The sequence below is a fragment of the Scophthalmus maximus genome, chromosome 3 (genome assembly GCF_022379125.1).
Source record: "Scophthalmus maximus strain ysfricsl-2021 chromosome 3, ASM2237912v1, whole genome shotgun sequence".
Classification (NCBI taxonomy): Eukaryota; Metazoa; Chordata; class Actinopteri; order Pleuronectiformes; family Scophthalmidae; genus Scophthalmus; species Scophthalmus maximus.
The window spans coordinates 13,691,335-13,970,895 of record NC_061517.1 but is presented as its reverse complement, the minus strand read 5'-3'; the positions used below and the strand labels follow the sequence as shown (position 1 = coordinate 13,970,895).

Below are 279,561 nucleotides of genomic sequence, written 5' to 3'. Positions count from 1 at the left end.
AATGCTTTTCTAAAAGCAGCCAGCACAAATCGGGGCATTGTGTGAATCGGTTAATTCTCCCTCTGACTAGCAAAAGGTGGCTGGCCCCTTGGATCCATAAGGGCTGTGCAATGTTCTTTGTGTGCCTGCATGTGTGCAGTCAGCTCTGGAGCTGGGGCCTCCGTGTATGGCCACACCACTACAAAGACTGGAGGGGGAGAGGGCAGACTATCCCTTCTTTTTTTTTTTACCATGAAAGGCTTTTTAGTTTAAAAAGAAACCAGCTCTTATTTGAGGGAGGAAATCTACAGAGGTATAAAACTCCCTGTTTTCAACTAAGAGAGTGTGAAGTCAACATAGTGCTTTCCAATGCGAAACCAGGGGCGAACACCGACACCTCCTCCTGTCAATCTTTTCATATTCGGGAGAGTGTGCGCAGCCGCGAGCCGCTACCTTCTCCCACATCTGTTCACAGTGGCCTTGACAATATGGTCATTACCTCGCAGCAAACGGCGAGCTGTGACAAAGCTAAGGGAACGTTGTTACAACCTGTAACCCTCGGACCTAATGCCCCACTCTCCTCCTCGCACTGTAACACTAGAGCGCCGCTTTAAACAGAACCAGACGCTCCCACTCCCACACGCCAGGCCCCCAGTGCACCTCGTTAACAGGAAACCTCTGTTTATTTTCTCTACTTTTCAAACACACTTCTTCCTCTGCTGACCCTGTGAGTGACCCCCCCCCCCCCTCTCCTCCCCTCGCTGGTGACATCAGCGGCCAGTATCTATGACTTCCTTTCGAAGGTGGAAGCCAAGGCTAAGGAAGGAAGGACAGATCCCAAACACATAGACAAAGGAGATGGTGAGAGGGAGGGGGGGGGCAGCTCAGTGTTAGCCAGGAATGTCAAGCAGTGCGGCTCGGCTAGCCGGCTGTTGAGCTAACAGCTTAGTTAGCCGACGACCCCGGGGCAGGGGCAGGCTCAGGTATGGTAGATCAGGGCTGGTGGTCGTGTGGAGGCTCAAAATGGCACGGAGGGCGGACGGTGGGAGAGTTCACCTCGCCCGCCACCAGGGGAGAGGAAGCACAGCCCAAGAACAAAAGGCTGATTGTGGCATTTGGAGGCAGAGATGGGATCTGGAAGGACTAATCTGCAGCTCCGACATGATAAGATTAGAGGAGGGAGGGAGGCAGGAAGAGCTGGCGCAGGCACACACACACACACACAAACACACACACACACACACACACACACACACACACACACACACACAATATGATGGATCTGATTGGAAGGGTTTTCCACTTGGCTTTCTCTCTTCCTCATTTTCCTCCTTTCTCTCTTATTTTCTCCTGCTCTCTCTGAGACAGAGAGATCTGCCAGCACACCAGCACTCAATAAGCACTTCCATCTGGACAACAGTGTGTGTGTGTGTGTGTGTGTGTGTGTGTGTGTGTGAACAGACACTGGCGAGGTACAAGAGATCTGCTGTGCTCACGCAATCTTCGACATCTCAGTGACTGACAAAGGAGGTTGTTAAAAAAAAAGGCCAACATGCTGTGTGAGCAAACACACATACAATTGAACACGCACACGCACACGCACACGCACGCGCACACACTCACACTCACACACAAATAACAGGCTTTCAGATGAAGCACCACTATTCTTCTCGGGGCAGGCTGGGACTTTGTGTCAGAGGTAAGAGAAGGCACCGCTAAATCAGGCTGTCAGAGCGAGGAGCAGCGGCAGCAGCAGGATTCCTCTCTGCTATGCTTCCTCTCTCCCTATGGGCCTCACAGTGAGCTCTCTGCAACTTGGTGGAACAAAGGATAACCTGCCCCGTCAAGCCTCATTGTCTTAGGCACAAATAATAACCCCCCCAAAACAATGCAGATTACAATGTTTGTGAGGAATACACCTATCATGGCCTGCTTCCATCCGCCCGGCAACAAGAAATAAAGGAGATAGTGTGGGAGGCAGAGGGGAAGGAGGAGGTGAGGTGAGCCCCAGCTGCGGTGGCGGTGCAGGCGGGACCTTTGCGCCGGGCCTACACAGGGGTGTCTCTCTCTTTGGCTTGACCTGTTTGGATATTAAATTGGCGACCTCTGCTTTGAACGCACCGGGCCCATCTGCCAGCCCAGCTCCACGTTGGATTGGATGAGCATTAGCAGTTTCAAAGTGGGCAGATTTGCGCTTGTTGCTCTTTGTGTGTGTGTGTGTGTGTGTGTGTGTGTGTGTGTGTGTGTGTGTGTGTGTGTGTGCCTTTGAACATGAAAGCCAATGTCTGCCTTAAATTTAAAAACCCCTTTCAAGGAATCAAGCAGCCGCGCATAAATCACTTTATGACAGATGTGTGTCACTGTACAATTTGTCGATGCACACGACACATCTGTGGCTGCTAACAGGTCCTCCTGTCATCCAGGGAACAGAGGGAGAGACGGTGGCAAAGACGGAGAGAAGAAAGAAGAGGGAGAGAGGAGTCACGTGGAGCTCACAGATGACACTAATTAAGAGTTGAGGGCTGAGGGGCACTACCGGTGGATCATACTGCCAACCACAGGCCCACTTTATACACTGGAGAGCCACGAGCAGCACACATGACTGCCACATCTGAGCTCTGGCTCATCCAGCACTTTGCTTCACTCCATGCTAGTGACAAACAGTAACTGCAGCGGTCTCTCCTTCACCTCGCCTGCATTTCCAATGGATCCCAGTGGCAGAAGGTAAATCAATCGCAGAAATAACAAGAGAAAAGGTTTGACGTTAACCACATTGCCCTTCATCAAGAGCAAGAGGGGGGCGGAGAGAATGGGGGACGGCTGCTCTCTCCACAAAATAGCCAGGCTTTGTCCAACTTAAATATTTGTCTTTGCCTCCAACACACTTCTGCTGCACGGCGGGGTTTTTCCTTTTTTTGAGAAATTTAAGACGAGTTAAGTGACGGTACAGACAGCAGCACTGTGAAAGGCAAAAGGAAAAAAATATATAAAGAACGAAGAAGGACTAAATATAAAGATGTGGAGAATAATGATCATTCCCTGCACAACACAGACGAGGAGCAGCGGGGATCTGACAACTTGTGTTCGGTGATTTAAGATACACACATTTCCATTCATTTTTCATACTGAGAGCGCAGTCACACATTCTTACGAACTAATTTGTTGTTGAAAAATAAATCGATGAAACTGGAGAACATTTGCGACCAGGAAGTGTCAGTGTGTGTGCTGGGCTCAACGGGGGCCTCTCCTCTGGTCCCTGAAGTCATAGTAAAATATTTCTGAGCAAAAGTCCTACGGTTGTGTTATAGCCTTCGAATTTTAATTCAATTAAGTTTTTATCCCCTGATTAATATTTTAAAAATGATTTAGCTCCAGGCTCTTTATGTTTGTATTCAACATAATACCATATTATCTCAATTCATTGTTTTGGCCGTTTAAAAAATGTGGATTCATCCATCCACCTTGAGTCAAAGAGTCAATGTCAGACCCCGCTCGCAGCACTTGCAGGGTTCAGGCCAGAATGCCGTTCCAAGTGAGACTTCAAACGCAGGCTGTGCGGGGACAGATGGAGGCGGTTAGGAGAGCTCATATCTGGGTGTTCAGATCATAATACGGACTTTATTTTCCAAGCTCTGCCTCTCAGCCAGACATACAGTTGTAGCCTGCCAGAAAACATTGTCATTTCTGCCTTCAGCCTTTCATTTAGCCGCTTCAAAAGCCCTCTCGCTTTGATACCTGGCTTCCTGTGTGTGTTCGTCTGCTTGTGTGTGTGTGTGTGTGTGTGTGTGTGTGTGTGTGTGTGTGTGTGTGTGTGTGTGTGTGTGTGTCTGTGTCTGTGTCTGTGTATAGCCCTGGATGTTCTCTTGAGTGCAGAGACTCGCCTGGTCTCAAGGCAAATACCCATGAGTCAGGATTCAGAGTTGGACACAAACACACAAAGATGGAGGAATGCTGAGGGGGGTTTTTTTGGACGACGCAGGCTTCCTTTGTGATGTGCGGAGTGTTTAAACGGTCTGGTGTTTTGTTTGGTGGACCGTTTGCCTTTGATCCACTATGTTAGCATAGCCTGGTGAGCTAATAAGACATCTTACTAAAACTGACTGGACCACTGCTGAGGAGGAAGAGAGGGGGAGTGCTCACAGAGAGGGGCGTGCAGAAAGGACATGAATATCAAGCGCTCTCTTTCTCTCTCTGTGTGTGTGTGTGTGTACTTGTCATATTGGATGTCTGCCCAACCAGCTAATCCGGACCCTGTGTTTGTGTGTGTGTATGTGCGCGTGTGTGTGTGAGAGTGGCAGCCTCCTGAGCAGGGTATGGCAGAGGAAAAGTAGTGGGCTGATTGAGCGCTGTAATGGAAGGCACGAAATGAGAAGGCTTGCTTAAGCCACACCCTAATCGATCTCCCGCCTGGGTGTAGTTCTCTCTCTCTCTCTCACACACACACACACACACACACACACACAGAGACACACACACACACACACACACACACACACACACACACACCCACACACCCACACACACCCACCCACCCACCTAGCTTTTAGGCTAAAGTGTAGAGTAATGCAGTAGTAAAAAATGTGAAAGCAAATAAGATTTGGCCATGGGTCGGATATGTGTGTGTGTGTGTGTGTGTGTGTGTGTGTGTAACATAACTCCTTAACAGCTCACATGGGAGTCAGAAAGGTGTTGTGTGTGCATGGATGTGTGCCATTTCCAAGAATGAGGGGTGATGGAGAGCTGTGTGTGTGTGTGTGTGTGTGTGAATGCTTTGGAGGTCTATGTAAGAGCAGCTGTCAGGCCGTCAGGCCATCAGAAGTGTGTGTGTGTGTGTGTGTGTGTGTGTGTGTGTGTGTGTGTGTGTGTGTGTGTGTGTGTGTGTGTGTGTGTCAGTCTGGGTCAGCTCACATCCCATACACAGAGCTAATAGGAATATTTATGATCCTTCTAACACGAGGAGTGGCGATGCACAGCCAGAGATGGAGGCAAACAAGCAGAGAACAGGAGCACGAGCTCCCAAAAAAAAAACCCTCAACAGACCTTAACACTGCATGTAAACCCGGACAGGCAGCCTTGAAGAGCGCAGATCGCCAACAGTTCTGTTTTATCTGGCCACTGCTCCTGGAGACTGGAGATACCCATCGCTCCGTGTCTCTGGCCCTCTATCTCTGAGTCTGAAGGTGACCTTGCCTGCTTTTCAGTCTCTCGTGATGACACTGGCCCTATCAGCGATACATCATGTAAGCGGTGTATCAGCCAGATGCCACACTAGCTGAGCAGTGGGTGGTCTGTCAGGCCTGTACAATATGCAAATATTCACATGCAAATTACCAACCTGCATGTGTGTCACGATATATATCAGTGTGGGTGCTAACGCAGGAGGCCATCAGATGAGTATCGGTGTTTGCAAAAGATTCAAATGAGTTACAGTCCATACAGTTACAGCTCACAAAATGGAAAGGGTAGTCGCAGCAACTGTAGTCTGAGGAATGTGTGTAACACATGTGCGCATGTGCGCACACGCACGCGGACGCACACACACACGCACACACACGCGCAAGGCAAGAAGCTCTGAGCAGCCTCCTGCTGTGCTGCAACAAGAGATGTATTGTAGACAACACAGCTGCAATAACAAGGCTGGCCCAGTGCTAGAAGGAGCTGTACTGCACAAGTCTTGTACTGGACCGGCAAATAACAGCCACCATATTGTAACACGATTATGGATGAACTTCCATGTGTCAAGTGAGCCACATTTCATGTCTGCTTCATTTAATTCTGCCTAAAGATGAAGTTATGGTCACAGTAGAGCAACGTTTCCAGCTTTGCTTCCTTGATTCAATCGTTAAAAAGAATTAAGGAATTCTGGTATCAATTTTTAAGAGGTTGAATTGTTCAACACTCAATGACAGTATTTTTGGTTTACATTTTTAAACATTCCTCCTACGGAATTAGCTCACCATTAGAGATTTCACATTTTACAGTGCAGAGAAAACCGAGTGATGCTTTGCCTTTTGTTTATCTTAAACTGTCAAATGTGACATTTTAGATAAAATGAGTAAATGGAGCAAAAATGTGAGTTTGAATCATTCGAATTTAAAAACCGACACAAACCAAATAATAGAGAAACCAGGTATTTTGACAAAATATAACTGATGAATATATCAGTGCCTGTCAATAATGATGATTAGTGATTAATGTAACATGATTGTCTTTCTTCTTTCTTTTTGCATGTCTTTAAGTCATGCACAGTGAAAAGGAAGCTGGAAAGGTAAACCTGATGGTTCTGTTCAGAATGATCAGTACTCCTTCATTTTAATAACAGAATTTAGAACATCTTCAGATATAAATGCAAATGAACCAATTTTGTATATTCAGAATATTTGATGATGTTTAACATTATTAGAAAAACGGCATCAAATAAATGGGATAGTGAAATTAAAAATATAAATATAAAATGTAGGGGGGGGGTCTGTTGATGAACATTGGACAGTTTGACCACAGCCTGAGTGCTACATGATTGAATGTAGTTTATTGCGTGCATTTTAAGCAACACTACATTAAAGCCAGACATTTCAGATGTATGGTGTTGACGACTGACCATCTTTAGTGTGAAAGGGATTTATAACTAGCTTTTATTGCAATTAACATAACAAGATGTCAACCTGTCTCTTGTGTGCTGTGCTCCGTGTGTGTGTGTGTGTGTGTGTGTGTGTGTGTGCGTGTGTGTGTGTGTGTGTGGGGGGGGGGGGACACGGTGAAACATTGCGACTATAAATGACAGAAAAACGAAGTAGTAGTAGTCACGCTGCGCTAATATAAATCAAGTGCCCATAAATCAGGTGAATAACCTAAAGAAAACATTTTGGTTTTTTGCATATAGTTTCTGCGATGGTGGGGGAAACACTGAACACCACACCTGCAGTACAACATGGTGGAGGTTCTGCCGCTGGCTCTGTAGCTGGAGGTAAAATAAATAATGATGAAATCAGAAGTTTACCAAGGCATTTCACAGTGAAATGTGTAACCCATTGTCGGGAAACTAGGTTTGAAGTGAAGGTTTAGGGTCTTTCGGAAACAGAACAACCCAAAGCAGCACAAGAGAATGGTTGAAAATGAAAATATGTACAGTTTTAAACTAGCCAGCAATGAATCCTGACCCCAATCTGATTGAAAACCATTGGAAAGCGCTGAAATATGCAATTTCAAAAAGGACTTCTGTCACCTTTACAGGATTTAAACATAATAAAGCAAAGATATGTTAAAGGTCCCCTAATAGGAAAAGTACTACTTTTCATGGTTTTTTACCCTACATATGTTAACAGACCCCCAAACGTCAGAAAAGTCCATCCTCTCTCTCTCTTCTTCTTGCTCCAACTTTCAAAAAACATTTGCTCAAGAGAGCTGTTCAGCTCGCAGCGCATCGTTACGTCACGATGCTCCTCAGCCTGGCCTCAGCTCCTCCTATAGGGAGTGTCACACACCCAGAGCTCGGTGTGGTTCACGCCCACTGAAACTTGGTAAACGTATCTCGCCACAGCCCTGTTTCATTTCCTCGCTAACATCGACTCCCGGTAAACAACAATGGCCAAGATACTAGGTTGGTCTGTTGTTGGTTGCAAAAACGGACACAGAAGTGTCCATATTCTGCCTTAGCGCTGCAGCTGATGTGGCTATGTTGTAGAGCACATAATATTGATGGACAGGCTGAGTGAATAAAGCATGACTGAATATTTAGAGTTATAGCGGTAATCTGCCGCTGTACTGGTGTGTTCATTTAGCTTTTTGTGAAACGTCATGCCGGGGAACTCCAGTATGACGCCGGCGAATTCCGGGGTGACGCCGGCGGACACCGGTGAACGGCGGGGTGACGCCGGCGATCACTGGGGAATGCCTCGAAGACATGTTTGGAGACCTCAGAGATCAAATATAAACGTGTTAAACGGGGATCTTTAAGAATCACTGTTGCCTGCAACCAAATATAGTACAGATGTGTCTGTGGTACAATGTCTGTTTTCATTATTTCACAAGCTTTTTCTCTTGTACAGTAACCCTGAACATTTTGTGAAAAAATATTCTGGCTTTTACAAAATTGGTTTAATCTCTTATTCATTTCTGAAGATATTCTAAATTAAAAAGTGCTTGAAATAAATTTGCAATTAATTTTGACCAGGACTGTATGAATATCTTTATTTCTCAAGTCGACTCGTTTTCAGATTTTTCCACCCACAACATAACAGCAATGACAAGAGAACATTCAGCCGAGAAAATGTGGGATCAGCGGGTGACTACTTTGCAAGGATGAGAGAAAATGTCATGTCCTTTTTTTTTTTTTTTTTTTACCTATTTTAAGGGCTGCAAATGAAAATTGCAGACTCTTGTGATACCATTACTGCTGCCTTCCTGAACTGTAACACAATAAAATATAAATGGTTAAGTTAACAACTAGCTGGGATTGGCTCCAGCCCCCCCCCCCCCCCCGCGACCCTTAAATGGATAGAGAGGCAGACGATGGATGGATGGAAGTTAACAACTGCTCACTTAAAAACACAGGGAAAAACACTGGCGTCATGATGAGCATAGTGTGTCAAACACATTGGTTACAGATCACACATACATATACCCACACACGCACGCACAAACAGAGCGCCCACTGAGAGAGAGAGAGAGAGAGTGAGCCAGACAAAGAGGTTGAACAACACACCAACATCTCTACTCTCTGCAACCCAGGCACATCAAAGGCTTCTCCGCCCATTTATCTGTGTGTGTGCCTGTAAATCAAAAGCCATACTTTGAACATGCACACACACACACACACACACACACACACACACACACACACACACACACACACACACACACACACACACACACACACACACACACACACACACACACACACACACACACACACACACACACACACACACACACACACACACACACACACTGCATTTGTGTAGCAGCGTCCAGAGCGGGGTAGGAAAGGCAAAGGATTTTGGTGTAGACAGGGGAATTACTCGCCTCGACTCACTCTGTCAGGGAGAAGAGGGGGGTGACTGTTTACCCGCAGTGAGTGAGAGGAGGAGGGGAAAAGAGAGAGAGAGAAGGAACAAAAAGACAAGAGAGGTCAGTGTTGTCTTAGACGTTGCTTTCTTCCCTGCAAGTCACCTATCGCCTCGCTCTCACCCCTCACTTGCCCCGACAAACATCTTTGAAAGGTGACACGCACGTGCACTCATCGACCTCCATCTTTAAAAAACTGTAAGATGCATTAGATAAGAGGCCAGGTCAATGTAATTAGCTGTAAGAGCATGTTCAGGGGCCATGGCACTGTACACAAGAAGAGAAGAGCAAGAAATGCACAAACACATTTAGAAAACCCACAGAGAGGGACACCCCCCCCCCCCCCTCACACACACACTCGCTGAAGATCTGTGCATCCCAGTGTGACCATATGGTTTGGCGGGGACTTCCGACCCACCGCAGAGGAAGTGTCCGTTTACAGTGTACAGTTCACTTGTCCGCCATCACATCCTGTCTCCCGGCTCTAAACGGCCATGTGAAGCCTGCTCGGCTCAGCCCAGTCACGGCTTTGAAGTTAAATCAAGCAGAAAGGAGACACAGTTCACCATACCATGCAATCAGCATCAGCGTGAGATCTGGTGGGGCGCACGCAACCTCAAACGACAAAGCACTGGCAGCATAGAGAGCTTCATGTGCTACAGCTCTCAGCCAGTTTTCATTGGCTAATTCTCGCGTTTCGTTTTCCTTCCACTGTGGCGATGTGATTGACATCCACCTGTCCTTGGGTGGAGGGTGATTAGGTGTTCTTCTTACAGCGCGCTCTTTGTAACCGTTTGGATGCTTGTAATAGATTGTGTGTGCAGAGTGATATGAGAGGCTGATGATGGGATGATCCAGCAGACATTGACTAACAGTCTGTGGAACACAGCAGGGCGGGGTTATTGATGACTCTCTTAAACAGTGGATATCATTGCCATGACAGCCCATACATTATTGCCGCGTGGCCACACCCCGTCACCGGCCCCTGGACCAATGGGCAGGCGGCTGCCGAGCAAACAATCCCCAGCAGCGTTGGAACGGTTGAAGGAGAGAGGGGAATGCTAAATGTGCCACTTCATCGGGTGATTGACACAAAGCCTCTTGTTTACCGGCGCCGCTGAGATTTGCATCTTTTTACCGTCGCCCCTCCCTCTCGTCATCCCTGTCATTTCTGTTCTTCTCCTCTGCTTCACTCCCACAATCCTCCCCATTTGTGGAGGCACTGCATGAAGTGGGTATTACCCCACCCTGCTGCTATGATATTGATCAGCCTCCTCACTCCCCCTCTTCCTTTCTCCCTCCTCTCTTCATAGCCCACTGCATTGATTCCCCTCTCCCTCTAAGCCCGCCAGCAAGGAGTGATTACACAAGCTGCTCACACACAGTGATTCAAGCACGCACGCGCGCACGCGCACACACACACACACACACCCCCACACTAGGTAGGGGTGTGGGGATGTGTAGCCTTGCTTTACTTTAAAGGCTATAAAGCTCAGTGGCTGCTGCTGCAACAGCTCAGAGGAAAAACTGCCTCCTTGCATTTAAGCCAACCAAAACGACTGCAAGCTTAGCATGACATATTACCCTCATCTATACATCATTGTTATAGCATGTTAGCATTGCACCCCAGCAGGCCGGCATAGAGCTGGCTGTGCTCCGACGGTGTTTTGTCAGGGTGGTGCTAAAGATGGCGCTGGTGGGGCTTGACAGGTGGGAATCTAGACACCTTGTGAGCGTGTGCAGAAGCTGCGCAGCGCCGACACACACTCCTTATATGGGCCTGCAGTGCTGCGCTCTCCATCTACAGACTAGCAGCTAGCCTCCTAAAGCCGAAGCAGTTACATGGAGCAGCAGAGGGTGGGTGTCAGAGCGACACACACACACACACACACACACACACACACACACACACACACACACACACACACACACACACACACACACACACACACACACACACACACACACACACACACACACACACACACACACACACACACACACACACACACACAAGACCGTATCAAGAACCAATATCAACACTCGTAGGAATTTAAGGTTCTCTTCGCTGTGTGTAAAGATGTACTGCCTTGGCTAAACTGGAGGAGCTGTTGTACACATACTTGCACATGAATTAAATACCAACCCTCTCCTGGTAACAAGATCTCTGCCTCTCTGCCAACAATAGCTAGTCGAGTTTGAAAGGTTTCGGATGGGCAGTTACAGCTGATGAACTATGAAGGGCAGTGTCGGCCAACGCCGCAAGAACATCATCTTTGTGCCGGCGGCGGCGGCAGCAGCCATCTATCCGAGCGTCTAATGCAACATGCCGGAGATCCCACACGATATACACACACCCTCACCGCCATTTGGCATTTAAATGGCATTTTGCCGCAGCAGCAAACAGTTTGCACCTAATTACGGCAAATTGCTACCGAGTTCACCAGCGAGTCTCACAGACCATCCACACAAGAGCGCGGCTGTTAAATGAATTCTCTTCAGAATAACCAGTACCTCTGCCTCTCGACTTAACACTCGGGTGAACCTTTACAACATGTGAAACATTAACATGTAAGCAGAGTCCAAACACAGACAAAGGCGAGGGGGGGGGGAGAGCAAGGACAGTGTGAGAGGGATCAATGGTAGTAATCAATATTCTCCCTCTGCAGTTATCTCTGTTTGAATTTGTTGTACTTGTTTTGCGCTACAAAATAACCTTGTACACTGCTCAAAGTGACTTTATGTTTCAGTGGTGGGATCTGATGGACAAAAAAAAGAGACTTAATTTAACTTGTATGAACCAGCCAATTGACAGCTTCAAAACAGCCAAAGCAGTGATTTAATAACATTATGTCTCATTATCACTCAAAATAGGCCCATCGAAAAAACAAACCCTCTAATGACCCAGTGAGGCATCTTCAGAGACGATGGCTTGGGCCAAAAAAAATACTCAGAGAGACGGTGAGCCATCTGTTAACAGCGAGCTCCATCAGTCCCCTACAGGTCCTGTCACACGTCTACAGCTAGAGGAGTGTGAGCATGAGTTCCACTGTGTTGCGCACGCCATGAAGAAATGAGGTGTGTGTTTTGTGTTAAGTGTGTATCTTGGCTCTGCGGGGAGGAGAGGACGAGAGGTCAGCGTCTATACACGGTGCACCACCAGACAGACAGGGGTCTCAATCACCTCCATCACCCCTCCGCTTGCTGATGGAGAGAGCCCTTCGCACTCATCCCCCAACTGCATTACCCCCTCTGACAGGGCTGCACATTAAATCATTCCATTTCACCTGGAGAGGAGGGTGAAGGTAGGAGACTGAAAGGTGGGAGGAAAACAGGAGAGTATGTTTTTTTTCTCTTTCTTTTTTAGCTATGTGCTCTTTTGCTGGTGTGTGAAACGACTCGTAAATGTCCATGTGCTGGTACCCCCCCCACCATCCCATAGTACCTCGAGGCACAAAATTCATCACGAGGATCAGACAGTAGAGGAGAGTAAGAAAGGAGAAGTGGAATAGAAATAATGTGGAATAAGGTGAGGAATGCCATTGGAAATGAAAAGTGCAAATGACAAGAGCCATAAAGAGTTATTCACCCTCAAATGGGGAGGGCATTATGGCGATCCATAAATGGGCTGTTAAGCTCAATAGCCCAAGGTTAGCCTGTCGTGGTGCTGCAGTGAAAGTCTATATAGCTGACTGTGTTAGTCCTTTCATAAACACACAGCTAGTCCCATTTGGATAAAAAAAAAACATTTAAAATGCTCTGATTATTTCAATCAGCTCCAAAGCAAGTAAGAGAAGGAATTAAACAGCGTGTCAGATAAAAGGTCCCAGCACAGATGGCCGTGCACAGCAGCCTTTACAACTGTACAGGGGCAGAGAGGGGGAAAAAAAAAAACACTGCACAAAAGACATGGGGATTTGACAACTGTATTAAAAAAAGAGACTTAGGGGAGGTCTACATTTTCTTAATCATTTCATTAAGACAGTGCTTAGGCTAATTTAACAGTAGGCTTAATAACGGAGACTTTCCTCACTCTGCTCTGTACACAAGTGTTAACTGTCTGCTGGAACAAAGGCGCCTCTGTTCACAAACACAACACTGCCAAACTGTTAAGTACATTCCTATAAAGAGAAGAACAAAGACCGTTTGAGCGTGGCGGGTGCAGAAATGAATACAGCTACTGAGGGGATAGCACAGCTCGGCCCTTTGATGCCAGGAAATGTCTATACCGTTGTGGATAGTGTTTATACTTCTTCATAGCGCACTGTTTAAGATCGAGGCAAGACTCAGTCAACTGGTAGTAGCATGAAATCTCAGTGGATGCGATGTTGGGGAGAGAACCGGGCCGAGGTATGTGCTGCAAAGAATTAGAGAATTTAAGGTGTTTGGTGTGGATGGTTTTTGGGAAACACAACAAAGGATTTAGGGTTTCACCATGCAGAATGATAAAGTGTGCATGTCCTGTGTGTCAATGCAAGTCAAAAAAAGAAAAAGCACAAACACCTATGGGCAGAATAAATGAAGTGTGTGTGCACAAGTGTGGTGAAGCGTCTCCCAAGCCCTCGCAGCTGTGGTTCCCTCAGCCCATGTGATCCGTTGGCGGTGACAGACAGGCAAACACAATTTAGACTCGCCCATCAAAGCACATGCAACACCGGTCACAGTCTCTGCGGGCGGAAATGTGACGCACTGAATGGAAAGCACACAATCCTCCCTCTGTGTCCAGAGGAACGACCTGTTTAAATTTGTCATTAACTAAAATCCAGGAAAACCTGTTTGTGCTGCCATACTACTCTTTTTTTCCACGTATATTATGTTTATATATTTTTTTGGACTATATGCTTGACAATCTTCTTTTTGTGTTGGAGAATCTGTGGGGATACTGACACATATTATGGTGCAGAGGATTTGACAAAATTTACAAAATAAATCCTCATTTTGATGCAGTAGTTTAAGTTTTGAGCCATTCAAGGCTTCTCTTGGTTGGTCATGGAGCAGCTCCAGGGTCTAAATCTCGATGACATGACTGATAAGGCTCTTGGTTTTTGTTGTTTTTGTTTCTAGGTCTTAAATTGAGGGTTTTCTTGTTCACATATACATGACCCAGTCCAGTCCGCTGTGGTAGGGAAATAGCATATGAAAGATTTTAAACAGCGATATTCCCCTTTTCTTGACCAAAGCTCAAGCATATGTGAGCCAGTTGTGTTGCATTAGATCAACAAGTATTCAGAGATGGAGGATAGATAAAGTTTGCGATGAGTCAAGCTGTAACACATGTACAGAATGTCAGAGGCTATGTGTGAGATCGCAGCGCTGCTGCCGGCGGCGCTGCTCGAGACGACAGCCTGCGGTGATGTTGCTGTTGTTTTAAGGGCTGCGTGAGGCAGGAGGCTACACGGCGCAAAATGTAGACATTCCAAAGACCTCACAGCAATCCCAGAAATGTACTCCTCTTGTGACCGATTCTCTCTCTGACCGATGTCCTTGCCCTTCTTCCCTCTCCCCTTCCTCCCTTTGCTCCCTCCACCAGCGAGAGTTAATTTGCACCATGTGTTCTTTAATGGACAAAGAGAGAAAGAGTGGGGAAAAAACAGGGCCCTAGTGGAAGCGTGTGAACCCGATACCACTGTAAATCTGCACTTCCACAGTGTTACCCTCTCACCCTCCTCCACCCCTCCTCCCCTGTTCTCTCTCATTCTTTTTTATTGGCATGTCACACATTGGACAAGCTGGAAATTACACTGAGCTGAGCTGAGAACCAGTGGTGAAGCACGCCAGATACCCACTTAAGCTGGGAGAGCAGGGGAGGAGCGGGAGGGTGGAAAGTAGAAAGAAAAAAAATAGGGACAGGAGGGAGGAGTGGAAATGTAAAGTGGGAGAGAGGACGTGGAGGTAAAATTAGCCGTCCATTTTCAGAACAGAGGCCAATCCAATTAAAGCTTGACCAATCCACGCAAAAGTGTTTAGTGTCTGGTTACTACACTCGGCACTGGGTGGCCAAGCGGAGAAAAGAGATTCTCCGTGAAAAAGAAGAGCTAGTAAAAGATATATAGCAGATACATGTAAAATGAAGGGGGAAAAAAACACAATTCTGTGGAATCTACTGTGGAAAACATCAAGCCCCCTAGAATGTGAGACACCATTAATATTACCCGACTTCAAAAGACCCCTCGGCCTCTAATTTAGCGCGCAGCCCCCTATTGATGAGTGAACCAGTTTTTCAACAGGAATACCTTGTCAGGTAATTAAACACGCCCTGTTATTATTTTCAATATATACGACGACTGGGTCCTGGGGGCCAGTAAGTTTTGACAGCATCAAATCTGCCTGTCTTTCTTGTCATCTTTGCTACATTTGCTTTCCCACCTTCTCATCAAAGCCGGTGCCAAAGAAGATGACGCTGTGTGTTTGCTCTCCTGCTTTTGAGATAAAGGTAGTGCTCCGTGCCGTCGCGCAGTGAATTTGCTTCAGATGTTAGTGAAGACATCAGAGGAGACATTTTCACTTGTGATGTGCCAGAGAGGAAGAAAAAGAAAAAAGAAAGAAGGAAAAGTGTCTGAGGCACCACTGAATATTTCAACAACTCCGCAACAAGGGGTGGAATTAGAACTTGGATATATATGCGAGGCCCAAATGTCATCTGTCACCGAAAAATGACATGACAAATTTTCCATGCATCTGTGTGAGAGATGGAGCCGAGTCGGTGAAAAGTAAACTCCAAAGGGGGAAGAGTGGGCAGAGGGGCCTCTCTGCTGAATAATTTAGCAGTGGTGCGTCAAAGAGGAGACTATTGATTGAGCTTTTAAAGAGCCTTATGAAAATGCTATGGGCGCTCGCCTGGCCCTTAAGCCTGACCAACCCCCACTGTCCATGGGCTGCACCCTCTCCAACACACACACACACACACACACACACACACACACACACACACACACACACACACACACACACACACACACACACACACACACACACACACACACACACACACACACACACACACACACACACACACACACACACACACACCATTTTGATTTCAGTCCGTCTCTACCTCCCTCCCCTCCTGTCTTCTATCCTAGAGAATGAGATAATCCTATTGGCTGAACAACTAGTTTCCATAGCAGCATTTAGCTAATGCACAGGGCGGGCAGTGAGGGTGAGAGAAAGAAGTGTTATCTGTCCAAAAAGATGAAAAGAGGGGAATGTGAGAGAGGGAGAGCAGAAGCGAGGCGCCAAGGAGAAGGTTGGCTGGGTTTTATACCCACAAGGAGAGCTGAATACAGCCTCCTGTGCTCGCTGGGTCTGAACTGTGCTGTTATCTCAACCTTGCCATTTGTATTGCTTTGTTTATCCCTCGCTGTGCTCATGTGGACAATCAGTCTAACCTTCTTCCCTAAAGCTCCGTGGCCGTCTAAGAGATGCGCGTCCGTCTCCATCTGATTTGAGAAATGCAACAAACTTGCAAACGCACCACAGTCGGGACGAGCAATCGTCGGTCTCGCAGATTAAGGACATGCTCGCATAGAAACGGCAGCTGCTGCCGCTAGTGACCCAACACCTCGGCTAAATGACCTAATGTTATTACAAAGAACGGCATTGATGGCTTCACCTCAATGAAATTTCACGTGTGTAGAGACAGAGCAGGGAGGGGAGGGGAGGGCAGGACTTGTGGGGTGAACGCCTCATAGAGGAGCATTAATCAAAACGGCCATAATGGGGGAAGTCACCTGATACCGCCAAGCAGCAGTAAAAAATCCTTTGCTCACAGGGTTTAGTCACAGCCAACTGTGAGGGGAAGAAAGGGAGGGGGGCTATTTGTCAAATAAAGGCAGGTAATGTGAGCAGAATTAATTGTTCGAATCAAAAAATGTGTTCCTTTTCACGAGTGAACCTGCTCCAGCCGACCACAGTTAAGAGCCGTAATGTCAGCAACCATTTCTGGTCTGTTTTCCCTTTGGTGGTAAGGGACAATGAACGGCCATTCACTGTTTAGTGGCCGTTGTGCTGCGCTTCTATTGCTTTAAGGCTCCGACTCAATGGGGAACATTACAAGCAGAATGCTTCAATCAAACAGCTTGCAGCAGGCTCGGCTGGCCAGCCGTGTCTATAGATGTCGAGATGCCCTTGTCAAAGCTGCTTCCTCACAGAGAGCACGGAGACAGGCAGGCATTTAAGACTGCCTCGCACACGCACACACACACACACACACACACACAATTGTGAAAGGCTGCACCTCCACATGTTCATGCCTGTGAAATGTAGCAGCTCGCTTACAGCAGCTAAATGGACCCCGGAATGAAAGGAAGAGCTGAGCAGCGCGCACACACACAAAAATTGCCCCTAATGACTGTAGCGCCTCTCTCTCTCTCTCTCTCTCTCTCTCTCTCTCTCTCTCTCTCTCTCTCTCTCTCTCTCTCTCTCTCTCTCTCTCTCTCTCTCTCTCTCTCTCTCTCTCTCTCTCTCTCTCTCTCTCTCTCTCTCTCTCTCTCTCTCTCTCTCTCTCTCTCTCTCTCTCTCTCTCTCTCTCTCTCTCTCTCGAGATGGCAGCGGCTGCTGCTCCACTCGATAAATATTAACAAGAAGTGCGACTGATGGCGGTGCTCACTGATCCATAATTGCATTTCAAAATGTTCGATGGGGGCGGGGAGGAGGGTGGTTGCCGAGGGAGAAATGGGGAGATAAAAAGCGGTAACTCCGCCTTCGAGGCAGTGACAACAGACAAGTCATGCCTGTGTCTAGTCAACCTCGAGCTGCCAACTCAATATCGGCACAACACCAATGAGAGAGACTTTCTCGAGAAAGACGCACAGGTTGTTCATCACAGTCTGGCTTTCATTGACTCACAGCTGCACGCTCATCTCAGGACACTTTGACACCGCAGCTTTGCATAAAGGGAGAGATCTGGGGAGGGATCAGAGGGATGGAGGGGAGCCCCACTTGCAGATGCCATATTGTACATTAAGTGATATTTTTTTTTGCATAGATTTGAATATGCGCAGACTGAGCTAGCTGGTTAGCTGCAAACTGATTTGCCAGCGGATCTCATTGTTACGCTAATTCTCAACACTTTGGATTCCATTAGCTCTATACTCAAGATCCACAGAAACCCTAATAACCGCTCTTGTCACGCATTCGTTATTTATGCACATATATTTGCATCTTTATCAAACATTTTTAATTATGGGTTTTGAAAAGGTGGCATTTTCCGTGGCTAAGAGATAAGCGCCAACGAAAACCATCAGGAAACAGTTGTGCACGATGCAATTAACGGTTGTGTAGGTAAGATGTACACACACTGTTTACATGAAGCAATGCTGTCATGTCTGTCCAGCACAAACAAGCATCTGAATACACTTGTAACCACACATGGACAGTGCATATGTCCCAAGAGGTGAGAACATTTGTTAATAAGCAATGTTTAAATTCTCATTCAGTTTTCGCATCACATGTTCATGTCTTGTATTTAAAAATGCTGCACTTCTGCAAAACAAGCAGCTGGATAAATCACTGCAGGAAAACTTAATCTGGCATTAAAACCACTGGTATTTTGTGCATCATTGAAAAATAAAAGCAAATTCATAGTCTCTGGTTTTTACAATTGTGTCACATCAATGTTCAGCGAAAATGAAGGAAACAATAACATTTCATTTCATTTCTTTTTATAGTGATCTGATAATTTCATGCTTTGGTTTTCTAATAATTTTAAACTGATTCAGGACAAAAATGAGGCAATATCATTTCATGGACTCGACTACTTTCTGAAATGAGCCACGTCTCTCATCAGCAAATGCTATTAATTCAGTTATCAGTAAAATAGAACATTACAAAATTGAATTGAAGCTAAAATGGATTTTTTTTTGGGACGGATAAATGCAGGGCTGACACAAAAGATAATTTAATAGTTCTGCCGCATTTGACAGTTCCCAGTAAAGAGAGAGAAAATGTGGGTAAAAGAGAGTGATGAGCAAATAAAACCGCAACTGGCCTTAATACACTAGCAGTGTGAGTGATCAGGACGCCCCTGGGGGTTTTGTTTCTAAGCATCAGTGAAAACCAATTTGCAATGAGCGTCCTTTACCGATTAGGCATGTAGGGATCACATGCGCAAATCCTGCATACAAGATGCACAGCCAAATACTAATCAATAAGAGCTGAGGTTAATAAACACGTCATTTTCCTTTTTCGGACGTCTATCTTTTGTTTCAACATATCACCTTAATTCGATTGACACGCATCAATTACCTCCAATAACAAACACACACATGCACTGTGCATGTGTTACTCAACAGTGTTAGAAGCCTGAACAATTTTCTCACTGGACATGTGTGAATGCACAACGCATCACGGATTTGCTTGCACACATCTCACAGTGCAAACAGAGTAAGTTCAACCTTTAGTTGGCCATTACTTCATACTGTGGTATTAAAACGATGCCAAATTGAGGGGCACAGAATGATAAAACCAGTGAACACAGTTCATTGGTTGTATATGACAAAGAAAATCCCTCATTCGTTTTAAGCTGATCAGGTCGGCAACATATGAGCTGGACTCCCGGCAAGATAATTGCATTGTACATGGCATCTAATTAAATGTCCATAAGCAGAGAGATCCAGGGCTGAGAGGTGTGCGTGCGTGTGCGTGTGTGTGTGTGTGTGTGTGTGTGTGTATAAGACTAACAGCAAGAGAAAGACTGTGTGTGGGTGTGTGTTGGTGTACTGGGCTCCTCAATCCCTCGTTCCCGGGGGGGTAAGAAACACTGCAATCACTCCATTAGTGAAAGAGGGAGGGAGGGAGAAGCAGGGAGAGCAAGTGAGGGATGTGGGGAAGGAAGGGAGGGAGGGAGGAAGAAACACAGCTGACTTGGCCAATAACAGCAAATGAGGTTAGATACAAGCAAAGAGGGAGGTGGGGTGGGGTGGGGGTTGGGGGGGGGGGGGGGGGGGGGGGGGGGGGGGGGGTCAATGAGCGGCGAGGACATGGACACAATGATCAGAACACGGGATGGGAGGAGGGAGGTGGGTGAGTGACAGCAGATAAAGAGGGTCTGGGATGAGGGAGGACTGAAGTGTAGAAACAGACAGATGAGGGGAGGGAGAGAAAGGGAGACGGAGGAGACAATCAGGGTAAGAAAAGCAGGATGGATCGGTGGAGTCGGGGTCAATGGGGAGATATGACTGCAGGTTGTTCAGGTGGCTCATTGTCTTGTCCTCACGTCAACAGGCATGGGTTTGTGTACGTGAGCATGTGTTGTTCTGAACAGATTAATATGTACAGAATGAAGTGGATGATCACAGTATACGTCACATGGCCAGAACATGTATATGGCAAACAAACACACAAGTCTGCGGCAGCAGCGCTGCAGTTCTCTCATCAAATATAGAACGTAAACACAATACAAGGTCGTGGCACCGGCTGTAAACTGAAACTTGTACTTGTGGGAAAACAAGGGCCCTTCGTTGACCCAACCAATCACATGAGGGTGTAAAAGATAAGACTTTCTTGTGGTGCCATTGTTTTGCTGGTTTAAATTTTCATTTTCAATTTAATTTTTTGTTTTTTTTAATTCAAAATGATTTATTCAAAATGATTCAAATAATCTAAATATGGGCATGTAAGAGAATTACTGTGATTATAAAGAGTCTGCATTTCCACGTTCCACTTCTGAACGGTTAAAAAACGGCCTCCTACTGGTCACCCCTGTATCCGGGCAGACATTTTAGGAGGAAGGCGGAGAGTGAAATCTGTAGTGGATCAATATGTCACAGAGGTTACAATGGGCACCACAGCTGCCACTGTTGAGTAAACAAACTAAGGGAAATGATTTTCCTCCAAGTCCAAATGCTTCAGAATGTGTTTTTTTTCTTCTCATGTGTAATTACTAAATGACTCGCTGTGTGTGAACAGACGCAACGATGAATCACACAAACGTAAAACACCCCTCGACTCAGAATCCTCCCAACACAGAGCAAACACCAGAGTGAGAGAAAGATATGAGGAGACAGAGAGAGTCGAACTTCAATCCTTGTTCTACCCACCGCAGAGAGATTGATGGCTGCATTCAGGAATTCTACACAGCACTAATTGGATTCACAGGTCATTAGATAAAGTACAGAGTGAGACTGTTACAGTCTAAAGACTGAGGTAGGAGAGGGAAACAGGGAAAGGGAGACGGGTGTGAGAGGGGCAATATTGATGAGGTTGTTTGGTTAAGGACCAATGAAATTACCTCCCCCTCTGCTGCCTCCAAAAGCCCTGTTCCCCCACACGAGAGGCAAGGGCGGGGGGTGATCGATAATTTGCGCTGCGAGAAAAAGAGGGGGGTCGGATGCAGGACCAGGGAGAGATGAGCGGATTGGAAATGACGAGAATGAGTTCACGTCTAATGCGCGGTTCACTTACAGGGACCTCCTCTTGCCTGCTGCCTGTCCTCTCCAATACATTGTGGCAAGAGAAGCAAATGCGATTACACCAACAGCTATGTGCGACAAAAAGGCAGAATGAGTGGATGGAAATTTTCTCTCTTTTTTTTTTATCTCTCCCAGTGGCACAAGTGCTTGTTCCAGTTTTGAGTGCAGGGTGATGGAGTGGAATCGAGGTTTGCCAACGAGATGGTAGTTTATATCAAAATGTGCAATTACATCCTAATACAGCTTTCATTCTGAAAGAGGACTTTGCGCGGGTCTAGTAAATACAGATCACAGTGCCAATCTTTTGCGATTTTGTCGCCCAGCGACGAAGTGAGCTCATTTGAAAAACACTGTACTTGTTTGGAGAGCCAGCGGGACTTGTTGTTTTTACATAGGACGACAAGGGTACAGCCTGCTCAAACACATACAGGCATGCAGATGGCTGTTCATTAATTACAGATGGATGGGGGGATGGAGTAACAGAGAGCGAGAGACACACACAGAGCGAGAGAGAACAAGAGAAAAGAGAAACAGGGGTCAGCTAATGGAGCCAGTATTCTCTCCATCCCTCCCTGGACAATTACCTCGGTCTGCTCCAGACCTCTTCTGGCGCTCTTCATCAAGCTGCAGGTGTGCGGGTTTTTGTGCAAGTGTGTGTTTGTGAGTGTGTGTGTGTGTGTGTGTGTGTGTGTGTGTGTGTGCACATGCATGTGTGAGCTCAGGGAGGGGTTCCTGCCGTCCTCAGCACTCTCTAGTAGCAATCCGATTAAAGCCCTGATGCTGTGGGGCCAGGCTGTACTCCCCTCTTACAACCCTTTTCTTCACACAACAACTGCCCTTCAAACACACGCACACACACACACACACACACACACACACACACTAACATATTCACACGTGAACAACATCCTTAACATCTCATATGTACATAGACAGACATATACATACTATTACCCCTTCTCCAACAGTGGTGTGCCTGGCCTCTGGGCTGACCTCCCATCATCACCCTGGCTGTCGGTGGCCATTACTTTGGCCCCCTGGGGCCCGGACGCCCCTCACAGAGGCCCCCCCTGCACTACGCCAAGACAACCGATCTGTTCTACGAGCCATGCTCCTTCCTGCAGGCTTCATTTGGCACCATAGACCCATCGATCACAAATGCCAGTAGTCTTTAGCCATTAAATAGTGGTCACATCATGACCTGCACCATTCATGACAGGTGGAAACCATTCAAAAGACCAATCAAAATACTCGCTTTCGGTTGCGCAATCAATTTCAAACTTCACGTTTGGTGAATTTCCGCAACCAACAGAAACATTTGTTTGATTACAATGTCCTCTGAGATAAACCCAACATGGAGCCATCCATTAATAACTGGGTGTAAAAACGCCCAGTTTAATAATCTGACACTCCCACATTATATATTAAAAATATATTCTGCACGGTTTGCCGGGAGCTGTAACACATTCACTACTAGAGCCCGACCGATATATTGATTGGCCGATATGAACCTTTCACGGACATCGTTATTAGCACTTATGTTTAGCGCTATGAAAAATTAGTGTACAAAATAAACAATGCAGAAAAAAAATATACATTTATATTTACATTTTACGTAAAAAATAAATAAAACATAATAATTTCAATTTCTATTAAATCAAGTTCTATATATTTGTGTTTTCTTTTGATTTATAGTTATTTAAGATAGCGTGTATTGTTAAACTTAAATATCAAGCCTCAATTACATTTCTTTTTCATAAAGGTTTGATAATGACATCTTAGGAATCATTGACAGATTAAAATATATGTATTTATCTTGATGTATCGCTATCAGAAATCTTGTACTCCCTCATATTGATATCGGCCCTCAGGAATCAATATCGGTCGGGCTCTATTGATTACTTCTAAAACCTGTGTTGTTGCAACTTAAGCACATATCTTAATGATAATATTACAGCATGAACAAAGACATAGCTGTTGGGTGAACTCCAACAGCTGAGTATAACGCCAGGAGAAAAGACAGTCAATGGGCAAAAGGGAGGGAGGTAGGGAGGGAGGGAGAGATCTCCCAACACTAAGCACCACCTCAATAAACCGACTGTGCCTGATGAATCAGCCATCCTCAGCAGCAAATTAAAAACTAATTTCTTCCTTTATTCAGCAAAAGAGGCAATTTGGCCACACTAGGTTGTAAAAAAAAAATCAATTGAAAACTGGTGAAAGTCTCCTTCATTAAATCAATTAAGTGCATTAACAAACATCTTTGTTTCCATTACAAGCATTATTACACTGCCAGTAGATCACAAAGGTGGTTAATATTCAAGCCCAATACTCTTGTGGGATTTGTAGTTTTTCCACACAAATCCTTTAAAAACAATCTTGAGGATACAAACACTTTTGTTAAAATCCCATTTCACTATGATAGGTATTCAATTCTCATCAGACTTCCACAGTTTGCCAAAAATGTGCATCTCAGCAACTGCATCACCTTATTGTGCACACACCAATTGCAGCTCGGATTTCTTCTGTAATCCCTCCACACTAGGGAAACAGTGGTTTGATTTTCAGCATGGGACATGAGGCGGGCGGGCTGGTGCTAAACTCCAGGCCAGTGTGAGGACGCAGGGACATGAAGCAGGTCAGACATTAGGAGGAAATGTTACTCACCAGCTTGAAATCCTGAATGCTACAAATGAAGTAGGGAGTGTTGGGCCGCCGACTCTCAATGTACACACAATCTGAAAATAAGAGGGGAGAGAAAAAACAGATTTCAGTTTGAAAGAAGATGTTCACTCTTCCCTTTCATGTTTTTTTTTCTGCAGACAGACGCGGTAATACATTATTCTGTGCTGTTACCTCTGCTGAAAAGACATTTTTCTCCTTGAGTCAAATTCAATTGGAATGCGAGTAATAGGATTAAGGACTTTTGGAGCGCTACAAGGTTGCCTTTCCAAAGCAAACATTACGCCCAAGGGGAATTATGTTATTGTTCCACTCCTTTTATACACCAGTGAGCAATACTAGCTCAAACCCCAACCCACCCTGCAGTGATCACTGTAACCCGCTTCTGCAAAATGATAACCTCCATCATTGCACCTATATATCCAGCTAGCTTTGGGGTTAGCTTAGCAGGAAAACAGAACACAAAAATTAATTAGCATTCACCTTTTAGCCAAAATGACATAACCCAAACAATCGTTAAAAGCAATCCTCTCATAATGTGTGTGAGGAGGTGGCCGAGGCCAACTGTGCCGTTTGATTGAATGTGACTGGTGGTATGGCCAGGTCGTGAACCCTCATCTCCTCAACAAAAACATTCACACTGCACTTCTGTCAAGACGAAGAGGAGGAGGAGGTGTGGGACGACGATAATGGTTACAGCTAAGCCTAGCACAGCACTTTGAGAAACAGCCATGGGTTAGAATTATTACGGAAAGAGAGATCTGAATTACAAATTAGCATAATAGTCTCTCATTCACCTTGACTCTTTGTTGAAACAAAAACAGTGACTGTGATAAAAAAAAAGGATTTATTCTAGTTTTTAAATAATAACCTGTTAAACAGAGTTATTATCAAAAGCCACTAACACCTCATTGATTCCCACACACTGAAAACGGACCTATTCACATGGATGCGACGAGCTCCTTTTTTATGTTCTTGCTAAAATTCAAACATGCACAAAGCCATGAAGATGGATTGATATTCTGCTTCACCATCTCATCGCTCTGCTAGGTTTGTTTCAAAAACAGAAAAGCCACCATGGGCAAGATTTACACTGACAACACAAACCGCTGGTGCTTATTTCAACACACACACACACACACACACACACACACACACACACACACACACACACACACACACACACACACACACACACACACACACACACACACACACACACACACACACACACACACACACACACACACACACACACACACACACACACACACACACACTTTACAAATAAAGGACTGAGCCACACTTTCCCCAACAAAAAAAGATGTGTGGCTGGCTTTTTTCTTTTTCTTTTTTTTCTCCCAGTGTCTGACAGTGCCATCATCTGTTATTTATTTGTTTGTGTCAACAGAGTTATCGATCTGGCTGTGGTTTATCTTACGGCGTGCAGAGGAAAAGAGAGGTGGCAAAGATATTAAATGGCTTTGACACCCAAGATACCATTTGTAGAGGGGCTGGTGTCTACGAGTGCATCTGTGACATCATGGGCTTTGTTTTTTGAGAGGCTGTGTGTACGTGTGTGTACGTGTACGTGTGTGTGTGTGTGTGTGTGTGTGTGTGTGTGTGTGTGTGTGTTACCCCAGGGTGGGCTTGTTATCTGCTGTGGGCTGAATGAGCTGTTCTAAGAGAAGGGAAGGGAGGGAGGGGGTTTATCACCCATATTGGCTCTGAGTGACGCATTATATCTCTCTCACTACTGCCCTCTTCTCACTTCTCCCCTCTCTCTCCTCTACACCATCCCTGGAAGTCATTTACAAGATAACATGAATGAAAATATCCATCAGCGCTATTGTGTGATCTGTGAGCGACACAGTGTATTTGTGTGTGTGTGTGTGTGTGTGTGTGTGTGTGTGTGTGCTGAGCGAGACAGAGAGAGGCGGTTAGAGGCGGAGGAGGCAGAGAGTGGGGGAGGGCAGAGAACAAAAGAGACTAATCTGAATGAGATGACATTTTTCGGAGGAGTCAAATTGGGGGAATTAGGGTTTAGTGTCCCTTCACCTTGTCGGCACATTCATTTAGAGAGGCCAGATCTCTGTGTCTACACCCCAGAGTACATCAACAGGCATAAAGAACAGACAGGGAGAGAGAAAAGATAGGTGGTATAGAGAAAAGAGAGAGAGAGAGAGAGAGAGAGAGAGACAGGGATCTAGTTTAATCATTCACAGCCAGCAAGCGAGTCTATTCTTTGAACGTCAAAAGCACATTTTGAATTCATCCTGGGCACTAAAAAGTCTACTACCCCAAGGGCATTTCTCTGAATGAGACTATAACACGAATGTCAGTGAATGTGAAAGTTAAAACCGAGTTAAGGTTTCAGACTCTGTTTGAACGCGAGCTCAGGGAGGGTGGGGGTGTGGGGGGCTTGTCGAAGCACGGCCACACGGTTCCTCCAGGGTCTGCCTGGCTTGTTAAACATTCCTGCCGTTTTGTGCATTTGGAAGTGGGTCTCCTCGCTCAAGTGGAGAAGTGGAAAGGGGCGGGACTAGGGCGTTTAGCCGTGGTGGGGGGGTCTGTGTGGGGGATGGGATTTTTCTTTTTTAGGGGGGGGTTGAAGTGTGTGTTAGCTGGATGGGTGTAGCCCTCGGTGCAGCAGGGCCTTTGTAGATGAGTGTTCTCACTCCCTCAGCAGCCATAACTTTTTAACTTCTACTTGGCTCAACCTCACCGCTGACCGCCACGCCACCCAGAGAGAGAGACGGCTGGAGAGAGTTCAATACTCCGACACGGGGAAGATAATCATGAAGCTACTGAGAGTGCAGCTTCTCAGAGCCAAGCACTCCACTGAAAGCTGATCCTCGGTGTCATTGTTTCTCCGACTACATTGTCGCTGCCGAGCTCGAGCAACAGAATATTCATTGTCAAAAAACCTTGCAACACACAAACACACAGCAATTTTCTCAGCTGTAGCCCATTGTTCAGCCAGCTATTCTCTCATGACTGCCAAGCATGTCTAATCTAAAACACACCTAGCCTCAGCAGAAGAACGTGTCCTACTCTCTCTCTCTGTATCAAGCAAATAAGATGCCGTTTAATTTGCTGCAGCATTCCAGCAGAAGGGAGGGGGTGGGGGGTTCTGAGGTGATATCAGCCTGGCTTTCTTTTACGAGCCAGCAACAATGGAAGAGTCACACTGTGAACACGGCCATATATGCCAGTGTTTTGTAAACAGTAATGGGGGAGGAGGGCGGTTGGTGCTGTGGAAAGAGAAGAGATTGGCTAAACACAGCAAGAATATGAACATATTTTTCTGGACACGCGGCGGGCGTATTAAATCAAAAAGGAGTGTTTGTTAAAGCCGTGCTCGCAGGCGGTGAGTGTTCGCCATGAGGCAGGACGCACCTGCATTGTTAAAAGTGGTGCTGGCCTCATACTGCACACGCGGCTTTAAGGAGGGCGAACCCCCCCTCCTTCTCGAGTGCACTGATCCTAAAATTAAATAGCACGAGGAATGCAATAATGGAACCACAGGGGTTTGAGGGGACTAGAGGGCCAAGAAGGACACAAATGTTGGGAAGAGGCAGACGGGTGTTATTACTGACCCACCATCGACCACGGCGGCTCTGTGAAGGAGACCTGCTGATGACCAATGCTGCCTTGTGCCATTTCCTGCTGGGCCGATCCCAGTGGGGTGGTGTTTAACAGGCAGTCGAGGCCTGGAGGCACTTGGACACTTGATTCTTCCCCCTAACTTCCCTTCCTCTCTCCTCATCCGCCAGCCCAACAAATCTCCCTTCTCCTCACTGGAAAAGCAGAGGGAAATACCTGGCAAGCGATACCATCAGCTCCCTACAATGGGGCAGGCCTACAGCTGACTGAGCTCCTAAGGGAGAACAGAGGCCCTTTGACAACGCCACCCCCCTCCTCCTCCTCTCCTTTCCCTCTCGGCTAGCCCACGCTTTCTCATTTAGGAGTCGGCAGGTGGTTGGATTTCACTAAAAAGCCCTTTTCCCAGAGTCTCTAGCGTGGGGAGAGATGGGAGAGCAGAGAGGGCTTTTTAAAAATAGACCTGTTCAGTTAGCGACCGGCTACAGACTCACACTGCTGTGCTTCAATGTGAGAGGACTCCAACGGCTTGTCCCTCATGTTAGCTTGACTGGAAACAGCAAACCGATCGATGGCTAGCCTTTGTAGAAGAGAGGAGGCGCGATGCTAATCCATCTCTCGTTTACAGTGTCTTGGAACAACCAACCCAACACATCCTGAACCACACTGCACTGGCTTCTCCAGAGGGTCCGCACTGAAGACATAACTGAGATGTGTTGTGTTCCTATGAAGTATCATTTGCTTTGCTTTGAATTCAATGTGTATCTGTAAAAAACAAAAAAAGCACTTCTATCCATTATTGACTGGCTGTAAAACTTTCAACAGTAATGATGCAATTCACTTTCAAAGGTCATGTTCATTTTGAACATTGGTGTAAGTAACTGCAGAGGAGCAGTTGAGTAAATCAGCTAAGCCACTACACTTGCTGAAAAGTAAGAAAACAAAACCTTGTCCAAAAACAAATTGTGCGGTTAAGTCAAGTGATGTGAATCATATGCTATGGCCTTCGCAGTCACCAGATCTCACCAACGGAAGATTTTGGACCAATGTCAGACCAAACGACTATCTTTGGGAAGAAGGCGTTTATCCCTCCAAAGACTCATCTCAAAAGATGCACTGAAGCGGTTCTGTTCTGGTGGCACATGGTGGACAAACACCTTAATAAGACACTTAATGTTGGTTTATCCTTTTTATTTGTCACTCGTCTGTATTTGACATATATTTTAGGGAGAAAATCTGAAGCCCTCGCACACCGAACATGGCAGACTTGTGCCAGTGTGTGTGTGTGTGTGTGTGACAGACATGATCCTGTTGCACAGCATACTGTTTGCACAACACATTTAGTCTCTCTCTCACAGACACACCAACTCCCCCCAGGGTTCAGTGGTGGCTGCGGCAAGAAGCAACAGCTGTCTACATCAACAACTCCCCAAACACTCATACACACAAGGTGTTTTTCTCAGACTAGCCTTCTCTCTCTTTCTCCCTCTCCCCCCCTCTCTCTCCCTCTCTCTTGTTCTCTCCCTCTCAACAACACAAACCGTCTCCATTATAATAAGAACTTGCTACATTAATGCAAGACTTAGGTGTTTATTGCCCTGATAAGCAGTGGGTTGGCTATGGCATTTGTGTTGTTTGACATACACGCAGGTACAAGGGCAGAGGGAGTTCGGAGGGAAGGGGGTGGTGGGGGGGCGGGTGGTTTTCATTAACTCTCTACATTTTAAACAGACCAGCCCCAGCCAGTCAGTTAGTGAGGACCGAGGCATGCTATGGCAGCCAGCCACCTGCAGTGCCGGGGAGGGATGAGCAATGTGGATTCTGCTCTGTGTGTGTGTGTGTGTGTGTGTGTGTGTGTGTGTGTGTGTGTGTGTGTGTGTGTGTGTGTGTGTGTGTGTTAGACTGTAATTTGGTGTGTTGCAGGAGTGTGCTTATTATAGTGAGTGGCTGTCTCTTAAATCTTAAACGCACACTTTGTAGATAGTGTTACTCTCTGCATGTGTGTGCTACAATACACGGTGCACAAATAATGGTTATCAGCATAACCGTGTGTGTGTGTGTGTGTGTGTGTGTGTGTGTGTGTGTGTGTGTGTGTGTGTGTGTGTGTGTGAGATTTCTTTGTGTGCCTCTGTGGTTCAAGGGTGTCTCCTATTGACCCCCCCGTGGCAGTATGTAGAATCTATAATCTGAGGGGAGGGTGGGGTACAGGCTCTGGAGGCGTCTGGCTGGGCCTGGCGATGTGCTGAGAGCTCAGCCACGGGGCACAGATCTATTTGGCATGTCTGCTAGCGATGCATCGGCCTGTTCAACCTTGCAGCCAACCATACAAATGGCCCGATGTGCATTCCCCCCTGGCCACCACCACAGACACACTCCTCCATCCTTTTTAAAAGAGCAGCGGAGCTGGAGTTTGCTTGGGGCCCACCTATTGGCCAACTGCACTTATCCTTCCACCTTTCCCCAACCAATCGATGTGCACTAAGCTGCCTGAACCCATCTTCAAGGGATATAAAAGGTTAAGAAGAGAGATTGGTAGGTGGCTGGAGATTGGGAGCTTGCGGACGGTTTCAATAGTAGATTACTTGTTATTTCTTTATGTGATGACATGGGACCGTTCCAAAAGTAATCAAAACAGTATTTCGGTTCAAAATTTCATTCTGCGTTGCTGAATCGCTTTCCGACGCAACCTCTTCCCTCTCCCCATGTCTGAGGCGGTGTAAATCCCTCTCCGAGGGTGGTCAGTTTTACATATTGTGTGTCACTAGACGGCTATAAAGAGATTTAACATTTAGTAAAGCATAATCCATTGCAGGCTTTGTGCCTGCCTAAGCTGCACACATCAAATCTGATTGCAGGAGGGTTGCTACCACTGAACAAGCGGGAGGAGGAAAACATACTCACCACACACACAGACAGAGCTTATCACTTGAACAATAAACAGAAAAGACGGCAGGAGGTCTGTCGCTGAGGTGGAGGATCTTCCATTTTGACAATAGGAGGTAAATTACAAACTAGTGTACCAGTGCTTGAGTCCTGGTTCATCCCTAATCTAAACCAATCTAAAGAGCTCTGGTGTGCACGGTGTGAGCCGGCTGTGACACCCGGGCCACTCCACACCTGTCAAACTAATTGAAGGAGAAAGACAGGAAACATAAATATTCCCCATCAACCAGACACTGGCTGTGCAATTTGCTCGCATCTGGAAATATAAATATTCGGCAGGCCTAATCCACTGAGACAGTCGACTTTGTTTATATGCCTTTTGAATGTTTCATTGATGTGACTGACTGCTTCCAATGTTTTTACCTCCACCCGCTCCCTCTCAACCCCCCTCCCCTCTCTGCATGATTGACTATGAGACAAAGCGCCGGTGCTCTCTCTATTAAACATGAAATGTGGAGCAACAAAAAAAAAATCTATTCAATGGAGTCCATTGCAGAGTGTTAGACGGACAGAAATAGAGAGCGAGCAACAACAGGGCTTTGGTTCAGTGTGACTGTTTGCTTGAGGACCTCCACTGATACCGGTGCAGAGATAACTCAGCCAACCAGATAACGCAACCAGACAGCGAGTGTATCGTGGGGATGTCTGGCTGTTTCCCTGCACCTACTTTGAGTCGTCTGTTTAGACGCTGAGGAGAGGAAAGCAGGGATGTTTGTGTGGATGAGTAGGGAGCTGGAGGAGAAGCAACCTCAACTAACCCACTGGCTGTAATTTCCATTCTTCCCGTTGAATATCCAAACAATGTGCTCCCCCCCTCCCATTCCCCACCTGACCTTTTGCTCGTGCTACATAAATGAAAAGACGTGGCGGCAATGATTTAGTTGCAAGGCGGATAGCACTGTGCAGCCAGAGAGAGAGAGCAGACTACACACACACACACACAACCAGGCAGCCTGGCTTCCTACCAACAGAGAGCGTTGACATTCCCCACTCTAATACAACCCGTTTATAAAGAGTAGGTGAAAGACAAGACATGTTTACAGGTGCAGAAAAGGTTGGTTCACTTTTTTAGCTCTGTGCAACCGATGTAATAAAGACGTTGTAGCGCAGCTCAAACATCTCTCCAGGAAAATTCGAGTACCTCCTGGCCCCAGAGGAGATAGCACACCTTCAGTGATTCAAATGATGTTGGGATAAAATCGTTATCGCGCCTGTCGTCACCTCACGTCATCTAGCGAATGACCACTTTGGCCGTTATTGACTCAAGACACCAAGACAAAGTGGGTCAACTCCGAATTGATTGCAGGCTGCATTGGCCTCTAGCTGGAGGGAACAGTGCTGATGGAGATGCTACTTTGGATAATGTGCAATCCTTCTGTAGCTTATTGCAATAAAAAAAGAAATCAATGGTTGATCAATTATAAATGTGTCTACTAATGGCTGAAACAAGCTAATTGAGAACGAAGTGGAATAAGTGAATGAGTGAATGAGATGTTTGGCCGATTACCAATATCAGAAAGTCACAACATAGAGACTGATTTGCTTTCATTGTAGTTAGTGACCACGCCACTCGGACTTACCTCCAGGTCTGTAAACAACATCGTCCTCTGTGATGAAGGATGTTATTTCTCCGTTCTCTGTGCGCTCGTAGCGCGACTTCTTCTTGGGCGTCTTCTTCTTGCCCTTCTTGCCGGCCTCCTCGGCTGTACCACTGCCTCCGCCTGTGCTGCCGTTGTCGTTGTCGTCATCTTCGCTGTGTTCGCTCTCTGCATAGTTCTTGGCCCCGCCCTCCAGCGTACAGCTGCGTCGGGGCCTGGAGCTCTCGCTCTCCCCGTCCTGCCGGCGGGACTTGCCAGCCTCCCTCTTGTCCCGGTCCCTGTCTCTGTCTCTATCCCGCTCTTTCTCCCGCTCCTTCTCTTTGTCGGCCGTCATGATCCGCCACGTGCCTTCCTCAGTCCTCTCACGGCTGGGCCTCCGTGAAAGGTAGACTGTGAGCCTGGGCTTCAGTCTTCTGAATTTACCAATCAAATCCAGGGAGAATTTGGCCACACCAACAACCCCAGCGTTTCAGAAAAGCTGCAGAGGAAAGAAGAAGGATAATAAACATAAGCCTGTGTTCATAACAATCATCCTTACTGTACAGAAGCTACATTAAGTAAAAAGGATTGTTTTTTTGCTGGAGGAAATCTTTTGTGGGTGAGAAATAGAAGATAAGTTCCTAGAGATCAGGCAGCTGTGCTGACTCTTCTCCACATCACAGCAATTGTTGGCACTCCCCTCCAAAACCATGTATACTCTGGAGAGCACTGAGTAGCTTTATCAAAGGGCAGAGGCTTCCAGCTCAAACATTTCCATTTCAGAAAGGAAGTAAAACAGAGTTATTATAGGAAAAAGCGGGAAAAATGGAGGGCGAGAAGAGTAGAGAGAGAACTGCTGCATGCACAATGAAACACAACGAGCTATAGGGAAGTTGTAACTGTAAATAGCATGGAAACATAAAAAGGTAGCGCTGCATTGTGCCTGTAGAATTCCACAGATAATGAGTCAACTGGGTTTTTCAGCACCATTGTTGTTTGCAGTGCCACAGGAGAGGCACAGCATACAGCTCAACGACAGAGGTAAACTGGCTGGCTTTCTCTGCAAACCATCTGTGATGACACCAGGCTCAATTTGACTCATCTGTGTGCGTCTGTGTGTGGTTATGTGTGTGTACTCTGGCTTACTGGACTGCACCCAACCCCGGCCCTCTGCCCCGGCTGACAGTCAGCACTGTGTTAATGTGAAATGACAGCTCTGGAGGGAAGAACACAGAAATCCACTGGGTAAGGAAAGGAGGGGAGAAGCTGAGCCAGCCACTTTTTTTTTTACGCTGCCATTTTCAGTTGTCGTTCACTCAGAATAGCTCTTTCTCGTGCCATGATGAAATCCTCCATAAACAGCAACGCTGAAGCAGCCTGCTCTCTGCACTACACTGCCCCTACACACTGCGCCTACAAAGGACGTGTCTCATTTGCTGCCTTCGCCGCCACCCACCGCAACAAATTAAGTAGAAATACCTATTTCAGCCCCCGGAGGGATCAGACCAGGCAATCAGCCTCCGCGTTACTACGGTCATGATGGCAGAGCGGGAGAGGATTGGATAGAGAGGGATCCAGGTAGAGAGCGTGAGGTTAAGAATAGAAGAAAAGAGGAAGGTGGTAGAAAAGCGTTTGGCAGACACATTCACACACACACACACACACACACACAGACAATGAAACACGTTTGACAACGGCGCTCCTCAGCAGCGGGTGCTGTCATCTCGTGAGCAGACACCAACTGACAGGGCAGCTGCTCTTGTCGTCGGCCTCAACACAAACACCGGGCCTGATTAAACCGCAGCCTCGTCACAGCCCCATTAATCACCTAATGATGAGTTACCACGGCGACCACTGGGCTGCCAGCATATACACACACTCACACACATTAGCGCACAGTGAAGGGCTGCGAGAGGCTCCACCACGCATGTGCAAGCGAAGGAGACTCACCCACCGTGGATACACACCTCCAGTGAAGTGCAAAAATACATAGTGCTACTTCAGCCATCTCCTGTATCCATATCCAGCAGCGCGTCTTGGATCTAAACACCTCTCCTCTCCTCTAATTAGTAACATGAGCCTCTTGCACTGAAACCGAGCAGGACTCTGAACTGTTGCAAATGAAGGTCTGGCCCATTCTCCTTTGATGTTGTGGGCGGCTACAAGCTTCAATAAGTATCTTTACAATCTAGGTGTGCATCTGGAAATGCTTTACATAACTGCCTCAATCCAAACTAACATTCTCCAATGACCTTTCCTGACATTAAGATAATTGTATTTGCTAACCCTAAAAGCGATAAACAATTCTTCATACGCACATGCCCCCTTCGTCATGTATAATTGTGTTAACACTTACATTCGTCAGTTAACATTATGTTCACGTTTTTAATCTATTATTTTGTACGTAGCCATAGCTTGATCGAGATAAAAGAGCAATTTGAACAAATTGAGAGAGTAAAAAAAAGGAGTGAGTCAGTGTGAAGTGAAGTAGTAACACTGTGGCAATGAAAAGTCTTAATGTATTGATGGCTGAGATGGAAGAGAAGGAGACAGAGGAAAGTGGAGACAGGGAGAGAAAGCGAGGGAGAAGGCTCCCCACCCACGACCCGGGAAACAAAGTGCTGAGTAGAAAGCAGCGCTCGCTGCCGAGCCGATGAATAATGCTGTGAGGGGGCAGGTGAGGCTTGGAACTATTACACATCAATCACCGGGGCCAGGACCCTTTGAAAGATACCAGCTGTCTTGGTGGAAGAGAAAGGGAGGGGGCAGTGGCTGGAGAGAGAGTAGGGGGGGTGGGGGTCCCAGCCAACGGCACCTAATCCACCATTTACATTACTGCAATGGAGTGGAGGGCCACAGCCAGCGGGGCCCCGCTCAAATACATTTCTCTTCCCCATGCCTGTTTAAATGAGAGCTCTGGCCTGAAAAACCACACAGTTTGTGGCTCGATTAACACATCATCCCCCACAATGGCCACACAGCAGGTTTCAGTTACTTAACACTCTTTTTCCTCTACCTCTTTCCACCGAACAGCCCTTAAAAAAGCCATGTTTTATTCATTCCAGTTACTCCCACATTTATCCAGATCCACGCTCATCTCTGTAGTTTTAATCCAAAACCTATCTGAGGATAAACATCCAAATGATCATGCTTTCCTTGAGTACCTATACAGCGTGATAAAGCTGAAGGAATTATTTTTTTCATCCTGCCAAATTTTTGTAATTGATTATCTTGGAACAACTTCTCAAAAGATGGATATTATTCATACCGCGTTCTATAGAACAAATAATAGATAACTAGAAAAACAAGAAAAAAATATGTACATTTTAATGCAAAAAGGAATCTAACTACAATATAACCAGCACAGCGATCCACCCAGTTTTGGGAAGAGAGAATGAGAAGTCATTCATGGCATATTAAATTGGAGAATTATGAAGTAGCAAAATATGATTGGCAAGGATTTAGGGCCGGCTTTGCAGAGGGATTGAATGAAATACTCGCATGAATACAGATTAGAAGAGAACAATGTTAGCATGAATATATACAGGGTTATTAACAATGAGGGCAACTCAAATTGATCTGAATAAACCAGCAAGATCCTCAGCAGTGCATTGGATCCTCGCTGTGGTGATGTTGAGCTGCAGCAGGTTTTCTTCAGCGCCAATCCATTACCCGGTGCGATCTAATCTAAGCTGCCATCCAAGCCCCCTAGAAACAACAGCACAATGAAAGCCTCAGCTGGAGGCAGGGGGCAGGCCACTTGGTAAGGGATTCTCGGTGGTCTCTGCGCCCCGCCTGCATTGTCTTACCTGGCGCAATCATGGCTTACTTTATTCTCCGAGGCCCTCTCTGTTTTGGTTCACATTGGCAGGGCAAAGACACTTGTCTGCTCCACTTGTTTTTCAATTCACTTGATGAGTAACCACATCTTTTTTTTCTCCCCTCTGCTAAAGCTGTGCTCACAAAGGCTCTATTTTTAGCCGACATCCGGGGTTAGTTTGGAAGGTAGAAGCCATGCTGGAGAAAAGATGGCTTGAGGCTTTCCAACATCAACATTTAAACCCGTGGCAAAAAGCAAAGATTCTTAAGTACGATAACACTGTTGGCAGCAATAAACTCTCAATGTGAGAAGAAAAAAAAGATGAACCACGAAAATGTACATCTCCTCTTACAGTAGCATCCAATACTTTCTTTTTGCAATGGAAACTGTCCACAGGTACTTCCAAGCACAGACATAGGGATCAGACTGTGTTCTCCGCAGCGTCTAAGCCTCTACTCCATCTCTAGGAGAAAGGCTAAATCCTCCACTAGTCCCTGTTCTTGTGCTCTCTGTGAGCGCTCCGAACGGCCCTGAGGGGCCCGCTCCACAACCGGAGAAGTCCATTATCTACAGGGGTCTGCGAGACTTCATTTCGCAGCCCAATACCATCTCACTTCAAGACACAATAACCCCCTCTCAGACTGCCACGTTTGTCTGGCTGGAGCAAAGCTGAGGGCCATTTCAGCAGCTCCGACTGCTTGGCGGGGCATCGTGTTTTGACACGGCTCCCGAGGGAAAAGGCCAGGGCTGTCCACTGTGAACCCTTCCCCTTCCTCTAAATGAGGCGCTCTTGAAGAAAAAATGTAATCCTTAGCTCGCTAACGGTAAAGGTACAGTAAAGGACCTCTCCCAATGTGTCATTGATAAGAGAAGCAGGAGAATGCGAGGTATGCGGTGGCAGTCAGTGCTGTCATGAATGTGGCTCTTAATTGAGTTTCCTTGTAGATGTGCGGGGGCCGCTTTTCTACGGTTGTGAATAAAGTTCCTGATTTGAAACGATTTCTAGTTCCTTCACCTCTGGAGAGCTACAGACAATTCAATTTTTTGGTGAATTATATGCTGTTGTAATGGAAATTTACTCAGAGGTAAAGCTGAGGTCAGGAGAGGTAGAAACACACAGGGGACACGTTCAAGGCTGAGTTGTACTCAAAAAAGAATATCTGTATCATATAAGCATCTTCAAACATTCATCTCTATAAAACCGAAGAGAGCTCCAGCAGGAGGAGGAGGAGGGGGAAATGAGTTACATGACATTTTTGCAATCAGATGTATGCAGTGAAAAGATTTATAAAGAATGGAGCAAAAAATGTGATTTTGTCTTCTGATAAAAAGAGAGGACTCTTGAGATTTTAATATTTGAGCACTCAATCATGTACCACTTCCACTGATACTCCGCAATCACATATTCCAACTCTTCCTCGCGGATCTGCCTATCAGCTTAACGATCCCATCCGTCGGTTCAACTCCAACTGGTCGTCTAAATGAGTGTGGGTGAGGAGGGAATGTATTCATGCGGTTGCCCTACATCCTCCAGCTACTCTAATCACTATGCCACACAGAGTGACGAGCCAACGCGGAGGGGGAAGAAAAAAACCAACATAAATACAGCAGATTAGAGTGATAGATTAGACAGCTCTGACAGAGCTTCAAGAACAGCTCCTAAAAAACAGAAGCCATTAGGTCAGTACACAAAACCATCTTTCTGTCTAAATTATTTAGCTACTACCGATGTGGCAAACCTCCTCAAGCAGATGGTGTTGGTTCTAATTAGGAAGGGGTATTATATCATATGCAAATGCATCTCCTTTAACCACCAACCTCCACCCAACTAACTGATGACTGACTGCCATTTACAAGATAACAAAATTTGTCTTCTAGGCGTAGTGTCCCATTTAGTTTGTTATTCACCGTGATAATTTTTGCATTCTCGCAATCAGACCAAAAAACTCACGGGTCAGAGTGTAATCACTGCGAACATATATCGTCAGTGAACGTTCTCCAGTTGGAGATGTGTTTGGTCAAGGAAAAGGATGGCTTTAAAAAGCAGTCAGCGTGGGGGGGTGTTGCTAGAGGAGTGCAATATTCAGTGTAGCGCTCAGCCTCGTCATCCACCATCTCAGACGTGCAGGCCAGTGATCCTGGGCAGAGGGGAAGGCAGTGCACATGAGGAGAATAATATGCATCATGACTCTGTGAATGCCTCCATGCAGCCAGTGGCCATGCTTCTTAAACTATAGTCACAGACAGGGCTGAGTTGTAAATATTGCCTGATTCAGTATGCGTTTCCTCTCCTGCAACAAAAAAAAAGAAAGAAGGAAAAAAAAAAAAAAAAATGAGGAGGTGATGAAAACGCTGCTACAACAAGCAGGATCTGAGTTCAGAGCTCCCGTATCCTCTGAGGACAGCTCATAAAACATGCAGTGGCTGGGACTGGGCCTCTTACAGCAGTGGCTTACAGCAGTGGCATTTTAGTGCCACACACACACACACACACACACACACACACACACACACACACACACACACACACACACACACACACACACACACACACACACACACACACACACACACACACACACACACACACACACACACACACACACACACACACACACACACACACACACAGCAAATACATATAATTCATTTTAAAGAGTCTGAAAGAGTCGGACCTGTGTGGTTTACTGGCTGCGAATGCTTCAGGTCTTTACCTAAAAATACACAGCGGCTTGAAAAGACAACTATTTTCCAGAGCATTAGCAGCGGGAGCCTTGAACAATAGGCTTTTGGGAAAATATGAGAGGAGGGGGTGGATGTTACACAGTGTACAGTAGCGATCCACAGATTAACTCGGCCTGTTCATGTGTGAAATGGAGACTTGATCCCTAACTGATAGTGTGTTATGCCTCCAGCAAACACAAGCTGCATATTTTTCATCTTTCCAAAGACCTAACAACTGCAATATATTGGATTACACATCGCATCCTTCACTGTGCAACAAAAATTGGCACATTAATACTGCCGAAAAACAGCATTGCCCGGGCTGACTATACACCCGCTTTTGTGTTCTTTAAACCGAAGGAGAAGTGAGCCGGCTGCACAGCTGAGTTGCTGAGAATAAGCCTCAGATATTCTTGGAATGTTAATGTTGGGTTTTGACCATGGCAGCCTCACTGGCTTCTCCCCTTGTCACTGCGCCATTAATGACAATGGAAACGGTGCCTTGCCCTGCCTACGCCAAGAACACACACACTTTTAAAACAATTTTTTTTCTCCTGATGTTTGGATAAGTGACAGCGGAAGAAAAATAAATACACAGCGTTTGGTGCTGGAGTAACCGTTCAAAGTGCACTCAATTATCACAATGTTATGACACACAATCCTTAGCTAATCCCATGCTCGCATTGTCTTTGAGCACACCATATGCTCCGCTCATGCATAGGAAATCAGCCTCCAGTGCGTCTGACATTGCAGCCGCCTGGTGGAAACCTGGGGGGGGGGGGGGGTTTCGCAGCTACAGTCTTGTTAAAATAGCTCCCAACTGCATCTGAGAACTTATAAAAAGTCACTGAGAGCCCATTCACCACAGTGCAGCATTCATCTTTGTGTATGCACACGTGTCAGTCTCAAATGTGTAGGCCATTGACACACGCACACACATACATATATAAACACACACAAAAAAGGGGCACTGCTGCTGAGCAACTGTATTTGCAGTCCAGGTCAGAGTATGTGCTCAGCCAGTAAATGGCTGGAGTGTAATGTGCCTTGACCTTGTATCTTTCTTTCAGCAGCTCCTTACATATATTGCTGTCTCTCCTCATATATCACTCGGGCAAATGGTGCCCTTCACCCTGTTCCGTCCTGTCCCCTCCTTAGAAGGCTGAGGGGACATCTTTGCCTGCTGCACTCAATTGACAGCCGGGGGAAGCTTTCTCGCCGGGCACAAGGGGAGCGGGAGCACGGCGCGTCGAGGGAAAATTCTGCAGTGAATAATTATGTTTCATAACATGCCCCATCCCCCCCTCCCTCCTCCTTTATTAGCATCAAACAATAATTAATGGGGAACAAGGGCCACTGAAGAGTCTGCTTTTCGCTTTCCAGTACAAGTGGGTCAATATGCCCTTCAACCCTTTCTCTCTGCTCAACGTCAAAGCAGGAGACACCTCATCCCTCTAAAAACAGGCGCTCTTAGCTTATTTATGATGCCGGTTGCTCCGCTGGAGAAAAGGCGGCATTCCTGCTACACTCAGCACAACTGGCCAGATCACTTTACGCAGCAGTTCGCCACTTCCATCTCCACACCTCGCCTCTGCATGCCAACCCAACAATTCAATAACGAATATGAAATGCCTCCTAATTGATGTCTATGGGAGCTGGAACGGCTGAAAATGCAGGATATTGGACATGGGCTTGACTTGATTAAGTTTTTTGTTTCATGTCAAAAAATAAATAATCTCTGATCAGCAGTAGCAAAGCCAGTCCTGATCGAATTAGCTTTGCACTAAGAGCCCCATTGATCTTGGCACTCATCTGTGCAGATGAGGCCTGGAAAGCCAGCTGGTAATCCAATAGCAGGGATGGGAAGTGCTTCAAAGACTCTGCTGTGTTTGCCCACCTATCTCCTACATAGAGAGGCAAGATGTTAGCGTATGCCACTCACTGGACTGATTGAAAGCCGCGGGGCCTTGGGAGCTCCAGTGAAATGAATAAGAGCCACACTGTGACCAAAAGCAAGGTACTTGAAAGCTAGAAGTAATTGCCTTCACCGCAGCTATCATGTAATGAGTAAACAGGATGAATCAAGCAAAGCTTAGATCAGTGTTTAAATGAGCTGCGCAGTAACTTACGAGTCCAAAAATTTTAAGCAAGGCCGACATTTGAAAAGGTTCCATTACCTCGAGTGTGAAAGTGTGAGGTTCGGAGGATCGGTGTAGGGAAATCTGCCTCAACGTGGTGATAACTTCATCGCAGCTGGCATCGATGCGGAACTTCGCGTTCAATTTTGCATGAAACGAATGACATCGTACAACAGCCCAGAGGGCAGGGAGCACGTGAAATGAAACAGAGCAAAACTATGGATGTCAAAGGGTAAAACATACAGGGATCTCGATTGTAGGAGTGGTTCACATCGCTGTTGTGCATTAACTATAGTGCTGCTGCCACAGCGGCGAGCTTTCTCATATATACACACACACACACACACACCCGTAATCCATCAAGGATTCATGAGTGAATGCTCAATAACAGACTGAGTGCATTTCTCCCCTTCATATCACTGCAGCAAGAAAAGAGTGAGAACTCTTCAGCAGCCCACAGGCACACCACAAACACACACTCCTCTGGAACCACACTAATAACCTTGGGCTGCCGACCAATGCCACGGCTTTATGAAACGGTATGGGCTGTAAATAGAAGCTCCATTTCTCACCAGCAGTCTGTAACGGCTCTATTTCAGCCACCCTGTAATTAAATATTTATGTTAGCAGAGTGGTGGATCACACCGAGGTGATAACCATTTAAGAAAAATCCCAATCTGGGGCTTTTTTTTATTTCTGGCCCCTTCGCACAGCACCACAGTAAAAGACCTATTTTTAAAAGGATTATCTACAAGTGTCCCTTTAATCAGAGCACGGCAGAACTGTAGAAAATGCCTCAACAACAATCCCAGAGGAACACATTGCTCTGAAGCCCTATCAGGCAAGAGGCTCTCCTTCAGCGACAGCAGACTGAGTGAGTGAGTGGGAGTGAGGGTTTGAGGATGAAAAGGTGCACTACTACCTTGCTGTGATGTCCTCTCCAACAATCTCAGAACAAAGACCTCCATTTTGAAGTGGAGTTATGATGGCACAGGGCTTTTAAGGTCCTCTGTTGCTGTGTGTCCTATTGCTTTTCAATCCTCTTTGTTCATTATGTGAGCGAGATAAGTCACTTGTTGTGGGTCGCTGGGTGTACTACGGCAACCGGTGTGCTGCTCGAGTGCCAAAGCCGGCAGTCTGTGGGAGGGATTGTGGGCATTATAGATCACGAGGAGACAGATGTCCAGTCTTGCCCTGACGCTGACTCAAACACTGCCGCTGACCCCGGAAAAACGTGTGTTTGTAAACTGGGCTGATTCCTGGTGGGTCTTAAGTTGATCTTTATCAGAGCAATAGAGTTAGTTCACTCCATCACAGCAGCCTCCCTCTTTTACTGCCACGGGGCTGAGCAGCTTTGTTATTTATCTGAACATAAGAGGTGGATGTCCACTCTCAGTCTACTCTTCTTTTCACCGCCATCCCAGAACAATTTTGTAACAATTATACTATGTCTCAAAAGTTGTTTACCCAGATAACACTGCAATTTTCTTATCCTGAAAATCAATCCTCATCAATCCCATTCTAAGAAAGGGGTTGCATGTTTTTTACAATACACAAAGTCCAGCTATCGAAATCCGTATCAGACAGGGAAAAATGGTATCGGAACATCCCTAATAATAAAACACAAATAAAATGTTGAGGACATAAATAGTCACAATTTGCTCCATTCAAAGAAACAAAACATATCAGTTTTTTTGTTTTGAATCTGGATTAAAACAAACACAAACACGCACACGCACACACACACACACACACACACGTACATAGTGGAAGTGTTTGAGGCTTAGATGAAAAAAAGTGGCATATTTAAACCGTCTTAATGTGCGCTTTAGCTAATATACTCACACACAGCCAGGGTAGCATACGTAAGTAAGGCTACCAAGCATCCATTTAAATTGGTGTGATAGTAACTATAGTAACTGTGAGCTTTGTTGCAGTCACAAGGCAGCGCTTGGTTCAGTTTGTCATTAACTAAGCAATAGTGTAAGATAAATAAGTAGATTTCTGTTCGGCCAAAACACATTTTCCCTCGTCCTTGAAATCACAAGATACTGTTGGTGCTGAGCCCTGCTACGCTGCCACCATGTGATAAACATTACGAGATGTTTGATGGTTTGTGCAAAAAAATAAACAGCAACCTGATTTCCAAGTGTGTTAAAAATGACACCAGGCGTGAGCAAACAAAGAAATGTGCAGTTTAGATAAATGCATAAACCCTAATTTAGAAGAATGAGAAACGCTGCTGCACTAAATAAGTGTCATGCTCCAATAAGCAGAATCAAACCCTGGGAGCATCTGCTGCCTTTAAGTCTCCCTCTCTTTGTTTTATGGTGCGCCGTCACAGTTAATGATTTCCTCAAGATCTCCATTTTCCACGTACAATTTACATGTTTGAAATTCTCAGTTGAGCAGACGCAGGTTTTGTAGAGCTGAATCCAAAGAGCGCTTGGGCAAAGCTTGGAAATTTAAGTTTCAAAGGCTAGCTTGATCCAGAGGAAACAGACAAGGTATCAGCATATTGCCTTTCAGTTTCTCCTTGTTTACATATCTGGATTGTGCAGTCATCCCTTCCAGGGAGAATCACCGCCAGCAAAAACAATTACACTCCTCCCCCCACCCGAGCACAAGCCTCTCACTGACTGCCTCGACTCAGCTTGACAATCAGGCGCATTAGATCTTTCTGAGAATTAACGCTAGTTAACTTAAAGCACTGACACACATCAAGAATGGTCATTAGCCTGTCTTTTTAGCATAAAAAACAGGAATGATTTGCCGGTTCAGAGAGATCATCTCCCGACATGCAGCCCGGGGCAGCCCTCGCCATCAACCTCATTATTTTTTGGAAGAACAAGGCCACGAATGAATCCTGTTGGATTAAATGTAAGGTGCTCTCATTATGACCTGGCTTGCACGCAGCCGCAGCAGCACACTGCTCCTCTCACAGACAAAAGAAAATGGAGTAACTCGCCAATACTGTAAATATGTGGATGATTATCACTAAACCAAGCAATAAAACCAAAGTGCAATTGTTGGAGAGCATCACTCTCATGCAGCTGCACTTACTGCAGTCAAAAAAAAAAAAAAAATTAAAAATAAGCTGTCAAATGTTGGCTTTTTGGTGGAGCTGAGCTGACAACTGCCAATGATGCACCGTGAGTGATAAAGACATTCACTCCTGCTTAGAGAGAGGGTTTTTTCTCCCCACATGCGATAGTCTGCAATGCTCCGGCGCTTTCATTACTGGATAGAAAGAGGCTGTTGCTGTGTTTTCCCCATTTACGTTGCCAGGGCGACAAATGAAAAGCAAATCATCCGCACAACTAATCAAATGACTGAGTGACAACAAGTCAATACTTTCTCATTGTGTGGACAAGCAATATATCTGCACAGTAGCGGGCTGTGCTGCGAGGCTTAGGCAATGCTAGACTCAGAGCATTATACGGATAATGTGTCAATAATCTGGCTCAGTGCGGCTGTTAAGAGCAGTGCCAATAAAGACGCAGTATCAAAAGACAACCTTCACCGAGCGTCGGCTAAATTACCAACGCAACAGACATCGCCTAGATGCTGTACTTCAAACAAAACATACCCGTGTAATGGGGACAAGCCAACAAAAGACAAAAATGTAATTGCACATTGATCTTTCGCGGTCTGAGGACAAACCACTCAAAGGCAACAATATGTAAACACCAACCTCATCGAGATATTAAGGGAGAATGGCAGAACTGGGATCTACAGCCACTGAGTGGTGTGTGTGCTCAGACAATTCATATTTCATCCATTTCCTTTTAATTCCTTGGGGCTCACTTGTCATTTAAAAAAGACGTCTCATTAAAACCAAAACCCAGACAATTAGCTTGCTTTTCATTACATCCTGAACAACAACAAAAATTCTGCAACACCACACATCATCTCTACAAGCCTGGTTAAACACAGGCGAGATCAATGGGGAAATTTATCAGCAAATATCACCATTCGCTGGCTGGCAAGTAATCATTAAGGAATGGTACTGATGCATTATTCATCGGCTAATGTATAATTCAGACTTAACAGCAGATTCTATGCATAAATAAAGCTGTGATACATTTAAACAGATTAAATGTTTACTTGCTAAAATAGGATATGAATGCGCCGCATGAATGCCTCCCCGCTGCCGCCACTCGATTATTTGCAACCATTCCTGAGGATGTGGGGATGAAAGGTGGGTACTGAAATATAGACTCTGACAGCCCACTCATCATATCACATACACTTAATGGACAGGAGATTCGGATATCAAATACATGGTGGTGAGAAGGGAGGGGGGGGGGGCTGCTTCTAGCTCCCAAACAGCAGTCTCGTTCTTTGTTCTTAGCGAATGAAAATTAGGATTATTCAATAAGCACACATTACCGTTTAACAGTGGCACAATTTCATTTTCTGGCACATGAAGATTTATGTGCTGTCACTGTCACTTTCGTCTCCCCTGGACATCTGCACCCGCGCTTAAACGTCGTGCTGAGATTGTGAGGATGTTCAGGCTGAAGTGTCAGAGCCGGTGTCAGAGGGACAGTCAACGGGGAGGACAAGGAGGCAGTGAGGGGACAGGGGCTCCATCTGACGGTTTTCGGAGCAGGCGGCCCTGTGGGGATCGCCATTCCACTTTATGACCATGCACTGAATTAACGAGGCCAGATGCCCCCACCCGACTACTTAACATGTGTGAAAGTGCCCTCCAATGGGCTCAGCTGCTTTAAGGGTGTACAGCCAGACAGAGGGGAAGGGGGGTAGGGCCTTTTTTCAATTATACCAATTTCTCACTCATCGTTGGCTCCAGAGGTTTATGTTAATTAAAGATATCAGCCCTTCCTCTGTGCACACAACAAAATTAGATGGAATTTTCTGTGAACAATCAAAGCACCTCTACAGTCCTTCATCTCTCTTTCAGTAGTCACCCACCAGAGGGTACGGCCTCCTTAGCGCCGCCGCCAAAGTTTCATGTGTACTCTGTCAATCTGCGGCTAATGTATTCTAAATGAGTCACTGGTACAAGACTATCTGCAAGGACAATAGGTCAGGAAACGCCGAGCGCGCTCACTCCATTTGGAGATGAAAGCCATTTACAGAATCAACAAGACCTGAAGCGATTCATCATTGGCCCTCAAAAACCATGCGTCTGCTTCTGTGCCGGGGGGTCGGTATCAACAATGGTGTGGAGGCCATGACTCCTCATTGATTTTCCGCCTGGCTTTTATGACAAGTCGGCTCTGGCATTGCTGTATTGTTGGGGTCAAAAGTGGGAGGGTCACTGGGAGATCTACCTTTTTATGAGGCTGAGCTATATGCAGCCAAAAGTCTGGACTTGTAATTTACCCACACTTACATGTTCAACATCTTAAGTTGTTTTGTTTTTTTGATGGGTTAAACATCACCTCTTGTTTTCATTCATGTGGCTTATTATAATAACAACAGGACGGTTTCTTTGTAATTACAATAGAATACAGTTGAGTCAAACAGAAACGCATGACGACTCCAGCAAACTAACTCATTAGAAAGAGAATGAACGGTCCGCCAACACTGCATCAGTTACAACTCAACTTTCTCTGATTCCTCATGCATTACATCATACCATTAAAAGGCAACACACACAGACAAGCTCAGAGTGTGTGTGATTTTTTTTTCTTCTTCTACCAGCCAGCAAACTGCCATCATCCTAACGCGGGGAGGGAAAGGGGGGTGCAGAGACACAGCATGGCGCAATCCCAGTGAGGGCCATCATGCGAGCAAGTTAAATAACGTTTTTCCAATGCCCTGTCAAACATTCAGCCGTGTCTGAGCAGCTAGACAGCACGTTACAGCATTACTCTATGAAGCACCGCGCGCTCTCTGTACGGTCAGAAACTGCCTCTTTGATCCGGATATCGCCACTCAGTATCCTCAGAGGTGACACTCACACACGCGCCTGTATGTGAGGTGAATGTGTACTAGCTCCCCGTCGCTCGTCAGCGGTGAGACTTGTGTTTGTGAAGGGGGGGGGGGGTGACTCACACTGCTACTCTGCTTTCCTTTGGTTTACACGACTCAACAACAGACTGCGGACTCAGACCCGGCTCAAATTGCACATCAGATTTAATTTCCCACAAACTCTGGTATGAGCACTGCAAATAGAGATGATGCGAAATGATACAGACAGCAGAATGGCAGTGTGTACATAATTAGGACTTAGGCCACTATATTCTCGTCGGATCGAGGAGCCTTACTGTGAAACGCTCAGTGCCTTCCTTCCCATACAAATCCCACGCTGCAGGTCAACTCGAGCTCTTGTGTCAGCTCCATTAAGAGGGCTGACCGCCACTTCCCTTTTCATCCAATCCACAAGTAGTGAAACTAAATGGTTTTCCAAACCTCTGGGGACGAGAGGAAGCTGCCGTCTCAAAACGTGTTCAGCAATACAAGCCGTGCGAGTTCTCCAACATGAACGTGCTGGCTGACATTGTGATTGCATGTTTATCATATTAAGCTGCCAAACCATAATGGTTTCTGCCACACAACTAGTGACCATTACCATAAAAAAGGCCTATCACTCGAATAAAGGACTGACCCTGGACACATGGGTGAGGACCAAATAGAAAATAGCATCAAGACCGCTAGTGTCGGTTTCTGTAAAAGGCTCAGTGTCACCTGTGCACGGCAAGTGCTACTGGCTTCATTTTTGGAAGAGATGATGTAGTCGACCACATTTATTTCTTGACTGGGTCTTATCAGTCACCAGACAAGCGGCGAATGTAAAGTGCTGCAAACAGTTACTGTCAGCAACAGTTCAACCTCACCGTCCGTCCATGAAAAGAAAAACAGTCTTACGTTTGGCCGTGGCCGTTTCTTGTTTGTAGTATTTTCTGAAACGAAGAAACCTCCTGTTTACACCGGCTCACCCCAGAGTATGTGCGTGGCCATGTGATATGCATTTTCAAGTGGGACAGTGTGGGCGGAGATGGAGCCGGCACGTCTTTCGTTTTTTGACCAATATAGTGGCACAAATTAAGTCATATGACGAGTGACATCCCCTGAAAATCATCCATGAAAGGGAATTAAGATTTGTCGCCTCCAACATCTTTACACTCCATCTTCTATCGAAATCAAAGATGACTCCCATTTCAGATTAGCGAGCACTTGCTGACAAGTTCAGCTTTGTTCAGAGTTACAGGAACAACAAGAAAGACAACCACTGTCAAATGTTATACCACAATGACACTCTCATAGCTAATAAACTGTCACATGTTCATGTGAGCACTGCGTGTGAGGCCGACAAAGCCTTGAATGTTTTTAGCTGGAGTGAGTTTCCTTTATGTTTCAACAGTCAACCATTATCTGCAGCGGTTGTGTCGATCATTAGCCCGATGCAGGGTCGTCCCACTCAAGTGGATTAATCACATCTGAATCATTAAGCTAGAGGTCACTTCTCAGATCGGGGGGGGGGGGACAAAATAAAATGCCACAAGAAGCTGGGCATGGTGGAGATTAGCTCCTCACAATTAGCAATGCAACATCCGAAGTCTGTGCAAGAGCTCGGTGGAAAACGCAGCGGCGGTGGGAAGATCTCAGGAAGGGGCTGTCTTTATGTGGCAGAGATTGAAGGCAACCCCCCACCCCTCAATTTGAATGTTGTTTCAGTGCCGAGACGTTAATTGTGCTTATGTGGCTTCGTACCCTGTGGATTCAGTCACATGAAGACTTAGTATGTCTGATGTTACGGTGATTCAGGCAAACAAGCCCTCCTCCCTCTTTTACTTCGACCGCAAAACAGTAGATAAGCTGCCTTTCAGACAAATGACTGTAGTCTGCTTTCAGATCCTAAGCTGCCCTCTCCTACACAGACACACATCCCACAGCCCCCCCTCGCTCTTCACAACAACAGGCACAGACCCCCCCCCCCACAGTGAGGGCTGCATGTGCCTGGGCCAGAGTTCATAGCCTGTGGGCTGCTGAAGGAGGGGGAAGTCAAGTTAGTTTGGTGGTCCTTCAACAGTTTGCAACTGGTTCACACAAGCCCCCCCCCCCCCCCCTTTGAAAAACACCAATCCGTTATTACAGTCCAACAAGCAAGGCAGTAAATCCAACAGCCAATCCCTTTACATGAAACCCGGAGGGGGGGTGGGGGGGGCCCACTTGTCAAATTTGACTCATCGAGATTTATTTCCACAAACCCCCCCCCTCTGACAACACAACTTTTTCCCCCTTTCCCTCAGAATTGTTTGCTCACACACAGCTCAGTGGAGTGGTTCCTGGGCATCTCTCTCTCTCTCCCCCCCTCAATCAGTCTCTCTCTCTCTCTCTCTCTCTCCTCCCCCCCCTCAATCAGTCTCTCTCCCCCCCCCCTCAATCAGTCTCTCTCTCTCTCTCTCTCTCTCTCCCCCTCAATCAGTCTCTCTCTCTCTCTCTCTCTCTCTCTCTCCCCCCCCCTCAATCAGTCTCTCTCTCTCCCCCCCCCCCCCCCCTCTCTTCTCCCCCCCCCTCAACAAGTCTCTCTCTGAACCCACCAGCCGCTGGAGGTTAGGAGGTTGCTCGAGGCTCCGCTGCGCGTCGCGGGCTGAGCCAAGTTCCGCAGGCAAACTTTTCAGACTCTCCAGGGCACTCACGGACAGAAGGAGAAGAAGAAGAAGAAGAAGAAGAAGGAGAAGAAGGAGAAGAAGAAGGAAACAGGAACACATTTGACCCGAGGTCACACGCGCTTCCCGCTCCGGGTTTAAACAACATCGGGACACTTTTCTCGAAGCGCAAAGTTCCACCAGGCTCTCAGTCATCACCATTGTCCAAACTCCATGTCTGCACACACACACACACACTCTCTCACACACACACACACACACACACACACACACACACACACACACTCTCTGCGCCCTCCTCCACCACCAACCACAACCATCCTGTAGTCTCTCGTCCCTGTGTCCAACTACTCACCCGCCAGTCTGGAGCTTCGCGGGGTCCCAGAGACTGCTGCAGGCAAGTTGAAAAATCGCGAGCTTTGCCCGAGATGACCCACCGAACTTTCACCAACAAAAAGAAAAGAAAAGAAAAGCGAGAAGACGCAGCCAAGCGAGCTGGGCCAAATCCAAGACCCGGGACAGAGTGAGGCGAACGCGCACACTTTGCTTCTCCCTCCTCCCTTCCGTCGGACCCCTCGTTTGTGGTGGCGCACGCCGGCCGCGCGGAGGGGGCTCCGGGCTGGGGGCTCCGGGCTGGGGGCTCCGGGCTGGGGGCTCCGGGCCGAGCACTTGCTTCGACAAAAGACGGTTGCACTTCACTGACACACTCTTCGTGTCCCAGATCGCCGAGGGAGGAAGAAGAGAGAAAAAATGTCAGAGGAACTGGTCCCCCCCCCGTCCAGACCGCTCCGATGCGCCCCCTTGTTGTTGTTGTTGTTGTTGTTGTTGTTGTTGTTGCAGTCGAGGATAGTGTCCACATGAGAAGTCTCACGGCTGTTTCGAGGAGGCAGGAAACCAGCGAGTTCAACGTTTACAGGCTCCGCTTCCTTTTTCTTCCCCACACACACACACACACACACACACATGCAGACACACTCTCTCTCTCTCTCTCTCTCTCCCTCTTCCCTGTGCACACACACTCCACGCTCTCCCTATCGCGCCCTCCGTCTCTGTAAACCCCCTCCTCCTCCTCCTCCTCCTCCTCTTCAGCTGTTCAACAGACGCATCCACATGGCTGACCTAGTCTTTCTTCATCCAGACACTAGTGAAGGAGAATTACCTCGACCACACTCAACAAAAAAAAAACTGTGGGGGGGGGGGGGGAAATCCCGAGCGAAACAAAAACATGGACTGGATTCAAATAATCGTCAGGGACAAAAGGGTGGTGGTGGTTTGGGAGGAGAGGGGAGGAGGAGGAGGAGGAGGAGGAGGGGGAGGAGTGGGGGGCGCCAATGGGGCTGGTGATTGATGGCAGCCCCATAGGGACACACCGTGTGTGTGTGTGTGTGTGTGTGTGTGTGTGTGTGCGTGCCACAGCGGCCCAAGCCCCAGCCACCATCATCAGCCGATCAATGGCAGCGCTTATGGGAATGTAAGACTAAAGAAAAAGACAATGAGAGCCGGGAATATTTGCGCCAGTGTCTTGTTGATGACGAGTTCCCAGCCCGGGCTTCTTCAATGGCACCACAGCGCAACAGCATGGCGTGGTTATTGGTTAAATAAGAAATAAAACAATGAAATGCTCTTATGTACAGATATCTATATCTATAGATATAGATATAGATATATATTGTGGAATATGCATCTGTTGGCGGAGACGCGAGAGGGGGAGGTGGGGAGAGACATCCGCTCAGGCTTGTGCAGCTCATTTGCATTTTTGGATAATGAATTAATTAGTCACCCCCACCCATTTAGAAAAAAAAGGCAGAAACAAGCAGGGAAGATAATGTGAATAGTCCATTAGCCGCGTGTGAGAGGCTGATTTTAATGACATCCAATGTGACCCTGGTCATTTTCCAAGGTCTCAGTATAGTCTCAGTTTGTGGTATATGCCAAACACAGTTTTGTTTTCTTTTTCATCTAAATGATACTATTGAATTATATATATAATTAAAATCTGACCATCTGCCCCCACACAAGTAAGAGGAGTGGGGAAACAAAGATGGACGGCATTCCGTTATAAATTATTAAGAGGATTCCCATTTTCGAGTGGACAATTGGCTTGACACAGTTTCATTGTCTTAAACATGATATTGGATCACTGTCAAAATCCAATTAACCACAGCAAATAGTCTGTTGGTTGCACTGATTGCTTAAGTCAAACACGGGCAACAGGAGAGGCCAGGCAGCGAGGGAACGGAGCGGAGGCTGCTGTGCAGCGGGGTCTTGCATTGTGTCCTCTTCGTTTCAGGGTTGGGGCTGGGGGTGGGTTTTCTTTTGGGGAGGGGGGTGTCCTGCTGTGCTGGTAAAATCCTTTTCCAGTTCCTGAGGCTACTGTCCTGAGAAGTCGTATTCCCCGCCACATGGTAACCTAACACCACGGCAGCCGCAGCTCCTCTCTTATCACTGTATGTATTCATTTCACAGGGTCAATATCTATGATATTTACACACACACACACACACACACACAGTCTGCTGCCTTTCCTGAGTTACACAAACATTCAAATAATCCAAGAATGGCAGGGAGGTGGAAATGCACACCTCTATGCTTTTCTGACGCACAATGGAAGTCAACATTTTTGAATTTAAAAGGCTCCAGAAACGGATCCTTTCGTGGTTCCGAGAGGGAACCAGTCAAGTGCCATCGTTTCTCAGTAGGTCTGTGAGGCTTAAATTGGCTGAAGGCAGCAAGTGAAGGGTGAATGCAGTGAATCCTGTCAGAAGGCAGAGCTGGATTGGCTGGCAGGGCAGGCTCCCCCTCTCTGGCAGATGAGATCCCATTATCAGGCAGACGAGAACTCCACCTCCAGGATTTCACAGCTCCTCTGTTTATCACATGGCTCTTTCAAGTTGGGCACCATTAACCGATAATGAAAGGAGACAACCGGTGAAGTTACAAGCAAAGCACTCCACATTCTACAGGCCTAAGCATGTATCTGGGAAGCTGACTGTGTCTATTCAGTTCTGTTCAGCATTCAAACGGCCCATCACAATAACTTTTTCCCTTTTAGCACCCGCCTTCCTACAGTGCCTTCGATCCCAAACAGAACAAAACAAGTGGTTGCTTGGTGCCTCTTTCTGAATTCAGAGGAAATTACATCTAACGGAGCTGCGCGCTGCTCGAAAGAGAAAAAGAATGACACTTTTATGCGACACTCTTTTTCCTCAAGATTATTAAAAGAAGAGCGGTTCCTCGTAAGGGGGGGGGGCGGGGGTCAATGGCACAATAAAGCAACACAAACTATCATTTTAAAATATGTTTTTCCCCGACCACATCAAACATAATTAGTACAAGTGTTACTAAACAAAAAAGACTACAAGACTGCCACTGAATCAAAGGCCAACATGGCCCACAACCACCCCCAGCCCCCCTCCTCCGCAGCCTGACTACTCCATTTATGGTTTATAGGCTTCTGTAGCCACTTACGCTCATTAAAAATGAATACTTAACAAAAGCTGTGGCTGACACACACTGTTTGCTTTAGCCTGATTTTATCCACCCAGGAGAAAAACAAGCCACTCAGAGGCAGCAAACACAGAATGCGAGCAAAAAGAGAGATAGGGAGAAAGTGCTCGGCAATACAAATAAGTCAGCCAGAAGCTGAAACAACAGGGAAAAAAAAAAGTGCCATGGATGACTGAGCCAAGCCTGTGAGAGACTTGGCAAGCCTCAGAGGCCCTGGCCTCTTAAGCACTCATATCTAGTAACTTCATTTAATACATTCAACAGGGATGAGCAGACAAGTTGAAGGGAGAAAAAAAAAGGGGGGGGGCGGGGTGCTGCTGAGAGAAGAAAACAGACTTGTAAACCAAGAGGAGGGTTAGGTTGTGGCGGTGGTGCGGGTGTACTTCAGAAGCTCGGTTTTAACACATGACTAAATCTCTGCAGTGTAACAAGCCAACTTCCCTGCTGCTTAAACATAATACGGGGAGGGAGAGCGGATGTGCCAGACCGAACCTCGAGACCATTTTACCATTCGCAGGCAGGTATTATCTACCAGAGCCGCTCTGCACATGATACAAACTCGTACAGTGCTATTCCAGATGGGGCCCTAAAGCTGGGACTCGCTCTTTGCCACACGTACTATATCCATAAAGAACAAAGAGTGTGTGACTGCTGTGTGAAGTTACTGTTCCTCATACTGACGGCAAGAGCTGATAAACCTGCCCCCGCCACCCCCGCCACCCCTTTCTCTGTCGGCAGGCAAGCAACATGAAAAAGAATTTTACAAAAGCTGACTTCCAATCATTCATTGCCCCTTTTAGCCTTCATGGATTCGTAAGAGAGCACTTTTACAACTTGGGGAATCCAAAGGGGAAAAAGGGTCTTACATGACTAATTAAAACGCAGACTTTGCCCGGAGGGGGTTGAGCGAGGGGGAAGCAATAAAACAATCCTCTCCGATCTCCCGACAACGTAACCCAAGAAAATTACTCGACTAAATATGGTTTAACGACACGCTTGTGGATATGAGGAATCGGGGTTTTCAAGGATTTTTGCTTTCGCCAAAAAGAACATTGTTCGACAGCGTCAAATTTCATCGATCAAAAAGAAAGAAAAACCAAGCAAAGAGGAAGAGGTCACACTTCTCTGCACAAACAGGCGACAAAAAGACTAACGGAAAACAAAGATGTCCTTCGGAGACGAACCAAACACACAGATCGTAATGAGGCGGCTACCTAGCAAGCCTTTATTTGAGATCATTGACACAGTTGTAAAAATGTGAGGGAAGACGGGGACTGGTATTTCACTTTAGGCAATCAGTGCGATGTCTAGCCTCACATAGCTCTCTTGTTGACATAGCTATTCACCGTCACATTTGGCAGCCTCGCAACACTCTGAAAACCAAGACACTTGTAAGCTGCATACGTCTAATCTGTTTGCCAAAGCTACCCGAGCTACTCAAGAGAGTGAAACTTGCTTGCAGCTGCCATTTGGTAAAACTATTGCATTTATATATATATATAATAATAAAAAAACAATGTAGGTAAACCTTATTCCAGATGGAGTTCGCTCCCACCTGGCTTCAAACTGATCAAATGTTAGAGAGATCTCTATGAAACAAAGAAATAAAACACGGCAAAACCTGCTGCAAATATTGATCCTATGTTCTCATGAAATGACTGTCTAAAATACGTATACCGATATCTCTCATCATAATAGCATGAAAAAAGGCAAGAAAAAGACTTCATAGGTTGTTTTTCTGTTCGGCGTCAGATTCATGAAGCTAAACGAAAGCGGGAGCTTTCCCTTTCTTTTGCCCAAAGTTGATGTGTCAGTCCTGTATCAGACACTGTTATATTTCCGGTTGCATTTCCTTCTGTAGAAGGTAAATTAATGCAAATAAAAAAAAAACATTTGTTAAAGAGAATCATGATGTTGATTCTAAGAAGGAAACGGTGATTCTCATTTTATCCCGGATCGTGCAGCCCTAGCACTTGTTTAGTACCGAAGATGCTATATTCTTCCACATTCTTAAAGCTCTCACATGGACTCTCTGTCTGTTCGCTTCTCCAAGCAAAAAAGGGCCACATTTGTCTGAATAAAAGAGTAGTTCAGGCTGAGGAATGAGACTGGATTTCCAAGACGGCCACAGAGAGAGAGAGACAGAGACAGAGAGACAGAGTGCAGGCTGTGGTGCAAAAGAGGAAGTTTACATTTCAGGCAAATCCTTTTGTGAACAAAGACACAGCTAAACAAACAGTACTTGTGTCTGACGCTTGGTTCTGGATCCAGTTAGGAAAATCCTATTTAAGCAAAGTGTTTCAAAGTGATCCGCAGCCTGCGAAGCAAAAGGGGTCCGTCATAATGAAAGCAGAAGGGAGAGGAGGTGGCGGCGGGGGTTTATGTGATTCCTGTGTGGTTACCGTCTCCAGGCTGATGTGATCTGAAAGCCAGTAACGGCTCCATTTCACACTGAGCACATGGCTGTCTCACCTCCAGACACTGCCACCCTATGGACAGTGAGCAGAGGTGCAGCTCCGCGCTGTTTCTGTGCTAAGAGACGGGGTGGGGGGCAGGGGGACTGAGGCGCATGTAGTGTGTACAACAAAAAATTAACCACACACGATAATTCACGACATGCGTATTAAGAAGCTCTATATGGCCCACAAAGCTGTGTCTGTCCCCCCCCCCTCCAGTGCCAATGCTTATTCAGAAATCAATTATTCTCCGCTGGTCTCACATGGCTGCTCTCAGTGTGTAAGCTAATGATTCAGCCATCTAGTTTACAGATAGATAGCGGTAACTACAATAGGCACATCCATTTTAGGGCAGAGGAACAAGATTCTCAAGCCGTTCAAGCCTAATCTTTTCCACATCTGGGATGTTTTCCACCTCCCGTTTTTATGAATAACAGCAGAGAGGAGTAATCTGAAAGGCAAATGTATGGTCAGCGTGTCAGCACTGGGTGTGGTGAAAAAAAAAGTGTTATCCAGAGAGACAGCACGCAGAAGTGGTGTCGAGGCCCTGTTAGGAGATTAGGCGGCTTTTTGTGGGAGCGAATGGGTAGAAATCGGTCAGTGTGCAGTCGGAGCTGACAGTTTGGAGATCAGTGCTGAGGTCAAGAGGAGCCACTTAGCTGTGCTTTGGCCTTCCAACCCCCAAGCGTTCAGAATCAACCGCTCCACCGTGGGAGTAGATAAAAAGCTTGGCAACTGTCTTGAACCTGGAGACAGCTACATTTACTAATGCATGCCGTTTTTTATTTTTTTAATTTATGGCTTTTTGAAGGTACAAAATGGAAATTAATGGAGATAGGCAAGAAGGTGGGAAGCTCGCTCATTAGCCAGAATATATATTAGGTTATCATCACTACTGCAGATCCCCTAAGGCACTAAACCTCTTTCATAAACAAACAAAGCAATAAACAACCAAGACTTAAAAAAAAAAAGAAAAAAACATACCTCTCTCAATTTCAACAAAACCATGGAGGTCCTTTTTGATTGTTTTCCAAACAACAAGTAATATCACAATAATTTAATCTGCGAGTTAAAAGAGATTTACACCAGATGTGATACTGAATTTTTTCCTCATTGCACATTATTACAGCAGCCATGACACGTGAAGAATTGCGGTCCCCCTTGATGTCTCTGGTGAGGAGATAATGTGCTGAAATCTGAGAATGATATGTTAAGTGTCATTTATGATTACATGGCAGGCCTGCAGCTCTTTGTCATTATTGTTTGGACTTATGAATCAACCGAGCATGGAACTCTGTTTCTCATTATGCCGCAGTGGAGCCAAAGAATTACCGCTCAGAAGTGGTGAACTGGAAATTCAGCAAATTGCTTGTTTAGATGCACAGATTCTGCATAATGCATGAGGCATCTAACATATAATAGATATGTGTGTGTCAGTGTGCGGTGGAAAGTGAGTGTGCATGTAAGAGATAGCGACCAAGTGGGAGAGACTGAGGGAATGAGAGATAGAGTAACACTGGTGATATTCAATATTGAGCAGAACGGAATTCTAACATGCAGCAGTGTAACTGCCTTTATAACAGGAGCAGGGGGGAATCGACAGGAGCAGGCTTGATGCAGCATTAGCTCCACAAGTCAGCTCGCAGAGGAGGGATGGATGGAGGGAGAGACGGATGGGTTGAGCAAGGGAAGGAAAGATGGAGCGAGGGAGGGAGTGTGAGCCGCGGCGCTCTCTGTTCCTGCACACATCAGCAGCAGGAGGGCAGGGATGCGCAGAGGCCAAAGAAAGCCAATTACCAAACTCATTAAGTGACCTGCTAGTCAGCTTTGAACTGTGGCAGCCTCCATCGCGTGACTGGATTCTCCAACGCTGCTGTCGGCATTTCTCTCATTCTCACACCGCTTATTTAAAAAATATATAGATCAACGGGTGTAATTTTGGACATGCATTCAAAATTAGGAATTACGATGGCAATGTGGAATCACAAGTGAAATAGAACAATGAGGCTGTGACATTGCCAAAAGACTGGCAACAAAGGATGTAATGCATTCAGACACAAACACAAGAGTGAGTTAGCATGATTTAGCAGTTGAGGGACGGATGAGCGCTGACGGGCTTGAGCTGCACTCTCCAGCTGGACAGAGAGCAGCAGGAGTGACGGCTGGGAGGAAACGGAGGAGCGTGGTGGAGAGGATGAGGACACAGCGGAACAAAGCTGATAGCAAAGAGGGTTGAACAATGACTTGAAATAGTATTATCGAAATCAAAATATGGACCAAGTGTACTATCCAAATCTCAGGAGCTGCACATTTTTGTGTCTATCCAAATCATAAAAGAAGCTTTGATGCCTTGGCCAACAAACCACAGTCTCCACACACAAGGGACAGTTCTTGTTTGGTACGGACTCTAGCAAAAATCACATAATCAGACATTTTAATTTAGATTTGTCTTCTAAACTCAAAAGTTCCTGCTAAAATTGAGATTCATATCACATTTGCATTATTTGTAAATTTAACGAATTTAATGTGAATATAGTTTTTTTTATTTAGTTAATTTTGGGAGGGGGCTAGGGGGGCAGAGGAAAATGCAGCGTTAAGACAACGCTCCAGTGTCGCAAAACATTGTTGACTAACCTTGACTGCATTCACCTCCTAGATCACTGGCACACTGCTTCTCAACAAGTATTGACACAACGACAGTCTGCAAGAGAAAAGCTGAAGGGGGGGGGGACAGACGCACACACACAAAGGAGAGGGGGGGGGGGGAAACATGAATGATGTGTAAATGGAACAAACAATGTGATAACAGCTCGACAGCAGAGGTGTACACATGGGTGACGACGGCGTCATGTGGAACACATGGTGAATGTAGCCACTGAAACACATGGAGGTGCACAGGAAAATAAAATACCATTCACAATGCAGTTAAACATTTTCAATGAGGAGATTGTGAGCGCTTATTTGAGGCCAGTATTCATTTCACCTCTTCTCACTAAACCTCTCCGGCTACACACAGATCTAGTCACTCGTACATGCTACTCACACTGTGAAAAACACACACACACACACACACACACACACACACACACACACACACACACACACACACACACACACACACACACACACACACACACACACACACACACACACACACACACACACACACACACACACACACACACACACACACACACACACACACACACACACACACACCCCCGAACCTCCCCCATTATCCCATGAGCCCTCTCTTCTCTGCCTCACTCGACAAGAGCTTGGAAATAAAAACATCACAGCTCTGCCTCGCAGCACCTGTTCAATAACATTGACATTTCACATTCAGCATCCGCACTCTGAGAGATTCACTGCATTTTACTCTCTTTAATGCCCAGAGACATTTACACACACACATACACACTCAATCTGCTACACCTCAATGTACGTATTTTAATACTGCACACATTGTGAATATGTGAATATGTGAGTGAGTGAGTGTGTGTGTGTGTGTGTGTGTGTGTGTGTGTGTGTGTGTGTGTGTGTGTGTGTGTGTGTGTGTGTGTGTGTGTGTGTGTGTGTGTGTAAACTTCTGCATGCATGACTGCAGTCATGTATGAGGTGTACAAATCAAATTAATTGTTAGATACATATCTCGATTCTAACAAATAACTACCCATTCATAACGTTGTCTCTTTCCCTTCATGAAATCTCTTTGTTGCACTAAATTATCATCTTTTACATATTTATTTTAATATCACTTCTATTTGGTTGATAGCTGCTTTTCCTGGTGGCTAAATCTTTACATAGAGAAATGAGGGGGATGGTTTTGGAAGAATTGGTCCATAAGGTTTTAGAATAATATACAGAATAGATTTTAAAGCATCAAATGTAGCTCTGAATATTATGATGAACAGAAAAATTAAGGACACCCCAGCAGAGCCCGGTAGGTCTGTTGGCCGATTGAATCAGCCGATATGAGCCTTTCACAGACATATCAATACAGTATATGCATCTATGTTTGACATTATGAATACTCTTATTTTGTTATTTATGTAATGCAGAGAAGATGTGCATTTGCAGGTCTACAGATTTGGTTATATTTTCTTTTTGTTTATAGTTATCTATAATAAGGTTCTTTGTCTTTAGGAATCACTGCAAATTAATATGTATTTCAGCTGATATATCGGTATCAGAAATGTTTTACTCCCTAGTATATTGGTATCGGCATAACATCCATATCGGCCGGGTTCTAAAGATGAAATGAACAACTAATGAATGTGTAAGGCACTGTCGGACGTGCGTGGGTAGGATTTGCCTTTTTCTTTAAAAGGGAGGGTGCGGCTGGTTTCTTAACCAAATATCTATAAGCGGCAAAAATGGTCCATAACGAGGCAACATCCCCAGGTATTTACAAAAAGATCCCTTCCCAGGTTCCATTCCCTGCTTTTGATGCCGTGCACCCACTGAATTCATCCTTTTGAGGTGAAACGCTCCGTTTGGTTTTGAATTTGAAAACAACACCAGGTGTGCAGTGAATAAAATCAAAGTATTTTTACGCCGAGCAATCTCGGCACCGCTCGACGGCACAAAAAGCAGGCTCCACTGTTGTCCTGACACATGGAGAGAGAGAAAATACAAATACACACACACACACACCAGATAATATTCACACTATACAAGAAGATGTGGAGGTCTTGGATGTCAGCATTTGGCTTGGTTTTCTCTGTTGATGCACCGTGACGTGATAATGCATGCGTTCAGACAATGGCTGCCACCTGAGGACAAGACGAAAGGTGCAGTGGGCCACCTAGTGCCAGGGCTCAATGGTGTCACCAGGTGCAGCCCAACCTGGGGGGCTGAGCAGGGACATCTGTTTGACAGCATTAGCGTCATCAGAGACCTGCCATAACCACAGAGTAAATGGCAGTAAAGCTGAGGATTAGATCCATGTATGAATAGCTCACATTGATTCTGCGATCCCCTCTGGGATGTCCACGGTGACGGGCAATGTGGCCCATCAAGCACACAACCACACACACACAGGGACTCATCTGTCTCCCAGTTTTTAAAAGCCCCTAAAATCAGTGTGTGACTAACCTATCGCCATTTTAATCTGCTGACATCTCGGCCCAGAGGCTGTATCCAAATAGCACAGAGCATGCAATGTCATTCCTTCCACAAATTGCCCGTCCATTCAGTTTCTCCCACTGGTCTCAATGGATCGACTAAAACAAGCTCAACAGTCCTAGAAATGTCCATTCCTATATTCTAGTGTGTGTGTGCTCATGCGATTGTGTCCACTCTCTTAAGATTCGAGGGTTATTGCATGTGAGCAACAAGGGGTGATGTGCATGATGACAAAGACAAACACGCTACAATTCAATCCAGACGTTCTGTCAGCGTCTCGTAACTGTCCGCTAGGGGACAATGTTAAAATCACTTCAAAACAACATCTAGAAACCAAGAGAAGACACTGGTACAAAAGATTAAGTCTAGTATGAATAATTATACCTTTACTTCTATAAAACAATCCTCTGAGAATTTGCGGGGGATGAATGGGACTTAAAATGCCTGCTTTGCCTCTTTAAAAAAAATTGCAATACATCTTGTGATGTTGAAATGGAATTACAGGAGCAAGGTGTATACGATACTAACATTATTCGTAACCATGCTAATTAACCTAACTCACCTTCTGTCAGCCCTTTGAATAGATGTAAATGCAACAGCCTGATATAGAAATGTGTCTGGTTCATTTTCATTTATGGGTTGGCGTTACACCACAGCTTTGCACAAAGTACAAAACTCAGGCAATTGTCTTTGTCTTGTGAGAATTTTTTGTTCCGATTTTTTAAAAACAACAATTGGTCAAATTTGGACAATATTGAAAAGTCACACAGAATTTACAAGAATTTGTTTGAATTTTATGTTCATTTCTGTGATCCAACATCCTGGAGGGACTGATGAAAAGAGAAAAAAGAAAGACTGCATTGTTTTCATCTAAGGTGAGCTTGGCAACCATGTTTGGAAACCAGCAGCAACCGACGCAGCCATTTTGGATGAGAGAGTCTGGTCACCGTGGCTGACATCAGCCAACTCTCAAGCCAAACAAAAGCGATCACCTGGTGATTAGTGTGCATTGTGAGGCAGCTCCATTAACCTTTGAGAAACAGAGTGTGGAGGCTGCAGTATCTAGCCGAGTGGAACACTCTCCTTACTACCTCCGAAAAAAGACACGAGTGAAGTGAGTGAGCGAAAGAGAGATGGAGAAACAGAGTGTGACAGTAGAGCAGCTCCTATTAGGTAAGCACATTGAGCCGTCAGGCCGGCACATTCATCAACACACAGAATGCCAGTCAGCAGCAGCAGCAGCAGCAGCAGCACCCGGCAGGCTCGCCTGCCTTTCTACCGTGCTACTGTTAGAGTGCTGAGGAGGGGAGCGAAGAGTGACAGGGAGGCACCTGCAAAGCAGAGTTGGATTTATCTCTCCGCTGCATTTGCCAGCGCAAATATGCATGGTCGCTAATGGAATCATTATCATACAGTACATGGAGTGTAATGGTATGGACCCGAGGTGTGCCATGATCAATGGACGGCAACATTTGGATCGATTGAATCCGCTGCTGTTAAGCTGCAAAAACATATTTTGAGCACAAGGTGTTGTCGGATTGGGCTGCGAGTGAATTGGGTCCTTGCCTGTTTACAGAGTGCGGCATCCAGACAGGGGTTAGGCAAGTGGATCACTGCCACATGAGTAGTGAGCCCAGTTGGCAGCGCTGATGAGCTTCCCCCGCTTATCTTAACGTGGACCACGGCACAAACACCACAAACAGAGCTCCGAATTACAGATTTAATTACAATTTAACATTGCTAATGAAGTCAAAACAAATTAATACTTGGATATGATTTCCACTGTCCCTTTATCATTGTGAATTGTGAAAATGGTTTAAATAAAGAAAAAAAAACATAAGCTGCAATATTAAGTTCCAGCCCTAATTTAATTTTTCTGTTTGTGCATTGTTGCTTATGGACAGAATAACTAAACAAGAAAAGAGATTGCAAAAAAATTCTGCTTCCGGGATCACAAAGGTGCTATTCATTGCTGGGCTAATACATTACGTTACATTGCATTATATTTTAAAGATAGTAATGTGTCAATCTCCTCAACATCGTTCATTCTTGAATCAAAAGTGCTTTCGTTTTTTTTCCTGCCGCCCACTCGGTCTCAATCATGACTGTTGATTGTGTTAGGAGGAAGCTGATTGCTCTGATGAGCAGCAGAAAGTGGGCCCTCTGCACTGAGCAAATAATGACATCAATAACAGCCAGGGTGATATAAGGTTGTCAAAGAGACAGTGTCATTCCAAATGGCAGCCCCGTGACAAAACTGGCCAAAAACAATCCCCTATGAATTCATGTCTACTACAACCTTGAGCCGAGGACCTTGCAAACAGCAACGCTTTGGCAATGCAGCCGCACCATCTGAAATCACGTTTTAGTAGGGACCAGGGTTAACTCTGCCTGTGGCTTTGCCCCATCATCATTCTTTGGGCAGCATGACGCAACTTATTCCAGCACGTAAATCACAGCTAGTGGACTTGAATGCTCGACACTAAGCTTCCCTGCATTCTCGCTAGCTCGAGTGGGCGAGAAATGAACCTTGTTATGTGTCCTGACACTGGGCCTTGCTCCCCAGCAAATAAAAACATGCCTCTCACTTACAGGCTGCCTGCGCCCACAGCCCCATACATCAGCATTATAAAGGAGCTCGGCAGCCTCAAGGTCAGCTCAATTTCCTCCTGCTGTTATGAAGTATCAGAATCACAGCGAGAGGGGGCACCCACACACATGTAAAGAAATGATTTAGGAAAGCGAGGGAGGGGGGAAAAAGAAAGGTGTGTGTGTGTGTGTGTGTGTGGGGGGGGGGGGGGGGGGGGGGGGGGGGGGTGGAGTGTGAAGGAGAGGCCGTGTGTTGTAATACAATGGGGATCTGTGACAAACCACCAGGAGAGGGCCGGCCTCCTCTACAGTTGGGATGTATGAGCGCAGGCATTTGTGAGACAACGTGGGGAATATCAAGCAGACTAGCTCATTCTACAAACTAATGGAATATAGTCAGTATATAGTAAGTAATGGGATTGAACATCTTTTGTTAAACAAGCCGATTGCACTCGTGTAATTGCTGAAGTGCAGTCTGTGAAACTACAAAGCAATTAGGCACTTCTGAATTATCGTTTCAGAAAATATGAAAACCATGTTTACCATTTACTGTAATTAAATACTAAGCTGTTACATTGGGCATAGCAGCGACCTAATGCAAACCTAATGCTTCTGTTCTTTCTGAGATCTGGGCCCATTCATCACATGCCCAAGCAATTTGATAAATTACACAGGAGCATGAAAGCTGATCATGTGCGTGGAAGAGAGTGCGGTGCATGTGTGTGTTTGCCTCTGACTGAGTAGGCAGTCATCCTTGGCTGCCTCGCTGGCTGAGGTTTGACATCTTCAGCTAAGAGCCTGGGGAAATAACAGCAAATTCACTTAATGGCACCACCTCATCTACTCCTCGTACAGAGAGAGGAGGGAGAGAAGAGGGAGAGTTCCTTGAGGTGTAAAGAAGAAACGAAGAAAAGGAGGCTATGTGCAGTCGGCTGTGCTGCTGTCTCTCCCATTCACAGGAGTGCAGGTGTGTGGGTAAACACAGAGTACATTGAAATCCATCACTGGCCTTGGTCGGCCACCAGCTGTAATTTGCAGTCAACTCTGACCCTTTGCAAAAAGCCAGCCTGCCGGCGCTACCGCAGAGAAGCTTTTCGTGGTGACAGCACAATTTGGTTTGATGCGCATGTGGTTGCATATGGGTACATGTGTGATGATCTGTGTCTGCAAAGACAAATGTATATACGGCCCTAGATGCAGTGATAGTAAGTGGGCGTGAGTGTGTACGTTTGTGTGCCTGCAGGGAGTGTTACAGGGCTGGAGGTATAATGGCCCCACTTCAGTTTTTGTCAGAACAATCCAAAGCAGAGCTCAGCAGCTGGGAGGGAGGCTGGGCTGGCCTGCAGTTGGATAACATCTCAGGGTAACAGCAGGTATGTACCCTATCAGTGCTGCCCCAATCCCCGTAGGTCTATGTTCAGAGCCTCTGACCCCGGCATGACTGGCTGTGATGACGAGTCTGTGCCAGCAACACAGGAAGACCCAAAACCTCGCTGTTGCTTCCTCTCGGTTGCACATTTCACTCCAGCAGCCCTGAAGGGCTCCGCTATTGTTCAGACTCAATAACAATATTTACAAAACCCGCAATTTCTCAATAATTTTCCCTAATGGAGACAATATTCCTGATAATAATGTCTGATGATAATTGCCATGTAAAGAAAAAAAATACTTGTCCAATTACCCTTAACTTGAATACAGACACAATTAAGTGATTCAATGGTATTCGAGTCATGATGATGAATGATAAATCACAGTCTGAGCTTTGATACTATTTCGCAGCAATGTGACTGCTTGATAAAACTCCAACATCTCACTCAGTGTTCATGTAGCTGCAGGATAGGAATACACCATGTAGAATATAAATGGGGAGTATTAACCCACATTAACACTTAATACTAATAATACGTACATTGATTAAGGTCAGTTGTGATATTGCTGGAGTCCATCTACATGCATTTGATAACACAATCACATCTAGGGCTGAAACTACCAATTATTTCCATTATTGATGAAAGTGCTGATTATTTTCTCCAAAAACAATTGTGAAAAATGTTCATCACTATTGTGTCAGGGTTAGGGTTAGGGGGGTGAGGCCTGGAGCCTGACGCAACGTGTTCAAATCGCCTTTTTTGCATTCAAATCCCAAAGTTATTCAGTTTACAGTAAACATATTTAGCAAAAGGAAAATCAGAGAAAAGCGTCACATTTAAAGGGGCAGTCAGCTATTCTAAAGCAATAAACGTTTTGTATAAAAATCAGCCAATATTTCCTCACGGTCCACTAGCTGTGCTGTGTGCGAGTTTTCGGCTCAGCCCAGGCTCTGTACATCGCAAACCAAAATAGATGGTGCAGACCGCACCGCACCGTGTGCACACACACCGTGTGCAGTTTGTAAACATCACTCCCTGACACCTTAAGAGGCGTGCCAGCGAATTAAGTCTTCAGGGGTTTTGGCCTTGTGATTAGCGTGTCGGATTCTCATACCCGAGGCTGCGGGTTCGCGGCCCGGCCAGAGCAGTAAAATCATCAACAACAACAACAACAGCAAAGACAGAGATAAGCTTTCTCCAAAATCGCTAACTGCCCCTTTAAAGGACTAGAATATTTTGCATTTGTGCTTAAGAAAGTGTTGAGCCATAAATTAACTCAACAAAAGGGAAACAACAGACTTTCAAGTCCTGCAATGACAAAAACTTTCTTCTTAGTAAAGGACAGAGGCTACTATCACTCACTCTGCGAAATGTGTCCCTATTGTACCACATTGTGCTGTTTGCATACAGTCTGTTAATAGACTACTCAATAACAGCTGCATAATATCTATCAGTGAGTGCAGTGGTGCTGGAGTGGGATGTGGGGTGGGGGCAGGGTGGTGGTGGTGGATGCCTCCTGTGTGCTTTCCTCTTATACAAAGCTCTCTCCTCTCCCATCTGAGTGAATGGCTTCCCACTACTCGGCTCCCTGTGGTTAAGCTTGTCAGCCCGCCTCTCCATCTCCTTTCTCCAAACCTGCACCTGACATTGCGAGTGTTCTGTCACCCACCTCTCCTCATCCCCCTGGAGGAAATGTTGAGACCCGCCCACTAGCTCCCAGCAGCCCCTGGGGCATGGGACAATTAAAAAAAAAAAAAAAAAAACGAGGCAGGAGCTCAGTCAAGCTGTCACGCTGAGTCTCAAATGGGACCTTGCCTGTATCGCTGCTACGTTGGGGGGTGGTTTGGCAATGGAGCCCAAAGAAAATAATATACTATGTCTGTTGTACTTGAGATCAGCATGCACTCCAGTGCAAGGTGATGGCAGCATATCAACACCTTGGAAGCAATGCAGTCTGGCTGGAGCGATATATTTGGCCTTACAGTATCCAGACATTGCGCGCGCACGCACGCACGCACGCACGCACGCACGCACGCACGCACGCACGCACGCACGCACGCACGCACGCACGCACGCACGCACGCACGCACGCACGCACGCACGCACGCACGCACGCACGCACGCACGCACGCACGCACGCACGCACGCACGCACGCACGCACGCACGCACGCACGCACGCACGCACGCACGCACGCACGCACGCACGCACGCACGCACGCACGCACGCACGCACGCACGCACGCACGCACGCACGCACGCACGCACGCACGCACACACACACACACACACACACACACACACACACACACACACACACACACACACACACACACACACACACACACACACACACACACACACACACACACACACACACACACACACACACACACACACACACACACACACACAGACAGACAGAGCTATATTCTGGTGTCAGCCAATTACAAGCCTGCCCTGACTGCCCTTGACTACACTCCCTAACCTCCCTCAACAAACCATGTCAAAACCCTATGCACTGATTTTTTTTGCCCCTCTTGCTTCCATTTTTGCTTCTTCTTCTTCTTCTTTTTTTCCACTCAGTCTCTGTCTTTAGGGGATGAAATATTTAGCAGCCACATCTAAATACACCTTCAGGCCGTCAGAGCCATCTCCTTCCCTAGGTAAGAATTGACGAGAGATACAGTGGAGGAAGGGCTGGTGTAATATTTCATCAACATTATTAAATCACTTCTCCCCTTGGCAGTCCCTGGGTGGTCTCGGGTTGTGTTATTTCTCAGTCAGGGTTCAGTGGCCTCGGCTCCTAAGGTTGAGTTTGGCCGCTCTGCAAGCCGAGTGCTGTGCTAAGCAGGTGTCAGGGGAGTTTCCCCTCAATTAAGCAAAGGTAAAGTAATGCCTCTCACTGTGGCAGCGCCATGAATACATTAGTCTTGCTGTCACCACAGGCTAAAGCATCGAGATGCATGAAGAAGACAGACAGCCGGCCACATCAAACGCAACTGGAGCAGGTAAAACAACCAAGCGGGGGGATTGTATTGTATTAAACAAAGGCGTGTTCCACATTTGACGCCAAGAAGACAAAATGGCCGGCAAGATACGAAGACCTTGATCTATGTGGACGAATAAACGAAGATAATCAATCCTAATATACACCAAAAGAGAGAACCATGTGTATCATTCTGTTTAAAGTTACTGGGAGAAGGGCTAATTAGTTGGTATTAGCTGTCTGAGTAGGTGACACACTGGAGGACACCCGATCCTTGTCATGTTAATTAAAGCTCAATGAACTACTGCCGATGAAAAATTAGCATAACCCAGAGGCTCGGTGAGGGATACCGCCAGGAAAATGGGTCTTTTTTAGAAATTTGGAATCAAAAAAATAACTATCTGATTAAATGAGTAAATGTGGCAACCATAGTCAGAGGTTTTTTTCCTCACACGTTTAATTGATTCCTCCGATATCTTTATAAATAGAGGCCTGACCGATATGGATTTTTTGGGGGGGGGGGGCAATGCTAAAATTAGGAAGTGAAAACATTCTGATACTGATAGGCACGCACGCACGCACTATATGTATATATGTATTACACACACACATAAACACACAAAGATTATCACTGATTCCTAAGATGTCATTATCAAATATGTAAAATATCAAAATAAATTAAAATCTTCTCTGTGTTTTTTCTGTATATGAAAGTTTTCAAATTAATCGTCCATTAATAATCGTCCATTACGCCCATTGTGGGACGAATAAAGAAATATCTTATCTTAACATTAATGTTTGTTACTTGCTAATTTGAAAGTTAAAAATCAAAGCATCACCAACAATCATTTTCTATTTGGTCTCAGTTAAGAAAGTCAAGCTGCTGCCTTGACATTTTCTTAGCCGGAGCACCTCAGTCACCCTACTATTTTAATCCATCTGACAAAGCAAAAATGAAAAAGGGGTTTATAAAAATATGTCAACAATAAGGCCCTCTTTTGTCAGTCTCTATGTGTAAGTATTACGGTGTACTGGACAGGCGTATTGAAAAGCACTGATTGATGGCTTCACTGTAGACCGTCTGTCCACCTCTCTCCCCGATGAGACATGTCAATGTAGAGACACATGAATGCAGCAGCCTGTCCTCCATTTTCTCCTCCTCCTCCTCTCCACCTCCCTTGTCAGAGGCAGGGAGAATGACGCAGTAAATACAGATGCTGTGTGCAACGTAATTCTGGGCCCCGCTGGCTTTTATCTGCCATGACAGCTTCTGCTGCTGTGGAAATCAAACGCACAGGCGTGAGGAAAAAGCTAGTATTCCCTTTAATAAACTGCCAGGCAGAGCGAGCAGAGTGAGGGGAGAAAAGGAGGCACTCAGCTCTGCTCTGCACTGGCCGGGCTTTGCTAAGCAGCAGCTGACGGGAGAGGGGAGACAGAAAGGGGGGAGAGCGCTCCTTCAGGCATTAGTCGGTATTATGCCGCTCACGCAGGCTCAGGCATCCAGCATCATTGCACTTACCAAGAGCCGTCTGAGCCAATCGGTCAGCGGGGAGCGCTGGGCACTCGGCAGAGATATGCACACCAACATGAGGACTAGAGTCAGTGGGCAGCCCAGTCAGCACCTGCTCCCAGACTCGTCCCCAGCCCCTCGGAGCTGCCAAGGTCAATTAATTACATCCCTCGCTTAACGCTCTCCATAAACACAAATAAACCAAGATGAGTCTGACAACAAGGAGGGCTCTAAAAGCCCCCCAGCACCACGACTGACAGGCCCCTCCTTCTGTTGATAAACCAATTTGTGAAACAACGGAAATTACTGATAATTAATTATATGATATTATGAGATCCCCAAATTCTCCCACCGACTCATTCTGTGTGTGTGTGTGTGCGCGCGTTTGTTGGCGCATGCGTGTGTTAAGGAGGCTGCTGCTTTGAAAATAGACAGCTTTTTGTTTCTGACCCCACAGCTGTCACTAGCATAAGAGCGCCAGTCACAGGAAGCACACGTACACAAAATGTGCACATGCACAAACGCACACTCCTCGACATTGCAGCAGGGGGCGGGACAAGAGGCTTGTGCTTTAGGTGTCAAGACCCCTGAGGATACTGTTGTGATGCACAACTGCATTAGCCGAGGAGGCAGGAGGGGTAAATCACTAAATACCTGGTCAGTGTTTAGAGTCCCGCTCCAGCGCGGCGCCCCTAACACCATTAACATTCTTCCTTTAAATCCAATTATGAGCCATGTGTGTCCACATCAATCTGCAATTTTCATTTGAGCCCATGGTCGTCTTTATCACCATTACTGCTGCAGTAATTGAGGCGGCGCTATGGAGAGGCTGCGCAGTTTACCTCCGTCTGGGAGGTCAAGAGGAATGCAATTGGTTGACAATGATTATGCTCCAGCTGATTAGGCTACGGGCTACCGCTGAATATTTCGCGCTGATTAGACTAAGCCCTGCAGAGAGCCATGTGGATTGCTAACAAAAGGGGCGAGCTATAGGACGGGGAGAAAGGGGGTAGCGATCAGCGCAGGCTTTTTGAAACAGGCAGCCTTGTGCTTTCTGTAGCTGGATCAGTCTGATCAGCACATTTCCATGTTGTGTTTATCAAAATTGTTTTTGTAATGATATTATTGAGAACAAACAGCTGTGAATAAACATAATTAGTTTTAACCAATATCATGGCAGAGATTAATGTAGTGTAGACAGTTATCACTACATTTTACTGCTAAACTCTGAAAATCTTCACACAATTATGGAGGTATATTAATTCCTTATGTGACAGGCATATTACAACCAATCCATACAACTCCTGGGAAGATGGCTTTCAAAACAACAACAACGAAGAGATAGACACATTAATAAATGATACACAAAATGGCTCCTCTTATCCCCTTGTGGAAATGCCAGCTCATTTTCCTCATCAGTGATTGTGATATTTATACACAGAAACTGAAGTCCTCCTGATTGAAACTGGGGAGAGGCTGGATGAGGGAGCATAGGAAAGATGTCGAGAGCCGAAGTGAGAAGAGAAAGGTAAAAATGACCAGGAGAGATGACAGCAGGGAGGAGCTGAGGAGGAGGAACAGATGGATATTTGCAGAGGCTTTAACCGTCTTGATCCTCAATAAAGAGGTGAAACTGATTAGGTTTATATGAAACGGCTGCTTGTAACATAGTGGCTGTTGCTGAGAGCACAAATCACAGTCAAGTCAGGTTTTCCTTTTTTTTCTCCATTTGAAAGAGCCAGCTCTCTCCTCACTTGTCTCTCACTCTCCCCTTTATTCAAAGCTGCACAGCCTCCTTGAGCGCCGGCCTGTCAGAGTGACAGATGTAGACACAAACACTGACCTAAATCACTCTTTTCCAGCACATTAACCCCTGTGCCCCTACACCTTTAATGCAAAACACAAAACACCAACATAGGGAAACACTCCACAACCCTCCTGACACACTCGGCACAATTAGAAAGAGGCACAGACCCTGCCCCTACTGTATCATCGCCCCTGCCTGAATGAAGCCCATTCTTGAAACGGATAAACGGGAGGGAAAACAAAATCACGACGTCAGGTTCAATAAATCACCTCCTGCTGTTCCTGGAGGGACTCGCCTTTCTACCCAGCACATTGACAAAACAAAGACGTGTGCAGAGGGGAGGGCAAAGAGGCATTTTTGTTCACCAACATGGAAAATATCAATAATACTTTAATTACTGCTGCCCATGTTTATGAAATGCAATAATCATTCATTAAAGATGCAGACAGCGACAAGCAGGCAGCCGGCCAGGTATCAGAGCTGCGTGCGATGGTAGGAGAAGGGAGGGGAGGGGGGGACTGGCGTAAATGATTCATGGTTTGATATCTCTCCTGTATAATGGGCTCCTCCGGGGAGTTGCTGGGGCTCCACTGCAGCGACTGACTGCCTGGCTGGATGGCTGCCTGCTTCGCTCCGACTCTGCCCAGGCTGCTCCAGCCACTGTTGCCTGCTACCCAAGATTAAAAAAGAAAAAGTCTTGCCTATCATGAAAAGCTGCTCGGGGATGTGCTCATACACACATAAAAGGAAGCAACTTGATTCAATATCGTCTGACAAAGTATCTGGGGGCATGCGGCGGAGGAGGGCGGGGGGTGAAGGATGGATGACAAGAAAATATCAAAATCCTTCAAGGGGAGAAAACACGGCCTGAAGAGATACGAGGGATACTTGTAACATCTAATGGGAATATGGTAGCATTTTTAAAGTCACCCCCCTCCTTCGCCAGCCTGTCAGCCCCACCCCACCCTGTACACCTTCTCCTCACCAATGGATAGGGAGAGGGGGGAAAAATGAAGAGATTAAGGTTGTAACGTGTTGGGCTAATCATAACATAGACAGTTTAGTGCCATCTCGCATAATTAAATGCTTTCCACTAACCACCTAATGCATACTAATTTGGAACAATCCACTCCTGGAGTTGGCAGACCATGAAGCTCCCTGCAAAGGAGGTCCTCGCCTCTCTCTCTGCATGTGAGCGAGTGAGAAACACACATGCACACATAAACACACGCACACAGATTGATTTGCACAGGAGTGAGGTGCTAAAGGTCAGGCCGTGGAATTGAAAGAAAAGGTCAAGCATTATTACAACATGACTAAATAAACAGGCTGTGCACAGCCCCCAGTCAAGCCGCGGTGGATGCTGGAAGTCTCCACCGACACGGCGTGCTACCTGTCTGTCTGGCTGGTTGGGATTCAGCTTCATCCCTTGTCTTTATCCACATATCCCTCCAGCTCCGAGACAGCTGACATGAGGACTGTCATATCCTGCGAAGACTCTTATCGCCCGCCGGCTTTATTGCTCCCTTCCTACTGAGTCACAAGCGCACACACACAGAGGCACACACACAAAAGCAAAGGGAGAAAGCAGCACTGCTGGAGCGCGCTTTAAAGCACATTAATATTAATTGCACTAGCTGGAGTGATAACATAGACAAGATGCCCCTGCGAAGGAGCTGGGTGCAGGCGGCCCTTTGCTTTTTGTCAGCGGCACCACTCATCTGCTGGATGTCAGCGGTGAGACGGCAGAATGACGAGCATCTCATCTTTGAAATTGCTTGTTTTCTATTAGGACATTGCCGGCATGTGGAATTTGTGTTTGTGAGTAGTTACTGTATGGAGTGTGCGTGGGTGCGTCTGTGTGTGTCTGTGCGCTTGCATGTGCGTGGGCGTGCGCAGTGTGACTTTTTTTTTTTTTTTTTTTAAACTAGGCAAGATTAATTATTAGGCTAGTGGCTACATCAACAGCAGGAGAAATGTGCAGCAAATAACACAGAGTGCTTAAGCGATTCCTGCTTTTATCTCCCTCACTACCCCTGGCTTGGCTACCTCTTATGTCCTCCACACTGAACTCAATATTCTCAGAGCAATGAGCTAAAGACATGAATAATTTGCCATCATGGGGAGAGAACTTGCTTTTCACTGCAATGGAATAAAAATACATATCGAGTTGAAGCCCATCTCCACCTCTTAGCTCTCTCTCCCCATGTGGGAAAAGTCAGTGGCTTTGGGCAACAAAAGATGACAGCTATATCTCCCCATTTTTACCTCACGCTCATTTTTCTCCCTTCTTTTGTCTATTGCTGTTGAGATGCTGTCATTGCTGCCGTCTCACACACGTGGGTTTTTGCTGCACAGTCTTTTGCTGCTTTTCCAATTTCCCCCCCAAGACTCATCAACGCACCATTACCAAGTCTAATCAGGTGGTGCTGCAGAGATTTGCAGGGAAACACGCCTGCGAGCAGTCACACACACACACAGGATTCTTTCAAGAAGCCTGGGAGGTTTTCCACCAGCAGCTCCACGGGATCATGAACGGGGCGAGGAGGTGAACAGAGGAGAAATCACTGCTGGCTAAATGCTCGTGAGTGGTTTATGGCTCAGAGGGGCAGAGAGGGAGACAGAGATGTGCTAATGCATCTCTCTGACACTCCGTTAAAGCGGCCGAGCAGATTGTAACCTCCTGGGCCCACTAGTCACACGTTATTGTTTCTCATTTCACGTGTCACAAACAATTAAAACACGCCTGTCAATCTCTCTGCCCCCCTGAGCTCTCTCATTCTCCATTTGCTTACTATATATATATATATATATATATATATATATATATATATATACACACACACACACACACACAAATCCTTTAGAAAATCCTCTAAAGCACATTTCTAAGCTGAATTCCCAAAAAAGGCCACACATTTCTCCCTTCCATCATCTGGATTTCTCTGCGACAGCTGATACAAAGTGGACAAGCAGCTATGTTGGGAGTGAGGCAGAAAGAAGAGAACATTTAAGGTTGTGTTTTTTTTGTTTTCTCTGCCTGTTGTTATCCTTTTCACAGTAGCAGCTGCACAGGCAAGACAAAAAAAACTCTGAGAAAGAGTCAGGCGGAGGCCAAAGGAGAGAAAATAAATAAAGCAGCATTGTGTTATGTAGAGATTTCCACAAGCTTGTTGTTGATCAGAGGAAAAGACGGAGTGCTAAATACAGAGGGAATGAGGGAGAAGGGGACTGCTGGTTCTCTGAGGAGGGGTCTCTGAGGGGCTGCCGGAGGTGGTGGTGAGCCTCTTCCCTGTGGCTGTGCTGTCGCACCGAGGAGAGAAATTTAACTTTCATTACACCAATGTCGTCTATGCGCTTGTGCATGCATTTGTGTGCAAAGCCAGGCACTGCCTTCCTCTTACTTACTACATTCGGTGTTCGCAGCGTGCCTGAGCTGGCTTTGTGGCGAGCAGAATGATTGCTTTGTGCCAAGAAGAAAAGAGAAGACTGGAAGGTCTTGACGGGGTTCGCCACACGTTCAATCACAATCATGAAATCTGTGCACAAACAAAAACATCCCCAACCTGGATGAGAGAGGCGAGCCATGGCACCGCGTAATCTCGCCTGCCAATCTCGTGTTATTTCAAATGAACCAAAGCAAATCAACGTGGACCCATCTGCTCAGAATTATTTGAAATGTGACAAGCGCTTAATCAAGTCGTCGTCAGTAGCAACCGCACTAATTCATAACTGAGGAGGCGCAGAAGGAGCGTTTAGGGGAAAGACTGGAATAAGCTCATCTATAAAAGAGAACCAGGCGATGCCATGCCAAATAGCATTTTCTTCATGTGAGAAGGCGGTGAAATGGGGAGAGGAGGATTTGGCCTCCTAGAGCGCTGCTATGCCCCAGCTCAGCTAAGTGACAGTGAATCCTACAGTGAGTCGATTTGCTGCTTTTGAGTGCCCGGAAACTTGTCTGGCAGAGTGCTCGCAAGGGAGACAGATAGATGGGGAATGTGGGGACTCTCGCCTCACCTCTCGCCGTCTTCTATTTGTCTGTTCATCCCTGGGGGTATTTGGGCTACTTGGTACAAGGGGGGGAAGGGGGGGGAGCACAGCGAAAGCTCTGCAGCCCATCCACAGACAAAACAAAAGCAGAAAGGACAAGTTTACAGGTAAATAGTGAGGAGAAGCTGGCCGGGAGCTGAGGCAAGCTCAGGTTTCAACAAAAAAAAGAAAAAAATCAATCAACCATCACCGACTCCACCGCAACAACAAAGACAGCCTATAGCAGTGCATTCACCTCACAACGTGGCCAAAAATCCCACCAACATGTGACCTGTGTCTCAAGTAGGAGAGAGCACAATCATTCCAGGGTCAATTAACTCTGCAGCAGTCGTGGGTATTTATGGGCTCCATCTCCGATCGGCAGTAATGTAACCATGGCACCCAGGTGGACACACATTTTCGTGCCCATCTGGCACGAGGCAATGAAAAGGTTCTCGCCTCCGTCGGTAACGCCTGCAATTGTTTGCCATCTCGGCCACAAACTGCGTCCATGTCTGTTTAAGCGGCGCTCGGACATCGTTCAGCCAGCGTTGACTTTGAAGAGAACAAGTAACCACTGTAATATAGCCATTACCTTCCATGCTAATGTGAAACCAGAAGAAAAGCAAACTTTTCCACTGGCAATGAGCACAAGAGTTAATTAGTTTTAGCAGTATTATTCCGTATTTTTAAAATAACATGTATGTGCTAATTTTGGTGAAAAGGGTAAACATTTTTGTATTAGAGCTACTTTGCAAACCTAAAACAATAAAACATTACCATTGTATTACTGAATGTGGAACACTTGTGCTTTTGCTTCACAGACAAATGCACAAATAGATACAGAGTGTACAAAGCAATTTTAAACTGACTTTCAACTCCACAAATGATCACACGGTGCCGTTTGAATATGGGAAGCTGATGACAGGAGTCCTCTGCCACACAGCTGATTTGAAAAGGAGCCTTTGCAGATGACTCGGGGAGACAACTTTATTGTCATCTTAAAGAGGAGCTATGAAATGAATGGGAGGAGATCAATGCCATCGCTCCCTCTCTCTCACAGCACTTTACATGAGCTGCAACAACCATCACCGATTTCCTGGGCAGGACTCCCAGACTCCTCAAGGCAAAAAATAGAAGCTTCTCTGTCTCCATCAGTGCAATAGTCAATTCCACAACTTCACACGTGAGGTAGAAGGAGGTAGCCGAGAAAGAGAATCTAAAGGGGGGAGGAAATACCTCAGGCAAGTCAGAGCCAGATAGGGAGAGCTAGAAGGAAGGAGAAGGAAAAGAGAGGGAGAGGTTGCAATGCATCTTGATTAAAGTGTAGTAGCTGGTTGTGGAGCTGACTAGCCAAGCACCATGGTAAGAGGAGCACATCCTCTCATTTAATTAGGATTTCTCCTGCTTCATTTTGGGGCGAGGGACAGGATGTCGGAGGCTTGATTGCCTTTTATTTCCCAGTGTTTCTGCTCGGCTGCTTCTGCCGCTTTATTAACAGGAGATCTTGCAGATTTACAGCTCCGCGGCAAACATCAGTTTCAATAATTACAGGAAAACTGTAAGCGGGGACACAATCAAACACACACGCACCCCCCCCCCCCCCATTCACAAGATCTAATTTCCATAGATGTGCCCTTTTCATGATTGTATATTATAAACATGTTAAAACACACATTGATTGGCCGCAGTCACACTTGGAACTTGAAAGACGTAACGACTAATCCCTGCCCTAAAGGGCAATGCAAATCCTGAGAATGTCACATTAACATTCAAACCTCAGAATTTTGGTTGTAACAAAATAAAATGGACGAATTTACAGCTGGCTAAATGTGGTGCTGCTCCGAATCTGGATAAACAGCATTTCTCTGCCATCATGCCGAGAATTAGATTTTTACTGCTTGACAAGGTACATATGCGAGACCGACTGAGCGCTGGACTCAGACAACAGCCTCAGCTGGGGTAGAAATGGTAGAAATCATATTTTAAAGGCAACAGATTCAGAACAGAGAACAACAGATTCCATTTGAATGAAATCAATAATTGTGTTGACTTGCAGTGTATTGCTTTGCTGTCTTCTCGTCTCGCTCACTAATGTTTCTTTCATGAGCCAGCCCACTGCTGGTGACATTATAGCTACAGCACTTCCACAATTCCCCGATGGATCGGGAGAAAATGGTTGGCGTAAAACACAATTAGTACGGTCCATATGGCTGCTAGTGGAGGAGGAGCAGGAGCGGTCCCAAGTGGTCCTTACAGAGGCCCGCTCTTTTGTTACCTTAAAGATCAAACTGTTGTCATAATAATGGGGCCATTTCAATTCTCGCTGCTTGGATTCCCCCCCCCCCCCCCGTCAGCGGCACTACTTCAACAGATCCTCACATTGTGGAATGACTCTTGGCAAATAAATTGACCAACCAACAGCTGATGGCCTAATCAATAGCTCCTTCATCGTGATTAATGGCTCATATTGGATAATGGGGAAATTTAATGTGAGGGGAGCGTTACTTCCTCATTTTAGCGCTCGGTCCTATCGATTGGTTATAGCCTACCTTTTTGACCAGTGGAATGTGCTGATAAGAGAGCACTATGTTCGACCTATGTAAAGTGAGCACAGAGGAAATGATTTACTGTGCTTTAGGCACGTCGCGGCCGCTGATAGCTCTGTATGCCGGGCCTGACAAGCATTTTCTTGCCTGAGAAACCTAGACACCTTTTTCTGAGTAGAAGCGAACAACAACAGCTTGAGGCAACAGATTTATTACAAATTGATCTATTAGATAGCACTGCTGTGCTTTGCTGTTTTTTCTGTCTTTCCCCTCATCCCCCCCTCTCTCTCGCTGACAGCCTCCCCCTGATGGTAGCTACAGTGTATCAGAGTGGAAGTGCTACAGTGGCAAATCTAAACCCAATCCTCAGAACTCATTTTCTCTGCGCTGGCTGCAGGAACAGAGGCACAGAGACAAGATGTCCATCCTTAAACCTAGTCGATCCAGCACCTAAACTGAAGGCTCAGCAGGCTCAGTCGGTGTGCCTGACGTGCAAGGGCGAGCGAGAGCACTGTTCACCGGAGGCAGCGTCGGGAAGAGGGGGAGTGGAAAGCGCTACAATGTCACCTGGGTCATTTCGTCACGGCCGCATGAATGCCGAGATCACCACTGGCTCGCGTGCAGTCTCCATTAAAAAAACATCAGTCGCAGGTTTGGGCTCTGCAAACAAACTGCACCTCATGTGCGCAGTCACCACATCATTGCAGAACCTGATTTAGTCACAGAGGCCACGGAGCACAACCAGCGCCTTGCAAAGAGAGTGCATGAATGATTTGTCTCATCCACAGTGTTAAAAATCAATGTCCTGCCTGCATACCCAATATTGTACAGAAATGAAACAACATCACAGGCCAGTGCAGCCTCTCTCATTAAAGACAAAGACAGGTTTATCTGGATAATAGTGAGCTGTTATTGACACATCTCCCTATAAAACAATCAATTAAATCACCTGCATCATTCAGGCGGGCTAATCACGGTGGCTCTGATAATTATAACACAGCCACTATTTACCTCAACCACTGCATCAGTAAAACACAACAGATCTATACACGTCCGGAACATTTTGTAAAAAGATTCTACACTGTAGAGCTTTGCCTGAAGCGGTTCTATTATTAGCCAAGCTAAATGAGTGAAAACTTTGTCACCATTGCTGAGTGCAATGGGTCCAACACGTCGATGGAAGCCCGTAGCTGTCACAAGCGGGGACAGAATATGACATGTTCCCCTTGTGCTTAAGGTTCAGTGAACGGAGCAGAGGCTTCGGCGGGTTGTGTAGCCAATTTAACAGTGCGTGTTTGTGCTGAAGAATACTGCTGTCAATAGCAACAATGCAGTGCTGAAAGAAAGCTGCACTGACTCTATTGTGCTCCTTTCCTTTAATCACCTCCATCTTTCATCTGTGCTACAGAGGAGAAGGAGCACACAGGGAAAAGGAGCTATTGGCTTCCGAATGGCATGAATTTGTGTGTTGCTCTTGGAAAAAAGAGGGCATCTTCTAAAGATGCTGAAATATTCTAGGGGAGAGTGTATACGTCTATATAAACATCTTCAGGCAGGCAGCTGCAGGGGTCGCGCGCCGTAAAACACTAGCATGCATTGTTTGTGTTTCTGCACCACTAGCGCCATGCCGTGTCATTACATGAGGCAATCTCTTACCTAATCAGCACTGACACACACACAGCAGCAAAACACTCATCCTCCTCCTCCTCATCTCTCTCCCCCCTTTCTCTCCCTCTCCTCGGGGGCCAGCCAGCTGAACCTACACCATTTCATTTTCCTCTTTTACTGAGATGGCAAATGGCTGACTGTTATTTTTGAACACTGTAATTGACTGAGTGCTATTATCATCCTATCGTGCCCAAATAGTGGGAAAATGGGCTTTGCCTGCTACTAAGGTGTGTTTTCACTGATAACTGATGAGACGCATGAGCAATCTAACAATGGGAAAAGTAAAGTCTGCTGTGCACTGTGTGCAGTCACTATCCTCACAACTATTTACTGTGCTCATTGTCCTACGTTTTCCATTGCTTCACAACTCTTACTAATGTTGGCCAAGCCCCCCCTTTCCAGTTTCCACACTCCTTTGTACAATCTCTCATGTACATAAATCACAGAGGACACTGAAATATGGTGAGTTGCAACACATTGCAGTCCGATAGCTTCAAACCCACACGCAAAAAAATTGAACAAGGCAAATATGGAAGACATGGGAGAGAATTCTGTTTTTCCTGCACCTGCTGAGGACCTGCCGGGAGGCTGGCAACAATGCAATAAAACACAATGTGTTTAGTTAAGATGTGCATCCATGCCAAGTCCACCCAACAAGACGTGTGCGGCATATGTGGGAAGAAGTGAGAGCAACTTCGCCATGACTGAGCTCACAGAGGGAACAGATTTGATCACATCTAGTACATCAAATACCAGCAGCAATATGTGGCAAGACAGCTCGCAATTGTTAACATGGATGGCGTTTGCCGATGCTATCTCCTTGGCACGATTGTGGAGCTGCAGAGCTAGGCCCGAATCAAACAAAGATGAGATATGCAGCGCACTTGGATCTCCTCTTATGAGAGGTGAAGGGAAGCTGTCAGAGAACACAAAACACATCCACCAGCGTCTTGCCTCCTCTGACTAGCTGGGATAAGCCAGGAAGAGGAAGAAGGGGGGAGTGGAGGTGAGGGTGGGGGGGTAGCTTGCCTCATTTCTGCCAGTGTGCCCCGTGCGTGTCAGTCCAATATCTTAAAACAACACATGCAAGGCTTTGCTACAGCCAATTACCCAGCTCTTGGCACAGGAACTGAAAAACATCTTCGGAGAACAATAAAGAGAGCTTGGCTCTCCGTGCGTGCTGTCAGTAAGTGCTGACAGATTGTTATTTTTAATGAATATACAGCACTTGAATGGCCCATCAAGAGGTCTTTGAGCGAACATTGCTCCTTTGTTCAGAGCATTAATTTTCTATGTAACAGCCAGATATCTTCCAATGGAATTGATATCTAGCCCTGTAAAGGAAAAAGCTAAATCAGTTCATCCACTTTGCTTCATCAGGGTCGTCGACCTCCTATTTGCAGCAACTATGCACAGGCAAGAATAGAAAATAAATAAAAGGCAACCCAATTGATAACAAATTGATGCACTTAACAGTGCTTTATCTCACATCATTTCCTGTGTTGGTCCTGGACAGACGACTTTTCAGTGCTCATCGACCTCTCCTGCCAACATTCAGTACATGAAACCCCTGAGCAAAGCAGTCTCAAACAAAACAAAAGCCTAATCACCCTTCTTTGAAACACAAAAGCTGTACTGAGCACACTCTCCTACAAAGTGGCAACACAAAGACACTGTGCCTTGGTGTACACCATGGAGTAGCTCTGCAACGGGACCCAGGCATTATAAAGGGCAATCATCTTTCATGACAACTCGTGGTGGAAGAAAAATGTAGTGACAGCATCTAGGTGAAAAACAGCGAGATGCCGCTCAAGCGCAGCATGTAAACACTGAATTCCTGGGCATGCGTATTGACAAATCATCCAACAAAGAGGTGTCAGGGAAAAGGTGAAAAGGGATTTTCTGAACACTGTCAAGCCTTCCATACAAACAGCTGTCATGACTCAAACATACATTAGACATGAAAAGGAAAAGAGCAGGGTTATTACACTTCTCTTTTACTTACTTTCACTCTGCTGCTACTGCAGCCACTGAGCTACACTGACTTTGAATGGACCAGGGTGTCAATGGATATGTGATATGTGATTTAAAGTCATTTTTGAATCTGCTGCTCTTGAGATTCAAATTGGAGGAAAAAAATCCTAACCTTGTCTGACCACTGAACTATCCAGTGAATGTGGATTTAAAAGGACTCTGCACATTTATACAAAAAAAGCCACATTAAGAACCTTGAAAGAAACATGCAAATAAGAAAATTGACAAGCAAAAATGTTCCGTTTTAAGCTTTTTAAGAAATCCTCTTATTTGAACCTAAAAAATAATCTCCACTACAAAAAACACACTCTGTCAGTGTTGTGCTAAAGTAGTAATTAACGTATAGTATAGCCTATGATGGCAGACGGCTGTAAGCTAACCAAGCAAGTTTACAGTCTAAGTGGCAGTTCCAGAAAATCTAAATCCGCTAACCATTAAGCAACTGGCAGATGTAAAAGCCACTTCAGATCACATCACATATGTGCCATATGCAAGATGTATGGAGCTAAACATATTTATCAAGGCTGCTGCTTTAGTCGGGAGGGTAAAGGAGTGCTGCAGGACGTGTCCAGGGAAACCTGAAGTCGGACTGAATGAAACAAAAACAATACTGGAGTCGAAAATATTTCTGACCATATAGGACTGTGTGTGTGTGTGAGTGTGTGTGTGTGTGTGTGTGTGTGTGTGTGTGTGTGTGTGTGTGTGTGTGTGTGTGTGTGTCTTTCTATAGTTGAGAGCAACAATTTTGGTTCTACACCATCGTTATGAGGACATTTTGGCCAGTCCTCACAACTTCAAGGGGGTGTTTGAGGGTTAAGACCTGGTTTGTGTGTGTGTGTGTGTGTGTGTGTGTGTGTGTGTGTGTGTGTGTGTGTGTGTGTGTGTGTGTGAGAGAGAGAGAGAGAGACAGACATTACAGACGTGCGTAACGTGTACGTGAACTTTGATTTTCAGCACCTCTCTCTCCTCTGTTATGTCATAATCTAGAGGCCTGGGCAGGCGGCAAGAATAAGACAAAGAACCAAAACCTGTCCATGTCAGTGCTTGTTTCAGATAGTATTACACATAACGGGGTGCGGACCACCATACCCATCATTTGTTGTAATGCAGCACTGTCAAGATCTCAGCAGGATGACTGGAGATGTTCTTACAGGCGGGCGCTTACACCACGGGCAAAACGTAGTAAAGGCCTTGTTGTTAAACGACGTTCTTTCAGTCGACTGAACACAGTTTGTCACAAATGTTTCTCCCTGATCTGTTTACTGAGCCTGTTCATCAGCTACGGGGAGGTCACCACGTGGGCCAGGCTATGTGGTCTGCAGACACAGGAAGGGGAGCAGGTCAGAGACGAGCCATGAGCACTCAGTGAAAACAAATCACGACCTCGGAACAGCTCAACAGATATCAATGTGAACATACACCACTGTTGGAAGATCTCTCTCTCTCTCTCTCTGTCCCCCACTGGGGCTTTTTCTCTGGTCAGAGAAACTCTGAACTATTTCCAAAGTTACAATTCATGACAACTGAACATATCCGCTCCACAGACCTAACGAATGGCACCGGTAACACGTCAGCTGGCGGAACGTGTCGGAGACAAGTGTGCTGCTCGTGTTTGTTGACAAATGTCCCCGGGGAGGATTGTTGGAGGGTCGCGTCTGTGGTTTGTAGCAAGCCGACGACGAGGAGGAGCGCGCTAACGGCTAACCCCGGCGTTAGCCTCGCTCCAGCGCCGGCTCGGACCGACCTCGTCGACGGGCGCACACTGCCACCGCTCAGGGAGCAACACTGGAGCACAAGTCGAGCACACAAAGACGAGCGGAGGTAGCCTCCGCCGCTAACGTCTCCTCCCCCCCCCCCCGAGCTAATGACAATAGCCGAGTGGGCTCCGACTACTCCCCGGAACACAGACTCCACATTAGCTCATTCGGAACGGGGGTGAACGCCTGGTGCTGCGGGGACACGAGCGAGTCGAGCCCCGCAGAGCGAGTGACTAAACGAAGCCATGTTGTGCGTGTTGTTGCATTTGCTAACCGGTGTCAACAAACTGTTTGCATCCAGACATTACACTGCCCCCCCCCCCCCCACCACCCTGTAGCTGGCATTCCCAATCAGTGCTAGTCGTCGGCGTTAGCCGCTAACGCGAAGTCGCATCAACCAGCAACAGCGAGCAGGCAGAACGAGTCCACCGGCTAACGAGCTAGCTGATGCTAATTAGCAAATTAGCCCCTAATGGCTAGCAAAGAAAAAGAGTGCACGAGCGAACAGTCGCGCGTTAACAAAGTCTCCCCCCCTCCTCGTATGTTTTGTCATTTGTCCCTTCGCTTGCTGGTCAAAGGCAAAAGAAGGCGCCTTGGTTAGAGCTCACAGCACTTACCTTAGAGAGCTTGATCTACAACATCTGTGATCTGTTTGATGAGGGGCTGCAACAACAAACAATGGCAGCGGCGGCAATTAGCCACCGTTAGTTAGTCAAGTGTGGCCACTACACACAGTAGCGCGGCAGCTGCAGTGCCACCTGTACGTCTTCTCTTATGGCGCTACCGCGGCGCGCACCACGGTTGATACAATGCTGTCATTACTGATGGACTTGAGAATAAACAGGGAGTAATCGCTACCAGGATGCTCAGACTAGTGTGTGTGTGTGTGTGCATGTATATGAATGTGTGTATGTATATATGTGTGTGTGTGTGTGTGTGTGAGAGAGAGAGACAGGCACTCAGCATGACAGCATCCTTCTTCGTCTCGGGGCGAGAACAGTTGGGGGGTTTCTCAAAGTTCAACCGGTGAAATATCGCCCCCCGCTGGTCAAAGCTGGGAACTTCTCCACCGAGACACCAGAGAGTCCTGCTGGTGTCAGTCGTGTGGAATCACTTGGTCTCATCTTCATCTTTACAAACTGTTCAACTGTATATCTGGACCGTCAGCGAGCCCCAGGAACTTGGGAACAGAATAGAATTCCATGTGGGAATAAAGTATGAGAGAAATGCTACATTGAACGGCTTGTATTATATACAAATAGTCAAAAACTAAAATGAATACAAACAGCAGAAAGAAAATACAGAGAAATACAGACCCGTGTTTTGACTATGCACTGTTCAATGGTGGTAATATATAATGTACTGTAATACACTGCACATTAGTGCAATTCAGGTGGATAATGTCGATATGGAGCCGCACAAGCCTCAAAAACATAAAACATGTAACATATGTTTTAAATTATAAAACTTAGAGTGGAAATGAGAAGTGGAAAAAGACAAAAGACAAAAGTACAATAGTACGATTTTATTGAATAGCACCTTCACCCTGCCGCAATAAAACACTATTTAATCACTGTATAGAATAGAATTGAATACATCTTTTAAAGATGTTTGATAAACTGTGGTTTTGAATGTACAGCAAATAAAAGGGGAGCATTTTACAATTTCATAATAGACAAGAATAGAATAGAGTCAAATTTCTGTTTTTAAGATTTGAATAAACTGCGGTTTTGAATGTACAGTAAATGGAAGGTTAATATTTTTACGTTTAGGTCCACAAATTAGATGTAAATTTCATCATATAATAGAATGAAATTAGAAAAAATAAGAACAGAATAGAATAAAATTCCTTCCTGGTGAATCAGATACACCTGAACACAAAACAGAGTATAATTGTACTTTCACCTGTCACAACAAAACACTATTTCATCACAGAGTAGAAAAGAATAAAATAGAATAGAAGTTTGATGAGAAAGTGGCTTCAGTCTACTGTATAATGTCATATAAACATCTGTTTTACTGCTGCAGAAACATCACCTTCACTGACATTTGGATGTGCTCCCTGGTCCATTTGCATTTTGTAATTGTGGCTCCTCAGACCACTGGGGGAGCCTCACCTCTGTGGATTGGACAATGATGTACAGGTGCAGTTAAACCACTGGCCTGCACGTTTAATTTTTTTTCTTCACAATAATTGAATAATTCCTACTGTAAGTCATACGGCGACTTAGACACTAAATAAAGCCGCACAGGGATCAAACATTATCTGTTTAATGAGCAAGCTCTTACGTCAAAGTAGGCTGTAAGTAAAGACAGCAGTGAAAGGCATCAAACTGTACCGTTTGATTAAAACCCAATAGGTATTTATCTTTAGACCTCATGTCAGCAGGAGCTGTCTTTGGTTTGGCCTGTTCACTAGTCACGTATCGAATTGCTGTAGATTTCAGGTTGCAAATTCGTCACATGCTTTATTATTATATTGTTACATCTATTGGAGCATTTACAAAACATAACAAGATGTTTTGATGAAGCCCAGTCAAGTAAGAGTAGGAGGCCAAACCTTTAAGTGACCATTATTGTTATCTACAAGGAACATGTCAGACAAGTTTAGTGCATGTTTCTGACCACTAGATGGTGCAGGTAACAAAGAATTACAAACAAAAAAACCCAGCATTGCAGTCTCACAGAAACCCTTGTATTATAATCTAAGAGATTTACTCTCTGAGCGGCTTAACTTGATGTGAAATTTGAAATCATTCAAATATAACAAAGATTTAGCCTTACCCATTTGTTGCTAAATGAAATCTGCAACAGCTGATAAGAGGACTCCCCAGGTCCTGTAGAGTGTAATAGGTAGTGTCTTTGTGTCAGTGATTTGTAATTCATCTTCTTGGTGAAGGCTAAACAATGGAGGCAGGTTGAGACAGGGCTCACACAAAGTGAATTACTGTGGCACAGACCCAGCTGGCTGGCAAATCCCCTGTGGTACAAAACTACTGGTGAATAGACTAATTCATCTTGGCAACGCCGAGTACAAAAAGGGCTTGCATACAACTTCTGGATTCCTTTACCCAGGGGGACAGAAATGGCGCCCCAGAGCGCAGAGCTCATGTTTCTGCCTCCCCGTGACACTCAGATTACATCACACACACACTTCAAACAGACGAGAGCAGTTACAGAGGAGGACGCTCTCTACTGTACTCGCTTTATCTGCAAGGAAGAGTTGAAACTTAGCTTGAAATGATTTGTGAATAGAACCTCGTTCAACTTAATGGTAATATTTATGCAGTGATTTTTTGTTTAATCCCCTGGTTCCTGTTACTGATGAAAAGTAAAACCCTTAAATACGACTGCCATGTTTTTACCCCTGTCCGTTTATGTGTCAGCAGGATTATGGATAAACCACAGAACAGATTTCCCCTTAACTTAGAACCCATTAGATTTTGTGGTGGATAAAGATAATAGGGCAGATTAAGAATTTTTCCCCCCGCTTCCTTCAACATTGCGAGATGGGGTAGGGTTTCCCCCAGGGGATAATGCATGTAGCTGGATGAAAAATATTGGGCATATTTAAGGGATGATGTCTATGCATGGGTGCAATTTGGTGCGAAATATTTGAATTGAAGCCTTAGTGGAGGTATACCCTCTTCTGAGTGCCAGTCTAGTCAACATTATAAGATTAAAAGTAAAACATAATTGCCACTTCAGTATATGAACAAATGACAAAACATTTCAAACTATATTATTTAATATATATTTCCGCCAACGCTTACAGCAGCACAAGACCTTGTTAGACGCGACACATTGCACATACAGTACTCTTGCCACTGCTCGAGGCAGCACCATACTAAAGTTACAGTAGCTCAAATACTCCAAGAATCACAAGAACTCACAAGAAGCTAAACAGAAACCTCTCACACGGTTACACAGACACAAACATAGGGACCAACACTAATCAGGAGCTGAAGCATTGTTTGAGGATGAGCCGGACTGTGGTTGTACCAGGGATGTTCTGTTGTTTCTCCACGCCACAGACCACAGACTTGGACCTTGGATTTCAGCGGTGATGTTTCTCCTGCTTCTCTCCCGACAGGGCAGGTGACCTAGCGTGGCGTATATGTGTGTGTGTTATTCATGAGCAATGCGCACACACACAAAGGCCCGAAGAGGAAGACCCCCTCTCAGATGGGGTGTCTGAAGTTCTTGCCAGCAAAACGGGCCTTGTCGCCAAGCTCCTCCTCAATCCTGAGTCAGAGAGAGGACAGTTTGTTAAGGGAGAAGGATCTATAGCCTATTATAAAGCACACATCAAATACTGTTAATAAAGTTCTGTGTGCTTGTAAAGATGCGACACAGTTTTATATGTTTTAAGACAGGACTTACCTGAGGATCTGGTTGTACTTGGCCAAGCGCTCAGATCGGCAAGGTGCGCCTGTCTTGATCTGGAGAAGATATTAAATGACATAAAAGACCAAATCTGTGATGTAAAAAAATTAATTCTACACCTGGGATACAGTTTGAAATGCCAACATTACGGTCACCAAGCCCATTAACTTTTTTAAATGACTTGTCAGTCAAGGTTTTACCTGTCCAGTGCAGAGACCGACCACCAGGTCAGCGATGAAGGTGTCCTCTGTCTCTCCGGAGCGATGGCTGACCATCACACCCCAGCCGCTGCTCTGGGCCATCTTGCAGCTGAAAGGAGAAGACACGCGTGAACCCAGTTAAGTCGGCTGACGCTTTATTTACCCTCTTGGATATTGGCAACAATCTTGCTCTGTTGTGCACACTCACGCCTGCAGGGACTCTGTGACAGAGCCAATCTGGTTGACTTTGAGCAGCAGGCAGTTGCAGGCCTTTTCGGCCACGCCCTTGGCGATGCGTTTGGGGTTGGTGACGGTGAGGTCGTCGCCCACCACCTGGATACTGGTGCTGGCTGTGAATTTGGACCAGCCCTCCCAGTCATCCTGGTCAAAGGGGTCCTCAATGGACACAACTGTGAGAATAGAAGAAGAAGAAGGAAAGAGAAATGTTATAGCCCTAAATCAAACACATCAGAGCTGTTCAAATAGACATCTTGGTCCACAGTAATAATTTAAAAATAATTAAAACTGTAATATGTTTTCCAGCCACATGGGGGCAGCAGAAACAAGCTGCTATGTGCCCCACTGTGTTCACAAGCTTGATGCCAACTTTGACTGAGGTGTAAAATGTATTTTTAGAGCTTTTTTTGCTGAAAATAGCATCCTGCTATAGCCATTCACAATGCTTATGAGCTTTTTGAGAGTCCTTCATGCTTTGCCTTTTTCCCCGAATTTCCCCATTGTGGGACGAATAAAGGTATATCTTATCTTATCTTTCCTGCTTTACTAAAGAGATGTCTTAAAATCTTTGCATCTTGGGGAACGGAAACCATTGGACAAAAAGAGAGCTTTCAGGCTGTAAATCAGAGACTGTGTGTTAAAAACCCACCGGGGTAATCTTTGACAAAGCTCCTGTAGAGGTCAGCCAGCTTGTCAGAGGAAATGTAGCGGCTTGGGTCGTCGGGAGACTTGAAGTCCAGGTCGTACTTTCCATCCTTGTAGAACTCGGAGGCGGCCACGTCCATGCCAATGACAATCTTGTCAGTGTAGCCGGCCTTGGCGATGGCGTTCTTCAGCAGCTCCAGAGCTGAAACAAAAAACACGACAGTTAAAATGCGAACAAAGATGTTGTTAATAAAATCACAGAAATTCACAACTGACGACTGCTCCACCGGGGCATTTGCCGTATCAGCATCTTGACGTGACACTGGAGTCACAGTCAATGCACTTAGTGCTGAGCTGAGGCCTTAATTTAGAGAACATGTGTTAGGCCAAGAGCGACATGATAAGGAAAGCACTTCCCTGGGAAGGTCCAGTAATGCACTGCTTTCAAGACACTCACGAGTGATACAGGTCGAATAGCACCATAGTAAAAAGTAAAAACTTTTAAATGGTCACCCCCGAAACATTTCATAAAATAACAAGTGATTTGTTCAGCTTGATCTTCACTCTGCTGGCTTGAAAGGAAAGTCGTTAACAGTTTTCATGACGTTACGATCGTTTCCTCGCACCTTCCTTGTTCTCCAGGATGTTGGGGGCGAAGCCTCCTTCGTCTCCTACGTTGGTGGCGTCCTTGCCATATTTCTCCTTGATGACGTTCTTCAGGTTGTGGTAGACCTCAGCGCCAATACGCATGGCCTCCTTGAAGGTGCTGGCTCCCACGGGCAGGATCATGAACTCCTGCATGGCCAGCTTGTTGCCTGCATGGGAGCCGCCATTGATGACGTTGAAAGCCTGAAGGGGAGCAGAGAGAAATATATTGGATCTTTGGAACAAATGGTAAATGGTACATGCCCATTAGGCCTACATGCATTTGGCCTGTGACTGTACATGACTGAGGTGAATGCACTATCATGCTCACAGGGACTGGGAGGATGACTTCAGGGTTTCCAGCCAGGTCAGCGATGTGGCGGTAGAGGGGAACGCCCTTCTCTGCTGCACCAGCCTTGCACACAGCCAGGGAGACGCCCAGGATGGCATTAGCACCAAACTTTGCTAAGGGAGGACAGATACAAATATTTCAATATATGATGTTGTTTTTAAAAGGCTACATTTCTGAAATATTATTGTTTCCTGACATCTCTATTATTCACTAAAATGACTCAATATTGGGAACTCAATATTAAGAGGCGTCTTACACTTGTTTTCTGTGCCATCCATGTCCAGCATCAGCTTGTCGATCTTCTCCTGATCCACAACACTCACATCCTGGATCGGACACAACATGACATGTTATACTGTACGTGCAGAAATTAAAGAGAAACTAAGTTTTAGTTTTAAATCATTAGTTCAGAAAAAACACACTCCAGTAATGTTAGAGTTATCACAGCATCTCAGATTGTAACTGAAGCTCTGCTAATATAACAGTTGTCATCAAGATCAAAAAACAGAAGTCAATGTAAAATACAACTAACAGCTGCTCAACATGGGAGTTTTATGCAAAGTCTTACCACTTGTTCCAAAATTGTACAGTTAAGTCATTCGGAAACTGTGATGCTGCCAATGTTACTTGTTGTACACTTGTTTTTTGCACAATTAGACATTTTACAGTAATATAAGTCAAACAATAAATGGGCCTACCTTGCTAACCAGTGCAGGTGCAATTGTTTTATTGATATGCTCAACAGCTTTTGAAACACCTGCAAGGGACAAGCAGACCATGACTGACGCAGACTGAAGACGACCATGCAGGAGCAAACGGAACAGATGTCCACAGAGCACCCCACCCCATCTTAGAGGGATGTCATTTCGAAGATAAAATACTATTTCCCAATCACGATGAGGACTGTAATAACTCAACTGGTATGCATAATCTATTATTGTGCTTCTTCATATTTTTTTTTTTATTTAGATCTGTGAACATCTGTTAATGTCTGCCAGTGTTAGTGTCCAAAGGCAAACCCATTCCTCATGCCGCTGTGCACAGCGATATGGAAAAAGAGTTATCCTGTTACTCCACACTGTATTTACCTGGTTACACAATGCAGGGGCCAAGAATTCATTTATATATTTAACTGCTCTTTTGACTCCTACCAGGAGGAACGGAGAGATGGGAGGAAACGGAAATGAAGAAGTAAGAGGAGAGGACAGACAGCAGGAAGTACAACAGTTTTGAGAAGACACAAGTGCAGAATAAAGCAACCTGGTGGTTTGAAGGGGGAAATCGGGACCAGTGCTTACCTTTGCCCATGTAGCGTGTTTTGTCATTGTCACGGAGCTCCAGGGCCTCATAGATGCCTGTGGAAGCACCGCTGGGCACTGCAGCTCTGAAAAGACCTTGAAGACACAGAGGACGTTTGGCAATCGTCATTTCCTGAAGTGCTGTGTCATGTCCAAGACAGAAGCACCAACTGCACTTTGATAGAGATTACCAGTCGATATTATTACAACCTTCTAACTATGGCATCTGTGATAACTTAATGGCATTTATAGAGCAGATTCCACACACACACACACACACACACACACACACACACACACACACACACACACACACACACACACACACACACACACACACACACACACACACACACACACACACACACACACACACACACACACACACACACACACACACACACACACACACACACAGTTGTACTGGCTGTGCTGCAGAGAGCTGTGATGTAACAGGGAGAAGACAGAGCTGCAGACTGAGCATGTGCAGTGCCATCTATGGAAGGATGCCAAGCCAAGCCCATACACAAGAAGGGACCTCCATTTTGGATTCCCCCTGAGTGAAGAGTAAGCGGGGATGAGCAAAAATCCATTCAGTCTGCTCGGTGGACCGGCAGGGACGATGTGAGTCCGAAGGGATTTGGGACGGGAAGACAGAGCTGCTGTTTGAGCCGTGAGCTCAGGATTAACAAATCATCTGCACCAGGAAATGCAGCCGGGGGATGTGGGCAACAATCAATCAGGCTTTACACTGACACATTATATCTGCTTTATGTTTTACCTGGCTTAAAACAACCACCAGAGTCTACAGCAGTATGAAGGGTCCTTACATTTACAAATACATGCAGTTACATTTTTCTACTTTGTGCTAAATAACCCCAGCATGCCGAGGACTTTAAAGTGACAGTGAGTGTAAAGGTCCGTCTGGATTACATCATTCTAACATCTCGCATAGGAGGATTTCTAGTATGCCTGTGGTCGCGAGGGAGAAGCTGGTTACATAACGCAGCAGACCACATTACAGTTACCGAGACAGACGTGCACTGGGTGCAGCCCTCGCTCCGGTCTGTGCTGCTGGTGATGATGATGATGCCAAAACATGCCTGGCGGACTTAAAAGGGAATCTAGCCCCTCCAAAAGGGGATTAAAGGTGCTGTTTACCGTAAACTGGAGCACTTCACATCCATCCAGAAACCAGGGCTGCAAAACAGAGCCCTGGATTTCCAGCCAGTGTGTTAAAGGCAGTGGAGCCTGTCCCACTTACTTCCATGTCAGTGGTCATTCAGGTTTGTTCATTAACATTCTCTGGACATTTCATTTAGTTGAACTGTTCTTTTGTTTTTAGCCCTCGGAACTGGACAGCTTGCCAAACATTTCAATCACAGGCCAGCCATTAGTTAATTGAACAAACTAACCTCAATATGTGCTAAACAGTGCAGGGTTGATTCCCCCCAGCTTCATTATGTAATCTAGCATACTTAAGGTTTAATTTACCTGACAACGCTAACTTTTACGCAACATATCAAGTCGAGTCGTAGGTGTACCGACCGTCTGAGCTACATGTGCTCCCTAACAGGAACCATCACAGTATCACACTGCAGCAGAGACAGTGTGACATTACAGGAGCTATTTTCACTCATTCACCATCTGATCTCATCCACTCTGGGCACAGAGCTGGCAACAGAGAAGCCACAATGGCTCGACCATCCTCATCTACTATTGTACTTACCCAGTTTTCACTGACTATGTAATTTTGCAAGATATAAGAACGTATGAAACTTTGTTTTTCTTGCAGCGTTACACATACAGACAATAAATTAAGGTTTTAGGCCAAGTTATTGATTTCAAGTTCCAGACTATGTTACCTGTTAAAGCAACATATAGAGCAAAATGTGATTTATAATCTGCAGTGACATCAACCATTGGTTTGTGAACTGCTCTTTTGAAGCATTGGACGGTACTAGCTGTCAATCCCAAGGTTTCCATGCCCCTACTGTGCTTTATCATCTGTTTGACTCTAAAGGAGAACATCATTTACTAAATTAACATCATGCTGTATTGAAGAAGACTTGAAACTAGTGATTGAGACCATGAACTCCTCAGGAAAATGTTTACTGACGTTATAAATCAAATGAAAAGCAGAGTCATTTTCTCACAGACTGTAGAAACTGACTTCTTTTGCAGCCAGTGGAGTCGCCCTCTGCTGGTGATTCCAGAGAATACAAGTTTTAGGCACTTGCACATCAGATTCACTTTCTGGACGCGGAGTCTACATCCATTTTTATATACAATCTATGTTTGTAACCAGGGTCTTCTGTAGCTGGTTACCTAGTTGTGCCATCCTTTACCACACTTTCTAAATTTAACTAGTACATGAAAACATTTACATGATCCCTTACATTACCTTTCTTGGTGTACAGGTCAACCTCCACGGTGGGGTTGCCACGGGAGTCAAAAATTTCACGAGCGTGGATCTTCAGGATGGACATGGTTCTGGATCTGCAGAGGAAATGACAGAAAAGAAATCAGTTTAGTGCCTCTTCACAGGCCGGTTACCTCGCACCGTTACTTACTCAATTTAAAGCTTTGAGTCCAAACAGTGAGTGGGCGAAAAAATGTAAAATGCTCAACAATTAACTAAATGTAATCTAATTTACAGCTGAAGTATGGAGACACTAAGCCAAGCAATAAACCATCTCATGGGTTCTATAATTCAACATATATGTTGGCCGTGCACACCACCTGGATCAAATGATGGGAGCTGGCGAGTATTGCAGGGATATAAGTCACAGAGGGGTGTGGCTTATGCAGCAAAAAAAAAAATCCCTTCAGTTGACTCAATATATCAGATTACAAATCAGCATTGCAAAATGCTTGCAAAACAGAGTCGAGAGCACAACTGTCAAACAGTAACGTAAGGACTCCTGATAACAATATTGAAAAGTAAGATATGATGAACGAGTGGCTCGGCACGGTGAGTGTTTGGCTTCTTTTGTCCAAGTATCAATGTACTGTTATAGTATAGGTCTAATCTCCAGAAGCCTTCGTTATCGCTGCAAATTCCACTGGTGGATGTCAGAGAAGGTTTCCAGCCAGACTGTCTGGCCATGACGCCTGCGGCGCTATTGATTTTCATTACTTTTGTCCAACTTACCCCAGAATCCCTGGACTAACTTGCACATCAACCCACTCTGGGGATGCATGACTGAACTTTGAGAACAACCTCTACAGCTCAGCTACAGCAGATGGAAAATGGAAAATCCTCTGTCCTGAGTGTGGAAACTTCCCACTGGCTGCAGCCGAGAGACAAATATCGGCAAAAAAACACTTAACATAAAAACACCATGTTCTTTGGCTCTTTGGAAATATCCCACAATTTACTGGGGACGGGTGTCGAAGCTCAATATTTTTTTGGATTGCGACCAAAATGAGTCCATCATGCAGTGTTGGTTATTCTTTGATCAGACAGTTCTTAAATTAAATCATTTTTATCCAAGTTTAGTTCGTTTTAGCATATATTAGCAAGTATATAAGTGAGGCAACATTTAAGGATCCCGACTTCTCCGGTTAAAAGGAAAACGCTGGTGTTACAGAACATCGCGTGAACAAAAGGTACTATTTTGGAACTGGAAAATGATCTGAGTCATGGAGACAAATAATCAACTCACTGAGAATAAAAATGACCATTCACTGCAGCCCCAGGACACACAGCATATATATATATATATATATATATATATATATATGTGTGTGTGTGTTTCTGCAGTGCATTTCTATTCAACTTTAAGCTTTTTTGCTGCCAGGTTATTGCAAACAGCGGAAAGCAAGGAGGAAACCCATGGCATCACAAAATGGCACCCAAACCCAAATAAATAATTAAAGGCTCGATACTTGATATGTTTTGTGAGCAGCATGCATGTGAATTAGGATTATCCCCCTGTTTCTGAGCTGCAGAACAGTTTATACACCTTAAAAAAACCATTGCTGTGTATTAATAGTGAGTTAATAGCAGCATTGAGGCTGCAACAATAGAATCTACTGAGAGACTTCGATCGAATCACAAGCATCTCCTGGAGGTCTGATGGGTCGAGACGTGACTTCATCATCAGTGGAGAGGACACACTGCAGGTTGGGTAATGTCGCAGTAGTTTTCCTCTCCATCCTCCGGACACACCCCCCCCCCCGCGTCTGCTGCACGCAACTGGTGTGAGACAGAGCCCCGGAGCAGCATGTGCTCGCCATCCCATCATATCCTCTCTGGGGGTTCTTCGCGGCGGGTTGTCAGACACATGGACATGTCGGTCCGGTGGAAGTCGGGGTTTGCAACATGACGCCCTCCTCTTCCGCAGCTCTAAATGGAGAGACACCTCGCCAGCTGACGGCCTGGTTTTAAAAATAGACGGTCCCGCAGAGCCCCACACACACACACACACACACACACACAACCATCAACCGAGGATTCCACCGACGCGTATTGAAAGAAAAAGAAAAAGAAAATGCGATACAGACTTAGTGTCCCGAGCTAACACAAGGGCGAGGCTGTGGCGCACGAGGAACGACGTGTACACGTTTAAACAGGAGGAGGAATCCTCTACATCAACACAAACTGTCTGTGAGTCTGTCGTCTAAACCGCAACAGTTCTCCGTCCGGCTCACGAATCGGCAACTGGTAAGAGAAAGAAAAGAAAGACAGCAGAAACCAGGGAGCTGAAGTTACCTTTCCGGCCTCACTGTGTGCAGGGACGGCGCAGTGTCTCTCTCGTGCGGGCAGAGCGGAGAAGGCGCTCGTGACGCCGCGGGGTCGATGATAAGTGGACGTCAACCAGGAAGCGGCGGGGCGACGGAGCGACGCCATTGGCCGAGCGCCGACAGACCAGACGAGGGGGCACGCACGTCCGCGATGGTGGACGACGAGGGTGACTCCACAGGAGCATCACTTGTAATAACGACGGTGAATAGCTGTGCAGCAGAGGGGAATAGTGGGGCTGTGTTTTTATTTCATTTTTTTTTTTAAATTTGAAGTGGATGATTGGAAATGTAGTTTTTTTTTTTTAGGGCTGATTGGAAATGTAGTTTTTTTTTGTAAGGCTGAAAACGTGAGAGGAGAGATGACGCAGAAACGAGTACGTGCAGAGCAGCAGGCAGAGACCTCCAATGCGGTGTTTCGTGATCGGTCACATGCCATTGGTCGGTCACGTTTTGTAGCACTGACTTAAAAAAAGAAAGAAAATGTTTCCATCATGAATGTCACGACATTAATGTCATAATTATGGTGTATATATATATATATATATATATATATATAGCGTTTTTACCAATGCTCAAAGCCACTTTACATAGACTAAAACAGAAAAATCATATAAAGCAAGGTTGTATGTTTTCACTTTAGTTCAGTGGATTCCTTTTGTGCTACTTTACAATTCTAATCTATTACATTTGGAGGGAATTGATATAGTTTTTACTCCACTAAATGTATCTAACAGCATGATTTGGTTATTGATTATTTTGGTTTGAAATAAATATAAATTGATAAAATAAAATGCACCACTGTGAATTAAAGTACACACCACTAGGAAGCTAGGGAGGCTAGAATATGTCTCCCCTTGACCAACTACGACACTAGCTTAAAGTTTATATGTTTATATACTATTTTTGCAAAGATTGTACTAAGTAAAAATGCAGGACATTTACTCAGAGTTTTGTGTTTTGATTTGTTTTGCATCAACATCAACACATTGTTTTTCCTTATATCTGTGTTGGGTCATTTATACCTGACGTTTGGAGGTGTTTAAATGTTTTCCCATGCTATTTACACACTATAAATCACTGGCACCCAACAGAGATACACACTCATGGGTAGAAAACCCCGGTGTCAATAATCAAACCTAAGACAGTGGGTTGTTGTATTTTTTTCTGTTCAACGACAGTGACAGAGAAAGACTTGTATTTCTGTATTTAAAACAGGGACTGAAACAGTAATTTATTTGGAGATTGCAGTGATGAATTCCAACATGAGAGAATCTGGGTTTCCCCCAGACGTCTGACATGTCATCATTCCTGGACACAAGCGTCATGCAGCTGCGCAGTGCAGTGCAGTGCAGTGCAGTGCAGTGCAGCATCCAGGCTGCAACGGTGGGATGAATGTCTGCTGCAGTGACCTTGACAACCTGTCAGTGTGACATCCTACTGCGCCACCTGCTGCCCACATGCTCTCAGTAAAATGCCACAACAACAGCTGCCTTCAGCTGACATTTCCAAATAAGTATAGAATCCATTATGACGGTTGTTCGCGATTCACTTAAACACTTTTGTCCCCTCTGACATCACATTTTTAAAACAACAAACACACAGGTTGAACAGAAGCTCACTGTCCAAAATACACATTGTATTTGAAAAAGGCTTGAACTCTCACAAAACAGTCAGCACACGCAGCGAAAGAATATATTTCCCTCACACTCCACAACTTCAGACAATGAAATTTGTACTGTTCCATTACCGCTTGTAACATAATAGTACCTGCTGAAAAGGGCTAGTAAGCATATCTCAACATATCATTGTTTATTATTAAGATGATTTTACAAGAGATATAACCCTGCTGCACCTGCATGTTTTACACTTCTTTGAGATGCCCTGTTGAAATGCAGTAAAAAAGTGAAATTTTGCTAATAAAGTTTCAATTGATTCTTATCTGCAGCTCTTTATGTGCCCATGAACCGTTCTTCACATGCAACACCAACAGAAAGCATTTATACAAAATTGGACATTCAACATGGTTGAGTGCATTTTGTACTTTTTGTACTATTCACATGCATTTGGCCTCTTTAATCAATGTTTGCAAAGAGTACAGTTGAACCAAAAGAGTTTGGGGTCTTTGTATGAGATCACAGACTTCTGCTGTGCGAACAAGGTAGTGATGAACATCAAGTGGATCATTCCACGGTCATCTCAAGCAATACATATTTTTTAAGATCATGTGTTTTGTATATTAATATATTAAAGCCAGATTTGAGCTTTTCTACTTGACTTTCCAACTCCACTACATTTCAGAAATTTGCACCTTCTGCACCTATAACAAAAAACCGGACTGTAGTTTAATATATTATTTTTGAGTTTAGTATTTCTTCATGGCCATTCATAAGTGATATAGCATATCTTGCCACACAGCCTGGAAACAAGAGGGAAACTGTTCGGCTGTCTTTGGTAACCCGAGTGTCTCCCACCTGTGTGACATGCTCTTTCTTCCCTCATACTCCTGACATCCACCTGCGAAATGGTTGGATGCAGCTGCACCGGCACTCTGCTAATAATATGCTGAGGAAGGCAGCAGCCAGATGTAAGAAAGAATGATAAGAGAGTTGGTTATCTGTAGCATGTTGCTGTCAGCCAGTTTAAAATTTTTTCCCAGAGCCGAAGCCTCTATGATGTTACAGTACAATATGAGGCATGTGTGGATGACGGTGCTGCCGTGAGTCGTGAAGCCAGAATGAAAGTTGGTCTGCTGATTCACTCCACTTACCCTGTATGTGCGAGGGCAGGCCGGAGATTCAGAGCTGCCCCGTTACAAGTGCAACAGAAGTAGAAACTCTTTTGTTCCCCGCGGAATAAACCTGTTGAATTTGCACATATTATCTTAGCATATTAATTTGAGTTACTTCAGTGGAGCAAGACTGTAGCATTGTACTTTGTTTGGTATGTTATAGGATACATCTTAGGAACATATCTGTACTGTATTATCATCATTATTATGATTATTAATTTTTTGTCTTTTATCTTGTGAAAACCGAGTTTCCCACCTGGGATAGTAAATGACTGAACTCAGTTCATGTCAGCTACTCAACTGAACTGAATTTACCCTGTTCCAATTTTTGAAGGATTGCTAAATATGATCTCCTCCCTTTATGTCACAATAACATCTCCAGTTCAGAAAATGTGACAAAATATATCATAATTTTCATTGCAACGATCTCGACAGCCAAACATATGGATGCGTTGTTTTCAGACCATAGTCGACAACATTAATTCTTGAGACACAGCGTTTTCATAAAGTATGTCCTCATGAAAAAAATCTCATTGCAAATGCTGAGCTGCCATAAAAGACCAGTGTGGTCCAGTGGAGCGGCTCACTGACTCAGACTGTGTCATGGGAAGTTTCCAGGTACGAATGTGTGCAAATGTGCGAGCAGGGCGTTCCTGGACAGATGCTTCATGCTCTGCTAATCTGGTTTAAAGGTAAATAAAGACTCAATCTCAATAACCAGGACTCACCTCACAGTCAATATGTTTTCATATAGACAGAATAACTTGAGTAACGGTGAGCTGTGCAACACAACTTCCCCAAATATCTTGAGTATGCAAGATTTGTTTAATATAGGTTAATGTCGGTCAGGGAACTTTCATCAACATGAATCATGTTCACTTTGACTTATTTGCACAAACCTTGGAATCAAACCATATATCAAAGAGTTCACTCGCGCTATTAAAACAAATTGACTGTCACACAGCAAAAAAATAACCTCTGTGGTTTTTACGTCCTGTTCACTCAAGGAGCTTGTTGGTGCAGACGCAGAGAGGTCTCATTTATGGAATGTATGTTTAATCTTACTGTCTATTACTTATCCAGGTTATCTTATTCACATTAAGATTATTGTGGATAAAATAACCTGGTTAAGTTACATCAACAAGTTAAAAAAGGGCCAATAATTCTTCACATTAGTTGGGAGTAAATGGTAAAATAAGATGGAGTCATATGACAGTTACATATTGCCAGGGCTGGTGGAAGCCACTGCATATACTGGGTGAAAAGTGAAGGTACCAGTAGTCATATGGTTTGAATTGGCCTTTTCACTGTACTTCCATCACACCATAACCAGTAGGTTCTGGGACTTTCCGTCCCAACGACATACTTTGAGAACTTCACTGTAATAAATTCTGATGTGAAATGTCAAATTTAGTATTGGTGGCTTCGTATCCTGGGAACACCGGCAGTCACCTTTTGCTAATATCATCCTATATCTGACCAATTGTACCAAAGATAAGTCTAAGTTCCCTAAATTCCATGATGACAGAACCCATTTTTGTTGTTGTTGTATTTGTTTCCCCTTTACTGGGACCACATACACGTACAATCTGCAGCTGAGTCATATATGTCAAGCTCACCATACAGGGCCTTTAAATTACTAGGCTTGCTGTCGGCCGGTACAATGACATCATTAAAGTGCCCAACGCCGTAAAAACTATGATTGTCCTAATGGTAAAGATAAACCTAGTGATTTACTGGAGAAGAAGGCAGCTCCAGATATTTTCTAAGTGCTGGTGTGTGCTAGTCAATCGCCAAGGGGAATCAAAAAGGTTGTCCCGTCACTTCACCCGAAGAGATCAGCTCGGCTTTCTCCACCTGCATTTGTTTAACACAGTTTTTATCCCTTCCGGGCCTCGATAGCCAAACACAAAAACAACTGGTATCAATCAAGTGCAGGTCGACGAGGGGTCGTAAACTCCAGTCCAGAGAGGAAGGAACAATGAGTCTTAAATCAAGGTGAGTCCTTTGATCACGTTGTAATTCAATCAGGTCGTTGCGCGCGCACACACACTCTCTCTCTCTCTCTCACACACACACACACACACACACTCAGGCATACAGAGAGATCTATAACTCTCCCCGACTAAATTTATTTCTTGATTCCTGACTCAACCCACCTTAGACTTTTAACAGTAGTGCACAAGCCAAATTTTCATCCTCACCTCAAACTTAAACCTAATTCAATCGGCAGGACCAGTTCCAGAACATTCAGGCGAGGGGTGGCGCCTGGGTAGAGCGCCAATGCGTTTGCCATGGATCTTCTAAAAAATTTCCAAGGGACTGGCAGTCAGTGAAAATGTCCAGAGCAAGTTTTGCTGACATTTGCATTTTACCATATTGAAAAATGTCAGAGAAAATGTCTGGACTTCAGTGCCTGTCTGAAAGCAAGTCTAGAAACACTGTCCTCAATCCTATGATAACCTTGAGGAAAGAGTAAAACACCTAGTTGTATATTAATAGGTTCTGTAACTTACTAATTGAATAGAAATGATGAGGATAACTGAATATCGGTGTTTGAACCCCCTCAAGTCCGGGAGCTGTCGTAGTTGAACAGGCCATCAGGTCACCAGGACAAATTGAGGCGGGATAAATCCCAGTGCGACGCCGCATCAGTGGGTCAGTGTCACATTGCTAAGTTTACCAAACCAGGCTTACAGAGATGCAAATGCTGGAGGTTTCATTATTCTAAAGCGATCACATGAAGATAAGTTAAAGCAGCAAAAAACGTCCTTGTGGGTACATGAGCAAACTAGGAGATCTCACACTCACACAAACCACTCACACGCCCCTGACTTCGACAGCCCTGGCATTTACAGGTGTCGGACATGTTGCAGCAAGTGTGCAATGTCGGGCGAAACATGGAATCCTGCATCATTACTGGCTCCCATGTCTTGCTTTGTTTTTTTTTAAATTCACGGGAGTCTTCATTTATCAGCAACTGTCCAATTCCTTCAGAATGACTCACCGTTTTACCAACAAAGTGACACTGCTTCCGGTGACCGCTGATAAGTTTTTGCCAGGACTTCCCGGACACAAGTGAGACAGCAAGTGTGTTTTTTTTTCTATCCCACATGAGAACAGTGTTTCAAGATGTTAGATGGGAGAGGCACAGGCCAGCGGATGGCGTCAACGAAGGCAACAAGGTCCCATATGTCCAACGGGACATGTGAGACTGCAGCTTTTTGTTCTCAAGGGGGAGCAATCAGTCCTTCGTCGTGGCTATTGACCTGACACCATTACCTGCAGACTCAATTTGCCAAAGTGAAGAGGGAAACAACCCACCTGCAGACACACTGATGCACATTTGGAGCTGAAGCCCTGTGGGACGAGCACAGGTCAGGTGAGACCGCCTGGTGCTCAGCAGGAGCTCCTCGTCCCCTCCTCCCTGACACGTCGGGGCTGCTGGGAAGAGCTCTGGGGCGTCTCCAGGTTCCCTGTAACACCTCCCCCTCGCTGGCAGTTTAAATGGCGAGGGGGAGCCTCCGAGAGGTGACAGTGTCCTGCCAGAGGAGAAGCGAGGGCGCAGCAGCGATGGAGTCTCTCTCTGCCTTGCTCTCCGCCGTGCTGCTCTGTGCCGCCAGCGCCGGGATCCCTCACGATGGGATTCACTGGACCTACACAGGTGGGTCATGTCAGCACGCCACTCATTTTACACGCTCATTGTGATTATTAGTGTGATTATCAGTATTTTTCACCGACATTGATTGCACTTAAAGGCGACGACCAACTCAGAGTGTGTGCATTTGGGAGGCAAGTTAAATCATTTGTAGACGACAATGTGGTCGTCGTCGGTCCACAGTCAGCCGGAGCCATTTGGCCCCTGGCTGTGGCGGGCGACGCGCAACAGATTTGCCAGAGAGGGGGGGGGGGGGGGTGAAGGCTCGTACAGACCGGCAGGGGCGAGGTGTGAGGATGGGGCAGAGCCGTGGGTCGGAATAACATCGGAGAGAAACACACACACACACACACACACATACACACACACACACCAGCAGCTGAACGAGGCCCGAGAACCAACGACACCAAACAAGAGCGCGCGCCTGGAGCGAGCGGGGTCCCGTCGAAGAGAGAGAGAACACAATCACAGTCCTTGGGCTTTCTTTCTTCTTCTTCTTCTTCTTCTTCTTCTTCATCTTCTTTTTAAGAAGTGGATTCATTTGACAATGTGATCTTATTTCACGCCCCCCCCCCCCCCCCCCACCCCCGGCGCAGAGGGAGCTCTGGACCAGATGCACTGGCCCACCAAGTACCCGGCGTGCGGCGGGAAGAAGCAGTCCCCCATAGACATCCAGCGGCGCAACGTCAGGCACAACCCGGACATGCTGCAGCTGGACCTGAGCGGGTACGACGGCCAGAGCGGGACGTTCCTCATGTCCAACAACGGCCACTCGGGTAAGAGACGGAGAGCAGGGACGTGGGGGACTTCGGGGGCCCGTGCCCTGTCAAAGGGGCCACGGGAGGCCGAGTCGGAGGCCTCCAAAGCATGATGGAGAACTCTGGTTCCTTCACGCTTTCTGAAAGTTTCCCACGTTTTTACAGTTTGGTGCAACAAGTCAGTGTTCACGACTCGGCTATGAGCATCACATCTACACACTATGTGTGGAAATATGTGTGGACATGTGTGAACTATTGGCCGTGCTGAAGTATTTGTAATGTGTGCAGTTCCTCATTTGGGTTTTCTCAATATCTTTTGTTGGCATCAGTTCAAATCGACCTGCCTCCCACGATGATCATCACCAAGGGCCTCCCCGGGAAATACACGGCTGTCCAGATGCACCTGCACTGGGGCGGCTGGGACCTGGAGGCCAGCGGGTCAGAGCACACCGTCGACGGCATCCGTTACATGGCGGAGGTGGGCGTCGGAGGAGACGGCATTTTGATGGGGGTTTTGACATGAAAGTTAGGATATGAGGGCCGGCTGCGACTGAAGCCGAGGCCCCCGTTGCAGAGACGACATAACCATCCTCCGTGCATTGAAGCCTGTGGTCAATCAAGCGGACGCAGTTTGTATATACAGACCTGTTTTGAAAAGTGAACACGAGTTACAACTACGCAAGAAAAGTGCATTTGTGCAGAAATTATGACATCGCCTCTGTTCACTCCCACTGTGTGGAAATTGAAATTGATTCATTTTTATTCTGTAAACAAGGAAACTGAACCTACCTTTAAATTTTTTTTCCCCTTACGATTCAATATGTGAGCCAACGGAATGTTTTTCTTCTGTTTCTCCTTGCCAACTATTAACCAGCTCGTTCCTTTGCCTTGAGATTTTACTGAATTCAAAGTTAATCAACATTTGTATTTCTGAGTGAAGAGGGTTTTTTTTTTCCGCATTTTCTCATTTGGGCACATTTTGTCCTCTGACCTGCTCTGCATTTCCCTCCAGCTCCACGTCGTCCATTACAATTCTGACAAGTACAAGAGCTTCACTGAGGCCAGAGACAAGCCAGACGGGCTGGCGGTGCTCGCCTTCTTCTATGATGTACGTAAGCCACAAACACTTCTGTTCCCCTTCCTCGACGTCCTTCTTTGTCCAAGTGCCTGCTCCTTCGACATGTTGCCAGAACGCCAGCACAATTTCAGATATACGACCATCAGCTCTTCAATGGGAACTTTAGAAAAAAGGGGGAAAAAGTCTGTGATGTTAAATGTTCATTTGCCAAATTGCTCAGTGTCCTTTGAAGTGTGCGGCACTTTGTTTCGGTCATCCTGCTGAGGGTAAACGCTCTTTAGAGAATTCAGCTGCACGCCGACATATTGACTGAGTGCTTTCCTCCAGAGGAACGCTCTGGAGCTCTGGAGCCCAGGCAGCCTGCGGCTCTCAGCTACGAGAGGTCATCGCTGCAGTGATGTACCACTGCCGGCGCATGAAGAGTTTGGACTAACCTCTTTAAAAAGAAATGGTTCAGATTACTTGACATTGCACTTGAGTCTGGCTTATTACATCCCGGGTCATTGGGTGGATGTTTTGTTTAGCCCTCAGAATGTTAATGATAAGACTGTAGTGAGCTTCGGATAATTGTCAGGTTGTCAGACAGGATGTAAAATATTTGGTAAAAATCCATTAGTCTTTAGTTCAACATTAACTTAACAAACCGTGCACACAGTTTTAATGTGCAGTGACTGAGCAACTATTACCAATATCTAGCATGCGCTCACTTTTAATTTTTTGCTTCCAAATGAAGTTGTTCAGATCACCTTTAACAAAGCTTTAGCCAATCATGTTTCTTGCCCTGTCGGACTTTGTTGTAGTGATGCCACGGTGTTCTCAGTCCTTACGTTGGCTAATGCAATGTTATCCATTACACGTAGTAATGAACTCGGGAAAATAAGACGAGTTATGACGAACTGGAATAATGAATCCAAGAGCTGAGTTCAGGGTTCAAATTAAATTCTTCTGCAGTGAGTGAACGAGCCTTTAAAGCTTTAAGTCTGACACCGCTTTGCTTTGTATCCAGGACGGGCATTTCGAGAACACTTACTACAGTGATTTTATCTCCAACCTGGAAAAAATCAAGTATGCAGGTGAGTTACTTCTGCACCACACAGAGACTTAAAGGGTTTTTAAACAAAAGTCATATTTATTCACAGCAACAAAAGTCACTGTCTGTATTCCTGAGGTCTAACAAACATTTTCTTCTTCATAAAAAACATTTAAGCCTACTTTTATGTTTGTGCCTTCATACACAAGACCATCAAAATGGCCAAACACACATATAGAAGCGCTCCACAGCGCTGCTAGTTTCCACAGGGCGCCTTTAACTTCCCTTGAAGTGAGTGAGTTAGATAATGTGACTCTCCTGTGTCCCCGACAGGTCAGTCCATGAACATATCGAGCATCAATGTGCGCTCCATGCTCCCCGAGAACCTCAACCATTTCTTCAGATACCAGGGCTCCCTCACCACTCCTCCCTGCTACGAGAGCATCCTCTGGACGGTGTTTGACACGCCCATCACTCTCTCCCATAACCAGGTACGGCAGACAGACGTCAGCTTGCTCCAAATAAATACCGGTTCAAACAGAGTCAAACTTTTAAGTCCTGTTCGGAACCAGACTTTAAATTTCAAACAGGCTTATTTGGGATATTATGTCTCTCTGTGTCATAAGTTCATTTTCTTCTCTGTGATGTTCAGATCAGGAAACTGGAGAGTACTCTGATGGACATGGACAACAAGACTCTGTGGAATGACTATCGCATAGCCCAGCCTCTCAACGACCGAGTGGTAGAGGCGTCTTTCTTCCCTCGCCTGGGGAAAGGAAGTATGTAGCGTGTGGCAACAGTGTGATTACGCAGAAGTAGAAAAAAAAAAGGGGGAAATATAATGTATTGCTCAGAATGTATGAGAGGCACAAACAACGCCCCCGTGTCTAATCCATGTCATTTTTATCCACCTTTTGTTTTTTTTCAGCATTTTGCCGGCAAGATGAAATTGAATCCAGGCTCCTGAAGATCGAGGGCCTGATAACTTCGATTGGAAAGCACATGCACTCAAGTAAGTGAGCTGTTAAAGATGGCTGAACGGGACATGAAAGCTCTCATATTTACTTTCTTCTTCTTAAATATTCCCTCTAGGTGGACAACGCAACTCAAGGCCGTCTAAATTTGGTAAGTGCTTTGTTTCCATCCCGACTGAATTTGAGATTTCAATATCGTCTGGGAACATGGAAGATGGTAGATGGATATTTTCTCGCTCTCCGGTCTGATTCTGGCTTTTCTGTCTTGCTCAGAACATCGCGCGTTGTTTCCGCTGGTGCTCCACTTCCAGGAGAAAAATTCCGGCAGCTATGCTTTGGCTCGCCTCAACCATCCCATGGAGCTCGACTCCTTCACCGTCTGCATGCACGTCCTGCCCCAGGCAGAGGGCATCCACACTGTCATCTCCTACTCCAGCAACGGCAACGATAACGAGCTGATGATCTCCATCGGAGAGGAAGGAGATGGGCGGGAAGTGGGTCTCTGGATTGGCAACGAGTTTGTCAACCTGCCGCACAACTTCAAGTCCCACGACTGGGCCAACTACTGCATCACCTGGTCGTCCCACACCGGCGGCGCGGACCTGTGGATCAACGGCATGGTGGGGGAGCAGAGGTACCTGAAGAGCGGTTACACAACCAGCCCTGGGGGCGTGTTCATCCTGGGCAAAGACCAGGATGGACTGCTGGGCATCTCTAACGCGGACGCCTTCGTGGGCAAGATGACTGATGTCAACGTGTGGGACTACGTCCTGACCACAGCAGACATCCGGGACCAGATGCTCTGCGAGAGGAACAGCACTGTGGTGGGAAACGTGTTCAGCTGGGGGACCACCGGACTCAGTCTGTACGGGGGGGTGCAGCTCGACAGTCAGTACAGATGTAACTGACGAGGCTCGGCTGCTTGTGTTTGTGTTTGTACATGTATGATGTTGCATTAAACCAAAATATCACTGCTGATGTTGGGGATTTTTCATAGCCGTTGCATATGTGATGATGAATAAATGTCTTTCGGACCCCTGTAAGTCAATATTTAATGCAAACTATATTTCATAGCTTCCGCCGTGTATTGTATTCACATCTTTGCGTCATCAATAAAGGCTTACAAGGGACGTTTTTGTTTTGTTTAATGACCCAAGCACCCATTCACTTCTCTAGTAGTGCAAACATTAATACACAGTCTCCAGTGAACCGCACAAAGGTGTTTGTATTCTTTTCATAGCAGGCACAAACCACCCATACAACAAGGGACTATGAAAAGATTTCCTGTAAAAAAAAAAGAAAGAAAAAGCAGCCACCCCAGAGCGCAGACTTCCTCTCCTGTGAATGCTCCCATTTTTCTTCAGAAAGCGGTGACCTTCACTGCATCCTGCAGGCTTTCTTTGCTCTCCTTCAGTGGCCGCTCTCCGTCGCCCAGTTTAATCTCCACTTTGTTCCTCTTGGCAAACATCTGGCAGATCTCCAAGAAGGTCTTGTTCTTGGTCTCTGGGACCACCAGCCAGATGTAGATCAGCGTGACCAGGCAGACGACGGAAAAGAGGATGAAGCTGTAAGGGCCCAGGCCCCTCTGGAGGGAGAAGGAGAGGAAATGTGGAAATCAGTGTGTTCTCAAGACGGATCTCAGTTCGCTAGGTCCCGCTGGCTAAAACCAAAGCAGTCTAATACAACGGTCCTGCATTAACATCCTCTGTCATGAAGGTCGTGATGCTCAGTTTGTGTTGAATTTGTTTCAGAACACTGGTGATTTTGACTGTATGGTCACTTTGGAGGCTGCAGTTTGAGGTGCCGCCATTATTTTGTCCACCCCGTTTACAGTATATCACAAAGGGTTATAGACAACAGAACAACGGTTACACCTCTGTGTAATGTGGCACAGTTCAACAGCAACACAAAACGCATTGTCCAAAATGATCGTACAGTTGAATCAACGACTCAAACAAAAGTTTCCGCAGAAAATGATCACCTTCATGCAGCGTTTGGAATTGTTGCTTCATGAAGGTGAGACTGCATCCCTCTTAGCTGCGTGCACTTGGCAAACTGCAGATGAGTTTGTGTTGACCAGACGCCAGATGTTTTTGTTCTCAGTTACACAGAAACTAGGACACATTCCAGCTTTGTTTGCGTTTGGGTCTGAAGATGAAGACTTGAGAGGAAGTAAATAATGGACAAGTAAAATATGTGTTTGTCTTCAAGATGGCACGGAAAGCCAAAGACAGACACACAGCTCACACTGAGGTTGAGTAATCCAAAACAATCACATTACAGGAAGGAAGTGGAGTGATTTTGTGTGCTGCCTTGCTGGTTACACTTAAAATACCGGTAGCTAATTGCACTTAAAATAAACCTCTTGCTCCCTCAGTGTAAGAGTTCTCCGAAATTGGGCAACCGACCTCTAGGAAGGGGAAGACGAGGCCGACGGTGAAGTTGGAGAGCCAGTGGACGGATCCTGCGACCATGAAGGCGGCGGGCCTGGCCGACTGCCGGAACATCTCAGTGGTCACCACGTAAGGAATGGGACCTGCGGGGGAGCAGATGTGGTTCAGCTGCAACCAAAACAGTTGAGACGCGCGGACACGCCGCGGTCAGATTTACTTTGTGTATCATTACATGTCTGGCCACGTCCAAACAACACTTCAGCTAATGGAGGATCCTGTTATAATCAGTGGGTGTGTGTTAATGACCACTGGTGGCGGGGTCAGACTCACTGGGACCTATGGCATGTCCTATGACGTAGACGATGACACAGGTGATGCTGATGTACGGCATCCACGTCACATTCCCCTGCGAACACAAACCACCAGCTGGCGCCAGTCATGTTGATGCTGTCAAACAGGAACAAATGTGTAACACAGCCTCCGTAATGGCTGCCTTCCAGGATGGTTACGCCAGCTGCTTTCTCTCCTTTTCTCTAAGCTGTCGCCGAAAGTATTGCCTGTGTGAACGTGTGGGGTCCAGGTGAGATCACAGGGTTTCAGGAGGGCAGCACTGGTTTTGCGGTTCTGTCTAATGCTCAGTGTCTCTTATACATAAGTGGTTGCTGACTGTTTTCATGTCCCACACTTCTCATGAAGCCGCCAAATGGAGATGTCAAGTCATCATTTTTACTTTCTGCCCAAACTGTTATGGCTTTGTGTTTCTGTTCTTTGGAAAATACTACTGAAACAGTGACCATGATGTCAAAAGAGATGACTTCAAGCTGTAAAGAAAGGGGCTCTCTCTTACAAGGCGACAAAAGAACTTTGGCTCTTTTGCCAAATGTCAATTCAGATTCTGCATTGTTTTCCTGGTTCTGTTCACCATTGCCTCATCTCCACGCATACCTGAACACTTGCTCCCCGATTACCTATACACAGTATGTTTACCTTATGTCAGAGATATTACAAGTTTTAGACTTCCAATCTAATTACATCCAACTCGTAGTTAGATTGGGAAACGTTCTGTTTATCCAACCAGGCACCAGATGAAATTCATGTGCCTGAAAACCAAACAAATGTTGTTATTTCACAACAGCAAAAGTCTTTGAATGGAATCAACCACCAGTGGATATTGCTGCTATGTTGTAAATTGCATTATATTTACCCTGTCTGTTAATTAATTCCCTTTTATTGATTTTTTAAAAATTGTCTTTTAAAATCAATTCTACGGTATTACATTGTCAGCATGATTTCTATTTGTTCATCAGTTCAATTTTGAATCACTTTGAACTGCATCAACTTGTATGAAAAGTGCTGTACAAATGAAATTTGATTGACGGATGAACAGTCAACAACGAAATCCTCATACAGCCAACTCTGTTATTAAAGCAAATTTTGTTTCCAGTCTCTACCATCTATCCTGTGGATGCAGCATTAGTCCCAGTGGTGCTCCCTATTGTCTAATGTCATAATCATAGCCCCCCTCCTCCCTGACCTGTTCCACCACCTGTCTTGGATTTTCTTTTTTTCGCTTCTGACTTGTTGTTGCTCGTACAACGTTACTTTTGACAAAGTAAACTTTGGATTTACTGGACTTGTTTTTCCTGTAGGTTGCACTCCACACCCTGTGCTACTTAACTGTCACACACCCAAATTATACAAGGTAGGGAATCAGGGGACACTAACATTACAAAACAAACAAGCTTGCTTCAACTTATTGGCTGCACTCTATGTACCCAAGTGATTCACTTTAGGCTACCGATCAATGTTCAATTAAGGAATAAACAAACGAACATGTAATAAATCAGTGTTACAAATCTCCTGCGTCTCCACAGCAAACCTCCTAGCCTAAAGGTTTGGAAAAAACTCTGTCGACAGATCCCTTTGTTTTACCCCAGATGGCAGCAGAGTGACACTCTCACTGAAGCACTGACTCGGTTGTGGTACCTGGAGGTTGAGAGCAACCGTGAGCAGCACACAGGCTCCACAGCAGATCCCAAAGCCGCAGAGGAGGAGCAGCCGTCGTCCCGAGGCCTCCACGATGAAGACCTGGCGAGACAAATTCCCTGTCAAGAGCTTTTGTCTCGAACGTCAGACCCTGGACCTCAACTCCTCCACACAGACGTCTCGCTCCTACAGCTCTTCAGACTTTTTTAATGAGCAGGGGTACCCACAGCAGCTACGGTCATGAAGACGTTCACCGCTCCTGTTCCCACGGTGACGTACTGGATGTCATTCTGCTTGACCCCTGCAGAGGCATAAATGTTGTCTGCATAATAGTAAATCTGAGGAGGGAGAGAGAGAGAGAGACATGCATTATGGTTAAAGAATTGGAGGACCGAATGAAAACACAAGGAAGAGGATGCTGTGGCTGAAAACGACTCAGTTCAAAGCCCTGAAAGACTATTTGCTCTTCTTTCGGGCATCAGTGTGTTGAGGACGGGGACAACTGGACAGGCACGTCTTACCGCGTTGACCCCCGACAGCTGCTGGCCCATGTTCATGACGATGATGGAGACCAGCTGCCAGCGAAGAGAGCGCTGGGAGAGCAGGGAGAGCACGGACAGGTGGCCCTCGGCTCTCTCCGACTGGTCCTCCAGACGCATCTCGGACAGCTCTGCGTCCACATTGTCCAAACCACGCAGTCGCTGTAGCGCTAAGGCCGACGAGAAAGGCAGAATAGCACGACATGCAGTTTGCAGTTACTCTCCCTATGTGTCTCAGCTGTGTAAATCACCTTTCTTTGCCGTCTTCTCCTCTCCCCTCTGGATGAGCATGTACCTGGGGCTCTCTGGGAAGAAGGGCAGCAGAAGAAGCTCTATCAGGGCGGGAATACCGGTCAAACCCAGCATGAGAGTCCAACCTGGTTACGGAGGGAGCAGAGAACCAAACCAAAAATGTTCTGCAGAGTCTCAGCTTTTAAGGAGGTGCTTCTAAAACATCTAACCGAAAAAGGCTGAATAAAATGTAGTACTGTGGCAGTCAGTACCTGTGCTGTTGCCCAGTATGTTTCTGATGCCCAGCACTTGTGCGCTGAGGATGCCGATGGTGATGAAGAGCTGCGGTATGATGCCAATGGCTCCCCTCAGGTGTTTGGGCGAGAGTTCACCCAGATACATGGGCACCACGTTGGATGACAGACCTGCAGATGGGAAACGATGGATGAGCGAAATACAAAAAAACGCCTGCGTCTACGTAATCCACGCCGAAGACACGCATGTAGCTGAAATGACAGTATCTGACCTGCACAGATTCCCACTATAAATCTGGCCACAATGATGATCTCATATGACTTGGCAATCTCACTGACGCCCATCATCACTGCAGGGACGATGGAGAAGATGTTGTTGAAGAGGAGGGTGCCCTTCCTGTTGCAGGGTCAGTGCATGTGAAGTCGTATTAGACCAACAAGAAAGACGTGTTTTTACTCTAGATGGGGCCAAACTGTCTGTATTACCTCCCTAGTTTGTTGACCAGAGGAGCCACCATCAGAGAGCCAAAGAAGCCTCCCAGCGGGTACATGGACACGGACAGAGACCACAGCAGAGTCAAAAAGTTCTCCTCCATTGGCCGACCATTGCGCTCCATGTAGGTTTCATTATAGAACTGCTGCATGAACTAAAGAGACAAGAACAACAGCGATAAAAAAAACCACATCATCGCACCACTGACACTGCGTGTTGCAGTAAAGCTTTTGTTTCCCTGCTCTGGTTACCGGTGACGGAGAGTTGATCACAGCAACATTATATCCGTACTGGAAGGACGAGCCAAATGCAGATACGAGAGTTGCCAGTGCCAGGACTGCAGTTAACCTCTGTCGGGGGGAGATCGGTGCAAAATGTGAAACCGCTTTTCACTGTTTGTCCACAAAGCAGACAAGGCAAGAAATGTAATAATCACAATCCGGACTTGACTCACCCCTCTCCTCTCCACTGGCTTTTCCCATTCCTCTTCCACCTCCATGGCTGTGTTTGGACCTGTTGTCACTTTCAGCAACAGTAATCAGAGCAGTTTGTTTTACTGCACCGCTGGATTCATGCTTTGCCCTTTGGACATGAGGCCAGGGAGCGTAGCGGTAGTTTACAGCTTGGCTTCAGTTATGGCTTTAAATGTCGCTGACTGTACTCTCACTTCAGGATGTTTTTGCATGCCATACACTCCAGATATTAAATGCTGCCCTGGGCTGAAAGTTGATATGCGGTTGTGTTTTTTTTTTTATTGCACTGCAACTTCCACTCGTTTGGTTCAATCACGGAGATCTACAGCTGTCATTAAAATGCTGAAGTTGTGTCATCAGCAGTATGAACAGTCAGATGAGCATCTGTATTGCTGATTCACTGGCAGGCTGGATAACAGAATACATGTTGTCACCAAGTGACAACACTGGCAAAGCTCTCAGTGTCGATCTTTGTCCAATTTGAAGGATTCATCTGTTTATCAGCCCCACGGCAAATGTACCTAATTACAAAATTTAGAGCCATGTAACAACAAAGCAAAATATCACAAAAGATAAAACTGTTGAGCAAACCTGTTTTTGTCTGCATATGAATCGTGCTTATATACACTTTTGTAACATCTCTTCTACAGAAAGATCTTCCCATCAACGCAATAAATTAAACAATTTGTATAAATAATGATTAATAATTCCTCGAAACTGATGTCTTTTATGTTGGAATGTCCACGTCTGATGCTGAATTTGTAATATTTATTCATGTCAGGCAATGAACTTGTGTATCCCGGTAAAATATGTGTTGCACTGAAAAAAAACCCAATAACGATGGAAATAATCTGGATTTAGAAAGATGCAAAACCCTGTCTTTATGAAATTGTTTAGTTGAATTTCTTGCTGCGGCTGTTTTTATTAGACTTGGCAGTAAGATCAGTTTATAGGGGGGAAGCGTTGTAACTTGAATTTCGGTCCAAATGATCCCTCATTAGGATAATGCACTTTGAGTCACTTTGAGATAACACCTGTGCTTGTGAGAGAAGAAACATTGATGAATAAAACAGAGGCGGGCTCATAATAAATTCAATCCAGTATTACATGTCTTAGGAAAACACCCCAAAGAAAACTGGGACTTTTTCTCCATCCAAGGATGATATTCATTCAGATTAGTACAGTGTGAAGTAGGTTTAAAATCGGTCTTGTTTTTGCCAAGAGTTAAAAATAAAATCTTAGGAAGCAAACAGTTAATGTTAGCAGTCGAAGAATGATGTCACATGTGAAGTGCAGGTGCAAAGTGCAGCTTCACTGTGACTTCAGTCATGTAACAATGCTGTTGCTTAGCTGAAGAACTGCAGAACACATGCTTGAACACAAGCTTCTTCGTTGTCCAGGTCTGATTCCTGAAGTTCAGGGTAATGCTACTTGACTGCCAACCTGCCGCCAATAAGCTTTATACAACATTTGTTGTTGTAAAATGTCACCACAGTCAACATGTGATCCTGACATTCAAGACAGACATTACAGTTGGAGCAGGGACCTTTAGGAATTTAAAATCTGAATTATGAGAAATAAAGTCAGGAGAGGCAGTTTTGCCCCCAAACATTGTCATGTATCTTATCTTACTGAATCTCATATGGGACCTTGAAGTAGAATATGTGCAATATTGCAAGCAAACAGCTGGTGGAGCTGTTGTGGTTCGTATCATCTCAGCATTCAAAGAAGTTGAAGGAAAACAATATCACATGTAAAAGGTAAAATGCAAGCGAGGCATCGATTTCACTACTGAAAATCTCTGGGGGAAAAATCCATGAAACCTCTCTCCTACTGCCTGTAGTATGTCTGGTGTTTTCTGTTACATGTATGAAACTGTTCTGTCACCTATCTAATGTCCCGTTGCAGTTCTGACCTATCGCCCTTTACCTCTGTTGGGCAATATATATTTGAGAATTGGCTCCCGGAGCCACTGATGCAGCCGGATGAGCGGCCTGTGTTGTCCATCGACTCGACCGGTGAGCGGTCAGCAGCTCACGCACAGGCCCGTGGTACTGTGTGACTTAATGAAATGAGTGGGCCGAGAGCCAACGGAGGAATGAGCAGAAAAGCCTTCCTTAAGTGTTTCTACCAGCTCCAGTCACTTCAATGTCAGCCAAGTCTCAGAACTGACACAATGGATTAAATTCCTGCAGGAAATATAGTGAGTGTCAGTCCTAAGTGAGACCTCTGTCGTTCTCAAGGACAGAAGAAAGAAAAAAAACGCTGCTCGCTGGTCATTTTAGATGTCATCAGCATAAACAGCATCCACTTCCTCCATTTTCCCACAGATGGTATCCGGTGTTCTGTCACTGTCACTGATGGTCCTGAGAGAGTGAACTCGCCACCGTGTCCCATGTCTTTAGACCCAGGAGTAAAATTAGACTGAAGGGAAACTGAACTTATGTGTTTAATGTTTACAGTGTAAACACTATAAAATATCCATGTTCTGGAAATGATATTTGGGAACTGACTGCCCTCATCAGGGTACAGTGTTGTTCGTAGACGGACTGTGAGACTGTACGGCGTAGATAACGGTCCTCCACGCCTCCGACAGACTCACAACAACTACAAACTCTCTATGAAGTCCTTTCGTGTCTTTTTCTTGTTGTTTTGCGTCTCGCTGTGGCCCACGTTTAAGACATTTTGTGCCTCTTTCTGCGCATTTTACGTCTCTTTGTTTCACTGACTTTCCTGGAAAAACTGTTCCCAGTCTCTTTCAAACAGGAGCTCTGGTCCAGGGGCCCCTTGATCCCTTGGACCTCTGCCTTGTAGGCCCCCTCGACAATCCTTCTGTGGTGGTGTTGTTGCAGTGTGACGAAAAGTCCGCCTGACCTGATATTAAGGATCGTTACAATATTTGTCATCCACTTGTGCATTGACTAATTCATCAGTGACACAGAAATAAGTGTTTGCCCTCTGTGACTCAAACAAACAATGATCACTTGAGGAAGAGAAAAAATTGACTGTCAACGTGATGCAATTTCTCCTTCCTCCCCTTCGCCAGCAACCACCACATTAATCGTATTTGAACGCAGCTCATCATCTCGGAAACACGTTCATTAAGCTCCGTGGATCTGGGGACAACATTTAAAGCGGACAGAGGACCGACAGGCAGCGCGGTGCTGTGGTTGTAACGCAGGTCTGGCCCGTGAGCTCGGCGAGGGGTTCAGTGTGTTCACTCGCTCCTCGTTGGTATGCATTCAGCCTGTAGCTAAGTCTGGCAAACTGGAGCCAACAACCGCAGGGGTCAAAGGAGAAGTGAGGCCCATGAGAAAGAGTCGGGTTCCAAGGAGGAAGGGTGACATGTGATGATAGTTCATGCATCCGTCTCACCGCGATGACTGTGATGACGTTGAGTTGGTTTTGCTCAAATTGCTGCATATGCCTGAAAAATGTTGCAACTGCCACGTTAGGCCGGAAAGACTAGATTTAAACGAATGAAAAACAAAGACATGAAATGAGGGTCATCATGGGAGAATGTTTTATATTGTAATGTAACTTCAGTGTGTTTTTGAGATAATAGAACAACGGCAGAAAACTTTGTCCCTTTATCATGATTTCTTTTATTATATTGTAAAGAGAAGGTCAGATTCTTTCACACAGATTTAGTCCACAAACCTTTTGAATACACCCAAAATCACATAGGTCGTATACAGGTAAATCATTATATATATTAAAGTTACATTGCAAAAGAGACAATCCATTAAAATGTAACAACGCATTTTGAATATCTTGCACGATAGATGACAGTTAAAGTGTTTCCTCACTGACAGAACTGCAGCCGCGGTTAGCTTGAGTTGATGTCAGTTATAATGGATTCAAATAGTGACAGATTTTCAAAACAACTGCGAAAAAATTCATAGAAACATTCATGTCAAATCACACACAGCAGCATTATTTTTCGTCTTCTCTACACTTCATAAGATACCTGTACCTTTCAAACACTCATTGTTCTGCATACACCGCTTTCATGTTGTGCCATCACCCTCCCCAAAGCTCCGACGCCCCCACAGAAGCTGTGCATTCAGCAATATCAGTGACAATATCAACGCACCCAAAATTAAATCGATGGCAATACAAGTTGAATCAAATTTACAGTATGTTTATCGTGTAAAGTGACACTGCCAAAATGCAAACATAAAACAAAAACACAGAACTTAAAGTTTGATGTACAGGATGCCTTTAAAACTACAGTAAAAAATTTGTCTGGATGAGCATGTCATATTCTAAATGCTTCGTAAAAACGCTGGCGTAGAGTCATCACATCAGCATCATCCTCATCCCCCAAAGAGCAGGCGTGTGACTTTTCCTGTGACACACGTGCGCACACCTGCAGAGTCCCTATAACCCGCTTTGCGGGCACTCGCTGTAATGAGGTTGAGTGTGAAGCACGAGGCCACCCATCCGCTCCCTTTACGTCAACCTCTGTCCGTCTCCTCGAATGTGTCAACTTTGAGTCCCGGCTCGGCCGTCTTCTTCTTCTCTCTGTGTGGTGGCGTCCTGGCCAGGCAGCAGCCGGTGAGAGGCGTCATGCGAGTGCCGCCCCTCTGCTCGACACTTGGAGCAGCAGCAGAGCGCGGCGCACAGGCGCGTGCGGATGGGACGAGTAAACAGGACGAACATGATGCAGTTGGCTGCTCCCTGCGAGGTGTTGCCAATACCCTGTTGGGTCCAAACAAAAGGCAATGAGAGCAGAGCAGCAGCAACATGCATGTCCCACGATAGGTTGGAAATGTGACAAAATATCTGAATATTATTATTCAATAATGAGATATTTCTTAATATTCATATACAATATTAAACACATTGACGGGAAATATTCATTCAGTTTGTTTAACTACAATATTTGTTTTGACTGACAAATAATAATTTTCTCAGGATTTTTTTCATATCGTATCAAAAACGGAAATATTTCACACACACTTGGTCAATATGATGTAAAAAAGTTGGTTATTATTCAATTCAAATGTTATTATATATATATTTAACTGTGTTGTATATCGTTTGTATAGTTGTTGTGCTGCTTTTCAGATATTCAAAAATATCAGTAAAAGCAGGATTGGCGTGTGATTTCCGTAGTGTTTTTTATTTGTCCTTGTGTTTTTTGATTTGACTCGTGTTTTCTCATTTGTCGCTGTGAGTTGAACTTCAGGGCCATCTAGCGCACACGTGACACCTCCCACTCAAATGGGAGGATACACACAAAACTACCCATAAACCATCAAAATCTTACGGAAGAAGGAACATTAACATGAAAAGTACTACAGAATAAACATTTTAAATAAAGGAGATTTGAAGACAAACTCAAAGTCACTGCTTTAAAAGAACCTTCACGTTCACTCACATGTAGAGTGACCAGCACTGGGCTCTGTCTGGCTGGAGAGCCCACGAGCAGCAGAATGAAACGCACGGTGCTCCAAATGCGCAGGACGATGAAGATGATGGGAATAAGTGTCAGCTTCCTATCGGCCATGGAGGAGAAGGAGTGGGACGGAGGCCTGCCGGCCAAGATGGGACGATACTCGGACAGGGCAGCATGCTGCATCCGATGGAGTACACAGAGTGAGACAGGATTATTTTAATAGTAAAAAAAAAAGAAGAAAAAAGTAGGAACACAAATGAGAACAAAAATAAAAAGAATAAATCATTGACACTTGTCTCACAACATGACAGCAATTTGAAACCTTTTGTTGTGGGATAAAAAAAAATTGGTTTGGTTGGAAATAGAGATTTTTGTTCTTTTCTAAATTGCTCATGAACTATTGCATATACTTATATATACAATCTGACACATGTATACCTCGATGATCATTTCTGTCTAACAGGACAAAAAAAATTTCAGAGAATCAGAGGGTTGTGTGGTCATGGCAGGAAGTGCAAATTAAATTATGGAGGGAGGAAAATAAAATATGTGCATGATTCTGCTGTTGGTGCAGATTCCAATTGTTGCCGTAAGAGTTTTAGTGGTGACTTTTCTCTGTAGAAAATGAAACCCGGTGTGGTCCTCACCGCTATGTGGATGTGCCTCTTGATCAGGACGTAGAGGACAGGGAGGGTGAGGTAGGCCAGGAACTCCCAGATCTTCCCGGTCAGCAGCATCCACAGGACGCGGTCGGGGGCGTTGATCCTGACCCAGCACCAGCCCACCGACACCTCGGACGCATCGTAGCCGATCTTGTTCAGGCACACGGCTGCAACGGTGATGATCAGAGGAACGCCCCAGCTAGACAAACAAAACAAAAAAACCCCCTGAGAATTGAACATAACTTCCTCAAAAAGCTCAACTTCCCATCTTTAAACACAGTCGAACAGTTCGAATGCAAATGTGTGTCGAGGTCAGCAAACATGTGATAGCATGTGATAGATAATCTTGCGCTTAGGGCTTGTGCATTACACAGTGCAGAGTCGTTTATGAAAGCAACTGATAGATTTCAGCACTTTATGCAGCAGCGTTGACTGTGTTTCCCCCTGAAGCAGAACCCCTCTTCATAAAACACCAGCTAAAAATAATTCTTTATTTTCATGGCAATACAAAGCTGATCATTATAGATACCATAACGCTCGAGGGCCCACTTGCACTGTGTGTGTGTGTGTGTGTGTGTGTGTTATGTTAACCAGCCTCAATGAATGTCTCTGCCGTGTGATTTTCAGTTCAATGGAGCATTTGATAAATTCACTGAAACAAAATTAGAATGACCACAACAGGCGCTGTGTTGAGGCACACGGGTGAAAATGCTGCTGCGTCCAAAAGTAGATCAATTATAGGGCGATAGACCACAGTGAGTCAGCCCCCTCCTCACATCCTCACCATCGGCACAAATGGCTCATTAGTGTGCAGAAGCAAAACTGACACAAAGGAGGAAACACACGTACGCAACGATTCGCTAAAGCCCGTTAGAAGCCTTCTAATATTTATTTATTAAACCCAAATTTGTTGAAGATTGCACTCTGAGAAAACGCAGGAAAGAAGGAGTTGTGTGGCTGCGATGTTACACAGGTTTTGTAGCTGAGGTACCAAATAACAAAGACGTGCAGGACAGAATCTGTCAGCTCATCCATATGACAAAATTGATGTAAAGATGAAACTATTTTGTCAACGTCTGTATTTGTGTGCCTTTTAAAAACATTAAACATTTTTTTCATTTTGTTATTCAAAAACTTGTTTTTCCCTTAAGTTGAACTGCGGCCTGATGGGAGGCTCTTGAGAATCCAGCCGCCGTGGAAAATGAGAGATCAACCATGATAAAAATGATGATGTGATGATAAAATAACGTTACCTATTCTTTCTGCATCAGCGTTACATCATTTGTGCTCGGCCAATATGTTATTAGTCAATATTGGCCTATCACAGATCTGTGTATTCCACACGTCATGTGTTATTAGAATTGAGGCCAGACGCTTCAGTCTTGGCTTCATCAGGGAACCAGAGAATCTTGTTCCTCAAAGTCTGAGAGTCCTTCATGTGTTTTCACGTCTTTCATTGAATTTTTTTTTTCTGTCAACACACTCATCTTACTTTTATTTCTGTCAACACACTCATCTTACTGGGCAAACACTTTTGATGTGTTTATTCTTTACTGTATATTTGCACATTGTGCAGCAGATTTTTATTCTCATGACAGCAATGAAACAGACACTGTTGCTGTTTTCAAATAACCCAGGATACTGTATTACCTTCTTGTCGCCCAACCCCACTTCAGAGACAGGAGGCTGAGCACCTCCGCAGCTCTCCATCGACCAGGCTCTTAGATAGTGGTAAGTTTGGAGACACTTTGAGTTAAAAGACAAAAGACGGCGTGCTCTGAGAGCAGGAAGGAAAAAGAATCTCTGGTCTACTGGGACAAATATGTATCAGAAGTACAAATACTACATCTGGCAATACGATATCTGAAAAAAATGGAAGTGGACAAAGAAGTGGCAGGAGCCCCAGTTGAAAACAAAACCGCCTTTGTGGCTTAGACAAAACATGAGGAAGCTTTTGAAATGAAGCAAAAGCATCGTAGGTGTGAAGTAAATCCTGCAGGCACGTTGCACATAGACCACTATATTGTATATACACTTTATACAGTATATACACTACTATATTGCCCAGTCAGTTTCATAAACACACAATTTTTTAACCTAAAAGGTCTCTTACTTAAGTAGGGCCGCAACTAACGATTATTTTCATAATCGATCAATCTGTCGATCATTTTCTCGATTAATCGTTGTTTGGTCCATGAAATGTCATATAACAGTTACCCCAAACTCCAAGATGATGTTTTGTTTTCGTCCACACACCAAATATATTTAGTTCACTGTCACGGAGGAGCAAAGAAACCGGAAAATATTCACATTTAAGAAGCTGAAATCAGAGAATTTGGACCCATTTCCCCCCATAAAAACTACTTGAACCGATTAATCGATTATCAAAATAGTTGGCGATGAATCGATTACCAATCGATTCATCGATTAGCTGCTGCAGCTCTAGACTCCAAGCTGCACATGAAGCTGGTGTGAACCTTCTTGAAGACAACATCAGGTCTCAGTGAAAGGGTTTTTAACGTCCTGCTGGCCTCAATGCAAACTACTAGGAGACGGCCCCTGAGCTCGGTGTGTCATTGCACTGTGGCTCCAGGGGCTTCAGAGAACTGCGCCTGGATCCGCCTGTGTCCGAACAAGACCGAGGCTCTCACCCAACAGTTATTGAGACTTGTCGCGTTCTCACCTGACCAGGTGGAACACCAGCACCAGGCTGTCCGCGACCCTCTGGCTGGACCTGACGATGAACACGTACAGGTAGACGGCGATGGCCACGGTCCAGAAGAAGGAGCTGGTGTTGGCGAAGGTGGAGATGGCGCCCTGCGCCACGCAGTCCGGCGAGTCGCCGTGGAACACCCTCCACACCCCGAAGGCGTACGAGACGGCGGAGAGCCAGTCGGACACGGACAGGAACACGAGCAGCCGCCTCGGCGTGGTGCGCAGGTCCGGCCACAGCGCGTAGGTGAGGATGATCAGGGACGAGCCCACGAAGGACAGCGCGCACGAGCACAGCACGACCACCTGCTCGGACAGGTACACCACCGTCTGGTTCCCGCTCGCCATCGGCCCGGCTGAGGTGGAGGTGGAGGTGATGATGATGAGGATGAGGATGATGATGATGAGGATGTGGTGGTGGTGGTGGTGTCACCTCGTGAGCACGAGCCGCTCCCGAGGAACGCGCCACGGTGTTTACGCACAAACACTCCTCGAGCGGACTTGGTCCAACAAGTTGCGCATTTTTTGAGATCGGAGCCCTGGTTTTTACTTCCAGGCCAGGGCCACTTCTTTAAAAGCACCAGGGTCGAGCCGTGTGACTTTACGAAGTTATTCAATAGCTTTGAAAGCAGCCAAACAAATCTTTTTCCACCGGGCTCTAAGTCCTCCCCCCCCCCGCCTCCTCTGTGCACCAACCCGGAACCTAAAGCAGAAGTAGGAGTCAGCTGGTAGTGGTGAGACTGGTAGACGTCTATTCTGGGCTCTGATGGTCTTTTCTGATGTGACCCGAGTGAAGCTATTGCATCAGGGGTTTGTCACATTAAGAACAGATGACAACATGTTTTCCATTCTCAGACATGGTCTATATAAGAAATGATCCTGTTGTTCTATTTTAAGCATGGAAGCACTAGTCAGAGTCAGATCATTTAGCTGTGAAGTATAGAGATTTTTTTTACATCTGATATTATATTTTTCAGTTTAGTAATTACAACAGGTCAAATGAATTCAAAAAAATAAATCGATTGCAACTTTATAAAAGGCGGCCCACTGCTTATTAGAGCTGGGGCACTTTCCGCAAAGAAATACGGTTCAAGGTCATAAAGTCGTACATTGGAAATTCTAACTCACTCACTTCACTTAAAAAGTTTGTTGGAAACAGCTCGCACACAGAACTTTTGATTCAGCACAGTACAGTAGGTGTCAAAGTGAGTACACCTGACATAGGATATCATTTAATATGTGCAGCAGAACTCTGAAAAGCTTGTTGGAATTAGGTGTTTTTGTTATGTAAAGTCAACACAATTCTTTAAATGTAAGTAGATGATAAAGTGACTACTGGACATATGGACAGAAAACCACTGAGTATGTACTTTTACAACAACTTTTTAGTTTATTCAGCTATTAAGATATATGCTAAGTGCACAATGCATGTGTTGTCAATTAACCTTGAATTATTTGGGCTATAGATTTAAGTAAAATTAACTCAAAACTCAAAATTGTTGGCTTAACATAAAAAAATGATGCCAAACTTACAAGGAACAGGTCTTTGTGTCAAGTAAATATACAGTTTTTATGTCATTTTGACAGCCCAGGACATTTGTGTGGACCCAACAATAAAATGTTATGTCATGGGTGGATTGGGGTTTTACAGTGTAAGGTAAAAGAAATCCAAAAGAAAATCACAGCCCAAAGAGAATCACTGAGTACATAATAACTCAAAGTACGACCAGCCAAGACAGTAAAACTTGAAATCATATCTGAGGCCTACTGAAACTTGAAGTTGTCAATAACAAATTTAAAGGGATCGCTAAAGGAAACCTACCAGCGAATCCAATCAGTAGGAATGTGAACTCTTGACTGGAGAGTTATTTTGTTTATGAACTAGGCCGTAAAGTAAAGTCATCTCGAAAATTGTAATAACTATAGCAATTATTGGCATTATTTTATTCCTTTTTGTTGTGTTTGATTCAGTGAATAAATGTTTGCCCAGTAAAATGTCACAAAAAAGCGAGAGATAACATTTCTCAGAGCCCAAGGTGATATCTGCTTGTTTAGTCCAACTAGTTCTCTAAGATCTCAAGCTAGAAAAATGAAATTATATATGTATATATGTGTATGTATAAATTATAAAATGGAAGAAAGAGGCAATTTCTCCAGTTTGAGATCTGGAAGCAGCGATTAATCAAGTGTCAAAATTAACTTTGTGTTAATTGACTAATCACATCAGCACCATCTGATTTACTGTATTATCAATACTAAAGTCTTAATGGAGCATATATTCCCCAGCCTGTGTTGTATTGTGAACTGCTGAACATTGAGAAACATCAGTTGGAAAATAATATTTTTAGTTTTAATAGGTAGTTCACATCTCATTGCATTACTCATCCAACATGTAATTGTTCCATTGTATAGGTGTGGGACTGTCGTGCTCTGTGAATGAAGACCGTCTCATGAGTTGGAGGAAATATTATTTCTTTTTTTTTTTAAATGAAAAACAAACATTAACATGCATTTTGCCTCAGAGTAAATTTCTTTGTTGTCACACTTTCAGTCCATTGGGTTCACAGACCAGCCCCATGATAGACTAAACATTGGTGGGTAACAAGGAATGTGTGCCACACTTTTTTGTCACGCAGCTGTTAATTCTTTGGTGGACCTTGTGATTATGGCTTCAGTGTGGGAAGATTTAAAGCACTAAAGGCAGTGACCTTGTGTGAGGCCTGCACTTCACTGCTCCTGCACTGCTGCACCCCAGAGGACCTGCCACCTCTTTTGTTTTGTGTGTGTCTCTACAGCAATGCAGAGGCATCGTGGTGCTTCGTTCCTGCAATCTGCTGCCGACAACAATCAGTTTTACAATCAGTTTATTTTATGTCGACCAGTTAATCACAGAAATATTTTGTGGAGAAAATACGATTTTTCTATACGATCTTAATCGTATTGTACGATGTGTGTGTGTGTGTGTGTGTGTGTGTGTGTGTGTGTGTACGTAGGACAGAGAGAACCTAAATTAGAGTGCACCTGGCTTCCAGGCCATTCCGGCTCATCTGCACTTCAGTTCTACGGTGGCAACGTTATTTTGTCAAAGAAAAAATGCGGTTCATACAATACAACCAGTTTTCCATAGTTACAAAATGCACAGTGAAAACAGTCTTTATATACATTTTATTGATCCCATTTTGTGGTACAGTTTATTTTGATGACATCAACAAGCTACAGCTGATACATTAGGAATTGACCATGTCCTTCAGTGTTAACATATAACTGGGAGACTGCTTGAAGCAGAAATACATTTGTACACACAAACCACACGCAATTTGCAAATGAAATATATGAAATCATAACGTTGGCAAGCCAAGCGACATTTTCTCACTGTAGGGGATTGTTAGGTTGTCTCAAAGTGGGGAGAAAATACAACATGGGTTTGTACAGATTGATGCGGTCTTTGACGAACAAAAGCGTCACCAGATGGCAGCAAAGGATCGTAAACGCACAAAACCGGGTGCTGAAGTTTGATGCCTTGATGCGACTGTAACTATGTCAGAGGCCGTAAAACAGAGCGGGCCACGCTCTCAGTCAGTCTATCCTCAACTCATTCTGCTCCGGCTCCTCAGCTCTCGTTCATTTTCTACTGCGTCAGCACACGTGTAAAAACTTACAGTAGCAGCAGGATCCTTGTTCGCCACGATGCTGATTTGCGTATTTTGCTCGTTCCTCTCCTCGCGATGGCTGAGATCCCAGTGCCTCTTATTGCGGAGAGTTTCTGCGGCAGTATACTTGCTGATTGCTTCGTTCTCACTCCTCACAACAACCAGCTAAGACACTGCCAGAGAAACACCCACAGCACCGCCTGCCTCCTTCCCTCCCTGCGGGACCCTGCCTGGTCCGTGCCGTGGACCTCCACCTGTGAGCCCGGCGCTCCGGTGGTTGTTGGACGGCAAAGGCCTCAAACTGGAAGCCCCCGGCGGGGTTTGGCGTGGTCCTGTGCCGAATCTGTAAGAGAAGCAGGAAATAATGAGTGAGTAACAGCTTGCTTCATCATCAACCCATCTTGGTCAGAGACGATCCCACACACATTTAAATGAAGGGAATCTTTCGATTCTAAAATCAAGATTCTAGGAGGCCCCACCTCCCCCAGCTTTTATATAACTGTGATGCATTGATGAGTGTGCGCTCCCCTGCCCAAAGTCACCCAGAGCCTGTTCCCAAACAGCCCCTTCGTACCTTCCTCGCAGTTTGTGCCGCATCACTTTAAGTGCAACACAACTTCTTGGACAAATACAAACACCCCCGAACTAAGAATAGACTCGCCATGACTCATTATTTTGCAACAACAAAGACAGTTAGAGTTCGCTCCGGAGTGTTGCTGTGTCTCTCCGTTCAAATTGAGTTGCCGTATAGTGCGAGTCCCTGAGAGCGTTTCATGTTCCTGAAGGGGCAACAACCACAATCCCGTCGCCATCGCTTGCGTTTTGCTCGCTGCCGTGCTATTTTGAGCCGGCAGATCCTTCCATACTGTCCTCTCCCCGTGGACCCTGCTTCGCTGTCAGGACAACACGGACACAAGAGAGCGATCTGTAGTCATCAGCAAATGGGCGAAGAGGAAGAGGAATGGGAATCATGGCAGAGGCAGAGAGGTGTTAGGGAGGGATGTTTGGGGAGAGATACACTTGGCTGAACATCCTCAGTCGGGTGTGACTGCTACTGTCGAAATCCGCAGGGAGAATGTTTGTGGTCCTCTGTGTCTTTTATGACACAATTTTTGGTTTTATAACTAAAAAAAAATTGAAATTCCTTGGTTGATTTGTGGTTTTAGCATTTTGACCTTTTGACGTCAAAGAAAAAAACGGATATTTCTGAGAAATATTGATACACTAAATATTGATACACTACACGGACAGCTGTGTCCGTGTCTCTTTGTGTCTTTGCGGCGCAGCCAGACGCTGCCCTCCCTGAGCACATGATGACAGGAATGCCTTCCTGCTCAGGCCTTGATGTAATCCCTAATACAGGATTGAGGAATGCCAGTGAAAACAACACCCAGTTCGCTAAATGAATGAGCGGCCGCCTCACTGCTTCACACAGCGACCGGCGGCAGCTACGAGCCCCGACTCACAAACCTGCCCACAAATATGTCTCGGGCCTCAGGCTGGGTTCAGCTTCATGGGCAAAATGTTGTCTTCCTCTTTCTGTACTATCTGCTGAACAAAACACAAATGTTGGGAATTTGGTTATAAATATTAATGTGAGGGGAAGAAGGAAATATTTTAGTAGGGGACCTAGAAGAAGATTTTTTTTAAAGGATTGCCAGGTTAAAAGTAGCTTGTCCTGGATGACTGACATGTATAATTAAGAGCTGATGATGATTCTCGTTATCTATTGATCTGCCTTTTCTTTAGGTTTAAGATTGTCTAAAATATCTGAACATTTGTCATTCCTAATTTAAAATTATTATATTAAATATGATATATTATTCTAATTCATACAGTAAACACACTCACACTCAAGTATATGTATGTATTAGTGCAAGAACGTGCATTAAGATGGCACTGGACACTAATGCATTATTTTATTGAGCAGCCTTTAACCACAGCATCTCGTGAAATCCAATGTGCAGTATAAACACATTGTGCCTGATCAAAATTAAATCCTTGTAAGACTGTAACTAATGTGTATTTTTTATTGTTGATTGTTCATTGTTAATTGTTCAGCCTATGTAAAAATTCAAACGTCACATGGATTGTTTTGTTCATTGAAAAGTCCAAATAAAAGTAATCAATTTATATTTGGCATTTACTCACCAAAATAGGAAATAACTAATCAATGAACGGTTTAAGCTCTGAATATCTGTGTATTAAGTATTTGATATCTACAGTGTGAAATCTTATATTGCATAGTGTTTGTCTCAGAGAGGCATTGTTTTGAGTTACCAAGGTGTCTGCTTTTATAACAGCAGCGCTCCTTCATAAGTCTGCAGCTCATGACATGTTCGACCTACATGCAGCAGTTCTCTTCAGCGGCGTAGATTTCTCCTCACATCACACAGTATACACACCGGCACTGCTCCCACCTACACTTCCTGAATATACCCGATCCTTCTGCAGTCAGGCCTAAGATGGTAAAAAAAAAAACCTAAAAAAAACTCACCCTGCTGTCCAACAGCACCAGCCCTACGCACTTCCCCTCCACATCCTCTCCACTGTGCATTTCTATGGTCGTTCCGCCGCTCACACAGCCATGCTCTGCTGCTCCGGTCCCATTCCACAGACCTAATCACCTTACGGGTAACAATGACATTAGTATTTACTGTAGAGCCATGTTTCTGAACAGTGCCACACATGACACGCACACTGATGGCCTGCCTGCCTGCCGCCGGAGCTTAGCCTCGCGTGAGGTAAAGTGTGTGTATTGTTTGTTTTTTCATTTCAAATTAGGAACTAAATATCAAACACTGGAAGCATTTCTTTACTTGAGGAAATGATTAGGAGTAGCAAAACCCAGGTCGTGACATTTATTCTCTGCCTTTCTTGTCAATTTTTAAAATTCATAAAAAACATATTTTAATTTGAACTCATATTTGTTTAATCAGTATCCATTTATCAGTATAGCACGGCATACAGCTGTATATTTAATTCAGTGGATCTGAGTGTTACACACCGCGCTCACTACGCCCGGTAACCAGAATACAGAGTGGCCCCAGTAACTATCCCCCTTGCTTGGCCGCACTCAGGTAAAATACACACATCACAGTGGAGAGGACGTCAAACGATTATCATTTGACTTCACTTGAGTGATTCATGTGTTTGCGTTTTTGACAGGCCCATGAGATTCTTCACTGTGGAGCTAATCAGTAACACGCCGTGATTGTGTGTCACAGTGACGGTTGTCTTTATCTGCCTTTATGCACAGTGTGTGTCATCTAATGACACTCCGCGTCTCCAACACTTTGGGCCCTTTTGACTCCTCTGTCACGCCACCGGTCGTGACCGATCGTCCACAGACTAAAAATCCTCTCGGGTACAAATCGCATGAGATCACTATCTCTTTGGTCGCCGCTTTTCCAGGGAGGGAGAGGCGACGATGATGATCGTCGTCGAGTCCCCCGCTGACTGGTGGTAGGGTCCCTGGTGGCGCTCTGTGTGTGGAGGTTACTGTGTAACCGTGCGTCTGAGTGTGTCAGGGAGTAACCTTTTGTACAGTCACCATGGCATCCCACTACAAGCATCAAGACTCAGCTCCGAGAGCTGTACACTTCGGACTAACCTCTCCTCATTCATACTTCAATCGACTGCGGCCGCCACTAAGCCGATGTGGAGGCCTCGCTCTTTTGCATCTTTCCAGTTCGGTTTTTTTCAGAAGTTTACACTCAAAGCAGAGGTGTGCTGCGCTGGGCTCCTCCTGACACTTAACCTAGACGTTCACAGACATGCCCGGATGTAATGTTATATGTCAGAGGCTTTTATCCACGCAAAGTCTTTTTGGACACTCACCAATAAGCGGCGAGGCAGCGGTGGCGCCTCCTTCGTCCACGCTCGTCTTCAGGGAGTGTTGACATGGACAAGGGGTCTGTCCACGGCTGCTGCAGGGCCTCACCACTTCACTCTGGCAGACTGTTGACCAACAGGCTCCTCTCTCTCTCTCTCTCTCTCCCTCTCCCTCTCCCCCTCACTGTTTCACTCAGGGCAGCACAACAAGTCAAGGCATGTTCCAACACACCACCAACAGCTGGACCTGGTGTGTGAGCCTGCTCCTAGGCCAAGAAGGGGAGGAGCAGAGGATCAGAGATGGGGGGGGGGGGAAACCCAGAAAAGACCCAGCATGACTCAGCCTGCTTCGGGCGGTTAGGCACAGCTTTCAGTTTGAACACTTGAACTCATGAAGGAGTCATTGTTCGAAGGTGCAGTGGGATTGATTCTCTGTGTGACAAGCGGCTTTTCTTCACAAAAGCAGAGTTGACGACGTGAGGGGGCCGACGGCAGCCGGCTGAGGAAGTGATAAGGAGCACAAGTTATTGAATTGCACCGACTCGCCACATCACATCGCCGTTGTAGTGTCCTATATCTAATAGAAATCAGGTTGTGCTGCAGTTCCGTGACTTCTTCCCCTTTTCCCTCTCTCTTTCAAAGCGAGTGGAGCCAGTTCACAGTCTTTCTTGGCTGGTTTTTACTGGTTGAAGCTGAATGGATCAAAGTAGATTTAATATCTTGAATCCATCTACAATATTCCTTATGCCGTTTATGATCTTTTTAGCAAGTCACGCTGCTTAATCTTTAACACAATGAATACTTCATGGAAGCTGTAACCGGGCACCGGCACGCCGTATTCATGAAAGCTGCTGATTCATCAAATCATCTTTTACAGTAGCCACAGTAGGTCACATCTATTACAAACGAGTGTGAATTGTACGACTGTGAACATCTTAGGGAACGCGTAGGTAAAGGAAGGAAAATGTTCCAAAATATTCTCCTGCAGCAGTGACGTTTGATGTCAAATCTGAGTTGAAAAGCAGTTTATTAATGCAGCAGGGAAGGAAACCTCCATCTGATGGATCATATCATTTATACATACACACATAAATACATATATATATATATATTCATATGTATTAAATGTATGCTGTTTGGACACGTTAGACACATTAAACTACATCCAATGTGCAGAATCATCACCATTCATGAGCAGTAATTATGCTGCACATGCTCTGATGCTAGTCAGGTTTTTTTTTTTTTTGGGGGGGGGTTTACCAGAGGAGGGGTGATGCTAGTTCATCACTGCTGTAGTGGAAGTTGATCACTAGGCAGATTCCGGGTGCAGCGGCAGGAACCAGCTCAGCAAAACTCACCTGCTACAATATGGTCTGAGTCTCTGAGCATCTCTAAAGTGCCGTACCGTACATCAGTGGCACCGCTCTTCACTGCAGCCTGTCAACACACTGATGACCTTATCAATGAAAGAGCAAAGTCACTATGGTGTCGCGTACAGAAATAACTCCCTTTTCTTCGCTCCGCTCGGAGGTTTGTCTTTTCCCCCTCGGACACGGGTGGAGAGGCAGAGGAACTCTGTGACGGAGCAGGAGACGCGTATCAGCCCGCAGGAGTAGTTTGCGTTCATTTATTGGAAGTGGTGATGCGGCACTGCAAAGACGCGTTTCGACAAAGAGCCAGCACTGACACCAAGTGAGTTGGTTCTGAATTTATGGAAGCACGGACTACAGTATATGTTTGCACAAGATTGAAATGTGGACAGTCATTAAGTTGGCCCACTCAGAAGAAATTATTTTCTGCACTGTAAAAGCCCTCCCCAAAAAAAAATCACATAAAACTGTAATTTATTTGTTGTCCAAATTTTAGCTGAGGCCTCATACTTGCATCTGTATCATGTCACTCAGGGAGAAGGGGGGGGGGGGGAACCCCTAGCACAGCAAGTTAAAGGCTTGCTGCATTGATTACATCATCGGAGCTGGAATGGGACAATGCACCATCTGATGGGGGGGGGGGGGGGGGGGGGGGGGGGGGGGGGTCTTTCTCTGTCTCTGTCTCTGAACTCAGTCCGGTCCAGAGTGACACCGTCTGCTCTGCCTCACGTATGTCACCACGTGTCACGTGACTGAAGGACTGCCTTTGTCTGAGAGAGAATGATCGTCTTGCTGTGCATCCCCATGTCCCTGTGTGTGTGTGTGTGTGCGTGCGTGCGTGCGTGCGTGTGTGTGTGTGTGTGTGTGTGTGTGTGTGTGTGTGTGTGTATGTGTGTGTGCGTGCGTGCGTGCATGTGTGTGTGTGTGTGTGTGTGTGTGTGTGTGTGTGTGCAGACGCACAGTTGTGCATTTCTACTATTAGAGGCCAGCACTGCAGGAACTCAGCTGCTGCAGGACACTGCAGGATGGCTGTTCCGCTGCTGGCTCACTGGCTCTTCTCTCTCTCTCTCTCTCTCTCTCTCTCTATTCACTCAGGCAAATTGCTCAAGGAGGATAGTGAGAGCATGTGCTGCATACTTTTTCAGCAGGGGAGAGGAGGGGTGAGTGGAGGAGAAGAGAGAAAAAAGGGGGGGGGAAGCTGAAGCACAGAGGTGCAAAGCATGCTGGTGGGGTGCTGTGCTGGGCAACTGTACCTCCGAGGGAGAGACTACAGTAGAGAAATCGGATACAAGGAAGGAGGAGGTGGGGGAGGGTAGGATGTGTGGGGGGGGGGGGGGGGGGGGGGGGGGGGGGGGGCAGGAGTGAGGTGCAAGGAACATCAGGTGAGTGCGGCAATTTCGTTTGCTGGCAGTGCAGCACCCACCCTCGGTGAGAGCGTAAGCAGGAGAACTGCAGATGTTGGAAGATGATGTCAGGCTCCGGATGTGGCGCGGACCTTTGGTGCAGTTTGCTAACACTCTGTTCCCTCGCACTCGCCCGCCTGCAGTGATGGAGGAATGCAAAAAGGCCAGAGAGATGCTCTGGACCTGTGCCACATAAAGAGCCAGCTTACGACGCAGGGGCCGGCTTTTTCAAGGTCTTAGCACAGTTACCTGAGGTGAACCCAGGGCCGACTGAGCCTGCGTACAGGCGAAGTGACCGGGCTGCATTCATCTTCCGAACCTGGCGGAACTGCTTACAGAGCACATTTTGAACACTAAAACACTTTTATATGAAGCTTTTAAAAACTATTTTATGTGGCCTTTGAAAAGGCCTGCATTTGAACATGGGCAATATCATATAGCATGAAAGACAAAAGTAGCAAAATGTACTTTTTTTCGAGCAGAGAGTTGCCGAGATGCTGCCGCTGCTGCGGAGGTATTACTCACCGTACGAGGGGTTCTTCTCTGACAGACCTTATTCTTTTCTGTTTTTTTATCCAGGACACACACAGCTAAATATCTTGTCTCTCACACTGTTTTTTTTTGCCAAATCCTCCAAAAAGAATCTTACGGGGCTGCACTTTGCCCTGGTCTCCACTTATACAACTGCCCGTAAGCAGAGAAGTCCTCGGAGCAAGAGCACAACTTCATGACTGCACCACAGCTCCTCTGTCCCATGCAGGCCACTGGAGCCTGGTTCGCATTTCCCCAGCACAGGACCAGTCGTACAATTGATCCTCCCTACCGGCTTCCAGCCTCATATTCACAACTCCTACAAGCTGCTACATGTAAGCCCACGACAAGACAAGAACAAGTAGAAAGCAGGGACTATCTGTACCCTCCCTTAAATGAAAGTCGGCATATAAAAGTCTCTTTTGTCCTTGTGTCAAACGCAGAGTCCTCTGCTATTTCCAGCCTGTACTGTACCATGTGTTGGACATGGATGAGGGAGCAGTGGAGTCTGGATGCTAACTGACTGGCTGTCTGGCTGGCTGGCTGCTGCCTGGTTGTCGCTGGTGCAGAGTAGGGCTGAAACTGATGAGACGGAAGCAGCCGGGCGCTTCAACACTGCAGGCACGCAAACCGACATTAATTGCTAATTCGAGAAGTGTGCAATCCTTTTTACGAAGAAGTAGGAACATGCCAGGAGACCACGCGCAGGGTAAGAGAGACAAGAGAGGAAATAAACGTTTACCTACGGATGAGTCTCGGGGATGGCATCACGCGCCGACGGGAGAGGAGGAAAACTTCTCCGCACTCACTCTGAGCCTCTTGGTCGCCGGTGATGTGCTTTTCATGGCGCGGCAGAGTTGACTGCAGCATTGCCTCCTGAACAGAATGACATTGTTTGCACTCTCTCTCTCCCTCTCCCTCTCTCTCCATCACTCCTCCTCCTCCTCCTCCTCCTCCTCCTCCTGTGTGCGCTCGCTCCCTCCTCCTCTTCTTTGCACGCTTGCTGGCAGCACAAACTGCACAGCTCAGCAGTGTTCCCCCACTGCCGCAGCAGATCCTGCATGAGCTCTGCGTATCTGAGTGGGATGGGACTTTTAAAGGGGAATGCAACCTCCAGGGTCAGCGTGTGCGCGTGTGTGTGTGTGTTTGTGTATGTGTGCACATCCTCAGGCCGGCCTCCTCTCCTCCCTGTCCTCCTCAGCAACCCCCCCCCCCCTGCTCTCCCAGCACCCCGAGGGATCATCAGTGTAAAGGACTCCTCACAAGAGAGACCCCCTCCAATGCACACACAATTCTCCATCCCCTTTTATTCGTTTTAACACTACAGCAAAAGTTGCTTTGAGAAATGAGTGTGTTCTAACCTCAATGAGGAATGGTTTGCCCCTGGGAGAGGCCATGTGCTCTGGTGTGCTTTGAAACTTGCGATATCTCCTCTGAAATCTAATTTCCTCTGAAAATGCCTGGATGGATTTTTCCTGTAATGAGTTGCAAAACATTTGCATTTAACGTGAGATCAGACAACGTGGCACCGTTTCACGACTTTGTAACACCTGTGCTCAATCAAAACGATAATTCGTCGATATTTTAAAGAAACAACAACCAACAACTGTGATGTATTAAGCCATTATTATGAACCGTATTTCAACCAGGTGTGTTTGAAAAAGCACCGAAGTCAAGGACAAGTGACAAATGAGCAATAATCGTGAAATCAGTGGGTGATTTTCACTGATAGCTTGTCATCTATAAAAACCACTCATGAAGTAAGATGTCCTTAATCTATCTACCTTTCAATACCCAAGATGCACTGCTCTACTGGTGCTATTCTGCAGTGCGCTAAACTGTAGAAATATCTTGACCAACCAAATCTGTCTTTTGCGCGTTGCACAACTCTGCGAGAGTGAGATCATCCATCATCTGGTCGGCCAATAGGGTTGAACTTGTGTTTGTGCAACGCTATACTTCACAAAAAACGCACTTGGTGGTGCGTTTCCCAGCTTCCGGTGGTGACGTTAGCAGTGCGCTGCATGGGCTTCATATGGAAAACGATTTCTCCATCTCAAATTCCGTGCATATGAGGTATCAGCATCTTGGCTGCTCTCTGCAGCAATGCAGCGCACTCTGCTTCACACTGCAGGAGCAGTGGGGGGTTTTGTTCTGCGTTATTTATTTTTTTAATGACTTTGTTCTGCCTGGGCCCCCACTTGAACCCTGTGATCCTTTATCCTCTGGCGCAAAATTAGGAGCTTTCTGCATCTCGCACTATCCAATACATACGTATTTGTTTCGGCCAAATCGGAGTTTGTGGATCGACGAGGGCTTTTCGCCCTAATTGGCTCGTACCTCCGCGTTTATAAAATACATCACTGCTGGTGCAGCTGACTGACTCAGCAAAGTCATGTATTGGAGCGTCTCTGACTATATCGGGGATCAGCTGCATCAGGCTGTCAATATCAGTCGGTGTCAGTAGGAATCACAGATGTGCATCGCGCCAAAAAAAATTGTAATCAGCAGAGTGTGAGAGCGTCGCTCCCTGCATGAAAGATCTGCATGCAGCACTGCAGCTGCATCGAGGCTGCCGAGCCGCGCCGCGTCTGTCCTCTCCTCCCGCACTCTGTGACACCGGGGGAAAAGGCCCCCGCCAGCACATCCCTCACATAGCCCCATGCCATCACAGTAATGGCATCCCCAGAAATGAATAAGCCATGAGGAGGGGCCCTTTTACATGTCCTATTAGATTACCTCCGTATGCTTTACCTGGCTTCTGTCACCTCATCGCCTCTGGCTCTCCACTCTTTCTAATATTCTCTCCTGTTAGCTCAGCCAAGGGCAGAAAGTGTAAATGTGCGTTGGAGCTCATATAGATCACACGGGTGTGGAGATGTCGCAGCAGAGTCGTCGGTGCAGTTCATTAAACGGGGGCATGCACGGCTCTCGCTCATGTTTATGATTTGATTTAAAATTGCCCCTCTATGAGTGATTTGGCTGTTGACAGTGAATGTTTAACTAAATAGGTTTGTGCCTGGTGTCATAACAGAGCATCGCCATCGTGCCGCGTCGCATCAGACATGAGCTGTAACAAAGCTGAGCTAATCTGAGGGGGAAAATAAGGTTAACTGTCAAGCGTGGACAGTCCTGACACATGCAGATAATAGAGTCCAGTCTGAACATTGGCAGGTGAGTTTGCGTGTTTTTTTTCCCCCCTTGTCTTTTTGCCATTCACAGCCCATTCCTCTGCTCCATTGATCTGTCCAGAAAAGATAATAGACACATTGATTCACAGGCTCAGCAGTTTGTTTGGTTCACTCCTCAACTCAGGCTAATTCTCAGACGTCCTCAATCAACGAGGGGATTTGTCTTGACTGGCGACTGACTCGTGGGTCTTTGACACTGTAGATGTAAAAGCGTTGCAGAGATGTTAAGACAAAGATTTCCATGCGCACACGTGATCAGTTGGTTGTGGGGAAGCTTGAAGTTAGGAGTTAATTGAACTAGTTATAAATGAACTTCACAAAGATCCCTCTCTCTTGGCTCAGCTCAGTCAGTCTGGTATCGAGATAGACTGAATTGTGGGATCGGGACTTGATGCTAAGGTGGGTGGTGTATTTCACTGCGCCAAGGCTTCTTTGCTGACCTCATTTTGCAAAGCCGGGCGGATTCCTCCCAAGGCCAAGTGGAGTGAAAAAGACACACTGTCAACGACAGAACAGGTCAAATGAGGTTGTGCGGTTGTGCTTTTGCTTCACCGACAAGGAAATTCTCTTTTCATTTCTCTCTTTTAATCGAAGAATCAATTGCAACATTACTCACCGTGACATTAAAGATCCTGCTCTGAAAGAGCAGAGCTGGAGATGTGAAGCACCGCATGAGTAAGTGCGAGAAAGTCAGTCAGCTTCTCCCTGAGTATGAGAGAGATACTATGGTGCGAGGTCTATGATGGACTGACGGTACAGCGAGGGGCGGAACTTCTGACAGCTGACTGCTCTGGGCCGCGGCTCTGTCAGTGGCAGCAGCCGCCGCTCCGCTTTCTACAGCCGCGTTGTAGCATCGCACAACGCACATCAGCCTAAACTGGGGGGAGACGGAAGCAAGGGGCCTCGATTAGCCTTAACAGAGCAATGATATCAATTGTCAACTATCTGAATGTGATATTCTAAGATAAAACAAGATGAAATACATCTATAACTTGTGTCTTTTCCCCCTGAAATCATCTTCAGTATTTTGTGCATTTAAGATGACTGCGGTTAAATGTGTATTTTCAAGGGCAGGTAAAGTAAATACTCCTTGTATAGAGAATATAGACTTTGGACTCTGGGTTTGTCCATGCTGGCAGTAATATGTAGATGCCCACCAGGTAAATATTAAACTTTTTCAGCTGGATTGAAAGTCTTTACTCTGAACAAATTCAAGACAGTGGTCACTTAACTCTAAAATGTTAAGTGACCACTAAAATGATCATGTTGAAAGAGCTCGCTGGCTTCAATGAATAACTTCCTTTACAGGAAGCTGCCACAGTTCACCACTGTATGCTGCTGTTTTTAAAAAAAAATAAAACACCAACATATATGTGGTGTTAAGGCATAAATCTAACCTTGTGTTTGATAGAAAAGGTGAATATAGGTTGACAAAACAAACACTCCACTGACTATAGTCTCTGCTGTTATTTGTGTGCTGTTGTCATCTGCAGTGATGGTGAGACACTTTTTTATTATTGTCGTCCCCCCCCCCCCCCTGCTGCATTGTGTTCTGCATTCCAGGTTCTTGGAGGAGTGTTGCATATCCCCCACAACAGCTCGTGTCATCTGGAGAAGCGTGGTGTCGACTCGTGGCCTACATTCGCCACTGCTATTTGTTACCGTCAAAAACAGGTGAAGCGCAACGGGATAAAGATAGTCAACTCATAGGTTCCTCCAGGATTGGCCTGCTGTTGTCGGTGTGCCTGTGTAGCAACAGCAGCGGATACCTGACGTGTGCATCATCTTCACCGAGAAGCCAGGAGCTCTGAGAAGTCTGCTGCTTGACGTGAGGGCCATAAACCAGAGGAGAGGAGTCATATTCACAAGGAGTGTGGAAGAATGCAGGCATAACATTTAACTGATGTGTTAGAAAAATGTAGGGATACACATTGTAGATATTTTGTTTGCCAATAATGTGAAACAATGATTTTAATTTTTGTCATTTTTAATCAGTAGTTTTGTTTGCGTTTTCCTCTGTGAAAGTGGTCTCTTTTGGACACTACTGTATATCACATGGACACAAAGACATACTACTATTCAATCATAGACTATACATAGAAATTGAAATAGTTGTCATCTTCCAAACAACTGTGTGATGGATCAGAGGGGCCAGCCCGTGTCCTGGATGCTCTCTGATGACACGCGAGCTGACAACAGCCTATAACCTATCAACGTACAGACGGGCCGGTCACCTCCTGGCTATGTCTCTGCCTGTGACCTGCAGGGTGACCTCTGTGGGTCTGTCCGTCTGCTGCCACATCAGCCAGCGTAGCCAGGCCATCGCAGTGCTACTCATATGAAAGCACAGCGTCTGAATGAGACAAACTAATGAGCATAGGGTCTATGATTCAATCATTTATATTTTTTACGACAGGGCTCCACCGATGCGGCTCCTTAGGAAGTTTAGTTGATGTCTTACTGCAAAATGCCAGGAGAAGAAATGCAAAAAACATTTTCTGTGGTTTTGGGCAGGGTTTGAAGACCGTGTCACTGCTCCTATTTGTTCAGTGTAAAAAAACAGTACAACTGCCCCTCAAAATGGAATAATACTGTAAGAACGATACAAATCTGTCTTCAGTCTGATCTCCTTGTGTGCGGCCAGCGGCTTTTCTTGAGGAAAAGACCCCCTAATCTTCGGATCTCATCCACCTGGGGACCCTTCCCCGGAGGTGAGCTGTTCAACTGCTGATTGCCTCTCTGTGTTTTAGCAGCAATGCACCATTCAAGTCTGCAGGCAACTTGACAAATGAACAGCAATCTGAGCAGAGGGGATGCTGGTAGTACTGCACCACACATCCTGTCCCATCCACGTCCCACTGTCCCGCAGTGGTGCACCTCCTCTCCTGACTCTAAACCTGCGGACACTCTTCTCAAAGTCAAACGCATACAGCACAGGCTAAACGCATGCTTGCTGACACACACACACACACAACACACACACACACACAACACACACAACACACACACACACACACACACACACACACAAAGACAGGGCCAAAGAGAGAGTGATTTAGTGAGTGTGCAAATGATCGTTTTAATCCATTGAATGTTTCAGGTTTTATTTTGCATTCTTTCTGGGAAATTATCTTAACCTATTTTTACGGCATGGGAATGAACTTAAATGAATTAATAAGCTGATTAAATAATCGATCAGCTAAGTCATTTACTGAGCAAAAAAGAGCAAAACAAACCATCTATTTGTTTGTTTCAGCTTCTGCAATATATTTCCTATTATTTTTAAATTGAATACCTTCTGGTTTTGTCTCATAATTTGACAAAACATGAAGTTCTTCACCGTTATTTTTCAGGCCAGATTACTTATTCTAGGACATTTTATAGACAAAACAATGAATTAATTTATTGAGACAATAGTTAAGTCGATAAATAATTGTCAGGCCTTCCTGGTTTAAGAGTTAAATGTTACAAAAATAAAAACAGGACTGCAGACAGTAAATTGAAAAAATGGTGTGAAATGTTTTTCCCTGGGTGTCTAAAGCAATATGCAGCACTTTCGTATTATAAATAACTTAGCAGCGGGTCAGTATTCCCAGAGTGAATGATTTTCTAAAACTCACTGTCAATGCACACATCTCTAAAAACTGGTGAAGATTATTTTTATCGCTTGTCTAAGGATTTCTGCTGTACAAAGCTGGACTGTACTGGTCTTATATTGCAAGTTATCTGAAACATGAGATGTCTCCTCACCTACAGCATGAATCTATTTGAGCGCTCAACCTCCAATACAGTCAAAGAGGTGTAGGAAGGTTGAAAAAAAAAGAAGCCATCGGGAGGGTTTTATGCAAGCTGCAGATCTTTTCTCATCTCAAGGCACGTTTGTGAGTGGACAAGAGAGAAGAAAAAATACTCGGAACATAAAGTACCTAACGCTGAACTAGTTCACAAGCTTTGTGCAGCCTGCAACTGCATCCGCCTCTCGAGGACAGCATCCACCCACTGGTCCCCCTCGGAAACTGCATCTCGGAACAAGTGAAGAGCCGAGTGTCTGACGCAGCATGCAGTCATTCACCTTGGCTGCGTGTGCTGCTCGGACTTGCCTTGATGCAGCTGTCCACGCCAACCCCACCACCGCCACCCACTACCCCCCCAGTGGAGGCAGTGCACTCTGCCAGCCGTGGAGTGGGATGCACTATCGATCCTGCTGAAATGAGGGTTTTTAAAAGGGAGGCAGTAAGCATGTCTGCACTCCCCTCCTCCACTGTGGAGGGGCCCTGAGATATCACCGAGCTCAGCACATTGCACCATCACAGCATGGGAAAATGGGATTTTCACTGGGAGATGAGCTGAGGGGAAGGTAATTTGAGTCGCCAAGCTATGTCCCCCCCCCCCCCCCCCCCACAAAGGATGTCAAATGAGCCACGTTACCTTCAGATGCGGCACACATTGGACAAATAAGGTCATTTTAAAAGTCCTATTAATTCCAGTCCTTGTCACAGTAAAATAATTGCAAAAGTGCTGAAGCTAAGAAGGAAATAAGGAGGAGGAGGATGTTTACTGAGCATTCAACCACTCATCTGCAGCACTAGTTCAGCACTCGTACAGTGTGATTCTGTAAGGAATGAAATCTTATTCTGCTTTAATGAATTGTCTGAATTTGATTAAAGACAACATTAAATAGGAAGTGAATGTTCCAGAGGAAACCACAAGATGGCGACAGAGCCCTCGTACTTTCCAGCACCCAGGTGAAATATGGTGCATGTCTATGCTCTGATTCACACGAGGTTTGACACAGATATGGACCCAATTCTCAGCAAGCTTTTACAGTCGTCTGTGTCCAATACAGGAAACGGAGCAAACTAGAATCACTACAGCGGGAAAAAACCTGTCTGTGCTTGTTTCACTCCTCTCTGTGAATGGACCTTGTTGTAGAAGTAAAGTAGCTCCTGTTACTTGGGATGTGTGTCTGAAGGATAAGAAGTGACTGCGTCAGTTTCCCCCGACACATGAAGGTCATGCGCAGGGGTTGCATATTCCTCGTGAGTCAAATCGTCAGTCACCATACTTGACATTCCCCGTGGGTCATTGTGTCAGACGGCGGGGTACGATTCAGACTCACTGAGCTGCAGGGACTGATGTCGCAGATCTCCACACTCGCCTCAACGTACCAACTCCACGTGAACAGGGCTAAATGGCCTGAAGGTCAAGTTGAATAACGACGTGCACCAGCGCTTCAGTGTGTGAGAACTCATGGTTCACTGCTGCAGTCGATAATGTCATGCTCCTGCCTATGGGACAGTGTTTGTGTACTTGACAGACTACAATGTGAATTATCAATTATGGATGGAATTATGGATCACACATCACATGTATACCAATAGAGATCACAAAGGCATATTGCTATCCAACATTATGTTTTAGAAGTACACAGCAAGTCAGATGTAATCTACTCTCTAGTTATTATAAAGACACCAAGCACTCATTGTGAATGTAAACTCACCACAGACAAGGTATAAGCCCAGAGCATCTTTTCATAGTTTCGCTATTGAATAATGTGTAACTTCCTGCTTTACTGTAAGACTAACAACGGTGTGTGTGTGTGTGTGTGTGTGTGTGTGTGTGTGTGTGTGTGTGTGTGAATGAATGAAGGAAAGGGAATTGCACAGTGCACTACACTACTCACTGTGCTCATGTTGTAGTGCACTGAGCGGTATAACAGCAGCATGTTTCACACAGCACACTTCAAAAATATATCCAATATCTACACAAATAAATTTAAAATATACGAATTGCAAAAAATATAGAGAATAAGAATAATAAATTTGAAGAATTTACACGAAATATTAACAGTGGAAATAGTCCAGTAGTACAATCAGTTACCAGTAGTGTGCAGAGGAACATGGTAACGTGTGTGTGTGTGTGTGTGTGTGTGTGTGTGTGTGTGTGTGTGTGTGTGTGTGTGTGTGTTTGTGTGTGTGAATGATATTTACATGTGTTTATTTTTTGGGCTACTGGGACAGTTTAAAGAAGCAAGTTATTAATCTGGAGAATTTAAAATCAACCAAATATTTGTCATTCTCAAGTACCTTAAACGATTATTTATGATCAAAATAGTCGATTCATTTTCTCTACATCAACTAATCAGTGATTCTACCACTGCTACTTTACTGTCATTGTTTCGTTTGTTTCTAGAGCTAAGGTCAAATGTCTGCATCATACACACATGACCGCCTAAACCGCGCGTCCAACGCGAAACCGACTTTGCAGTCGCCGCTCGCCGCCCGTCAGCGGGGAGGTTCTAATCCAGCGGAGCAGCTGGGAGCATTTGACCACGTGACGCGAGGGATGTTAGCGAGCAGCCATCATCACTTCACCCTAACTCATGTCCAGCCTGCAACGGCGAGAGCTCGGGCGACAACGGGAAGCGACGATGGAGTGAGTGCGGGGCCTGATCCGGACCCGGTGCCGCCGTCACTCACCGCCTCTGTGAAGGTCTGTGGCGCGTCTCCTCCCCCCCCCCCCCCCTCTCGGTCGCGGCTCGCGCGGTGGCCGCCGAAGCGCTCGTTTCGGTTTCAGTGTTTACTCTTTACATCCCGATTACACGTTCGATGCTGACAACAACGACCCCGCCGAGAGCCGTCGCTCGCGCGGACGTCCACGTCCAAGACACGGACTGAGTAGTGGGTCTGTTCGGGGCTCGTCGAGCGTCAACGCGAGCCACGCTCGGCTGCTGTCGATGCTAACCGACCGCGGTCGGCGCCTCTCGTTGTGCAACGTTCGTGTCGAACGCAGCCGACTATCGGCGGAGCTGCAGCGATGTTGCGAAGCGACGGTTCGTGTCGTTCGATCCGCGAGCTGCTGCCGCCCGGGGTCGAGCCCCGAGCCCGCGGGAGCTCGTCTGGAGATCAGGCAGCTTCGGTCATGAGCTAGCTCGACGAGCTATGACGGGTTCACGGTCCAGAAGGCCCCGGGTACCACTTTATGAGAGGTACTTGAACGGACCACTGGTCTGAAGCAGGTTACAAGAAGTTCGTCTTTCTCTCACAACTGTTGATTCGACTTCACCGCGGTCTTTCCGAGGGCTGTGGTCCATGGAGGGTGGACTGCTCTGAGAGGTTCTTTGAATGTATAGGTCAGTCCCACTTGATATTGGGAAAAATATTGCAGAGAGAGTCTGTCCACGCCATTAATGCCAATGAGGGTACAACAGATACTTCACCAATTGCACCGAAGAAAAGGTCACTGTGCAAAGCAAAGTATAATACATTTGCAAGACAAGACATTTTTGGAATTTGCTTTAAAACTAAAAACATTGTTGTTCAAATTTCAACATAGGAAATGTCATCGCTAACTCTAGTGTGGGAGCCAAGGTAACTTTCCACATGTTCATGTTTAGTTTAAATAACATCAGTGCCCTCTACATTTATTCCATGTCCTTTATATTGCTCAATTTATTCTATTTATTTAGATTCCTGTATATTTCACATACTGTACAGTATTTCCTTTCTATTGCACATTTTCAATTTCTTTAGCTCTTCTATACCGTGTGGTTTTGCCTTACTCTTACTTTGGAACTACTTAGAATTTATTTATTGTATATATTATTTATCTTATTTTTTCTTGTACTATTGCACCGTGGGTCCTTGACTTTAAATAAGTGCAGTTTATATTTTGTTTAGTATGTTATGTTTGTTTAAGAACAGTGGTTGTTAAATGCAAGAATATATTAAGCTTCTGTTTAAATAAGTAAGCATGTTACTGCCGCTTTAAAAAAGAATAGCCCTGTATGTCTTTGAGGTTTAATATTTCATGTCTTTGATGTTTATGTTCATTGCTTTGAAGATAGTTAGTTAGTTAGTTCAGTTGAAGCTCAAGCAGCGACCGAGCCACACGGATTTGTAGCCATACTATACTTTTTTGATGAGGAAGACTTTGTTTTGGATACTCAACATTTACAAACTGGAATAAATATTTTTGTTTTATCTTTTTACACCCGAGTCCTGTGGAAGTTGTTGCGACTACAATTCGTGTAATCCAAGGCAACTGATGAGTCTCAACTCCCCACATTCGTAACTCCCCACATGAAAACACAAAGAAGAATCAAGTACAAGAAATCCCAAGATACCGTGGTTGTTGGTAGAGTTCATCTCTCTAAAGAAGAGAAGTGCCAGTTAAGCAAGTTACCTTAAGAAACGGAGCACGGAAATGAAGATACAGATACAGTTGTGGGTACCAGGCTGTCGAAGGTCATAGCTTAGGCGATGGAGATTGAGTTACAATGTGCAATTAGCTCACGGAAAGCGAAGCTAGCTCAGCTAACATGCAAAATGAATCGCATACGTCAACTAATGGAGGACAGTGGTGATAACAGCCCAACGGCAATTCAGATCAAAATTGAGTTTAACAAGCAGTTTGAAGAGTTCTGTGATGTAAATACCAGTGTTAAAGGGACATGTCAACAATGAGGAAGATATGATCTGGGATCAAACTGATTGGTTCGAACCCATAGCTGATTGCTTTCAAGATTTTGCAGAGAAGGTTATGGTTTGGATATCTGAGGCTCAGCTATGCATTTTAGAAGCTGCAAAATGCAACGAAGAGGTGCAGCCATCAGACAGCGTTTCCAGTGCATACCACTCATCTTGTGGTTCCAAGGCAGGTTCTGTATGTTCTTCTAGTGCATCATCTTCAGTTTTAGTGGACAGAGATACGTTGTTAGTCCAAGCATCCGCTCTAAAACAGAGACAAATCTTAGGGAAAAAATAAAAAGGGAAAAAGAGGTGCTAGCATCAGGTGCTAAAATTAAGATATTGCATGTGTTTGAAGAGCTTTGAATCTCACCCAAAGCACCAAGTCGTGATCGAATGAACTCTTACGTGGGTTCCAAGTATCCCTCACTCACAGACAGGAAAGGAATGTAGTGCAATGACATTCAACACACTGTCCAAACATCAATCATTGCAACTTCTCAGCCGCAAGCAGGGATACCAGAGATGCCAGAGACCAGCACTTAACAAGGTGTTGCTGAAATGCTTAATTGGCAGCAGAGACTAGGATCTGCCTCCTCAAAAAAACCCTCTGTTCAAGGGAGACCCACTAGAATATCGGCTGTTCATCAGGGCATTCGAACATGGAGTAGAGGACAAGACGGAGAGGAGCAAAGACTGACTCTACTTTATGGAACCTTACACCAGTGGGGAGCCCATGGAGCTGGTAAGGCGCTGTCTCCATATGAAGCCGGAGCGCGGCTATTGTGAAGCCAAGAGACTTCTTGGTGAACATTTCAGGAATGCCTACAAGATTTCAGTGGCATACATCAACACGGCTCTGAACTGGCCCACAATAAAGTCAGACGAAGGAGCTCTCCATTCTTTTGGCCTCTATCTCACTTGATGTAGTAATGCTATGACTGATGTGGAGTACATGGAAGAGTTGGACAATGCAGCTCACATGTATGCTATCATTGCCAAGCTCCCGCACAAGCTGAGGGAAAAGTGGAAAAGCTTGGTCTTTGGTATTCAAGACAGACAAAATCGCTGAGCCAATTTCAATGACCTTGTGGACTTTGTTAACAAGCAAGCTAAGGAAGCCTTGCACCCACAGTTTGGTGACATAAAGGACTTTGCCCTAAAGAGCCGAGATAAAGTTCAAGCAGATCAGAGGCTGCAAAGGAGAAGTGCAAACAAGAGAGGCTTTATAACTACTGCAACTATCTCCAGTAACCAAGCAGCGGGTCCCGAGTCAAAGCCAGAAACTAAGGTGACTAGAAGTCAAGTCTGTGCGTGAACTACAGGCTTGTGCTTCAGCTGCCTAAAACAGGGACATATTAGCACATCATCAACTCTGCATGAAGTCACACCCTACATTATTGCACATGAAGGCTAAAAACATTGTTATGAACCAAGGGGTAACGCACAAGTGAGGATGGACTTTGAGATTCAGCTGTAAGTGGGTTCATTGGTGCAGATTGCATCTTAGCAATAGTTCCAGTTCAAGTCAAGACAAACAATGGCCAAAGGATAAAAGCTACTAACATTCCACTTCAAGAGGACGTAGACAGGTGGCCTCACCTTCTGCAGGTGTCTATACCAAAAATAGATGCAGGTATAGGGCTGCTTATTGGGAGTAATGCACCCTGGGCTATTGAACCCTTGCAAGTAATTGCCAGTTTAGAGGGCGGTCCATATGCTATAAAAACACTGTTTGGCTGTACCATTTATGGACCCCTCCGGAAAGACATCGGCCAGAGTACAGCAAGTGGGCCAATAAAGATTTTAGCGCACTTTATAGAAGTTAGCAAACTTGAATGAACGCTGGAGTCAGCAGTTCAATATTGTCTTCCCTGAGTACGAGCAAGATGTGAAACTGGAGATGTCCAGATAAGATCGTCAGTTCCTCGACATTTCCTCACAGGCAGCTAGACTTGTAGACAGACATGAGCCGGTATGGGATTTTAACGGTATGATAACCTTGGGAAAAAATACTGGGATTTGACGGTATCGCGCACCTCTAAAATGTGCTATTGTAAAATTGTAGGTACATTTTTATTAGTAAATGTTGTATGTTAACATTACACAGGATGATCGAATGTGGTTTAGAGGCCTCCAAATCACAAATATGCAACTGTATGAAAACTATTTTAGAAGTTAAAGACATCTAATAGTGTAGAAGAACCCCTGAGATTTTCAAGCATGTAGAACAAATAGTTTAAATTAATGACTTGTGAAACTTTGCAAAGGGTAACCCACCCATGCACCCCTTTTTTTTAGCATCTATATCTCTTAAAATAAAGAAAATACAAGGCAAACAATGTACATACTAGTTGTAAGATATAATACCATTTACATTAAGTATTGAGCATATCCAAGGTGGCCAGTCTCAAGGCCTCTCTAGATTCAACATGGAGCATGTTAGTTTTTTCATTTACTTCTACGTAATAAGGGGGCCCTTTGCCACAGGGAGTGGGAATGGGAAACTCCTGGTTCCAAGAGTGTGCAAATTAACATGTTTCACTCTCCCTGAATGCTGGACAGGCATTTAAAAAGATATGTTTACATTCAGATGCTGGCCACCCGCTGCTTGCTTTTCTTCCCTCCTGTTTTCAAATCACTAGAGAGACATGACCCATTTAAATGGTTGTTTACTTGCATTAGAAGAAGAGCCAAAGCACTTCTCAATGAACTCTTGTCTACAATTCAATTAGAGTGGCCTTCCCAGAAGCAGTTTTCCATATTACACAATGCTCTGTAAAGCCTCCCTGCAACACTGGCAGAAATATGAAGATCAAAAAGTTGCAGCAGTAATCTCTCCTGCACCCACAAAAAGTTGCATCACATCTTTGGGATATTGATCCTTAATGTCGAGTGGGGAGTATATGGTCAAATAGGGCTTTCACTAAAAAAAGAGTAGCCTAGTATTACAGTTGGGGTTCAGTTGCCTTTTTAATGTTTCAAATCAAATGAAGAATGTAGATGGACTGTATAAATGTTGTTTAACAGTTCAGGCTTCTCAGTAAAAACTGTAAGTGCATAGCTGTGTTCTAATGTAATGGAGTTGGTGAAATAAAGCACAGCAGGTATTCCTCAGCCTTTTATTGTCAAGTTTCTGCATTCCTCGAACAGTTTCTGCCTCAAAAGACCCATGTCCCTCAAACACAACAAAATGTCTTTTGATTTTTTTTGCCAGACATTTTATTACTGGTTTTCCTGTTGCCCTCTGACTAGACAACCATATAATAGGAAATGGCTGCAGTTTCCCCCCTCTTTTCCCCCTATTTTTGGAGTTTGTGGGAATATTTCACTTTCAGAATAGCTGAGTAACGTTTCAGCCCATTAAGGGTTGGCGAAATACTTTTGTTGTTGCTTAGTGCTTGTTTTCCTGTTAGCTTTCCGTCCGTCATACAGTACTGTCCAAGTCAAGACAGAAGTACACCTACGACTGTACTGTAGAGTTGGGGTCAATTTTTTTAATGTAAGTGTTACTATTTTTAATAATGCACCACGTTAGAGAGATACATTTTTGTACAATTTGCAGCATTAGTTCTTTGAAAATCTATGTCGTAACCAAGCAGAAGTGGTATTGAAACTGAAATATCTCTAAATTAATCAATATCAAAACTTAATGTTGTGAATCGGAATCAAATCAATTCAGGAAACCAGTTGCGATACCCAGCCGTACTGGGTAAACATCAGAATAATAGCATGTTTTTCAAGATTTTGTTTGGAGATTCTGAGGCACGAAAAAACCCCAGAGTTGTCCTCTGTCAGGCTGTCAAGCACTATCTGTTATAGTTGTTGTGGTCAAAATTGGCAACAACATGGCATCACAGATACATGGATTGACTGTGACTTTATCAAGAAAAGCTGGAGAAGTAATTGAGAACTGCTAATCAATTAAGGCTTCAGTGTTTCCATGTTGTTTGTTCAGCAAAATCCGAAGTGGGTCACATAGCAAGAGGAGCACATCAAAACGGACATTTGTCAGTTAGAGAAGCAGATCTCCATATATACCATATATAGATCTGAGTAGGTTTTTTTTAAAGGTGAACTTAAAAGGATAGCTGTGGAACTTCACTCTAGACCAGAAACTTGTTACTGTGGCGTTTATTTAATTTCCAAACTTGCGCACGTAAAAACCACACGTGCACAGAACGGTATCCGGAAGCGTTAATACTTTTTGATCTTGGTGATAGTTTTGTGTCACAGCTCTCATCAAACATTACCAGCACCGACACTTGGTCAGTGACACATGACCACGTGACAGCCTTACAAGTTTTAACAACGTGAGATGCCTCAAGGCCATTCAGGTGTCTGGAATAACCTCCACATTTGTGAAGGCAACATCCAAAAAGTATCTTTGGCACAAAGCAGTCCTATCACATTTAATTATCGAGGGATAGTTGCCATGGTGTAAATCTCTTACAGTTGACACCTGTATATCAACTCATTGTCACAATGCCCCACCCTGTTTAGCCATGTGGTTATTAAAACTACACACCAGCTAATACGTGTCAGTTGTTAAACGTTGAACTGCAGCTTTTCGATCTGACATCGTAACTAGGCCAGTCTATTCACTGTTAGCAGTCTAATCCATTATACATAATCTTTTAAAAATACATTTATGATTGAGCGGCAGAAACTTGTTTGTCTTGTCTGACTTGGTTGACTCAACATAGCTTAGTGGGAGGGAAGAAAACCGACGCCATATGGTCTTGATCTACTCTCTGACTGCCCTAGACTGTAGATCAAAATGAGATGGGTTGATACATCAGTGATAGTGCATCTTAACTATCTTTACAAAGGTGGTGAGAAATTGACAGAAGTCAGTATTCAGCTTTACATCTCAGATCTCTTAGGTCATGGGACATGGCCTTCTTTATGTTGTCGCAAACACAGCATCACATGAGAACAAAGCCACTCTTGATGCCGCTTAACCGTCCTGCAGCCAATATCAGTAGTTGTTTACTCATTTACCAAATGAATCGAGTTAAAACGCTGAGTGAATTTCCTGTTAAATGTAAACAAGAGCTGTATAACATAATTACAGCCGATGTACCATGATGGCTTGATAAGGATACAATTACCATGTGCCTTATCTTTAACCATTTGTCTTTTAGGTTCAAACAGAAAGACTGCTTAGTAAATAAGTGAGTATTTGACTTGTCTGTCTTTTTTCCTTTCATCTCTAATTATTCCATGTAGGCTTCATACAACACTCGGGCTGACCTTGGCTGTCTGCATCGAGTGGCCAAGGCACAACCCCGTTTCTTTGGTTGCAGTAGCAGAGTGGAGGAGAGGGTCTGAGGCTGATTACTCCCCCCATAAGTCTTTGAAGAGGGGGGAGGAGGAGGAAGAAGGAGCTGTTATAACGACCCCGAGCATGGGGCAAAAAGTCCCAGGTGGCATCAAAACCATCGATATGCGGGATCCGGCATTCAGTCCCCTGAAGCTGGAGCTACAGGCCCTGAGTCGCACCAAGCCGTCTCGACTGGATCTGCTGCTGGACATGCCCCCTGCCAGCCCGGACGTCCAGGGCCAGCACTCGTGGAACAACGATGACCGTTCGCTCAACATCTTCGTCAAGGACGACAACAAGCTGGTGTTCCACAGGCACCCAGTGGCGCAGAGCACGGACGCCATCCGCGGACGCGTTGGCTACACGAGAGGTTTGCATGTGTGGGAGATAAGCTGGGCCATGCGACAGCGGGGCACGCATGCCGTGGTTGGAGTGGCCACAAGCGATGCCTCGCTACACTCGGTGGGCTACACAGCTCTGGTAGGAAGCAACGCTGAGTCCTGGGGCTGGGACCTGTGTAGGAGTAAACTCTACCATGACGGCAAGAACCAACCAGGAAAAACCTACCCAGCCTTCCTTGAGCCAGACGACACCTTCATAATACCAGACTCGCTCTTGGTAGTCTTGGACATGGATGAGGGAACTCTGGGTTACATAGTGGATGGACATTATCTCGGGGTGGCGTTCAGAGGACTTAAGGGCAGGAAGGTCTACCCGGTGGTGAGCGCCGTGTGGGGACACTGTGAAATAAGAATCCGGTACATAAATGGTCTTGATCGTAAGTACAACCTTTTAACCTTCAAAATCTTTCTTAATCTGCTTTCAGACATGCACGGAAGTCCAGACATTTTCCAGAAATTTTCCAGGGGGGCTGTATGACAGATATGTGAATGTCCAAATATGTTTCTCCGGACATTTTTTCTGGAACTTTTCCTGCCAGCTCCAGAGGAAACATTTCTGGAAAATGTCATAAATCTCAGATTTTCCGGAGTTCATGTCTGAAAACTGCTTTAGTTATTAACTGTGTTTTGGTGGCTTGTGTACAGCGCTTGCATAAACAGAGACAGCATTTATCGATGCAATTAACAACGTAAAGTGTTGGTCACAGTAAAAAGGACAACAGACGGGGTTACTGTGGAGCAGCTCTGTTGTCTCTGATTTGTATCAGTATTCTCTGCAGTTATAAAAAGCAATGCGATAACATGAATGATTTGTATTCTTGCTTTGCCATCCAGATAATATGAATTAATATTTAACTGTATCTCTGACTCACTTCTCATGTGAGAATGATATCACTGCGTCCTGTTCTCAGTTAGGAGTTAAGTGTAAAGACATGATCTCCCTCTAACCTGCCTAACCTTTTGTCACAATATGTAGATTCATATTTGGTATTTATCTCCTCAATACATCCAGTACATCTGTACAGGAAAAACAATAAGCTTTACAGAAGCAGGCATATGCATAAAAATCACATTCAATTTAAAATGACATTGCTCTCACTGTTGGATGTGGAGCAGGGAAATCCCAGATCTAATACTCTATTGATATCAGTTGGCTTACCAATTATGTAATGTCCTGGCGGTTTGGATACATGCTGTGGCTTGAGAATATGGCAAAAATTTATATTTTCTGAGGGGCTCGGTTTTAACATCTAAAAACAAAGGTCAAACTTAAAACAAATGGCAAGGCTTCTTTTTGAAGAACAAAACAAAATGTGTGTTTGAAAATATGGACATATTGAAAATGATCAAGTACCAAAGTTTGGCACTGACTGTGTGTCGTCACATTCTTTGTCTTGTTTGCTCATTTTTGGTCAGATACTTCTTTGTAATAGATTTGGACATTATTTTATTATTTTTGTCATTTGGCAAATTTAAGATTTGTTGATTTTTGTTTTTGTTAAATGGGGTTTGTAAAAATGTTTTTAGTAAGTTTACTTTATTATTACATTAATTTAGCTGATGCTTTTGTCCAAAGCAACAAGAAGTGCATTCAACCAGGAAGAAATTACCCCAAAAAGTGCAATAATAATGCAAGTGATTTTAGAATACACTTTGGTTAATGTTTATTAAAGAGAAATGGCTTTATTGCCTATGAGTTCCCCATGGTAACAAGAGACCAGCGTTATATTGTTGTTCAAATCACGTTTCTAGAACAGTCCCCCTTCCCCTCTGTGCTCATTTAATGGACATGACACATAACACCCTGCCTCTCAGGTGTGAGTTTAGGCTACAAGCATATACACACTCTTGAAATGACATCTTAACATTGCAACCTTTGCTCTTCCTTACACTTCTGATGTCTCCCTCCAGCTGAACCCCTCTCTCTGATGGACCTGTGTAGGCGTTCTGTGAGGGTGGCATTAGGAAGAGACCGTCTGAGTGAAATCCATAGACTGCCCCTGCCGGCCTCTCTCAAGAACTACCTGCTCTACCAATGACGCTGACGACAGTCACAACACACACACACAGCACGCCCTCGTCTCTTTCTCATGTTTCTCTGGGATCCGTCTTGGGTTGAACCCGTTTGACAGGATTGTTCAAACCTCCAGGACTGACTCAACAAGTATGCTTCTGTGTCTGTTTCTTATCCTGTTTTTATGACTCCTTGCAATTGTATCCTCTAACTTTGTGAAATCAGGAATCACTGAGCTCTATGCACATGCTGATCCAGACGATGCCACGACAGTCACCTTATTGGTGTACCTCCTCCAGTTTGATGTGGCATATTTAGTCAGTACCTCTGCTGTGACCTCCAGGCTTTATGATTATGGATTTGTATCTTGTAGCATTTTAAATTGAATTGTTGTGTGATGGAAATTGAACTTGGTGCAAAGGTGCTTTGTCAGTATCTGACCACAAGGTGGCATCACATCAATTTGTACATCCTTTAAAAAAATGAGAATTATAACATGGAATCCTAATTGCTTTTAAAAGATGTTTTTTTTTAAATTAATAATGAATAAAAAAAATTGCTGTTCACAAAACAAGGAGAGGAGATGCTGACCACTGCATTGAGTCTCTGAATGCACTGTGAGGCAGCTGAAGAGCAGCTTTCACCACTCACTGCACTGTTCCCTCTGCGATGTGGATGGACGCGCCCCATTGCTTTTACCATCAAGCATGTGACGGGAACATCATCAGCAGAAATTGTAACAGAAGAATAATGTCACTGTGATTATTCGTAGCATGATTCTACAGGATTTCAGTTTTTTTCCTATACAATCAGTGTCTTTTTAATCTTTTCTGTCACACCTGCTTTTTTGTAGCTCAGTCATTTTCAACCACATGCTGTCAAGACTCAAGAGTTGTTTTCTTTTTTAATTCATTCAACCACTGAAACGGCTACTGTAGTGTAACAGTTGGTTGTGAAGTAAATCTACTACTCTTGGGTCTCACTGTCACATAACTGAGAGCCATTGATGTAGTGTTTGTGTTTTATGAGGGGAGGAGGGGGGCAGATTATTTAGGTGAACAAAGTTGTGCCTGAATCGGAAAAACTGCAGATCTGAGGCGACGTAATGACAGAAGAGACAATCCACAAAGTGCTGCACTAATGTGAAGGTCAGGTTGCCAACATGTTGTCAAATGCCATATCACAGACCTGTTGACTAGTATTTTCAAATGTACAGATGTTCACATTCAGTACTCAGCTGGACGTGGACACACTGTGCCACACTTTACTTTCCCTTGCTTACAGATTCCATTTTATTTGTATTCCTTGATGTAGTGTTGTTTGTAATTATCTATTAAAGATTATTTCAAATTATTAATTTTGCTTCTTACAAGAGTCTGTTGAAAGGCCACTAAGCTTTACGCTGTGGGGGGGTGGACCGAATTATCAAATTTACATGTCTGCATGCTATTTTGGTGTAAAAAAACAAAATGGATCCTGTCAGCTTCACAGAATTCGCCATCACTCAATGATCACAAGTCAAGATTTGTGGTGTCCGGCTCAAGAGAAGGATTGATGTCCCAACTGAAGACGAGCCTTGATGAGAAGACGGCTCTGTTTAGTTTTGACACCAAAACAATGTGCTGACATGTACATTTCCCTTACTGTTTTTTAATATTGTGCACAGTTGAGCAGGGTTCGTCTTTGATAATGAAATGTCAAATGATGTTATACATTTCCTATTATGAGATGGTAGCATTTTAATTATGATTGTGATTTGAATATTTTCTTAAATGCTTAGATGGAAGATCAGGTAATATTTTTTTTAAATTTTCAAATTTGACTTAACATTTTAATATTGTCCACTGCACAGCAGGGGTATGACTTTGAAAACTTTCCCTTTTCATTTTATTATGGTAACAAAAATGTCCATATCAGTATGTGAAAATGCAAATTGGATTATTGCATTCAAAGTTGTTGTTTTTTACTCAAATAACACATTTTGGAATTACATGTTCATTTTCATTTTGTCTTTTTACTATAATCTTCTATATAACCATTTCACGAATCATTTTAAAGTTTTAACACGCTTATGATGAGTGATTATTAAACAACAAATATTTACATACATGTAATGGACTAGAAATAATATGTCTGAGGTCCTCACGCAACAGATATTTTTGTGAATCTCTCTGGCAAAACAGGAATTTACCAGCAGTGAGGGTGATGAAGACGTCAGTCGGCAGCTGCTGGATTAGTTTCCCCTCCATACAGAAAGTCTGACGAGATTAGGATAGACAGTGGATTTGCACATTCTTGGACACACTGGTCACACAAAGTATTTTACCATGCACAATGCTGTTTTAATCACAGTACACAGAATAATGGAGGATATGCATTTTCAGAAAAACTGAATTTTTTTAATGTTTCCACAATTTTACTCATTCCCATGAAGTAGGTGAGATGTGAGTCCACACATCCAGGGTGCTGGGAAATATATTAAAATGATAAGAAATGTATCTTATTATATGGAAAGGAGTGCAATGATTCTATACACACATTACTTACATCCATATTCTATCCCAGTTAAATTGTACCAAATGAGATTATGAAAAACATATGGTGTAATGTAAAAATGTATGTTATTGCCTCAAAAATGACTGTAATCAATACCTGGATTTACAAGTTAATTAAAGCTCATAGTGTAAGGGCAAGAAAGGGCATGAAAAAAAAATTCCCTTTTGCAATTAAAACTTTATTAAAATAATACTACATTAAGAGTCAGCATTGCAGTAGATACACCAAGGGTGAATATTCAACAAGCAGGTTTACACTGAAATACTACTCAGTGAGGTGCACATGGGGCAAGCACTGAGGGAAACAAATGCTAAATGGGGCAGGAAGAGGTGGGATGGGCTCTCACTGAGCCTCCATCTACTGTGAGTATCACCGATACAGAAACTGTCCTGTAAACACACACACACACACCAAACACACACACTGGGATCTAAACTGCACCTGCAACTTAACAAAGCCAGTACCAGTAGGTTCATAAACAATGAGGCTCTAGGCAACAAAAGGAATAAAGACATCTACAGGAGGTTTATTATAGGGGTTATGAATTTCATTTCTTGACAGGCAGAGCTCTACGTGACTGTCCGATAAGTAAAGGTTTCATCTTTGGCCGCTTGGTGTCAGTATTTCCAACATTTAATAACCATGAAGGTCAGTGAAGCTCATCCAGTCTCATTGCTGTAGGTTATGTGATGGTAAATGGGTCAAGTTTGAACAAAATAGATAAATCTCTGCTGAACAAACATGTATTCCGTTTTTTGACTTAAGAATTAATTGTTGTTTAGTTTTTGACATATTGAATAAGTGTACCTGTTTGACTCTAAAACCATTATCCAATTGAAACCATGTCTCAAAACTTTAGGGATTATGACAGTAAACTCCAGCTATAGATGCTGGGTGAGATGACAAGATTTCACAAGCCAAAAAGGGCAGTAAATCCCTGGTATAGTCTTTAACAACGCATTACATTTCATGATCTCCACCATGTGTCAAATCTCAATCTGAAATGAAACCAGTGACTACAACTGATAAAAAAAATGTAGTTGATTAAAAAGGACAATACTTCCTTCTGAAGTAAAGTGGAGTAGAAGTTTGGAAATGCTTGAGTAAAGAGAGAAGGGCCTCAAAATTGTAAATACTCACTGTTTGCGTTAAGTTACTTAGTTGGTGGCAATACTCAAATACATTTGTATTTGTTTAACTTCACACAGCTCAGAGGATCATTTAATGACACTTATGTTAGACCATCGCTGTTGGCAAGACAAAGGACATCCCTACCTTGTTTTAATACATTAATAACTCCATTAGTACCAGTAGAGTAAATAACAAAGATTTAAACACAGTGGAACAAATTGACTTCGGATTCTTATATTTTAATTGAGCTGAAGCCCAATGTCAGTGTTGTTGTGTGTCAATATAGAATGACACAAATGTTGTTATGATTTAAAATAGGTCAAATATCAAGCACTGCAGGATTGACAGGAGTGTTTTGGAGTGCAGGCTCAGGTGTTGTTGTGCAGACAAAGACAAACAAGCTCTTATCGAGGTGATTGTGTAACTTATTTTTCTGTATATCTCTCCAGATGACAGTGGGGAGTTGCATTCCTATGTTTGTTGCACACCTCTCATTGGCTGGTGGTACATACCATAACATCACATGATCTGGCATGATGGGGCACAGTTAACTCTCACCGTGTCAGATTTAGTCTCCACCTATAGTGTTTTGTTGTCATGTGATCTTCCTGCTGAGGAAGATGAGGTTGGTTTTTCTTCCCCAATTTCCGTTTCTTATCAGAATCTGAACTTGGCTAATAATAGGGAAGGCAAACCTCTCGTTTAATGAGAGGTGTTGTAGCAGCAGGAGGTAACAGGAATTAGATAACTGGTTTGAGATAAGCATGCAGATCAAAATACACTGCTGTGGTATGTGATGACATTCGATAATAATTTTCATCCATCAACCACCAAAATAATCAAAAGAATAAATGTAACCCTCTGAGCTCTAAGCCGCGTCACCTCGAGTAATAATGCTTGTAAAACCAAAACCCTGTAATGTACAGTCAAGTTATATACATCTTTTTTTTCAGGACAACCTATATCAGAATATGCTGCAGTGATATCACATGAATGTATAAATAGCTTTATGTCTGTGCCTTCATTTGAGTCACTTGAAAAAAACATTTCTATAGACTTGCTTTTATGTGATGTGGTCTTGTCATATAATTTGTTTAATACCGGTATGTGACCTGAAAACCGTAATATTGTGGGGATGCTGATTTGAATTGTTTGTGATTTGTATGTTTTTGTGAAAGCACTTTTTGAAGCTGCTTCTGAAAGGTACTATATACATACAATTATTATTATCATTATTAGTGAGGGAAATGTGGAGGATTTGTAGCCAAGAGAGAAAGGCCTTGCAACAGCTCACTCACTCTAAAAGTCTTCATCCTCTCATGTCGGTCAATAGATAGTTGGGTTTTTTTTTAATTTTGCTAAAATCTTTTTGAATCTTACCCTTTTAATCGTGGGCTGTTGAGATGTTTAGTATGTAGTTGTGTAAATAATTAATTCTGGTGGTCAGGTTGGACCCTGAGGTCCAGCTTGTTGTTTTGCGGGACCTCTGCTTGTTGCGGGTTCCGTTGCGTAAGGAGTTCCAAAGAACAAGGAGGCAGGGCACGTGTCCCACGTCACGGACACACCCCCGCCCCGCCCACTGACGTCACAGCGGGCCGCTGCCCCTCACCGCCCACCGGGTCCGGGAAGTCTTTCTTGCCGCTACAGAGACAAGGATCACAGGCAGAAGATCCGGATCACACCGCCGCAGCCGCAGAGCCGTTCTCTCTTTTTTTTTTTTTTTTTTTTTACTTTGGGACAATTTTAACAGGAACAACATTACGAGTATGGTGGCTGCGTGAAAAGAAAGGAGAGAGAGATGGCACAGAAAGACACGCTGCTTCATCTTTTCGCCGGGGGGTGAGTCACATTCACGACACCCGATTCAACAAAAAAAAACAACCGGTGTAACGTTATTAATATCAATAACTCAAAAGGTGATATATTATGAAGAAAGGTACCTCCGGCTCAAAGACGATCCAGTCGTTTATCTGTCGGATGCGGGGCCGCCGGCCAGCATGCGAAGAGGCATAAAGGCGAGCTAGCTCGCGTTAGCATAGCGCGGCGTTAGCGCTGCAGTTAGATGCGTTCATTTCAATGTCCTTCAGCGGCTGACAAAACGTTTCAACGTTAAAATCATTTTGTGTGAAATAATATTTTTTACGCATCGTTCATTAATACCACTGCCAACGTTGTCATTGGACGGCTGTCCACCATTAATTCAGACGATCGGCTAACGCGTTTCACATCCGTGCGGAAGTTTGCTAACCTCGTAGCTTCTGTTGGCTAGCGAGAGGCATCGAAGCCCCGAGTTGCGCCCGAAAGGTCGTGGACTGACGGGGAGCGGCAACGTGCAGCCTCCGTTGAGACGTGATGTGAGAGCCCAGGCTGTGGAACTCGAGGCGGCGGCGGTTAGCCGTTAGCCGTGTGCTGTCCTCTAGTCCTCCGGTGTTGCGTGAGACTCCGGGGTCATTCCATGCCGATCAGCGAGGGCCTGCCAGCTCACGTCATGGGTTCTCTTGAAAGAGAAAAGTCACGTGTAAACTTTTATTAAATTCACGAGACCTTGCGAAATCCTATAGCTCTACTCCAAATGCCATTTTATAGTCATAGTTTTTTATAAGTTTGGCCTTTTTCAAATAGTGATTGTGTTTTACCAATTGCTTATTTTTCACAGACATCACTACTGAACATCCAAGACACCCCAAAGATAATGTACAACATGTTTTATCTGTTATGTTACTCCACCATTCAAATTTTATTTGTAATGGCCTAAATTAATTCAGTTTCTGCCTCGTGATTGGCACATATTTACTTTGAGGCCACAAGCAAATATGAGCCAATCACAGGGCAGAAACTCAATTCATGTAGGCCATTAAATAGATAAACTTTCCCACATAAAAGTTTTTACGCCAACAGCTCACCTTGCCCAATGAAATGCTATTTGTAAAAACCCAGAATAATGTTGTGTAGGACTGTTATAATCGGGAGATGGGTGGCACCCTGTGGACGATGAGGTCACATTTATGGAACACCGGCTTGTTAAAAATTATGCCATTTGACCTTGTAATGTTACGACAAACGAAGAAACAAAAAGGTTAACTTTGTGCGTGAAATGGGTGATTTGATTTGAACATGTTTAAATGTGAGATCAGTCAATTTATATGATGCAAATTATTTGAACCGTAGCCTACTGATCATATGCTCTATGGTTATGTGTATTTGTGTGCAGTTAACATTTGCATTTTTAAAAACCAGCTGAGCTTGTATGACAACCATTAGAACCTCTTTCTACAGCACAACAACAATTACCAGGAGTGTCATTTTCAGAGCGCTCATTCCTCACGGTTTCTAATCTTTGTGGACGGTGGTCATTGTCAGAACAACTGCACAGCACATATTTTCAACATGATTAAAACATGTTTGTTTGTCATAGTCTGAATTTCTGCTTTCTATTATTTCTAACAGTCAGATAGTGTTACTTTTACTCTTGTTTGACTCTGTCCTTCAGGCATGAGACAGTACAGGGGCTTAGTCTAATCTGTTCCAGACTTCTAAGCTTGTCATTGACGAGGCTGTAGACACGGTTAATAAAGGATGTTCTAATGAGACATGTAAAGAACTAAAGGAATTAGATTTTTGTGCTGAACTTGCTAAAGTGCTGCTATCTAAAAATAGTCCCAAGTGCAATTAGAATGTCTAGGCAACAAAACGCTCCACCAGATGTGTTGCTAACTCAATTTTTCCACTACAGAGAACGACACTGGTCTTCGACGAGAATTATTCATTGCACTTGAGTACTGGCTCCTCAGTTCTGTCACGATTTTGGAAAAAATGTCTCCTCAGTCAAGACTCCAAATATTAATCTTACACACTATTTCAAGCAGTTTAACTATTGTATTATAAATCAAAAAATACATGTTTTGATCAGTGGGATATTGGCTACTTTGTTTAAAACAAGGATCAAAATCCTAATTTTAGTGTAATCTATGTGCAGGTGTAGTGGAACGGTGGGAGCCATCGTGACCAGCCCCCTGGAGGTGTTGAAGACACGGTTGCAGTCCTCCGGCCTCACCCTCCGGCCCGTCTTCCAGGTCCAGCTCGGCACCCTTAGTGGCACCGGGGTTATCCGACCAGGAACTGTTACACCTGGGTTGCTGCAGGTCCTGCGGTAAGATTTTTCTTTGTGCATTTTGGCAAACACTCCTGCAATGCACTGTGTGTGCGTTGGGCCTTGAGGCATTTGAATAGGTAAAGGGACAAGTTGTTCCCTCCTCACAGTTGATGCACTTTGCTCTTCATCCTTATTGTGTTAGCTATTTATTTTTTTGTAGTTGCAGTGTGACATCCTACTGTTTTACCATGTAAACTTTGTGTTTAGATGTGTTGATGGAACAGATATGTGACTATAACAGTTTTTAGACTGTGTAAATGTTTTCGGAGAGCTTTCTGCTTGTCTGCTTTCATAGTCTTGCTTTCGTAAAACTCTCCCTACAAAAGCTGTTTGGTGCAACACAAAACATGCATTTCTGCCAGGCCTTAAAATGTGCTCATGACAAGATGTTCATGAAAATAGCCTTTTAATGAATCTGCTTAGGTTTGGGTAGATGAGGAGCAGCCCCAGTGGGCCAAAAGGAGAGAGAGAGAGAGAGAGAGAAGGTTTTAAGCAGGGGGCTGGGTCAGTGTTATATTACACTCAAAGGACCAAAGCCACAGATGAACCTGTCTGAACTGGTGTCTGCTGTAGCTGAGGCCATAAAAGCTACTGGTGCCGAAACACACGTTTTTTGTATTTGGAGAAAATGGTCCCGGTCCTATTCTAGTCTTTCTACTCACTTATATTAGAACAGATTTTTTTTCCAGAGCTGTGGCATTTTCAGGCCTATGTGTTTGTAAAATATGTAAAAAAAAAAAAACAAACAAACAAACATGGACCTAAAAGGGTAATTTTTGATGCATAGGTTTTGGGAAGTAGAATGCATGTGCACTTCTTGAAAGACAAAGTGTGCACTCCAAAAAAACAGCACCATTTGCAGTTGTAACCACCCCATTGCTTGGCCCCAGGCAGACCTGAATGTCATTTGGAGATTGAAGGTTGCTATCTACAAAATAGAGTCTCTCTGGGGATGTGGCTGACGTGACAAACCAACCGCTGAGGGGGGGCTGGGTCCAGAGTAGAAACTTATGCGAAACCGGCTCAAGTTAACAGGGCTTATGTAACACTTTGGGCTGTCTCAAGAGTGAGCTATCTTATTCATACTTAATAGAGCCGGGGATAATTTGCCGTAACAAATGCTGAGACTGTTTAATATGTACAGTGTTTTTTTTATTTTTTATAAAAGCATTCAGTCAGTAATTTTATTGTTTATTATTTAATTGTTTGATTATTTCATTGACTCTCTGCTTCTTCTTTTTCTCTTTTTTTAAAATTTCAGATCAATTCTCGAAAAAGAAGGACCAAGATCACTTTTCCGTGGTCTGGGGCCGAATCTCGTTGGTGTAGCCCCCTCAAGGTAAAGTGGAAACAATATCTAAACTTCACATTTTAGTTGCTCAAATGCATCAGGGTTGTCCATCTCTACCACCATCCCTAGCCACTGCGATTTTAAGTTTGATAGTCAGAGTTCATGAGACCTGCATGTTGCATTACAAGTCAATGATAAAACACAAGGAAGTGTCCTTTTATTATACTCACATGAACAAGGCAGAGGTAGGGTGTGTCATGAGGTGAAACTCTGGTGATTTTTTTCTCAGCAGCGTCTTGTTTCCGTGTATCAGGACGCCCCTCAGACTGTGTTCTACCAGCTCAGCTAACAAAAAAAAAGGAGGAAGCAGTGTTTATATTTTTCTCTAAAAAGCCTGAAAGCTTCAATTGGCTGTATAAAGGGCAAGCGGTTCCCATTACATCAGCGCACAAGCCCCTCCTCAGCCTTATAGAGGCCACGTTCACGCTAAGTAGTGTGGGGGGCCAGTTTACACCTGAATAAAGAACAAAAAACAAAGTTTCACAGACCCACTGGTAACGAGAATAACAGGAGAATAATTAGTGTCTACATCGTTTTGGAAGAGGTCATAACGAGATTGGAGTTTTCACCTGCATTCACCTTTTTAATTTTTAATTTCACCTTTGTTCTATTTTTAGTGTCAACAAATAGTCAGAACTTTGCCCCGTTGGCTCATGGTTGATAATCTTGGAGGTAAACCTTCATACAACAGTAATAAAACTGTAAAGGAATTGACCTAATGCATTTTCCATTAAATGTTGATCAGACTTTGAAACTTTGTTATACTAAAAAAGGGGTCATGGGTAACCCATACTTTCCCCCATGGTTAATGAGTAGCTACAGTCTGAGCCTTTGCTCTGTAACTCCACCTTCCCTCCGTTCCACTGGCCAACTTGAACAGGATTACATTCAGAGCAGGTCCGTGGTGCCCAGTGCTTATTCAGCCCATTCTGGTGCAGTAATGGTTTGTTCCAGAAACCGAGCAGAGAGAGCGGGCACGGGGAAACCCGACTGCTCTGGACTCCCTCTGTCAAACACTCACATCAGCCCAAATGGAATCATTTACACAATTGCACATATCAAAAATGCATTCATGTCTGAGGACCGTGTGTTAATCTTTGTGGAGTTCTAACCAGTTCGTTCTGTTTCACAGAGCACTTTACTTTGCTGCATACTCAAAATCTAAAGACACATTCAATGGGCTGTTCGTTCCTAATAGTGGAGTGGTGCACATGTCCTCTGCTGGTGTCGCAGGTGAGCAGTCTGCAAGTTCCCAATTTGTTATATTAACTAACACTGTACCAACAGTACACTTTAGTTCAACTTGAAAAACCTTCACAACTTTAATGATAGTTACGCTGAGGGAACGATGGTCATATTTCCAAGTAGTGTAAAACTATATATTCTTAACTGAATATTCTTTTGTCCCTTTTTCTCAGCTTTCATTACCAACTCTCTGATGAACCCCATCTGGATGGTCAAGACCAGGATGCAGCTGGAGAAAAAGTGAGTGCATGTCTATTTCGCCTAAATTTGAGCTCTTGCATTTCTTTTTCCCTTTTAGGCGAGCTGCGATTTAAAACTCTGACTTATTTTAGGGACTTTACAGGGGGCAAAGGTAATTCGTATGATGTGACCTGTCACAAAAACCTTTCACTGGGCCCGCCTTCATGGCACTGACCTTGGGTTCCTCGGTGTATTAGACTGATCGTGTGACCTGGCGCCATAAATACACAGTGCTGACGCACTTTCCTGCGTCCAGAAGAAGAGTCTATATTTACATTACAGAGTACAGGGCAGTAGTGTCATGTCACAGGACCAGAACACTGTCCTGTGACACAAAATGGCTGCATTATGGCAAAAAGGATAAAATAATTTAAAAAAAGATTCAGTTATGGTTAGACAAGTTGCTTATTCAACCAAACAGGGAAACGGTTGGATTTGTACTTGAAAGCTGGCTTAGATGATAAACAGAAAATTAATAGGTTACTATTTTGACATAACTATTAAATGCTACACCAAGAGGAGTTGCATTTCTTTAGGTTCAGTTCTGTGGATGGGTTGTGTTACCTTGTGATGGACATTTATTATCATAATGTCATTTTAAGCACTAATAAGTCTAATTTGTCTGATCTTTCAGAGCCAGAGGAGAGAAAAAGATGAATGCGCTGCAGTGCGCCCGCTATGTTCACAAAACGGAGGGGATCCGGGGCTTTTACCGAGGCCTGACTGCATCTTACGCTGGCATCTCGGAGACCATGATCTGCTTCCTCATCTACGAGACACTGAAGAAACACCTCGCCAAGAGCCAATTCGCCTCCCCGAATGGCGAGAAGGAAAAAGGAGCAAGAGACTTCCTCAGCTTGATGGTGGCAGCTGCAATTTCAAAGGGTTGTGCGTCCTGCATCGCCTACCCACACGGTAAAAACTTGAATTCATTGTTTTGCCCATGCAGCAACTTGTCAAATGTCAGGGAGAAGTATTTAAACTTACTTAAATGACTAATACTTTTTTTGCGTTTGTCTCCACAGAGGTCATACGAACGAGGCTGCGGGAGGAAGGCAGCAAGTACAAGTATTTCTTCCAGACAGGGAGGTTGATAGCGGTGGAGGAAGGCTACGCGGCTTTTTATAGAGGACTCGTTCCACAGCTAATTCGACAAATCCCCAACACAGCCATCGTCCTCTCCACTTACGAACTCATTGTTCATCTGCTGGCAGACTCCAAGTGAAGCCATTTTTGGAAGTTGGCAGCTTCCTGACAAATGGTGGATTCCTCACAAAAACCCAAGATATACTGAGCAAGAGACTTTTGAAAACGTAGCACATACTGTTCATACCTTGATGTGGTGCTACAGAGACTTTTATGGTGGAACTGAAGCAGATTGTACTGTTATCCAAAGAGCTAAACAGATTATTTTATTGAAAGCTTGTTGTGAGGAGGTTATCAAAATAATACACAAAGTCCTGGTACTTATTGAAACTCCAAACCTGTGAAAAAAAGGTCATCTACTTAGACGACTAGTGTTAAGTTAACTAAGTTATTGTATGTTTTGTTATTTTATGACAATGTTTGTTTCCTTTTATCAGTGGTGATTGTTCCATCAAACACACACACACACACACGGGTTGACTCGTTTGGTTAACAAAGGGAAGTTATTCAGATTGAGTGCAAGTAATGCTGCTGTTCCTAGCAGTGTAATGGCCACAGACCATTTTGAGATTTCTGTTTCACTAAAACAATGTGGTGGTTTTGAATTACAAAGAAAGTTATCATATTTTTCATTAATATATATCTATAAATATATGCAGGTTTATCTGTATTTTTTTCTTTGTGAAGAAGATGGTCACCTTTTCCAATACGATGAGAACTTGGATGCTTATTTGACCAGTGGTTCAATAAACTGCATCAAGAAACTACTTAGGTTGCTGGTTGACCCCATTACTCGTGTAGTAATTGAGAAACCTGCCTTTAGTTTGTCATAAGAACAAGATTAGACCGGGTTGTCGCCCTGTCACCATGGCTCAATAACAGAAATATAAGAAATTCCTCTACATATAAGCAAAATGCCTACAATACAGTAAAGGTTGGCATTTGCCTGCTACTATGTTTATATTCTGACTGAAGGTCCACATGTTGTTTCTGATCATTTCCTTTTTCGTGTTTGCAGAGAATTGGTTACTGTTTCCAGTAATGTCTACTAAGACTTCCACTATCTCCACATATCGACCATAAAACTGATTCACCCCCTTTGGACTTTTTTTTACGGTTTAATGTTTTACAACATGTTATAATTTATGATCTTGATCAGCATAATAGGTTAACACCAAACAGACCTAAATCAAAATATAAAATGCATTTTCCATCTTTAAAAGCAAGGTTTTGTGAATAATGCATCCTTAACATCTGTGCACATTTGAATGCTTCAATTTATATTTGCAAAACTGTTTGGGGACCACGATTGAACAAGTTTCAAACCCCATTACATTTATTTGATTAGAGGTCTAGACTCTGGTTTGGCAATTTATTAGTAATCTGACATTTGTTTTGGAGCCATCCCTGTAGTGTTGGCATTAAATTCTGAGGTTCTGTCTTAGGTGGAAAATAAATCCCAAAGCTTTTGCTCTTTTTCAGACAAAAAGTAGGTTTTCAGGATTTCTCCTGTATTTCTCCTGTATTTCATTCACTGTCCGCACAAGCCTATTCATAAATAAGGAAGGAGCCACAGTGGGCCTGAGAAAAGCCACATCATCTATGATAAGAAAATGAAATGAAATGAAACATGCCTCAGGACATTTATTGAGTGAGTCACTGTGAAACCATTGGACCGGTCAGATGCACATCAGCAAAAACAACATCCTCTTGTGTTTTGTGTTGATTCATCCACATTTATTGCCCCTTACCAGGAAGATAAAGGTCATGACTAAAGACTTTTGAAACAAGTGCTGCAGGTCTTGTTAAAAAGTTGCATGAGGAAGTTAACATTTTGTTAGTATTAAATTTCTGAAAGATCTACAATAAATGGAGGCCTGTTAGTCCTCTGTCTGAAATGTATGCAGGGTATCACTTCCTTACACCTACAGTGGATGTAATCTGGCCTTCGTGACAATGATTCAAGATTCAATATTTTTGAAATACATATTGAATTCAATGTTTTTATTGATGTGAAAATCTTTTAAATCTCAACAGGGAAGCTGTAGTAGTAGCAAAAATAAAGTAGTTTAGTAAGTAATAGAGGATACAACATAATAATAATTATTAATAACTTTACCGGATATAATTATAATAATAAAATAATTAGTTTATTTGTATAGCGCTTTTCACAGACAAGTCATAAAGTGCTTTACATAGCAATAGTAATAAGAGCAAGATATAATAAATACATCAAATATGTAATAAAAACTACAATTCAAATCATATATATAATAAATATACAATAATAACAAGGAATACAAATATAAGAATAAATAAACTTGGAATGTGTAACAGTGAAAGGCTGAATATTTGTTGAATGTTTTACTGTTGAATGTTAATGCAGTTTGTTGAAGTGAACAGGGTTAAATGCACTGTTTAACATTAAAAAATCCATCCCAAAGTAACTGTACATCTTTACACATAGACCTTAACAGAGCACAAATATAAACAGAACACTTATCATAATTAATCATTTTGCAGAACACTTCCACTTGACATGGCCAGCTCAGGGTGCTTAAGTTAATTATTAGTATTTTCGACAAAACAAAGATGACGTTTGCTTTTGTCCGACATCATGGTGGCTCCATGACTTATAATAACACTGACTCAAGAGATGATGACATTGCAACCAGTACAGGTGGAACAATTACAGTAGCCAATATTACTATGAATGAACATAATGCACATTTCAGTGCTGTATTTAGGTAGACTTGAAAACTCTACAATTTTCCTGTTATGGGATAGGAGGCAAAACGATATTTAAAAAATAAACAATAATGATAATTCACGATTATAATCGATGGATTGTTCAATGTTTAAAATGAGAACATTTTTTTTATTTTGTTCTGATCACCACTACAATGTATTTTCTATGAAAGCATTCCGAGAAACTTCTCTCCCGCCACTATATAAGTTTAATGAATGTACATTGACTTTACAGGGCCCAGGGTTTGAGGCGAGGCCCCTGTGCAGAGTCGTGACCTCCTAAATGCGGTGCGGTGCGGTGCACTGACCTCTGTCTGCCGCAGGGAGAAGGGCTCAGCAGCGGATTTTATGCTGCCTTCGTGTTATATCGGAATTATGGTAAATACAACTTGGCGACTTGGAAATTGCCCGTGAACGCCCCTCAAGAGAGGGAAACTCGGAGATCATTTTTATACCCAAATTCCCGGGTTGGGGTGACCAGAACCTGTCACCAGGTTCTGTAGTCCACTACAGACTACTAGCGCGGTAAAAACGTTATTAAATTAGCCATGTGGCCGGTTTTCATTCGGAATTCAATTCGTTCCGACAACAGAACACTTGAACATGACATCCCCCTACATCCGACTTCACAAGTGAGGATCTGGGATCTTCCGAGTAGCACGCGAAGGCAGCATCAGCTCCCGGAGAGTTGACGTGATGACGGCGGCCTGACTGCATGTAAGCGCACCCAGCGGTACCCCGAGTCCGACCGACTCCCTGGGCATCGCGTTGTTGTGAGAGCCGCCGGCATATCCTCTGTATATCGTGACAATCATTATTAGAATTATCTTCTTATCAGTCCGCCAGCAGTGTTCGGTATGTTTTTAAACTGACTCCAACCCGCGCTGTTAAGTGTCAGTCGGCCATAACTTTAGCCGTTAGCTCTTAGTTCAGTTAGCCGATCCAAAAGTCTTAGCAGCACACAAGCCCGCTCATGTCTTGTGTGGTCCTCGCCTCTAAACGGCTGACAGCACCGGCACCAGCACCGGGACCAGCACCGGGACAACGGGTATCCTTCCCCCCCGGACGTCTGATGGAAGGGTGAGGGGAACGATGCTGAGATTCCTCCACATCCTTTTAGCAGGTAAGCTAAGGCAGCTAGCATCGGTACAACAAGCTAGCTGCTGTAGGTCCGAGGCAGGACCAGCCAGGTGGCTTATGTTATTATGTAATAGGACAACATCACATTCCCCTTAGAAAATACAGGAATGTCTCTCATGTGAGACTTCAGAGACACTATAGTGTAATTAACCGTCACTGCGAGTTGATTGTGGACCTGTTGGCTACATGTAAACATTACCATTGTAATATTACTCATACGCAGTTAGCTGAAATCATTCAACTGTATGGTTATTTGAAGACTCTCCCATAAAGTGATACAAGTTTGAAATATTTCTGTCAGTGCTGAGTGTGACTAAATAACCTGTTAGAAACATCTTTGAATGTCAGGCTACACAACCGCTCCACACCACCAATATGACTCTTAGAAAAATGTATATATATATATATATATATATATATATATGTGTGTGTGTGTGTGTGTGTAATGAATTAAAACCTAAATCGAACTCAGTTTGTACCAACACTGAACACTGTGATAAAGGGGACAATCATTGGAAGGACGGTTGTATTAGACCGCATTACTTTCACTAGTGTTGGGTGATCCTAAAAGATTGTGTTTTTAATTGCCATGTTTGTAATGTGTTCCCACAGGCCTGTTAGGTGTTCTGTGGGATGGAGTCAACGCTTTTGGTAAGTGTGGGATCTATGTTATCCAGCTGCTGCGTCCTCGGCCTTTTCCACACACTCTTGTCTCCAAGTATTTTTTCTCTCTGATCCACAGGTGGGGTCAGACTGGTAGATGGAGAGAACAACTGTTCCGGGAGAGTGGAGGTTCTCCGCCATGAACAGTGGGGCACAGTCTGCGACCACGGCTGGGACCTCCGGGAGGCTGACGTGGTGTGCTTGGAGCTGGACTGTGGCTTGGCTGAATCGGTCCGTCACGGTGCAGCATTCGGTGGAGGCAGGGGAGAGATCTTGCTGCGCCATGTCCAGTGCACTGGGCACGAGTCCAGTTTGACACGCTGTGCCGTCGTCCTCCATAGTAACTCCTACTGCACCCACGAGAATGATGCAGGGGTGAAATGCTCAGGTGAGACTCCAATCTGTTTAGTACTATCTGAGTACTGCCAGATGGTTGACTGAGTGATTTTTAGTTTTGTGGACTCAGAGGCTATAAGATGCTTGAACAGTAGGATAATATTTGGAATAGTCCTCATGACAGCATGGTTAGTGAAAAGCTCAAGAGTTAGTCCATTGAATCCTCCTAACATTTTGTCTTTAACTTGTTTTTATCTACAGGTACCCTTTTAACACCCACCCTCACCCTGCTGTCACCTCACACTGTGTTCTCCCCCGGGGAGGCTGTCCGCTTTCGATGCAGTGTCCTGCGGGGCCACAACCTGAGTGACTTCCACCTGTACAAGCACGGAGTTTCCACGCCGCTGGTTACACAGAGGGCAGACAAGACCCAGACCAGGGTGGAGCTCACACTGTCCGACATAGAGACTTTCCACCAGGGCAGCTACAGTTGTCGTTACAGGATCAAGGGTGGTTTCCCCTCTCAGCTGCTCAGCTCTCCACCCAGCAACTCCATCAACATCACAGTGGGTGAGTTATAACCGCATTCTCTAATCCTCATTAACTCTTTTGCACTAACCCCCATTCTCATAGCTCTTTGTTTTATTTCATAATCTAGATTCGATATTTGATTCTATGCCCGACTCAGCCTAATGGATTTGCAACAAATTAGATTTTAATTTCAATTAAATCTCTTGGATTGATTTTTTTTAATGTATACTTGTTGATCTTCAGCAATAGTATGTGTAATAAAATAATCTTGACTCGTAGGTTAAAGTAGTAGCTTTACTTAGCTTTCACCTGGATTTCCTTCTCTTCTTGAGCCAAAGGTCGTGATGGCACTATATCCTGCTCAATTTGCTGAAGAAGACCGTGAGATGTAAAGTGTACATTTTGAGTCAAGGTTATTTTGTCACATTTTTAGTTTCCCTGCTCCTCAGTATTGTCATTGTTTGATTCACTGTAGCTGGGTGCATAACACTGCCATTCATTTTGATTAATTTGTTTCTGTTTTTCCTACTAAAAGTTGGTATTGGTATGTATATTTTGCATGTAGTGGCATTCTTCATCTGATGTTTTGGTTTTTCTAAGAGCAGACTCTCACCTCATAAATTTTTAGAAATCTTGAGTCAACAGAGCTGAAAAGGCTATCTCTTAAAATATTTTGTAATAATACATTTGGGAGGAAATCTGTGGTTTAGGCCGGAATCCGGTTAAATCAGAATCTACGCATTTTCAAGAGAGGGGGCTGATCTGAATGACCTTGAATAACCTATTGATTTATTTTCCGTCTGATCACAGTGGAACTCCTGACCCCCCAACACTGGTACAACACGTCCTCTGAGGCCCCGGCTGGTTCCGTCATTAAGGGCCAAAGTTTTAACATCACCTGCTCCACGCTGAAACAGTACCCTGGAGGTTCCTTCCAGCTGCGTCTGATCCGGTCCAATGGCACAGTGCGCCAGTCCCTGCCTGCCCTCCACCCGTCCGTGACCTTCACCTTTCCTAACGCCCAGAGCTCCAATGAGGGCTACTATTACTGCCTGTATCGGGTCCAGCTGGGTGGTCGCACCTTTGTCTCCAGAGAAAGCCAGCCCCTGCCGATAGCCATAAGAGGTGAAACTGATGATATTACCGACTATTGGGATGTTTTCAAAGTATTGTGGGTGCTTAAAATCTGAAGGGATAATTTGACCTGATTTGATGCTTTAGTTTTTTATTATACAGGTTTGTTCTCCTCTTTTATATAAATGTACTTCAGCTTGACGCAGTTAGTTGCTGCAGTAGATGAAATTCCATCTATTAAAACACACGCTGAATGTAACTCACAGGTAACTCCTCTGACCCTCAGACCCAGATCCAGTACTGAGTCCAATTGTCATCAGCTGGCTTGTGTCTGGCCTGACATTTGTTGTAGCCGTCGTCGTTATAGTCATTGTGGCCAAGGTACTTTGTAACAAGGAGAAGAAGCCCTCTGAACTGGAGCGAGAGACCAGAACCTGTAAGTTCATTTTTCTTACCGAGGCCTTCAGACAGAGATACGACTCCTACAAAGCATCCTGTTTGTGTACCCATAGTAATAAGTGTGTTTCTCTTTACAGGTGTGGACAACACTTATGTTGCCTTATCAATTAACAAGCTATGACGGGGGAACACAAGCTACAGAACAACTTAAGGTACTGAAGGGCATAATTCTTGCACATAAAAATTATTAACCACACTTGAAAAGTTAGGTTTTAGAATTTTACAACATATAAATAGGGGATTTGATATTGAGTGTATTTAAAGGTTCAGTGTGGAGGATTTAGTGAAATCTTGTGGTGAAGTAGCATATTAAGACTCGCTGAATATATAATATAATAAATACCCCTCACATTATTTTTTGTTCACAATATGTTTAGCCCAAATTTGCATTCGGCAGCCGGCATAGCTATGTGTGGACTCTTCAAAGTTGCGATTCGAGAGGCTCAACAAGACATACTTTTTTAAATATTTTACTTTCATCATCTGTGTCCATATTTGTAATTGTGCAAGGGTGGTAAATTTAAATGCAGCATTTTGTGTTTCTTCTTTCAAGCAGAATCACTAGTGAGTGGAAAGTCAGAGGGCTCCCACTGTGTCCGACATGGATTCAGACGGCATGCAACACTGAACTGAACCTTTGGGGGGGAAAAAGACCAACCAGATGGACCCAGTTGAGTTCGGCCTGGATGAGGTAGTTTTCACTGGACACTAACATAGACCAAGATCCTACTACAACTTTTCTTTCATACCAAACTTCAGGCTAGTATTACTGCAGGGAAGCAATAGTTATGATTGGCTACTAAGGATTGTTCCATAGTGAGATATGACTCAATGGCCACAGAAGACTGACAGACAGTAGAAACAGTTTTCTACTCAAAGACAGTGATGGAATAATATTGGTTCAAATAAGACTTTAGATTCACTCAGACCTGGCAACTGCCATGACCCCAGATGTATGGAGTGGAAAATTGATACCAAAAGTTAAACTGGGGGAACTGAATGAGTTCCTCAGGTCTCTGTGTATATGCAGCTCAAATAAACATTTTGTATTTATTACCAGGTAACACTAATGGCAGGATGAACTAGCTTAATATGCATTTACTTCCACAGATCAATGATCCTTAAAGGATTAGATGTTTTTTGTATTTCAAGTCTAACCCTACTATTCATCTTATGTCATTAACATGTACATTACTGCACTTAAAGTGTGAAAAGTAGAAACTAGAGTTGATTAAAATATTACTGTCGTAGGAGCTTCTCGTTTCATTTTTTTTAAAGATATTACTGCATGTACTGTGTAATTTATTGCATCAGATCAAAATACATAAAGGGAGAAAAATGCACAATATTGTTTATTTTTATACCCTCAATTATTTAACATACATTTGTTTTTGCCCCTTAATAAAAAAACCTGAGACGTGTGCTTATACAAGCTATTTAATATTTTGAATTATGAAACCGCAGTACAAAACAAACAACATCAAACTCTGCACGATGTAATGGTTGGATTAGTTGGTACAAAAGTGTGATTTCTCAGTGAAACAAAGCATTAACATGATATTACAGCTGGAATAAACGGTGTAGCTTCAGATGTTTACTCAACATAAAACTTCTCCCCAACTAATTCAACTCTGAAAAAATAATATATTAACAATTATATCCCAATTAAACTGCTGAGGTTAAGCTTTGTTAAAACAATTTCCAAACTGTATTTTAAAATAATCATTTCTGATCAACCCCAAAGGGAAGCAAAGGAACCACTCTGAATATATGACCACCAAGATGTGGTCAATTTTCATGTTATCATACATGAATTATATACTGCTAAATACTCGTATAACAAAACAAAAAAGAACATTTTTGAGATACTAAAAAGATTTGTACCATCAATACTGAACTGCAGTTTGATAAATAAACATTGAGACATGAGTTTGTATTAATTTGTTTGTTTTTGAGATAAGAACACATGGGAAAAGTTGTTAAGTCAGAATAAGATAAAATGGCATCCGAATTTTGCACAATAGTCCCTTGATGAGAAATGAATGTGTAGTTTAATTATTGGATATTTTGCTGTGGCACAATATCTTGAGTGAGTACTGTATTTAAAATGTTTTTACTTGGCACATTTAGCACCAAACATCACTGAGTACATTACAGGATTATGTGTTTCTGAAGTGGCGTCCTCTGTTCTGGTAGTTCTGCTCTACTGAAGCTTAGTGACAATCATGTATTTTATCTTAAAGTATAAGCAAGCAAATAAAACTGCAATTATAAAGCACACAAATATTGCATAAACCCCAATTTCAGCAATGTCTAAAATAAAGGCATTAACCAAAATACATTTCCTTGAATCAAAATACACAAAGTGTAACAGCCCCTATAAAGGGAGCGTGAACAAAGAGCGAATCATTCCAGCCCTTTGATGGATTCATTTGTCTCCATGCTGGAAAAAACCAAGTACAGGAAAACTACCATCGCCAAGAAGAACACAAGCTGAACCCACAGTGGGATGAGGCGAGACGACTTCGGTGCCTTGGGAGCATCTTGACCAGATTTCATGGGCGTCGATTTCAAGGAGGAGTTTCTGTAAGTGGACGGCGTATCATACATGGAGTGTCTGGGAGAGGAATAAGAAGAATTATGCTACATTATATAATTGACCAAATTAGAGTAACCAAATGTCAAACTGTTTTGAGCTCTGACATAAGTAAGCTATGGTTTCAACTAGTGTAATGTTGGTTAGGCCACAGTGAGGTGCAAAGATTCATCAGTAATTCACCTGTCATTCAATGCTTGAAACACTTGAGAAATCCATGCCTCTGCTAAAAATATCTTTTTATGTGTCCAAGATGTGCTATTTCAACCAAATGTGATTAATCTATTCAGTTCCAGTGGTGAGGATTCATTTTTGTAGGCTCCCAACACTCTCCCTGATCGATCAGGTAAATGCAATTTAGATGGTTGTATTCCCAAAATGATTTGATCATGTTCTGTATGTAAAATCTGTGATGTGAACAAACCAAATTGACTGAAAAAATACTTACTCATCAACAAAATCCCTCCCTCTGTATTCAGGTCGTGACCTTAGGTAGGTTGAGTAGGACGTCCTGCAGAGAGCAACATAAAATGTGTACATGTGAGGGTTTTGTGTACCTTGTCAACTGGAATGACAAAAACTGTTTAATAATAGTAACTTACTCGTTTTCAAATTCCCTCTCCGCACATCTTGGTCTTGAGCTCATGTAAGACCCTCTGCTCAGGTGAGAAGTCATTAATAAATCAGACTGATTTGTATGAGCTTATTTGATAAAAAAAAAAGAGGATAAGGATAGAGGGAAGGCAATCACTGTTTAAACCAAGTAGGGAATTAGTAAAATAACAGACCTGTCTTCATAGTCTTCTGTTCCTTCACTTCTGACCTGCAAAATTGGAATCAAAGAGACAATAACTACTGTGTTTCACAAAAGTGTTCATACAAAACCACAATAGATATAAACAATCAAGCCCTATTACTTGAATGAACAAAAAAAACGGTCTCTTCCCACTGGCCACATTCAGATTCAAGGGGCATGTAATGGGAAACAACAACGCAACACCCGGATGCAGCAGGGAAAGAGATACTTACTGGTGTCCTGTAAACATAGGTGACTTCCTCCTCTGTAATAAAAACACAAGTATAACACTAAATGTCAAGGCATAGTCCCATTATACTTCCAGCACATTTGCAATACTTGGGAGAACAGTGATTGCTGCGCAGTAATATGTCAGGTTCAGGCAGAGGTTCAATTTCACAGGTTAGTGGCGTAATGTTGCCAACCCCCCCAGAATGGCGGTTCATTGTTTTCCCTTCGCTTTGTGCATCTTATTTATCTTATGATGGAAAAACTATAGAATTTGTCTGTAATAACCAATGAACGACCACTTGGAAGCGTGGAATATTTTCGGTTAGACCAAGGAAACACTACATTCATGCTGTTGATGCCATATGGTAGGTTTGAGTAGATCTCTAATAATCTCAGTCACAGAATTCTGTTTCAGCTGGAGATCGGCACGGGCTTGTTAAATCTCAGGTATTTGCATATTCTTATGCCTCAGATCTGCTGCCACCTGGTGGACAGATCTGGCATCTGGCTGGATGTGTTGTGCAGGTCCTCCTGCATCTGTTCACACTTTTCCTTCAACACATTATGGTCTGGTACAGTGCCTCAGGCTTCTTGAGTGGTCTGGGGAAAGTGGGTACGGAACTGCTTCTGGGGACCCTTCTTAGGTCATAGTCTGACAGGTGGGAGGGGACTTTTGCCAGTCTTCGGGGGTTCTTGGCACCGCACCTTTATCTGGCTCAGGGTGTTGCATCTTTCCACAGGAATTTATGATCCGGCTCGAACAACCAATGACAAAATAGTGCGGGAGTTGTGTGCTGCTTGGATAGTTTTAAATCGAGCCCGGTAAGGACTCTGTTTTTTCCTTTACAGACAATGGTTCGTAAAAACCAGGCCTTGTTGTGATGAAGAGTTGCTTTATTAATCATTTAGGTGTGTGTGGTTTCTGAGAAGTGCTCCTCTTTCAGGGTGGTGGTCTCGGTGTGTGTGGTCAAGTAACTCAATGTCTCGCCTCTTGTGTTTTCTATAATCCACAGGATGGGATTCTGAGGGGATTCACTACCTGTTATAATAATAATAAATTGCATTTATAAAGCACTTTTCATTGCTAAAAGCAATCTCAAATCTGTGTGATGACATCACAGATCACAGGAGTGCGTGTGCCTTTGAGGTCTTGCAGTTCATCCACCTCAAGGATCGACGTGTTGTGTTTTCCGAGAGACTTAATTCTTCTAGCTTATTGTCCTCTGACCTCTCTCATCAACAAGGTGTTTCTGTCTGCACAGCTCCTGATTTTTAAAAAATTCATGTATTTATCTTTTCTGCACCATTCTGTTTGACTGAGACTGTTGAGTGTATAAAAGAAATCACAGGAAAGCCACAGTTCTCCGAAATACTCAAACCAGCCACCAATCATGAAACAGGTCGCTGACACTTATTCCTCATTCTGATGTTTGATATGATTAACATTAACTGAAGAATTTCAGTTTAGGTTTCTTTTGCATTAAACTGCTTCCACGTGATTGGCTGACTGGATCATTGCATGGATGAGCAGGTTGCAGATGTTTTCTTATACAGTGCTCGGATATTATTATTTGATATGTACAAATCTTTTAGTCACAGTAAAGTTATTATTCATGTGTACAGCAAATGCACGTCCTTAAGAAGTGAGTAAAGCACTTTGCGTCCTGCATGTGAAGTAAGTGAAAATCAAATTAAAGGACAGTTACGCTCTTCTCTGTAGTAGGTCTTGTCAGGTGAGGCTTCGGACTTGGCTCGCTTCCCTTTGGCCATGGCTTCTCTCAGCTTCTTCTCATACAGACTTCTGGTGCTGTCTGAGAACAAAAAAAGGTCCATGTCAGGATTAACGGACGAACCGTAGCCAGGAGTGGACTCACGCGGGCCCGCGAACTTAACGTGAAACGTCGCCTGAACGACGGGACACACGAGTAACCGATCGGAGCCGCTCACCGACCACAGGTCCGTGCTTGATCCCGTACTCATCCAGCAGCTCGCTGATTTCCTGCGCACTTCTACTGCCTAGCGAAGACATTGTTCTTGAACTGGCTCCGTTCGCTCGACCCGCGGTGTTGTGGCGCGCTCAGCGTCGTTTCGGTCGAGCTGTAGTTTCAGTTACCAGACGAAGACGACGACCATAACTCCGCCCGCCCTCGGACACTGAGCGTGGGCTCGTTTTGTCGCGCGGGAAACACGGACGGGTCCTCCGGCGGCTCGGGGAACACGCTGAGGTCTTTAAACCCGCCCCCGTTTCTTGAGGCAGACGTTAAAACATTCGCACCTTCAGTCAAATGGTTACGCCACTTCCGTTTGGCTCATTCTTCAATTCTTTTTTAATATTCTCCTGTTCTTGTTAGAAACGGAGCAGCGCCACCAGCAGGCGGATATTAATACTCACTGATGGTAGTGTGTGAACTCTGTTATAATTATTGTCAACAAAATGCCCCTTCCCTTTGCTATATAATTCTTTGTTTGTTTTTTATTAACATTAATTGGATTAAATAATTATGTTCCAACCCACCATTTACACAATATTTTAACTGTTATATGTGCAATAGTCTAATCTATGAGTGTGAATAAACACAAGTCTAATCAACAAATATTTTCATAATTGAAATATTAAGACCATGAATATATATTATATATTCATAAATTCATGCATGTATGTTATATTATATATGCATATATATATATATATATATATATATATATATATATATATATATATATATATATATATACATGTATGTGTAACTACTATATTATGACTGGTTGATTAGAACGATCAAATAATTAAAACTGTTTAAATATTGTAAGTTGTGCATTATGTTTTGTATGTTAAAGCTTTATTTGCAGAGTAACTGGTACTAGTAAATATAACTGATATTATTTTATCAGATACTTGTATTGGAGTAAAAAGCAGGTTTCATTTGAAATAATAATTATTTCCAAAATGGAAATAATTCAACTAATAATGAAATTCAATTATTGTCAGGCTTGTCACTTATTCACAGAAAGTGCAGTGGAGGCATCAGTTTAGGGCTGATCTGATAAGAACACGTCTTCTGCACCATTTTAAACAAAGATAGATCTTTATTAAGCACAGTGTTGCATATTACAGATAATAGATCTACCACTTTACACTACGACTACTACACTACAAATTGATATTGTCACTTTAGATTTTTTTGTTCATCATTTGTAAGCACATAAGATGAGATAAAATGATAAAGCATAATATTACATGTGTTAATGGCGAAACATGAGCTTCAGCCCTAGAAGAAGGAAGCTTGGCTGAGCCAGTCTGGTTGGTCTGTGGCCAACCAGAACACCAGCAGCCCCATCGCGATCACCAGGCCCATCTTCAGTATCAACTTCAGCATGCAGAGACACTGCAAGGAAAACAAACAAACAATTAAGGAACAAACAAACAAACAAAGTGCATGTTCATTAATAGCCAGCGGGTACACACCTTTCTGCTACAGATGTGTGTGTTGCTGAGATTGTTCTCCAGCTCGCTCAGCGTCCGAGTGTCTGGGGGATCACAAGCAGGTATCGTTTGCAGCGTGTCATCAGAGTCCCTCGGCTCCTGGGCACAAGACAAAGCAGACAAACAACGTTTTCATGTGTGTTTCTCCTTTGTGCCCACGTGCAGATGATCATGTTCTCACTTCAGATGTTTCTGCAGAGCTCAGGTCCTCCTCCCTGTCCGTGGAGCTGCTGAGTGAATCTCTGTCACTGCTGAGAAAAGAAGAAGGAGACACGGTGTTGTGGTCGATCCGTCACACATCAGGTTGTAGTGATTGTTCAAGAAACAATGCTCAGTGCTCACCTGTCAGTTTCATAGTGAATGACTTGGGAAAGTGGATCTGCACAAAACTGAACTTTTATCGGCCTCTCTAAAAAACATAAAACAACAAATGGAAAATTATCAATTGTGGAATACACCTAACACCTGTTATCATCATACCCATCTCATCTTCACTCACCTTCTCTTTCATCCTCCCCTTCGCTGTCATCGTAAAACTTGAAGAAAGCCTTGATTCTCTCCTCCTCTTGTTCCCAGCTCCTCTCCTCTTCATATAGGTTTTCTCCCAGCGGCCCCAGCTCAGTGACCCCCGAGGCCTGGAGTTCGGTGTTAAAGAAGAAGCTGTCATCCAGGGATCCCTGGTAAGAGGGGCTTGTGTTGTTGCTACTCTCCCTCTGTACCACTGAGTAGCTGCTGACGTCTTCTGCCGGACGCTGACTCACATCTAAAAGAAGCGTTTCCGCTCTGTCTGTGTCTTCTGTGGTTAACGGGTCTTCAAACAGGATGGAAGCAGTTTTTGACACGTCGAAATCCCACTTCATGTGGAAGTCTGATGGCTCCACTCTGTTGTTTGTGATGTGTTGGTCATCAGAGTTGCTCCACCTGGAAAACGCAGCGCTACTCACACTGTCAAGCAGGGTGTCGTGTTGTGGGCATATATGAGTTAAGAGTTCCTCCTCTCTCCTCCCCTCTTGCACCTCATCATCATCATCATCATCATCATCACTGGAGCTATAGGAGTCACTCTCACCTGTCTCACCTTCATCATCACACACTGTCACAGCTGCTTCCCCCAACATCTTCTCAACAATGTCTGTTTGTCCTTTGTCCTTTTCTCCAGCTGTCTCCTGGAAACTCCTAGACTCAACAGCCTCCGTCTCCAAATCACTGCTGGACAAATACAGGTCTCCCTGCTCATCAGCATCCTCCTCCGTTCCCATCCACGTTATATCTGTCACAGCTCCTTCCAGACATACGTTCTGCTTTGCATTTGAACAGCTGTCGGATGCACGAGGCAAGGCGCTTGACAGGGAATTACTTGCTTGACTTTTGACTCCATCCTCTACAAATTCACACGAGGAGAAGTCTGAGGGATAATCTGCAAAACTCTCACCTGCCTCTTGATGTTCCTCCTCGGAGAAATCCTTCATTTTCACCTCACTGTCGACTTCAGCTACAAGAACCTGCAGATTTTGCTCCGAGATTTCTGGAAACTCCAGACCGGTTGTCGCAGGGTCACCTCTGAAAGGACTTTCAACCTCCTGCTCAAGGCACTGAGCAAAAACATTTTCTTCTTGTTCGACTTTCATGCTCTCACACTCGGAATCAGATGAGTCCTCTTGCTCGTCTTCTTCACTTTTTCGCTCATCGTCTTCAATCCCATCACCTTTAATCATCACCTCACTGCCACGTTCAGGGACTTGCCCAAAATAGGACACCTCCTCATCGCTCTCACTCTCACTCTCACCTTGTTCCTCGTTTCTAACTTGAGGGTTTTCAGCACCCTCTGGGGCCAGAGGTTGTCCCTCAGCAAAGATCCTGTCCTCTTTATTACCATCGCAGAACTCATCGCTGCAGCAAACTGACATCAACAAATCCCCTGGTTTCTCTCCTGTGCCCATATCCTCGTCCTCTCCAGAGGCAGAACCTTCTCCATCCGAGCTTGTGTAATCCTCCTCTGCTGTTCTGTCCATGCTCACGAGACTGACCCCGACACCTTGAAAATCCTCTTTCTCATTATTATCATCACTCTGCCCTTTATCAACACTGTCACTCTTGTGTATATCTTTAGTTTCCATGTTAGACATAAGTGCAGTTTCACCAGTTCCTTCCTGGTGCCGAGCCCCGTCTTCATCAGAGGCGCCTTTCTCGTCTTCCTCAAACTTTTCATCAAAATTGAAATTGCCAAAGTCTAAATCTCCGTCGAGGAAAGATGGAACAGACGTCTCTGCAACGACATCATCTTTTGATAATAACTCATTTGTTAACAGTTAGAATAAGTAGAAAAAAACACAACAATACTACAACTTGTTTCTTACCTGATAGTGCATCACTAAGTAGATCAGAAAGACTTTGCTCCATCTTTGCAAATTGACAAGTCAGTTGATCATATCAGGTCTTAGAACAAGACAAAAGTTAACGCATTGCCACAGACAGTCTCCTCAGAAGGGAAGAGAGTGCGAAGCAACTCTCCTCTGTTGTTGCTGCAAGTGGCTTCCTGTCAAGCAGAAGGTGCGTGATTATAAAACTAAAACATTTGGTAAAATATTTTACATCAAATGTCGGCATTATGTAATCTTGCCATAAAAGACGAGGATATAAAATTAGGTTTAAAACGTTTTGCTCTGAAAAGTCACTAAAGTAATGTGTTTTGTTGTTGCAGGAACGTACCTTCAGGAGCTCCTGAAATGATGTCAGCTTTGATGTGGTTTTAGTTTCAGATGCACAATATGAACTTGAGCAGTCAGACACGAAGTTCCGTTGTGGTGAAACAGCTCATGTTCATGCCGACTTTATTTGTCATTATAAAAGAATAGCACAATGAATATTCTGTTGGGTACTTTCATTTATTTAAAATGATAAATAAAACTGATTAAAACTACAGTTATAAAGAAGAAGTCCTGGTTTGGTAATGCTCATCCTAAGTGGTTCACAGCTCGTGGCGGAGGAGGTAGCGGTGGTTGGGCTTCAGGTCAACTTCCACTGGAAAATGATCACTCACCTCAAGAGCCTAGAGAGCCACCGAGAGATGAGGAGTGATGTTCGTGTCAGGTAAAAAAACGGAACTGATAAAAGTAAAGGTTCACAAGGCAACAAGTTTACCTCCTGTTCAGTGAGATGAAAACTCTCTTTAAAGTTGAACGGTTGAGCTGAACCTGGCACTACGCTGGAAATGATTTCACGTCCATGGACGATGATCCTGTTTGAAGAAATAAGAAAATCACTCACACGATTGGTGTCTACATACTGTATGTGTGATTCCGTTTCCTGCAGTCGCTGACCTGTCGTAGGCGCAGTGCGTCTTCTTCCGCACAGTAGTGTCTTGTTCATCTCCAATTAACCAACGGAACCTGGGGTCACTCCTCAGACGCACTGCTCTCCAGCCCTTGATGGTGACGTAGCTGCAGCCGGCGTTGAGGTCACCCAGGATCATCACGTTCTGGTGTGAGCGAGAGGAAGCAAAAAGGGGAGTCATTTACAAATTTCATCCTGTGAGACAAGAGAGACACTAACGCAAGGCTAGGCCGAAGAATTCAGATCAAGATATAGATTAAAATGATGAAGCAAAAATACACATCGACCTACATCATTCTTCCACTTCCTGTAAATTCCTTTGAAGACAGTATACAGCTCATCAATCTCCTTCATGGCAGTTTTTGGACTGGTGTGCTGGCCAATCAGCACAAAATCCTTCACCACTGGGAAACAAACAAAACACATTACAACACATATATAATGACAACATGTGCATGCACAGGATACTGTGTATTTAAACACATGACAAACCATCTATCATGGATTTGATCATACTCACAATATGTCGTTTACATCAAAAACAGGGGAACCTGGTTATCCATACTCCTGCATATCCCAGCAATTCATATTTCTAACATCGTCCAGCTTTAATTCTGACTGCACACATGATGCACGTTTCTCTTTGAATCCATAAAATCTGTAAATTCTGTATTTACTGACAAATCTACTTTGGTTTCTGGCAGCCGCATTGACCATTCTCCTTGATTTAGCTATTTCATTTGGTCGCCAGTAGTGGAAGACGTAATTAACATGGACAGTAAATTGACTAGATCTACGAACCACTATAATTGTTACTAACTACTACATAGACTTGACATTGAACTCACCAGTACACACGACACAGAAAGATTAGAAACCTGGATACATCTAATCCATCTATAGCATGTCCAAAACCAGGAGAAGAGCTTACCCAGGTTTCTGAAACTTGCCAAACAGCACAGATACTCCAGAACCACTGTATTCCCAGAGTGTGGTAGAGTCCAGTTTCTTTTCCTTTCTCATTCCAAACACATCTTTCATTTGTTCTTACATGTTGTGGGGGAGTGAAAGCGGATGATGAAAGGCTCTCTGGAGAAAACATCAGTTTCATTGGTCCCTTCATCCACTCTTGGATACTGATAAAGCTCTTTGACCTTCAACACGTCGTCCCTGACGATGAGAGGAGAGGAAGAACACTGTGGTGATGATGATGTCATGTTGAACTGACCATCATCACGTCATGGGTCTTGTTTGATGAGAAGCATCAGTTACCTGTAAATGTAGACATACTGTTCCTTGTAGGTTTTTCTACCCAGCCTTTCACTCTCCACGTAGGAGTAGGAGTTGGATTTGTCAAATCTGCCGACAACAACATGAATGACATCATGTTGAAGTTGATACACAGGATGATTTAAATGTGGAGTTTTTGAAATGAACCCCGAGAAAACGATCGTACCTGTTCAGATCCTTAACCAAAGTTTGTATTGCTTCCCCTTTAGAGTCTCGGACCTCTTGAATGAGACACAAGTCACACCGAGAAAGGATCTTAGGAGAAACAAAATCGTTTAAAAAATATATTTTCAGCTGTAGAGATTTATTTCGATTATTGCTCTAGTCGTCGGGCACACACAGCACCAGTACCTTCAATAGAATCGCCATCACCTTCTGGTTGTTTGCCTTTGCCTCACCAAAACTCTGAATATTGAAAGCGCAGATTTTCAGTGACGATGTGACATTCAACACACACAACCCCGCAACCAGCAGCAGAACTTCAGTCCTCATCCTGCAGAGGATTATCAGTCCGTCAGTAAAAGAGAGTTTGGCAAGATCCCCTTCTTCCTATTGTGAAATACGTTACAAAAAATCTCGTGCCACATGCACGTGTACGCCACAACCTCTAATCTTCGGGGCCAGTGTCACCAGGAGACTGACATCAGTCCAGCAAACATCCATCTCTTCAATGATCACTGCTGTATTTTGGGGAACATGCAGGTAAACTACAGATCTGTGTGGTGGATGTGCTGTGTCAGTGCCTGTTGAGAATGGCACTTTATCTGGAACCGTTAAAACCACTGAATACAATGAACAATGGCTCCTGAGCTCTGAGCGTGTTTTGTCTCTACGTTTGAGTGTAATCAGACAATAGACCTGTGACAATTCCACGGACGTTTGTGCAGAACCACATTGTTCTGTCAGTTTTGACATGTGCAGCTGGTATTTACCACACAGTGTCATCCAATAGTGATGTAAAACATTTTTCAGTAATCACTATAGGCCACTCTACATATTTGCCTATTTTACAGATCCAGACTTCCACAAATGCACAATTCAGTCTCTCTAATAGGCATAGAGGCATAACGTGCCAGTCATCAGTAACTGTGTGTAGTCCAATAGCAAGCCCAGGTATCAGGATGAAGTAAATTGACATAATTTCCACTTATTTTTGGATATACATCCGTTCAGACCACTGAGCGGGGTCAATAGGGGGAAGCATAATCAAAACATTCAAAATGTATGCTATTGTGTTATTATTATTATGTTAATTATTTCAAAAGTGGATCCAGATTATGTTAACTATGTATTTTCAATTATATAATTTATTTAGAAATACATTTTGGGGTGGACAACTTCATTGACCCCTATTATAGATTAAAACTACACATTATAGAAAGCAGTTGATGTTTTTCCTGTCTTAACTATGTACATCATGAAAGTGCTGTCTATACATAGATAAATTAATAATAATGGTAAATTATTACTGTATGATATGTAATAATATAACTGGGGGGCTTATGGTTTGTTATATATATTATATATTTATATATTTTTGTATGATTTTAAAGTTAGAACATTTACTTGTAATTGGGTATTTTTACAGGGGAGTCTTTCTACTTTTACTCGAGTAAATGAGCCAAATATGTCTTCCAACACTGCAACATTATAAATAAATTAAACAATACTCTTACATTTTTACACTGCATATGTATTTGAACAGTTTGCACACATGTACAGTACATTTGCCACATGTCAACACAACATGTTTCTATGTCACACACACTTTAAGTTCCAAGTTTCAAACATAACAATGAATTACATCCAATAAAAATCTTATTTTAAAACAACAGCAACAACAAAATAATCCTGAACAATGACATAATCATATTGGTCTAAAACAGCCTGAGTGTTGAGGAGAGGCCATTTCCATGAGATAGTCTTCGATGCGTGTCTCTATGTCTGAGTACAGGTCTTCAACTTGCTCCCTGAAAGGAGGATGCCACAGCCACAACATGATAACCCCTGCCACCGTGAAGAGGAGGAGGAGGAAGAACACACACACTGTCCACCAGGGGCCACACAGCGGCTGAACAGAGAGGGTCGAAAAGACTTTTTGATTATTTTTTTCATTTCGTTGTAGCGACTGTTGACTTTATTAAGTCTCATACTCCCATAAATGCACACTCTGTCTCACACACACACACACACACACACACACACACACACACACTCACCAGTGTCCTGCGTCGGTGGCTGAGTTGTCGGAGTTCGTCCCTGCACTGCGACAGCCGGGCCTGGCTGGACTGACACTCCTGCTCCAAAGCATGCAGCTCCGTCTGCAGCTCCTCACACTGCACACACACACACACACACACACACCGTTTGGAAGGTTCAATGATTGAATAGATGCACAACTCAAAATGTATCTAGGATGTAACTTATCATCTCGAGAACCACTTTCAAGCATTGCTTTAGTGATGAATCATTTTTTAAAGGCTGGTAGTTGAATTAATTATTGTGACAATCTCGATTTTTGTAAGGGAATCAAAAATTAGACTTAACGAAAATATGCCCAAAATACTAACTACTTACTCAAATACACCATTACCTTTAAACATAATTTAAAAGTACCTTTAACAAGTTTTTCAACATACATGTTCTTTCTGTCTTTGCACAGCAAATTGTAATGATGGCTGTATTCTTTTTGACTCATCTGTTGTGGATTCATGAATATCTTATATTGAGAGACACTTAATTATGCCGCAGCTCTGAACCAAACAAAAACATTAAGGCTGATATACTGTGATAATCCCAAGTATACAGTTTACTGTCACGTCCTTGACCTCTCTGTCCTTGAGCTGGAGTTTCTCCTGAGTGTGACGGAGCTGCTCCTCCATCTCAGAGTCTCTCCTCAGCGTCACTTGTGGCTCCGCTTCCTCCGACGTCAGAACATCCTGCATCTCGAAGCTCTGGCTTTCTTTGCAGCCATCTAGGAAAGAGAAAGCAGTTAGTTAGTTAGTTAGTTGTTATTCTAGTCCAAATATTAGTCCCAGATAAAGGCTTAGAAGATTCAAGACAATGTCTCAACCTCTAACTCTCTGAATTTCTTCTCTTAAAATGTGGTTGTCCTCCGCCAGCAGGCAAATGTTGCTCCGCAGCTCTTTGTTCTCTCGTCTCAGAGACAGCACGTCCTCCCTCAGCTCGGCCTCTCTGCTCCGGGACAGCTTCACGGGACACACACACATTTTTCACCACTGCTGACATTCAAACTTCTTACCGTGCACATTGCCGCAGGATACCGTACCTCCACTTGGCTGTGTAGCTGTTGCAGCCGTTCATTACTGAGGTGCTGGGTCTCCCTGAGTTGACCAGTGCTCAGCTTCAGCTCCTCATACAGGCTCTGCCACTTCACTGCCTCTGCCTGTGCCGTAATTTGCACTTCCTGGTGCAAAATATGCAAAGAGACACATTGTATGTCAACATCAAACCCAGATAAGCCGGTGACATTCGTGTTGTGTCTCATTCATGTCTCTTTAGTCAAACATAAAGGAACAAGAGATTTGAGATTAGATTTGAGTTAGATGTTTGACCTGCAGTGTCTCAGCCTTGCTGAGGGCCTCGGTTTTCTCCTGTGTGGCCCTCTGAAGGGCAACCAGGGCTTTCTCCTCATATATCAGTTTCTGCTTCTCCATCTGTACCACCAGTTTCCTCACTCCATCTTTCGGAAACTTCTATAGAGACAGAACGCTACTTAGTGAGATCAATACACGACAGAGTGAAAGTACAGTGACAGGCAGCCTGATTTACAAAGGAAAAAATGTTTGATTTGAATAAGATAAGGAAACATTGCATGATTAAAACACACTTCAGTGGTTTGTTCTTTTTCCACCAGCTGCTGTTCTTACCTGCAGGCAGACTTGCAGCTGCGCCTCCAGAGCCTTGATCTTGTTTCTCAGCAGGTCTTCACTGCAGCGAGCCTGTGTGGGTTAGAGAGGAAATGACTGACTGTCACGCTGCAACCTGCAGGTGGAAAATGAATGGTTCGTGAACCAAAATCTATGAAAGCGTGTCCTTTTTTAGTCTGTGCTCACTGGTGCACGAAGGCAACTTGATGCATCAGAGAGCCTCAGGAAAGATCACAATGTCTGCGTGTGCTGCAAGGGGGGATGTATAATATTCTGCCTAATGATAACAACAAACCTGAGTGAGAAACAATTTTACAGATGACAAACTTAAAGATTTTGAGGTAAATAAACCTCCAGTTCCTCAGTTATCCAAATCCAAATAACTAAACAAAAGAGCAAAAAGGGAAACACTAACATTCCCCATTTCATTCATTACAGCCAGAGTAGCAGAGAGCTGATGAGGATGGATAGCACAACTACTGACTGTCACGCCCTTCCTGTATTAGAATGACAGCTCGCACTCGTCCTATGCAGTACAGACTTGAGCGGCAGCAGGAAGCTGCAAACCACAGGCTGCACAGGTCTTCCTGAGGCAAACGCAGCCAAGCACAGCCAGTGTTACACGACTGTGACGAAGAAAAAAGTTCAGTATAACGTCGACCGGGGAACAAAAGAGCAAAGAACAGCAACACTGTGACGCTAAAAAATAAGAAAACCGTGTGTCTGGTATTTGGAAACTGTAACTGCGAACACACCGGGTGTGTGTTGGGTTTCAATTATATGGCCTGTGCATAGAGAGACACTCACTGTCCATATTTTGTTTGAGGAGTTCATGAGGCTTGACGTGCTCTCCTGGAGCGCCGCCAGCTTCTGCTTCACGACCTCCTCTCTCCACAGGGCCTCCTGACAGAAGACAGACAGCAGAAGACAGTGATCACGACAAATACAAACACTGAATGTAGCGGAAGACCGTCAGCATCTTCTGCTCAGGTTTTAACCTGATCCGTCATCAGTCAATCAAATTAAGCTGATAATGCTACTGAATAAATGATCTCAAATTTTGGTGGGAAAATTATATATCCTGTTTTTGCATTAAATGTCAGCTGACTACACACACACACACACACACACACACACACACACACACCACGATGCTCACAGTAGCTTTAGAAGGAATAAACAAAACTATCTGCTGAATAACAGCCACTGTAACGTCACCAACTTACTTCAGTAATGTAAAGGTATCTACACGTTTCCGAACATTAATTAACACAAGCCGTCATAATCTACTGGTCACACCAAACCAAAGTAATACTGTAGCACTAAATCCTCTGACTGTGTTTATCTGAGAAAGGGAAACATTTTATTGCAAAGGAATTCAACTTTTTTAAACATTAGAGGTCAGAGTCATTGCAAAAGTCACAGTCTCACTTTCACAGAAAACAAAACACAGCTCAGGATGGACTTGGACAAGATTTGGTTTGTTTTACCTGCAAGTACTCAGCTAACCTCTGGACATCCTATAATTTGAGAGATGGGAGACAAGAAGAGTTCCAGATAATAAATACAGTCTGCAGTTTAGACCAACAACCCTGATGACTAAAGCAACAGTTTGAAACTCACCGATTCTTTGACAGTGACTAGGCCGGACCTGTGCAGAAGAAGATATCACATTGTGGGAATATTAAACACAGATCTCTTCGATCGCTTTTTTCAAATATGAAATTAAGTTTCAGGGAGATTTGCAGTAAGTCACACTCACACTGTCTGCACGCCCGCATCCCGGAGTTTCTTTTTTTGTAGAATATTTTCGGTTTGATGGGAAAATGTCCGCTGAAAGTTTTCTGTCTGGATGACTGTTTTGATGCTCGTCTTTTGAGCTTAGAGAAAGCAAGAAGACAAAACGGATCGATTGGTGTGAAAGATCAAAGATAATATGATGTTAATATGTAATCGGAAGAGCTTTACCATTAATACTATTCTCTCTTTTCATCCTCTGCTGGTTTGAGTCCTTCGTCATTGTTGTGGAGGTAGATGTTTGCTTCCTTGAATGATCTTTCTCTTGCCTCATCAGTGTTACCTGCTCTGACCATATGGAGGCCTGAAGAAATGAGAGGAGAGGGAAGAAGATGGAGTTATTAGGGACGGAGAAAACATGCAGCTGGTGATATAACACTCGAAATAATGTCAAAGGATCTTTCTGTTTACCCATGTGCTGGTGCTTGGGCCATCAGTTGTGCTACTGTTGGGTGTTAAAATCATCTTTTTATGCCCATTAACTGTGGGAATATTTTGGATATTTGTATTTGTTTGATATTTCCTGCTCAAACTGTGATGTCTCATTGAGAATGTCTTTGGTGATGTTTTCGTCCTTGCAGACTTCAAACCGCACAGCTCCGGGCTTAACGATCTCCTCCTCAGAAATTCCAGATGCCTTTTTTCTTTCAGTTCATTTTTGATCAGTTTTGTGTCAAACTCTCTCGTCGGGCTGCAGCATGAAGTCACGTTGTTGCGTCCTCGCAGGTTTTCACGTCTCTCTGCTCTGACCTCCGCTATTTGGTCAAGGTCTTTCCCCGGGGAGAGCTGTATTCCAGCTAAGGTGTCCATGGCATCTCCTCTGCCTCAAGCCTTCAATGACAATGTATTAAAAAATTCATTGTCATTATTAATAATGATTAAATATACAGTTTCTAAACAATGTGGTGGAAAACCTACCATTAACAATGTAAATGTGTTGTTATAAGTCACTGAGAAATGTGACTTTCAAGTGTTGAAGGTGCAGTATGATGTCGGAGGAAACTATTTAACCGTTACATCTGACACTTTTAAAGTAACAGACTCAAGTTCAAAGAAAACACTGAAACAGTTTGAAATATGCTTTGCCCACATACTTGAGTCTTTTGCCTGCTTCAACAAAGGAAAATAAAATTTGTGATCTGTGGCACTGGGTTCCTCCCAAAATGTAAAGGATAAAGTAAATGATGCCTTGTGTAGCTCTGTGACCCATGCGGGTGCAGAATAGTTAAAGCAGCTGCAGAAGTAGCTCTAGAAATACTAGTATAGTCGTTCTAATAGCGGTAGTAATAGAATAGGCTTTAGTAGAAACTGCAGTGGTTGCACTGCTGTTGTATTTTCTTTAGAAAGCTCCAGAGTGTCATATTAAAGACAGAGTAGGCCCTGGCAACTGTTGACTGAGGCTATGTGTGGCAAATGTAGAAGATAATTCAAAGAAAATGTGCTCCCTATTAAGCAGAAATGCATCAGCAGCTTACCTACTACGCCATCTCATGCAGTGGGGTTTTAATCTCTTCACGAGGCGGATGAGACGTTATCCATTATCTCACTCCTCTAACTAATGTGCGGGGACTTTGTCTGTGTTTCACATGTAGCTGCGTCTGCTGTGCATAATTTTACAGGAAGTGAAGAGAACCACAGCGTCATATGTTCCTCTATCTCAGCAGCCACTCGTACCAAACTGATGCCATACACGAGTGGGCCCCAAGATTACAGACAGACCCAGTCGATTCCCACCCTGTCTGCTGTCTGGGATGAAACACACCACTTGAGAGAGTCTGTGTTGTGTGGGGGTTGCTTCATGGATATCTGAATGTTTTTTTAATCACACCACTGTCGTTCCTTGTTGAGGTGTGTTAATGACTTGGATCTAATGGAGGCATTTAACTACTATACTGTGGTACAAGGCAGACAACTGTCTCTAAAGAAATACTGAGGTTGAACAGTGAAGGGGCTGAATTTGAAGGTTTCTAATTAACCACATGTTTACTCATATTTTAATAATTGGCACAGACCAAACTCAATATTTTCATATGTTTATTCTTCTTTACAAATTTTAGTACAGATATGTGATTTAAAGATAATTCAACTATCACGTGAATGCCACTCTGCTAAGCTAGGCTGTTAACTTTGAGCTGGTCAGCTCTTTTACTCGTTTTGTTACTTCGAGAAACCCCTTTTTTAATCTATTCATCCATCAATCCATCAATCCATCTATCCATGCATCCATCCATTAATCCATCCATCCATCCATCCATCCATGTTAATAATAAAATAATAATAAAATGCATTATCATTTTAATATAGTCACAGAATGCCCATACAAGGACGTAAAAATGAAAATGAAAATTGGATTATTGCATTTTAATTTGAGTGTTTACTCAAAAGACACATACGTTTGTGGAAAATGATAATGCTATTGTGGAATTACATTTTCATTTTCACATTTACATTATCATTTGAATTAAGTCCCGTATAGGCTTCCATACATGCATACATCAGACCGCCATTGATCCAAACTCACCCTTGACAGCAGCGCCCCCTCCTGGTCGCTTCCGTTAACAACTCAAACAGGAGCTCGCCGCTACTCTCGCGATGTTTGAGGGCGACTTACCGCGGGTCCGCCATCTTTGCGGCTCTTCGCAGAAGGGCACAGGGAGAGAGGCTGGAACAACGCTGCCCGATTGACAAGTAACTCGCCACTCGCGTCCTTCAAACATGCTGTCCAGGCTGGTCATTGTCTCAGGTACGCACTTCTCTAGCTTCCGGGATATTAACTGAATAAATTCTGCTCTCACACTAGCAAATAGTCAAGCAGGAGAAGTCAGAGTTTTGAAGTGAATGTGAAGGGTAAAGTGAAGGCCGCACATTGAATGAGAGACATGCTAACGCTAGCTGCATGTCACAAGTGCAATAGGCTGTTATTAATAAAAGGCATTGCAGCCTTTTCTGTTTTTCGCTAGCAGACGTCACGACCAGTTAGTTAAAGCTGCATCAGGTGGCGGTAGATAACTGGAGTAACCAGGAGCCACATTAGCTCACGTTAGCTCCGCGCACACACACACACACACACACACACACACACACACACACACACACTAAAGTCACCCCATTGACAGCCAGGGGCTGCTCGGCTTTATTTCCGATGTTTCTAGTTCAAAGAGACAAACATTGACCCCTCGAAGCAAGTCCACTAAAAGAGTGCTTTTGTTTCGACGTTGTCACGAGCTGGAGAGTTGGACGCTGACATTCAGGTGCCATTGTGCTGTTCAGGTGCCGGTTCATGAGCCGAACATGGTCAACACCAGCCAACCTGCACGCATTGTTCGTACCAATTAGGCCTTTTGACATCAACGTACGAACTGTACATTTGTAAATGACACAAGAAGCTGGTGAGGCCTGTGAATTTAATCATAACATCTCTAGTGAACTAAGTGTGAAGGTGAACTCTGTGTGTGTGTGTGTGTGTGTGTGTGTGTGTGTGTGTGTGTGTGTGTGTGTGTGTGTGTGGGGTCACACCGTGACCTGTTGATGAATCAAAATATTCAACATATAAATGATAATGTATTGCCATGTATTGATGCCACAATTTAATCCATCTCTTGCAGCCGGTGCCCTGAAAGGCAGTGGCCACCTCGGAGCTGGGTGCGTGTTTGACGTTACGATGAGTTTGATCGACAATAACTATAAAGTCCGGTAAGGCCTGTACATCTGAAAGCTAACAGTGTTGTCCACCACAGCCTGGTCCAGGCGTCTCGCTGCCTGCACACGACATCCCAGAGTCTGGCCCCACTGCCTCCCCTTCCAGAGAAGCCCGGCAAGGTCCGCCATGGCATCTTCCCCGAGGAGCTTTTCCAGTTCCTGTACCCCAAAACTGGAGTCACAGGTCTGTAGTTTCCTTCGCAAGATTGGTTAATGAAATTATCTTTGTCGATCGTTCTAATAAGCTATTGAGGATTTGGATTCACCTTCAACAACCCCTTGTTATGCTACAGCAATAGTGTTATGTAGCTGACATGTGTAGGTTCAAAACAAGGGGAAAACACACACACACACACACACACACACACACACACACACACACACACACACACACACACACATACAGGAAATGTAAAATGAGTGATTGTGAATAATATTGAATTCCTTTTGCCACCAGGACCCTACATGCTGGGTACTGGCCTCATCCTATACATGCTTTCCAAGGAGCTCTATGTCATCAACCATGAGACCATCTCAGCCATCTCCATAGGTGCCGTCTTCATCTACGCCGTCAAGAAATATGGCCAAAGCTTTGCTACTTTTGTTGACAAAATCAATGAGGTAGGCTGGCAGCCATTTGTTTTTTTGTTTTTCTGGTTAATAATTGCATGCTGGAAAGTTTAGTGTGTCATCTGTCTTCTTTTTTGTGCATAACCTTTTGCAAGTTCCTCTGTAATCCTTGTGTGTGCGCGCCTCTTTGTGTTTTCAGGAAAAAGTGGCCAAGGTTCAGGAGGTGAAGGACCTGGCTATGTCCAACCTGACTCAGGCCATTGAGGATGAGCAGAAGGAACAGTGGAGAGCAGAGGGAAGGTCAGCTCTCTTTGATGCCAAGAGGGTGAGCAGCAGTGATGGTTGTTTTCATTTACCCATATTGTCACTGTTCACAATTCACAGATTCATATTTACACAGGACATATTGACTAAAGGTAATTACCCTGTAGCCCTCTACTCTGAGTTGCAGGTGTTGAACGGGCGTCATTATGTAATCTTTCATTTATCGACCTATGAATTTGAGGAGTTGGAAAAAAATTATGTCTGTGGAAATAAAGAGGCCATAAATGAAAACAATTCCCATTATCTTATTGAAGTGATACTCATACTTTTTTATTGATTAGAATACCTGAGAGAATATAACTGTGCATTCTGGCTGCACGTCAGCATGTAAAGACGGAATAAACCTGCTTGAAATGAATGTATCAGCGAACCCAGGGTTATGCCACAAATATTTCTGTAGTGTAGTGACAAAGACTGCCGGCCTCCTGTTTCCCTCACAGAACAATGTGGCCATGCTTCTGGAGACCAACTACAGAGAGAGGCTACACATGGTGACCAATGAGGTGAAGAGGCGTTTGGACTACCAGATCGCCCTGCAGAGCCTCCACCTCCGCATGGAGCAGGAGCACATGGTCAACTGGGTGGAGAAGAGTGTCATCGGCAGCATCACTCCCCAGCAGGTCAGTCTGGTAGCAGGCAATCCTGGTAGCAGTACAGAATATCCAGACCCAAAACCAGTTCATGTACTTTAAAACACGATATTGCCCGCCCATATTGTAGGTCAGTCTTTTTTCTTTCCCGGTCATACCGTCAGAAGCCGTCATGTTATGTTTGTGGATAATTTGTGAAAATTGTGTTATTGTAAGGAATTTTCAGGTTTCAGGAGGTTTGCAGAAATACATGTTGAAGCAGCCGATGAGCAGTTTCAGCGGGAGACGTTTATTTCGAGATGTGGTTCATAGCACAAAAGGAAGCCGAATCAAAGTGCATATGGGTGTACAGTTCTTTTGTACCCACCATCTACGTAACAGGCCTGAGGTGTCACATGTTCAATTGTTCACAACAAGGACACATCCGCGTCATCCTACTAGATAGCCTCAACAAGATACTGGTAACAGCAAGGACACATCGGGGCCAGCATGATTATGTTTAGCATCAACAAGACTTTTTTGGCATTGCTTACAATCAGGACACATTTCGTGTCCTGATAATCGTGTCCAGTAATCCTTCCCTATCAAGAGAGAGGCAACCCTTATTTATTTTTTAATGTGTCATCAAAACACTTCACTAGAGCTGTTTGAACTGGGCGACAAGCTGTAAAACGGGGACTTGAAAATTGCCTAGCAACATGAAGACCACATTCAACCCATAATGCAATATCAGACATTGTAGATTTAGTCAAGGCAAAGTTGTTGTAACATTTAAAAACTCTTTTTCAATAGAAAATAAGTATTGAAAGGAATAATTATTTGGAAGACATCCCAGCACTAGTACAGAAAACTTACAAAAACCCTATTAATTACTGTTCCAACATAGAAAAATTAGCTTTTTTTAGTGGTGTTGTTCTCGCTGTAAATGATAAGATACAAACAGGAATTGTCATTTTACAATGTATGACCTGTGAGCCCTTGTTTTTCCTTCTTGTCTTTTACATACTTTGGTTGACACATCAGAGTTTCATACGTCTGTTTTTTGTTGTTTTTCAGGAGAAGGAGAGCATCGCTAAATGCATCACAGACCTGAATGCTCTGGCTAAGGCGAGTCAGTCCAAAGCTATGGCCTAAACTATCCAGTCTTCAGAGAAGGCTTCTCTAATCCCCAACTCATCGTCCCAAGACGAGACGCTCACTTTTCTTTGCAGAATTATCTATTTCTCGTAAGATTGTCTCTGTCAATAGAATGGGTGTGTACAGTATTTACACGTCAGCTGATGGTAAAATAAATGGATCTCTTATTCAACTACAACTGGCCAGTTTGTGTTTTTTCAACTTTCTCTGAACCATTTGGTTAACCTTTTCTTTTCTCAGTGACGTTAGGTATGTCGGACAGACGTCAACATTTTATTGCCACCATAGATCACGCCTCAGCAAGGTTTTCTGATGCACTTGAGACCTTTGATCACTCGGGTTTGTTTGAGATATTGTGAAGCATTTCTAAACCTTTGGACTCATAATAAGCCGCAGATTTGCTGCCTCCCTCCGTTCCTCAAATGACAAATCGGACCAACCCTCTTGATCCGTCACTCCTGCTGATTGTTGCACTTTGAACCTTGTGGCTTCAAGCAGGAAATCAAGGATATTTTCTCAGCAGGCTGTTGGAAGAACAACTGCCCTCGGCCACGAGCGGTGTTGGTAGAAACCTGTTTGAAGGAAAGGAGCGATGAAACCAGACCAGAGCTGAGACAGACAGGTAATTACCAGATCACGAAATGTTGTAAATGTGATGTGATTAGAGGCTATAATTTAAAACTGTTGAATTAATCCTGACACTTGCGTCTTAAGAAATGGAAATGTCTGCTCTTACATGGAGTGGGGCCGCTATTGACAACATTTAATTTAGACGATATGTGGCAGTTATTAAACTGGAGGAGATGTTTCTTTAGCTCTTAATACATAAAGGATCTGTTAATGAGTCAAAATGATTATTAATAATTATCAACTGGACCTTTACCTGCTAGTTATATCACCGCCTCGGACGATTAAATAACCTTTACTTAAACAGCCAGTGTGGTTAAATTTGACAATCATGAGATAATAAAAATGGTCAAATGTTGTGTTAACAAGTAGCAAACTGACCTGTAAGTAATGTCAGTTCAATTGCATAACTTCGCTGAAGTTTGCTAACATTAGCCAACCAGATCAAGTAAGACTGAAGCAGAAAAACCCCTGAGTTTGTTGAATAAACGGAAGATGAACTTTAGTGGTCATCATTTGTTTTTTAAGTTATGAATGTAAAAGGACAAGTGTGTTTTATTTTGTAAAAGTGACCATCTTATTTTAATGAAACTGTCAGAATCAGACTGGCCGATGAGGATTTGTGGGGGCCAACACTTATACCATTACTGGGGACTAACAAATTTATATATTTATATTTATATACATCAGCTGATCTATATATCTGAAAAAAAATGCCAATGATTCCCAAGACATCATTGTCAAACCCTTACTACAAAGACATTTTGTAGAGTCTTTATATTTTTGCTGAAACCATAAACTTTATAATACATAATAATAAATAAAATGTATTCACAAATACACCTGAATAAATGCAACCTGAAAACAGATTTTTTTTTTTATTCATGTAAATATATTTTTTCCCCCATAAAAAATAAAGGTTTTCATATTGGTGGATATCGGCACCAATATGTCTGAGAGGCTCATATCGACCGACCGATAAATGGTTCAGGCTCTAGTCAGAATCTGTGACCGACCAAACTGGATGAACGAAAGCTTGAGTGTGTCACGTGTGTTGTGTGAACAGTGTGTCTGCCCAACCATCCGTCTTGGTTTATTTTGAAGTGGGGAAACTCATATTTTTACCACATTGTCAGGTGGAGAAACAGCTTTCTGTACCGGTCTGCACGGCTTCCAAAGACATTTTGAGAAAAATCTCTGAAGATTGAACTCTTTGAAAGAGACAGACGCTGTTGTCTGAAGATGTACGGAAACAGCGCCCCCTTCTCTTACTCCCCGAGGTCAGTAAAACCTATATTTTAACTCTCAGCATCACCGTCACTGCTATTAATTCAGGAATTTGAGCTCTGTGTTTGAACACTGCTCGCCTGTTCACGCCCGATCATAATAAAACACTTCTGTGTTGTGGTAACTGTACAGCTCATTTGAGTTGACTTGTGGACTGTGGATGATTTATCTCCAGATTGCTGCGCTGGTGACGACGATGGTTTTATTGACATGATAGGCCGGTGACACATGCTCTCTCTCCCTCACTCACTCTCTCACTCACTCACACACTTCTATCTTTTTGAGGACACTGACATAATGCAATGCCTTGCCCCCTAACTGTGACTTTAACAATCACAACTAAACCCTTATGCAAAACATAATTCTGACCATAAAAACCAAGGTTTCACTCTCAAGAATGGCCTCACTCTGAAAGGTCTAATGGTCACATTGGTCCTCAAAAAGACAGAAGTGCAAGTATACATTCACACATTCTGTCAGACTAGCTAAAACACAGCAATGCGCAGCAACATCATGTTCAAGTAAATGGCAAACATATGCATATTTATATCTAGAACGAGATCCAATCACAGTCCAATCTGATGTCCTTGGAGCTGTCAACTTGATCTGAGCTGTTCAGTCTTACAATGCTGGGTCACTTCTTCACATAAGTCACCATGGTAACTTGTGCTGAACTGCAGCATTGGGTTAAGTTTGTGATAACAGACCAACTACTGACCAATCAGATCCCTGATCATCCTACAGTATCCTGACAGGGACAAAAGTGAATACAGTTAAAAAACAGAGCTTCCAACAAAGAGATATTTTATTAGCAATATATATATAGAAACTATCATATGTTTTTAGTGAACAAAGATTCTTTGATTCCCGACATGACTCGTCAGTGTCGAAGCTTCTACTCTCTTTTTCTTTCACTGCAGAAATGATATGAGAAATAAAACGACTGAATGTCACTGTTGGATTTTGTTCTAACCTTATTAACCGGGTTTTCAATAAGAACTTCATTCACAATTCTGAGGATGTTGCTTGTAATGAATGACTCCGCCTCTTGTGCCCCACTTGATCAGTTTGACAAGTTACCTTTTTGTTGTTCCTCAGGGGGTTTTCACAGGAGGACCTCCCTCAACTGAGACGTCCTTTACAACAAGATGAACCAAGGGCCGCTCTGCTGCAGAGCAACAGCATGTCCAGACCCAGTGGGAAATCCATATACTGTATGTTTAGACAAAAAAAAACACACACATTCATCTGTGTAATAGCATTTTACTTTTTTATTGAAAAAAATGTTCTTTTCATCAGTGCAGAGAAAGGAATACTCTGAGACGCTGAACAAACATACTGACGAATTTCACGTCAGAGTGGAGGTAAATAAGGAACCAGCATGGAGACAAAACAAATGACTGCGACGATACACTCCCTACTCATGACCCTGAACGTTGACTCCACAGCATTTGTTCACCTGTGAGATGGACGGCCAGGAGATGAAGAGACTGGACGACTGCGTGGCCAAGCTCAAGAGGCTGGATACCAAAGGTCGCCTGTGGCCGCAGGAGATGATCATGGAGGCTCAGGGAGGAAACTTACTGCTCAGCGACATTGAGTCCAAGGTCGGTAGTATTCTCCACAGTCTAAACAGGCACTCTGCATGTCCAAAAGTATGTGGACATCTTAACAATTGTTATTATCAGGTCTTCGTGGGCCTTCCATCCCTCAGGGGCTTTGTCATGTAGGAACAGGAAACAGTTCCAGAAACCAAGCTGGAAGAACATTGCTTTTTTGTTGAATTAAGAATTAATTAAGGAAAAAAATAATTACACAAAATAAAGCTGTGAGTAAACATGAAGCATAATTATACAAGTATGTTTTTAATATGAAGTTAAAATAGCTGTGTTGATAATTTCCACATTCATTTTAAGCTGTGCGTATTATTAAATGATTTCTTCATTACACGGTGGTATCAATCTCTGTCCCATCTGTTTGATTTTAAAGATTGAGCTGGAGTCACTACCTTTGAGAAGCATCAGGCAAACCAAGGCCATACTGGACAGCTGTGCCTACAACTCTCTGCTGACGATTACTGTCCAGGATCATGGCAAACGCCACCCCCAGGTCTTCATGTTCCAGTGTGAGGAGACAGGGGTGAGTCCACTTCCTTTGCCTCTCGACAGCCTCCGGAGAAGGGGAGGATGTGTTAGCCACATTGTACAATCTCTGAAATCATAAACAGTCACTATCTGGAACCATTATCAGTATTTTTATAACATTTGTGTTGTTCTGTTTCTGTCTCACAAGGCGGAGATCATCAAGGGCGATCTGGATAAAGCCGTCCAGAGAAGAGACAGTGATGTGGAACCACGCAGGGACCAGTCTGACATCAGGTACAGTGTCACACCACAAGAATAAGGTCTAAACAAAGATAAAATCACATATATTACAGTCATTAACTGCTGTCTGTCAATGTTTTCAGGAGCAATCTTGAAAATATCATCGGGCAACACGCTCCAGGAAGTTTCCAGCAGACCAGGCCTCGCCCCATGCAGCGAGAAAGTGCCCTGCCACCACTGGACCACCAGCCCACACAGTGGGGTAACAGAGAACCAGGTACTTCATAGAAAACCAAGGACAAACTCATTTCAATTCAAACAGCTGTGACTTCTTTAAATAAAGTTCATGGATGTGCAAACAAGCCGGCTTCATCAACCAACTCTGCCCAGAACTCTTAACAGCTGCGTCAACATTCACAGTTCATTGAGTCATATCAATATTTACCGACAAATTCTTTTTTATGATTTCCAAGTAGAGAGAATGTCTCCCCCACGGGACTACACCGCACAAGAAGAGATGCTTCGACCTCCCGATCTTCGTGAATCACAGAGTAGCCCAGAGGTTCCTCCTGAGCAAGCAGACACAAAGAGGAACACAGTCAGTGCTGCCATAACTGTTTACATAAGTTGTAGGGAGTGGATTGTATCAATAATCAATTTTTACGAATATCATTGTCTTATCATTCCTTTTACAGGACATTTTAAACCACATTCTAGGTGATTTGGAGATTTTCATGGACAAAGTTACTGCTGCAGTGAATGCACCGTCAGTGCAGAAGGACAAGGGCAAGAAGAAAAATGCGAAGAAGAAAAAATCAAAGAAAACTGGTAATATTCTTCTCTGATTCCACAGGCAGATGCCATTAAGGAAGTTATGAGAGAAAAGTAAAGGCACAGACAGTAGACTGGTTATAAATAGTAGAGTTTTGTATGTATCATAATTGTGTCTGTCCAGCAGCACCAGCTGACGGTCTGCCATCTTGGGAGGAATATATCTCCTGTCTCCAGAAAATCAAATATGGATTCAACCTGCTGGTAAACTCCTCTTCAGATCTTTACATGTCGTCCACAGAGGTTTTGGAGAGATTTTAGACGATTCCCCCGATTTGCTGACACACTCCCTTGTATTACAGGGTCAGCTGGACGGGTCACTGACCAACCCCAGTGCCCCAGACTTTGTCCACATCTTCTTCACGTGTTTAGGCATGGTGAGCGTTTTCAAACTGCAGTCCATTTCCCACTTGCTGCAGTGTTGTATCGAGTTCATATCTCTCAGCTGTGAGAGTATACACCTGCTCAATTTCCCCACAGATAGTGGCTCGGTATCCCGCAGACCTGCCTCCCACCGTGCTCTCGCCCCTGCTGACAGAGGCGACCGCCCGGCTGCTCAGTCAAGTCGTCAGCCCGGAGGAGGACGGCCTGTGGAGGTCTCTGGGAGACCCTTGGAACATCCCCAGGTAGGGCTGGGGATTTTTACAATCCTCCTCACACACTTGCGCAAGTTTTTGTGACTTTCCCCATGTACAGCCCTGCTGTTATAAGTGCACCTAAACCTTCCCTGGCACGCCCTAGTGAGAATGTTTGCTGATATGTAAATGTGGGTCGAAGTTAATGCTGCGTTCATGTCCCGTGGACAAAAAATGGAGTGTTAGCTTTTAAACTATAGTTAATCTGAGTTTCAGTGAAAATTCTACACCAGAACTCAACATTTAGCATTGAGCAAAAATTAAATATTGTTATTGATATATTCATTTGATCAATTAATTATGAATTCAATATTTGTTGATAACTTATATGCCATCAAAAAAATTGCCTTTGGATAGTTACTTACTTGGCAGGATATTCTTTCTTTGTCTTTTCCAAGTCCAAGGGACTATTTTACCATCTCACTGGTGGGAAAGAGCTGCTGAAAATTAATTTATTAACTTCTTATTGACTTTCTAACTGCAGACTTAATGGCTTAACCCTTTTGTTAATTAACTACACATGACAGTTAACATTTATAACTGCATTAAAGAAAGGATGAACCAGGCTTCCTGTGTCCTGTCTTTCTGCCAGGCTAAGTGAGTTAACCCGCGGCTACAGGCTGTACATTCATATTCACCACAGAGACATGAGTTATATTGATTTTCTTCTCCAACTTATTCCTTTACTTTCACTTTTTAAAGGGATTAGAAAGACTGAAGACACACTGCTAAATCTCCATGTCAACACCTGACTTTATCTGTTTGTAGTTTACATCTGCCGTTCCTTTAGCCTAAGTGCATCATGAACAGATAAAGATGTAACAGATGATATAAGAAATGCAGGGAATGAATTCAACTTATTTAGATGGTAGAGGTCAGTTCACCCTTCCATTCTTCCTTTCTATATTTAGCTGACATTTTCCTGACCTCCTGTCATCTCGCAGCTCTCGATGGCCGGGTGATAATGTCCCACCTTACATCCCGGAGTTCTATGATGGCTGGCGGCCGCCTGCTCCCTCACGTATTCCCTCCCCGCTCCCTTATCAGAACGGTCCAATGAGCAGGAGCAACAGCCAGCGTCGGCCACCGGACCAACCCAGTAGACAAATAGATGAGAGCCACAGCTACTCACCCAGAGCAATGCAGCGGCGGCCTGAAGAGGTAGAGCCACACTCACACAGTTACTCACTTTTCAGGGTTTCTGCAGATTTAATTTAGGATTTGTTAAGACCTATTTAATAGGACACACAAAAAATTTAGATTTGACACCCGTTTCACAATCATACCGGCCAAAGTATGAAAGTGTGATGGAAACCACGAAGGACGATACAGCCTGGGATAAACACATTATGAGATGATGGGCAATATACCCTTTTTGCTTTTCTAATGGTAGAGACTGAAATTACACGCACGAAAAAATAATTGAAAATGCTTGGCTTGACCTGCACACACCCCGACTTTGGTTTTTATTTCCGCTTGATGGTGTACAGCACGTTGTCACCCTGCAAGAGAAGTTGGCGGTAGCTGAATTTTATTATTACGTTCACTGAAAAGGATTGACAAGTGGCGATCAAAAATATGGCAGTCTATGGTAGAATATTAGGGCCAGGGGTAAGAAAAAAAATGAGGGTAGGAATATTTTTTTCCCTGCTGCATTTCGAGAATAAAGTTGAAATGTTGAGAATAAAGTGAAACTCTGGTCCATCAAATCCAGCTAGAGGAGCAATTTACTCCTATGTGAGCTGCCACTGTTCCATCTTTCCGAGCTACTGAGGTTTCTCCTTCTGAACAGACTCAGTTTTCAGCACAATATCTTGTGTTTATGTGCTAAAAGAGATAAAAATGTCCTTATTACCAAAATGGATTCTGAAGTACAATCTCCAAATCATTACTCAAGGCATTTAGTAGAAGGTAGTCATATGCACTAATGTAAGTAGTTTGAAAAACTCAACTTTAATCTAGAAATGTCAAGTTTATTCTCAACATTTCAACTTTGTTCTGGATATGGAAAATTCTCATCTGATTTGACTTTATTGTTGCATTTCAACTTTCAACTTTTTTGTTCTTATGCCTGTTCCCCTCACACTCTTCCGTAGGCAGTCAGTACCTTTAATATTCAAGTTTTCAAATCAACATGAAAAACTAACATCTCCAGCTGTTGCATTCATTCAGTTTCATCTCCGTGAATGTTTTGCCTTTTACAGCCTGTGGGCATCAGTGCATGGAATCCACCACCACCACCACCAACAAAGTAAGTTATATTACTCCTAAGTAAATATGGCTGTATGATCACATGAGTCGGTACTGAGTGGGCTTTGTTGTGGTCATATACTCTCACAAAATGTGTGTCCGCTGCTGTTTCAGCTCCAGGGAGCCACCCTTGTACATGCGGGTCATTTACGACTTCGTGGCCAGAAACAACCAAGAGCTGAGCATTATGAAGGGCGACGTGGTCCAGGTGAGATGAAGGTCGTGGTACAATAAGCTACAGCAATATCAAAGTGATCCTTGGAAATCTTTTGTTTTATATCATGGATGATTGGAGCTGGGAAAAACTGATCTGCCAAACCATTGTGTTACATTAGGAAAATGTGATCCCATTGTCCTGATTTGAATTCAAATAGTCCAAAAATGCCCAGTGTCTACAGGTCCCAAGGTTTCTAGCACTGGGTTGTTTTTTTTAGGCCCCACCTTCACTGGCAAAATCTGTCATAGGATGGTAAAAAACAACAACTGTCCAATCTATGATTTGCAAAAATGCAAGAGAGACCTCTTATCAAATTAAAGAAATACACATTATATGATATTTTTTCTGTCAATATCAACATCAGCCAAAAGATCCTGTCAGTAGAAACAGGCCACTTATAAAACAATACAAATGTCAACATATGGCAATAAACTTCCCATAGGTAAATCTTGCGCAGGCTGTTCTGATAGACTACACTATTTTGAATAGTCTTGTTTCTAATAAAATTTTCACAAATCAGTTTTGTATATTCACCACAGTCATATCAATCCTAGCTGCCATTACTCTTGGTGTTATCATCCTGACACTTCACATGTTTGTGTTCTTTGCGTTATTTACAGGTGATTCAGAAATCCAAGCAGTGGTGGCTCGTTCGTAATGCCCGCAATGAGGAAGGAAACATTCCTCAGAACGTTCTGGAGCCGATGAAGAGCGCCAGGCCCATGGAAGATACACCGGTGAGCTAAATTGCAGGCGGCATTGCAGGGAAACTTCCGTTGACACATTTGAGATATGACCTTTTCATTCCCTTCATGCAAACCCTCAGTGGGAGACTCGGGGCCCGGTGACTCTGGACATGTCCTCGTCACCTGCGGAGGTGAAAGCCTGGCTGCAATATAAAGGTTTCTCAAAAATGTGAGTGACATGATCAACAGAGGGACTCGATCTTAAGATGTCTGTTCTGCAAATGAGGCTTGTATTGAATGACGTCTGTCTGCGTTTTATGCCTTTACATGAACAGCACTGTATCCAGCCTCGGGGTGCTGACGGGTAAACTGCTTCTGGGGATGACCAAGGATGAGATAAGAACTGTGTGTCCTGAGGAAGGAGGCAAGGTCTTCTTCCAGCTTCAGGCCATTAAGTCAGCCATCGCAGTAAGTCATGTGTCATATGACACACACACACACACACACACACACACACACACACACACACACACACACACATCCAACTGCAACACATTAGTGATGTTTCGTCCTGTTCCCTTTCAGCTCGCCAGTGAACCGTCAGGACAATACAATAGCCGCTACTAACCTCCCACCAACGCTGCTCCTTCAGTTTCTTTTCTTGGCATTTTCATCCACAGATCGGAAATTATTGGGGTCACAAATTGTCCTTTTGTGACATGGATTATCTCTGGATGGCCACTGTCATTCTATTAAAAGTGCTTTTAATGAATTAAATTTCCATGTGTATGTTATGTAACATATATGACAAGCAACAATTAATAATTAAAGTGGAAATATATGTTCCAACAAATACTATTATTATCTTTATAACTAAGATTAACCACGTGTCTCTGTAGTAGCATTAACTTATACCTATAGTATATTTTCTTTTAATAATAATTACTATTTTCTTTTCTTTTAAGTAATGTTTCTCTAGCTGTAATTTATGATAAGTGATCTAAAAAAAATCTATTTCAAATGTAACAATGAAATTCAGTGCTATATGTCAAATTAAAGTTTCTATTTATATTCATTAGAACAAAATTGTTTTTCTTTATACAAAACTCAGATTCATGTAAATATTTTAAACTTCTTGAATCATCATTTAGATGGGAAGTCATGGTGTCGTGCAGGGTTCCACATTATCTGCTTGTCCTGCCTCTGTTTCCCCTTTTCAGGTTCTCCCTAATTGTTTGACCCCTCTGACCTCATTCACCTAAGAAGGTGTCAACATAAGCCGGTTTACGTCCAAGATGTTTCTCCCACTCCCTCCTGGAAGGCTGGTGACTTACAAGCACCCAACTTCAATTTGTTTGGTTTGGCGACATTTAGTTTCTCTTTTGTGTAGGGCAAATGCAGATTTAGGTTACTGTCGTTATTATCATTTTCATTCATAAATTGTTACTGTGTTAACCTTATTCTGTCAAATTGAAAGAAAACAGATCGAGGAGAATACATATGTTACATTCATCGTGTGATGTGTGCTCATTTTAGATCATTACAAAAGTGAAAAAGAAGATAGGCACGACACACTAAGGTCGTCATCATTTCACTTGATTTTTATTAAATCGTGGTTTACATTCTGAAACAAGAGTCTGCTTTGCCTGGTGTGAAATCTTCAACAGTCTTCAATATTACTATTAGAATCATCTCGGCTATAAAGCGACTGCGGTCACTGATTTCTGAAAATTACAAGTCAAGAATAACAGTGAAATTACAATATTTATGGTACCAAACAACAGAGATATGACTAAAATATTTCTGTAAACAAAATTCTGACTTATCAGTCCACTTCCTCAATAGTGGGGCCCTGAGAGCTGTCTCCTGCCTGGCCGCTGCAGCCTCCCGGTGCTGCTCCCTGGTACAGCTTTGTCACGATCGGCTTGCACACCTTCTCTAGTTCTTTCTGCTGATGCTCGTACTCGTCCTTCTCCGCCAGCTGGTTGTTCTCCAGCCAGGAGATCGTCTGGTTGCACTTGTCAATGACCATTTTTTTATCCTCCTCCGTGATCTTTCCTTTCATGCTCTCATCCTCGACACTGCCCTTCATGTGGTAGGCGTAGGACTCCAGCGAGTTCTTTGCTGAAACCTTGTCCCTCTGCAGGTCGTCCTCAGCCTTGTACTTTTCCGCATCCTGTACCATCTGCTCAATGTCCTGTTTGCTCAGGCGGCCCTTGTCATTGGTGATAGTGATCTTGTTTTCTTTGCCGGTGCTTTTGTCGACAGCGGACACATTCAGAATGCCGTTGGCGTCAATGTCGAAAGTTACCTCCACCTGCGGTACACCTCGGGGAGCAGGAGGGATACCTGTGAGCTCAAACTTGCCCAGGAGGTTGTTGTCCTTGGTCATGGCTCTCTCGCCCTCATACACCTGGATGAGCACACCTGGCTGGTTGTCTGCGTATGTGGAGAAGACCTGGGTCTGCTTGGTGGGGATGGTGGTGTTGCGTTTGATGAGAGGCGTCATAACTCCACCTGCAGTCTCGATGCCCAGAGACAGGGGAGCCACATCCAGCAGCAGCAGATCTTGGACGTTCTCCGAAGTGTCACCCATAAGGATAGCAGCCTGGACCGCTGCACCGCACGCCACAGCTTCATCTGGGTTGATGCTCTTGTTCAGTTCTCTGCCATTAAAGAAATCCTGCAAGAACTTCTGGATTTTGGGTATTCTGGTGGAGCCACCAACCAGGACAATCTCGTGAATCTTTGACTTATCCATCTTAGAATCTTGTAGGGCTTTCTCAACTGGCTCCAGTGTTCCCCTGAAGAGCTCCGAGTTGAGCTCCTCAAAGCGTGCCCTTGTGATGGAGGTGTAGAAGTCGATGCCCTCAAACAGAGAGTCGATTTCAATGCTAGCCTGGGTGCTTGAGGACAGGGTCCTCTTTGCTCTCTCACAAGCTGTACGCAGTCTCCGTACTGCTCTCTTATTTTGGCTGATGTCCTTCTTGTGCTTTCTTTTAAATTCCTCCAGGAAGTGGTTGACCATACGGTTGTCAAAGTCCTCCCCACCAAGGTGTGTGTCTCCCGCAGTGGCTTTTACCTCAAAGATGCCGTCTTCAATGGTCAGGATGGACACGTCAAAGGTGCCTCCACCGAGATCAAAGATGAGCACATTGCGTTCTCCTCTTTTACCTTTATCCAAGCCGTAGGCAATTGCCGCTGCCGTGGGCTCGTTGATGATCCTCAGAACATTCAGACCAGAGATCACTCCTGCATCCTTAGTGGCTTGCCTCTGCGAATCGTTGAAGTAAGCTGGCACTGTGATGACTGCATTTGACACCCTCTGTCCAAGGTAGGCCTCAGCTATCTCCTTCATTTTAATCAAGACCATTGATGAGATTTCCTCTGGGTAGAAGGCCTTGGTCTCACCTTTAAACTCCACCTGAACTTTGGGCTTTCCGTTATCGCTGATCACCTTGAAAGGCCAGAGTTTCATGTCGGACTGGACAACAGGGTCATTAAACTTTCTCCCGATTAGTCTTTTGGCATCAAATATTGAATTGGTGGGATTCATGGCGACCTGGTTCTTGGCAGCATCTCCAATGAGCCTCTCTGTGTCAGTAAAGGCCACATAGCTGGGAGTGGTCCTGTTGCCCTGGTCGTTGGCGATGATCTCCACTTTGCCATGTTGGAAAACCCCAACACAAGAATAGGTGGTTCCCAGATCGATGCCAACGGAAATTCCCTTAGCAGAGGACATCTTGCTCCTTCCTTAAAAGTTCCTACATAAATTAGGGACAGATTATATTTCAATTTTCATGCTACGCATTAATCACAAATCACTGCAACCAAAATCACTTGATTACTGAGGTCAGTAACACTGCTAAAATGTTTGTAGTGCCATCAAATATATTAAAGGTGCAGTCAAAATCAAGGGAACAGACTAAAAAAAAAAACTTATTATAAAGGTTATTACTGTCTTTTCTGTAATCAAATATTCAAATACTCAAGCGTTTCTCTAACAGACAGTGTATTTCATGTCATATTACCATGAATGAAAACATAAAAGCAGACTTTAGTACTGTTTTGGTAATGTTTTGAGTTGAGTCACAAGATTCAGTTGAACCCCGAGGATGCACTCTACACCATCATAGAAACAAACATTAAGAAGTCTCCACCATATCTAAATAAATCCAAAATCCAGAAAAAAAACAGTTTCTACTTACTTTCAGCGATAAGTGCTCTGTTTCTCAAAGATCTTGAGGATCTCAGCAGAGTTGCTCCGAGTAGTTTCCTTGGTGTCAGCTTTTGGCTCAGCGTCGTTCTTCTGAAACTCATGCCTGGACTGACTCGGGCGGTTGCTTTTATAGTTGTAGTCATGTTTCCAGAACACTCCCAGCCCCTCCCATCTCCTTCTCGAAGTTCAGTGACTCAGCTGTTAATATTAGCAACTAATGCAGCTGGTCTGGTGCGCGAGAGCCGGTGAATATTCCAGAGTGGGACGTCAGTTTGGCGCTCAGCCAGCAGGGCAGACTGTCAGGGAACACGATGTAGTCTGTAGATCTAACGCTCATTCAGGGTGATGTGTGGAAAACGTTTCAAAATAATGTCTGCTGCTGCTGTTTTCCTATTTCTTGGCATAAAACAATTTCACACTTTCTCAGTTTATTTGTTAAAATTACTTGCTTTATTGCTGATTGAATGCATTCTTTTACATACATAGTGTATACTTGTGCATTTTGATCACATGAAATATTCGTTTAGGCGACCCCACTGGATCTAAATTAAGACAGTGACAATAATGAGGCATACATAAAGTCTCTGATTATTTTTTTCTCAACATGTAGCTTAATAGCAGGAGCAGTGGAAGGAAGACATACAATGTTAGGAGTAGTAGGTTTATATAAAATAGGAATGTTCATTTAATTAACTCAGTTTTGTACTTTTGTACAGCTTACTTGTAAATTATTTAAAAGGCACATTCATACCATGGCCTTAAAGATATTATCCAGTCAAAACACTAAAACGGAAACATGGTATGGAATGAGGGAAGTTCAACTGGCCACCTTCTCCACTTCTTCTGAATTCTTTTTGAAGAATGAATACATCAAAATAATAATAATAAAAATAACAACAACAACAACAATAATATCGTAATCTGTTCTTAGCAGTTTAAACATCTCTTTGCTTTGTGGTTGTTAAGAAGCTCTGAGTGTTTCAAGATCACTTGAGCATTGAATGCCAAAAGCACGAGTCAGGAATTTAAAATGGACTCCAGCCATTTAGAGGCTATTATTATTTCTTAGAATAAACAACATTGGACGGTGTTATTTATATAACACATGTTATACTGTATTTCATCCCTGTGCTTTGCTGGGTGTTACCTTTTAGGGCATGTATTGCAGATACCATTCAAAGAGCTTATTTCACTCATATAAAACAAAAATATTCCTAAAAGAATATACATCGTGATACAGAGTTGTTCGTGGCTCAGCCTAAACTCTGGCCCATGAAATGTTCTAATAAAATCTTAGTGCCATTGACTGACAAAACAAAAGTGTTATCTTCTGTTCCATTCTTCCGGCCATTATTTGGCACTGTGCGTACATAAGGTTACAAACAAATCAACAACTCTGTGATCTAGTAACATGAGCAGTAGTAACTAAATAAGTACATAGACATGAAAGCATGCAAGCAGGCCTTGTTTTAAACACATGTAAAATGTATATATATATGTTTCCTACATGTATTACTCTTATTTTCCACATGTAACACTATGTCTGAAGTGCTATTAATAAGTTACATTCAGCATAAGTAAAATAATTCCTCCTTTTTGTAGCAATTTAGAAAATAAAATAGATATCTCTGTTCATCCCAGGGCAAAAGTGTTTTGAGGATCATACCATCAGACACTTTCATTAATACCTGTTGGGGGAAAAACAACACTGTTATTGTACATTTGGCGTTATTATTGAAACACACTGTAAAAAAAAAAAAAAAAGGGTAATGGTAGATTTACACCAGCGTGAGACCTACCTGTAGTAATTTGGTTTGAAGGGGCCGTTCTTGTTGAGGCCCATGTACTTGGCCTGCTCGTCAGACAGCTCCGTGAGGTGCGCGTCAAAGTTTGGTAGGTGCAAACTAGCCACGTACTCATCTGGCAGAGAGAGAGACAGATCGGAATCTATGTTTTCTAGAGGGAAACGCTCTCTTGACATTTTTTGCTTTGCTGGATCATGTAATTCTGAGGTAAAATCTAAAGTCACTAGGTGGCGATGATGAGTCAAATAGTTGGTCAAGTATATAACCTGAGACTGCACATTTTCAACTTATTTATAACATAACTCTTGCACTAGAGTTAAAGAGTAGTTTTTGTTTCTTACCCATCTTCTTGGGCAGGAGGTACACATCCTGTTTGTAACGTCCCTCTGGAGCGTTGAATAACTCAATCAGGGCCAGAGCCTACAGACAACACAGATCACACACTGGCTGTGAGACTCGTAAAGGCCGACTGGAAACTACATGTTGCTGCAGAGCAGCAGGTGATGTGATGGTGAGAAGGTAAAAACTGCCCCTCAACTCCAAGAATCTGTCCTGAAGTGGCAGTGAAGGGCTTTAGGGAAAGGACAAAACTTCTAACCTGAGTTGTAGCAGTGATGGACAACACAAACGTAGGCACGGTGGAGCAGCTCAGATTTAAAAGGCGACCCTGAGAAAAAAAATGGAGTAAGAGAATGAACATGAAATATGAACCACATTCGCACGAGACACCTGTAGGCATTTTGATACATGAATGTTACCTGAGGTTAAACTAGCCCAAGGATTTTACCCACAGTTATCAATCAATTATTAATAATCTCACACCGCAATATTTCACTATAGTAAAGCCTTCTTAGCCTGCAAGATGTTATCCAATGCTAAGAGTTTTAATGGTTGGTCGAAGTGTGGCATTAAAACCCATTATCTGTAACTAAACCCATTTTAAGTGTTGAAGTGATATGGGGCTGTAGAGGGACATTACCTCAGCCAGCAGGACAACCCTCTTTCCATCCGGCCAGATGATGTGGTCAACCTGAGAGCGAACCCTCTCCCAGGTCAGCTCAGGGCTGCGCAGACTCGCCTGAAAGCATAAAAAAACAAACAATAAATCCATGCAGAAAAATAAAATATTAAAAATAAATGTGAGATGAGAATAGGTGGTCATTTATCACGTTAATGGTAGAAAAGGATGAGAAGGAAAATCATCAGGAAAACTCAATGGATAACATTTTTTAAATTACTACAAGGTTAAAAAAGGAAGATCTGTCCAGCGGCGGCACATTTCATGATTTCCAATTGATTAAATTAATCGTTCAGTGTCTTCCCTTAAATATATCAGAAATAAGTCGATTTTGTTTAAGAGGGGAGATTTAGAGAAGTTGCTCCTTCAGAGGGGGAATTCTGGATTGCTTAATTGGGCATTTTAAAGCCAGAGGAGTCTGGTCTGCGCCCCACTGTGTGCACAGCTGGAAATTTAAATATAAATTCTCCATATAAACATACTGTACATCCACTCACACACATACAGTTACATAGACTTATTACCACATCAATCTCCGTGTTGGAGTGTCCCATATTGCAGACAATGCAGCCGTTCTTCATGCGGTCAAGCTGTTCTCTGGTAACGACATTCTTGTTGCCTATTTTTGAAGATAAAAGAACAGCGAGTCACTGAAGTGGGAGAAAGTCATGTTTGCAGAAGCTGAACATTAGATTTTAGCAATAAGGATAAAAATATGTGGCTGCGATATTTAAAATGAGATGGTTCATTTGTGCGCTGGAAATAATGTGACTGTCAAAGCAGAAGTAATGAATGTCACTGCAGGGTGCAGCGTACCAGTGCAAGTTATCACCACGTCCATCTGCCGAATGACCTCACTCAGCTTGACCACTCTGAAACCGTCCATGCTGGGTGGAAACACGCAGAGATTTTTTTTTTTTGTTACAGTAACACAAAAACAGTCACAGCAACTTCCAAGAGATGATCATAAAACCCCGTTTTTTGGCATCACAGCTAATCCAATGCACAACACAGAGACAAAAGTACAACCGGGGGCGTACGTGTAGTGATGGAGCGGTGCTGCCTGGTAATGATTAGTGACTCACCACGCCTGCAGGGCACAGATGGGGTCGATCTCAGTGATGCACACGATGGCTCCCAGGGCTTTAAGAGCAGTGCAGCAGCCTTTACCCACCTACAGACCACAGGACAGCACAACAGGGGTAAACATGAAATGTACAATGTGTAAAAAAAATAAGTCATAACATCTCAAATAATATTTTTTCAAAATCAAACAATGATTCACCTCTCCATAACCACACACGACGACTTGTTTGCCTCCAAACATAATATCTGTGGTCCTCTTCAAGCTGTCGGATACAAGCATAACAACACACTTTATATACATATATATATATATCAAAAGGGCAACAGTGGCACGATTGCACACGATTGGCAGGATTTCTGGATGATTTATTGTCCTGACCCGTCCAGGATGGATTCACGGCAGCAGTAAAGGTTGTCGAACTTCTGCTTGGTTACTGAGTCGTTCACGTTCATGGCAGGGACGCACAGCTTGCCAGCCTTGGACAACTGGTACAATCTGAGAGGACACACAAGGAATCATGTCCAGGCAGAAGCGCACACGCACAACACACGTGCAAATGTCCACACACCAACTGGGCCGCAGTGCTGTGTGACCTCACACTTTGCCTGGATAATTGATTCCACTGAGAGTTGTACATGCACAGCTGCTGTGAGCCGCGGTCAAGCGCTGCCGTGTTTCTCAAACGGGCTCTGGCCAAATTGGGCCAGTGACCTTTTCAATCCACAGAGTCAGTGTGTATTAATACTAATGTTAGTGTTTTATACAACTGCCTTGGATATTGTTTGTGCTGATGTAGTATATGTAATATATCAGAAAGGGCTTGTCTGCTTCCAGCTCAACTCCATCTAGAGGACAAAATAATGTAAACGCCTCTGACGGATTTTAAATGCTACTTTTTCCCAGATAAAAACAACATTGGATATTTTTTATCAGCTTTTGTCTAATGTCAGGCAGTCAGACTTAAAAGTCAAGTACATCAGTCACAAAGCTACCATTTTAATATAGCTTGAAAACACGGACAAACTGCCATTCCAATAGTTATGTTGCTCAAGCAGCCAGCCAGTCCTCTCCTCTGCTGTCTGCCTCTGCCATTAATTGTGTGTGTGTGTGTGTGTGTGTGTGTGTGTGTGTGTTTTGTTTCTTGCAGGAGTACCTGTGTTTGCATGGAAGGGTGAGTCAGAGGATGACAAACAACCACAGTATGTATTTCAAGAAATACTACAAAATGTCATTAACCCTAACACAATCCATCTTTGTACACAATTCTGAATGTAGTTATTCACAAAGTCTAACATCTTTATTGTGTTTATATTATTGCATCTACCTTTTTCAGTCCACATTCGTTTATTTAAGTGTTGCAGGCAAGTACAAGATTTAAGTATCCCACAGCACAAAATGACCATAAAATAACTTCATGGTCTGATCACTACCAATGAATCAAGAAGTGCTTCATTGTCAGTTATCGTCTATCATAAGCTGTGGCACAAAAGTGAAAATTTCTTGCCAGCAGTCACAGCTTTGGCCACCATCCACACTTTACTCATCAACATCAAATTGAGTCCCTGTGTCCCAATGAACTATGCAGTGAATAAAACGCCATCAGAAAGGAACGTTGGCCAAAAATACAAGAATAGGTTCTAGAAACAATTTCTACATCTCACCTGTGCACCCCAGTGACACTCTCCTCCACGATGCCCCGGACTTTCTTAAAGACGCTGGGGTACTTCTTGTACACCCAGTGGGTTAAGTCTCCGCCATCATCCAGGATCTTAAGGGAAAAAAATCAGTGAACAGCATGAAAAACAACCTTCACAATCAAACACCCAGTCTGTGACAACTGAACAAGGCCCACAGATAGAAGAGACAGAGGAGGACAGTCTAATTATGAGCTTGTCAGACTCATACCATATTGGCCTGCCAGCCCTCGGTGTTGACACAGCGATCGATGCACCACCAGAAGTCATCCTCTGACTCACCCTTCCATGCAAACACAGGTACTCCTGCAAGAAACAAAACACACACACACACACACACACATACACACACACACACACACACACACACACACACACACACACACACACACACACACACACACACAATTAATGGCAGAGGCAGACAGCAGAGGAGAGGACTGGCTGGCTGCTTGACTATTGGAGTGGCTTTACACAGTGATAGCACATTTGCAGATTTGTTTGCTGTGTAGTTTCAAGTTGTGGTAAGCTTCAATGCTAAAACAAGATCAAAAATAAATGCAACAACACTTTCTATTGCATTGTAGACATCAATTATGGTTGGTGTAATGAGTATCATTATAGCTTCCAAGGTGACAGCTAATGCAAGGTAACATCCACTGTCGAGTTAACTTGGTATAAAACATTTTATATCTCATGTTAATGACAGTGATGATTTCCTCTTCTGTTACACGTAACAGCTGACTTTAGCAAGGAGCGGATCGCACCTGTTTCAGCGAGAGCAGCAGCCACCTCATTCTGAGTGGAGTAGATGTTACATGCAGTCCAGCGACACTGGGCCCCGAGGGCTACCAGGGTCTCAATCAGGACCTGAGAGGGAAGCCACAGAATATACAATTACACAAACAGGTAGCAGTGATAAAGAAGAGAAGGACGTTAACCATCACATTGATCTGCAGTGAACGGGAGGAGAGGACGTACTGCTGTCTGAGCAGTGATATGGGTGCAGCCGACTATCTTCGCCCCAGCTAGTGGCTTCTCCCCCTGGGCTCTCTTCCTCAAAGAGATCAGGGCAGACATGTCTGGGGAGGAACAGATTAAGCGCAAATTAAAGGAAAGGTGAAAGGGCATGAAGCTTCAGCTTCTGTTTTGGGAGAGAGAGAAGAAGTATGATGGGCCATTCTGAATACAAAAAATAAGCTCTTTCTATGAGGTGGATGTTCTGTAAAATTGAGCAAGAATGCCAGCGACAGCTGTTGCTGCCTTGGCTTTGAGCCTGGAGAACACTTGAGAAGTACCCGCACCTACTTCTCACTCACATGACCAATGTAAACGGCCAGAGGGACAGGAAATAGAGCAGGGAGTACACAAAAGGAGAGTATCAAAAGAAGAAAATAAGTGATTAATTGAGCTGAGAGAATCATATTTCCTGAGTAATAATCCCTGGTTTATAATATAATAGCGTCCCTTTATCAAAAAGTGTCTAAGCAGCAGAACTGATGCCATGTGATACGTATCTGGGAACAAAGTCACATTACTGTAGCTCAAAGCTCCCTTTGTATAAATGGTTGATACAGCATGTACATGATTTCCTCCCTGTGTAGAAAAGTGAGTTCATATTAAGAGGCTAAACTTGGCTCAACTCAAACCCATTGTGATGGGAGTGACTGAATCGTCAAAGGGTTCCGTGATGATGGTACGTACCGTGTTTCGCATTAGAAATTGAAAATAACGAAACACACTGAGTTCAGATGTACCTTGTTCTGCAATCTCTATTTCTCGGCGGCCAAATTCTGCCTGCTTGATGTTCTTCACACAGAAGTCGCTGCTCCCGTGGGTGTTGACCTGGGCTTTGTCCCGGGGGGAGGTTTCATCATCCGAGCTGTCGGTGTAGGACGCAGCTGGGAAATGGAGAACACAAAAGGTCACTATGGTGGAAATGCATACAAAAGAGCCAGTTCTGAAAAAGATATGCCTCAAATCCATTGTATGAAAGGTGAAGTGTGTGTGTGTGTGCGTGTGTGTGTGTGTGTGTGTGTGTGTGTGTGTGTGTGTGTTAGTGTGCGCACACACACACACTCTATGTGTCTATTACAAACATGCATGTACTTGTAGATAGATAGATAGATAGATAGATAGATGACTTCATTAATCCTCGGGGGGGAAATCAATTTGTCATAGCAGCCATGCACACAGTAATTTTGCACAAATACAAAATACAGAAATGCAAAAAACACAGTTAAAAGCCCTGAAACAATTAAATAAGGTGCAGTATAACAAAAAAGGTCTGATAAAAAATAAAAAAATAACAACACAAAAATCAGAGATATAAAAATACTTAAACTAAAAATTGACAAAACAACCTCATGGAAGTAGGATGAGACGTTCAGGTGAGCAGTACCTGAGCTGTAGCTGTCTGTGGAGGACTGCGAGATGGACCGAGACAGAGAGCGGCGGCCGGCCTTGGTGGGGTACTTACTGAATTCCTGTTTGTCCTCGGTGTTTGCGAACTGGATCTGGAGAAAAAAACAGGACAAAATGTTTCACAACGTAGTAAAGATCCGGACGTAGTTTTTGTTTCTTTCTATGTGCACTATGTAAGTGTTAATAATCATGAAATGGGGGGGAGCGAGGAACAAAAAGTACCATCATCATCATCGCCACAAAAACAGTGACACACTCTCAGTTATACACAGTAAGGTGTTCACACTCTTACTGTAGTTTATAGTTGAGGTAATTATTTGACATATCAGACACTAGAACTATCATTTCAAAAGGTAAATTACCTGAGCCTGTAACAGTAAATCACAGGTGGCTCAGGGAGGAAAGAGCTGATGCCTATTTTTAGATGCTCCTCGCTGCCATGTGATTTCTGCTTTGTGCAAAAACACAGGCGTCATCTGTCGAACCCTTCAAAGGGCCCAAGATCATATACCTGGAAACACATATAGTGGATCAGCACCCAGCTAGCTCTGTTGTTTCCTGGACGAGCCTTTGACAAAAAAAAAAGTTAAGTCTCAACTGTCTAGTGATTGATGTTACAACCCCAGACATTGGTCCAACTCTTATCATTCAGGTGCTAGGTAAAAGCCAGTGCTGTGTATGAATTTAGCTCTTTTATGGGAAGGCTCCAATTAGATTTAGGATCTGACAAATCCACTGAGCCTGATTGTCACAGATTCAGGCTGTTAAAATGACTCTGTGCCGACAGTAGACAACACTCAGGTGTCCACATTAGAAACAAATTGGAGACCTGACCTTCGGTAAACCCTGTCAGTGAGGACGGTAACCAGTTTAAAGTGCAGCAGATCAGTCTATCTACATCCACCCTGACAATTATTACAAATGTAAATGAGTCAGAAACAATACCTCTGTAAAGGCAGAAATGACTCACAGTGACTCCACAAGCGTCGAGGCCCAGGTGGATTAAGCTGCAGGTCCTATTTTGGTCACACCTGGCCATGTGAATTAATGGGATTGTGAGAAAGAGACTGTTTCTGGATGATCTCACCCGAAGCAATATTCCTCAGCATTTTACTGAAATCGGTTTGTCTGCAGGAGGGTTTCAGGTCTGAACCTTGTGATGTCCTTCGAGTTTAGACCGTGGGGTTACTGTGTGAATTTGACATATCTGAATATTCCATCACCCTGACTGATGTTGGCAACAGATCCACTACTTTGATAATTTATACAACTACTGCTAACCAAAGTTACCTTGAAGAAAGGCTGCCTCTCCGAGACAACCTTTGGGTCTTGAAGGATTAGTGGCAAGTGTGGAGGATCAAACCCAGACTCGCAACATTGTATAATGTCACAACACTGTGGGTCAAGTAAGCAAGAGTGGTGGACTTTCAACGTGCTTCTTGGTAACGTTGGTGGGGCTTCATACGTTTGTTTTTCTTGAGTTCTTGATTCCATTTGTCTGGAAAATTGAATCCGGACATTTTCTGGCGTGTTGCCGTTCACACACGAAGAGCACAGCAGGTGCAACATTCAGGTGAGGGGTGGCGCCGGGGTAGAGCGCCCCCCCTCACTCGCCGTGAATCTTCCGGACATTTTCCTTCTGAATTCTCACATGGGCTCACAAGGGGGGCTTGGCCGGAAAATGCCCGCAGCAACATTTGCGGACATTTGTAATCTCACATACAAAATGTCGGGACGGAAACTGTGTGTCTGAAAGCAGCTAATGAGATTTTGTTTCAGAGTACGGTTTTTATTTCTTTTCTTTTTTTTCATTGACAGTTCACACATGCTTTTATGGGAAGAGACGTTTTGAAGCCAATGAAATTCATGTAGAGGCCTTCTTGATCTTTAGACTTTCTAATTCTTAATCAATCGGATCATTACACAAAACGATTTCTTCAACAGAAGTGCTCGATTACAAGGTTATGTACAATTCTCAATGCTCCATCCTTACATTTCTACATGGCGTTGTTCTCTTCCTTTTCAAAATTCCTGACGAAATCTTTTCAATTGTCTTCATTCATTGTGACATTGCGGCTGGAATTCCCTGTTCTCTTATTTTCAGATGTCCATAGGATGTGTTTGGAGTAAAAACTTGCGTGCGGGACAGCAGAGTTGACACAACACACAGATAAATCCAGGGAAGAACACACAAAGGCCAGACCATCAACAGTGAGTATGATGTGCACTGTACGTAGAGATGTCGACCTGACACCATGAGGTGATGATTACGACAAAACATTAAAAGAAATACTACATTTGAAGTTAAATTGAGGTTGAATGGGGCTCATACGGCTGGCGCCAACATCATTTATGATCCCTTAGGAAAATACTGTAAAACAACCGTGCTTTTACCTCCTCACCATGGTCGTAGGTACTGCTATGAAACGTTCAGTGTTTATACCTTGATTCTCTCTTTCCACCAGGGCTTCAACAATCTACTGAGTCAGTAAGAGGAAACTCAAGAAGCTTGTGAGACAGTGTGAACTGACGGGATCTCTGCATGTCTCTGTTTTCACAATTTGGAGTGTGCTCCATCTCATACACTTGCAAAATAGTACTTTTATGTTTACTTTGCATCAGTTTGGACTCCTGAGTGTTCAGCAGAAGTTCTGTGCAGCCCTTTGAATTTCTGCATCGTGCTTCCTCAATTCAGAAGACGACTAAAAACCAGCGAATCCTCTGAAGGTATAAAACAAAAGATGAATCTAGTTATTGATAAATCGCCTGGCGTTAGTTAAGGGCTCTGTTTCTGCCACTCTTACACAGTAAACTATCACAAACTTGGCTTTTTGAGGAGATCTACCTGCGTTACAGTGGAATTTTTTTGTTAGAAGTCAAAGAAAAACACTTGTTTGCTCAAGGTGAAGAACCACTCGACAGGACTGCAAAAAGAGGAGGGAATAACCTCAAACGTGCCAAAAGTAACGGCAGCACATCTGTGTGGGATATGCAGCAGGCTATCTTTAAGAATAAGTGTACTGGATGAGTTCCCGGTGATGCATTAGTGGCGACTCACCCTTTCTCTCCCGTGCCCATGTTTGTGTGCCATGGCTGCCTGGTCTCTCCAGTTTTCCAGCCTACTTCCCTGTGCCTGTGTCCTCTGTGTGATGGTACTAGGTGTCCCTGATGCTATTATCCCAGAACACTCCCAGGCACAGCCAGGGGGAGGTTCCCACCTATTATCGTGATTTCTAATGGCCGACCTGGAGCTAGAGAGAGAGAGAGCGAGAAAGAGACACTGGGCCTCTCTCTTTCTCTCTCCCCCTCACTCTCTTTCACTTTCTCTTGATTCTGCCCTTGACAACCAGCTGCTAAAGTCTGGATGTATTTTATGGTAGATTTGATTTCAGTGCTAGAGGAGCACACACACAGGAACAACTTGCAAAGACTAAAAGAATCCGATATGTAAATTTGCAAATAACCAGAAATAAGTGCGGAAAAATTCAAAAAATACACACAAAAACACATTTCCCTTTAGTCTTTATTCCCGATTTAGACTTACTAGAAAGGGGAGAGACAGGAGGAATTAAACCCTGTTTCCATTAGCCTTCTGCTGCATCAATAAGCGGCCCATCCAGTCCCATCTTACAGCTAAAAATACCCTTTCTCTACGAGATAGCAGGCCAGGTCACAGGCTTAAGCCGCGGTGCGACGGTCAGCCGGCAGTGCAGAGGGCTCAACGTGGGCCTGGAATAAGGCAACACAAACTACTTAGCCACACAACTAGTGCTCAACAGTGCCACCTAACTGCAAAACACACACAGTCTTAATCCACGTAGTAGATCTTTGCACATTGACAAACTCACAGTACTCAACAAGTCAAAGTCAGGTGGTCCGGAATATTTTTCAATAATATAATTTGTTTTTAATTCAAGTTGAGTCAAGAAGTAGCTCTATACCCACTGTACTTCCTACTAAGATCAACGCAGGCATGACGGCTTAAAGTGTTGTGAAAGAAAACACACCTCCAGGAGGACTCTACCGTATGTGACCTTTAGCAGAAACCGTTTATTCTGCTCATTATCACCAAGCTCGTCTGCAGAGAATATATAAATCAAGGCAATGCAAAACCATATGTCATAAACAAACACACAGGTTTGTGACCCTGTTATCTACAAGTGTCAACATCAATATCATTTACAAGGTAAATACTAAGTAAAGACAGAATGCTGATAGCTAATACTGTAGCTGAAGTACAGTCATCCTTTAAATACCACAGACACAACTGAGAACACAGATGGGGAAAAAATGATGGAACTAGTCAGTATGGATGTGTTATATTTCTCAGTCTATGGTGACTTTACCCCCAAAGTTAATATGGGTCAGAACGTGGGTCAAACACAGTACTTCACTTGTTTAGACTATGGCAGACTTAGTTTTAATTAACATTTGTTTTTTTAGCTGGCGACAGTATTTTCTAAATTTAGCAAGCTGGATTTAAAGCCCCATAGAGAATAATACAGTACGTCATGTTTATTTTGTTTAAGATGGTTTTGTGTTTTGGATAAATATCTATGCCACTTTCAAATTATTCTTATGTCATAAGTCTTTGTAGTGCAGTGAATTCTATGTGACGTTGTATCGTCGGGAAGTCTCGTATTTACAAATCCTTTGAATGCTGTAGGGGCTTTACGTTTGACATTTGAATCTCTCTCTGGGTTTAAGGATTAGATGAATAAAGATTTCCTTTTCATGTATTGTTCAAGGTTGTTTCTGCACCTTAATTCAAACTTGCGGTGTGATGGGAAAGAACTGTATTTGACCTTCACACAACACTTCTTTAATGTTGGCAGACGAACAAGATGAGATGAAGGTGAAAATAAGGTATGAATACGTTAGAGATTCTATGTATAACTGACCAAATTAATGGAAAAAAAAAATCATGGCGTATGAACAAATTCACGTTGAAGTCTCATGCCCAGGGGGGCGTATTGTGTAACTGCTGGATGGATTCAAAAAGAGAGAGGAGGCCTCGTGATGGCGTTCTTTGACTCATCCACCCACACATACACACATCCAATATTCGTTTTTAATTTGTAGTATTGATTGCTTTTTGCTCGCTGCACCTTTCAGCTGTTCATGTGACAATGCATTAGTTTAACCAATGTCCAACCCTTCATTTTCATGTGTGATAATTTCTGGAATTTTAATTATATTTTTCAACCATTTGCAGGATTTGTTTTTCTCATAAATTTTCTTCGTGCCACCAGGTGCCTCGGTTTGACACTGGGCTCTCACATTTATTCATAACACGCTGCTTTTGTTTTCATAAGCACGGTGCACAATCCTACCATGCAATATGTTTTCAGTCCGGCTCCCTGAGGCGGCTCACAGTCCTCATATTATTGCCTTGGCAGACAGGGGGTCTGAGCTAATGTTCAGTAGTCTGTGAGCCCCGCTGCTGGGAAAATAGATATTTCTATTATGCTCAATATTTCGTCCAGGACTTGGGGACACAAAATATTTAGCTCAAAAGTAAATTCCAGTTTGGTGAAGCTCACTCTTATTTACTTATTTTCAGGCAACAACGTTTTTTTATTGATTAGCAAAAAAACAGTGACATGTATTCCTTGTGTTTAGATTCACAATTTCTGAGTTTTTCCCAGTTCTGCAAAGCGTTTGAACGATTTGTACATCAACTGTTATAATTCACAGTTAGTAAGGCCATCGGGCCACATTAATAATAAGGATATTTTGTAAAGTTAGTATTAATATGCAAATGTGTCCTTGTGTAACGGAGGTGATGTTCACCACCATTTAAAAAAAAGTCTTAGCCAACTATAACAGAAGTACAAAGATGCCAAATTATGTGATAATTGTCATATCGACATATAATAGACCAAACACAGGGGATCAAGGCATGTGGACCAAGTCTCATTAAGTTCAGTAGTCGGTGCCAGAATAGCAGTTGTATCAGTGACCAACACTGTTTGACTGAACAAAATTTTATAAGAATCATTTACCCAGTTGTTGTATATAGATTTCCAATTTAAAATTGTACATATTATTATTTTTCCTATTCTTTTCTCCTCTCGCGCTGCTATTTCTTGGTGCTGCTGTGTCTGTATCTCATTTCCCCTAAGGAGGCTCAATAAAGGTGCATCTTATCTCACATAAAGGTTTATGAACTACACATAATGTATTTCTTGATTATGATTATGTGTTGATATTTTTTGTTTTCAGATATCTGCTGACAAATGGACGAGTACACTTAAGTGGATTTAATGGTGTAAGGCTAATATCAGGCCACAATATCGGTGCACTCTGCTGTATGGATCAGGCTCTATCTGTTTAAATCATCACAATATGTCAAAGGTCACCTTGAGGGACAGAAAAATGCCAAACAAAATTATTACCACATTTTATGGCCTTGAAAATCTCCAGAGAAAAAAGAAGGTTTTTCACCATGACCTTCACAAAGAATCAGTTGAAGGATCAGGGCAAAGGAGACAAAAAAAGTCAGAGGAGTTTTACTCTAGGTTGGTTCTGAGAGAACAAAAAAGAGGCCTTCACCCAAATGTCTGTTCCATGTTTATCCACTGCTTGTTGCCACGCTGTTACACACACTGGTGGATCTGTACTGATATGAGCAGACGTCTCAAAGGAATCTCTCACTTAATTGTTCTGTGCTGTTGTGTAACAGCCAAGAAATTCAAGGCCTTTTGTCCCAGGTGTTTTATCACGCTGTTCCTGTTACTAACAACGACGGTGCCCCCCCCCCACACACACACACATGCTCCTGAACAAATTCAAGAGCGCAGTCCTGAACACAAGGACAAGGTCACTTGGCCATGATTAACTGCTGCAGGTTAAATTTCCACAACCCAAATCCCGTCAAAGATTTCAAAGCTCTGACTGCAATTCACGGTGGACTGAAATCCTTCAGAAGGCAAACACCTCAAACATCTCATACGTGGTGTGCAGACCCACGGGTATGTTGGCCCGTGTATTTCTAAACTATGCAGAGGTTTAAGAGCTCAACGTGGCTTTTCATTGTGACTTGCCTGCAGGATGTTGGCATGATGAAGTGTGATTCCAATAAACAGGAAGGCAGATTTGAACCATAATCCAGCCTTGCTGAAAGCCCCTTTGGAATTACACGTTATGGCCTCAGTAATAAAAGTATAAAAGCTATGATTAGACAAAAGCCAAATCGTGTGAAGCGGCGACGCAAAGCTTTTTATTTGTGGCCCTATAACTTCCTCGACCCTCTGTCTGAATCTCTCTGAGTGGCAGAGACGGCTGGGGATGATGGAGTGATCCCTCGGTAGCTGTTACGTGTGACACTGCAGCATCACCTCCCACAATGCACCGCAGCCGCCTGCACACACTTACCTGCTCGACTCAAGGCTGGAAGAAAAGGAATGGTTTCTTTTATGAATATGTGATAAATGGAGCCTTCCCTGCGGTTCGAACAATGTGTGCCTGACGTGGGTTTATCCTCATCACATGTGCCTGACGCGCACACTGATGGCGAACATCGCGTCTCCTACCTTCTTGACGGACTTGAGTGTGGGCACTGCGGTGAACGCAGCGGAAGGCATCTCCCCCACGTTCATGTTCACGTCGCTGCTGTTCTTGCTCACAGTCATCGCCGAGTATTTCTCCGCGACGTTCTCGGTCTCTTTGACGTACTTGGTGGCCTGTTTCACCTCCGCCTTGCTGTCCACGACCGAGTCGGTCATCGCGCCCAGGTGCTACCGTCGCTGGTGATGAGGGACTGACCGTTAGCTCGGCCCGTGTCTTTCTCCCCGGGTTTGAGCTTCGTGTCTTTAAAAAGAAACGAATAAAGAGCGAACCGACGCCGAGGCACTTCCGCTCGACCTTGACGAACGGGGACGGGAGAGATGGAGCCGTGTTCTGCCCTCGGCACCTTTCTAACAGAGAGGCACGCACACTTGCTCCGGTCCTACGGCTCTGCTGTCATCCACAGACGGCAACGTCTCCGGGGGGGGGGGGCGGGAGGAGGCAGGCGGGGGGCGGGTTGGTTGACGCTGTCACCTGAACAAGTGGGCAGGGTGCGGGGGCGGAGAGGACGACGGAGGAGTAACGACTGAGGCTCGTTAGTCGTCAAAGTAATTACACTAGCGTTGCTCTTTGCTCTACTTGTCATTTGGTGATGTCCACAGATGGTAGTGTCGTTTACAGTGTTGCCCCTGGTGCAGCATCCCAGCAGGATGAGTGCAAGTCCCGCCTCCTTCTCTGTGATTGGCTGAGAGCTGCACGAACGTCAGGCCCCGAAGCTTCTGATTGGTAGAGCTCGCTGCTCGGGACAGTGTTTAAACTGAGAGGAGTCTTCTAAGAGAAGACTTCATTATGTCCCAAATCTGACAGAAATAATAAAGGCCTTTTCATTGTTCTCTAAGCATAATGACAATAAAGATATAATAATAATAATAATAATCTTCTACTCAAATAATTGGGATTTTATTTAACAACATGCTAGGGTTAAAATGACTTATTGATTTCTGGCAGAATGCTCATTGTGTAAAGATGACAAGTGAAGAATAACCACAGACAACCCTGAGTCACTTAATAAAATTTAATTGACATAGTTTTCATGAATTCAACATCCAATCTTTTTTCAATATAAAAAAAAATAACATCAGAAGTCTGCATCAGATGGGTAAAAAATATCTGTTATCTACAATGAAAAAAAACAACATTTGTGTGGACTGATCAATGACGACGTGACTATATGGATAAAATATGTAATGTGATGCAACACAGCCATTTTTTTCCCACAATAACAAAAGTCTGACTACGAACTGTATAAAATGCATCCACAGAATTGTATTGAATTGAAATATTAAGTACATCAAAAACACACCAGGGAAGAAAAGAATTCTTTACAACATCTGCACATATTCATCACATTTCAGTCTTTTCTCTTTGGACACAGGTTGCTCTTATGCTGCTGAGTCCATCCCCCTCAACTCATGGGTTGGAAAAAATCAAATGTCAAAAAAATACGGGACATCACATAAAAGACAGTGGACACTGGGCTATATGAGCATCTCTGAAAAAAAAAATCTGTACCATTTACAAAAAAACTATTTAAAGCAACAAGAATCCATTAGTAACAAATTCTAATAATTTTTACCAGACCAGAGTCTGACAGAGTATGGCTTCACAGCTTTCCTTTTCTTCTGTGTGATTCACACGGGTGACCCATGACTCTATGTTTCATTACTGTCCAAACAAATCCTTTTCAAAATAAAAAGCTGGTCCAAAGTGCTTGACCAGTAAAGCTGAGCATGGAAGCATCCTCCATTTTAGAGGCTCAACAGCCACATGACCAGCTCCCTGGAAGACCAGTGCAGAAGTAGAGAGATAACAGAAGAAACCCAGTGGTGGCGCTGTGGAGGTGGGGCAGGAAAAATGTAAGAAGAGAAGTTGTGGCAGATGATTCAGCTGTGATGAAGAGTCTCAGGCAGGGTAAAGTTCACAGGCAGAGGATGTCTGGGACTGTGCTATGAGACTCGGATCATTTGAGCCACCGTTTCATCTGCTGCTGCCTGGGCTAGGTCCTGCTGCTGCAAGGGGGAGAAAGGATAAATTAGGTCAGAATAAATTATGAGGAGTTTCGTCGCCTTTTACAACAATAGTGATTAGAAAACTCCACACAAATACCTATTTGAAAAGAAAAAATCAAACAGTGTATAGTGCTAAGTTGACGAGTTATTTACAGGCTTGAGTCAGTATTTTTTTTTTTATTACTGGGTGATGATGTAAAGGTGGTGCTTTTCTAGACACAGCTTCTTGTCACACCTGTGACAGGGCCAATGCCATTTCCTCTTTGTCCTTGGGGGAAAAGAAGCGTCCTCCATCTCCTCGCTTACGCTGCATAGCGTGACGGTGGCGAGACTCATGCAGGTATTTCTGTCAGAGAGAAAGTGGGTGTTAAGGATTGTGGCCAGATACAAAATATGTACATCTGTATTTAGTGGGTAGTGAGGAAGAGAGCTTCCAAATCTGCTAATGTTTGTGTGGCGTCCGGTAATTAACCAATAAGACATACCCTCCTTTCTTTGGGGATCTTGCCCTCGGCCTCCAGCTTGGCCCGGGCTTGTCGTCGCTTCAGAATTCGATGGTACTGTTTTGCATTGACATAAAGAGGCTCCTCCTCGAGCATCTCAGCCCCTGGCAGGGGAATACGTTGCATTGCAGGAACTGCGCCTCCTCCAGGGACCATCTGATAGAAGGAAACGGGCACACAGTGATTAGAACCTCTGGCATGGAAAAGATATTAGTTTTTTCGGACACAGACAGTTGCTGTGCAAATAGAAAGATAAATATCCCCTCAATCATTATGCCTTTATTCAATTTAATACTTAATAGAGTGCTTTAAATTTTTTTGAAGCCGTGGGCACCCACATATTTGTTTTCAGTCATTCTGGCTAAATAGTCCTCTTTACCAGTTGACATTGGGTGACGTAACTGACATTATGTTGAGAGCAGCATAGGGTCACAGAGTGATCTCATAGGAATTATAAAGGACCAAGCTGTCTCGCCCACACGCTCAGAGGTCTACTCAGGCAAAATAAGTGTCTGTGGACAACAAGGTCTTTTGTTATTGCTAGGGGTTTTAAATAAACATATACATATTCACTGCATTTACCATTTTCGAATAGTGTTGTTCAGGAAGTTTCATGGTTCATTTAGTCAGCTTTTGTAGAACAAATTTAACAGTAATAACAAAATTAAGTGTAACCAAATCATGAATTCCCATATCATTGCAAATCTATTTCACTAAAGATCATAAATTAGTCATATTAAATTCTAACAGTTTCATTTTGTGCAGAAAAGGGCAGTTATGATTAAAAATAAAAATGATATCTGATGATAGTAACATAAAAAAAAAGTTTTGTGACCTTCACCAAACCGCAAACCCTCTTGTGATTCTAGATTTAAAACAAGAAAAGGTAATAAGTTGCTGGATACCTCTGCACAGGGTCTTACCATGACCATTCCACCTGCATTAACCATGTTGCCAGTAACGGGCAGGGTGACGGTCACAGTGCCTTGGCCGCTGTTGGTGGTGTTGGTGTTGGCACCCCCTGCCTGTACAATCTGGGCACCGGCCAAGCTGGAAGCTGGAATTGTGATCATTCCTGTAGAGAGATTATAACAATAGTTCTTACTCAAAATGACAACTCAGCAGTCAACCTGATAATAAAATCTATAAGCACAAGGCAAACACAAATTTTTTTTTTATTTTTTAATTTTTTAATGAGTTTACCTTGCTGCAGGACAGTTCCATCTGCATTGACAGGCTGGTAGACGATGGTCTGCCCGTCAGCTGTCTGTGCTACCTGCTGGCCCTGCACGCTGATCTGCTGCCCCTGTGGAGCCACGTGTAAGAAGAGACACATTAATAATAATCTGATGAAATTAATCACCATTCGACTGGTCGGAATTTATCACCTGGTTCTGTCCAGCAGTGATGGCCGTTTGGGGCTGCTGGATGATGATCTGCTGGGGCTGACCCTGCTGGCCCTGAAGCTGGAGAGTCTGACCGCCCTGCAACTGGATCTGACCCGGCTGCACAAGCTGGATCTACACACAGACACAGTAAAACCCAAACATTGAACTTGTCGTCTTATTAGACCCATCCTTCATATCTACTAGTACTATTCCCCAGAGAACACAGCGTTCCTGTACAGGATAATGTGGTAAATCTTGAATCCAGAATATAATCTAGTTGTTTCCTCATCCCTTACCTGCTGTAGTCCCTGAGCTCCAGATACAGGGACCTGCATTATGGTTTGCCCCTGACCCCCTGACATGGCCTGCACCATGATGGGTTGCCCTGATGATGTGATGAGCTGCCCACCGCTCACCTGGACCATCAGAGGCTGCCCCTGGACCTACGTGGAGATACAGAAGACTGTTATCACAGCACTGGCAGTGTTTGTTACCCCAGTATCACTCTTGTGATACCACCGTGATGGAAAATAGTGTCTGATGATGTAATTGTTTCTGTTTTAGGGTACAATAACATGACAACATCTGGCTCCACTGTGAGACCCAAACTGCAGCCTATGTGCAGGACAGTTTCAGCTATTTTTGTTATTAAGTCATGTCACAATTGAAAAATGCAAAAACAATGCTTTCGAATTCAATGGAATACTGCAGACGATGATGATGAGATGAGGCCAACAAATTAATTTGCATTCATGTGTACAACTGGACAAGTGCTGATGGTCCAACTTACATCAACGGATAAATGAGTGACCACAATAAGACAACTGAAATAGAAACGCCAGAAGGAAGGATCCTCCAGTCATTTTAACAAGAAAAATGCAGCAAGATGATGGATGAGAAGTGACAGCCAGTAATGACTATGGATCCATGTAGTTCCACGCTGCAACCCTAGAAGGTTGTTCTGATAAGTGAAAAACACATCCATGTGACTAATGTTTCAAATGGCTTTCGTATTCGTCAGGACCGACACAAATCAGACGTTTGTTTGTAGCCATGGGGGGAATGGGCGACAACCTGAGGCTGACACAAGTCACCGTGCTGAGGAACATGCAGTTCAGACAGCTGTAAGACATGCTGGGGGCAGGGAGGGAGGGAGGGAGGGAGGATGAACCAAACGGCACAGAAATGGATCATAAAAAACAGCCCCGGTCGTAGCATGCAAACTGGTGGGCTGTAACATTGGCATGGCATTGACACAGGGCGGCGGTGACACCACTACCTGGAGTGTCTGCACCTGCTGGCCTGAGGCCGTCACCACTGGCGCCTCTGTTTGCAGCTGCACAGCCGTCACTGTGCCCTGTGTCTGCAGACAAGGCAGGACAGTCAAATCTCAGACAAGTAATTATCAGTGGGGGGGGGGCTGGACATGGAATCCACCGGAACTCTTTGATCCTGGTACCCGTGACCCTTCAGCTGATGGTCATGGAAAACATTTATTCATCATAACCCCAATGTATTGTTAGAGATAAGATCTGAGGAGCTCACCTGCTGCTGGATCTGTCCATTTGTAGTCTGCACAACTATCTGCTCCCCTGTAGTGGTGGTGGCAGTGGTGTACTGCTCCATAGCTTATTATTGACACAACCCTCTTCTCTAGACACAAAAGAGAGACACGTATGGCTTCAGGTGACGTTAGATGCATCAATGACTATCAATATATTTCTGACATAGCACATTGTTAGTGACCATCCACACCAAAAGAAAACGATTATTCGTCTTCCCATCCCTTCTCTGACGTGATGTCAGCTCATTAACATTTTAAACGAGGACACATTGGCGGCCTCTAAAATTCAAATCTCAGAATCAGCCAGTATCTAAATAGCTCGCGTGTTGTGTCGGACATGTAGAGGTGGCACATGAACCTGGCACTCGGCGACGCAGCGAAATCCCGCTGCTGGATGTCGCACGCATTCATTACGAGCGCTAACGCGGCTAGCGCCAGTTAGCAAGCTAGAGCAGGCTGGAAGACGCAGAGAAGACGGTTCGACAAAAGCCGAGGCGAGTCGACTCGCAAACGACCGCCGCCATGCGTGTGGTTGTTTATTGTCGTGTGCGGCGGTTTGCTTTAATAGCGTGTGGCCGCGGTCATTATCAACCAGCCCTTTGTTCGAGATTCGACGTTTTAAGCGAACGAGCTACCGTTAGCCGAGGCTTGCGGGACCCGCCACACATCATGTTTCCCTCTCAGGCATCGACACGCCGGGAACAAGAAGCTATTTGCAGCCTCAACCGCCTTTAAACGCGGCGGTCGGAAAATCATGCTGCCATTACAGTTCCTCTGTTGTTTCCTCGCATTTAGCAGGGTTAGTAATTTGGTTGGTCCATGGCAAACCAATCCGTGCTGACAACTACCAATGCCTTCAATCGGGTCTCCCTTACCGTCTCTTCGCTGTCCGGTTTCCCTCTGATTGGCTCCAGTACAGCTCGCTAAAGCCCAATCAACAAAGTGAGCGGACAAAATGGCGCAAATGAAACAACGGCGCCCTGGGAGGAGGAGGTGCGCAGCTGCGTGACACACGCGCACACGGCCCGAGCTGACCGCCAGAGGTCACCGTTTCACATCATTTTACATGTGTGTTATTAAAAAAAAAAAATCTTATTATGATTCATGTTTTATTTAAATGACCTACAAAGAAACACATAGCAAGCAATGTGTATGAAACATATCGGGTACATAAACATAATTAAGTTTACCAGAGCAAAAGCATGAAGGAAAAACATAGCAAACTGTAACAGCAAATGGGGGAACACTACAAATTATTATTGAGGCAAAAAACCTTCTAACCATGTTTTGAGGTTATTCTGTGACCGTTGAATCAAATGACAATATTCTTTATTTTAAATGAAAGAAACACCATCACTTTTCATTCATTACATTCAGTAGCAGTGTACTTGACAATTGAATAGTACATATAATCTAAATGAATGTATCTGGATTATATTTGGAGATATCTGTTTGTTCACATGCCTGACACATTTTAATGCTAAAGTAAATTTACCACCCAACCCAACCAGAAAAATTAAACTTTGGCACGAAAGGGTTGACGGGTGGAGTTTATGTGGCTATAACTGAGGCCATTTCACTATAGGCCTCATGTTGATGAGGACATGAGCAATTTGGAAAAAACAGCAACAACAACAACAACGACAAAAAAACTCTCCCACTTTGCCTGAAATCACCATCATTCTAAAACATTTAGTTCCCCTGGGATATATTATTTTATAAATGAATAATCAATTTCACCAAGGAAGTGAACTTTAAAATATTGAATGGCATCAATCCATCCAATAATTTCTTGGATAAAGGATTTAATTTGGGATAACAGCTCCTGTGGATTCAAGAACTGCATGTATCCTAGTACCTTTTCATAGTTCACTAATAGACAGATATATATATATATATATATATATAATGTGTTGTACTGATTGCTGATTGTTGCCCTTTGATATGATATGATATGATAGAATGTGATAAACAAGCAAACATGAAATATTAACACAAGGAAATGGTAAAAAATGGTAATAATATATACAATGTGCACAGTATTGCACGGTTGAATTTAGTAAAATCTGAGTTATTATAGTGCAGTCCCAGAATTTGAGTCATGTGGTCAGCTGCGATCAGTGTTGGTTGAACAGTGTATTATCTATAGGAAGGCACAACCAGTGATACCTTCAAACACTTTGGGACAGAGACAATAGGTTAGCTTTCATTCTCCTCTGTCCCACCAACTCCACTGGGTCAAGGGGGTATATCCCTGGATCGAGCTGGCCTTCGTAATGAGTATATCCAGTCTCTTCTTGGCTATTTAAATACAATTTATTTGACTTGACTAGCCTCTATATATGTGATGTCTATCAAACCTGGAGCACTTACAAAGGAGAAAAGCTTTCATTTTTTTGTATTTTTTTTTCCTTCTATGTTTGTTCACTGGACTGTTTTTGCTGCTTGAAGGACCCTCATTCTTTGTCATGTTTAATTTAATGTGTGTGTGTGTGTGTGTGTGTGTGTGTGTGTGTGTGTGTGTGTGTGTGTGTTTAATACAACGGAGCATGACTTTAATCTTGTGTACATACTGTATATGTACATATATGATACTTCACCTCCACTCCGGTAGGGGGCAGTGGCGCGCCTCCCCCATGATCTGAGGCTCTTGTTTGCGGAAGTTTGTAGCTGAGTTTCACGGGTCTGCGCAACCCAGCGTGGAGCAATCAGGGTTTCGGTGAAGGTCTCTCCTCTGTGGCAAAATAACGGCGAGCAAATGAAATAACTCCAGTGAGCATTACAGGAAGACATTAACACGGTGTGTTGGTGGAGTTCGGCGTCTGCTGTCACTTAACGGACTGAGGTTGAACGTCTTCTGTGGAAATAACGATGGTATTTACTCCACTCAGAAGGACACAGTGTCTGTGAGAACATGGCCCGACCCCTCCAGGTCCTCTCCCTCCTCTCCAGACTCGGTCTGTCACCGACTCCCGCGACCAACAGCTGTCGGTTTGCAAGCAGGGGTCCGGTCCCGTGGATCAGCCAAAGACACGTGCGCAGCGACAGAGCTGCGGGACACAGCGATGAGATGTCCGGTGAGGACAGTGGAGGATACCCGGAGGATGCTGAGGACAAGCTCCAGGGCTTGGTTGAGTAAGTGTCAGCAGGGTTATTAATCACACATTATTCAGATGATTAAAATAACTTCATGTACTTAATTCTTTCAGTTTGCTGTCTGTGACAGTTGTATCTTATGTTGTATTGTTTTATGTTAAATTATTATTGTTATTATTAATAGTAGTAATGGTATTACATTTCGTTAATTGTGTACTGTACTTTGCTCTTTACTCTGACTTGCCGCTACTTACCATCACTTGAGATGGTATTGCTCTACCACTCCTGTAAATTTGTGTATTCTGTGTCTAATTATTCCATTTTATATTAATTAATTATTATTTTGTTATGCTGTACTCACCCAGTCTCTGGGCTGCTGTAATGTCCGACTTTACCTCGTTGGAATCACTAAAGAATTATATTATATTATCTGAAACTGCATCTCCTGTGTTTATCAGTGAGGGGAGGAAGAGGCAGAAGACTGTGAAGTATCACATGCTGAGGAGGCAGATGACTCCAACAGGAGCTCCACAGAGGAAACTAACCTGGAATGCTATGCAGCAGATCAGGTGAGGAGCTCTGTTGTGTCAGTCCAGCCATTGAACTAATAAGCACCATTCACTTAACAAAAAGCCTAAAAGTAAATGTTGATCAATTTTCAGATATCTGAAGCAGGAGCAACCAGAGGAGTGGACAGTAGAGCGCCTGGCCGAGGGCTTCTCTGTCAGCCCCGATGTCATCTTGAGGGTCCTTAGGAGCAGGTTTATCCCAGCTCCACAAAGAAAAGTCAAGCAGGATGCTAAAGTAATGGCTGGACTGAGTCAGCAGTTGCTGCCCTCAGGTGGCAGGTCAGGGCAGGACAGGCTGAAGCTTTCTGGGAGCAACACAGCAGCCTTACTCCCATCAGGAAAAGGAGGCGGCGCTTTAATCTCTGCAACTGACCAAACTGTTATGATCCGAGGAGAAGGCTCAGGATCCCTGACCAAGAGTCCTGCTCCTGTTACTGTTCTGCCCTCCCAGCTCACAGCTGGCATTAGGAAAGATGCCACCGTGACGGACACGTCGACAGAAGAAAGCCCCACTAGCACAAATCCAACAGAGTATGATACAGAGGAAGAGAGCTGGGATGGATTGGTGTTCACAGAAGAACAACTCGAAGAGTATATGGCGATCGAGAAGCCCGCTCCTGTGGTGCAAGTGGGGAATGATTTCTTTGATGCAGAAGGAAACTTTATTTATAGAATTTGAGGACTTTCTGTTGAACTGTCAGCTTGTTGCTGCAACAGATCATTACTATAAAGTATCTACACAGGCAAAATAAATGTCACAAATAAAATATTACTTTGTATCATAGATATTTGAGCTATATCTTTGTTTAGTTAATTTTAGTGTTTATTCCCCCATTTATTGATTATCTAATTTGTTTATTTCCCTGTCCCTTATTCGCATATTCAAATAAATCAATAAATGATATGAAGATAAAAGAAAGATGCGGTAATAACATAACATATGCAGGGCAGAAAAAAACCTTTATATAAATATGTAAAATTAAATTCTCATGACATAAAAAATTAAATAGTTTCTAAGGATAGAGTCAAAATGACTCATTGATTTCTGTCAGAGTGCTAATTATGTAAATATGAACAAGTGAAAAATAAGATACCACAGATAAACCTGAGTCACTTCATAAAATTTAATTAACATAGGTTTCAGGTTTCATGAATTCAATGTTCTTTTTCCAATTATTTAAAAAAAATAATACCACAAGTCTGCATCAGATGGGGAAAAAAATCTGCAATCTAAAATGAAAAACCCCATTGTTTGGACTGATCAATGACAGCATGACTATATGGATAAAATATGTAATGTAATGCAACAGCCATTTTTTTCCTACAATAATAAAAGTCTGATTTTGAATTGTATAAAATGCATCCACAGAATTGTATTGAATTGAAATAGTTAGTACATCAAAAACACACCAGGGAAGAAAATAATTATGTACAACATCTTCAAATAATCATCAAATTTGAGCATTTGCTCTTTGGACGTAGATTGCTTCCATCCCCTTCAAGTCATGGGTCGAAAAAATGAAATCTGCTGAGTCATCTACTGCTGTCTGGCCTATGTTCTGCGGCTGAAAGAGGAGGAAGAGGGATCAGTTAGGTCACCATAATATATATGAGGAGTTTTGTCACATTTTAATACAATAGTGATCAAAAAAATTCCACACAAATACCTAATAAAAAAAGTTTAATTTAGTGCTTAGTTGACAAGTTATACATGTATTCACAGGCTTGAGTCAGAATCAATTTTTTGTTACTGGCTGATGATGTATCGGTGGTGTTTTTCTAGACGCAGCTTCTTGTGACAGGGCCAATGTCATTTCCTCCTTGTCCTTGGGGGAAAAGAAGCGTCCTCCATCTCCTCTCTTACGCACTATAGCGTGACGGTGGCGAGACTCATGCAGGTATTTCTGTCGGAGAGAAAAAGTACAGTGTTACATGTAGACATGTTCCTTGGCTGTGTTTCAGGTGGTGTTAGCTGTGGCCTGCACTGATGTGCAATTGGGAGGCACCTGTGGGGAAGCACCTGAGTGCATATAAGTCCCCAGCTGACACTGCTCCTGACACTGCTCCATGCTCCTGAAGTGTCAGCTGGCTCTGGATGGAGGGCGAGAGAGAGAGGCGGAGGTGAGGACTTATATGCAGTAAACAAACATGGCTACATGTAACACTATACACCCACCTTTGCTGCGTTCCATTGCCAGTCGAATTTGCACTGACTTCAGGAGAGCGAATGATGCAACAAAACTAGATTCCTTTCCTCTCCCCCTTATGGAAGACTGTATAGACAGAGTTGGTTCGGCTTCATATGTCACCAAATTAGACCTGCTAAAAGGGAAGTGGCAGGTGCCATTGACTCCCAGAGTTTCAGAAATATTTGCCTTGTCACAGTTTTCTGCAATATACCATCATGGCCTTTGGGATGCGCAATGCACCAGCCACATTCCAGCGCCTTATGCAGGTCTTGTCTGGTGTGCCAAACTGTGAGGCATACTTGGATGATTGTCTGCTATTCATCGGACTGGACTCATCACCTAACGACTTCGGCCAATGGTTGGTCATTTGTGTGATGCTTGAGCAAGCATGTTGGTCAAGGTCAGGTGAGTCCTGTGAGTGCTGAAGTGGAAGCCATTGTTAGATTCCCTGTCCCAACTACTTAACAAGAGTTGCACCACTTCTTGGTATGCCCTGCTAATACCATGGGTTCTGTTGCAACTTGTGACTGTGGTTTCACCATTGACTGACCTACTTAGCCCATCCAAAAGTCGGACATGGACAAGTGACTTTCAAACTCGACTTCAGACTTTTGAATTCTGAGCTCCGAGTTCCGAGGTATAATGGAATGCAGGGAAAGTCCTCTCCCTCCATCCAAAGCCAGCTGACTGTGCAGGAGCAGTGTCATTCACCATCCACATTTTTCCTTGTGTATTTACTTTAATAAATCTATATAAAATTGGCTAAACCTAAAACTGTTTTTCTTTGGGGTTGCTTCCCTTCGGGCCGGGGTCTTAACAATAGGATCATGGCCAGATTAACATTATTCATACGATTCACTTCCTCTGTGCCAGCAGTGGTTGGAAGATCACTTCACTCAACACCCCCTTTTTTTAATTTGCCTTTTCTTGTATTTTGCCATGCAGCTAATTTTAAAGTAAGATCAGTCATATTTTTTTAAATTAATTAAATAACTCCCTGAAAACCATCAGGGTTTTACTACCTATCCCATCGACAATTAACACCCCAGTCTGAATACTAGACTAAATCGACCAGAGGCTGGTGGAGTGAGGATCAAGGGCTATATATGTGTATCTGTATTTATTGGTGAGTGAGAAAGAGAGCTTCCAAATCTGCTGTTTGTGTGGCAACCAATAATGGTCAATAAAACCTACCCTCCGCTCTTTGGGGATCTTGCCCTCAGCCTGCTGCTTGGCCCGAGCCTGTCGTCGCTTCAGGATTCGATGGTACTGTTTGGGATTGACATAGATGATCTCCTCCTCTCCATCTCCGCCACCACCGGGGACAATCTGATAGAAGGAATCAGGCACACAGTGATTAGAGTCTTACCAAATCATTTGTACCCATATCATTGCAATATGATTTCACTAAAAGATCATCAATTTGTCACATTAAATTCGGACATCAAATGCTATTTGATGATGGTAACAACATTTAAGAATTTCTGTGACCTTCACCAAGCCTCTTGTTATCTTAGATTTTAAAAAGAAAAAGAAAAGGCATTAAGTTGCTGGATACCTCTGCACAGGGTCTTATCATGACCATTCCACCTGCATTGCCCGTGTTGCCGGAAATGGGCAGGGTGACGTTCACAGTGCCTTGGTCGCTGTTGGTGGTGTTGGCACCCCCTGCCTGTACAATCTGGGCACCGGCCAAGCTGGCAGCTGGAATTGTGATCATTCCTGAGATTATCATCGCAGTTCTTACTCAAAATGACAACTCAGCAGGGCACCTGTTAATAAAGTATTTTTTCTATTAAGAGTTTACCATGCTGCAGGACAGTTCCATCTGCATTGACAGGCTGGTGGACGATGGTCTGCCCGTCAGCTGTCTGTGCTCCCTGCTGGCCCTGTGGAGCCACGTGTAAGAAGAGAAGACATTCAGTAGTCACATTATCACATAAATAATAATTTGATTGGTTCTGATCAACGGTGATGGCTGTTTGGGGCTGCTGCTGATGTCAAATCAAGAAACCAACGGGCTCCACGGTGTGACCCAATCTGCAGCCTATGTCCTGGACAGCTTCAGTAATTTTTGTCATGAAGTCATGTCATAATTGCATTATGCAAAACTTGAACTCTGGACTACTGCAGATGAATCAAAAGCTTTGTGAAGTTAATTTCAACCTGACTTTGATACAAGATTAGATAATGAGATGAGATGCTGCCCACAAATTAATTTGCATGGCAGCTGCACAGCCGTCACTGTGCCCTGTGTCTGCAGACAAGGCGGCACAGTAAAATCTCAAGTAGTTATCAGGGGGAAAAAAGAAGAAAAAAGACTGAGCTCACCTGCTGCTGGATCTGTCCATTTGTAGTCTTTACATCTATCTGGTCCCCTGTAGTAGTGGAGACAGTGGTGTACTGCTCCATAGCTTATTATTGACACAACCCTCTTCTCTAGAGACAAAAGAAAGACACAGTATTAGCTAACATTAGATGCATCAATGACTATCAATATATTTCATACAAACCACATTATTAGTGACCATCCACAAAAAAGATTCTGTCTTCCCAACTCATAACATTTAAAATAAGGACACATTGGCGGCCTCTTAAATTCAAATGTCCCATGCCCATGATCTCTCCTCTGTGGCAAAATAACAGCAAGCAAATGAAGTTACTCCAGTGAGCATTTCCAGAAGATATTGACAAGGCGTGTTGGTGGACAGTTTGGCGTCTACTGTCACTTAACGGACTGAGTTTAAACGTCTTCTGTGGAATAACAATGGTACTCCACACAGCAGGACACTGTGTCTGTGAGAACATGGTCCATCCTCTCCAGGTCCTCTCCCCCTCCTCAGCAGTGGTGCCGGCCCGCTGATCGGCCAAAGACATGATGTGCGCAGAGAAAGAGCTGCAAACAGAGCTCCGGGACAAAGCGATGAGATGTCTGGTGAGGACAGTGGAGGATATCCGGAGGATGTGGAGGACAAGCTCCAGGGCTTGGATGAGTAAGTGTCAGTAGGGTTATCACCCATTACTCTAACGCTTAAAATGTACTTAATTCTTTCAGTTTGCTGTCTGTGACAGTTGAATCTTATGTTTATATTGTATTGTGTTATTATATTATAATAATTATTATTATTATTAAAAGTACTAATAGTATTAAATTGTAGCAATTTATGGTATTGCTATACCACTCCTGTAAATTTGTGTATTCTGTCCAAATTTTCTATACAGATTTATTCAATTTTATTTTATATTAATCATATACTATTTTATTTAGTTCTTATCCTGTACTCATCAAAGCCAGTCACCAGTTCAACTACTGACCAATCAGATCATTTGAAAACCAGCATCATTCTACAGGATCCTGACTGGGGCAAGAGAGTCTGGAGAAATGTGACAAATAATAAAACTTGGTTGTACTTTCTTGAAGTACAGTACATTGAAGTACAGTTTCACCCCCACATCCAAGTGGCTTCTTCAGTTCTAACTAAGTTGTGGATGAGGGGGAGGGTTATTCTACAAAAAAAATTTAAACGCAGCAATTATATGGTTCAAAATAATCAAGAAAATACATGAGATGTTATGTTGTTGCCCAACATCTTTAGAATTTGTGGAGACGTGACAATAGTCACGTGTTGTCGGCCTCATACATACCTCAGAAATTGTGCTCGTGATCGGGTGGTAGATTCCGGTTTCGTATTTTCAAATGTGTATGTAAGTAACTCACCTCTGTGTCTGCTAAAATTCAAATTCTGGGATTCTGTGAGGATTCACTACCTGTTGTATGCGAAGAGATCACAGGAGTGTGTGTGTACCTTTGAACCTTTGATCATTGCATCGAGTCCACCCCCCACACACACGAGTAAGCAGACAGACAAACTTTAAGCAATTCAAAGAAAATCATCACTTTTTCTCTATTAACTGAAGTGTTTGTTTTTACAGATCCCTAGCAGTGTTGTGTTAAGTAATTATGAATGAAAACTGGACATTCGTGACAGCTTCACCACAGTAAAGCTGTTTTAGGTAAGAAGGGAAATAAAAATTGAACAAAAAAAAATTAGAGGAACATATGAATTTATTGGCAAACCCAAGTAAAACTGCCTCAAATATACAGGAGAGAAACATCGCAGATACAAAGATGCAAACCTTGTATATTTACAAAACCATCACAAAGACTTATTTATACAGTAGTTTTCAACTGTAAGAAAAAATGTTACCTTCCCTCAACGCAATAAACCCTCATTAAAGTAGTAGTGTATAGCAGCTGAATAATAACCCTGTATTCACTGTTTTGTTTATTTGAGTTGACTCAGCCAGAATGCAGTCTCCCACCAAGACACAGAAGAGAGAATAACCAGGTTACTGGAGGCTTTCCAGACTTTCTTTACAGAGCGCTGTGGATTTACAGTAAATATTATTGAGAGTTTACATGCAGTTCAAAAGGAGCCGATATGAAACAGACATGTTCTTTTCTGCTCTTCGATTCAACTCAGGCAACAAGTGCAGCGAAGGGGCGTCACCGACATATTGAATGCAACTGGTTACACATTAGTCGATATAAATAGTTTTCAGTGAATAGATGCTGGCCACACATTGGGAGAGACTCGCATCACATCGTCACACCAGGCACTTGTGTAACCACATTCAGTTCATCTGCTCTCTGAACCTGCTAGTCACAAATAAATAAAACCTGCATGAAAGCAACACATTTAAAACGAGACACAAATGATTGATGCAAGTAATGTTTCAAAAGCAGAAGAAAAAGAAACCCCTGTAAGACTCGACATGATAAGACTGATGTGTTATTATTATTATTATTATTGTGAGACATTGGTCAATCACATTTACCTTCAAAATGACAGTAAAGTCAGCAGGATTTAAAAAAACAAAACAGCAGATGAGACTTTCAATAACCCTGTTATTTTAGAGAATTTGGTTCACCTCAGATTGAAAATAAAAAAATCAAGTCTACTGGTGTTGCAGCTTATACAAACACATCTGTTTACAAACAAGATGCAATGTTTTTATGCTATACAACATTTACATAATTGAACTGTCCCCCACACTCACACTGCTCCAAATTACACTAATGAATGCGTTGTAAAAAATATTTGTCGACATTCACTATCAAACTATTATTATTTCTGTCATTTTTTTTTCAAAACATCTTTGTCATTCGCCACGCAAGTTCAAAAATTAGTACAAAAACTGCTTGGATGATTATAAACACAACAGTGATTATTACAGCATTATCACATTAACCATACGGTCACATTTAGGAAGATTGTTAAACTACAAACTCTTAGAATATAAAGGACATTGTGCTTCAGGCAGTTAGAACTGCAGACATGTAGTTTCTACTGAATCCTGTCTTGAAACAGACACACTTAACTACCCAATACACTGACAAGTAATGTGTGTTCACGCAAAAAACGTCTCCATTCATCGAATGGAGCGACTGGAGACCTTAAATAGAGATTTTGCCAAAAGGATTATTTAATCTCAATGGACAACATACTGGATCTAAACATGTTATTGCTATCAAATCTAACGCAAATGAAAATTTTCACTTAGTCTTATTACTTTGACCAAGGATCTTGGCGCCATCAGAGTACCAAAAGTATGCAGGCTTGTTTTCCAAGTACAGACTAAAAAACAAGGGATTTCACAAATCAGTGCCATGAGAGGAGGCTCTAAAATTTTAATATTATTGGCTGCCAGGACACAAATACTTAATTAAAAGTGGGGATATAGCCTAGATTGGTTTGGTGTTATTTACCAGCTTCCAACAGCAATCCTTTTAACACCTTCCAAAGGGATACCACATCAAAAATGATGAAAAACTAACAGGTTTATGTACAAGTGCATGAGAAAAAAGGATACAGACCTTCAACAGAGGTGAAAAGTATAATTTCCAGGAGCACTCCCAGGTGATAAAAGAGGCAGGACCTGTAATGCAATGGTGGTGGATTTATACAAATAGCTTTGTTTCAAAACCCATTAATCAGCAGTTCAAATTACTGCATCAGCTCTTTGTTTAACTGGTTGATTCAAACTGGAGCAATAGAATCAAAACTAAAGCACAGATATTAGTTGTCCTCAACTGTGCTTTAGTCCCAGGACGCCTCTGTACATTCATTATAATTCACAGATGGGAGACGCAGACTCTTCGTCTGGTAGCTGAGGCCAACGTTCATACGAGAAGATGAAAGGAACAAGTAGCTGAAGACGAAAGGGATTCAGGTGCAGCAGGCGGCCATGAGGAGGACTGGAAACCTGTTGCTTAGTTGCATTACAGGTTGTGCCTGCTATTCAAGCAGGTCCTGTGCAAAGAGAAGAAAACAGCATACCAATGAAGTCAGAACCCACACAGGTGAGCAAACAAGAAACCATTATGGTCGTGTTTAAACACACATGCCTTACTGGATTACTCAGGTGAGCTGGTTGCAGGTTGTTTCAGGTCAATGCAAGAGCAATGTAGCTAAAATGCAAAATCCTCTTCTGACATAATATCCAGCTACAGTTCATAACCTCATCTTAGACTGGACAACATACATTTGTCAAGGTTCCAACACATTTTCCATCTCAAAATTCCAGACTTTTTTCCAGACTCAAATTGTACAGTTTGTACTCAAAGTGGCAGGTAGAGAGAGTGTGTTGCTACGGCGACGTTTATCACTGACTGTGGGAAAAGGTTTCATGAGACCAGAGAGATTGAGACACATCGTTAGTATTCTAAAATCTTTGGATTCACGTCTGTTTAGACTTCAGTCTGGAAAACAACTATTTATTTTTCCATATCTCTTTTCTTTTTTCCTTACTTATCCAGACCTGGAGATTATTCAAATCAAACTCGATACTTTTCCATACTGCGTAGGAACCCTGAGTTGTAAATCTTGTTTTCACTTTTGAGAAAAAAACAGGGCATGGACCTTGAACCCATGTTTCTACCTCTGCGTGTACGTAAGAGATGAAAACATATCCACCGTACCTCGTCCGAGTCGTCGTGAAAAACTATCTTGCCATTTTGAGTGTGGTTGGTCTCGAGCGGTTCGTCTATCCCCTCAGCATTGTCCTCCGCATGTTGCTGTAGCACAGAGTACCTGTGAACCAAGAACCTGAAGGGCACATTCAAAAATACTGTCAGGTCATAAAATCATCATCATCATCCAAAACATAAAACACAATAAACACCAGGTACTTCAAAGTCAAAATCATTTTTGCTATCCTGCATAGGTTCTATTTGGTTCGTAGTTGGACAATAAATATGGGCAGAAAGCAACACTAACCTGCCGCCACAGACATATTTCTTGACAAATAAGACTCCAGCTGCGATGCTCAGCAGCATGACGATGACGATCGTTATCACAATGGGTACAGACTTGGAGGAGTGACCGTCTATCTGTAAAAAAATAACAGCAGACAAAAAAGTTGGAAGCGGTAATACAGTAACAGATACACTCTAGGTAAACATACATCGCGAATGAATCCTATTGACAACATTTTCAAGATGCAGAGATACTGACCAGAAGTTCTGGGCCCACCAGGTCACTCACACACCTCTTACTGAGGTCAATCTCTTTACGCTCAGGCATCTTTCCCCCCTCACACTTATCACCAGGGATCTTCCTGTAGCTGTGGACCAAGAGCACATTGGGGAGGATTATCATTAATGCCCAGTCAAGAGAACATGGCAGTTGACTGATAAACAGAGTCTGATTATCACTTAAACAAGGTAAACTTGTGTAGAAACCGTATAAAAGCGAAAATTATAGAACAGGTAATGTCCAATTGCGAGACGAGTGAGCGCATTGGAAATAGAGCAGTTTTTGATCAACCTCTTCACAAAGGTGGTTTATGGTTCACAATGAAAACATGAGACTCACTCTCTGCCTCATTTATTTCTTGTAACTGCTCTCTGCACGACAGATACTTTCTTATTCACAATACGTTTCACACATATGTATCCGTTTTAATACTGTACATAAATAATGTTGGAGTCTTACCCATTAGTCTGCAGTTGCTCCTCTTTGCCATACAGACAGAACTCCAGCACTTTTCCTTTCAGGTCTGGCTGCTCCACACACTCCGAGCTGTTCTCTTGACGGTAGTATCCAAAATCGCTGTGGCAAGCAAGAGCGGGAGAAATAACCTAAATTAACTCTTGTTACTGTAAATGTCTAGTTGTTCGAACTATTTGAATTCTAACATTAACGAGTGACGTCTAATCTGATGTAATGAGTGGGTGAGTTTGTTTTACCACAGGAAGTCATCCAGGGTGCACAGACACGGGGTTGGCTGGGTGTTGACCTGGTAATCTCGTCCGTTCCAGCAAACAGAATCCTTTCTGAGACGCAGGAACCGCTCTTTGTAGCCCAGCATGCAGCCATCGTTGGGGTCGCTGATGTCATCCGAGTGGGCCAACCACTGCACATAGTCCTTGTCTTCACCTAAAAACATCAGCATTTCAGAGTATGTTTACATATAATCTCAAACAAATCACAAAATAATGGCTAAAAAATACACACCTGCACAACTTCAATTCAAAATCAGATTTTTTTCCACTCACAATCTCTGGTGAGAAGTTCCCTGAAGTCAATGGTGATGGAGATCCAGTACTGGCTGAGGAGATAGTCTCTGTAGCCCCAGATACTGACGTTCATAGAGCGAGCTCCCGGCTCGGAGGCCAGCCCAGTAAAGTAGATGGGTTCTTCTGTGAAGTTGTACACACCCCAGCACTGTCCCTCGTCAGTAGAAAACCTGTCAAGATATCAAAAAACAAACAAACATCAGATATAAGAAAAAAGTATCTGCATGGCTACAGAGTAAAGAAGCCACAAGGCTCAAGTGTGCCATTTCTCTTTCATAATATGAATCTAACATTTTATATTGATCTAAACAAAGACAGGCTTAGTGTATTGGATTAGAAACATGGTATCCACACCACATCATCCTGCTAAATAAGCTCAGAGGACCTTCCTATTGACTGGTGTTTGCACTGGACTCACTGGGAGCTGTGGTGCTGAACTCACTCTCCCCTCCTGTCCGTTGTGTGCAGAGTTACTGCTGCTGGATGCACAACTATTTAAACCATGTGGATCCTTCAGGATTTCAACAACTTTTACGCCTTTTTTTGCCAGACCTTTACCTTTTTCAAAAAACTTTGATATTCATGTGAATCGTGTCAGCAAGCGTTCACTGCTGAGCTGCTTCAGTGATACAAAAAACATAAACAGTAAGCGGGTGGGCCGAGCTGCGGGACCAAACTGTATGTAGTTGGCTGCGGAGGGAGGGAGACGTAAAGAGAGATGACAGCCACACAGACACAGTGGGCCGTGCAGACTGCTCCACTGGGTGGATCACCACCACACAGTCACATCAACATCTATGTCTCTCTTTCTGTTGCTTTATTTCTTTCACATTGAGCCAGCCGCTCTATTTGTACAAGCGTCCAACCAGGAAAAGTCCTGGATCTCAGATGGCCACTCCCCCATTGATGCAAATGCTATAGAGGGCCTGTCCTAGTGTGGTGGATTATTCCACAGTAAAACCCCTGGAAACCCTTGTGCTTCAGAATATCTTACTATCTTGGTTACGGCTGTTGTTGTGGAGGTCTGTGAGTTGACCGCTCAATAGGTCTTTTTCACTGAACATATTTCACACGGCACAGTGGGAAAAGCATAGGTGTAAATAATAACATTAATGATGGTTGAAAACCATTTTCCTGCCTCGTGGTATTTTGCCTGCTCGCTCACTGTCACGGTTTACTGACATTGAAATAGAACAGAGCAATGTTATTAGTAACACCCATACCTTTCCTGCTATGACAAGTTGAAATGTCTGGTTTGAGAAAAAAAGGCCTATACTAGTGAGTTTTAATTTAATTCAAGACATACAGAAAAAGTAAAGTAACAGACTTCTAGCATTAGCTAACAAACCCAAACACCCCCCCATGCCCTCACTCACTTGATTTTGCGGATAGGTTGAGTGGGGCTGTGCTCCACGGCCACCAGGAGCCCTCCAGAGTCCAGAATGGCGTAGTGATGCGGCCCATCGAGGGCCTTTATCCATGTGTACCCTCCGTCGTCAGACACATACACATCAGGCCTCATCACTGAGATGGCGTCACCAACACTCCCTGATGAAATATGTTGATCAGGATAAATAACTTACAGATTTTCTCACATTTGGTTATGAAAGCTCTGATCTAAGAATTACCGTGAGCTAAGATGACGCCCACAGCGTTGGGTTCACTCAGAGGTAGCATGGGGACGTTGAGCTGCATAGCGGTGCTGTAGGCTGCGTGGATATGGAGACTGCACTGTAGGCGTAAACACAATCAATATTTGGTATCTGGATGATTATACCACCAACACTGAAATGTCACTGACTGCAGATGAAAAATAACCAACACTGCCAACAACAACTTGCAAAATTATGCAGTTTCCATCAAGACTGATCAAAGTTTTTTTAATATTATTTATTTTTGTCAAGACACACCTAATTCCTCATCTTTCTTTTTTTTTTTTTTTACCTTTTCTGGGTCCTTGGCAGTAGCATCACACTTGCTGTTGGCAGGTTTCCTCAAGGGAACCCATTCCCCTCCCTGATCAAAGGACACCACCGACTGCACAGAGTCGCCTGCAGCAAAAGGAAATAATGGGAACATTTACAGGGTGTTTAAATCGTTCAGCTGATGGTGCTATCCAAAAACGGTGTGTCAGTGGATCACTTCCCTACTGCAATAATCATGTAACCACAGAATGACTATGTTGAAGAGTGTGAGTGAGAATAAAATAGTAGATTAGATAGAAAATAGGGACTTTTCGACAGAAACTCCAGAGATCAGCAGACATGATGGAGTTAAGATTTAGCTGATGTGAGATATTTCTGCTCAAGTGTCAGCCAGCCGCTTCAGACAGACAGCACATTTTACACTGAGCAGCTAATTAAATATTTACCTAACGCCCTCACTCTAGTGTGTAATGGAGAAGTTATATCTACGTGTTTTTCTAGGGGGATCTGAATACAGGCATGTGTTGCTATTCCTCTATCTAAGCACACACACACACACACACACACACACACACACACACACACACACACACACACACACACACACACACACACACACACACACACACACACACACACACACACACACACACACACACACACACACACACACACACACACACACACACACGTATAGAGCTACCTTCAGCCAGAACACTGGTGACGAAAACTCCTCGCAGCGAGGTAATGTTGGTGAAGTCTGTATCACCCCCTGTGGTGGTATAAAGGTGCCGCTCCAGTGACTTGGAGTACACAGTCCCCCTGTCATCTGATACATAAATGGTGCCAAAGCCCGTGTCTGTGGACAGAAAAAAAAAAAAAGTTCACATACTGGAGATGAATTCAGACGCAGGCTCAGCTGGTGATGGGAAATAATGTACTGATGATGAGAATGGATAATAAGGCACAAGTTCACTACATGGCCAAAAATACGCAGACATCCAAACACAACACCCATGTGTAACGGATGAATATGTCTTTCCAGAACCATGGACATCAATGTTGCTACAACAGCCTCAACTCTTCTGTGAAGATTTATGGATCTGACGGCAGGAAATGGATGAGGATCCCTTCAGCTATGAGAGCACTAGTGAGGTCGGGCTTAAATGTTGGAACATTAGGCCTAGTTTGCAGTCAGTGTTTTAGTCTTTCCTAAAAATCTAAAATTTCCATAACTGGAAATAATTGGCCAAGTCAAAACCACGACAAAAAACATCCTGAGGACAAACGTGCTCAAATGTGTGTTTGTTTACTTGTGAACCTTATTCACATCTGACACATGTAATTAACATGTATGTGAAGTTCTACAGGGGTAAACACACCATCTGTCTCCTACTCATAAAGAATCATTATTGCTTTGTTGTACAATATGACGTGTATAAGCATAAAGTTGCCGTATGGACTGACCCCCCGGCTCGTCGACATGCATGAAGACCATGTCATCATTTGCTGCCAGAATGGAGTAGAACTGCTCGTGGCCAACAGGAGGCAGCTGGGCCATGTTCCAAGTCTCACCCTGGTCTACGGATACGTGGATCATCCTCAGAGTTCCCTGCAGAGAAAGACAGAAAAAGAGAGAAAGGGAGCAGGGATCAGAAAAAAGAATGATCAACTCACCTTGACCAAATTTAAAAAGTGTAGAGAAAAATAAATATGCTTCAGGGTGAGACATAACTGATGGTCCCATAACTCAGAGCAAGTAAAAGTTTGCGCAAGGCAAGTTGACAGACCAGTCACTGGTCCCTCTGGGCTAATGACAGTTCCACTAATTAGAGCCAAAGCCTTTTTGACTACTGGGCCATTGCATGATCCCGTGTCTACAGTATATTGCCGTGATTTGGACGCCCGGTGTACTGACCTTGCCCGTCATCACAGAGGCAAAGAGGAATCGTCCACCCACGCCAAAAGAGTAGATCTTACTGGCCACAGTCTTGATGGTTTTACCAAAGTCTGTCGTCCTCCTGAGTTCCAGCATTCCCCGATCACCTGATAAAAAAAATGTAAACCTTAGAGATGAAAATGTACCTTCAATCTTGTTATTCAAAATCATATCAAAACCCAGTTAATCAACGGAAAATAGTGATCTCAATCAAATCACATCAAGGCTCATCTTTCAAACCGTCTTCAGGAAATTTCAAAGACATTATATTACACGTGCTGTTCCTCAGTAATCTACATGTACATACATTAATGGATGAGGTTAAAAGTAGGTCTGGGTGAAGTGTCACTTGGTCATTTTTCATGTCAGGTTTTGCTTGAATAGAGAATCACTTACTGCAGGATCCATTGAGGCCGGCTGTAAAGAAGATGGTATTTTTCCCTCCCCTACAATCAAGAGTGGAAAGTACAGAGAATGTCAGTCAGGCAAGATGCACGCATTCAAGGCCACGGAGTAGAGGATATATAAGGAAAGTGTAGATTTCTTTGTTGATGACGATGTCACAGTTCTCAGTGTACATAATCAATAAACAACAAAGTCAGGCCAAGGAACATTCCTGCACCGAGGAAGAAATCAAGTCTCATACGGGATTCTTTACACTTCCTCCCTCTATTCCCATAATGTTGTTGGTTTTGCATTGTTTGAAAAGTAAGCTTCACATGACACGGCTAAGCAAATACAACCACCATGCAGACATGCCCTTCTCAAACAGGTACTTTCTTTTGACTCTTGTGTTTTGACATTTTGGGTTGTGATAAAGGGTTACGTTTAATGAAGACTGTTTTGTACATAGTTTTCTCCGACACCGTGACCTTGGAAGTGCAGCTTTAAAACTGAAACTACAAAGATATTTGAGCTCCAAAGGTAACTAGGTGATACACAAGGGCTTGGCTATTCAAACAGTCATTGACTGTCAAGTTTTTTTTATCACCATTATCTGTTTTGCAAAGGTGCAACAAGAATATAAATCTTGAATGTAAAACTGTGAAAAAGCCTTTTGGCTCAATAATATTAATTTAAAACTTACAGCAAAGGAGAGGAAAATAAAAGAACTGCTAACAAGTCAAAACCTACTAAACTACACAGAGAAGTGGAACACAGTCTTCCATTACCTCTAATAATTACAAACAGGTGACAACAAAGGGCAAAAAGAGTCCCTGAATGGTTCAAGTATGAAAATAATGTGAGTCATATTCGATGGCCTTCACAGTCATCAGATCTCCACCCAATTAAACACCTATCAAAGATCACGGCCCAACGTTTTCATCAAATACCCACTGAGGGGATATCTTTTGGTATAAAAGCGTTCGTCCCTCCAGTGGAGAGCTCGAGAGAGAGCATGTGATGGCCAAACATCTTAATAAGACGCTTTATGTTGGTTTCATCTTTAATATGTCACCCATCCATAGCTTGATTAAAGGAACTAAAACTAAAGAAAATGAAAACTGACTTCCTTTAAATCTTTGGTTAGCACCAGACTAATAAGAATGGAGATCCTCTGCTGCTTCTTCCTCCTCTCACTGAAAAGGTATTTCCCAGAGACAAAGACTCTTGGGTATATTGAATAACGGCAGTGTTTGTTCACTGTGCACTTAGGTGACTAAGGTGCTTATCTAATTTGTTTTGTCTGGTCTCTTACCATTTCACCAGACACACTGTGCTGTGGACCTTTTCCCAGTTGCTGCCAAAATCTTCAGAGAGCCACATTTCATTCTGGGGACGGGAAAAAGATTTCCTGAATGTTGAATTCACAGTTCGCCTGCACATTACACAGGTAAGATGGAACTTGCTATACCTGACCTGCTCATAAACACCATAGCCATGTTAATAAATGTACTATGTGCAAACACATAATGATTGACCAATGGGAGTCATATTGCCATAAGGAAGTGAGATGTTTGTTTTTGCTACAAGGTTTTACAACAGGCAATGAAGTAAGTGCTTGCCCTATTACTAATACAAGATCCACAGGTACAAAACCGGAGCTTTTAAGTTTAGTATTCATTTAAAGTTTCTTTAAACATTCGTCACTTACGTTGTTGCTGATGACCAGCAGCACATTGGAATTGTCAGGGTTGTATGTGATCTGCATCAGGGGGATGAAGGGCAGCTCCCTGTGGGTGAAACTTTTTCCAAAGTCATCAGAGACAAATATCCGTGACCCGTGACCGCCGGACACATCGCCTGTCAGGATCACCTATAAGCCAGAGTCCAGAATTCAGAACTGATGGGGCCACATTAAATTATCAGGTGGGTTCTTTCCAATGGGCACACGTAGCACATTTGTGAATGTAAATACAGTGAGGACTTGCACGGGAACGTGACTTACTTTGCCAGAGTTCTCTGGGCCAATAGCAATGCCGAACTCGGATCTGATAAAGGTGTTGTTGATGAGGTTGGTGACATCTTGGAATGACTTCCCATAGTTCTCACTGGTTAAAAAAAAAATGGTTGAAGCCAAATGAAATGCAAATCAAATACAAACAATGTCCTTTTTTTTTAACAGGTGACATAATGACTTACCTTCGATAGAGTTTGGACTGTCCAAGTTTTATCATGAAGAAGGGCACCTGAAATGTCGTCAATGCCAGGATGACCTGCCAAGAAAAGAAGGTGCGTCTTGAGAAAAGTGAAACATGAATCAACTCAGAAATCTACCCGAGTTGTTCCTACTCATGTCAGAGTGGAACAACACTGCATGAGACATGTTGGGTAGCAGCACTCACCCCTGTGCCATCTCCAACCCAGGCCAGCGACACGGAACCACTCAGGTCATTGAAGGTATACTGTGAAAAATGGCAAAACCACATTCATGTATGAAAAACATGTAAATAAATAATACATTATCAATCACTGGATGTGTCTATATATAGCATTGTGAAAACAACTTTATGAAAAAAGCCAATCAAACAAAGAAGGACAAATGACCAACAGAAGGGCCAACTACACGTTTTTACATTGACTGGCATCATATTTCCCCTAATCATGTGTTCAGGCATAGACAGTGAAGTGTAAAAACTGAAGTACCACTCATTTGGTCTCCTGAACACCATGTTTAAACTTCAGGTGAGAATCACATTATCACGGTGGCAATGCTTTCCTCTTTTAGAGAAAGTCCTGTTGCCTGCAAAGAAAATCTTGACTCCTGAATTCTAGTCAGTGGCCTTTTACACCTACTTACTCAGTGTGGACATTCACACACTGTTTTAAGGTGAGGTCTCTACGTTGAGGCAGGTCTCTAAGGTGAGGCAGTTCATGCACTGATGGGACCTGCAGCAGCAACCTCGAGGGGAGTGACAAGGCACTGAGCCTCTAGGAATTCTGTCGTCTTTAGATTATGGAGGCCGTGCATGCAAAGTCACAGGGCAGCGAGGAACTAGGCAAATGAGCAGCACAGGACTCTTGTCAGCTTCCTGTTTTCTTTAAGCAGAGCAGTGCACTGTTGCGTAGGTCAGAATTGGCTGCCTTCTTTTCCTGGTTAAATACAGTGCTGAAAAAAACCCTGTGAAATCCATTGCACATCTGGTGAGCCCAAATTTAGAAGTGCAAGTAAAACCAAAATACTGAAGCCTCTTGTTTCCTAATAGACCGTCTGCCTGCTGACTGCTCTCACCACCACACAAAACACAGATTTTAATGACTAAATAACTAGCGCACAGCCAGTCACATGGATCCCCATGAGCCAGTTTTCCTGTGAACGCTCAAAAGCGGAGAGATCCACTCTTAAGTCAGACAGAGAGAGAGAAAGTGGGATCCCCAAAGACAGAACACAGCCAATGATTGACATGAGTGATATATAGGTCACGGCCTTTTGTGAGAGGTTTGAGAAGTGCCTCAGTGGAGCCGGTCTGTCCTAAAGTATGAGGAAAACAGGCGTTGTTGCAGTTTCACTACACCGCCTGCCATTGCACCAAATACGACAGACAACAATCTGACGTGATAGCCATCAGAGAGAGGTGCAGTAGGTGATGCCTTCACTTATTTCATATGTCTACGCTGCATTTTAATTGCGTTTTAAATGAATAAACACATCCTCCTCCATGCAGCAGTCACCCTGGGCGTCATGGTTTACAGTTGAATGGGACACAGCCCATCAGCAGCCAGGTCAATGGGCGCACGGAGTGGCCGAGCAGGCCTCCTCCCCGCACCTGGCGGACACCTGCGCATCATCTCCGCTCGGCTCATTAGATCGTCAGACGTGCGAAGTGTAACCGGACCTGGGCCGGTATAACTTACACGGTGGGTGTTGTCTGCTAACTTGGCGTCGTGTCCCTGGAGAGCTTCGCAGGAGTCGCCCGGCTCGATGCTCCTCCTCCGGATCTTGTGATGCGGTGTCGGGGTCAGCCATGCGGGCAGAGCTGGCTTTGCGACTTTCGCAGCTTTCTCCTCGGCGCTTGAACGCTTCACGAGCACCGACTGTCCGAGGGGTTTCGGTCCCGGCTGAACATCCAGACCGGCGGTGAGAGTGGCAACCGATAACAGCAGGACACCGTGCAGCAAAAGTCCCATCCTCGTTGCTAGCGTTACCGGCGAAGAAAACTAGACAGGGGATATAAAAATAAACCCCACCACCAACCGAGTCTTTCTTTCTCCGAGTCTTGCCTGGGCAATTGAAGGTCGCTACCGCTCTGCCGCGGATGACATCAACACAACAGTAGAGTCCTCCTGACACCGACTATTTCGGGCTTTGAAAACACGGAGCGCCCTCAAAGCTCCGTCTCTTCCCGCGAAAATGTATCAAAACGGGGAGAGGGGGAAAAAATCTCGATCTTTCAAACTAACCGAGGTGTTTCACGCCAATTATTCGCGCAGCGATTCCTTCAGCAAACATGATACATTGTAACGCTCAAGTAAATTGTGTCTGGATCCGTGTTGCGCTGCAGAGGGGATGCGCTGTGATTGGCTGCTCCTCTGTTGTGGTCCACCTATCCACCTTTCTGATTGGTCCGCTTGTGAAAGGGCGGTGCCAAAACACTGGACCTGCATAATTAGCTGTCAATGCCTGTCAGGATAGGTTGAGTTATACTACAATGAGACTCCATCCAGGTACGACTTCATTTAAAGCAGGAAAAAGTAATAAAATAAAAACATAAAAATCCACACCGCTGTTGACTTGGGGAAAGGGCGAATTGATATACAAGCAACATTCAAGGTTGACAGTGACATTCCACACCCAGCAGTAGGTGTGGAATATGTTTTAGTGCTTTATAAAAATATTTGGTTCAGTTTAATTGAACCAGCCACCTGACTCTGTCACTTTAAACGCAATAGGCCCAATAGCTAAATCAATAAGCAACTAATTTAGAAATTTAAAAAAGTGAATTGCAGCATGTGAGATTTATTTTGTCAAAATATCTTATATATTTTCTTTCTGAGTTCAAACGGATGGAAAGACCCTTTTTTCATCTCAAGTGAACACATACACTTGATTGTATATGCAACCACACGATTCATACATGAAAGTGTACTTGGGCAATATTTCACTTCCAAAAAAGAAAACCCAGCAGATGGTCAAAAAGTATGTGTGCTTTTAATTCAAAAGTATGTTCTCACTGGTCTCTGTTCATAAATGTGAGGAATATAATAATCTGTGTGCATTCTATGATATTGTGGTTTGGTCCTTGTATATGTACAAAAGTAAATATAATCATAACACATGTGTCTCTTAAACATGTGTCTATTAAATGAAGCAGTCACTTCTTCGCATATGTACCCACAGTTTTCTTTGTCAGGGTCCAGGGATTAAATCTCTAGATCTGGTGTGATGTTGGCAAGCTCAAACAAGAGTTTAAATGATACGCCAGTGGAACATCCTTACCATTGTGAATTAAAACCCCACACGGGAATATTTGAAATGCTCTGTTAATACAAATGCACAATAACTTAAAAAAGAAGAAGATACAGTTTCATAAAATTAGTTGTCACAAATGAATAGTGGTGCCCTTCAAATGGCAAAAATGGAAGAAATCCCTGATTTTAAGACATTAACACGTTTGAAAAAAAACAGTATTTGATTTATGTCTTGGTATTTCAGTCTCACTTCTCCTTCTCAACAGTTTTGAGTTTTCTGAGTTAGTGATAGCTCTGTGAGCTACCCATCACATCCGCCGCTGTCAAAAAAGAACATGGTAACTGAGCCTCTTCATCACACGATCTTCTGTAAATAAATTACAATGGATGCTTTTGAACAACCTACTACATTCTCAAATTATGTTCAAAAATGAATCTTATTGTATTCTTGATTGAATTTGTTCATGTGATTGGACATAACAAACTCGTGACTGCTGATCATGCATTACAGAAAACTAAAACAAATCCTGCATCCGAAGCTGCCACTGGCCTTTCTAATCTGATTCAAACTTAATACCACAAGTTGTAACTCCTAATATAAGAATATGCATTCTTGAATTTCCCTTGCAGTCATCTCTTCTGTAAACCTCCAGTTAGGCGGGATGGGACATTGCTACATTGCAATACCAGCAGGCCAGGTGAAACTGTTGGTAAAAGACAAGAGGATGTGATCATCTCATTATTGTTGTGTTTAGCCTTTGCTATGGCAAACCTGTCTGACAGGATTTGTAAGGGCGCAACAATAAATGAGGTGTCATCTCATCACAGCTAAAATAAAAAGCTGTTGGCCAAGTTTCCCTGGTTTCAAAAACCCTGAAACCTTGTGCTTGAATCCACATTTTGCACAGTTTAGCTGCACTTGATCATCCTGGGAGCATTAGGAATGTCCTTTGTGTGTGTGTGCTACCTCCTGCTTGGGTATTTCTTAATTCCAAGATGCACTCCAGTTAACCAAACAATTTGATCTGTAGAGCAGCATTCCTTCACAAAGGGACTGTACAATGGAGTTGCTGCCCCTCCCCCACAGCAGCCCTGTCAACTATTAAAAAGGTGGAGAACAAAGCCACTTTTATTCCTTCGAGATTTGACCCGTTAGGATAAGAGCTGTTCCACAAGGACCCAAAAATCCCTGTACAATGTATTGAGAAAAACCAGACTAATTAAAAGATGGAACCAAGTGTGCCTACATGCCACCCCGCCTACCAAGCTCACGAACCAGCTTTTCCCTTACACAAGCTTTTCCATCGAAGCAAACCGACAGAACTACATGGACAGCCTGAATTAGTTCAGCCTAGATACTGATGGGAGTCATGGGAAAGTCATGGCTTTCTCTGGCTTGGAAAGATCAGTTTAATGGTGCCCACATATATTCACTGTGTGGAAATGGTGACCTCTGGTGAAAAGCAACTACCATTACTGTGAATTCGCAGCGTACGCCCATTTTACACTCTGCAAACTCTAGTGTTCGTTGGATATTTCCATTTGCAGATTTTTTGCAATTTGCGATGAGATATCATCAGACATACACCTGTTCAATCTACGATGGCGTGTAGGTGCATTGCATCACCTGGTGGCATTGACTTTTTCAAGACAGAATAATTCAGAGCATTAAGGCTGCACTTCGTATTTTTTTGAAACAGCACAAACTGCCTAGTGTCCTTTTCTAAAGCATGATTCACATCAGCGATCGGAATAATAAAAAAAAAAACTTGGGGGCAGAATCCAGACAGCGTCAGTGTGAAAGTGGGCCAGTACAGACCAGAAGTGAAAGTTTGTAACGACTGCAGCGCCCCCCCCGTCGACGCCCCGTCGGTGATCACGTGTTTCCTACTACGGTTTGCTGAAGTAGGAGCAAAAAGTTTGACAAGCCCCGCGGAGCGTCGACCGAGCTGCAGGACGCCCAGGAACCAGGAAACACGGCCCCAACGGACCGACGTGTCCATCCGAACCGAGGGCCCTCATCTGCCAAGGAGCGATGGAGTCTGTCGCCCAGGTAACGGCGCTGACGGGGAGAGAAGACGGCTTATGGCGCGGACACTCCGCGAACAGCTACGAGCGAGCGCCTGTGTGTGTGTGTGTGTGTGTGTGTGTGTGTGTGTGAGACAACTTCGGCAGTGCAATGGCTTCTTTCTCACCCTGTGACTTCATTTCTCATCAGAAAATGTTGACCTCCCGATTCAGTCTGGATCTGGGACCCCTGAAAGAGCCGCTGGCGTTCATCCGTTTGTTAGAATGGGTAGGTTCTACTTACTTTTTTTTTTTTACCAGAGACGTCGAAAGGACCAAATCTTTTTTTATTTTATTTGTTTTACCATTTGGCCTGTTGAACACGAGCCTTCCATCCACGGTGACGGAGCTGCTCGACAAATTGATTATGGCGTTTGTCTTGTGATCCACTGCGCGCCCGGAGAAGTTCTGCAGCCGGAGGTCGCTTCATTAGTCTCCGACCGACGGTTAATGTTTGCCAGGACCTGACGCAGTCTCATTACTGACTGATAAGGTGGATGCTTTGCATCCTAGCTCTCACTTTGCAGGGAGATATTCTCATGTGTGCCTCCCCTTTTGGATCGAACATGGTTCTCTGTATAATCTCAGGTAGATAGTCGGATAGATGACCATTTATTAATTTGTCATAGCAGCCCTACAGTAAGAGACACTATCAAAAAAGTACACGAATGAAGAAAATGCGAAGATGCTAAATAACAAAATAGCACAGCTGACCCCCCTGAAGCAGTTCAAAAAAGGTGCAGTATAAAAACAAAGTCTGAAAAAAAGTTGTGTTATAGATCTAAGTTCAGAGGGCACAGTTATAAGATGCAGGTGACAGGTGGGTGGTTCCTGGTATACAGTGACTTTTTTTTCATGTCCCTATGATTTACTCAATCCTATGACTCTAAAATGAGTCATATATTCATTACAAATGGCTTAAATTATTTATTTAGGTCTCCTTTATTACTTAAACAGAGATAACGGACATTCAAAACCATTATTTTGTATTTTACAAACCCTTTTATTGATAAATGTGTTTTATTTTATCATGTCCCCCAGTGCAAAAAATTGTGCACCTCACAGATTGGAAACTCTATTAGAATAAATTCTATTTTGTGTTGCAAATTACTTGCATCACCGAGTACGGCGAAGTACTATTTGGCATATTTTTATGTTATAAATATTCTAACAATAATTATTATTTTATAAGTCCCAGATCTCGACCAATATGTATTTTTAATTGTGAATCATGTCACTATTCTGATAGAATGCTAAAAAAAAATGTAATACCTGACTTTTTCCCCCAAAAAATTATGAAGCCAAAATGTTAAGGCATACCAGGAATCACCCAGGTGTGTCTGGGCCAGCTAGCAAAACAAAGCGGAACAGAAGCCCGGAACACAACCCGGGTGGAGAGTGACTTCTTTCTCTGCTCAGGATGCCATTTCCCCACTATATATTTTACAAAGGAAAATAGTTGTTGGCTGCTACATAATTGTTTGAATTCTCAAATGCATAACCTTAAAATGTGACGACATGGTTCTGTTGTGAACTCAAGCGCCAGTGATTGTTTCTTGTAAATCTGGCAAGAGTGTGTTGCGTAAAATAAAAGGAAGTATGTGTACACATGTGACTAATGGCTCTCTGTCCTAAAAATCGTTCTCATGCCAAAGTTTCACCTCTAATTGTCTTTGTCTCTGGCTGCAGCTGTTTTCCATATTTGCCTTCGCTACGACTGGAGGCTACAGCGGCAAAAGCGGCGTCAACATCCTATGCCAGGGCACTACCAATCACGAAGTATACGCAGACTTTAACTACCCATTCAGGTGTGTGTATGAGCAAAGACAAATTGTCCCACACACCTCTAAAGGGAGGGAACAGCTTTCTAGAAAGTGCGCGTGGATTTTAGAATGATTGTAATGACAAATACATCCTTGTTTACACAGGTTGATGCAGCATCCCTATGAGGTTCCCAGCTGTATTATCAATAAGACGGCCACCAGTCTCTACCTGACAGGAGACTACACGTCCTCGGCACAGTTTTACGTCTGCATTGGAGTGTTGGCCTTTCTTTACAGCACTGCCACGCTCGTCCTCTACTTGGGCTACCAGCACTTGTATAGAGAATCTAGTCGTGGTCCCCTCATAGTATGTTTGTCTGAAATTCTTGCACTTATTCACGTGTTAAGTTCATTTAACAGAGCTGTGTAAATGAAATGGTTGGAAGGGTGTGGCTTCAGAGGAGTTAACAAATTACACTTGGTAGTCTCTATCGGAGAAAGCTTCTTGAGTCAAGTTGCCCCCAGTTACCACTCTGGTTTGTGTGATACTGATCATTTTTCTGTGCTGTTCTGTAAGGACCTGTTGGTGACGGCGTCTTTGGCCTTCCTGTGGTTGGTGTCATCTTCTGCTTGGGCTAAAGGCTTGTCCGATGTGAAGCATGCCACCAGTCCTTTAAACATGATAACTCTGTTTGATGATTGCAAGGATGTCCAAAACAAATGCACACCCGGTGCTTTGCCTCACATGGGCCGACTTCACGCCTCCGTGGTAAGTTGTATGCAACTTTGTCTTTTGCAAGTGTGCTTAAAGTTGTGAGTTCAACCACAGTGTGGTATATTTGACTCGTGTGTTATTCTTTGACAGATTTTTGGCTTCCTTAACCTCATCCTGTGGGGTGGCAACTGCTGGTTCATTTACAAGGAAACTCCGCTCCACAAATCAGCCAATGAGCCTTCAGATGTGGAAGGGGTTGTCAGGCCAACGTAACTGCACAGCTTCACTATCGAATGAATTGTTTCGGTAATAATTGTTCGAAAAATACAGTAGAACACAAGGTACATATTACTAAAACCAACTGCTCCTTTTTCCCCATTTATATTAACAGCTGTTTAATCTCAAATACATTTCAGAAGGCGCTACATTTTAGTTCACACTGAAATCAAGACAGGAAGTTGTAGCAGTCAAAAATGTGTTATTCTCGTAGATGTTCAGTTTTCATGTTTTAACGTGTGTCCATATATACCCAAGTATCAATAACAACTGTCCTTATTATTTCAAATGGTACTGCAGATGTGAACTGAATGATGCATTGTTGTTCAAAATGCTGAATCACTTTGTCTCCCTGTTAACTGTCAGTGTCTCTGTACCATATTATTGTTTCCAAACAGCGGTTTCTTACAAAAACTCAGGGTTATTTGAGTGTCCTCAAAGCACCTAAAGAATATAGAATAGTTGAGGTGCATTTATTGTTAACACCATACAATTTCTGTCTAATTCTAAAACTTGAATTAGGCATGATAAAGTGCAGTTGCAATTGATGAATTCTAAATAGATATTCATTTTGAAAAAATTCAGTTGCCAGTATGAGATTATTTATAAAGAGTCCAAGCAATTTTATTTAAAAGAATTTTGTGGTAAGCAAGTGTCATTTTACCATTAGGCTACAATAGGGAAATTGGCCTAACAGCTGAATGTTTTGTAGATTGTGGTGCATATATCAGTGAGAGCATGTTAGCTTTTTTATTATACATTTAAAACTATTAAACATAATCTAAAAGTTAACTTTTTTTTGCCCGAAAGGATATTTTTGTCCGTAACGTTCATAATGTTTAAATTTAAGAAAAATCCCCAGGGTTCCCCAAGGTCCTACAGTATTTGAATAGCACTGTTTTATGAATTGTATATCCTTAGCCAGTTGTGTACCATGAGCGGATTTCATATATTCTTGACTAATCTCTAACTTCTTATTAATGAACTGCCTTCTACCTTCACATTATTGATATTATAGGTAGTTTTTCCCTATTGCTTTCATTTTTTTTGATTATCTTCTTTGATATAGCCTTGCTTGTTTCACAGTTCTACCGTGCTCCTTCACTGTGTTTTTTAAAAATGTCAAATTAATGAGACAGAAGATCCGATCAAAATCAATGATTCTACTTGTGTGCTCATTAAATGGAAGAACTGGATTATTGTGTCCACAATGTGTTGGTTGATCAGACAGATGAACCAGAGCTGACTCTGCTCAGACTGAGCAAATGGTTCACAAAGTGGACAGAAATCAGTCACGCCTCTCGTTCTGTTTCACGCACTCTGAAGAGCTGATGAGTTGTTTTAATTTGTGCTGAATAGACATCCAGCGAGCAAGCCCAGGCCACACGCAGTTCATCGTGACAGTCACTAGGTGGCAGACATTCTACTTCTGCCAGGCATGACCAACTGCTATAATGAAAGCACACGCACTTAAGTACTTGATAGACTGGTAGATTCATCTAAAACAATCATTAGTAGCAGTCCTTCAGATTAAATAGTGTCTCAAAAATAAATATATACATTTAATGAGTGAACATGGGTACAAATTGCAAAATTGGGCCGTGTGTGTGTGTGTGTGTGTGTGTGTGTGTGTGTGTGTGTGTGTGTGTGTGTGTGTGTGTGTGTGTGTGTGTGTGTGTGTGTGTGTGTGTGTGTGTGTGTGTGTGTGTGTGTGTGTGTGTGTGTGTGTGTGTGTGTGTGTGTGTGTGTGTGTGTGTGTCGGCCTATCGGCCTATCAACCAGAACATGTCAGGATCTATTCTGCCTCTTCTAGCAAATTCAGTTGCCTCAGTGTCATATTATATTCTGCTTGTAATGTTTGCTGAGGATCATCACTATAAAATTTGTATAATGACAAAAGACAATTTGATACTGCTTTCTGTTAAATAAATTCAATTAATTGAATTAATTAATTTATTACAGCTCATATGAATGTCTAATGTATCATTTATCAATGTTTTACAGATCAGTTGTATGTCATCAATGGCAAAAACCTGGTTGCCAAGTTGGACATTTTGGTGGCACGTATACACTCATTAGGGAGACCCCTCCCAACTCATCATGTCTGCAATTATAATATTAAGGGATAAAGTCATAAACAAAGGGTACCATGTTTCTCAATTTCTAATAAATTATCTTGTATGAATTTGGTTGGCTATTAAATATTCTCAATTTGCAATGTGCCAATAGAAAAATGTAATTAATCAACTATAAATGTTAATAGTCAATCAAGTGGGTAGATGTAGATATTAATGACCTGTTTATAAATGATTTTGGACAAAAAAACCCATAAATGTATGCATTTGTGCTGTTTACTAATGGCTAACACAAAGCCTGACAGATACTGGAGCTTTACATCCGCTGATACTCTTTAAATTCTACACTGTAGTTTGATATTCGTTGGCCCATTTATAAAGGACATGATCTGTTCAGATGTACTCAGGCAGGAGACTACAAATGGCTAAATTTAAATGACATCAAATAGAAATCTAAATGCCAAAAACACTACTTACACTACACACTTTACATGCACTTTCCTTTGGTTCATTACAACGTGTTCAGCTTGTGCAGTGAGCGGTGCACGGCCGCGGCGCGTTCGCGCCGGCCTCGTGACGCGGCTGTCCTGCGCGTGAACTAGCGGCGTCACCGGCGAGAACCCGCATGAGCAGCAATGGCCGCCTTGAGTCGGCGGTGGCCCAGTCTCGACGATTTTGTCGGATTAAGCTGGAGCCGTTGGGCGGACGTGGTGGACGTGTTGCCACCTGACGGTGAGTCGCGCGCCCCTGCCCCAGGTGTGGTCTCCGTCACGTCAGTGTCCGGTGGGTTTATTTGTAGCTGTCCATTCTCACTCCGAGCGGCAGAAAGCGAGACCCAAACAAAAGACCCGCCGGGTCCTAGTGCATGCTGGCTTTTACAAACAGCCGCTACTGGCCATGAATGAACCACTAATCTAAGTTGTTGTTTCTTAAACATGTAGCGATGCAGCGATGAAACACCAGATAGTAAAACACAGGGCGAACGGCTCACATGTGGCGTGGCTAGCGTTAGCCAGCGAGCTACTGGCAAACTAAAAACAACAACAACAACAACAACAACAACATCACTACTACTGCGAACAGCGACATTGAACAGCAAACACATGCTGCGCTTCGACCTGATATCGACAAAGTTGCAGAGAAGCGTATTTAATACAGCATAAGATTTCTTTTTAAGTTGTCGATGAAAAACCCGTCGAAACAATCAAATCACGGACTGATGTGTGTGACCTGTCCAGGAATCTCACTAAACCGGTTTCCGAGTGGAGGCTGCAGGTAGAGATGCATCGGTTAATCGATTAGTATTCGACAACTTAATTAATCGCCACGGATTAATCCGTTCAAGTTGTTTTTATGGAAGAAAAAAAACAAATTAATCTGATTTCCGCTTCTTAAATTTGATTTTTTTCCCCCAGGTTTCTTTGCTCCTCTGACAGTAAACTAATTATCTTTGGTGTGTGGACAAAACAAAACATCATCTTGAGCTTTTGGGCTTTTTTCACCATTTTATGACATTTTCTGGACCAACTAATCTATTAATCGAGTAAATAATGAACAAATGAATCGATTATGAGAAATAACTGTTAGTTGCAGGCCCAAGCTGCTGGTTCGCCCCTCTCCAACATTTGAAGCCGAGTGTTTTTTGTTTTTTTGCCTTGCCTGCAGCTGCCTCTAAAGTTGAAGACAGCAGCAAGTGTGCGAGGGACCGATGTGAGACCATGACCCTCAGGAAAGAAGGTGAAGACTCAGTAACACTGACAGTATTCAGATTAGATAGATCTATCCTTATGTTTATCTTAAAGCTCTCATTTTGTCTTTTCTCTCTCTAGACATGCACATATTAGGCCACTGCCCGGCACATGATGATTTTTATTTGGTGGTGTGCGGCCACTGTGGCCAGGTGGTGAAGCCCGGGGCCTTTGAGAAACACTGTGCGAGGCGCCATGGTCCGCTGACAAAGATGTGTGGCCAGTCATCTACTTTGGCTTCACAGCAGCGGCCCCGTCCCGGCCAGCCTCCTTCAAACCTGTCCTCCTTTCGAGACGGGCGGAGAGAGGGCAGACACCGAGAGGATCGTGCCCCATCCTCGGCAGCGTTGCCTGTCCAACATCACAGGCCTAGTAAGGCCCAGAGGGAGGCAGTGAGGTACTGCTTAGGATTGTTCATGTCATAACAGCACAGGAGAAGTTAAATATGCTGATTTAGCAGATGCTCAGCTCGATGGTTGTTTTTTGTTGAACTCAGTGTTCGGTGCGATCTGATCCAACTTAGTTTTAATGCCGTCCACACACCTGAATTTTTGTCACTCATTCTACCTGAATTGTCATTCCAAATTGCCTGAATCTCGTAAATCCACTCTGAAGTGCACTTCTCCAACCACCTCCTCAGTTTGCCTCCAGTGGCGAAGTTCCCTCAGGAGAACGCTCCCCTCCAGCCCCACCCCTTGCCCATGCCTCGCCCCAGGGTCCCTCCATTGCACTCAGGACCTCTGCCCCCTGGCCTCTGTTCCTCCTCCACTCCTCCCCCAGAAAGACCCCCAGTGCAGAAGTCCACAGCTGGACAGTCCAGTGAGTCTCACAGTCCTCTGCGGGCAACAAGAACCTACAGTCGGATTTACAAAAACATAGACAGTAAGTCTTGTTTACACCACTTCTTGTTTCGTCCCCTGCTGCTTAGTCTGTCATATACAGCAATATTTGCATGATAGTCTGTCTTGTTAGATTGTATGCAGAATTTATTGCCTATTATTTTGTTGGAGAAAAATGACCACATGGGCATCTGTAATCTGTCCACCAGCATGGATCATGTTGACCGACCATGTGCTTTTTTCCCATAGAGAAAGAATGTGACCTGAATAAAAACTGCAGAAATCTGGGTCCAGAGAGGAAGAAGCCGGGCAGCCCAATGCTAATATGCAATGTAAACTCTGTGCTGTTACCAGCATCTTCTTGTTTTTTTTCATCTTTATCAGATTGTTTGTCACTCTTTAACGAGTGTTTCGTCTGCACTCTTTACTTGATGCAGAAACATGGACGATGTTATCATTAGTTTGGGATGAGATTTTGCTGTTCTTTCTACACAGACTGATTCCATCCACCAGCAGCCGAAAGCACTGGGAAGGGCTAGGACTTTTGATCAGTTGGCAGGGGAGCAGAGAGTCGCCCCTGCAGGTCGAGATGTGGAACAGGTCCATGTCAAATTAAAAGACAAAGAGCAACATTTAGAATCTTGTGAGGAGAAATTAACTCAGGGCAGTAGATGCAACTGCAACAGCAACTGCCACATGCTTGGGTATGTGATAAAATATTTTTTCATATTGACAAGGTTAATTTTATTCACTAAAATACCTTTGGTAAGTTCATCGTATTCATCTTCTCATTATTCTGCTCTCAAGCAGGTCTGGGGATCCACAAGAGGAAGGCGACAGCACTGCGGAAGTGGAGGTACAGCCTCCGTACCCCTTCAACCAGAGCCTGTTGTCAAGTAAGGAGAGTGAAGATGATGAGCAGGAGGAAGGAGCCGAACTGCCTGCCTCAGCCTGGCACCCCAAACCTCTTGGAGTGAGTGGAGAAGCACAGGAGCAGCCATTGGATTTTGATTTGTATCACAAGCGATATTCAGGAATGTTTATAAATAATTTTAAACTTAAAGGGATGTTGATTTAAAAGGAAAAAAATGAATGTTCCCTTTCGTTCGCTTTCATTTAGCAGATTTTGTCATTATGAAGAGTAATCTTTTATCCTTCTCCAACTGATACAAGAGCGTGTCGTCCGTATTTGTGAAATTGTCTCTGTTCTGTAGCTGTGCACTTTTGGATGCCGTGCATTGGGTTGCAGCATCTTCGCCTTTGACCGCCGTTTGCATCACCTGCGGTTTGCCCTCAGTACCATGTTGGAGCGCCATGTCAACACACACTTGTGGAAGTGAGTATCATCAATTCGTACTTGGCCAATATGACATTGACGCCTTTTTGTATTCGGCAAGGTGAAGAAAGAGTTGCTGATTAGCTGGTTGCCATCCAGCTAGTGTCTGTCCTTGAACTAGTCACTGAGTCCACTGCAGGGGACCATCATGTTTTGTCCCTTTTGTTCTTTGTCCTACGGTTCTACCTACTCCGTGGTAAATTAACGGCAGAAATATTAGCTAATTATTATTAGGTGATGTCCTTGTCTGTGGTATGAAATATGGAGATACACTGTTTTGCTTTGCCTCCCACTGATTTAATAAGTTTAATTACCTGCTTGAATGGAATGAACAGGCATTGCCAAGTTACTAGGTTTCAGTACACCAGATCGTCTTGAGAAAAACTTTTTGTGCAGATGCCCCCTTCAAGTGTATTTAAAGTGGGGAGATTTCAGAACTTAAGCAGGAAGTTTTGTATCAGACTTTATTTCAGGGATGTTATTTAACATTTGGCTGCAGCTGATTTGGCAGCACAACATCAGGAATAGTGAAAATATTGTGAGTGTTTTTCATTTACATGAAATGCATGGGTTAAATCATCATCATGCTCTTCCTATAACTTACAGGAAAATGCCTCAAGTATCATCAGCTCTCAGGACTTGTCATGTCACACCACCAACTCTCAGGACGGCAGCGAGACCCCTCCAGTCTACGGGCTCCCTCAGCCTTGAGTCTACCTCACTGGGACAACTGGAAACCAAAAGCAGTCAGCACAACTCTCAGAGTACCAAACCGCCTTCCTCCACCTCCTCTGCGCCCCTTGGGCCTGGCCGATGGCGCAGCCCTGTCGGACGTTCCAGCAAGGCTCAGCTAAAGGAGGCGGTTCTTATGCAAGATGCAAGCGCGGCGCAGAAAGCTACCACGCTGCCGCACAGAAGTGAGGACAAATCCTCCAGACGCATCATGGATCCCACCCTCCATGAGAAGGGTCAGCCACGCAACCCCCCCTGTCCAGGAGAAGCCAGTGGTACCTTGTCACACGAAAAGAACTCATGTCCTCCTCTGCCGCTGCAGCCCTCAGAGAGACACTTGTCAGGTTTGGAGAAGCGCTCACCATTACCAGCAGCGGACCGCTCCCCCCGCAACAGAGGGAGGGGCCCGGCTATTCAGCAGAAGGTGATGGGTTATGATCACAAGGGTTGTGGCCAAAAGCGCAAAGGAAACACTGAGTCACCACCCCTCACGTCCGCACTGTCCAGAACCTCCAAGTGTAAGCGCTTGTCCTCTCCTTCCAACTCCAGCCTCTTCACCTGGAAGTAAGTGTGTGTGTGTTTGTGTCCACATCTATTTATGTCCTCACATTTTTATGCACAGAAATCAGGAATAAGTGTAAATCATGTATATTACTGTATGCTTGTTTTTGCTAAAATAATTTTCTACATGACTTAATGTCTTTGTTAATTACTTGTCTGAGATCAAAAAAAAAATACCTCAAAATACACATTTTGCTGCTAAAATGAAATGTCATTCATGGTGAAACACATTAAAAAAATCATTGTAGTCCTGCATGTCTTTATGTTTGTTATATTGCAGTGGTTCTACACTGATGGAGCATTAAAGTTTCAGTCAGTTGAGTGAACTCGATGTCATTTTTCTAACAGTTTTGTTTTCGCCTGCTGTTAAATTAAATTTGGCTTCAAAAGCTTAGTTTCCTGCAACAGTAGTACCCTCAAAAATGATCAGTTTAAATGTCTAAATTCTCTGATTAGTTAAGTAGAACGGTACAATAGAAGTGGCCATTAAAGGTCGGTGTGAAATATAATGGTTCACTACACCATTTTACCACTAGATGGTGGTAAGTCATTAAGGTTTCCCTTCGAAGAGAGCAGTCTGCTGAACCTTTAGCCTGTTCCACCAAGTTACATAAGAACAAGATTTATACACACACACCTACATGTACTGCTCTATTCTGGTCACGTGACAGGTAAAAGGACATGTGGTACTTTTCAACATCACTAACTGATATGTCATGCTGGAGCTGAGCTTAAATATGACACCCCCTATGACACCACCCTGTGATAACTGTTCTTAACCTTCATAGGAATTTGTCCTTAAAGTAGTCTTTACCAGTCATAAAGATGTAGGAGCAAATAACTACAGGAACAACAGTAAAAATGGAGGCAGCACAAGGTTTAAATCTCTATATTTTATTAAGTCAAATGATATATCAGAATTCTTAAATTCCTACTACATTGCACCTATCCTGCAGTCAGAGAAGCTCTTAAGTGTACCATGCAAAGCCATTCCATTAGCTGCAAGACCTTTCAAGATTTTATGGCAGTGACCAACCAGCTCTTCTTTGAAGCGGGCGGTCGATAAACTTGGTGCTTACGAAGCTGTTAAAAGCTCCATTCTTGTCCCGTGGACACTCAAAGTAGCACACTGTAGGAGCAGAGAGCTTTTAGCTCCATCATCCCGAGGATGTTACCGTATTGCTACTAAATAGTGAGAGGAACGGAGAGAGATGTGTGTCGGGCAGTGAGAGGCCACTCCCTTTTCTCAACTGTAATAAACGATGATGAACGGAACAGTTTAAGTGCCATTACTGCAAAAAGCAAAGGGCCTGTGATCTGCACTGATCCCCCAAATCAAACATTTAGTCTTATTGTGGCTGCAAATGTGAAAACTTTTAAAATAGTTTTCACATCATATTACATTATAACTTTAAACTGAGATAGTCCTGAGAAGATGTATTTACCCTCTCTCTTCAAACCTGCTGTGTTTCAGTAATTCATTGTTGTGGACGGACAGATTATCAATATTAATTCAGTTAATTAAATCAGTATCTCACTTCTCCACCTACATCACCCTACATCCCCATTTCTTCTAAACTTCCTTATGGCTTTGAGTCAAATACTGACCGAATAACTGACGATGACATTCTTACTGCCCATTAGGACAAATCGTGCCCAATGATTTCACATCCTTCCTATGTAGTAAAAAAAAAAAGAAGCATTTTCCGATTTATCTATATGCTTCAGCCGAGTCGAGTTTAAAATAATTCTCTTTCCATAAAAAACTAAACCCCACCCCTGCTTAAAAAATAAACGTTTATGTCAAGACTTGAATGTCGACACAACTAACAGTAGCACAGTGGCAGACAAAATGCAAAATGACCAACAACATCGGATCACACAAGAATACAATCAGTACACTGGTAGAACATATCAGAACACAGCTAATCAATACGGAGCACAGAAAAGAGTGAGTCTTAATACATTTATATATACTGTATATATAGATATATATAGGAAGGCAGATTTGCTTTGGAGGGAACAAACCACTCTTCTCCTCTACATTAGGATCTTCACTATAGCAGTCGCACTTAGTTTGTCTCTGTACATAACTGCAACTTGTAAAATTTAGTGACAGCCCACTGAGAGCTGCACATTAGCCACAACAAATTGAACTGGATCGACGCTGGTTTACTGCAGGGGAAACAAATGATATTCCTCTATGGTCTGGCAGTTTGAACTTATAGCCTTGATATCTGTGTATGAGTTCAGTCTATTTTAGCTATTGGTCCCATTATACACAAGCAAATCCGGAGTGCAAAACATTGAGCCTGGATCCCTTAAAATGGGGAAATATCCTCTGTGTATTTTAAGTGTATCTTGTGGAATTTTGGCTGCTCTATATTTCTCCACCTGGTATTCCTGTGTGTGAGCGAGTGGAATGATTCACACAGCACACCACCAAGTGTGACTTCCTTTTCTCACCCACACAGGAGATGCTGAGGTGCACACAGCAACTGTAAATATTCCACCGTTTTTTTTTTGTAAAGATTTATTGCTCCGAGAAATGTACACTCCTCAAGATGTCGAGGGCCAAATTGATATCCCTATGCGAGATGTGTGTGTGATTCACATAAATATCAACTCTTTTATACTATATACTGTGGAAAACTGTACTTTCCAAGCCACATGACTCTGTGGGAGAGAAAATGCTCAATGAAATCTCCAGGCGTTTCCCTCATAAACAAATTAGAAACTACTTAACTGGCATCACATTCATTGCCTGGCTGAATGATGGCTTTTGAAATTACATAAGGGCGGCCTCATAATGAGAGAGGTGCATAAACAAAGCAAACATATCTGGGATGAATTGAGGCTGTCGGCGCACACAGAGCCGGAGAGGATGGCTTTGTGTTGCTGTGACTCATGATAACGCACCTTTCCTCTCATGCTCGGAGAGACAAAGACATGGAAAGCAGAGGGGAGCTGCATCCCATCAAAAGATGCAGTTAGCATTTACTCGGGGCTAGCCTCGTTGAAATTTGACAGAAACGCCAAACAATTTCATGCAATCACCCTTTCTTGTTTATGCCAAGACACGGTCTCCGTTTTGAAACCTTGCTAATGAAATATGCATGGCATACGACACGTCTGGTAAATTCAAGGGGTTTCCTGTCAGCGGCTACACGCTGTAAAATATGTGTTCCTTCAGAAGCTCCCTCTTCAAACAGAACCCTGTTGGTTTTATTATGTGGCTCTTTTGTTTACCTGCGAATACTAGATACATCATTTTCTACAGCTACATTTTAACTCTGAATCATCAATCCCGACAAAATGCAAGATTAAACACTCCAATATACAACATAACTCATGACGCGATGAATGAATACTCCAATGTTCTTTTTTTGACCAATGTACATTAACATATTTCATCATATATTTTGCGTAAGGTGCAGATGAAATCCACTAAGGCTGGCAGCTTTTAACATGGGCTCGGTATTGAACTTCCTGCTAGTGTGACGGAGAGAAACAAATAACTCAGCTGAGAGGAGTTCAACTCTGCAGTGCAGTCGTTGGCACCTCGGTGGACAACAAACAAAAAGTCTGTTTGTCCTTATATGGAGCATGGGACATGTCTGTATACAGAATTGAGACAATATGTTGATAATCAGTCAAGACTAAATACGTCCCTGCACCTATTGTGTATATGTTGGAGGCGCTCCATTTTTAATTTTTTTTATTGTGTAAGGCTTCAGTAGTTTATTTTTGGTTGTACTGTAGAAATGCAGTAACTAAGAGGCTGTTACAGTAATCCGACTCAACCTGGTTAACAACAATAGCATATACATATGTAAATTGATCCTTTAATATCGCAAAGGAAAAAAGGGCATTTTCCTTTGTCAGTAAATGAGTATGATTAAGAATCAGTCTGATGAATTATATCGGAGTACAACTAAGCATCAGCTCTGGATTAAGATTTAAAAAATGACCTGCAATGGCGTCTTAATATGTTTGTGCCACCGCTTTCTCAGTATTAATGACTAAATGTTTGATTAATCCTCATTTTCTTGATCCCACTCACACTGATCAGTGTCATAATGTGGTCTCATGGCATGCTGTTTCTCTACAGGTGTCTCAAGGTAAACTACACGTGGTGACAGCCGTCTGCCTATCTAAGTCCCTGTGTTGACTGAGAAGGGCTTAATGTTCCTAAATGCACTAATGTTTATGCATACGAAGAATCTATGCAAGTTCTTGTGATAAATATATTTGTGAGCCAGCCATGGTTTCAATATAAACTAAGTGAGCTATTTAATTTTTTTCAGTTTAAATCTGTGAATGTATCATATGTATTTCCCCCACTTTAGCAAATTAATGTTTCACTTCCTGAGTGCTAATATCAACAACATATCTACCTTTTACTCTCATAAGTTTCCGTGTCTGGGCACACTGCCATCCCTTCACAGTATGAATATTAAGTGCTACAGATTGAAATGCTGGAAAAGTCCTGCGTATTGTCCTTGTCAACAACAAGACAGTTTTTTGTTTTACTCCCTTTGAGATCCTCATTTTCACTTGCCAGTAAACACAGATGAACATCCTTCCGTCTGTTTCCGCCCGCAAGGTCAGTCACAGTCTACATAAACTTAAACATGGCTCACGTTGTACCGTATACATCTGGTCGTGTGGAATCCACCGTGTCGTCTCAGACCACCATGGGAGTGTCTGAAAAGACGGAGCTAATGGACTCTGCTACTGACTTCTTCCTCTTCCCCTTCATTAGAGAACCAGCCTCTGCATCCAGATCATCATCATCCTCATTCCCGTTGGGGTTCAGCTTTCCGTTCTGGCCCTGCAGGCCCTTTGAGTCTATGAATGCCACGTGCCTGTTCAGCTCAGCTTTGAGTGCTGGGTCCTCGTGGGTCGGTGTCACACTGAGCATGGAGGAGTGGATGCTGTCCTCACCCCGAGTCTTACCCTTGTTGGGGCAGCAGAAGCAGCGACACGGCGTCAGGTACAGGTACATGAGCACCAGCACTACGCTGGCCAGGCAGCCCACCAAGGTGGTGTACGCTGTGTTCAGGGTCTCTCCGCCCCCGTGCATGGTGAAGTTGTGAACCTTCAGTACCACATAGATCGTCTCATTGTAGGCCCCGCTCACAGCAAAGCAAGTGTACGTCCCAGAGTCCTCCGACCTCACCGAACTAATCTGCAGACTTCCATCCTGCAAGACTTTGGCTGTCTGGTTGCTTCCGGGTGTCACCTGCACATTGTCAGGCATCGTCCAGGTCTTTAACATGTTCCTGTGTTTGGTGTCACAGCGCAGCATGAGCGTTTGCTCCAGGAAAGCCTCTTCGTCTGCCTCATTGAATGTGCTGCAGTTCATATTGTCTCCGCTGAGATCAAAAACGCCTACTTTTGTTTTTTGCGGGCCAGGCAGAATGCATGTGTAGTCATCTTTGAAGTCCACGGCAGAGTTGAGCTTTCGAAGGAACCAATGGGCTAGGAGTGTATAGAGATCACAGTGACACAGCAGAGGGTTATTGTGGAGGTAGAGGCCATTCTTTATCCAAGCAGGCAGCACCTGGAGCTCATCAATGGGCAGTATCTTGATCTTATTGGAGGACACATCCAGGAGGCTAAGCTTCTCCAGACGGGACTTTTCTTTGACCAGCTCCAAGGGGAAGCGGGAGATTTGGTTCTGGCTAAGGTAGAGCTTCTGAAGGTTGATCATACCAAGAAATGCTGAGCGGTCAATCTGTGAAATTTGGTTATGGTACAGCAGGAGAACCTCCAGGTTGACCAGAGGCTCGAAGATAAACTCATCCAGCTGCCGCAAGTTGTTGGACGACAAGTCCAAGTAGCGCAGGTTCTTCACATGTGCAAACGCCTCCGAAGACAGGAACTGGAGACCATTGTGGCTGAGGAGAAGGTTATGGAGCTTTGGGAGCGTGACTGGCGTCCACTCGGATCGTAGCCGTGTTATCTCATTATAGCTAAGATCCAGCACGCCCGTGTATTGTGGTATACCAGTTGGGACAGTGGTGAGATTAATCTTGGAGCAGCTCACTATGTTTGAGGCGCAGATGCATGTCTTGTGGCAGTTTAAGGTCGATCCCGCTGCCCCTGGAAGCCAGAGGAGAGCCATGCAGAGGATGAGAAAAGGGGCCCATCTTTGACGCTCACTCAAGTGAGGTAAAACTTCCGACAGGCTGTCACCTGTTCTGGTGGAAGGCTGCAACATGCTCGCAGTTGATCTAAATCCTCGTGGGGTCTACTACAATTCCATTGTAAGAAAACAGCACGGAAGAGCAGCTAGTGGATTCCAAGACATTGCTGGTCGAAGGCTGAAAAAAAAGCAGAAACAAGGGCGATATTGAAATATTACTATTGCAACATACCAAAGTGGAAAACCTGCATTTTTCAACTGTACTTAAAGACACAAACTGTGATTCAAAATGTAAACAGAAGAGGGTCCCCCCCCCCACGACTCGGTCTTTTAACACAGGGACTAACATCCACATGAGCTGATGTTGATATTTCCAGTTCACAATAACCAGATTTATATCTTTATAATTAACATTTTTTAATTTGAATTTCATTGGCTTATTTGTTTGAAGTCAAATTTCGTTTGTTAGTTTGTCAATGTTAAATCTGTGTAATCCAAATGGATGGAAATATTGTATGCAGTTAAAATACACACGTCTTAAATCAGGCCTGAAATATTTTCATGAGTGTACTTGAGGAAATGTCCTTAGTTACTTAGCCACCTCTGCAGCTTTCGCACGACACGCGTCTTCATATGAAACAAACGCACGCACACACACACACACAACCGGTACACACGCGAACCCATGTGCATCCACACGCCTGGAAGACACGCATTGATTCCCTTCATCTTCTTCCCATTTCCCCGTCCTCTCTCCATCACTCTCCTCGTCTCTTGACTCAAACACAACAACCGCGTAACGACGAGCAAAGACATCGAAATACATCAACAACAACAACAACAAAAACAAACAAACACGTGAAATCACCACAGATATATCTACGCTCCGTCTCGAGTGTGCCGCGTCCCTGTCCGCGCGTGGATGCGCTGTGCGCAAACGTTGCATTGCACCATTCTCGTGGAAAAACACACGGGCACAGCGTGGAAACGTGAGCCGATGGAGACGGAAGCTGAGGGAGCCACCTACCTCCGACGGCGATGTTGGCTTTCGTGTAAACCCACTTCCTCTGTCTGTTGACCGCGTTGCAGCACGCAGATGGTCGCCGTCCGGCCGAGTGCGTGTCCGCGGTCGAAGACGACGCGGTGGATGCAGGAGGGGGGGAGGGGAGGAGGGGGGGGGCGATGGAGATGTATATCCTCGCCAAAAGAAACCCGGTCCGCGCGGCATCCAACACCCGGTGCAAAATTACGCAAAAAAAACAAAAAAACCCGAACAGATTACGTACAGAGCAGACGACACGCGTACTTGTGCCTCCAGAGAGCCACGAGACGAACGACAGTTTTACGCAGCTCTCCGTGATTTCAGCGGCTCGTGTCGCCCTCTGTGTACAGACGGCCCCGATCTGCGGGTCGTATTTGGCGCATTTGGAGCAGGACCGGCTGCGCGTCGGCTCTCACCAGCAGCCGTGGAGAGAATCAAGAACGGGCGGTGTGTGTGGCTCCCAGGTCTCCCCGTGGCTCCTCATAGGCCCGCCGCTGTCTCCGTGCAGCGCTGCTCCTGTCGATGATGATGATGATGATGATATGATGATGTTGATGATGTTGATGCTGCTGCAGCAGTGGTCGACGTGTTTTCCCCCAGAGGTTGTGCGTCCAAACCCTCAGAAGTCGCCGTGTACCGGGAGCGGCCGCACCACAGACGCGCTGCCCGGACGCACCACTCGAAAGCCACGAGAGAGGTGAACTGTAGAGGCGTTTTCAAGGTTTATAATTGCCGGCTGCACGGTAAAAGTAGCCTGTGGTGGCTTTACATCACAAGCATCATCGTCGTCCTCATAATCTTCATCAAGTCTGCCAAGGAACAGTGGTTGTGTCATGACTTCAGTCCCAACAACCTCATGGTCAGGCTCACATGAGTTCTGCTGGACATCCATGCACCTCTGGAAACCTTAGACTATTCATCACGGAAAAACCTTTCACCTTTCCTTCAGCACCTCTAGGTCAAATCACCTCATCCTCACGCCTCACATTCCGTGCACACGCTCCAAACCTAAATACTGGTTGTTTTTGTTGATATTGTTGACGTCCTCTGCTCAAATGTTATTACAGTCTATATGTTACAGTTTTTTTCCCTGAATTTCTTATGACTTTAGAGTGCATACACTGGGCATGGTGAGGTGAGACAAACACCCAGATGGCTGGATGTTCCTCTATAAAATAAAACACGGATTTCACTCACATGTGGCTGAATGTGGCCATATGAAGCTGTTGCACGTTTTTACCAAGTGACAGCTGAATATGTTAACAGCGCCTACACGTTCCAAGTAGTGCCACTATTTTTATTTTGTAACCGTGGGTTTCCCTTTACAATCTTTGGTTGATAATCCCAGTGACTATAAAGATTAATACTTCAGTGTATCTGAGATATTCTGTATTTACGCCTTCTAACAGAACCCAACTTTTGAGAAATATGGAATCAAAAAAGGTTAATTATTCTGCTCCACAAAACTTAACGTTATGTTTTGAAACAATGTCAAGTTCCTCATTAGTGCAGTAACATCTCTGAGACACAGTCAGGGTGTCTGCACAAGTCCAGTTGTCTCACCTCTGCAATTACTGGTTGCTCAACATCTACAGGTTTTAATATTTACATCAATGCATGATCTTTTGTGGATGAGTGCTTCAGGTATAGGCAGGTGGCTGCCAACCAGTTCAGCTTTCCACCAAAGATTACCTTACTGTAGCAGGACGTTCTTGCACACTTGCCACTCTCATTTGTGAATTTGATTTGGTCTCTTTGTGAGAATCGACTGAGCGGGGACATCCTTGTCATTTTTTTTACTCAAGTGAATCCACCCACGTGCTGATGTTTTCAAGTTTTCCCTCAATTCACAGATCTGCACAGCTTTGGCAAAGCTGATAGGATGCTACACCGTGTGAAGCCTCCTACTCATAAAGCCACCATAAATCATTTCATGGATATGGATTATAGTAACAAAGGACATGACAAGGGATAATTTTTTGTGTCATATGAATTTTTACCTCATTATAGCATGATGTATGAATGGTTGCAACCCTCTTTTGAGAAATTAGTTAAGAAATCAGATGAGATATATATCAGGATAATGCACCAGGTGGTCAGTTCTGTGGCATCCTCTAATAAGAAGTGTTTTGGTAAGACCTAGAATGAAGGATATTGCCTGGCTACATCAGGCTAGTCCTTTCGCTGGTTCAGGTCCAAATTTAAACTCGCCTGACCGTGAGCAGTTATCCATGGCAGAAAAACCTGTGGGAAATCGTGACCTTTGGTGCTAACGGTGCTTTAGCTTACCCTGAGTATAAACCTGCAGAAATACTGTTGGAGCTGGAGTCGCCTTGGCAGGTGAAACAAACAGATTTGTAGAAAGCAGACTGGACAGCAGACAGAAATCTCTCACAATTAGCTTCAATCATATTCAGTAGCTCATCAGTTTGAGTGCAAGATAAATCATTTGAACGAGTTTTCAGTTAAAACCTAAAAAGGCTTCAGACTGTAAACCTCCTCATGCAGTATACATACAGAGCATATGCAAAACATTCTCGGAAATGTTTTACATGAATTATGTACCATCTCAGATATTTATTTGTCTCAACTCTTTAATGAAATGTCAGAATAATACAGGTATGAGCCAGTGTGACTGAACATAGTGGGGAACCTCCGTCTGACCGGAAAATTGTAGCTCATTGACTCTTGTGAGATGGAGCATAAAGTGATTAATGTGCTGTTCGACTCCACTTCCTGCTGTGATAGGGACAGTGTTGCCTGGCAACTGCCTGTGGCCTTGCGTTGACTGTTTTGGCTCCGTGGTGAATGCGAGGTGGCCTTGCCTGCTCTAGCTCTTCTCCGTGTACCTACTCCGATGGAGTTTCTACCACAGATTGATGTCTCCATCGCTGCAACAAAAAGACCAAAAAAAGGACAAAATTACTTTGACAGAATGAATCAGACTCTCCGTGAATACATGAATTTGACAGACAAAGAGCATTTAGCCAAATTTCTATACATACTCCAAAAATTATTGGGTAAAATGTGGTAGAATCTTTGTCTGTCCCAGGAAATCTGTTGGTCGAAGCGGACATGAATCCCTGACCACTCATTAATCATTAAGTAGCGACAGCATTGTTAAGTGACATTAGCTCTTGTAACCAGCGCTTAAGAAGCCACGAAGCCATTAACCCTAGCCTGGGACGACCCGATCCTATTTCCCCAATAATGTAACGTATGGAGTTACAACACACTCAGCCCTCTGACAGTACCTCACCTCATCCTACATCTGTTGGGATTATCAGCAAGATCTCGGCGTTATTTGAAGCTGGATGATACCAATGTTTTGTTTACACACGGCCGTCTCTCTCTCTCTCTCTCTCTCTCTCTCTCTCTCTCTCTCTCTGCTCCACCTGGCTGCACACTCTTGTCTCTGAGTTGACTAGTTTGCATAATATGCACAATTGGATACGACTATTCTCCACATTAGATCTGGAATCTACCAAGTTGTTAACCAAACGAGTAAAGCTGCAGGACAGTGAAAAAAGATAAACAACGAGCCGAGACTGACTGTAAAGCTCTGTAAGGCTGAAAATAGCAGCCAAAGATAAATCTGTGGATTCATCAGTAGGAGCGAATCCTTTACTTCCTTTTCACATTGTCATTGCATTGTCACGGTAGAAACATTGATCATGGCTGCTTTAAAGGAGCGGCCATTTAAAACAGTCATTACGGGATCGTGAATCTCTAGATGTTGAATTTATGACTCTTTCTCTTACCGCAAGGTGTTAGTGAATTTGAGTGTATTTTCTTCTACATCTGCTGTTGGTCGTGCAGGTTGACACCAGGACAAAGACATTGTTAACAATGCATCAGGTCAATAAATCAGTCAAATAGCAGCGTGTCTGACGCATGTAACCATAGCTAAGTGAAGTGTTTAAGTCGTCAGGGGTCAAGTTGCTGTCACTTGCTTCCGGCTCAGAAAATCGGAGACGTGTGGAAGCAGGAACAATCTCAAGAGGAAAGATGGAGAAAAAAAGGGGGGAAAAAAGGTAAGCTTAATCTTTGTTTAGCCTCTGTCTGGACTACTTTGGGTTTCCGTGGCAACGCTTTCAGTTTTTATCTTTGATTAGAAGTGCGGCGCTGAAGCAAGGTCACTCAACAATAACAATCTCAGGGACACAGCCCAAATGGACGGCGCACGGCTTCAACAGAAGCTATGCTTTTTGTAATCCTTGCACTTCTTGTTCTCCCATCGCTAAGCAACAGGCCGTGCTTCAGCCATGTGCGCTGCGGTGGCAGAGACCTTGACTCTAAATCATGGAGAAAGGGCTGCAGGTGTCAGCCTACACTGAGGCAGTGTGAGCATTAACAATGGATGTAATCAGGAGGCTGGGCACACATTGTTTTCTCTCTCTAATTAAAGCTGTCACTAATGCAGATACAGGCTTTGCTGTAATAAATGGGCATAATTAACTTTGTCAGGTGAAACTGTCAGGCCAAGAACCCCTTTACAGATCTATTTAAAGCTGTACCCTCAAAATATTACATCTGCAATCAGATGTACAGTAAATAGAGGATATCATTTTGTGTTGATGATATTAATAGAGAGAGAATGGGAGAGGGAGAGAGCCTGACACTGGCTCAAGACAAGACTTTTTCCAGTCGGCATCTCCAATACCTATTAATCCATTCCTCGGGGCAAAGATAAAGGAGTTGATGCATGCTGGCAGCTCCCAAAGGAAGCAGACGATTCTGTACTAATTAACTGTGTTGGAAAACAACAATAATCCTCTGTCTTTGCAATAGGAGCCGTGCCCCTGCACTCAGCCAATAAGACAGGGTCCCCTGGAGAAGGCAGGACAAAAAACGGTCAATGACTCACTGCCTTGGAAATGTTTGGCTTATTGTGCCAGAAAACAAAATTCATATGGCTTGTTGAACATGATAAGGATACATCTGCTTAGAAATTATAGCAGAAGTTTTGGCCGACACAATATTTTTCAGCCCCTGGCCCCATGTGCTTCTGTGTTCTCTCCTAATTCTCTTTTTTGACTCAGTGTCTCCTATAACTCCCCGCTCTGGAGCAATTTTGGGAGCGTGTCCGACAGGTGCAGCAGGCGAGGCAGCAGCAGTCAACGCAGAACCGATTACTTGGCAAAGAGGACCTCCTGTCACTTGCAAATGACTGGGACTACTGTATGTACACCCTGGACTCCCTCTTGTTATCTTTGCTGAGAGCCCATCAAGCCAAAGTGGAGCAGCCACAGCACTGACCTGCAGGGCTCGTTTGCTGAGCTCTTGGCTGTTTTCCCCCTCACTTTTCAGTTCTCAGTGGCTGAGTCCGTGGCCACTAGTGGTACATCAAGCCAGGGTGACGAGGTCCTCTCTACGGCTCTCCAGTCAAACGGCAATGATTGTGCTCCGGGGGAGACAGAAAATTGCATCTGCGTTTCGGAGTGGAGTGCTGTAACGAGTCTGAGAGAAAAGCATGCATGGAAATACCAGTGTGCAGTCCTGAATTTCTTTTTCTACCAAGGAGATGCTTATAAATGTGGAGCTAAATATGGAAACATTACGTTTTAACGGGCCGATTGCCATATATGATACAGGAGAGGAGTGACACTGAGAGCCTGAGTGGCTAAACATCAGAGAGATTAAGGAGCCTGAAAGATAACTCTGCTGCATCTTTGCATGAAATGCTGATGAAATCTCCTCAAAACCATGAAGAAAGTGGCTGGATCACAAGCAGGATGTGCTGCAGCGTCAGTAAGGCCAAGAAGGAGAAGGAAAGGAGAGATGTGGGGATGCAGGGCCGAGAGGATCATTGATAGGAGGCGATGGGAGGGTGGCAGGACGGAGCGTTCCTTGGCTCTTCGGTGTCCTGCTGCATCATTAGATCAGGGGTGCTGACTGTGTGCCTTTATTCACTCACCTCTGGGCTGTGAATAATGGAGCACACACTGAAGACGCTCTCTGTCAGTGGAAGGTGAAGACATCGAGCTGAAGGGGAATCAATTCTCTGTTATTCCTCCTGCTTGTATTTATACTTACCAGATAATTAGCTGGTTGTATATAATAAGATACTGGGATGAGGTCACCCACCCCAAGCATCGCTTCTTCTCATTCCCCCTGAACCCTGGCCTTCACAGCACCAGCCATTACAAAACCTTTACTGCCCTGGTTGCATAGGACACACTCATGAATGCTCTGACGGGACTCCAGAATGAGTAAGGATCTTATAAACAGGTTTTAGATTTCTAATAAATCCCATTCTTAGCTCTGTCCTGCCAGCATGTAGTTTTACTCGATAACACAACACACTAATGGGAAGACAGCACCTAAAAGCCGTCGCAGCAGCGGCTCCAGAGACACACAGACCCAGCCCTGAGTTAAGCAGGAACTGGCCTTTGCAGTTGTTATATAATGGCTGCAGATGCTGATGGCAGTGTAAGATGAAGGAGTGGATGAGTCTTTGGTGAGGGAGGATCTATCTATTATTCAGGTGCAGGGATCACCCTCAGGTGCTCTCCTGTGTGCACATCTTTCAGCTGAGCATAGACCCCCACTGAGCAGGTACAGAGACACAACCTGTGAATTTGCAACATATTTCAGAATCAAGAAGAGGGAAACCGCTTCTATGGACAAATTTACCAGAGAAAAGACCACGTGTTATACAGCACAGGTGTTACATGGATACTGCCTCTGTTTCATTAAGTGTCCCAGCAACAACAAGAGATAGATAAAGAAAGTGAAAATAGTATATAATGCAGATGACTTTATCTCCACTCTGCACTGATACTGATCTAGTAATATTTATATTCATATATCAGTGATACTTTATTTGAACCTGTGTAAACTAAGTCTTTCCGATTATAGTTGTCATCCACACTGGAGTGGAGTGAAAAGCCAGATGGTCGGGGACAAAAATGATGGGAATGGCATCAGCATATATTTAATATAGTCACTCCAGGGTATCATTCAAAATGCTGCACTGGGTTGTTCACATGAAAAGGGCCTCAAATGGTTGCGTAACAAATAAAAAAAGACAGCTGAATTTGATAACAAGATTGTTACTTTCAGAAAGTTACCGAAATGATAGAACGCAGACCCCCTCCACTAACGCCAAGCTTTAAAGGGTTTCTGAAGCTGTATCCAAGTGGCTGACATGAAGTTTGGACAGAATATACAGGCCCCATTTAGCAAACAGCTGCTTATTCACACATCTAGCATACATATGGACGAACCTCAGCGTTCATTTGGTGTCACGTTTCTGGCCAAGTGATGACTATAAGTTCAGATGCTCTTTTAGCTCCGTTTTGATCTCCACCAACTGCTGAGGAGAATATCTGGCTCAGTTCCTCCTCTATTTTCACCAACCATAGTAACCAGAGACTGGGATTCAGTGTTAATATTAACATATCGTTGAGAGCAGAATTAAAATACATTTTAACTTGAAGAGATCACATTTATGCTGTGACATTTCTTCTTTTATTTAATAACAGATCTGAATACAATACTCTTTTTTTCCCCCACTGATTAAATTCCATTTTCTTCAGCTTTGTGATTCACTGGATGACTCATTCACAAAGCTGTACAATGTCAATGACATTAGATTTGGTGCCCCTCCTCCATATCAATAAAAAATGGCTATCGAGGGTCCAGGGGGCATCCCACACGCTGCAACCAAAATAACCACAATCAAGAGAAGTCCCTGTGCAGTGGGGATCCCGGAGGGGAGATTGCTACTGTAAATTAAACAGATTTGTTTGGTGCCCGTGTCAGTCTGTAATAATCTTCTATCTTTGGGAACAGCCTAGTGGAGAGCTTGGGGGGGATTTATAAGGCTCTCCTTCTCTCGCTGCCGCCTCAGTTAATCACAGGCCTCTGCTGCCTGCATTTTCTGGGAAACAGGGTTCAATGGCGGTTCATTAGGATGATTCCATCCTGTTTCTGCTGTCATTGTCACAGAGCTGTGAGCTCAGTGTCGAGTAAAAATCTCCTCCATTCAAATAGTCATAAATAGAAATTTGTTCATTTAAACATTTGTGCTTTTGTCTAATCTTCTTATTTCTTATTTTCCAGTCCCTAAATGTCGTATTACTTCATTAATATTTTGTAATCTGTGTCCAGACTTGAATCACATTTGAAGGGCTTTGGGATAAGCTTCTTATTTTTGATAATTTACAAAAAAGATCTCCCTCCCCCTGAGGGATAAAACTTACTAATTGAAAACATCATAGTGCTACTGGCAATTGTAAGTGAAAGGTGGGTTTGAACATTTGACAGAGAGAGATAATGTTATCAGTCATGTCCAGTAGAGGTCAATAAAGCCAGAAGGAAGCAGATTACACAGGTGACACATGTGACTTGTTCCGGCTTGGCTTTTAATATGTCAGCGGATATTTGTAGCCAATCACAGCATGAAGGA

The 279,561-nt window shown here is 43.8% G+C and overlaps 22 protein-coding genes and 5 long non-coding RNA genes across 68 annotated transcripts in view; 11 read left to right on the top strand and 16 right to left on the bottom strand.

Moving 5' to 3' along the window:
- Window positions 1-83,827, bottom strand: part of rerea (arginine-glutamic acid dipeptide (RE) repeats a) — a 125,480-nt gene extending 41,653 nt beyond the window's left edge. For 2 of the 6 annotated variants that reach the window (XM_035644028.2, XM_035644033.2), the window contains exons 1-4: window positions 83,532-83,820; window positions 58,122-58,202; window positions 32,261-32,756; window positions 24,120-24,190 (exon numbers count right to left, since the gene is read on the bottom strand). In XM_035644028.2, the coding sequence (XP_035499921.2) occupies window positions 24,120-24,190; window positions 32,261-32,612 (423 nt within the window). In that variant the 5' untranslated portion in view covers window positions 32,613-32,756; window positions 58,122-58,202; window positions 83,532-83,820. Of the gene's footprint in view, window positions 1-24,119; window positions 24,191-32,260; window positions 32,757-49,879; window positions 50,115-58,121; window positions 58,203-83,531 lie in introns of those variants that run through there. The other 4 variants (XM_035644032.2, XM_035644031.2, XM_035644030.2 and 1 more) reach the window with 4 other exon arrangements.
- A 2,817-nt stretch (window positions 83,828-86,644) lies between these two features.
- Window positions 86,645-95,547, bottom strand: eno1a (enolase 1a, (alpha)). 3 transcript variants are annotated; one of them, XM_035644209.1, is made up of 12 exons: window positions 95,395-95,547; window positions 93,082-93,176; window positions 90,678-90,773; window positions 90,468-90,526; window positions 89,636-89,705; window positions 89,359-89,492; window positions 89,009-89,231; window positions 88,387-88,584; window positions 87,709-87,910; window positions 87,501-87,609; window positions 87,298-87,356; window positions 86,645-87,159 (listed from the first exon to the last, which is right to left on the bottom strand). In XM_035644209.1, exons 2-12 carry the CDS (start codon window positions 93,164-93,166, stop codon window positions 87,096-87,098), a joined length of 1,299 nt encoding a protein of 432 aa, XP_035500102.1. In that variant the 5' UTR covers window positions 93,167-93,176; window positions 95,395-95,547; the 3' UTR covers window positions 86,645-87,095. The 3 variants fall into 3 exon arrangements, with proteins under 3 accessions (XP_035500102.1, XP_035500100.1, XP_035500101.1); XM_035644207.2 differs by lacking the exon at window positions 90,468-90,526 and adding an exon at window positions 90,078-90,136 and having other exon boundaries at window positions 95,395-95,546; XM_035644208.2 differs by lacking the exons at window positions 90,468-90,526; window positions 95,395-95,547 and adding exons at window positions 90,078-90,136; window positions 93,251-93,390.
- A 6,159-nt stretch (window positions 95,548-101,706) lies between these two features.
- On the top strand, window positions 101,707-106,842 carry ca6 (carbonic anhydrase VI). The gene is made up of 10 exons (XM_035644204.2): window positions 101,707-101,878; window positions 102,469-102,648; window positions 102,960-103,108; window positions 103,643-103,738; window positions 104,715-104,781; window positions 105,072-105,229; window positions 105,391-105,517; window positions 105,667-105,750; window positions 105,831-105,863; window positions 105,986-106,842. Exons 1-10 carry the CDS (start codon window positions 101,722-101,724, stop codon window positions 106,618-106,620), a joined length of 1,686 nt encoding a protein of 561 aa, XP_035500097.2. The 5' UTR covers window positions 101,707-101,721; the 3' UTR covers window positions 106,621-106,842.
- Window positions 106,841-112,222, bottom strand: LOC118316410 (solute carrier family 2, facilitated glucose transporter member 5-like). Of its 2 annotated transcripts, XM_035644206.2 has the most exons (12): window positions 112,063-112,222; window positions 111,860-111,958; window positions 111,602-111,762; window positions 111,388-111,512; window positions 111,134-111,286; window positions 110,882-111,007; window positions 110,613-110,800; window positions 110,319-110,429; window positions 110,092-110,193; window positions 108,436-108,511; window positions 108,121-108,248; window positions 106,841-107,297 (listed from the first exon to the last, which is right to left on the bottom strand). In XM_035644206.2, the coding sequence occupies exons 1-12, from the start codon at window positions 112,105-112,107 to the stop codon at window positions 107,073-107,075; spliced, it is 1,539 nt and encodes a 512-aa protein (XP_035500099.1). In that variant the 5' UTR covers window positions 112,108-112,222; the 3' UTR covers window positions 106,841-107,072. The 2 variants fall into 2 exon arrangements, with proteins under 2 accessions (XP_035500099.1, XP_047186677.1); XM_047330721.1 differs by lacking the exons at window positions 111,860-111,958; window positions 112,063-112,222 and having other exon boundaries at window positions 111,388-111,465; window positions 111,602-111,741.
- A 3,444-nt stretch (window positions 112,223-115,666) lies between these two features.
- On the bottom strand, window positions 115,667-121,548 carry gpr157 (G protein-coupled receptor 157). The gene is made up of 4 exons (XM_035645815.2): window positions 120,831-121,548; window positions 118,133-118,346; window positions 117,468-117,662; window positions 115,667-116,785 (listed from the first exon to the last, which is right to left on the bottom strand). The coding sequence occupies exons 1-4, from the start codon at window positions 121,205-121,207 to the stop codon at window positions 116,570-116,572; spliced, it is 1,002 nt and encodes a 333-aa protein (XP_035501708.1). The 5' UTR covers window positions 121,208-121,548; the 3' UTR covers window positions 115,667-116,569.
- A 2,462-nt stretch (window positions 121,549-124,010) lies between these two features.
- On the bottom strand, window positions 124,011-128,580 carry LOC118317265. 2 transcript variants are annotated; one of them, XR_004795380.2, is made up of 3 exons: window positions 128,350-128,580; window positions 127,007-127,136; window positions 124,011-124,852 (listed from the first exon to the last, which is right to left on the bottom strand). It is a non-coding gene; the product is annotated as an uncharacterized LOC118317265 (long non-coding RNA). The 2 variants fall into 2 exon arrangements; XR_004795381.2 differs by having other exon boundaries at window positions 127,007-127,128.
- On the top strand, window positions 124,781-137,447 carry LOC118317266. The gene is made up of 2 exons (XR_004795382.2): window positions 124,781-124,877; window positions 136,402-137,447. It is a non-coding gene; the product is annotated as an uncharacterized LOC118317266 (long non-coding RNA).
- Window positions 137,448-141,101: 3,654 nt separating this feature from the next.
- Window positions 141,102-152,404, top strand: spsb1 (splA/ryanodine receptor domain and SOCS box containing 1). 3 transcript variants are annotated; one of them, XM_035645821.2, is made up of 3 exons: window positions 141,102-141,330; window positions 148,539-149,410; window positions 150,945-152,404. In XM_035645821.2, exons 2-3 carry the CDS (start codon window positions 148,717-148,719, stop codon window positions 151,070-151,072), a joined length of 822 nt encoding a protein of 273 aa, XP_035501714.1. In that variant the 5' UTR covers window positions 141,102-141,330; window positions 148,539-148,716; the 3' UTR covers window positions 151,073-152,404. The 3 variants fall into 3 exon arrangements, with proteins under 3 accessions (XP_035501714.1, XP_035501713.2, XP_035501715.1); XM_035645820.2 differs by lacking the exon at window positions 141,102-141,330 and adding an exon at window positions 141,386-141,970; XM_035645822.2 differs by lacking the exon at window positions 141,102-141,330 and having other exon boundaries at window positions 148,521-149,410.
- Window positions 152,405-156,381: 3,977 nt separating this feature from the next.
- slc25a33 (solute carrier family 25 member 33) lies at window positions 156,382-163,636 on the top strand. Its single transcript, XM_035645823.2, has 7 exons — window positions 156,382-156,573; window positions 158,711-158,884; window positions 160,149-160,226; window positions 161,371-161,471; window positions 161,657-161,723; window positions 162,358-162,638; window positions 162,749-163,636. The coding sequence occupies exons 1-7, from the start codon at window positions 156,533-156,535 to the stop codon at window positions 162,946-162,948; spliced, it is 942 nt and encodes a 313-aa protein (XP_035501716.1). The 5' UTR covers window positions 156,382-156,532; the 3' UTR covers window positions 162,949-163,636.
- Window positions 156,436-160,540, bottom strand: LOC118317270. Its single transcript, XR_004795383.2, has 2 exons — window positions 160,409-160,540; window positions 156,436-157,231 (listed from the first exon to the last, which is right to left on the bottom strand). It is a non-coding gene; the product is annotated as an uncharacterized LOC118317270 (long non-coding RNA).
- A 2,423-nt stretch (window positions 163,637-166,059) lies between the features above and the next one.
- si:ch211-150o23.3 lies at window positions 166,060-171,073 on the top strand. Of its 3 annotated transcripts, none has more exons than XM_035645817.2 (8): window positions 166,080-166,740; window positions 167,370-167,408; window positions 167,500-167,808; window positions 168,018-168,326; window positions 169,098-169,412; window positions 169,648-169,797; window positions 169,898-169,972; window positions 170,374-171,073. In XM_035645817.2, the coding sequence occupies exons 1-7, from the start codon at window positions 166,710-166,712 to the stop codon at window positions 169,939-169,941; spliced, it is 1,197 nt and encodes a 398-aa protein (XP_035501710.1). In that variant the 5' UTR covers window positions 166,080-166,709; the 3' UTR covers window positions 169,942-169,972; window positions 170,374-171,073. The 3 variants fall into 3 exon arrangements, with proteins under 3 accessions (XP_035501712.1, XP_035501710.1, XP_035501709.1); XM_035645816.2 differs by having other exon boundaries at window positions 166,081-166,740; window positions 170,377-171,073; XM_035645819.2 differs by lacking the exons at window positions 169,898-169,972; window positions 170,374-171,073 and having other exon boundaries at window positions 166,060-166,740; window positions 169,628-169,794.
- A 5,437-nt stretch (window positions 171,074-176,510) lies between these two features.
- si:dkey-183p4.10 (FK506-binding protein 5) lies at window positions 176,511-179,470 on the bottom strand. Of its 4 annotated transcripts, XM_035644964.2 has the most exons (7): window positions 179,285-179,419; window positions 177,689-179,208; window positions 177,427-177,562; window positions 177,270-177,336; window positions 177,109-177,178; window positions 176,910-177,026; window positions 176,511-176,829 (listed from the first exon to the last, which is right to left on the bottom strand). In XM_035644964.2, the coding sequence occupies exons 1-7, from the start codon at window positions 179,325-179,327 to the stop codon at window positions 176,713-176,715; spliced, it is 2,070 nt and encodes a 689-aa protein (XP_035500857.2). In that variant the 5' UTR covers window positions 179,328-179,419; the 3' UTR covers window positions 176,511-176,712. The 4 variants fall into 4 exon arrangements, with proteins under 4 accessions (XP_035500857.2, XP_035500854.2, XP_035500856.2 ...); XM_035644961.2 differs by having other exon boundaries at window positions 177,427-179,208; window positions 179,285-179,470; XM_035644963.2 differs by having other exon boundaries at window positions 177,427-179,193; window positions 179,285-179,423.
- On the top strand, window positions 179,334-180,492 carry LOC118316783. Its single transcript, XR_004795259.2, has 3 exons — window positions 179,334-179,477; window positions 179,629-180,017; window positions 180,240-180,492. It is a non-coding gene; the product is annotated as an uncharacterized LOC118316783 (long non-coding RNA).
- Window positions 179,835-183,068, bottom strand: dnase1l1l (deoxyribonuclease I-like 1-like). Its single transcript, XM_035644966.2, has 8 exons — window positions 181,902-183,068; window positions 181,717-181,805; window positions 181,533-181,619; window positions 181,312-181,430; window positions 180,552-180,664; window positions 180,248-180,405; window positions 180,069-180,165; window positions 179,835-179,976 (listed from the first exon to the last, which is right to left on the bottom strand). Exons 1-8 carry the CDS (start codon window positions 182,040-182,042, stop codon window positions 179,896-179,898), a joined length of 885 nt encoding a protein of 294 aa, XP_035500859.1. The 5' UTR covers window positions 182,043-183,068; the 3' UTR covers window positions 179,835-179,895.
- A 154-nt stretch (window positions 183,069-183,222) lies between these two features.
- LOC118316781 (TRAF3-interacting JNK-activating modulator) lies at window positions 183,223-188,870 on the bottom strand. The gene is made up of 14 exons (XM_035644965.2): window positions 188,713-188,870; window positions 187,649-188,068; window positions 187,409-187,541; window positions 187,203-187,320; window positions 187,064-187,091; window positions 186,931-186,960; window positions 186,248-186,343; window positions 185,441-185,512; window positions 185,126-185,266; window positions 184,840-184,977; window positions 184,624-184,759; window positions 184,379-184,524; window positions 183,770-183,886; window positions 183,223-183,621 (listed from the first exon to the last, which is right to left on the bottom strand). Exons 2-14 carry the CDS (start codon window positions 188,045-188,047, stop codon window positions 183,418-183,420), a joined length of 1,758 nt encoding a protein of 585 aa, XP_035500858.2. The 5' UTR covers window positions 188,048-188,068; window positions 188,713-188,870; the 3' UTR covers window positions 183,223-183,417.
- Window positions 188,871-189,833: 963 nt separating this feature from the next.
- On the top strand, window positions 189,834-193,735 carry atp5pb (ATP synthase peripheral stalk-membrane subunit b). The gene is made up of 7 exons (XM_035644299.1): window positions 189,834-189,980; window positions 190,843-190,879; window positions 190,975-191,120; window positions 191,394-191,557; window positions 191,706-191,831; window positions 192,271-192,450; window positions 193,477-193,735. The coding sequence occupies exons 1-7, from the start codon at window positions 189,953-189,955 to the stop codon at window positions 193,552-193,554; spliced, it is 759 nt and encodes a 252-aa protein (XP_035500192.1). The 5' UTR covers window positions 189,834-189,952; the 3' UTR covers window positions 193,555-193,735.
- A 287-nt stretch (window positions 193,736-194,022) lies between these two features.
- eps8l3b (EPS8-like 3b) lies at window positions 194,023-203,927 on the top strand. The gene is made up of 20 exons (XM_035644290.2): window positions 194,023-194,179; window positions 195,321-195,464; window positions 196,570-196,685; window positions 196,771-196,835; window positions 196,920-197,078; window positions 197,461-197,610; window positions 197,764-197,849; window positions 197,939-198,072; window positions 198,269-198,393; window positions 198,491-198,623; window positions 198,751-198,830; window positions 198,929-199,003; window positions 199,107-199,252; window positions 200,206-200,422; window positions 201,466-201,512; window positions 201,626-201,719; window positions 202,349-202,465; window positions 202,555-202,643; window positions 202,750-202,882; window positions 203,000-203,927. The coding sequence occupies exons 2-20, from the start codon at window positions 195,427-195,429 to the stop codon at window positions 203,039-203,041; spliced, it is 2,046 nt and encodes a 681-aa protein (XP_035500183.2). The 5' UTR covers window positions 194,023-194,179; window positions 195,321-195,426; the 3' UTR covers window positions 203,042-203,927.
- On the bottom strand, window positions 196,725-199,113 carry LOC118316460. Its single transcript, XR_004795202.2, has 2 exons — window positions 198,241-199,113; window positions 196,725-197,877 (listed from the first exon to the last, which is right to left on the bottom strand). It is a non-coding gene; the product is annotated as an uncharacterized LOC118316460 (long non-coding RNA).
- A 67-nt stretch (window positions 203,928-203,994) lies between the features above and the next one.
- Window positions 203,995-206,775, bottom strand: hspa1b (heat shock protein family A (Hsp70) member 1B). Its single transcript, XM_035644293.2, has 2 exons — window positions 206,623-206,775; window positions 203,995-206,178 (listed from the first exon to the last, which is right to left on the bottom strand). Exon 2 carries the CDS (start codon window positions 206,154-206,156, stop codon window positions 204,240-204,242), a length of 1,917 nt encoding a protein of 638 aa, XP_035500186.1. The 5' UTR covers window positions 206,157-206,178; window positions 206,623-206,775; the 3' UTR covers window positions 203,995-204,239.
- A 285-nt stretch (window positions 206,776-207,060) lies between these two features.
- Window positions 207,061-222,664, bottom strand: ahcyl1 (adenosylhomocysteinase-like 1). Of its 5 annotated transcripts, none has more exons than XM_035644296.2 (17): window positions 222,197-222,664; window positions 214,717-214,753; window positions 213,995-214,138; window positions 213,219-213,319; window positions 213,005-213,107; window positions 212,449-212,543; window positions 212,205-212,311; window positions 210,922-211,038; window positions 210,742-210,805; window positions 210,542-210,630; window positions 210,273-210,343; window positions 209,981-210,075; window positions 209,418-209,516; window positions 209,037-209,105; window positions 208,780-208,858; window positions 208,433-208,553; window positions 207,061-208,321 (listed from the first exon to the last, which is right to left on the bottom strand). In XM_035644296.2, the coding sequence occupies exons 1-17, from the start codon at window positions 222,386-222,388 to the stop codon at window positions 208,315-208,317; spliced, it is 1,590 nt and encodes a 529-aa protein (XP_035500189.1). In that variant the 5' UTR covers window positions 222,389-222,664; the 3' UTR covers window positions 207,061-208,314. The 5 variants fall into 5 exon arrangements, with proteins under 5 accessions (XP_035500189.1, XP_035500187.1, XP_035500191.1 ...); XM_035644294.2 differs by having other exon boundaries at window positions 214,639-214,753; window positions 222,197-222,663; XM_035644298.2 differs by lacking the exon at window positions 222,197-222,664 and adding an exon at window positions 217,720-217,869.
- A 567-nt stretch (window positions 222,665-223,231) lies between these two features.
- nfyal (nuclear transcription factor Y, alpha, like) lies at window positions 223,232-228,721 on the bottom strand. Of its 14 annotated transcripts, none has more exons than XR_004795368.2 (10): window positions 228,570-228,721; window positions 227,676-227,783; window positions 227,407-227,493; window positions 226,427-226,573; window positions 226,131-226,262; window positions 225,946-226,048; window positions 225,648-225,817; window positions 224,725-224,898; window positions 224,393-224,585; window positions 223,232-224,239 (listed from the first exon to the last, which is right to left on the bottom strand). XR_004795368.2 is itself a non-coding variant. In XM_035645707.2 (10 exons), exons 2-9 carry the CDS (start codon window positions 227,754-227,756, stop codon window positions 224,469-224,471), a joined length of 1,011 nt encoding a protein of 336 aa, XP_035501600.1. In that variant the 5' UTR covers window positions 227,757-227,783; window positions 228,570-228,721; the 3' UTR covers window positions 223,232-224,239; window positions 224,424-224,468. The 14 variants fall into 14 exon arrangements, 13 of the variants coding, with proteins under 13 accessions (XP_035501600.1, XP_035501594.1, XP_035501599.1 ...); XM_035645707.2 differs by having other exon boundaries at window positions 224,424-224,585; XM_035645701.2 differs by having other exon boundaries at window positions 224,475-224,585.
- A 1,619-nt stretch (window positions 228,722-230,340) lies between these two features.
- ngrn (neugrin, neurite outgrowth associated) lies at window positions 230,341-234,315 on the top strand. Its single transcript, XM_035643973.2, has 4 exons — window positions 230,341-230,494; window positions 230,586-230,829; window positions 231,249-231,359; window positions 231,453-234,315. Exons 2-4 carry the CDS (start codon window positions 230,609-230,611, stop codon window positions 232,036-232,038), a joined length of 918 nt encoding a protein of 305 aa, XP_035499866.1. The 5' UTR covers window positions 230,341-230,494; window positions 230,586-230,608; the 3' UTR covers window positions 232,039-234,315.
- On the bottom strand, window positions 232,470-237,330 carry LOC118316300 (nuclear transcription factor Y subunit alpha-like). 5 transcript variants are annotated; one of them, XR_007030518.1, is made up of 8 exons: window positions 237,194-237,330; window positions 235,880-235,987; window positions 235,356-235,437; window positions 235,107-235,270; window positions 234,743-234,877; window positions 233,380-233,450; window positions 233,111-233,263; window positions 232,470-232,924 (listed from the first exon to the last, which is right to left on the bottom strand). XR_007030518.1 is itself a non-coding variant. In XM_035643975.2 (7 exons), exons 2-7 carry the CDS (start codon window positions 235,958-235,960, stop codon window positions 232,811-232,813), a joined length of 729 nt encoding a protein of 242 aa, XP_035499868.1. In that variant the 5' UTR covers window positions 235,961-235,987; window positions 237,194-237,330; the 3' UTR covers window positions 232,470-232,810. The 5 variants fall into 5 exon arrangements, 4 of the variants coding, with proteins under 4 accessions (XP_035499868.1, XP_035499870.1, XP_035499871.1 ...); XM_035643975.2 differs by lacking the exon at window positions 233,380-233,450; XM_035643977.2 differs by lacking the exon at window positions 233,380-233,450 and having other exon boundaries at window positions 235,107-235,252.
- Window positions 237,331-237,596: 266 nt separating this feature from the next.
- Window positions 237,597-250,937, bottom strand: sort1b (sortilin 1b). Its single transcript, XM_035643967.2, has 20 exons — window positions 250,290-250,937; window positions 248,780-248,839; window positions 248,577-248,650; window positions 248,383-248,485; window positions 248,089-248,250; window positions 247,693-247,766; window positions 246,390-246,439; window positions 245,973-246,100; window positions 245,522-245,666; window positions 244,758-244,913; window positions 244,074-244,180; window positions 243,758-243,860; window positions 243,506-243,677; window positions 242,109-242,299; window positions 241,800-241,989; window positions 241,546-241,662; window positions 241,066-241,174; window positions 240,829-240,941; window positions 240,531-240,657; window positions 237,597-239,862 (listed from the first exon to the last, which is right to left on the bottom strand). Exons 1-20 carry the CDS (start codon window positions 250,560-250,562, stop codon window positions 239,848-239,850), a joined length of 2,469 nt encoding a protein of 822 aa, XP_035499860.1. The 5' UTR covers window positions 250,563-250,937; the 3' UTR covers window positions 237,597-239,847.
- A 2,788-nt stretch (window positions 250,938-253,725) lies between these two features.
- On the top strand, window positions 253,726-257,860 carry sypl2b (synaptophysin-like 2b). Its single transcript, XM_035643974.2, has 6 exons — window positions 253,726-253,896; window positions 254,062-254,139; window positions 255,600-255,718; window positions 255,839-256,040; window positions 256,251-256,442; window positions 256,539-257,860. The coding sequence occupies exons 1-6, from the start codon at window positions 253,879-253,881 to the stop codon at window positions 256,659-256,661; spliced, it is 732 nt and encodes a 243-aa protein (XP_035499867.1). The 5' UTR covers window positions 253,726-253,878; the 3' UTR covers window positions 256,662-257,860.
- Window positions 257,861-259,332: 1,472 nt separating this feature from the next.
- On the top strand, window positions 259,333-264,281 carry atxn7l2b (ataxin 7-like 2b). Of its 3 annotated transcripts, none has more exons than XM_035643970.1 (9): window positions 259,333-259,471; window positions 260,405-260,476; window positions 260,569-260,884; window positions 261,128-261,369; window positions 261,576-261,658; window positions 261,822-262,030; window positions 262,134-262,299; window positions 262,541-262,662; window positions 263,269-264,281. In XM_035643970.1, the coding sequence occupies exons 1-9, from the start codon at window positions 259,375-259,377 to the stop codon at window positions 263,960-263,962; spliced, it is 2,001 nt and encodes a 666-aa protein (XP_035499863.1). In that variant the 5' UTR covers window positions 259,333-259,374; the 3' UTR covers window positions 263,963-264,281. The 3 variants fall into 3 exon arrangements, with proteins under 3 accessions (XP_035499863.1, XP_035499862.1, XP_035499861.1); XM_035643969.2 differs by having other exon boundaries at window positions 259,344-259,522; window positions 262,137-262,299; XM_035643968.2 differs by having other exon boundaries at window positions 259,344-259,522.
- Window positions 264,282-264,829: 548 nt separating this feature from the next.
- Window positions 264,830-271,971, bottom strand: amigo1 (adhesion molecule with Ig-like domain 1). 3 transcript variants are annotated; one of them, XM_035646155.2, is made up of 2 exons: window positions 271,134-271,971; window positions 264,830-270,284 (listed from the first exon to the last, which is right to left on the bottom strand). In XM_035646155.2, exon 2 carries the CDS (start codon window positions 270,179-270,181, stop codon window positions 268,643-268,645), a length of 1,539 nt encoding a protein of 512 aa, XP_035502048.1. In that variant the 5' UTR covers window positions 270,182-270,284; window positions 271,134-271,971; the 3' UTR covers window positions 264,830-268,642. The 3 variants fall into 3 exon arrangements, with proteins under 3 accessions (XP_035502048.1, XP_035502050.1, XP_035502049.1); XM_035646157.2 differs by having other exon boundaries at window positions 271,565-271,971; XM_035646156.2 differs by lacking the exon at window positions 271,134-271,971 and adding an exon at window positions 270,975-271,079.
- Between the last annotated feature and the right edge of the window lie 7,590 nt (window positions 271,972-279,561).

What these genes read in the sequence shown, in the direction of transcription:
- ca6 (XM_035644204.2), top strand. Translation starts at nt 101,722, where the DNA reads ATGGCGAGGGGGAGCCTCCGAGAGGTGACAGTGTCCTGCCAGAGGAGA. An exon ending in CCCTCGCCTGGGGAAAGGAA is followed by an intron (nt 105,518 to 105,666) that starts GTATGTAGCGTG and finishes GTTTTTTTTCAG; the next exon opens with CATTTTGCCGGCAAGATGAA. An exon ending in TGGAAAGCACATGCACTCAA is followed by an intron (nt 105,751 to 105,830) that starts GTAAGTGAGCTG and finishes TATTCCCTCTAG; the next exon opens with GTGGACAACGCAACTCAAGG.
- eps8l3b (XM_035644290.2), top strand. Translation starts at nt 195,427, where the DNA reads ATGTACGGAAACAGCGCCCCCTTCTCTTACTCCCCGAG. An exon ending in CAGACACAAAGAGGAACACA is followed by an intron (nt 198,394 to 198,490) that starts GTCAGTGCTGCC and finishes TTCCTTTTACAG; the next exon opens with GACATTTTAAACCACATTCT. An exon ending in GAAAAAATCAAAGAAAACTG is followed by an intron (nt 198,624 to 198,750) that starts GTAATATTCTTC and finishes GTGTCTGTCCAG; the next exon opens with CAGCACCAGCTGACGGTCTG.
- si:dkey-183p4.10 (XM_035644961.2), bottom strand. Translation starts at nt 179,327, where the DNA reads ATGGAGCAAAGTCTTTCTGATCTACTTAGTGATGCACTATCAG. An exon ending in AGGGGAGGATGAAAGAGAAG is followed by an intron (nt 177,337 to 177,426) that starts GTGAGTGAAGAT and finishes TATGTTTTTTAG; the next exon opens with AGAGGCCGATAAAAGTTCAG. An exon ending in ATTCACTATGAAACTGACAG is followed by an intron (nt 177,179 to 177,269) that starts GTGAGCACTGAG and finishes TTCTTTTCTCAG; the next exon opens with CAGTGACAGAGATTCACTCA.
- dnase1l1l (XM_035644966.2), bottom strand. Translation starts at nt 182,042, where the DNA reads ATGAGGACTGAAGTTCTGCTGCTGGTTGCGGGGTTGTGTGTGTTGAAT. An exon ending in TTGGTTAAGGATCTGAACAG is followed by an intron (nt 181,620 to 181,716) that starts GTACGATCGTTT and finishes TGTTGTCGGCAG; the next exon opens with ATTTGACAAATCCAACTCCT. An exon ending in ACGCACTGCGCCTACGACAG is followed by an intron (nt 180,166 to 180,247) that starts GTCAGCGACTGC and finishes TTCTTCAAACAG; the next exon opens with GATCATCGTCCATGGACGTG.
- LOC118316300 (XM_035643975.2), bottom strand. Translation starts at nt 235,960, where the DNA reads ATGGAGCAGTACACCACTGTCTCCACTACTACAGGGGACCAGATAGAT. An exon ending in AGATCCCCAAAGAGCGGAGG is followed by an intron (nt 233,264 to 234,742) that starts GTAGGTTTTATT and finishes TCTCTCCGACAG; the next exon opens with AAATACCTGCATGAGTCTCG. An exon ending in CACCGATACATCATCAGCCA is followed by an intron (nt 232,925 to 233,110) that starts GTAACAAAAAAT and finishes CTCCTCTTTCAG; the next exon opens with CCGCAGAACATAGGCCAGAC.
- nfyal (XM_035645701.2), bottom strand. Translation starts at nt 227,756, where the DNA reads ATGGAGCAGTACACCACTGCCACCACCACTACAGGGGAGCAGATAGTT. An exon ending in TGGAACTGTCCTGCAGCAAG is followed by an intron (nt 225,818 to 225,945) that starts GTAAACTCATTA and finishes ATCTCTCTACAG; the next exon opens with GAATGATCACAATTCCAGCT. An exon ending in TGGTAAGACCCTGTGCAGAG is followed by an intron (nt 224,899 to 225,647) that starts GTATCCAGCAAC and finishes TCCTTCTATCAG; the next exon opens with ATGGTCCCTGGAGGAGGCGC.
- si:ch211-150o23.3 (XM_035645817.2), top strand. Translation starts at nt 166,710, where the DNA reads ATGCTGAGATTCCTCCACATCCTTTTAGCAG. An exon ending in TGCAGGGGTGAAATGCTCAG is followed by an intron (nt 167,809 to 168,017) that starts GTGAGACTCCAA and finishes TTTTATCTACAG; the next exon opens with GTACCCTTTTAACACCCACC. An exon ending in GGAGCGAGAGACCAGAACCT is followed by an intron (nt 169,798 to 169,897) that starts GTAAGTTCATTT and finishes TTCTCTTTACAG; the next exon opens with GTGTGGACAACACTTATGTT.
- slc25a33 (XM_035645823.2), top strand. Translation starts at nt 156,533, where the DNA reads ATGGCACAGAAAGACACGCTGCTTCATCTTTTCGCCGGGGG. An exon ending in GTCCTCTGCTGGTGTCGCAG is followed by an intron (nt 161,472 to 161,656) that starts GTGAGCAGTCTG and finishes CCTTTTTCTCAG; the next exon opens with CTTTCATTACCAACTCTCTG. An exon ending in AGGATGCAGCTGGAGAAAAA is followed by an intron (nt 161,724 to 162,357) that starts GTGAGTGCATGT and finishes CTGATCTTTCAG; the next exon opens with AGCCAGAGGAGAGAAAAAGA.
- ahcyl1 (XM_035644294.2), bottom strand. Translation starts at nt 222,388, where the DNA reads ATGACCGACTCGGTCGTGGACAGCAAGGCGGAGGTGAAACAGGCCACC. An exon ending in AATAGAGATTGCAGAACAAG is followed by an intron (nt 213,320 to 213,994) that starts GTACATCTGAAC and finishes GTTCCTCCCCAG; the next exon opens with ACATGTCTGCCCTGATCTCT. An exon ending in CGTGAATCCATCCTGGACGG is followed by an intron (nt 210,806 to 210,921) that starts GTCAGGACAATA and finishes TGTATCCGACAG; the next exon opens with CTTGAAGAGGACCACAGATA.
- hspa1b (XM_035644293.2), bottom strand. Translation starts at nt 206,156, where the DNA reads ATGTCCTCTGCTAAGGGAATTTCCGTTGGCATCGATCTGGGAACCACC.
- sort1b (XM_035643967.2), bottom strand. Translation starts at nt 250,562, where the DNA reads ATGGGACTTTTGCTGCACGGTGTCCTGCTGTTATCGGTTGCCACTCTC. An exon ending in GCCCAGAGAACTCTGGCAAA is followed by an intron (nt 248,251 to 248,382) that starts GTAAGTCACGTT and finishes TCTGGCTTATAG; the next exon opens with GTGATCCTGACAGGCGATGT. An exon ending in CAACCTATCCGCAAAATCAA is followed by an intron (nt 242,300 to 243,505) that starts GTGAGTGAGGGC and finishes ATATCTTGACAG; the next exon opens with GTTTTCTACTGACGAGGGAC.
- LOC118316410 (XM_035644206.2), bottom strand. Translation starts at nt 112,107, where the DNA reads ATGGAGGTGGAAGAGGAATGGGAAAAGCCAGTGGAGAGGAGAGGG. An exon ending in TGATCAACTCTCCGTCACCG is followed by an intron (nt 111,763 to 111,859) that starts GTAACCAGAGCA and finishes TTGTCTCTTTAG; the next exon opens with TTCATGCAGCAGTTCTATAA. An exon ending in TCGTCTTCCCCTTCCTAGAG is followed by an intron (nt 107,298 to 108,120) that starts GTCGGTTGCCCA and finishes TTCTCCCTCCAG; the next exon opens with AGGGGCCTGGGCCCTTACAG.
- spsb1 (XM_035645820.2), top strand. An exon ending in GTACATAAATGGTCTTGATC is followed by an intron (nt 149,411 to 150,944) that starts GTAAGTACAACC and finishes GTCTCCCTCCAG; the next exon opens with CTGAACCCCTCTCTCTGATG.
- eno1a (XM_035644209.1), bottom strand. Translation starts at nt 93,166, where the DNA reads ATGTCCATCCTGAAGATCCACGCTCGTGAAATTTTTGACTCCCGTGGC. An exon ending in AACACGCTACATGGGCAAAG is followed by an intron (nt 90,527 to 90,677) that starts GTAAGCACTGGT and finishes TCCTCCTGGTAG; the next exon opens with GAGTCAAAAGAGCAGTTAAA. An exon ending in TCGGTCTCTGCACTGGACAG is followed by an intron (nt 87,357 to 87,500) that starts GTAAAACCTTGA and finishes TATCTTCTCCAG; the next exon opens with ATCAAGACAGGCGCACCTTG.
- gpr157 (XM_035645815.2), bottom strand. Translation starts at nt 121,207, where the DNA reads ATGGCGAGCGGGAACCAGACGGTGGTGTACCTGTCCGAGCAGGTGGTC. An exon ending in AGAGGCACATCCACATAGCG is followed by an intron (nt 117,663 to 118,132) that starts GTGAGGACCACA and finishes CATCGGATGCAG; the next exon opens with CATGCTGCCCTGTCCGAGTA. An exon ending in CAGTGCTGGTCACTCTACAT is followed by an intron (nt 116,786 to 117,467) that starts GTGAGTGAACGT and finishes TGGACCCAACAG; the next exon opens with GGTATTGGCAACACCTCGCA.
- atxn7l2b (XM_035643968.2), top strand. Translation starts at nt 259,375, where the DNA reads ATGGCCGCCTTGAGTCGGCGGTGGCCCAGTCTCGACGATTTTGTCGGA. An exon ending in GCCCAGAGGGAGGCAGTGAG is followed by an intron (nt 260,885 to 261,127) that starts GTACTGCTTAGG and finishes CCACCTCCTCAG; the next exon opens with TTTGCCTCCAGTGGCGAAGT. An exon ending in GTCAACACACACTTGTGGAA is followed by an intron (nt 262,663 to 263,268) that starts GTGAGTATCATC and finishes TATAACTTACAG; the next exon opens with GAAAATGCCTCAAGTATCAT.
- ngrn (XM_035643973.2), top strand. Translation starts at nt 230,609, where the DNA reads ATGGCCCGACCCCTCCAGGTCCTCTCCCTCCTCTCCAGACTCGGTCTG. An exon ending in AAGCTCCAGGGCTTGGTTGA is followed by an intron (nt 230,830 to 231,248) that starts GTAAGTGTCAGC and finishes TGTGTTTATCAG; the next exon opens with TGAGGGGAGGAAGAGGCAGA. An exon ending in AATGCTATGCAGCAGATCAG is followed by an intron (nt 231,360 to 231,452) that starts GTGAGGAGCTCT and finishes ATCAATTTTCAG; the next exon opens with ATATCTGAAGCAGGAGCAAC.
- sypl2b (XM_035643974.2), top strand. An exon ending in TCATCCGTTTGTTAGAATGG is followed by an intron (nt 254,140 to 255,599) that starts GTAGGTTCTACT and finishes CTCTGGCTGCAG; the next exon opens with CTGTTTTCCATATTTGCCTT. An exon ending in GCCGACTTCACGCCTCCGTG is followed by an intron (nt 256,443 to 256,538) that starts GTAAGTTGTATG and finishes ATTCTTTGACAG; the next exon opens with ATTTTTGGCTTCCTTAACCT.
- LOC118316781 (XM_035644965.2), bottom strand. Translation starts at nt 188,047, where the DNA reads ATGGACACCTTAGCTGGAATACAGCTCTCCCCGGGGAAAGACCTTGAC. An exon ending in GCCCAAGCACCAGCACATGG is followed by an intron (nt 187,542 to 187,648) that starts GTAAACAGAAAG and finishes TCATTTCTTCAG; the next exon opens with GCCTCCATATGGTCAGAGCA. An exon ending in AGAAATTCAGAGAGTTAGAG is followed by an intron (nt 184,525 to 184,623) that starts GTTGAGACATTG and finishes TCTCTTTCCTAG; the next exon opens with ATGGCTGCAAAGAAAGCCAG.
- atp5pb (XM_035644299.1), top strand. Translation starts at nt 189,953, where the DNA reads ATGCTGTCCAGGCTGGTCATTGTCTCAG. An exon ending in CAGGCTGGTCATTGTCTCAG is followed by an intron (nt 189,981 to 190,842) that starts GTACGCACTTCT and finishes CATCTCTTGCAG; the next exon opens with CCGGTGCCCTGAAAGGCAGT. An exon ending in CTCTCTTTGATGCCAAGAGG is followed by an intron (nt 191,832 to 192,270) that starts GTGAGCAGCAGT and finishes TTTCCCTCACAG; the next exon opens with AACAATGTGGCCATGCTTCT.
- amigo1 (XM_035646155.2), bottom strand. Translation starts at nt 270,181, where the DNA reads ATGTTGCAGCCTTCCACCAGAACAGGTGACAGCCTGTCGGAAGTTTTA.